Source organism: Rhamphochromis longiceps, linkage group LG2 (genome assembly GCF_057381845.1).
Source record: "Rhamphochromis longiceps isolate RC_006_pf linkage group LG2, R_longiceps_female_GT1.1, whole genome shotgun sequence".
NCBI classification, from domain to species: Eukaryota; Metazoa; Chordata; class Actinopteri; order Cichliformes; family Cichlidae; genus Rhamphochromis; species Rhamphochromis longiceps.
The window spans coordinates 5,851,394-6,132,396 of record NC_140558.1 but is presented as its reverse complement, the minus strand read 5'-3'; the positions used below and the strand labels follow the sequence as shown (position 1 = coordinate 6,132,396).

At 39.5% G+C, this 281,003-nt stretch overlaps 9 protein-coding genes across 20 annotated transcripts in view; 6 read left to right on the top strand and 3 right to left on the bottom strand.

Annotated features, from left to right (window-relative positions):
* aga (aspartylglucosaminidase) overlaps positions 1-5,804 on the bottom strand; it is a 24,378-nt gene extending 18,574 nt beyond the window's left edge. Inside the window, exons 1-4 of the mRNA XM_085415982.1 lie at positions 5,519-5,804; positions 2,769-2,922; positions 1,437-1,549; positions 756-868 (exon numbers count right to left, since the gene is read on the bottom strand). Of these exons, the coding sequence (XP_085272108.1) occupies positions 756-868; positions 1,437-1,549; positions 2,769-2,922; positions 5,519-5,645 (507 nt within the window). The 5' untranslated portion in view covers positions 5,646-5,804. The remainder of the gene's footprint in view (positions 1-755; positions 869-1,436; positions 1,550-2,768; positions 2,923-5,518) is intronic.
* Positions 5,805-51,164: 45,360 nt separating this feature from the next.
* On the top strand, positions 51,165-197,164 carry LOC146676871 (teneurin-3). 9 transcript variants are annotated; one of them, XM_085415791.1, is made up of 32 exons: positions 51,165-51,301; positions 51,377-52,012; positions 63,274-63,403; positions 63,558-64,045; positions 65,962-66,237; positions 110,512-110,737; positions 119,548-119,786; positions 127,003-127,128; positions 129,226-129,440; positions 133,554-133,761; positions 134,844-134,945; positions 135,964-136,158; positions 137,256-137,456; positions 144,218-144,403; positions 147,048-147,068; positions 147,564-147,587; positions 148,738-148,884; positions 149,422-149,638; positions 154,195-154,314; positions 156,173-156,434; positions 157,386-157,653; positions 158,586-158,729; positions 165,649-165,898; positions 169,983-170,215; positions 171,905-172,059; positions 185,794-186,671; positions 187,617-187,792; positions 188,202-188,437; positions 189,114-189,410; positions 191,061-192,672; positions 193,402-193,532; positions 194,112-197,164. In XM_085415791.1, the coding sequence occupies exons 4-32, from the start codon at positions 63,775-63,777 to the stop codon at positions 194,862-194,864; spliced, it is 8,169 nt and encodes a 2,722-aa protein (XP_085271917.1). In that variant the 5' UTR covers positions 51,165-51,301; positions 51,377-52,012; positions 63,274-63,403; positions 63,558-63,774; the 3' UTR covers positions 194,865-197,164. The 9 variants fall into 9 exon arrangements, with proteins under 9 accessions (XP_085271917.1, XP_085271908.1, XP_085271954.1 ...); XM_085415782.1 differs by lacking the exon at positions 63,274-63,403; XM_085415828.1 differs by lacking the exons at positions 63,274-63,403; positions 127,003-127,128.
* A 3,904-nt stretch (positions 197,165-201,068) lies between these two features.
* Positions 201,069-206,347, top strand: tdo2a (tryptophan 2,3-dioxygenase a). The gene is made up of 12 exons (XM_085415752.1): positions 201,069-201,145; positions 201,289-201,394; positions 201,482-201,572; positions 201,987-202,057; positions 202,529-202,656; positions 202,752-202,938; positions 203,275-203,382; positions 203,504-203,615; positions 203,807-203,864; positions 204,394-204,473; positions 204,759-204,849; positions 205,142-206,347. The coding sequence occupies exons 1-12, from the start codon at positions 201,111-201,113 to the stop codon at positions 205,293-205,295; spliced, it is 1,221 nt and encodes a 406-aa protein (XP_085271878.1). The 5' UTR covers positions 201,069-201,110; the 3' UTR covers positions 205,296-206,347.
* Positions 206,348-206,470: 123 nt separating this feature from the next.
* ctso (cathepsin O) lies at positions 206,471-217,400 on the bottom strand. Of its 2 annotated transcripts, XR_014913005.1 has the most exons (9): positions 217,120-217,400; positions 214,924-215,029; positions 214,629-214,753; positions 211,939-212,106; positions 210,676-210,797; positions 207,705-207,868; positions 206,930-206,969; positions 206,754-206,846; positions 206,592-206,625 (listed from the first exon to the last, which is right to left on the bottom strand). XR_014913005.1 is itself a non-coding variant. In XM_085415766.1 (8 exons), exons 1-8 carry the CDS (start codon positions 217,351-217,353, stop codon positions 206,591-206,593), a joined length of 1,047 nt encoding a protein of 348 aa, XP_085271892.1. In that variant the 5' UTR covers positions 217,354-217,384; the 3' UTR covers positions 206,471-206,590. The 2 variants fall into 2 exon arrangements, 1 of the variants encoding a protein (XP_085271892.1); XM_085415766.1 differs by lacking the exon at positions 206,930-206,969 and having other exon boundaries at positions 206,471-206,625; positions 217,120-217,384.
* Positions 217,401-217,922: 522 nt separating this feature from the next.
* On the top strand, positions 217,923-225,085 carry asb5a (ankyrin repeat and SOCS box containing 5a). 2 transcript variants are annotated; one of them, XM_085415732.1, is made up of 7 exons: positions 217,923-218,299; positions 219,662-219,741; positions 222,471-222,578; positions 222,821-222,971; positions 223,469-223,603; positions 224,202-224,393; positions 224,528-225,085. In XM_085415732.1, exons 1-7 carry the CDS (start codon positions 218,095-218,097, stop codon positions 224,653-224,655), a joined length of 999 nt encoding a protein of 332 aa, XP_085271858.1. In that variant the 5' UTR covers positions 217,923-218,094; the 3' UTR covers positions 224,656-225,085. The 2 variants fall into 2 exon arrangements, with proteins under 2 accessions (XP_085271858.1, XP_085271866.1); XM_085415740.1 differs by lacking the exon at positions 217,923-218,299 and adding an exon at positions 218,767-219,270.
* Positions 225,086-225,631: 546 nt separating this feature from the next.
* spata4 (spermatogenesis associated 4) lies at positions 225,632-231,096 on the top strand. Its single transcript, XM_085380554.1, has 5 exons — positions 225,632-225,856; positions 227,238-227,367; positions 228,214-228,332; positions 228,553-228,773; positions 229,563-231,096. The coding sequence occupies exons 1-5, from the start codon at positions 225,741-225,743 to the stop codon at positions 229,655-229,657; spliced, it is 681 nt and encodes a 226-aa protein (XP_085236680.1). The 5' UTR covers positions 225,632-225,740; the 3' UTR covers positions 229,658-231,096.
* Positions 231,097-239,916: 8,820 nt separating this feature from the next.
* Positions 239,917-269,103, top strand: gpm6aa (glycoprotein M6Aa). The gene is made up of 7 exons (XM_085415720.1): positions 239,917-240,293; positions 259,684-259,876; positions 260,194-260,350; positions 261,348-261,501; positions 265,289-265,365; positions 266,030-266,095; positions 267,109-269,103. The coding sequence occupies exons 1-7, from the start codon at positions 240,257-240,259 to the stop codon at positions 267,259-267,261; spliced, it is 837 nt and encodes a 278-aa protein (XP_085271846.1). The 5' UTR covers positions 239,917-240,256; the 3' UTR covers positions 267,262-269,103.
* Positions 248,181-251,594, bottom strand: LOC146676866 (uncharacterized). 2 transcript variants are annotated; one of them, XM_085415679.1, is made up of 2 exons: positions 251,209-251,594; positions 248,181-250,926 (listed from the first exon to the last, which is right to left on the bottom strand). In XM_085415679.1, the coding sequence occupies exon 2, from the start codon at positions 250,495-250,497 to the stop codon at positions 249,148-249,150; it is 1,350 nt and encodes a 449-aa protein (XP_085271805.1). In that variant the 5' UTR covers positions 250,498-250,926; positions 251,209-251,594; the 3' UTR covers positions 248,181-249,147. The 2 variants fall into 2 exon arrangements, with proteins under 2 accessions (XP_085271805.1, XP_085271814.1); XM_085415688.1 differs by having other exon boundaries at positions 248,181-250,843.
* A 2,228-nt stretch (positions 269,104-271,331) lies between the features above and the next one.
* On the top strand, positions 271,332-276,572 carry lrit3a (info leucine-rich repeat, immunoglobulin-like and transmembrane domains 3a). The gene is made up of 4 exons (XM_085380543.1): positions 271,332-271,471; positions 272,769-273,235; positions 275,109-275,414; positions 275,551-276,572. Exons 1-4 carry the CDS (start codon positions 271,356-271,358, stop codon positions 276,570-276,572), a joined length of 1,911 nt encoding a protein of 636 aa, XP_085236669.1. The 5' UTR covers positions 271,332-271,355.
* The last annotated feature ends 4,431 nt before the right edge of the window (positions 276,573-281,003 follow it).

Sequence of the window (281,003 nt, the reverse complement as noted above, 5' to 3'; positions counted from 1 at the left end):
ATATGAGTGAGTCAACTGACTGTATAGAGTGGTGTGAAAAGTTCAGTGTGCTCCTTTGAAGTTACAGGTAAGTGGAATCCCTTTGAGTTGGGTGAACAGCTGTAAAACCTGTGACTTTTGAAAACCCCTAACAACATTTGTGCTTTGGGTGCAGGTTAAATTTAACATGTGGACTAAAAAGGTCTTTTAATACAGAATGTTTAACAGAAGCAACTTTACTTCTTTACACTTTGTTCATCATGCCAAAGCTCGAATGTGTTCTCAAATTGCCTGTGCATTAGTAACAAAGCAAAGTGCTATATTCTATTCCAATAAGGTGAATTTAAAACCCTTTAAAACATCCAAGGACCCTTTAGGGTAAGAGCAAATGATCAGTGTTATCTATTCCTCCACTACTGTGAAGATGAACTTTGAACAGGCACTTCTTGTACTGGGCTGTATAGCTAGTTTAAATTTAATCAGTTGAGCACTGGATACTCTGTAGACAGATAACAGCTGATTTAGTTTGGAAATTTGGGGAAGTTATTGGCGAAATTAACAGGAGCATTCTATAGAAAAGCAACAACCCACTGCTGTAGGGCATCACCTCTACCACAAAAGCTGGCTCTTTTATGAACTACTTTAGTATGCTTGTCAATTGTCCTGTTTAATATCAATCTTTTAGAAGCAGCACGCCTGTAGCCAACACAAGTGAGAAAAACACACAGCCTAAAACACACACACACACACATACACACAAACACACACACACGCACCTTTCGATAATTAGGTTGGCAGCTGCCCTTCAGCCACTCTGAGAAAATATTCACAGATTTGTTGGTAGTCAAGTCTTCTGCAATGAAGCCCATGTTTTCAGCAAACACTGAAGCTATAAAAAGAGAAGTAATACTTTCAGGTCAAGTTAGACATTCTGGACCACTCTGACCTTGGGTTATAACAAAAAACAAAGGGTCACAAACAAAGGAGGGACTTGAGGCAATTCCATCTCATTTAAACTTGTCGCCTTGGTTTTTGAAGGTGGACAAGAGGCCAATGTTCTGAATGCAAGTGACCTTACTACTTCCTGAAGAATAAAGGTTCAATAAGGATTCGCTGGATTGTTAGGATTTCTCGACATATGAGCTATGTTATTTGATTTAAAAATACTTTACATTGGGGAAGAAAAAAGATTCAACACTGGCCTCCAGATTCCTTTAAATGAATTGCATACCAGTGTGCAGTTCTCACAATGTGCTAATTTAGTGGAAAAGGAAAAATAAAAACTCTTGTGGTTTGGAATTCTCTTTATGCTCAAGACTTTTTACTGCAGGTCACGAGGTCTACAGATTAAAGATTAAACCGTGTCTGAAATTCTTTGGCTCTAATAAAACTGTATGATATTGAACAAATAACAAGAATGTGAAAACAATTCCTGCCGACGTAAACCATAATAATACCTGATTCTCCCACTAGCAATGTGTGTTCAGTGTGCTCCATCACAGCTCTTGCAACTCCAATGGCATTCTTGATTCTTCTCAGGTCTGCAACTGCTCCCACCTCCATTGTATCACTGCTCACAGAGAATCCGCAGAAAATAAACATCATTTCTGGTTTACTGGGCACAAACAGTATCTGCAAGTCATATATATCAGTCATAAACTAGTGTTAGGAATGAGTGCACGCTCCAACAATAGGTGCATGCATCACACACTGCCCTCACACTGCTAACCCCCTGTACCCCTCATAAATAGTTGCCCAGAGATGAACACAATGTTTTTCAGCAGTAAGGGAGTGTATGCACTGACACACCTGGCTTACTTAGCGGTGACTGTAACACACCATTCTTCAGCTAAATCCAAATAGAGAAATGCCTGGAATTTCCTCTGAGAGTGTGAGTGAATGGAAGCTAATTTTTAAGGGCTGCCCTTTGCGGTGGTAGTGTAATAGGCTACATTATACTGAAATGTGTTTCTAATATTTATCAAAAGAAACTAAAGCCTCTAGAATTTCCACAGAGCTAACTCCTCCCTGACACAGTATCAGAAATTCAACAATTTTGCAGAGCTGATATTTATTGCCAGACTGGTCTGCTGGATTACATTAAATTTTATGGTTTAGATTCCAGCACTCAGAGGCTACAATACATCTGCTGGTGATACCTACTGGATTTCTTATGCAGCTATATTGGATTGTGTGGAGGAGACTATCCTATCCTCGCAATGTATTCATGACTTTGTAGCCAAAAAATGTCAATTTCCCTGCAAAATAAAAGAAGCACTGTTCCACAGAGAAATAACAAACAGCTTGCCGCTTGGTTTTGTTGCAAGATTACATTTACTTCCCATAAAAACTTCTGAGTGGGTAAATGTAATATTTTAGGACATAATAATTGTTAAATGTTCAGATCCTACTGAGACTGTTTTATTGAAGAACAAGTTACAGGAAAGAACCAGTTAAGGCTCGTAAAAGCCTTAACTAAACTGTAGGAGCTTAATTAGCATGGTCAAGATCTAAGAAACTCTTTTAAATATATGTAATTTCCAGTTTTAAAAAATGCAATCAATCCTATACTCATTTAGGCTCAGGCATTCATTACATACTATTAAATCATAAGATTTGGGGGGAAAGCTAGACAAATAGGAGCTAGAGAAAAATGTAACAGTTTTTAACTGCATTATCAATCTTTATTGCTTAACTGTGCTGTTATAGAAGTGGCTTTTTTTTTTCTTTTTTTACCCCATGTTAGATTTTTACTAATAATAAAAGCACAGGACATGTCCACGGTTTACCCATTCATGATCAATGCATCCAGCGTGGTCTCCCCAGACTCATCTGGGCTCCCGCCATAGCCTACACTGCCATCACACTGCTCCATTTCACAGCGGGCACAGCCTCTCTCCACTGCATCCAACACTGAGCCACCAGACTGCAGGGCACTCCATGCTGCAGACACAATGAATCAATCAGCATGCAATATACTGTACAATGAAACAAATGCTGTCCCCATGACAGGAAGCCTCTGCCAGTCACATTTTGCAAGGGTAGGATGGAATCCCTCTGTCTAGCAAATCTGTTTGACAGAATTTTGACAAAGACACTGCTGACAAAGCCTTGAGAGATATCTTGTACATTTGGTAGTCAACCAGTGTAGCATTTGGCTGCAAAATTTTACAGAAACACTTGTCAAACAAGTGTTTTGTTTGGTTATCTTTTGTTGTAGGGTATAGAACTGAATTGATGGCATCTGCTTGTCAAATTTAAAAATCTATGAGCTAAAGTTTGTCTTAGATGACCAGTACAAAACAGAGGTATTAAACAGAAAACACACTAGCATTTGGTCACTGATCCCCCAAGTGCCCATGGGGGATCAAAATACCAACTGGTAGCCTGCCACCAGCTTGCTTCTAAATTCATTGTGTTCAGCACCACACATATTCTCCCTCTTATCATTTATGACTTATCTCTCTTGAAATTCTATTCTCAAGTTAGTGCTCTTGTCTTGAGATATAATTCTTTTTTTCTTCATATCAAACTCTGCATTACATCCTTTTCTTTTAGAAAATGCTGCTGAATGGAAGAGATTAGCCTGCTATTGTCATCTGCTTCTGTAAGCCCCCAAAGGAAAGGAGGCCTGCATGGGCGGATCAATAGCCGTGGCTCACAGACTACACCTTTAAATATCTCGCCGCAAAACAGATAGCTGGGTACATTTTTCATTTTCATATCCTCCTTGGGGAAAAGAGGTGATATGCATCTGATAAATGAAAGGGCATCCATCTATCAAATAGTGAGATTTTTAGTTAACTTTAATCATCTACAGGTCTGAGCTGTTGCTCAAAATATGTTGAATACCATTTCTATCATTTTTCATTTTGAGCTGTGCACCTGGTGAAAATCCACTTGACGGATAAGTCCCAAGCAATGCTGAAATATTTTCAGTTTCAATTTGAACATGTCCAATGTATCATCCAGAAGGAAATCAAATTGAGTATGGGCAGACGTGGCAATGGCAGCTAAGAAGCCTAGCAGGTTCTGTCCATTTCGCAGTCCCATCTAAGCCGCTAATGGCCTTACATACTGTATGGATAAGCTCCATGTGAGCCACATGAATACAGCAAACAAACAAAAAAAACAGTTCTCCTCTTGGAGAATTTTGTATGCATTTTCTTGCATTATAATGCAACAAAATCATAATGAACACAATGATTCTTGCAAGTGATGACTAATATGTACCCATAGAAAAGCCTACAGTCCTACAGAGCAACAGCAACCAGCAAACCTTTGCATTTGAGAACCAATGGCTGTGATTGTCACCAAGTACCACGATGCCTGCTAATTAATACAACATGACTCTACTGACTTTAACAATAAATTCTGCAGCTAAATAGAATTATAGACAGTTATTTTTATTTATAATTTATGTGTCATTTCTGAAAACCAAACTAATACTCTGAGAAAACTGTCATATTAGACTCAACAGGAGTGCAGCTGCTAAATCCAATTTGTCCTTCTATTCTGAAGATCATGAATTACCTTATGTTTTGTTTGTTTATTTTTATTTTTTTGTCTGCAAACCTACATAGCTGTAACTTTAGTGAAATATTGCACTAAAACCCACAAACTCTCTCTCCCTCTTTCTGTCTGTTTGCTCACAAACTTCTCCTTTAAGTGATCAGGAGTTGAGCAACCAAAACTGGTGCACAAGTACATCTTGTATCCCTGAAGGTTCCAATCGATAATAGATATTATGCATCATGTCGCTTTGCAACCGTACTAATAGGCTATTTTATATTATTTAAATTTCAGGACAAGATCTGATTTACTAAATATTGAATATTTCCAAAGAGTGATGTTTACACTATCAATATAGCATTACATCATTTGACACATTAACTTATGAAGTTAAGTTTACTGTATTAAGGAACTTGCAAGTATGCCATTATGAACTGAATGGGGTTGGCAGCTGGCTAATGAGTGTAGTAGTAGGCTTATTTTTATCTATTTTTTTTTTTTAAAATAATTAGACAGTTGACGTGGCCCCTTAATCATACATATGAACACATTTCGCCGTAAATGAATATTTAATAGCTCATATTTATCATCTGTTATTCATATAAACACCATCTACCCACCTTACCTTTTCTTACTTTTCTCAACATGATTAAGTATATCAGTTTGCCAACAGTATAACAGACCAAACAATACAACAGCATGGATATACACTAGTATGTAAATTATACGTTAGGACACTTACAAGTTGGATCTCAATTTGAAAGCGGAAGTATAATACAGAGCGCAACAGTGGTATAAATTCAGTGGGCTGCAAAACCCCTCGTGACAAATCGCCCACTGATTGTTAAAGCTCAGCCAGAAAACAATCGATCAGTATATATAGATTTATTTTTTTTATTTTGGTGTGTGTGGATTCTGTTTAACTGCAATTTTAGACCACAGTGTCACGTGACTGGGCTCCAGCCTGAATGAATCTTTCTTTTTTTTTGTCTAACACAATTCATAGTCGTGTAAAAGATTGGCCTACCTGCAGCCGCTGCATTCTTGAATGGCCAAGTATTGATCACAAGAGGTAGCGATGCATGTCCAAGCGTTAAAAGCGACGTTAAAGTGCAAATCAGTAGAAATGTAAACATTTTGTCCTGTCGATGCATGGATATTACTACAACACTTTTATCACTTCATTGCTATATTCGCGCGGTTACCATTTACAGCCCCATAAGACGTTAGAAAAACAAACACACAAGAGCTGCTTGAAAAACACAACTCGTGTGTTTAATTAATCTCGCATTTAAACTTCCTTGTTGGGTCACATGCTGAGTGGGTGGGTTTTTTCCATTAAAGGAACAGTCATGAAAAGCTCACGTGAACTGTGTTATCTTATGAATAATTTTATTTTTTGTCTTTTTTTATTTAAATACTTCGAAGGGGGACAAATATTAACTATAGAAGTAATATTGGCTTCAAACATGAAAGAGAACTTGTAAACCTCTTTTGCGACAGCTTTCACTTGTTAGAAAAACCAGCATATCGTTAGCTTCATAGCATAAGTGCCTAAGTCATTGACTTAGTCAAATGACTTAGGCAATTATGCTATGAAGCTAACGATATAGGAAATAGTTTGGAAAGTACTGTTGTAAATTTACAGTTTTCTAATATTTAACAAGCTAATGTGCTGCTTACTAGCACAATATTGATTCAGACTGATTAACTTTGTATGCGAGGAAAGCTAACGCCTGCTATCGTGCTAATTTGCTAGACTAATAACATCCAGTTGTATTCTTGCTAGTGATGGGATTTCCGGCTCTTTTTAGAGATTCGGCTCTTTCGGTTCGGCTCACTAAAAAGAGCCGGCTCTTTCGGCTCCGAACCGGCTCTTCGGGTTGTTTTGTTGCTTTAATTAATTTATTATTAACAATAATATAAAATTATGCACAAAAGGAATTACTAACGTAAAAACAAGTGGTTTTATTTATATATGTTTATATATAAATATATGCGGTGGCCCCTAGAGACAAAACACGTACAAACTCCAAAACACATTTCTAGCATGAACTGAACTTCCAAAGCAGAGCTACTAGATCACTTAAATTACACAATTGAAAGCATGTGTGTATTGTTTGTGTATTTATACACAGGCACTCATATATATATTCAAATAATTTAAAAAAAAGTTCATTTACCTGTTATTACCACACATCAAATCCGGTCGTTGGTACTTGCTGGCTTGTGTAGCCACAAGATAACAAAGGCTCAACACTGCGCCCAGCATCCTGGAGCACTTCTGTTGTCTTTTGTACGTGTTTTGAGTTTTTATGTGCTTCTGAGTTTTTACGTGCTTCGGAGTTTTTACGTGCTTCGGAGTTTGTACGTGTTTTTACGTGTTTTGGAGTTTTTACGTGTTTTGGAGTTTGTACGTGTTTTTACGTGTTTTGGAGTTTGTACATGCTTCAGAGTTCGTACGTGATTTGAAGTTTGTATGTGCTTTGTCTCTAGGGGCCACCGTAAATATACTTTTATTTATTCACTCCACATAAAATGTAATAAATAAATCATATAATACAAAAATCAACTATTCACATTTCAAGTTTTAACTATTTAAATTTTCAGCTTTTTCCTTTCACAAATTTAAAGTGAAAAGAACACAAAACACTGCAAACCACAACACAATTAAATATAAATTATAATATGAAAACTAAAAGAACATGCATATTCTCTGTCATATGGACCTGCATGAATAAACTTTCTCAATCCTTTATCATCTGCAACCGAAAATAGTTGTGGATGATTACTATACCTTTCTAATGTTGTTGTCCCTGCCTCTCTTTCTCTCTCTGGTTCTGTTCCTGTGCTACTGAGTGTAACTACCGCCCCTCCCCCCTCTGCCCAGCGTAAAGCACAAGGCTCGCGTGCAGAGTGAAGCGGGAAAAAAGTGCGAGAGAGAGGCTGAGAGAAAAAAAAAAAAACCCACGTGACGGCTCGCGATAAGGAGCCGGCTCGCGTCGTTCACGTCAAAGAGCCGGCTCTAAGAGCCATTTCGTTCGCGAACGACCCATCACTAATTCTTGCAGCCACCTGACCTTTTTATTGGCTCTACTCATTACTTGCACCAGTGCGTTCAGACTTGACCGCTTGAAGAGTGTGTCTAAGTATTTGCTGCTTGTGCTTTCAGCCATTGTTGTTGTTTGTGTTAGAAGGTTTAATCTCAGGACAGTCTGTTTGTGCTTGGCAAATTTCAGCAAGTTGACAAAGCTGCCCCATAGAGCTCCCCTTGTTGCTGGCTATTTTCTCAGGCTATTTTCAGCTTTGCCTGCTGTGTTGCTGCAGTTATCTTGACACATATTCAGTTTGTTAGACGTAGGGTATACAATATACATTTGTTGCAGGACTTCTATGGTTGTCTCTCAGTTTGCTCATTGTTGGTGTTAGATAGCCTTCTGTTATCTTTATCAAGCTGCTGCATCTGCCCATGTACAGTTTTTTCCACACATGCAGAAAAGGTGTCTCTTGGGGTTCAATTTGATGCTTGTTGCCATCATACTATTGATCTCTGTATTATACCCTAAAAAACTAACAAGATTGTGTGGCTGAAGATATGCACTCTGGTGACACTTTCATTGCAGGCTCTGCTCTCATTACACCTCTCCTGTCAGGAGAGGAAATAACTGAAGTTATACAAAATAAGAAGCTGTACACACTAAGTATTACAAGATAAAATGCCAACGACATCAAGTCAGCTCAACTACAAGACTAATAAAAATGTCCAGAAAGGGTCCAGACCTTTTTTTTTTTTTTTACAGTCCTGCTATTGTTGTAGACCTGTAATTACAAATAGATAAAAACGAGAGAAGTGAGAACCTCCAGGAACATCAGCCATATCAACAGCACACTATCAAGAACTTTTTTTCATGGGGCTGAAGCTTATCTCAGCTGTCATCTGTCCTAGGGTGAGAGGTGGGGTACATCCTGAAAGGGTTGCAAATTGCAGAGCTGACACAGAGAGACAGACAAGCATTCATGCTCACATTCTGACCTACTGCCAATTTTGAATCACTAATTAACCTAAAATGCTTGTCTTTGCACTGTTGGAGGAAGTGGGAGTACCTGGAGAGAACACACATAAACTGGGGAGAAAGCTGAGAGCTGGCTGGTGAATTCGAATCTAGGACGTTCTTGCTTTAAGGCATATCATTATGGTGTTACAAAGTTAATCATATATGTACTTGACTCACCCTGTGGGCAGTCTTTGTTTGTCCTTCAAGCTCAGGAACTTGAGGGTCCTATGCAGCAACGTATCTGTTTCTAGAACTGCCCTCATCTGGACAGAGATCAAAGATGTCATTTCTGAAATCTGCTGGAGCCATTGGTCCAGTTTGGGGGTCACATACCCAAGTGTTACAGTTACTACAGGGACCACTGTTGCCTTTACCTTCCACATCTTCTGTTGCTCTTCTCTCAGTCCTTGGTATTTCTCAAGCTTTCATCCTGATGTTGTTGTTATCACTTGATGTACCTACATCTACCACTATGACCTTTTTTCTCTGCTTGTCCACCATTAACGGGGCGATCGTGGCTCAAGAATTGGCAGTCCATCTTGTAATCGGAAGGTTGCCGGTTCGAGCCCCGGCTCGGACAGTCTCGGTCGTTGTGTCCTTGGGCAAGACACTTCACCTGCTGCCTACTGGTGTTGGCCAGAGGGGCCAATGGGGTGATATGGCAGTCTGCCCAAGGGCAGCTGTGGCTACAACTGTAGCTTGCCTCCACCAGTGTGTGAATGTGAGAGTGAATAAATAGTGGAATTGTAAAGTGCTTTGAGAGTCTCAAAAAGCGCTATATAAATGCAATCCATTAGTATTATCATTATTATTAGTAGTAGTATATAGTTGGTTAGCGATCACAAATTTATCCACCTTTATCTGGAAGTGCCGCAGGATTTTAGCTTCATCATTCATGATTGTATCCCATTTTGACCTTGGGTCTCCAGGCCATACTTGGCAGAGATGCTCCTGTTTACTATGCCAGACATTATGGCATCCCATGTATGGCTTGCCTGGTACCATCAGGTACCTCAGGCACATCTCTAAACAGCCTGCATATGGGGTCTTGAATGGTGTGATGGACCTCAACCTATGTTGATCTTGTACTTGTTCCTGTGCTGCCTTGATTAGTGCCTCTGTGCTTTATTTCAGCCTAGTTATATATTCTCTAGTGCAGACACATAAAAAAGAGGTGATTTCCTTTATTAGTTATAAGAACTTTGAAAAGTTCCTGCTGTCTGAATATAAAGTGACTACACGGGAACTACTCTATGGGTATATTGGATTCGGGAACTCGGAGCTTGCCAAACAACATTTTAAGGAGCATGTACAAAAATGAGGATGACAAAAGATAATATGGTTAAAAAGTCCAGCAACATCCTCCAGCAATAGGCACTGCTCATCAGCTGAATAATAATACTATCGTGAAACATGGTGGTGACAGCCTAATTCAATGGAGCTGATTCAGTGGAGACAGGGAGACTCATCAGAACAGATGGAGGGATTCAGAAAAAGACCTTTAGTGGCCGAGTACTCCCAGACTCATATCATATAGAATATTCTGTCGGGAGTCCCAGGGATGCCAGTTCATGGATGTATCCTGTCCACTCTGACAGAGCTTGAAAGGATCAGCCTGAAAGAATAGATAAACTTCCCAAATCCAGGTGTGGAAAGACTTTCCAAAGGATACTCAAACCTTATCCTTCCAAAAGGGGTGCTGACAAAGTACTGAACTTTGAAACGAAAAAATAAATAGATTAAAAAAGAATAATAATTTTCAAAATAATTTAAAATACACACAAAAAACTGCAATGGGTTACTGCAATGGTTTATATCCATTTGTCACTTTAAAGTGAAGAGTCACTGAATTTTAAAGCAAAGGTTTTCTTTTTTTTTTTTCTTTTTTTTTTTTTTGTGTCCCGTTTGGATCTTTAGCCATCAGAATTGTTGTCTTAAGGCCAAGAAAGATGCCAAGCGGATTTATTTTACCAAGTGGATCATCATGGCCTTGCCATATTGGTCCATTTGATTGACCTTTATTATAATTATGAATTTATTTTATTTTCAGTTGCTACAAACGGGACAGACATGACTGGGGGATAGGACAGGGAGAAAGAATGAAAGAAAGAGAGGGAGAGAAAGAAAACCAAAGGGGAGAAGAGACGGTGAGAAGGGGGGAAGAAAGAAAAAAAAAAAAAAAAAAAAAACACCTGGATCACCTGTATGGAGAAAAAAAACAGAAGAGAAAGCAAACAACAAAGAGCAACATAATAAAAAAAACGGCACCATCACAATAAACTAGCTAGCAGTAAATATCAGTAGATACTAAGTAATAAACAATATTGTGCAGCACGCAAGATAGACAGCGTACAATGTGCTTTGAGGCAGCAGCCAAGAAAGCTGTAGTCCGCCTCTGTGAATACCCGTGTGTACACCTGTGAGCATACCTGTGTGGATCAGCATGCTTGCATTCCAAAGGTTTCTCCATGTAACGATCTGCTAGAGGGTGTGGGGGGGCCACAGCCCCGTCCTCCAGGGTATGAAGCAGGTATGGAGGAGATCAAAACTCCAGACATCCAGAGGCCCCCAGAACACAAGAGACCAAGGAAGACCAACAGAGGGGCAGCCGCGCCACTGTCCCAGTAAGAGCTGAGGAGAGTCCCAGATGAGGGCTCACTCAGCAGCCGCGGAGCAGAAGCCAGGGGGAGTTGCAGTGACGCGCCCGTGAGCTCCGCCGGCAGCCAGCTGTGCCTGAGTGACCGAGCCCCAGCCCGAGAGGCCGGGGCACCCCACCTCCGAAGTGGCCCGAGCGAGCCCCAGGCTCCAGGCCCCGATAAGCGGCCGCCAAGGAGTGAGCCGGTGTGTACCCGGACACCCACCCCCAGACACAAAGAACCACCAACGCACCGACACCTGAGGGAGTCCGCCACTGGCAGGGGAAGTGGTGGTGGGTGGAGATAGGCCTCCAAACCTTGGAGGGCCTGAGATGTCCCCAGAGAGGTGGCGTCTGATACCCAACCTGACATATAGACAAAGACATAGAGGCACACACAGACACAAACATCCATTCCCACCCTCATGCTCTCATATGCACTTAAAAAGCAAAGGTTTTCTGAGTGATCACTTTTATCATATGATAAAGCATTATCATTTTAATGTGACCCCTGTCTAAGTGTCCTAGGGAACTGGGGATACTGAATGATTCAATGACTATGCAAATCATATGAATTACATGTTGTGGACTTTATGGTGAGAGCTTTGGAGTTCTGGACATTTTTAGAATCAGTGCTAGCATTTATAACAGCTCTACTGGTAGCATCTAATCACCCAAAACTTAAAACAAACAACAGAATTAGAATGAAAACAACGGAATTTGAATGAAAACAATGGAAACAGAATGAAAAGAACAGAATTTGAATGAAAACAATGGAAGTTTAAAACAAACAACAGAATTTGAATGAAAACAACATAATTTGAATGAAAACAACGAAATTAGAATGAAAACAACGGAATTTGAAAACAAACAACGGAATTTAAATGAAAACAACGGAATTAGAAAACAAACAACGGAATTTACAGTTTTTTACAGTCGCTAACAAGCGTTTGTCCAAACAGTTGTCACATTTACAAAACTCTAAACACAATTAGCACAGGATCGGTCTGTTGTGGCCATACCATTCACACATTTCATGTCGTGTTCACCCAATATGCAGTCAGTGAACACATTTCCACAATGCTTACATTTTCTTAACAGACAAGTTATACCTCCCAACAAAACTATGGACTGTTCTTGTAGTATCTACGAATGTTAACACACAACATCCCACAATAGCAAAAACAATATTCCAAACCGTAGATACAGTATAAAAACCTCTGCCCCTGCAATGATATCAGTACAAAAACAATATCAATATCAAAAATATATCTCAGCTGTAAACAAACAAACAACTGAATAATTGAGACACAGCTTATTTATGTTGGGTAAATTGGGCCAACCACAGCTTCTTCCATTCTGGCTTAGACTCAGTGGGGTTTATAAGGCAAGACCTTGAGGAGTGATGTTTTTGGAAACAAAAAAAAGACAAACACTGTAATGTCTGGTCGAGGAAGAGTAAGAGCAAGGGGCCCAGGGAGAAGAGCAGGCCCAAGGAGAGGGCAAGGTAGAGGTGTAAGAATGCGTGGTGGTGGCATTCCAAGGGCTGCAAGAACAGTAGTCAGTGATGAAATCCGTGCCACTATCATTGACCATGTAATCAACCATGGTCTTTCACTAAGAGAGGCTGGTGAAAGAGTGCAGCCCAATTTGAGGCGGTCAACGGTTGCCTCCATTATACGCACCTTTCAACAAACCAACAGGTAAGTATTGCATTTTACATGGATTGTTCCTATTCTCACTTGACATGTCAATATGGTCATACAGTAATGCATATGTTGAATTGTCTGTCTTTCTAAAGAATGCAACGTCTTCCACCCTCTGGGGGAAGAGGAAAGCTCCTCAGTAATGATCAGGAGCTTGCCATTGTGGAAATGGTTACTGCAAATAATGCAATAAAACTGCGTGAAATACAAACCAGAATTGTGGCGGACCATGAGATATTCGACAATATCGATAGAATCAGCCTCACAACCATTTCACGGACATTGTCCAAACATAGAGTGCGGATGAAGCAGCTCTACACTGTTCCCTTTGAGAGGAACAGTGAGAGGGTCAAGGAGCTACGACGACAATATGTCCAGGTACAGTGTATATTCAATCCAATGTCCAGTTCTATAAGCTTTGCACTTTGCAAGTAGGTAACCTACACAATACTAGGTTACAGTACAGTATGGTATACAGTACTAACATGACTTACATAAACTTTGTTTCAGAGAGTTATGGAATTGGAGGCCAACCAGGCCCCTCATGAATTCATATACATCGATGAGGCAGGATTCAATCTGGCCAAAAGGCGTCGACGTGGACAAAATGTAATTGGAAAAAGGGCCACAGTTGATGTGCCAGGACAGAGAGGGGCAAACATTACCATGTGTGCAGCAATTGCAAATGCAGGATTACTCCTTCACAAATGTCAGGTTGGACCCTATAATACAGAGCGCTTGCTTGCCTTTCTCAATGATCTCCACCAGCGCCTGGTTCCAGAGCAGGGTCAGGAGGGTGAAAACATGAGGACCTTTGTAATTACCTGGGACAATGTGGCTTTCCATCACTCGCAAGCAATAACAACATGGTTTGAAGTCCACCCAAGACTGGTGAGTCTCTTCCTTCCACCCTATTCACCTTTCCTCAACCCCATAGAGGAGTTCTTTTCTGCATGGCGGTGGAAGGTTTATGACCATCAGCCACATGACCAGATGTCCCTCCTTGAAGCCATGGATGCTGGCTCCAGGGACATCACAGTTGACGATTGCCAAGGGTGGATCCGACATACCAGGCGGTTTTATCCCAGGTGCATCGACTTGGCTGACATCAGATGTGATGTTGATGAAAACATGTGGCCTAACCCTGAAGATCGCAGAGATTAGATGCAACTTTTTTGCCTTTTTTTAGCCCCCCTCCCCCCCTTTTTATCTTGGCTTTTTGCTGTTGTTTTTTTGTTCAGAATGCTCTTGTGTGTTTCATGGATATTTTGTTCACTGTAAGCAATACTGTAAAACTTTCTCTGTCCTATCATACCGTGTTTCTACTGTACCTCCTGTGGTAAACAGTAAAGGAACAAAAACTTGTTTGCTTTTTACTGGAATGCTTTTGAATGTGAACATTACTGTACATGTGGACATACAGTTACCAACCAAGACATTTCTGGTGTCAATATGGTGGATTGCATGTTTCGCATGCAAATACCTGTGAAACTGAAACATAAAAGTCTATGCAGTTTTTGTAATGTCAATAATAGCCAGTATTTTGAAACCTGGTGTACTTTGATTGACTGCATGTACCTTGTGAAGTGAAAACAAGTGTTATTCTTTGACAGACTAATTTCATTTTGAGTCAGATTTATAGTGTTTTTGTACAGTTAGTGTGTGCAGAGAAAGATGTGTTCTAATTTTGAAATGAGGAGTTAGTATATATTTAACAAAGTGTATTTTTGGGAAGGATATTATCCATTTGGCCAATTGTGTTTTGTAGGTGTGGGTCTGTGTTAAGAGTTTAGAAAAAGTATCTGAAGTATGGGTAGGCGCTTGTTAGCGACTGTAAAAAACTGTAAATGAAAACAACGGAATTAGAATGTACAGAACAGAGTTTGAATGAAAGCAACAGAATTCTAAAACAAACAATAGAATTTAAAAAAAAGAGTAGAATTAGAATGAAAACAACAGCATTTGAATGAAAACAACAGAATCTCAATGAAATGAACGAAATTAGAATGAAATGACTAGAATTTGAATGAAAGCAACGGAATTAGAATGAACAGACCAGAATTTGAATGAAAACGATGGAAATAGAATGAAAAGAACAGAATTTGAATGAAAACAACAGAATTTGAACGAAAACAACAGAATTTGAATGAAAACAACGGAATTAGAATGAAAACAACGGAATTAGAATGTACAGAACAGAGTTTGAATGAAAGCAACAGAATTCTAAAACAAACAATAGAATTTAAAAAAAAGAGTAGAATTAGAATGAAAACAACAGCATTTGAATGAAAACAACAGAATCTCAATGAAATGAACGAAATTAGAATGAAATGACTAGAATTTGAATGAAAGCAACGGAATTAGAATGAACAGACCAGAATTTGAATGAAAACGATGGAAATAGAATGAAAAGAACAGAATTTGAATGAAAACAACAGAATTTGAACGAAAACAACGGAATTTGAATGAAAACAATGGAAGTTTAAAACAAACAACAGAATTAGAATGAAAAACGCAGAATTAAAATGAAAATGACGGAATTTGAATGAAAACAACAGAATTTGAACAAAAACAACGGAATTAGAATGTATAGAACAGAGTTTGAATGAAAGCAACAGAATTCTAAAACAAACAATAGAATTTGAAGAAAAAGAGTAGAATTAGAATGAAAACAACAGCATTTGAATGAAAACAACGGAATTTCAATGAAAAGAGCGGAATTAGAATGAAATGAATAGAATTTGAATGAAAACAACGGAATTACAATGAAGAGAACAAAATTTGAATCAAAACAATGAAATTTGAATGAAAACAACAGAATTTGAATGAAAACAGTGGAAGTTTAACTAAGGCACCTAGCATAACCTAGTTTCTTTCAATTTGCCAACCTTGTTTGTATTTTCACTTTGATGTATGTATGTTTGATTTAAGTATGGACTGATGGGAAAAATAGGCATTCTATGAATGTAAAATTAAATCAAGGCCAAAACAGTGGGCATAAAACATCAACGTGTGAATACTTCAGAATCCACTGTAGCTGTTTTGCGGTTCAGTGGCTGGATGCTTCAAAGCATGCACTCGGTCTTTCAGACATGAAATACACTCTAAGCCTGCACTTTTTTTAAACTTTTTTTTCCCAAAACAAAATAATAATAATAATGAATTGGATTTATATAGCGCTTTTCAAAGCACCCAAAGCGCTTTACAATACCACTATTCATTCACACACTGGTGGAGGCAAGCTACAGTTGTAGCCACAGCTGCCCTGGGGCAGACTGACAGAAGCGAGGCTGCCATATCGCGCCATCGGCCCCTCTGACCAACACCAGTAGGAGGTAGGGTAAAGTGTCTTGCCCAAGGACACAATGACCAGGACATTCACCCAATCCCTAAAAAAATGAACAAATATGTAATTGTTGAGAAAAACATTTACTGTTCTTCCACAATCAATGTCATGCCTCGCTGTTAGTGTTTTTGATTTTGCCTAAGACAGACATAAATCATCTTGCTAGAACATAAACATATTGTTCTGAAAGTACTGAAACACACATTTTTTGTATTACAGAAAAAAAATCTCATGTAAGATTGTAAAATCCTTGTAATCCCTGGACGATACTGTTCATAAAAATCAATGAAAAGATTGTTTCACACAGCTCACTCATGCCTGCTGCTCAATGGAGACATTATTGGCCTATTGCAGAAAAACCAAATGATGAATGTAAACCTTTGGATTTTCATTACAAGTCACTCATCAAACTAAAATTCCCTTGGAGAATACGCTTGGCATTAAGTCATCAGATGAGTATTATCTTCAGTCATTTTAGCATATAAATCTATCTTAGTGTTCCATTAGTTTTTTCCTCTTCTTCATCAATTTACCTCCTGGTAAGAAGCATTTGATTGTGACAGAGTGAAGGAAACTGTCTGTGGTGAGAAGTTTTGGCATACTCTTCAAGTCATACCATATGGTACTACTTTGACACTACGTGCCTCATGCTGGGATTTTCTTTGAAGTTCCTTGAATAACATATCCCTGCAGAGGAGGCAAAGTGTCCCTCAAAACAGCAAACTTGATAGAATTGGATCCTCTCATTTTGAATCAAACAAGAACAAAGCATGGGCCAGGCGAAGAAACTAACAATGTAGTCTAACCTTGAGACGTGGACGCCAACAGCATGCCCTCTTTTACATTATTCATATGAAAAATACAATTTCCACTTATATTTTATTCATTGGTTTTCCTTAAACAATCAGAAGTCCTAGTGTGATTTGACAGGAATCTTATGGAGAGAAAATGGATAAGAGAGAAAGAGTATTATTACTTCCACCTGTGTTATTGATCCAAATTAAACAACAGTACCTATAAGAATCTCTTTTGACTAATAACTTCATCAATCACCTATGTCTTTTCAACTTGTTGCTTAATGTTCTTTATAACAGTCTCAGAGGGCATAAACTATGTCAGAATAGGTAAGTGCAATCTTAAAAGCTGCATATATGTATAACCAAGACACTGCAGTGTTGTAACGCATGACGAACCACATCTGCTATAACCGACAGTTGCTGACAGTCTTTAGTAGTGATATGCAGAAGGTGTTTTAGAATAGAGCGCAGGTGATACTGATTTGAAGGCAATATCAAATACAGTACACTTTGCTATAAATTTTACTTTCATGAAACACCTTTCAGTTTTTGACAGGGATAAAATGGTGATGATTCCACTTCATTATCTAAGAATTTAGTGCATGGTTGCTGTTTATAGGACTGTATTGAATTGAAAAGTGTTCCTAATATTTTACAAAACTCCACTTTCTCTTTCATAAACAGTTTTCTGGTCGGCAAGACATGTAAAAGAAATAGTTAATTATTGAACATAAACATTAAAAAAACATAAATTTTGAATCTCTGTGCTGCAGCGTCTCGTGAAATAGCAAAAAACAGAGATTCCTTTAGGCTGTATTTTAATAATGGATTGGAATTATATAGCGCTTTTCAAGGCACCCAAAGTGCTTTACAATGCCATTATTCATTCACTCTCACATTCACACACTGGTGGAGGCAGCTACGGTTGTAGCCACAGCTGCCCTGGGGCAGACTGACAGAAGCGAGGCTGCCATATTCCACCATCGGCAGCTCTGGCCAACACCAGTAGGCGGCAGGGTAAGGTGTCTTGCCCAAGGACACAACGACCAGGACAGAGAGCCCGGGGATCGAACCGGTGACCTTCCGGTTACAGATACGCTTCCCAACCCCCCTGAGCCACGGTCGCTCAAGGGGTTGCAACCGTCATCTCTAAGACCAGAGATGAAGCAGACTGGTTAGATTATCAAAAAATTGGTATCTGTAAATCAAAGATAGCAAAGTGCTATCTGTAATAAAGTGGTGCCCTTTAAATGTGCATATCCTAATTGGATATGTTGATTCTGAAGAATGCCCAGTAACCATGTTCACTTGAGGGATTATCATCCTGGTTAAATTATTCTTGTCAGATTTTCTAGAAAAACAAGAATAAACAATTTTTTTTCATCCTGTAACTCATACAATGCCAAACAAAAGAAGCCGACTGAAATAAAGGTTGTTTGTTTTTCTTCGTCGTGAATGACAGCTTAGGTTACAAGTTCTTTTTTAGGGTGTCCTGAACAAACGCTTTGAAGATTTGTCCAAAACCCTGCCTTTGTAACACAGTTGCCAATGGAAAAGTTCTGATCGTAGAATTGCCAGTTTTGTTAAAAGATAAGTTGTCTTTCAAAGGGCTAAAATGGGGTAAAATGCCAGTAAGGTAAGCTGCGATACCAGCTGCCAAACACAAAAACAAATATATATATATATATATATATTCCACGGCTGGCACAGGACGCAGGATGGGCTATTCCTTTGAACAGATCTGTCTTCAGAGAAAACACAACCTAAGTCTCTCATCCAACATCAGTTAAAATACTTCTGCCATAAAAGTTTTTTTTTCATTAAGTTACAAAAAAAGTTAGGAGGTTTATCCAGCTTTTGCACCTTAAAGCATAGCCAAGAAATTCCAATTACCCAGCTAAGCTAGCTGCAAATTTATTTGACACATACCCTCTTTGTTAAGTTTGGTGACCACCTGCTATGCTTTGAACAACTGTTGGGATTACTGCTACTTATAACCTCTGAATGAAATGTGGACAAAAAATAAATAAATAATGATAACAATAATAATAAAGCGTATAAATTCATAATTAAAATGTTTAATTAAATCATTAATATACAGTATTTTAGTTGCATATGGCATATACTACATACATTTTATATACTATTGTAAACATTTTCTTTTTAATTTTTTGTCATAAAAAATAACATTTATTAAAAATAAAGCTGAACCTACATGACTACATAAATGCAAATTTCAAACAAAGAAAGAAATTTAGCCAAAACAGCTACTGAAAATCAACGATTTTTAATTCTCAGAGTACAAAAGTCAATGTCCGAAACCATATTTTACCATATCTCTGAACTGAAATGTGCAACGAAAGAGCCCCCCACCCCCCAGCTCTTACTTTGTCATTCCTCCCATGTTTTCATGCAGCTTTAAAAAATAAATAATACAAACATTTACATTGCGCTTTACTGTACGTCAATTCCCTCATGTCAATGCACTATAGAGGTTTAAATATTATGCACATATGTTAAGAAAAGCCAATGTCATTCAATAACAAGCCCTCATTTGCATAATTTTTTTATTTTATTTTATTTTTTTACTTTGAGTCATGTCAGCTCTTCAGATCATGTTAGCAAATCTGCATAGTCAGTCAGCCATCTACAGAAGCTTCAGGAGCTTAGATACAGCTGTATTATTTGTGATTGAATGTTTGAATCTTGTGCAAACTAGGATCTGAGGCCATTCAATGTTTGCTTTTTCATTCAGCTGAAGCTTGCTGAACAGACTGTCAGACATGCCAGATTAAAGATACCGTAAATCCATGCATGCACTTCTAACTAACAGATGGAAGCAGGAAGACAGTGCCCAGTTAGGTGTCATGTATACTGTCCTGCTTCTCCAGTGGGAATATAAGGAAGCTTCATTGTGAAGAATCCAATGTGGACCGCTTATATTATTCCAGTTTTTCCTCAGCTCAAGACATCGCTTCTCTTCCCTGCATTTTAGACATAATTTTGTTAACATTTAGTCCTCAAAAAATAGTCCAGCCTTACTTTTTCTCCTAAATCTATTCATGGACAAATGACTAATTGATGTTTTATTTTCTATCGATGTCTCAAGGCAATATAAAAAAAAAAAAAGTATTTTCCAGAAGTTCCACCTGGTCAGTATGTATAAGCATCTTGCAGTGCAGTCTAGTATATGTAATAAAGCATAACATACTCCCTTTGGTGTGCTGCAGTTTTATGATAAATGATACAATAAGTTGCAGTTTGTTTGCTGAATTTATGAGAGATAGCAACAGGAAGTTAAGCATTACTCTCATTTATTTCTCATTTTGCTTAAAGGACATTCATCTCTCAGGAGTCCATTTGAGTAAAGTTGAACAAGGATGCCCCCCAAGTACATCAATGTAAAAAATTGAACTCTGGGATAAAGTTAGAAAAAATACATTAAAAGTATCTTGCAATGTTACATCTGGGACAAGGCTCCTTAATTTTGTTACGTAGATTTCTGTGCTGCTATTTCCATTTATTGAAATCACTCTTCACTTCTTCTTTTGTAGTCAACAGTGATATATTCTTAAACACCTGAGTAATGGTTTTAGATTCATTGCACATACTGCACATTTGTTAAAGTCACTCTGCTGGGAAAGGAAATTGCTGTTTAGACAAAGGAAAGTGGCAGAGCAGTGCTCATCAGTAGCTTTAGTGATCCAGCTAAGTCAATCACAATGTAATTGTGCCTGTGATCCAGTGGATGGGGCTGAAGCATTAACCACACAGTGCAATTCTGCTATTCTGTTTATGACACAGTATGTGTAATAATAAAGCTTCAGTGTTGCACTCGCATGATGAGGCCGAAAACCACTTTAAATCTGATTCACAAGTGGCTAAGGTCTAGTTGACAGCCCACTGATGTGTCTGAATTGTTTGAATGAAACTAAAACATCTGTAAATACATATTACAAAAAGAAAATGAGGTGGATGTGGGACTGTTCCCCTGAAAATAGTGTTGCCACATAGAAAATCCTGAGGTTTTTCCAGTACATTGGATCCAAATGCTGCATAAACCTGATCCCTAAACATCTTCCAAAGTTGTTTTAAAGAGGGTTTGTGATGTCTTTAGTGGAAAAATGTCTCGGTAAATGTATCACAAAACCACAGGTATTACTCTGGAGATTTAAATTCCTGTTCACGCATAAGAGAGCAAGAAGAGGCACTTTTTCCAGCACTGGAAGGGGCTCATCTATGTTTTCTTCCCCTCTCTCTCTCTGTCTCTCTATTCCCTGCTGCCTGAAACATCCTGATAAGACACACTAGTATCTGGGGAGGAGTAACCTTATCACACTGAGGTGGGATTCAAATTGTTTGATCGAATGACTGATTTACGTTTTTATTTTTATTTATCTATTTTACTTTTTAGCTTCCTGATGTTGCCATGGGTCACCCAGTCTTCAAAGTGGTGAAGTTGCTGCAGTTACACATTTTCTGCCAGGGTACTGGGGAAATGATTGAAGTACAACAGTTCATAATAAAATAAGAGAACCTAAACTGTTGCCAGCAACCAGTGTAAATGCCACACATATTCATAAATTAGACTCATTTGCATTGTTGTTGTTGTTATTGGTGTATTTTGAAAGGAAAATTCTTTTTTTTAATATTTATTAGTACCTCAAAGAGTAGTAACTTGAGTGACCTGCTGTGTGTGTGTTAGGTTCTCAGGGGATATTCTATATTATTCTATTACTGTCACTGGGGAGAAATAACATAAACCTTTTAACACATTTTTAATTGAAATGATCTGAGATGGAACTACTCCTATGAAATTGTCCCCAGCAAAGCAACATCCATTATTTGACAAACAGACAGTACACTTTACATTTTTTACAAAGCAGCTAAACTTTGTGGTTTTAGTCATGGACTATTTTAAGTAACACTTCTGATTAGCTTAATGAAAGTAAACAAAATACACTCCAAAGGGAACACATGGCTTTACAGATGCTAGCTTTATTTATAGCACATTAGAGAAACTTTCTGTGGCCTGTTAGTTTTGCTTTGCATAATACAGAATACGGATGGAATACTTTCACCTGAGATAGTATTACAAGAATTTCAAGAAAATCTTCACATGCTTGAGTTAAAGGGAAGGGTGAATGCTTATTCACCAGTGGGATATTACCATTTCCCGGCCTCGCATTCTGACAATAAACTCTTGCAGTCTGCTTGCAGTCTTTTAAATAACCCTTTTTGATGGAGAAACTCGAAAAGAGCAATGTATCCATTATTTTCTTTATGTTTGATGAGTTTGGGGTCAAGGGCCTTTGTCAGTCACTTTCTATCTGTGTTGTTCTGAACTAAAGAAGTAACACTTGGAAGCCCTCAGTCACTGGCTCACACAGGGAATACAACCTCCCGCCAGGGATTGAGCAGACTACCTTATTAATTAGCCTTTGCAGCTTTAGGCCAACCTGCTAACCCATTTAATGAGTAAATAATTGCTTCTTAGGTCTTATGTCATCATGTCTTTTATTAATATGGGAAGTTATCTCAAAATTACTCTTGAACCCTCGGAGTGCCAAAACAAATTTGGAGCAGAGGAGAATTTGGCCCAAAGATCCATCTTTAGGCTATAAATCTTGGAGGATTTGTCCCAAAATAAGATAAATTCCTATTTGATTCCTTAAGGATTTTAGGAATTGTCTAAAGACTTCTTGACAGGGGATTGTTATCAAATAATTGGAAAAGTACATCCAATTTAAATATCTTTCTAGAACTTGTACAAACAGACAAATGAAACTTTGGGTTCCCTTACACTAGTTCACTGTTATTCCTTTTGCCTTACCATGTTTTGCATTATCTGTGTAGAAGGCTTAGCGGTATTTTGCTAAGCTATTCCTGTGTGATTTGCAAATCAATAACTTGTCTTGGCCTCTTGGTCTACAGCTGACTTGTCATTGATATGTTGTGAATCATTTAAGATTTTTACGATGTCGACATCTTTAGAAGTCTTTCGTCTAACGTGTGCTTGTTTATGTCTCCCCACCAGTTCATCCTGGAGTCTATGAGCTGTCCTTCAGTGTCAATATATCAATATATCAGGACAGTGTAGTTTTTACTTCTAAGAAAATATAAAATCAATTTTGTTCAGAATGACTAAAATGAGTAACTACCAACAGCTTTCCTATAGTATGAGCAGTACGATTAAAATTACTGCGTAACAAGAGGTAGTAACACATATTATGAGTCTTACTAATTGTGCACAATAAGCAAACAAATATAGTAAACACCAGTTAATCCGCAGATAAAAATAGAAATTGGACTTTGCTTCTACTCTGCTGCTCTGATTACGTGACCTCTTTGCTCTAAATAAAAAATGGGTATTGGAACAAGTCTGCCAGAGATCAGTAATATCTTCCCCACTCGCTGTCTGAGGAGGGTGCACAGTATCCTGCGGGACCAACATCACCCTGCGCGCCACCTTTTCCATCTGCTGCCCTCAGGGAGAAGGTACAGGTCTATACAGGCCAGAACATCCAGACTGGCCAACAGCCTGTATCCACAGGCTGTGAGGCTCCTGAACTCTCTGCCCCCCTCTCACGGACAATAACCATATCCAACTTCTTAATAGCAATGAACTGGTCTGCATTGGTGCATCATATCTTTATTCTCTTCCCCCTCCTGCCCCCCCCCCCTCCTCTTTCTTAAATAGATAACTATCATATCTGATATCATATCTCACAGTACAATAATATTGAATGGGTTGCATTGTTGTATTTTGTCATGTTTCTCAGGTCTTTGTCTGAATTTCTACGAACATTATTGCTAAGGATTGTCTTATTGCATTGGAGTCACACTGGGTTAAATATGTACACTTGGGTTTTAAGGGGTATTTATTATTTTCTTCTTTTTTTTTGGGTTGTATGGAAGCCCCAAACGCAATTTCATTGTTCTTGACAATGACAATAAATAAATAAATACTAAATACTAAAATACTAAATACTAAAAGGCCTGGGCATCAATCAGTTTCAGTCTCTTCCTGCTGTATAAAATCTTTACTTCATTTAGCTGGTAAAGTAATGACCGTCAGTGGGTTTGTAAATAACCTACTTAGAGAAAATTATACTAGAAAATGAGCTAATTAGCAAGAACAATGCTTGCACTGGCAGTTTAAAACCATCTAATCCTTGTCCTCTATAGCTTTAATGTCCGTCTTTTAGTACTTCAGGGTGCAGTTTCTAACACTGTAAAGGTTAAGGAATCATTCTTTCGCTGTTTGTGCTTGACTAGGGATGCAAAAACGTATGCGTATGTTCATCGCACACAGCTGTTTACATTTACTAACAATGCTAGATAAAAAAAGCAAACAATTCTGTGCATGTCACACATGAGCAGACAATAGGCAACATCATCTGCTCGTGTTATTTAGTTTGATGAGTTTCAGATGTTTCTAGTGATTAACAAAGAAAGCTTCCTACCAGTAGAAGAATCTTGTAATATGTAAAAGATAATAAATCTTATACATAGATTTATTGTAATAAATAAGCACTGAGTGTTTTAGATTTTGGAATTTTGTCAAAACATCTGGCAAAATATTGATGTCCCTAGTCAAATGCATTTGCTGATTGTTGCATGGTAAAGTGACAGTGCCTTTTTATAGCTTGTTGTCATTTTGGACTAAAAGAAAGCACTTTATGCATAACAGCAATTTAGGTGAAGAAGTTTTTTTTCCAGTGCACAAAAATGTACTTTTTATGCAGTTCTATATTTTGATCTCCATAGAGATTGCACAAGTAGCAACGGCAATTCAATATGAAGGCTTTCCTTAAGCTGCAGTGTGTGTAGAAACATTTTTTTACTACTATTCACACTGATGGCTAACAGGGATGACAACAGCTCCTTTTTAACTGGCTGGTTATGAAGCACTTTGTCAAGACTGTTGACAACTTAGACTAGAAATTGTGCAACAGAGGAATGCAAGTGTCAATCTAGCTGCTGGAATGTAGACAAGCAGCACTGAGTCAAGATGTGCTCCTAAAGAGTGAATATCTGACCTGTCCCAACAAGTGTGCGTACAAAATAGTATGTGTGTTTTCAATTTTCTGCACATATTTACAACTGTCTTGATGCTTATGTAATTAATTTTATGCATTAATTTATGTTTTTTTATGAAGCACCTCTAATCCAGTCCTCACCTGACTGTTTCTCTGTTGTCAAGCATATTTATCCCATTTTATCACTGATTATTGCTTTCATCATCATTATTATTATTATTATTATTATTATTATTATTATTAATTAACATAATCAGTTGAATGTTGCTACTTCTTTATATAAAGTCAGTGTCATTTATCAATGTTGATAAATGTATAAAGATATATAGGAAAATTCAGTCAAGTAGAGGGACCAGTAATATGAAAATAGCATACCTGGTTCTACTCAACAGTGACAAAATCAACACAGGCAAACTTTTAAATGTCCCCAACAAATACATGTATACATTTTCTTTTGTGACATGAGCGTGACTTCTCACTTCATAAAAATATATATACTGGGATGGGGGTTTTTTTGTTAACAAATTATGCTCTAGAATAAAATGAATGAAACATTATCCATCATTTGCGGTCCTTGTATGTACTTTATATATAGTACCTGGAGGTGAATTATCAAGGTCAGTTATTGTGTAATTCTCCTCTTTTAGTTCCAGAAGTGGTTACTTTAAATAAACACTTAACTGAAAATTATTCAAATCAACAACCTTCAGCTTAAAATGCTCCACATTAAGTATAACGTCACTATGACAATTCCCTGAGGTCAGAAAGTAGAGAAAACTGCCCTTTGCTGTAATGAGTTCAGCCTTTTGGACATTTTGCTGAGCAGATTATGTTATCTTCTTAGGTAACATAATGGCTCAAATGTTGTGTTTCTGGGTATTTTGCACTTCATGGTGTTTTTTAATACACTTGAGATGTAAAATTATTTAGGGCCAAGTAATCAAATCAGTCTTCTGACCACTCACCACTGTTTCCGCTGGTTCCTAAGAGCACATTTCAATTGAACTTAATTAGAATGAATGTAGTAGGAATTATTTGGACAATTGAAACAAATAACCAATCCTGGCACCACAATTGAATTGTTTTGTTGGCAATAGAGCTTCCAATCAGGGTTGAACACCTCTCCTCTCCCTGCTGACTTCAGATACCAAAAGACAATGTTCACTCATTTACTTAGTAAAGATTTTTTTTTTTTAGCCATGCTGATTTCCACATTCAATTTAAGGGCAATTTCTTGCCAAGCAAAAGAAAAGGTCCTCTGGAGTACTGAAAGTATTGTAGTCCCCCATTTTGATCATTGTTTTCTTTCGGCTTGGAGAGAGAATTATTGATTTGGATTCAAATGAAGCTGTTGTGAAGGTGAGAGGTCCATTTGTCGAAACTCGCTGGTGTGCGTCTCTGCAAATAATGAGGAAGCATAATGAAGCATGTGTTCTGTCGTCATCAAAATTGTCAGCGGCAGCACTTTGATTGGCACCTGTCGCAGAATCAATGGAATTGACTAACATTTATGCCGCGCCATCTGTTTCATTGTCGTGCAGTATGGGTTTTTGAATCAGTGGGAACAAGCAATGATAATTCCTTTCCTCTGACAGTTTCATGGCATATTTTGCAATGGAGGGTTGTGCCCTTTTCAGATCCACACAGAGGAAATAATGCATAATGTCACGTTGTTGAGATCGCAGGAAATCACATGGGTATTTCATATCTTCTTGTGTGCTGTATTCACACACTCAGCAGGCGTGCTCTCCCATCCACATGCCAAATGTAGAATCTGTGGTTAAATCACAATGAATTTAGTTAGGCTAATGAGCCTTGGCTTACTGTATAGGTATAACAGGAGGTATAAATGAGAAAGATGTGGTATACGAATGAAATAGCCGAGTTTTTCCTCCCATGTGGGCGCGTCCCTTAGATCTTTAATTAGGGCAAGTAAAGACAGAAAAATGTAATCAATCCTCTCACCTCTGGGGTTTCCGTAGTGGGATTATCCAATAATGTATATCCACAAGGGACAGTATTTTCATCAATATTCTATTTAACAAAGACATGTTTTATCAAAGACACGAATAAAGGTCTAAATAAATAACAGTTCTAGACAACATCAGAACTAAAAGTTTGTCAAATGTAATCACAATGCTAACATATTTAATGGCTGTGGAAAAGATTCTTTTATTACATGATATGGATCGACCGAAGTTAATTTGGATTTGTGATTTTTGGGAAGCAACGCTGAAATTGTTAGAAAACCACTTGCTGTGTATAAGGATACAGCAAGGTTGTGTTATAGTCCTAATTAATGCGTGCAGAGGTTTGAAGCTTCAATTTATGCCACAAGACATTTGGGATAACTTTAATTTATGGAGTACAGAGAGAACTTGTGCTCTGACACAAGCAGCAGGGGGTCTTTGAAAGCAGGCGGCATTTTGCTGTGAAAGGGCTTTGAACATCACTCCCTAAAGCAGGACAGGAATCAAAAGCAAAGGCTAATCTGCACCACAGTGTTCCAGATCCAAAATTGTCTCAAACTCTTCATTATTTAATACAAATCCTTGTTGGGTTAGGTGCATGTCTGACATATTAACAGACAGCTTGTCAGGGTTTTCCAGTCCTCTCGATTTGCACGACTTTGGCGGCAAACCTAAATTTAGCTGTTACGCTGGAATGTGTTGCTGTTGTGCTGTTTATAGCTCGGTGCTGTTTGACCCTCTGCTACCCCCTGCAGAGCAACAAAGATGTTGTTGTTCTTGTCAGATGCGCACAGCAGCTAATTAGAGAGATACTAAGTTTGGAGAGAACCAATACCACTGCCATAGGTAGTTTAATGGGGGGAAAATGTGTTCGCTTTCACTAGACATCTAAGCAATATGCACTTCATAGAATTTTCACAAATGTAAACCAAAGAAACTGATATGTGAGTCAAAGCATGTGTGACAGAACTCCCCGTGAAGTTAAAGTAACTTCACTGAGATCAAGCATGTGATGCTGAGCTATTGATGTCAATGCTAATGAGAGCTCCCATCGTAGGAGAAACATCTCAAAGGAAGAACATTTGGTTTACACATGTAAATGCTTGCTTAACTCAACAGTTAGACTACATCTCCAGTGATTGTATGGAAACAAGATGTCACATAGCACACATACATTACATGTGGATGTTTAATTTTGACACCACAGGGATTTCGCAGTGTTATTGATGTTGGCGAATCCTGATCAGATGCCTAGGAACCTATTATTTAGATGGAATAACAAGATCTCATGATACAAAGCCCCAGTCTTTTTTTTTTAATCTCTTGATCCTGCTCCGCCATTTTGCAAACTGCTGTGTAGGATGTTCTACTTCTTTTGGTATTAAGGTGAAGTGGTCATCTAACCCTCCAAACAGAGTGTAGAAGGGCTTTTAGAGGGCTAGTTCACTCAACATTCTCCAAGAACAGGATGCCCTACCATAGTGTAGAAAACCCAGGAGCAGGGCAGATTACAGGGCCAAGGGGCAGAATTAGGTCAAAGACACAGTTTGACAGTGAAAAAGAAAACTTCTGATGGCATCTACTATTATCCCCCTGGTTTGTAATGGGGAGAAACAAAGTCAATAGCAGTGGAAATAAAACTGCAGGAAAAACCTATGATCTGTGAAATTCCAAATGTAGCCTTCTGAGGTGCAGATGGTAACTGTTTTTATCTTGATGAGCCTGAGGAGTTAAATAACCTTCAGTAAGCCTTTTTCACATCTACCAGAGCTGAATACAACTCAAAGTTACTCACACTGCACTTTCTCCCGCAATAAAATCAGTTCCTTACCTAAAAGAAAACATCCTGTAGTTCGTATTAGTGCATTTCAGTTCTGTCTGGATGGGTTGAAAATACATTTGGATGAAATTAGTATAAAATTGGCCACCTCCAGTGTCTGGCAACCCTGTCTTTAGTGTTCATTGTCTTTTGATTTGTATTGTTTGACGAAAACAAAGAAACCGCACACGTATAGTCTGCAGTATGCATATGAAGTCATTTAAGGTCTAAGTATTATTATTAATCAGACCAGATTATTATTCAAATTCTTGAACTTAAATAGCAATTTAATCATATGTATCATTTATAGGACACTGGTGAGCAGGTAATTTTGCCACTAAGTTACTTAATGTGTTCTTTTTTTTGTTCTTGCTAATAGTAGATTCATATCGTATTTTACAATTTAAATGTTTTTCTACACAAATTAGAGAGTTATACTGGTTAATCTTTCACTGAAATTAAATGCTAAGAGCTGGCACATTTGCATGCAAAATGTGGGCTGGTAATTATATAGTAACACCAGGAACTACAGCCTTATTCCTTGACATCTAAAACACAGAGTGTTTAAGTGTTAAGAAAGAATAAACTTAACCAAGATAATCTGCGTTGGTGTAAAGTAAAAAGTGACATTTCAAGGTAAAATGCAAATGTTTTCCCTATGAATCATTTATGTGTACTGCTTTTAATGAATGTATTATAATTTATTTTAATAATATAGGATAAATAACTTGCAATTGTTTTATTTCTTGTAGTTTTTAAACCAGCAGGATCCTTCTAAATTTTGGAAGAATGTAACACAAACTATATTCACACTATATTTCATATGAAGGTAGCATATCTCCGGTTTTCTATTTCTTTTCTGCCCACAGTCAAAAAAGGTGGTTCCTAGTTAGTTATCCTGGAGAATGGAAGGAACCTTCAAAATGACATAATGCACTGGTGTCTGCCTTTCGGCTAAAGTATTTCATGTTGACAGAAATAACTTCAGCTCTTTTTTGCTGTAGAAGTAATGTGCATATATAAATCAAGCACAGGTTCCTTATCAAGAAAAAAAAATTCTACAATTATACAAGTTTCACATCGTAACATATAAGATAGACACCACACCCCTCCAGCTTCTATGAGGACTTTGAGTGTTTTTATCTGAATGCAGCTCTCGGGGGGTGAGAGAGAGAGAGAGAGAGAGACTGTCGAACGCCCACGCAGCCTTGCTGACAGCCTTCAAACTAAGCAGCAGCACTAAAGCCAAGGCGCACTACCACTGTTTATGTCATTGCAACATGCCTACTTTGACGGTCTTATGGCAAATGGATCTCCAACGCACGCATACAGATACAAGCAGCACACACAGGCTGCACGGCATCAAATTCTGATGGTGTGCATGCAACCAAAAACTGCTGAAAAGTGACCCTGGATGTGCCCTTGTCACCAACTCAGGGTAACAAGTGAATGGAAATTGGTTTTACCTGAGTCAGGTAATCATTACTAAATGAATTTGCTCCTGAGCCAAGGGTATAAGTGGGATAAATATATATCTCTGAGATGAATACAAATTTCACTTATGTAATGAAAGACAGGCCGGTTATTGATTTTGGAGGTTACACTCTGCATGCCTTTCAACACTGGCTGTTCTACATTAGAATGATGGGTTTTCAATTTGGCAGGTGTTTACATGGAACTGTCAACAATTACAGCTACAGTAAGTTTAATGTTTTGTTATTTTTTTCTCCGGACCTGCAGGTCCTTCCGTCCAGTGCCAATATGCAAATCATTTTCATTTCATGCATGCATAATGAACATAAATGTGAGTGTTGATTTTTCCAAACCGTGCTTTTGTGCACCATCATCATCATCATCGTAGCAGGCACACATCACCTTCATTATCACCCTCATCTCCACTGTCATCATCTGCATTCTAATCATCATTCTAATCACAAATATTATAATTATTACTATTGCAACTATACGGATGGCACAATGATTGCTAATGTCGTTCCCTAATAAAGTGGCAGTGATTCATTTCTCCATGGCTATGACTGCGTTCATTACGCCTCAATAACAGATGGATCCTGTTAACTGCACACGTCTGACGACTGCCGAAGTGTCGGCTTCAGCACATGGAGCAGCTGGGAGGACATGGCCTGTGTTTCTGAGCTGGTCCATGCTCTTCAATAATTCAACCCTTCCAGCTGTCTCATATCAGGCCCAAAGCTCCATGGCCTCCAAGCTCACATCAGAGCTACACCAAGGCACTGTTGTGTACAGCTATAAATGGGCCCTTGCATCATTGTTGTTACCTAAGAAAATCAATGTCTCTCACTAAAAAGGGTGCTATATGAAGTCTCATGCAGAAAAGATGTGACCTTTCATTTAATTTTTCAAAGAAATATATCACAGGACACTATTCAGTTTAACTAATTTTCTTTAAGAATTAAAGATATTAGCCATTTTAGATTTTTTTTCTCCCACTCAATGCAGGCTTTTTTGTGAGAAAAGATATATTCAATTATTGATTCGTGCCCTGAAGGATAATAGTTAAAGACTTGAATGTATTTCTTTCTCCTATAGGCTTCCTGGAAGAGAATGGATCTATGGATGTGGCATCCTGGTGAGATGAAAGTCTAATTATCTCTCAAGAAAACGAGTGGAAAGGCTTTTTAATTAGGACCCAACCGAATCTGTGCACTGAGAATTTTGTACATTGTGATGGATGGTGTGTGCATCTCCTTAGTGACTGCAGACAGAATAATAATCTGGTGAAGGGGAGTGGACTGTGCAAAGCAGGGTGGCCAGTGAATAAGAAACCAAGGGGAGGAAAGTGTTCAGTGGAGCAGGTGGGGTTGCGAATGAAATTGGAGGGGTGTGCTCGATAGTATAGAGGTTAGAGTGAGACTAAAAGAGGTGAGCGACGCCCAATCACATGATTCAGGAGGCAGACAACAGCGAAAAAGAACAGGGTGAGAAGTGGAGTGAAAGATCATTTAGGAAGAGAAAAGTAAATAAGATCGAGATGTAAGAAAAAAGGGAGAATTACAGATAAAGAGGGAGCAACAGAGCCCCAAGCAGTTGCCATGATTGGTCCTGTTCCCAGCACACAGCCGATTGGTTAGACTTCTCCACACTCCCCTCTCCTTGGCTCTTACCTCCCCTCTCATCTCAGCAGGGGGTACCACAGTCGCCAAGCCCCTTAATGCTCCCCTCCACTCTTCACTCTTATGCTGCGTGGCTGGCATGTAGAATGTATAATCACTATATAATCATGATCAATGTCTGTGCATGTGTAGGAGTATAATAGTGGCAAGATTGAAACAGTTCTCAGGTTTTTTTTCTTTCTTTAACATATTTCAGTAAGCAACAAAATTGGCATACTGTACAGTATATGAAACACACCTATCCTAAAAACAGCCTTGCATGTAAATTTACCAGGAAAAATGAACACATGATAACGTGATTAGGTCTGCGCTAACTTGATTATAGGCCTGAAAGAGTGAATGTGAGCTGTTGGTACATTAGTGTGCCTCAGAATGAGAATGCTTTGGGAAGATAGCATCCTGTTTATGTATTCAGAACAGCAAAGAAAAAGAATTGATATTCATCTAAACATGCAGGTTCTCTGTTAAAAACCAGCATCTTACTGATTTTGCTTCTGTAGGTTCAGAAACTCTCAAAAATGGTCTCTTCTTTATCCTCCTGATCTCTCTCATATGTAAGTTTGTCATCATGATTGACTGACAATTGTGAAACTTGAATTAACAGATAAAACAAACTGGTACTTAAGGACTGCACTTAAACGAGCTAGACCGGGCAGTCGATTGACACAAATGGTTATTTTGACATCATCTTGATTTACCGTTGCAGGTGGGAAAGCAAACAGACGCCAACGATTTTGGAAAAAAAGTCAGGAATTAACTTCCACATAATACCAGGCAGCAGGTTTAGGGCTGAAACCTCAAAAGAATGGGAGGTTGCTTGGTCCTTGGGGTCTAAATATGATAAGTAGAACATAAAACCTTGTGTAATCTAATCGAGACATTTTTTTGCATCTAATTGTTCAGCTGATTCACATTTTTAGGTTGAACTAATGAACGTTGTTCAGCCTCTGGGCTTCTTTTGATAAGTAATTAAAACAGCCTGAAACTGATTAAAAAAAGACCTTATGTTACAGTGTAAGGATATATCTATGGCATATTTCTTCAGTCTAAACCTAAAAGAAACGGGAGTCTCACAGGCTAACTATCAAGTAACCTGGAAGGAAAGGCAACAATAGAAACACGAGTTCCTTTACATCCTAATATTCACAGCACATTCACTCTGCTTTAAATCCCGGGTGAGGACACAGTGACCTCCATATAGCTGTACAACTCGTCTGAACTGTTGTGAAGATGGATTAGTAGGATTTGGTCTGTTAGGGCTTTCTTTTGATGAGCAGTAACAAGATGGTCTTGCCTCAGTGTCTGTTGACTGAAACAGACTACTATGCTGTCTCCATTCAGACATTGCACGGTATTGGTTAATAAATGGGCAATTTATCACTAGTATTTTTTTCCCTTTTCAAGGCTTTATTAACTCTGATGTCTCAAGAGTGCGTCCTTGAACAAAACATTTGACCTCACAGCTGCTCAGTGTGACTGTGCAGTAATTAAGAAGTAGCACCTCATGAATGTGTTTTAATGATGCTTTTCTTAGTTTTGTTTTGCTCAGAAAACCAGTTACACAAATGTCTCTGAAGCCTGTTTTTCTCTGTTTGTGCCATTGCAATTGAGTGGCATTGCAGCCATCAGGTACACTATGCCTTGCTGATTGTTCTGAATTTATGCTACTCCCTTCTACAGAAAGCTAAATCTCAGAGACTTTTTTGTACAGTTTTAACACATCAGCGCCTTACTGAGAACAATATTCTTTAATGCTACAAAACTTCCAAAGACTCTTCAGTACTTTTACATCACATCTTCATGCACTAGTTGCAAAGTTGCAGAGTATGCAAACGGGAGTGCGAGATAAACTTCTACTGTATGAGTGAGAGTTTATTTTTTAAGTCTTTAATTGATTGCGATTGTGATCAATATCCAAGTAAAATGCACAGCTATAGTACATTGGCTGACCAATCACATGGTTCACTGCCGTTCAAAAGTGAAATTCTGTTAACAGTGTGGTCAGAAGGTTTTCACTTCATCTGCTCTTAAAGGCTTGGAAACCAGTGTCTGTTATCTGGCCAAGACATTCCTCTCAGAGGCTATTCCATATTCGGACAGCAGTTTGGATTAAAGCTTTGTCCAAGGAGTGTGCTCATGGGTGGAAGAAGAGATACGCTGCTATGGTATGGTGAATGGTGAAATACCTGACATATGGAGGAGGGAGCAGAGGGCAGTTGTAGGTGGGCAGTTAGAGGTGTCCAGCTTGTACAAGACAGCAGCAACCTGATGTCTGATGCTGAGGACAGTTACTGCTAATTAACAACCGGCAGGACACCTCATCCACTCCAATTAAAGCCTCTATCTGGCCAAGATGGGTCGGGTGAGCACTCATCCATCTAAGTAAAGCTTACTGTATGACACCGATGACCTGTGCTTCACGGTCAGCGTGACTCTTTTTCTTCAGCTTAGAACTCAAAGCTGTAGTTGAAAGAAGCCAACAGTATCTAAAAAAACATACCGGCTATGACTTAAAATATCTAAGTTCAAGTGAAGACCATATTCATACAAGACCCAATTTTTCTCTTCTTCAAATTTACGGCACATGGTGAATTGCATGGTATGCACTACACTCTTCTGGTTGCCAAGCAACTAAATTGGGGAAAATGTTGAAAATAAAAATAGGAAAAAGAAAGTATAGTTCTTTGCTTGCACTTTAATCAGAGAGTGAAGTCGTGATTTAATACAGTGTTAGTATTAGTCAGAAGGTGATGTTACCCATCAGCAGTTATATTCCTCCGGCTCATTTTATTGCCACCCAGGTGAAGACAAGTACATTGACAGAAATATCTGCTAATTAAAACTAAAAGCATTAAGCTTAATTAATGAGATCATTGGCATAACAGGTCGTTTTCAGCCACATTACCATAACTACCCACAGTTAATGTATCATGGTGATTAATACAGTACTTAATGAAGCGCTTTTTGCTTCCCTTGGAATGTCTGACACATAGTTCAGTGACCAGTGCTGAGAAAAATAAAGCGTTAATTGTTTGTCTTATAGAAACACATTTTATCATTTTCATCATTTTTTAAAAGGTTAAGCATCTTCGTTAAAGTGTGATGAGAGCTGCACAAGACATCTGCTGACCAACCTCTGCAATGCATCAGTGTTCTCGTGTATTTGGCTGCAACTGTTCAGGTTGTCAGTCTAACTAGCAAAGCGTGCAAAATACATATGTTACATGTTTTTAGGGATCCAGTTTAAAAAAACAAAACAAAAAAAAACATGTATATATATTTTTTCTTGTGCTTTAGTGTAGTATGAAGACCTCAAAGTACCATGAGTACATTTACCTGTGCTTCATAGCGTTTCCAAAAGTAGAACAGCTGCTGGAGCCTTCAGCTATCCGACCTCCCTCCTATGAAACCAACTCCCATGTTGGGTTGAGGAGATGGTTAAGCTTTAAAGTTTCCATTTTGATTAGTTAAAGTTGAATCAGGTGACCTTCATCCATCCATGCTATGATAGACTCGGGCTGTTTGTGGCCCTCCCATGATGCAACAAACACTTCTTCTCCTCCACTCCATTCTTTGTCATTGCAGATGCATTTATATTCCATTACTGCATGACATATGTTTTGGTTTCTTTCTCCCATTGATTATATTTCCTCTTTGTTGTTGTTTGTATTACTGTGCTTTCTTTTGTGCTTTTCCCCAACATCCCAAAGTGCTTTGTCACTGGTGATTGTTGAATAAAGGGTGTTCTTAATCCAGTATTTTGGGGTCTTTACCATAAAATATAATGCTGCATGAGATAATTCTTGCTAGGAACTTTCTAGATCTAGTTAATCTATGTGATTGAATCTTAACTGAATTATGTACATAAGTAGAAATGTACAGAAAATATGGAATAATCAGCAACAAAAATACAACACATCTTATCAAAGCATATTAAACAGGTTGGTTGATGACTGTTCAATGACAAAATATGATGCTTTCTAAAATAATAGAAAGGAAATCCCTTTGCCTTAACTCTGAATACCATCTGCCAGCTCCATGTCAAACAAACATTGTTTGTTTTCCTCTGAATGCTTAGCACAGTTCTTGAGCAAATGCACCTTCTTCTATTCTTAACATGGCTGTGAAATATTCTAGGATTTAGCAAAAACTGGCCCCCAAGCAAGAACATTTCCTTCCCTGCTGCCACAAACACACACGCAAGCACATACAAATCCAAAATGACCATTCAGAGGAAGTTTACACTGACTTTAGCTGGAAATAGCTTTAAACAAACTTGAATTCCCCCAGTCTAAGACATGGCTAGGTAAGCATGGCTTATCTCTGGTATAATGTACACCCAGTCCAAAAGAGTCATCCATTTCACAGCCTATTTCTTACTCTCTGCAAAGTGAAATGGTCACATTCTGCTTCGTCATTGTGCAACAACTCATAGCTCAGTAGGCCTCCAGACAAATTAACCCGCGCCCCAAGAGTCACTCAGCCTTGTCACTACCATGAATTTATCATGAGAAATGTCAGTCAGTCGAGCAACAAACTCAGCAATATAGCTTCCACTTTCTTCCTACTGTTTACCTTCTCCTTGGAGCACAAAAACTTTTGCATCTAACATCACACAACAAGTACAACTTTGAGACAGCTGCAGATCTTCTCTGACTAATCATCTGTGTCTGTGCACAACAGAAAAAAGCATCGCTGGTTTTCATTTTCAAATTAACTCCTGAATTTCCAATAATTGATGTTTCGTCCTCTCAAAGGCATTAAACAACCTTTAAATATCTTATAAAGTTCGAATGGTAAATCTAATAGTAAGCTATTGCTCATTTTCACATCAACCAGGCACTGAACAACATTTGAATTAATTTGGAGTTGTGCTTGTGTCAACCTGACAAAATTCAATATTCCCTCTCCTTTTAGCTCAGCTTATCTTACTACAACTCCTGAAAGAAAATATCTGACTCATAATGCATAATCCACCATGTTTTTCTTTAACTAGCAGCAAACTTCTGCGGTCTGTTTACCAGTGGCGTAGTGCAAGAAAAACAGAGAAAGCTTTTACAGCTTTTCTTGGGCAATAATTGTATGTGTCTGCTAGAAACAACAGCAAAGCAGGAGGGAATTTAAACAGTATTGTTGCTGGTCATTAAACCAAAAGCAACAAAGTGAAAAATTACAAAGTGTTCCAAAGCACATGAAAATCACAGAGTGCATACAAAAATATGTGGGTTTTATAACCTACTTGCTTTACTTTTCAATTGTATTTATTTACTAACATAAAGGGAAAAAGTCATAATAAACAGTGTGGAAATATTTATATGACTTTAGCTACTTTAAAGAAGACAACGAGGAATTTGCAATTTGCCATTGTTTAGAAACATGCTGCCTATCAGTAACTACACTTGCTAGCTCTAACTGATAACTTCGACCTCTTGTCCGAGGTATCAAAAGACCTCTCGTATGTATAAAAGAAGAGAAAAAACAAAATTCTAAAACCGAGAGTTAAAAATGGGTCTTCTCAAGCCACTGGCACAGTGAATGTTTCCATCTCTATATATGTCTACAGCTGGAGTTGACTTTAAAAAATTTAGTATGAGATTAATGAGTTTAACTGAAGGAGTTTTACCAAAACAAGTTGGCATTAAGTGGTTAGGACTTATAGCTATTTCTATACATACTCCCCCATTTTCAGAGGCTCATTGTTAATTGGACAAACTAACCTAACTTTAAATATAAAGATTATTTTTAACAGTTCTGCAAATCCTTTGCAGACAATAACTGTCTGAAGTCTTGAACCCATGGACATTACCAAATGCTGTGTTTCCTCCCTTGAGATGCTCTGCCAGCCCTGTACCACCCAAGCTGCTGCGTGTTAGTGTGTCTTTCTGCATTCACTTTTCTATTTAATAACAGAAAAGGATGCTCTGTCGGGCTGAAATCAGATGACTGACTTGGCAATTGAGGAATACCCTATCTCTTTGCCTTTAGAAATTCTTGGGTTGTTTTTGCAGTATCCTCTGGGTCATTATTCATTTGCACTGTGAAACTGTGCTGGATCAGTTTTGACAAATTTGGCTGAATCTGAGGAGGGAGTAGCCATGTACACTTCAGAATTTCTAAATCCATGAGCAGTTATTAGCTTTAAAAAACACTAATGGCCTGGGTCCACTCGTAGCCATACATGCCTTAATTATAATCCTGCCTTCACTATGTTTGAAAGACAATGAGATATAAATTCTTGGTTTCATCTGTCCAAAGTTAGTTTTTTCCCAGAACTGTGCAGACTCTAATGTGGTGTTCTTGTTTTTGAGTGTAACCAAACCTCGAGTTAAACCCTCTGTATTTCCAATCATGAAGGCATTTCTTGATCGGAGACCTTAACAATGGCACATGTTCTGCCTGAGGAGTGTTCTTGACTTGGTTAGATGTTGTGAAGTTGCTTTTCCTCAACAATGAAAACAATTTTGTCAACATGGTCTTTAGATGGCCTCTGTGTTCTTTCAGGCTTTTTAGACAGTGCATTCCTTTTTCTTAAAAGAATGCACCACATTAATGTTTCAGCTACACTTTTATCATCTCTCTGATTAGGTTTACACATGATGTGGAGAAAAGCACAGGCGACTCCTGTTTGCGTCCGTGGGGTCTATGTCACGACAGTTGAGGGTCACAAATGCCTCGCTGTTCATGTTGACTATAAAAAGCCAAAGCCATGCCTTTTTTTCTGAGCAGACTGAGGTCCTTTAACATCTGCTGGATGATGCTCAGGGTGTTTTATGAGTCTGTGGTGACCAGTGCCGTCCTCTATGCTGTGGTATGCTGGGGCAGCATACAGAGGGTAGCGGATAACAACAGATTCAATAAACTGATCCGCAAGGCCAGTAATATTGTGGGTGTGGAGCTTGACTCTCTGAGAGATTTTTCAGAAAGGAGCACGCTGTCCAAGTTACAGTCAATATTGGACAAGGTGTCACACCCTCTCCATCTCGTGTTAGACAGCCACAGCAAATGACTCCTTTAACCATAGTGCACCACAGAACTCCTCGGGAAAGCTTTCCTGCCTGTGCCCATAAAACTTTATAACTTCTCAATGTGACACTTGGAATATTTTCACTTGTAATATATTGTCCATACAGTACACAGTACTGTTTTAACTTTTGAATGTTTAATCAGAATGCTGATTCTGATTATTTTGTTTTTTCAGGCTAATGATGGGCACTTGCACTAACTTCCTGTTTAAAATTATAGTGAAAATCTATAAAATACAAATTCAACATTTGGAATCAATTTCGGATACTCTATCTGCTTCATTTGCCATGAAGCAACAAGGGAACAGGCATCACCAGACCATGAAACTCCTTGTCAGTCAATTGTCCAATTAAACTTTATCCTCTAAAAATGGTGGACCGTGTATAAAAATGATTATAATTTCTAAACAGGTCATGAAAAATTATAGTTAAATCCCTTGAATTATAGCTGAAAGTCTGCACTTCCAACACGTATTGATTGCTTGATTTAAAGTCCACTGTGGTGGTGTGCAGAGGCAAAATTACAGGATTTTTCTCTAACAAGCTATGGCTTTCATTGTATATAATAATAATATAATATTGTGCATCTGTCATTCCACTTTATCTTTTGATGCATTTGCTTATAAAGGCAGAAATTAATGTGATATTCACCAAAAGTATATATCAGAAATTAGTTTCTGTTAAAAACACTAAAAAAAAAAGACTCTAAAGCATTTAATCAGTCTTAGAGGTATATTATATTGAAATAAAATCTGCTTGCTGCTGCATTACTTTCTCCTGAAACCAACCTTATAATAGCTGGAGTTAAACTGGCTAAAATGTTTCCAATGGATTATGAGTTCCCTGCAACCGCATTGTTATTCTTATGTAAGATTCCAGGTCACAATAACATACCACAAACTACAATAACACAGCAAGGTGTCTTGATATGGACAGAATTTTGAATCATGTATTTACATAATCATGACATCACCGAGTGACTCCCAGAATTCAGTGATCATAAGAAGCTCATAATGATGATGTGACATTGCTATAGAAGCTGGCTTATTAATCCTTTGAAGCCCGATTATGAAATTTACCACGGTGATGATGGCTTTATTTTAGTCGGACAGTACTGTCATTCAAGATAACCTCAGTACAATGACTGAAAATAGCTTGTAGCCTTGGAATTTGTTCACGTTTTAACTGTATTGGAAACACTTCTGTCAAAATCCTTTCAGTCTTGATGATTACTGAGCCAAACAACATGCCAGGACATTTGATTTTGAAAAGCGGTTGAGGAGCTTATCTCAGGGTTTTAACGGTTCAATTTGTCGGTCAAACCTATGCTTTTACTTTAATACAAAACAGAAAGAGATCGGGACCTTTATTTAGAAAGCTCATCTCCTCTCTCCTTTTAAAATCCTCTGTATCTTTGGAGACACCAGTGGAACCCCTGCAGGCTTCACTTTCTGCTCTCCCACATGCAAATATTGATCCAAAAGAGATGCATGAGAAATTGATTATTCTATTCAAACACTGGTTCAGATCAGGAAATATAAGCAAGTTTGTTTTTCTGCTGCACGTAAGAACATTAGGCTTGCATCGGTGTAACACACAGACTGATTTACAACACCGTAAACAGAACTGCATATATCGTATACCTTTCCGTACATGTCTAAAATAGCATCCATTCATTTTTTTCTTCTCTAAATTCATACAAACTAAATGTGAGACCTAAATTCAAAGAGTTCAATTTTTAAATGTTACACAAAAAAGTTGTTGACATGGCTCTATCAGATCATTTTCAAAGCATTAGTGTCTGTCCTGTGTCTAGCCGATAAACCATCTTGTTATCCCTTAAGGCAAGAATTATGTCTTCTATCAAAGACTTGATGGTAGGCAACCTAATAGATGGGCCTCTTTTCAACCTGTTTTCAAGAGAAGGAATGAGAGAGATGATCGCCAAATCACTGCAGAGCATTGCCATGGGAGACCAATTTCAGCTCAATTATATCCACTCCCTGCTGCTTGTGCCCTCTGTAGTGCTCAGCCAAGCTGCTGTGAAAGTTCTTCTCATCTTGGAAAGATGTTGAGATAATTATTTTTCTTAATCGCAAACTTAAGTTCCTGTTGCTCTGCGATTTTTTTAATGGCAACGCTGACGCATCAGCTGCTCTGAAATGGCTCCTGTGCTGTCCACCATTTCCCAAAACTTGTCCATCATCACTGAATCTGATCCTGGCTTTCTATTCCTGAGAAATTTCTATTGACAGTTTGTCTTGGGATTTGGAGAGAGAAATCAATGGCATGTCTGTCAAGTGCTGATGTGGATGCTTGAGCCTTAGGGAAAGATACTACATACATGCACTCACTCACAGCTGAATACTAAGTCACTGAAAGCAGAAAGATGTGGAAAGTCATAAGGCTTCTGTTGGGGTTAGGAATAGTTAACTACTACTGTATGGTTTGAATTTCAGGAGTTTGGTTAATTTATACTTCTGCGGTGTAAATTCAAATAAAAATCCTGGTGTTACGGAAGATGTCTAGAGCAAAATCCAAACTGTTTGAAGGAGATGAACCTAAAGCTCTAACAGTAATTTAACTCGAATTCTTCCTGTTATTCTGTGTTTCAAATTATCTTACTTGAAGAGATGCTGCACTTGAACTTCAACCGAACAACAAAATAGGAGCAGGCAGGAGCAAAAAAAAAAGCTAGCTGTGTGTGGAGTTTTATTTTGAGGTCCCGCATGACATCCTTACACGAGTGGAGTGTTTTCTCTGCACAATAATGCTTCAGCAACTATTTTGACAACAATGAAAACAACCCCTTTTTCCTGGTTGATACTTCAGTGTTATTCACTTCCAGCTTTTCACTTTTAAAATATGTGTCATTTTTTCTTTATGGTCTTACGTGAAAATTAGAGCTTTGTACTGATGGCTGAATAAAACAAGACATATGAATATACTGACCTTCGTTAACCTGCCATCCTTTCATATATTTTGTCATTATTAATTTTCTGTAATTAATATTTAAATGTAGTTTTGTAAAACTGTAATATAAGATCATATCGACATAATGCGATTCCAAGAGCTAATACAGAAATATTACCCACCCCCGTCCTTGTTAGTGCCACGCTATAGAGTTGACCTTTTGTTGCTGTGAAAACAGAATTGTTTTCCACCTCTTGTGTCTTACCCACAAAGACAAATGTCAGCCTGTGAATAGGTATGAAAAAGATGCAGCTACTATACAAACTACTCTCTTTGACCAGCCATGCAATTATGAAAACTCATAAAAAAAGACAAAAACATTTGAGATAAGGAAAGCATTCACATCTTGCAGTGGCTCAGTTAATCTCAAATTAATCTAAGCATCTCAGTTAGATTTCCCATTATGACAAGGTGGATGTAACCAGGTTATTCTGCTACAGTGAAATGAAATATTTTGGGGGTTTTGCGGCATTTCTGATTTTAGTGTTTTATCATTATGGATTTTGTTCATATAGGGAAAATAAAAGGTAAAACAGCAGTGGTGTTCGGTTTATTTGATGTCCAGTCTCTTGCAGTCCTGGAAAACCATTTGAATGAAAGCGCGTGTTATCGTCAGCCTGACATACTGCAGGATAGAAGAGCAGATGAGTGCAGTGCTGTTCTGAGCAGAAGTGAATGCTACATTTTGGAAAATTCACAGATCTTGGATACCGCCTCTGTGAATGGAGCTGTTATTTTTGTCAAGGTGTGCTTATGCAGTCTGCAGTGATATGCAACATATATGGGCGATGAAATTAATCGTGAATGGCTGCGTCTGTAATTGAATCACAGCACTCTTCTCACACTGCGATCGTTCCTCAATAATGACAAATAATTGTCAAAGAGGAACTATGTCATTAATGACTGAAGGGGGGGGAAAGGAGGCGAGAAATGTGATAATGATGAATCTCAATGTGTTCCAGAGAGCCAGGAAGCAGCAGCCTCTTTTTTCCCCTCTGGTTCAGAAACAGTGCCAGAGCTAAACTGTAATGGCCTCCTGTTTGTCTGTCACTAGAGGGGAGAGAGGAAGTTGAATGAGTGGAATTAGATTGCATTTCCCATCCCCTTCATTGTTATTTTTGGTCAAATAACACATTGCTCTTCCACTCACAAGCAGGAGCAAAATGTAGTTGGTTTGTAATCAATCCTTTTTGAAGGGAACCGACGAGGAGCGGGGTGCTCGCTCCTTTGCCTGCCGCTGTGCACAAAATGGAATAAATGTGACATTAGGGGTGCGGGTATCATTACCTTGATGAATTACGAAAGGTATAACGATTATGGAAATTGTCATCGACTGATCATTCATCTCAATTTATTGCTGCTCTGTGCCACTGCGACCCAGCAGACAGAAATGTTATCATGTCAATACTTCTAAGGGCTGTTATCAATGCTTGCTTTGCTCTCACAATGGCGAAGCGCTGTAGGTCTGTCGTACGCCATCCATCGCAATCCAGAGCTCAGCAGCAGACCCCCTTGATAGTTTATAAGGTGAAACGGGAAGCTAATTGAAAAATTGACCGGACGCAGTCCTGGAATGGTCATGGACTGGGAGAAAGATGTAAAGCCATTAATGAAGAGGTCCGTGTTGCTTTTTCTTTTTTTTGTAAAGGAATAGTCTTATTCTTACTGCTGTCAATGATGAATTAAAACAGCACTAATATCTATCTGATAGTGATAAAACTATCCGGACAAAACAGCGCAGTGCCGCTTTGTTTTCTTTTGTTTCCAAAAGTGGTATTTCTGATGGCATTTCCCTGTTTGACAGTTTGTAATCGCAACTGTTCATCCTGCATCGAAAAAAATAAATGAAAAATCAATCACAGTGTCAATACCAAGCAACAAATTACACACACAACATTAACAATAGTGTTAGTGTAATTATGTCTTTGAAGACAGTCGTAATATAGCTGCATGCCGCAACACACTGAAGACAGTCCCAAAGTGATTCGTAGAAAGATATTGCTCTGTGCTCACCGTCAACAATATCAGGTCACCTCAGGGAGCTTGTTAGAGCTCTGTATGTTTGCAAGTATTATCATAACACACCTACCATAAACGAAAGAGACATTTAGCCTCTTTTACTCACATGACACATCATATTCCCCTTGTTGAGAATATATATGAATATGATTAAACCCTTGACATTCATAATTTGCAGTGCACTGGTGAAATTGGTAAGCCTCTGAGAAAATAAATCATGGTTATGTCAAATGTGCTCATTAGACTTCAATTTATGAAAATTGTGCAGGATATGAAGATTTGCAAAGGTCCGGACTCAATGAAAGCCTGTGATAGAGCCCCTCTGGAGAGTTTTCTAATCGCTGCAGCAGGAATATCGCTGCGTAATGGAGGACATATCTCTTCATTAGCCCTGTGTTGGAGTACAGTAGCGTTCACTCAGGCTTTGATAAACGCAGTGCATTTTTCCTACCCTGGCACTTTTAGCACACAAAAGTTGCCTACATTTAACCAACCCTCTTGGAGAAAATGTTATTGCTTCCTGCATAAAGGCAATAACTAGCTCGGGAGAGCATAATGGTGTACTTAGCTAACATTAGCTCACAATCACTTTTACTAGGACAGCACAAAGAATTTAGCAGTGCAGCTGCTGGTGGGGTAAAGAAAGGCTTTATTGGAACTTGTTCTTGTGCATATTTGAACTTGAATTTGTGTTGTCTTAAAATCAGCTTCACTTCTCTGCTGAATTCCAAATCGTTTCAAGGATTTACTAGAACGTGGTCTATTTCTGGGAGGACAGGGCGAAGGTCTTTAGTGACTGCATGTTTTCTAGGGGGAAGTGTGCCATTTGTCACTATATTGTTGACCTTAGAAAATAATTTGCTGCTGCTGCTGCTGCTGCTGCCTTCTGGGTCTTACAGTCCAGTTAAAATGTTGGATTTGGACTGCTCTTCAGAACCACAGCTAAGAATTTGCATACTTTTTATGGGCATTTTTAAAATTTTAGAATAGAATAGAATAGAATAGAATAGAATAGAATAGAATAGCCCTTTATTGTCATTGTACATGTGCAATGAAATTGTGGATGCTAAACAAAAAACTGTGCTGGAATAAAATATAAATAGTAGACAGATAAGTATATTTGGATTTATTTTTGATTAATACATTATTAATTATTACTAAGCTACAACCCTCATTTCAAGCCATCACCTACAACAAAATAGCTTGGACACCAGTAAATAACCATAATAATCATATTTTAAGTAAACTCATAAAGTAGAAAAATAACCATTGTGGAAGCAAAGAGGTTCTTTAATTGTCAATTTTTCTTTAAAGAACTAGAGGGATCCATTTAATAATGCGATTTTTTTTCTGAGGGCACGTCTCTCGTTAGCAAGAGGATTTTCAAGTGTATTATTTAGTTTTTCAGCTTCCTTCATAAAGTGTGAATGTGTGATGCCTTGACATCAATACACACACACACACACACACACACACACACACACACACACACACACACACACACACACACATATATATATATATATATATATATATATATATATATATATATATATATATATATATATATAGAGAGAGAGAGAGAGAGAGAGAGAGAGAGAGAGAGAGACCAGCAAGGTAAGACACTATTCTACAACAGTCTGACAAACATCAGCTGCTAAAAACACTGCAGTACTAATTATGCCTCCCCTGCAGTGTTCAAATCAGCTGGTCATGTTATTATATGTAAGCAGGAGTGATAGGAATTTATTATTTCTTTTACATTAAGGTGGTTTCACAGAGGAGGGCAAAAGTGTGTTTGTAAAGGGTGTCAGAAAAAAATATTTTAACCTCATCAAATATTGTATCCAACAGATAAATAGCTGCAGCAGCACATAGGAAGCTAGTTAAGATAGTTGAAATCAAATTAATCTCATGCATGTTTTTAAACCCCCATCTCTGTGGTTGATGTGGTGATATCAGACTGTGTCAATCAGCAATCAGCAATAGCAATCAGAAATTAGGAGACAAAACTAGAAACTGGCAAGGAAATATCACGGGTGGAGGAGAGCCATGTGTTGTGAAAGGAGAAACATAAAGCTGTAACGTGTTACTGAATCCCCAGTCTTCTATGGTATCATTACCATAGCAAACCTGACAGATGCGAGTTGTTGCTACACAGATGAAAAACAAACCAGGGTTTTCTTTTGTGGGAAAGTGTGTCTTCAAACTTAGAACCAATTAAAAGGTGGCCTCTGGTTCCATGAGGTCTTGTTAGCCGATATTTTTGATAAGATTTTCCACACGCTCGAGACGGAGGTGTGACTATCGTGCGATTATTTAGAGAGCATCCTGCTTCCTTGTTGTGAGATATCTCTTGTTGGAATCAGGAGTGTGTCTGGATCTCTTTGAATTGGAGGTATTGAGCACAGACTCAAGGGAGAAGCAAACAAACATAAAAGAAACAAACAGCAGTGTTACGTAAGTAGTAAGCCTCACGCTGTTATGGCTGGGAGAGTTATAGGAAAAATACCTTTCTGCGGGAGACTGGCTTGCATGTTGGTGTATCACTGGGGAAACTTTGAAAAGCAAATCTCAAAGTAGTTAAAATGATTCATTTGACCATTAGTTAGAAAAACATACTGGATAGAAATGGAAGAAAACAGCCAAGCGCAAATATTTGGGCTGAGCTTTAATATCAAGATGCAGTACTAAAAAAATACCCTGTAGTGCCTTTTCCAAAAATGTAATAAGTGAAGTAGCAACATTTATTTCTTCCCAAATAAATAAGCTTAATAATCCAGTCTGGAAAAAACATTTCCAATGACCAATGATCTGAAAATTAATACTATTTTTTTTTTAATTGATTCAACCACAACTCACTTCTGCAACTTTTAATAATTTTGTTCTTTTTCGTTCTTATTTGTCATTAACATAAAACCATTTTGAACAGATAGAAAAAGCTATTTTGCTATTTTGTAGCAGCAGTAAATGTCACTCTGAAGAGAAAGAGAAAAAGACTATAGTGGTGATGATAGTCTGATGAGTGGACCAGTAATCATAATGCCAGACAAAAGCATTTGTGTAATGTCTTGTAAATGTCTGTACTTTACAAACTGACAGCTGGAGGATATGTATTCTTAGTCCTTAAACATGATCCTTCCCTGTTTTATATATTTTTCATATGCGTGCCATTTTAACATTTTAACCTTCTTATTTTTTCCACAACAACCTTCACTACAGTAGCAGCTTTGCTTTTAGTGCAGGAAAGGCTGAGTAGGACTTTGTAAACACAACTCTTAAGACATAAAAAATCATGTTCAGACTACTGTTACATAACTATTGGGTTGTTTTAAACAAAGATAATTTTAACTTTTCATGCACACAAAAGTGATCAATCTTTATCAAAAAATTGTATTTCAGAGTGCAAGGTACATTTGTTGCCTTTTTTCCATCAGTGAGTTATTAGTGTAGAAAGATGAGTTCTGCATTTAGCTCATCTTTACAGGGCTATACTGAAGATAAGAAAATGTCATTTTCAAGTCAATCGTGGAATAATTTAGAAATTTTATTCCAGTGGTAGACTACTTTTTATTCTTTTATAAGCCCTGATATTTCTGTGCACGTTTTCCTGGGTTGTACTGTGTAGACCATCTACCAATTGTAAGCCGAAAAACTAAATAAAAATATGAAACTGTGATGGAGACGAAGTTCAATGCAGCGTCCTGATGAGTAACCAGAATGTTTTCAGCCTGTCTTTTTTTTAGGTTACACAGATATGTATTCATATGATACTCAAAGAAAATATAACAGCCTCATGTCTATTCTTCAAATGTCTGCCTCCTACCCAGAAAAAAAGGTGTCTTTTATCCTTTTATCTCTCGAGGCTGCCCTCCTTGCTTACCAGTTAATCTTTTTAAATTAAATGAATGCAGCCCACAAGGTCTTCCACCAGCAGCTTTGAGTTGCCACAGGTCTATTGCCTTTGAGGTTGTCCATCCATCTAAAAAATTCTGAATGACACTGAGCCTGTCTGATATTTCAAAAGGTGTTCTTTTTTACTGTACGTCCATTTTCAGCCAAACTGAACTTCTGTTTACTCAAAATTTAAGTAGTTGGTGGATTTAATTAAAAATTGATTAAAATTTATAAATTGATTTGTTTTTTCCTTCTGTGATATTTTTTAACCCCAAAGTCCAAAAGCTGATTATTAAAGACAACATAAACAAAAACAAACCCAGACGTGTTTAACATAATTAACCTTGAGCTAAGGTTTATATTATGTTGTCTCATAAGGCAAGGCAAGGAAAAGCTGTGATTTTTTTTTTATATTTATGTCTTTTATTTCACTAATTTTCTTCTGACTGTGTGGCATTTTCCTAACATGACTTGGTGATACTGAAGGGACCCACCATAATCAATAGACGTGCTCAGAGAATAGCCTCAGAAGAACACCAAAGCCCTCCCAAACACTCCCACTCTAGGTGACTGAGAGATGTCACACCTCTGAATAAATATTAGATTCATTTGCACAGCCTGACACTTCCTTTTGATTTTAACACTATATTGAAAAACAACATTGATATTATGTGACATAAATTTGTGTTTGTGTATTAAAATCCTTCTTTTTTTCATTTTCCTTCTCCACAGATAGAAAAAGGTGCTTCCCCAAAGTCCTCACGGTATAACCAAGGGTGAAAGCTGTTTTGTCCCTTTGGAAGTGATTCATTTCCACATGAAAAGAGAAGTTCTGTCCAATCCCTTTATACATGTCTGTTTAGTTTGTGGAACACAATACTGGACTAACAAAAGGCAATAGCCTTTACAGTGTGAATATAATGTACCGCGCACATATAGGGAACACATCCATTGTTACTTTTGCTTTTTAAAACACATTGGACAAGACAAGACACAGTTTCTAACACATCAGCTTCACTGTCTAACCCCTTGGGGACAAATTCCTGCATACATAGGATGGGTAAGGGAGTGTATGCATAATTTGTCAATGTTGCTTTTTATTATGTCCACAAGTCTCTCTGTCCCCGTGGTGTGGCCCATCTGTTTTCTCTGCTGATTCTGTACATATGTAAAACATACAGGGCTCAAGAAAGATATGGTGTTTTATTCTTTAATGTATGCTGTGCTCTTGGGCTTCAATAGTGATGTTTCTGGTTCATGTTTTGTATATTCCGGCACACATCCTGCAAGCCTTACGTAGCCTCGGAAGCAAATGCAGCAAATAACAATGCTGCACGTGTCTACTACATTCCTGCAATTTGTGGACTAATATTGACTTTTATCTATCATTCTAAAAAAGACACTGGCACTTCATGTTCATACTGATAAAACGGTATCCTATTTAGAAGCTACTGATCTATAACATGTGTGCATGTAATTTATTTGTTTGCTATCAAGCACTTTCTTTGATTGAGTTTTTCATCCTATTCAAGTGCTGTTCCAGATTTGATTAATGCTCTTTTCATCATGTAAAACGCTTGTGCATTTGTGTTTGGATTTGGATGTTGAAAGTGACTGGCCTCCAATAGAGGGCACAGTTGACTGCACTGACACGCACTGTGTGTGACTAGGAGAAAATAAAGCTTTGTCTAAGGTATGGGAAATCTCAGTTAAGGATGTAAAGTTGATTCAAGTCGTAGTAAAAGAACATTTTTGTGAAACTGAATGAGCTATTTTCTTTGGTTCAAAAAACCAAAGGACTTTTAATCTATCATTAACCCTCTGGTTTACTGAACTTAAGAGAACCTTCATGTTGATGAAATGTGTGAATATGTTGCTTAGTAACTAACTTCCACGTACAGTTTCTCTGAAAAGCCCCCAAGAATATTACAGAAGCGGGAAAAAAGTAGTTTGACTTGAAGCAGGGAAAAGAAGGAGGGGTACTGGCTTCAGCAGCCCTTACAAGAATTCCTCTCCTTTTTTGTGTCCTTTCTTTCCTCTTTTTTTTTTGTGCATGCCCTTGACTGAAGATAGAATGGCAGAGTGGGAGATAGATTGTTGGGCAGTTGCCTTTCATGCAGATAATGCCATTTGATGGAGGCAAGTTTTTGATGTGCTCCCGGGTATAATAGAAGAATCAAGCATCGAAGGCTAGAGCTGATTTTGCTTGGAGAAAAGCTGTCCTCAGTGATAACTTCATCACTGCATGTGGTCAGACGTGGGGTAAATTCAGGAAGGGGATTAAAAAAAATGCCCAGTCAGATCTGCAGTAGTGGGCCCCCTATTGAGCTGTGGGGCCTGCAGACCATAGTTTGAAGGTCTGTGATCTACCATTGGTATTGTTTGTCTTTCTCTCTTCTCTCTCCCTCAGAACCAAAACGACTCAGCCTCAAAATGCCTTTCTAGTGGGATTAGTGGGCATTGCTTTTGTAATTAATGAAACTCTGCTTTCCGTGGTATATCCTCTAAATGCTACCATTTGAAGGCTATCAGATAGCGTCTTATATGTTTTCATACATCACAAAGCTAATTCAAAGTAAATGTGGTTTTGGTTTTAGCAGGATGGAGAATGGCTGGGAGGCAAGTGTACTTATCTCTGTAATTGGAGCTCATCAAGATGAAGTTTTCACACTTACAAAGCAGTGAAGGACTTCAATTCTTTCTATAAGATCCGCAACTGACGCTCTATCTAAGCATGCACAAAGCATGCTCGTATTTTATTGAAGGTTCATATGAAAGATGGGGAGACAAAATTCATTAGAATAACCTTTCTTAGTGTTGGTTTAGGTTGACTGAACTCAAATTGTGCATATTTATTGCATATCTCTGCAGCAGTTGATCAATTCCACCACAGATGGTGGATGGAGCAAAACAATATGAATCAATCTTTATTCGACAGCCAGACTAACAGCAACATTTTAATTTCAACACCAAGCGTCGTCGTTGTGGCCTTCTTGTTTACCCAACAGTTTAACAGCTTGAATAACCCTTAGCTGCTAGTCTTCTGTGAGAAATATCGCATTTATTTACATCACTCTGCCTTTCCCTTTGTCAGTCACACTGAAGGTGAGAAATTGAGATTTGTGAGTTAGCCAATTATGTGGCAGCGCGCGTGCGGCCATAGGTAAGCTTAATGAACAGCTTCTCAATACAAAAGAGAAGAGAGGAGCGAGCAGGCTGAAGGAAAACAGGCAGGTGGGCTGACTGGAAGCTGTGGCTCTGAGTAAATCCGCCTCTGCGCTTTCACAATCAAATTGAGGAATATATATAATTCTAGCTTGCATGCAAACTGGAACTTATTTAAGTGGCAGCAACAAACGCGTAGCAGTGTATCAAAGGTAGTTTTGGTTATTACAGTGTCGTTGGAGGTAAACGCTCTCTTTGTCTATTAATGGGACTCGTTTTCTTCACAGGTGCAGCTGTGTGCTTGTTGCTGCTCACCCGTGTGGTTGACCCCTACGGCCTAACCCGTTCCTGATAGGCAGACCAGAGGCGAGGCTGAGGGAAGCGACGGGATGCGCAGTTTATCAGCTGACAAGTGCATATCGGACAACGGAGTAGCAGAGCGGCTGGCGAGACTCCGCATCCTCACCGAGTGAGTTTTCTGCTTTTAAACATCCAGCGCAAGTGCTTGGCGACTGGAAAAAATATATATAACGGTGTTACCTCAGAGAGGGGACAACTGCATTGTCGGAAGTATTGCTTGAGCTCAGCCACCGGGACTACTGGGAAGATTTCTAGGCTGAAACACGTTTCTCGCGCGGAGCTGCCAGCTGAAGCTCCTTGCTCCGTCACCAAGCAGCAGCACAACGTTCACGCACAAGTCGGCTGTTCCGAGCTTCAGCCTCTAATCAAGCCGAGAGAATTCCGGGGAGTAGTGAAAGAGGTCTCTCTGAAGAATCCACACTGTGCTGAATTGCAAACGCGGTCATTGTAAGAAACGTATCGCGTCGCGCTCAGCTCCCCGCTTCCTGCAAGTTTGGACTAAAGCGCACCGTTGGAAGTTTATGTGCCGCTGCTTCGGACAGGCTCGAAGACGCTTCATGCAGGTCAGTGTGTAGTTAGATTTCCCCCATTTGCATTGACTCTAAATAGACTCCATCCGCGTAATTTAAATAAGCCACAGGATCGTTATCCCCTGGTCAGTAATGGTGTCTAATTTGGTCTGCATGCTGTATTGAGTCTTTTGATAAGATGCGAACCCGAAACCCACCTGGCGCCCAGCCCCTCTTCTCCACTACCTTGAAACAAATGAGTTGGGTAATATTTGGATTATGCGTTATAGCCTATATGTTTAGCAAATGCATTGCTGCAGTGGGCAGGCTACAGATGCAAGATGTATCAATTTCTTGATATTCCGTTCAGAGTGGTGGGGGGTTATTGTATTCCAGTTTTAAGTGATGAAAAAGATGAGTTTCCAAAACTCACCTGATGTCCTTTAACGAGTGCTATATATCGTGCTATATATATATATATATATATATATATATATATATATATATATATATATATATATATATATATATATATATATATGTATATATATATATATGTATGTATGTGTGTGAGTGTGTGTTTATAAGGATTTTGCTGTCATAGATCTTTGAGAATTCTAGGAAAAATATATAAAAAGTATTTTATTTATTCTTTTGACATTATTAAACTCTTATTTTTCAGTAATGATAACAGTAATAACATAATTATCTCCAATCTAATTACAGTCACATCTAAACTTACACTCCATAAGGGGTCTTGAGGGATGGTCTGGATACAAAAAAATAATTTTTCCAAAAATATATTGCTACAAAAACACCCAGGAGCCTAATATAAGCGGTATGCCAACCACAGAAATGGTCTGCTTAATCTAATAATAATGTTAAAGGTTTTGAAATACATTAACTTGTACCACATTTGTGGTTTAAGCTTCAGGAGCAGAAGATGGAGAAAGTTCATCAGAAGAACCTTTTGTTTGCCTCAAAACAGGCCTCTAGAAAGGTCGGGTATTACGCAGTTGTTCAGAACCTCCAAGCATGTTGGTACAGACAAATGCCAGCAGAAATCACAACCTTCTACATGCGTTTTGGGGGTTAGGAGGAAGGGGCTGTTGCCTGGCAAAAATCATATGGAACGTGCAATTTGTAAATTGATTTTGGTTTTCAGGATTAGCAGGATTTCAAAACCGGCAAGAAGTTATTTTAATTAAATACAACAGTTTAGACATCAGATGGTTTAATTTCAACTTTCCATGTGGCTCAGCAATGTGGAATTATGACTTGTCTTAGCACTTAGCATGAGGCAGAGAGAAACGTTGATCTGATTTCGCTCTGGCAGGGATCAGACTAAACGCAATCTGCAAAAACATGCATCTGGGTCCATATGATAGCCCAGAAGGACAAGAATATCTGTCCAGCTAAAGTGATTTATTGCTATTGTCCTGAGTGCTATTGAGGAACTGCAGCAGTTGAGGCCATTTGCTGTCAAGGACTGGAACAGTAAAGCAGTGTAGATCTTCACCACTTCAGGCCTGAGTGGTGAACTGTTCCCGCTGTTCTTGTAAATCATAAGAAATACTTCTATGAAAATTTAAATAATATGAAACAGAAATAAAACAGCAAGATTAGATATTAGATAGGTAGTCAGAGGCGTATTACTTAAAAATATGTATATAAGCGATCAATATATTTCTAATCTTTAGCTTTTGGCTTTGCATCGGGTCACATAGCAACAAAGAAAGGCTTCAAACAGCAGAGACACAGTCTGTGTTTCTTGTGTAAGCCTGTAAATGCATTACAGTGACACTTATTGGGTGATATTGAACATGTGTTTTTGTAGCAGGGCCCCAGAACATTGTATTATCTTTTTTCAAGGCACTGGTAATAATTGAAATTGACTTTTCTGAATAAGACATAACAATCTATATGACTAATGTTCTGGTGACTGCAGCAGCATCCTGATAAATGAAGTGTGTTGTGTTTACAGTCTTCAGAAACACACCTGGAGTCAGAACAGACCTGGTGAATATTAGGCTGTCGACATATTTTACACAGCTCTGCAGAGAAAAGCAATAACCCACTGTAGTTGTCTAGTACACGCTTTGCCATAATGTGGCAGGTGATTACGCATCTGGAACTGGGATATTTTGGCTTTTCTGCTGTGACCCCTCTTATTCAGGCTTTAGCCAAATACCTCAGCTTTAAACTTCATTGCTGCTTCAAGCCCAGTAATCAAAGCAGGTGACTACAGTTTCTGATGCGGCAGAGTCCTTGAAATTCTGATTTTATTTATTTATTTATTTTCTTTTCTACGCTTGGAGCTCAAAATGATCTAATTAATTCAGAAATATTAGAAGAACTGTGTACATAACACTGCCACTCTGTGTTCCTATCCTTAAGTAATTTCCCCTTTCATTATTCCTGTGGAGAATTTAATATTCTGTGTGATGAGAACTGCCTCCTTTAGGGATAATGCCGCTTGAATACTGCCCCTAAACAGTTTTATAGATTGTTAAGGGGCAATCGAAATGACTGCTCTCCATCTGTAAAAATTACTCCTCTAAGATATGAGAGATATGGAAGGAGAGTCGATGCACAGGCCTGCGCTTATAATATTTCATCATATTACTTGTAGATGCTGACAGTGGCTCGAAAGATGACCTTAGGAATTATAACATTTGATATGGCAAACAGCATGGCCGAGTCGCCTGTTTCAACACATCAGAGCAAACACGTGAAGGTTAATGCAGCCTGACAAACTACCCACAGTTCCCTGGGCTCAACGGATCGGTTCCATGTCATATTTACTTTACATAATTGCTGCCCTCTAATCTGTTACTATTAACACACAGCCTGTCTGGCTATTGTCTGCTGTAGTCTCTTTCACCTGTTTTCTCTCTGAGTACATTTTCCCTTTCCTCCCATGAGAATAGCCAGACATCATGATGAATAGTTGGCGTGAAAGTAAAGCATGCCACGGTGCATTCTTCAGGCCTTTAGAAAGTTAAAGAAACCAAGCATCGCGATGGCAAAACCTCCATTGACGGACCGATTTGCATATGTGCTTTAATGACCTCACCTCAGAGGATTACTGTCAGGGATGTGACTCCTGCAGCAAAGTTTACCATTTAAAGAAAAGTTGTTTGTGGTCTGCGCAAGTTGCCAAATTATTGCTGAAAGTCACCCTAGCATTTGGGAGGGAAGAGATTGCACGCTCTTGAAATGTGCTTAGAGTAGGGATATTTAGTGACAGCACTTGATGCATTACCACTGTGGTCCTTAACTACATTGTATGCTGCGTGAGAGAGGGGGTTGGGGGGGAAACATGGCATAAATGTAAGCTGTTTCAGGGGTATACGGTATATGCTTTTTTTTCTTTATATAACACCATTTTATTCTACAATTCATAACCAAGTTTTATTAAATTAAAATATGGATATCGGGAAGGGCTTGAAACAGTCGGGAATATAAATGGCATTTTATATCAGCACTAAAGATGGATTTAATTAGTATTTTTCATCTTGAATATCTGCTTAGTATAATGTGAATCCTGCCATTGCATTCTGATTGGAGAGGAGAGAGGAATGTTCTCAAAGGAACAGTTATTTTACCCAGCTCATGGCTATTGTAGGCTGACTGCATGACCTAATGTGTTGTGCGTAACACAAACTGAATTCTGGATCTCATTGCACACATGCATGAAAATACATTGGTGGTGATGTTGTGCGTAGGCGTTCAGACAAAGCAGCCAAGCTGGTAATTGTTTGTGATGAAGTGAAAGCCGTTCCCTTGGCTTTGTATGGATTACTTAAAATCAAGAAAAAGGACTATTCAAGCATGACACCTCTTGGTTTTGTTTTGAGGTTTTTGGCCGAAACAGGCTGAGATGAAAGCCACCTGCGATTAGCCACAGGATGCTGTCCTGCTGGTCCAGCTCTGGGGGCAGCACCACTTCACACTGTTGTAACCTACAGATTAACATTTATGGCTCAGCATGCTCCGTTGGACTTTCTGGGTCAAGACCAAGTGGCAAGATTGAGGAGTGGGCTTGACTTTGTAACAGTGCAACTCTCGCTGCATGCTCCAGGCTGAGGCTGGTGGGGAGAGCCAAACAGAAATGTGCTTAGTTGTGTCACAGGGAGAATAAAATAGAAATGCATTGTGCTCTCTGCTTGTGAAAATTGCTCTGAGCGAATACCTCTGCGGTGTCTAGGTTCGGCTTTCATGAACTACAGACATTATATTCAAAGGATCTGAATACGATGTCAGGAATTGTTACATTTTTAAAGGATGTTATAGCTTATTAGAGTCATACTTGTGTATTGTCCAGCTCACATTAAAATATTGATGAAACCGATTCATTATTTAAATTGAAGAATTTTTTATCTTCCCCTCGCAGTGGTCCATGTTGCCAAAATTCTAAAGAAAAACGACTTTTGCTGTTTTGCTATACTTGCATTAAGAAATACCGATCCTGGAAAAGGTTTCCCAGAATAGCTTCCATCTGCCAAGGGCCTTAGGTCTGGTCTTTTGTGGCCCCTGGACAGCCCAGTGGGAAGTTGGGCGTCAGCTACGGTTGTCGATGGAGCCGGTTGATGGCCTCAATAATTCAGTTGACGTGACCTCTCTGATGCTGAAAGCCTCAGGTCTGGTGGGTGACGAAGAGCGATGATTGGGACAAGGCAAAGGTGCTAGTTCATGTGGGAAGCCAGTCAGTAACACATTTCTGTCTCCTTATTGTCAGCAGGGTGAAGGAGAAAATATTGAATATCAGAGCATTGAAGTGTGTAAAACTGGTGCATCTGATTTGGTGTAATGGTATACAGGTCAGCAATCTTTGACTTCCAGCGGAGAGCAGTGTGCATTCAGAATTCAGGCTTGGCCGATCATTACAGGCCAGATTCTACAAGTTTCACCCCTGGAAGTAGAAAAACCAGTGTGATGTGGTGAATTTTCAGATTGATGTTTCTTTTATAAGGCCTGCAGTCTCTCAGTAGTCTGATCGTGTGCCATCATGACCTACATACGCCTTAAAAAGCTGACAACAAGAGAATAAAACCCTCCAGTTTCTTTATGTATTGTAGGATTTATGTGGCACAATTGGTCTAAAGAAGAAACGCTCTCTACCTATTATTCTCTGTAAATTGTTTTCATTGTGTGCTTTAAAATTTCTTCTAATTCGGTAGTATTGGCGTAGGTACATTGATTTATTTTGTAACGCCTATGAAGACTAACCGCTACTGCACTATGTCTGTGTTTGGTCAGATTTGATGTTTTCCAGCAGTTGCAGCAGCTCTTGAGTATTGCGCTCCCATTGCAGTATTCTCCATTGAAGCTTTCCCTTATACTCTTCGGTTGTCTAGCGCTGTTATGTGACTGCTGCGTATATTCCATCTCCTCCTGCACATCCTAAAAGAGGGAGGTTTAGTTTGTGGTACAATCGTGTGAGATGCATTTGAATGACACCCAATGTCAGCACTTTAGAATATCTCTGCGCATTTGAATTTTTATCTGGTTGCCAGGTTTGTATGCTTGCAGAATTTAAAATATAGTTTGAGTAATGATTTTCATCCACTCTCTGAGTGCTTGTTGATTGGCTACAGTAGTTCTACAGATGTCCAGATTAGACTGTCAGGCAAGACTGATGTTGGATTTATAATCTGTAATTAAACAATGCACTCCAGTCTAAATAAATAAGATGTCTACAATGAAGTTTTTATTCTTGTCAGCGTCATTTTTGTTGTTACCCATTATGTTTTGTTTACAAGTTTACTGTTGTGGACAGATACGGCTTCTTTCAGCCCTCCTCAGTTGTTTTTTGATTTCTCTGTTGCATCGTTACTCTGCAGCTGCATCGCTACAATTTAATTTTATTTCCGTAACAGCGGCTCGATCATGGATTTCTCTTTAAATTGCTGCAGGACGGTAGAAGTCTGTCAGCAATGGAGTCAATTCATTTTGTGCGAGTATTAGATGATAATTGTTGACAGTGTCTTGCAAGATTCTCAATTAAGTGAATGACCATGGACATCATTACTTCTTTAGATCCGCCATTTGAAATAACACTGCAGTGATACCAATTTGAGAGAAAAGCAAACTGTGGCTCATTGAATTAAGACTGTCTCGTGTAATTGGGTGTGTGATATGGAAGGGAGCACCTATTTTGATAAGAACTGGCTTCAATAATTGTAGCCTTGGATACAGATAAATGCTGTAGCCTGTGTGTGCGAATTCACTGAATAACCCGTTATTACCATTTGAGATACAAGGAGATACTGCAAAAAAACATTATAAAGCTCTGGGTTTTTATATTCCAATTGTCCACACCTAGCAATTACATTTTAAAAAATGAATCTGGCTGTGCTTGCAATTTCCCCACTAAAGATTCAATGAATATATAACTCACATGAGTCACAGGTGAAGGATTATTTGAGGGATTTGTAAACATCCACACTCAGCTTATTGTGTTGTATCCTGGGACTGGCACATGCTTTTTTTATTATTTAATTCACACACACACACACACACACACACACACACACACACACACACACACACACACACACACACACACACACACACACACACACACACACACACACATATAACACACAAAAGGCGAACAATAAAATGGTTAAGATTAGACGTTGACCGCTGTGATTTAGAGACAGGCAGGAAAAATAAGAAAACAAAACGCTTTGAGTTCAGCTCAGCTTTTTTTGATTTATTTTTCATAGTCACAGTACCTCTGTTTGTCTTTTAAATGCGCTGCAACTATGAGGGATGAAGCTTAAAGCTCCATGTGCCTGGAATAATGTGAAGTGACTGTACCAGAGATTTGCATCACTTTACTCTACTTGTGAATATGCATCATACACCGAGACGAGAGACCTAGCATGGAGTAGGATTTTATCGTGTTTCCTAAGAGTCGCACCGAGGGTGGTAAGCTCATCCGTCACCATGTATACTAAGGATATAGCTGCAGCTAAAATTTAAATGCTGGTAAATGCTGTCATTTTGTTTGCTGTCTTTTCTCCACTTCCTAACTGCCTTTCTCTCTCTGAAGCTGTACATTTATAAAGACTGAATTATACCAAAATGTCGTTGTGGCATATCAGCACTATTTGGTCAGATTCCCCACGATTCACGTCAGCACTTAAAGAAAAAAAAAAAATCACAATTTTGATGCTGATCTGGGTATTTTTAGGTAATAGTTCTACAGTTCTTGTTGCAGTGAGGAATTTAGGCATTGAGCCTCAATAAAAAACGAACACAATCTGGTTCAGATGGCATCCAGAATTCAGAGTTTGGGCATCACGCTGCAGACAAACACTTCTGTGTCTCCAAAATCACTAGTGTCAGGGGGAAACAGGCAGCATCTGATGGAACACTGCCCTGGTTCTCCCTCGCCCCTTCTCCAAGCGCTGGGAGGCACAAAAAAGCAGAAGAACTGAAGAGAAACTGAAAGAGGAGAGGCAGAGAGGAGCGTCAAAGAGGAAAGAGAGAGAGACTCGACAAGATGAATTATGCAAAGCTGTCAGAGGCGGCTATTGTTGGAGGTGCTGGCTGTGTTGAAGAGAGCCAGCCCTGATCTCCACAAGCTCCATCTACTGCTCTCACCACTCCCCGTGGCTGAGAGCCGTCTGATCTGTGCTCCGGCAAACGGCCAACAACAAGATGAGGGGGTTTGGGGGGAGTTGAGGGGCCAGCCAGGCCACTTGGTGACAGGTGAATTGTCTTGGAGGGACACACTAGGAACGACAAGTACGCTCTTTATTATCATTATTTACAGAGGTCACCAACAGGGAGATCTGAGCTGATACGTACAGCCGCCCTGCGGAAATATAATTACCGGACAAAGGCTTGGTGAATAGTTGCCACTTCAGCACTCTGGTCAGCAGTGGCTACTCTTGTTTTGCTTTGTGTGCTGAAGTAACCAGTGTCTGCCAGCTCAATTTAAGCTGGTGTAGGTGTTCATTAATCTAATTTTGCATGCTTATCAGTTCTGAGATATCTTAGAAAAGAAGCGCACTTTCGTCTTCTTAATATTTCTGTCTATTCCTGCTAAAGTTGGAACAGCTTTAGTTATTTCACCTGAGATTTATTTATTTACCGGAGTTATTTATTTATTTTATTTCGTTTTTATTTGATCTTTTGCATTTGCCTTGGCTTTGTTGGCACTCACATGCAATAATCAGAATTTAGTAACATTTGGATTGAAATGCGGTGACAGATGTTGGTTGGTCAGGTCGCTGTCAATCAAAACACACAGTCAGATGCAGATTAAAAGGAGGATGATTCTGCATTCTGCTAGAACCAAAGATTAAATCAAATCGGTTTTTGAAGAAAGAAAAAAAATACTGGTTATTTTTTGTCATTTCAATAATTAGTTATGTAATATTTGAGATCAGTGATTCAGTGGCGTCTAGAAAGTCACTGATCCACCTTAGCAATCCTTGTTTGAAGTATCAGAAAGTATCCTTTTATGTTTTTGATGATTAATGTACCGATAACATTTTTCTCATTCATTTAATTCATTATAAACCATCTTATTTAACCAATCTTAAAAGGTTTCTCTCCTCTTTGGTCATCTCTTCTGAATCCCAGCCCTGATCTGTTGGTAACATAAGACATCCCCTCTGTCATCTTTGATGAATAAAGTACTAAACGGGAGACGTGGAAAAAGTAAATCTCAATTAGAAACCTCTTCAACTGCCCTGAAGAACCAGTTGACTTGGACACGTGTCTTCACACCTTATTATACAGATGGTTTATGGTTTATGCTTCAAAAAAGTGCAGAGGTGTAGGACAGTACTAGGCGTCGGGGGGACCGTACTCAACTGGCACGGGAGTCGTTCGGACGTGTGTGGAGCTGAGCTGCGTACATCATGAACTATCTTTTTCCGTGCCTCACTGGCTTGCAAGAGGACCTCTGTGTGACACTAATTTTGCAGTGTCGACTGTTCCACCGAGTGGTCATGGGTGACTAACTGTCCTGATTCAACTGCATGATCAAAGGTAAAAGGGAATGTAGAAGTGAATGATACAGAAAAGTTGTTTTTTTTTAGGGCGGGGAATGTACCGAGGATTTTTGATTCATAATGAACCCTAAAGGTTCTCCTCATTTAATCAAACAGAGCTGGTGTACACTAGTATGTACTCTCAGTAGGGTAGCCAGAGGCAGATTTTATGTAGTAAATGCATACTACATAGTCTAGTTTATACTGCACTATACTTAAAACCTCTGAAACTTAAAGTGTGTAAGAAAAACAGAATTCTCTTAAGAGCCTCTGTGACTTCTTGTACATATTTTAAACTGTAACGAATGAACCGTTAGTGTCCCCGTGTGCTGTGAGGAAACAAAGCGAAGCAGGACACTAGGATGAGCTGTGAAGAAGATGGCATCTTTGAGTCCTCAGAGTAATAGAGGAATGTTTATGGGGACATGCCTGGTCACTTAAGGGCTTGTAGGCTGATTAGGACACAAATCTAATTCCTCCTATAGTGGTCGCTTGTGGCTCAGTGGGTAAGACTTGTGGCATTAGCTGTTTTTCAGATACCGAATCTTCTTACAAGTCCATAAAGAAGGGGGAGTTTGCAATCAAGGAGGCTTCTGGGCGTCTCCGCTTGGACGCATCCTGTGCATTAATCTGCCAATCTGGACGGGTGTGTACAATTTCCTGAAAGTGATGAGATGTGATTGAGATGGCCTGTGGCATCGTAAAACAAGTGCGTGGGGGGGAGTGTTGAGTGTTGAGTGTCAGCCTTACAAGAGAGTGTGTCACTGATTGCATCTCAGCCCATCGGGGGAACAGAGCGATATGAAGCAACTCAGGGAGAAGGGGGGAAAAATAAGTTTAAGAGGCCTAGAACAGCTCACAGTTTTCATTATCCCTGCATCCTGTACTCCACCCGCAACTGCTTCAGTTTTTGGAACGTCTCTCTGGGGCTGGTGCTATCTCGCCGTGCGACGGTACGCTATCCTGGCTTCATTGGAAGGTTTTGATGCTTGATGTGAAACGAAGTAGATCTCATTTGGGGAAAGAAGGAGTCTGATACTCAAGTCTTACAGCTCAGCCAAGAGAGAAATGAAATTGTGGTGTGTGGCATGTGTGACTCTGCGCCGTGTGTGTGTCTCAGGAAGCAGTGGAAAATGGCTGGTAATAAACACTTCTGACACACCACGGCTCCCATCCACATTCCACTCAAGGGTTTTTTGTGGATTAGTCACATTCTCATCCCCCTTGTCCACATTTAGAGCAGAGTGAGAGTGTCTTCTCTGAATTTCTAACAAGTTAGGATTTTTAACACCAATTTATCTAATGTTTCTGTGGCCAGAGACAAACTGCATGTATAGCTAGTGCAGTGTTTGTAGTTGTCAAATATTACAGTGAGAGTTTGGGAAACAAAGCTGGTTCAAAGTCTTTGTATGATATTAGAGTCTTTTACTGTCTGCCCTGGATGGTAAATAGAGAAAGGTAGTCTTTTTGCTATTTTAGGCATGAAATTAAACACTGGTTTAAAATATGCAAATGAATATCTGTCAAATATAAAGACTTGATCACCTTGCAGTCTCTTGACACTGTGTCTGGATTTTTTTTTAAATCTCTGAGATCAAAAACAAAACAAAGAAAAAAAAAACGCTTTCATTTTTGGAAGAGCTTTCATTGCTGCTAATTTAAACCGATTAAATGGTTCTTGTGATAGCTGCTTCTTGCCCACTTGTGGACTATTCAAAGTAACAAAGGCACTGTTCTGGGAAAAAAAAGATTTCTGTTATGATTTTTTTAGTACCTCAAATGAAGTTCAGTTTACCTTCACTTTATTGTTGTGGGTGCAGAAATTATGTGGAGCTTAAGAAATGGTAAATTGAAATGATCTGTGTGTATGTGGAAATACAGTATAAAAGTATAAAACGTCAACATTGATAAAAAAGCACAGTTTTATTTTCCTCTCTCTCTCTATATATATATATGCTATCCAGCATATATATATATATATATATATATGAATTTTGATAGAAATATTTAATCTTGTCATTGTTCTTCTGTGCATTTAAAGTAACACTTATTGAATGTTCATATAAAGGCTTGGCATTCTAATTTTATCAATTAAATAAAAGTCTTTTTAAAGTGATAATGAAAGTAAAAGCTTTCCTAGTCATGTCAACCTGTTGATTTATCCTTCATTTAAGCAGAATTTTGCATTCGGAGAATGTGAACTTTGGAACATTGTCAGTGGAAAATTGCAAAGTTTTAAACTTTTAAGTTAAAAAAAGAAGAAACTGTTTTTTTAATCTTTTTTTTTTTTTTTTACAGAGTGCTTACTGAAATTACTGGAATTGAAAGTTTTTGAAGGACAATATTTAGAGTTAACACACTGAAGATAAACATGACTGCAAATGCAACACAGAGGTGATCTTTTAAGAGGCGAAGTCAACTTAAGGAGGTATATATCAGTTCACGGGTGAGGTTTCAGGGGTGTGGGGGTAGAGTCGGGGGTGGGGCCATGAGAAGGGGATAAGTGTGTGCTTTAGAAGATGAAGCCGATGGATTAGTGTTATCTGAGCTCCTTACTTCCTTTCCTCATCTCTCTTTTCCAGGTAGAGTGGCTGGAAGGCTGAATGGACTGAAGAAGTGGGCGACAGAGGTTCAGAAGTGGGGAGGAGGGTTTGGGGGGAAATCGGTTACAGGACGAGAATCAAAGCCACAGGAGGAAGAGGAGAGGGGGTAAAGCAGTGAAATAATCCAGTGGTGAGTGTCTCAGGAGAGTGCCGGTGGTGAAGGGGAGCGGAGTTGGATACCCAGCATGCAGGCAGCATGGAAAGGGTGAGGGAGCAGCGGCCTTTCTGCTCGCTGTCCAAGAGCCAGAGAGACCGAGAGAGACACTGTGAGAGAGACAAGGATCGAGAGCGCCGTTACACCGCCTCCTCATCAGACCGGGACGAGGGAGCCTGCCGCGTGCCCACTCAGAAATCCTACAGCTCCAGTGAGACGCTCCAGGCCTTTGACCATGACCCTTCACGAATGCTCTTTGGAGGAAGAGTCAAGGAGATGGTCCATAAGGAAACTGCAGAGTACACAAGGCCAGGTTAGCAAGAACAAATGTTGTCCTTCTGTGGGATTTTTCAGGATTTGTTAGATGAATGTACAAAATGTAAGCTCAGAGAGGTGCGGATTGCCTGTCATTTTTTAACGTCATGGCCAGTGTCATCAGAGTTTATCATTTAAAAGGCACCGGGTACAAAAAAATGATTGTAGCAAAAAGTCTTCCATCTTATAGTGGCATTTTTCTAAATCGAACAAGAAGCTCTTAGATTTCAGTTGTTGTTAGACTTTAGTAAATACCACAAAGAACAAAATCCTTATATCCATGTTCATTTGCTGATGTCTAACAGTGTGAAACCTCATTAGTAAATGAATGCTCATGCAAGGATTTTTTTGCTTGTTTGTTTAATAAATGTTATCCCACAGTTTTATCTCCCACTTTATCTCTGCAAGCTTGACAAGAAATAACAATATGGCGCCAGTATGCTAGACAGTAGTAAACACAATTAAAGGATGTCAAACAAAAGCATAAATTAGATTTATATTTCTAAACTTTTACAGAGAATTCCTATTGAGTGTGATGTAGTGGCCTACTCTGACCTCATAAAATGCTCATGCCCTGCAGGACTATGTTAAAATAATAAGATAAAATGTACAATAAGTAACCCTCTTCTTTAATTGGCTGTTAGAAACTGCTGTAATTTCTGTAATTAAAAACTTTGGGCAGTTTATTCTATTTTATGGCACTCCTTTGGCTCGTAAGATTGCAATCACAAAAACTATCCATTACACTTTTACATTTTCATGGTGCTAATTGGTGTCCATTTTAGAATAAATGGATTTATGATGAAGTTGTGGGAAGAAGAGTAGTTTCCTTTATTTCTTTTTAAAATCCAGGCATTTAGCCTTAACGAGTGTTTCTTACATCATCACAGTAAAAGTCAGATTTAATGTTGATGATGGAAAAAGAACATGTTCTTGTTAATTAGTTGCTTTATTTGCTCTTTATGTGTTGTGCGTATAGCACAATAGCATAAGAATCCTGGTACATTTTAAAATGGCTTATATGACAAAAATCGAGCTGTGTGAATTTCACTAAAATTTTAAAAAACATTTTAAATACATCAGAGGCTGATGAAAATGTCTCATTTTGAAATGGTAAAATATACTGGAGATAAAATACATTATAGCTATGATGATTTCTACATTAAATATTAATAATTAGCTATAGCAGTTTCTGGATGAACACACATATATATTTGAGCCTGACTACAAGCATCTACTAAGCAAATACAGCTCATTTCATGGTTAAAATCTAATATGCAATGAATGAAACTGAAATATGAACTTTTTAATTCAAGGACTTTGAGGTGAACTAAGATGTTTTTGTGTTTTTTTGGCAGCATGCCTGCATCATTTAAAACCAATTGAAAACATGCTGCAGACTCTTTTAAAGGCATTGCAGGTTAATTTTTATTTTCAGAAATAAGCAAACCCTTAAGCAATGTGAAATGGAGACAAAACTAATTTAGAGCATTGCTGTGATTTATTGTTAAACAGTCTCTTAAACAGTTTCGAAAAAACTATCATAATAATTAGGTGATTAGCATCTTTACTTTTTTTTTTATCTGTAATTTAATCCAAGGATATTGATTTCAGACTATTTGTCTAATGGAACTTGGTAATCTTAAACATAGCAATTATTATAATTTTAATTAGACTATTTGTGTGATTTGAGTCAAAGAAATGCAGTTGTAGATCTTGATAAGTTGATGAGTGTTAAGTAGCTTTGGAGGAACTTGTTAAGGCTTTAATTTAGCAATTACCCCCTGCCTTGTCGCCATGCTCTTAGATTAACAGTTTTGTTGTTGTTTTTTTTTCTCTTTAAATAGCCCTGCTCATGGCTATTAAATACGGTGTTGCTTGGTTTGTTAACTTTACTACTTCTGTCATTGACAGGGCAGACATTTTCGCTAAGGCAACTCGGGATTTGTGAGCCACCGGCTCGCAGAGGCTTGGCTCTCTGCCCCGAGACTGGCCTCTCCCACCCACTCAGCAGCTATTCCAGAGGACCCGTCGTTACCGAAAACCATGAACCTGTATCACCAGAACGTACCATTACTCTTTGGGGGACAGGGGCAAAATCGGGGCAGAATTCATGCCTTTCCAGCCGCTCTAACTCGGCGCTCACACTCACTGACACCGAAATGGACAATAAATCGGACAATGAGATGGGTGAGTGAGGCACACGTTTCATTATTTTACCTTAAAATGCTTATTTGTTTGTAGCCCTTACCCTCATTGCTTTTCAAAGGGGGAGAAATCACTCTGTATAAAGAGCAGCAGTAGGTTGGATTATGGTGGGTGCTGGAGACAAGGCTCTGATTGGTGGAACAATGTGAAAACGCGATTGGTGGGACTGGTATCTTGAGAGGCATTTGCAGCTGTCTTTGTTTGGATCAAAGGCGTGATTCCTTGCCGCATGCGGAAAGGAATCGGGCCTTCAGATTGAGTAGTTGCTAGTCACCTGGTCCTGCTCCACAGGAAGCAAAGGAGTTTGATAAAGTTTCCCCATGGGCTAGCGTTAAATCAAAGATAGCTTTGTGTGCCTCAGTCTGAGATTTTGCTTAGAAATTCTGCAGTGGTTGACTGGGCATGCATAATGGCTGATTAAATGGGCACAATGGTTTGAAGTGCAAATTTGATCATGCTGGAAACCTGAGATGGAGGATTGAGGTTCTGTGTTTGAAGAGGGCAAATCTTTGTTGCGTCAAATGGAGGCAATACATGTAAGATGGCTATATTGCTGTGTTGTTGTTAAACTCATTTATGTCGATCCACTCTTTTCACATTTTACTGTTGTTATGCTTGTTTTTTATTATTGCTCACTGAAAGGTTAGTTTGCACTTCGGAACATCATTTTGATCAAATCTGTTGCAAAATGACATCCAGTGCTTTTTTCACCAGTTTTTCTTCTTCTGTCATCCATCATTTTCTTTTATTGAAATGCATTGCGTCTCTTCTGTCTACGCTCAAAGTCAGCCTGTCATTAACTTTATCATCTCAGCAGCATATGTTTTGGTGTAGAGCTTCAAAATTTTCCTTCTGAAGCTGATGACTGAAAGTGCTCATGACATTGCACATCATTCATCACCATTAAAGTGTGAGCCATCGCCATTATAACACATGCAATGTAAAACTCTAATTATTTTAAGAAACCAGTGGTCTCAAAGAGTGGCAGGCAGTTTAAATAATTAGAGTTGATTACACTTTACTGGCAAGAACATTAAAGAGAGGGTAGAAAGGAAAATGTCTTGTGTTCATGTGCTATCAATTTTTATCTAAAAACATTGGCTACAGTCTGACATTTGAGACAAGTCATTTTCTTAATGGCAGTATTCATCATAGAAAGCTTGTCTCCGGGGGAGGGGGCTGAATAAGTATTTTACCTTTTCAAAATACCATCAGAATTCAAGTCCGTGTGTTTGTTCCTGAATCTGGCCTTTACTTTGGCCCAATACGCTGCATGCATTTATGAGTCACTAAAAGCTCCGCTCTAACCACAGAGGTGCCTGTAAACATGGCCTTCACCTCCTTAGTGCTCGATTCCAGTCATATTTGATGGTGAATACGCCAAGAGTGAAACTATATCAACAGTCATTTCTTCAATATGCTCTCTGTCTAGCTTTGATTGCACCTGGCCTCCACCATTTTAACTGTGCGAACACACACACACACACACACTTATACAAACGCCGCGGTACGCCCCTTTGGCATACCTCCTCTGGAGTTTCTTTTGGAAACTCCTCAAGAAGCTGCTGCTGATTGGCTCTAGCACAACACCCCACTGAGACTTAAACTCACTATTGTCTCAATTAGTTTCGCAGGGAAAATAAACACTTTATCTCTTTATCTGCTTTGCCATACATTTTTTCAAAAAATGTTACAAAACTCAAAATCACCTAAGAACATAATTTAATGGTATTATTGAAAAATCTACCCCCTGTTTGTTCAAATAAGCTACACACACATGCACACACACATGCACACACACACACACACACACACACACACACACACACACACACTCACTATCATTATCTAGGGTTTGAACCAGAGCAAAGGAAAACCTGGCCAGTGTTCCATCTCTGTAGATCTTGGTCCTTTTTTCGTCAGGAGCATTGCACTTTTGACTTTCACTATTTAATGAAGCAGCTAAGAGAAATGACCCATCCAAAGGTTTCCATCAACTGAATATGCATGCTGAAGCTCCGACAAGGGGCCGTTCAGCCCCACTTATTCATAAATGAACTCAATATTTCATTCTAATTCGCTCTGTTCTATAGAGTGTTCGACACAGACAAGTACCGAGCCCTCAGCACATTCACAGAGAGCGTCATCTGCAAATGTTAACCTCTACGAGAAAGAGCTCCACCTTTCAAAGATGGACCAAAAGTGGTCATAAGTGGACAGTGTACAGCTTTCGATGGTCAACTGGAGACCACAGACTGAATAAGAGCAGTTGTTTTGTGAAGTGATGCATTTGCATTTTTGCAAATAAAAATGACCTTTGCTGAACTTTATTTTTCAAAAGAGACGACTGAGACTGTGAATCATCTGAGTTCAAGTCTGTTGACATTATGCTCATGATTATCCATTTTTATAATCATCTCCTTTTAATAATATCAACGTACAGCTTTTATTACATTTTCTTGTCTAATTCTTTCATGCGAAGCCCCTAATTGTATTATAACTGTTCATTGGTGGAATTTTATTGAAAAGAAAGAGGGGGAAAGAGGGGAAAACTGTTAAATAGCTTGCATTGATTTTACACTTAAGATAATCCAGAGCAACTGATAGAATCCCTGGAAAACAAAACTGATTGATTAAAGTGTTTGTCTTATTGGTCTTGTAGCTGTATGAATAGCCATGTGATAATGAGCCATCCTTACATTTCCTAATGGATTGCACCATTGTTTTGTCCTCTATATGAATGGTATGCGCCATATCATGCTTTTTACACATAACATGGCATTGGAAAAAATGTAATTAAAATAAAAGCAACAATAATCAATAACACTTTGGCTTTTTAAATATTTGCAAGCCTACAGTGATACTCTCTAAATATATGCTCCCTCTCATCATGCAGAAATTATTTACTATCATCCCCTATATGTGACAGTGATAAGTTTGCTATGGATAAATACACATCATATATTTGCACACACATATAAACACGCAGACACACACTTACTTAGTTGCTCACTTACTGTCTCATGTAACATTAGTGCTGTGACATCTACCAGCCATGAAGAGTTAGGAATCCATGTCTGTGGGGAGTGTACCGGCGCTCCGAGTGGCAAATGGATATTAAAAGAAATGTTTGAAAGAATTCTGATTTTATTTATTTATCTATTTATTTTTAGTTTCTACAAATAGGAGATTACAGTCAAATTTTCTACAGCAACAATGCTGCATGGAAATAAAAAATAATTTCTCTTGAATAATGTCAAATGCATTCAGAGACAGAACAATTATTGGAATAAAGTGAGAAGAGTTGCGTTAAATTTTTATATAATTTAACTCAGATTAATAGTCAGGTATAATGACGCTGTATTTTCTAAGCTTCTTTTTCAAACACTAAATGCACATGAAAAAATATCAGAAAGATTGTTTTATTTGGTGTCGTCTTTATATGCTAAGGTGCCACCTTTCCTGGAATGTATTCATTTATAGGATATAGAAACTCTGTTTGCATGGCCCAGAATGTGGGTCACTTCATATCCTGGGGTTTTTCAATCCCACTCAAGCACTTTTCACTGAAGTGGGAGGAATTTGTTTAAATAACTTTAAGAAATGAAAATAGATATTTGGACTAACTATGCATTTTTTTCTGTTAATGTCAGGTTTTCTTTACAGAATTTTAAAAAAAATGAATGTAATTTTATAAGCCATTAAGCTTTGAGATTAATTAAATTTCACACCTCAAAAATGACCAAGCAGCCATTTTTGCTCCACTGCTTTCCTGCCAGTTTTAGTAACACACATTTAGAACAACACATATTATTAAAAAATATACAGAAAATATTCCCATTTCAATAAATGAACAAATTTGTAAACAAAGCTGAAGTTTTCTTCAAAGCTGACTAGACACTGTTCTTATTGGGGCACTTGCTACTACTTTACGGTAATGCATTTTTTATGTTTAATATGAAATTGTAATAGTATAGTTTAACTGCTGCTGTGATGTAAATAGTTAAATTTATTTAGGACCATTACATCAATATACAGCTACTGAGTAAAAAATGAAAACAACCATGGAGAGTGTTTTTTTTTCACCTTAATGTTGAAGTGCAGGCTTCAAAATCAATATTGTACCCCTCATAAAACATGAATGACTGCCTGAAACAGAAACGGCATGGCCCAGTTGAGTTGTATTCCTAATAGGGTGTGAAAAAGCTCGCACTTACTTGTTAGGTACTGCAGCTACAGAACTGCAGTACCTCATGACAGCTCTCCTGGCTGTATAAACTCTTACACATAGGGTTTATTGTTAAGTAGGAGGGGCTTAATGCCTGCTGACCCCTGCTTAGGAAAAAGCAACTTCCACTGTGATGCCTGTCACTGCTGGTTAAAGGAGCATCTTTTGCTCTGACCTCAACCTTCTGTCCAGAGTAGTTTTCATGGAAAAGTGTTTTGCTTTGATGCTTTCATGGAGGATGGACACTGTGAATGTTCCATTCCCTTGTATGTCTTTTCAGACATCTGTTATCAAGGACTGTTTACTAGTGGATGTAGCAGAAAAGAATTTCAATTTGTCCAAGTCACAGGTCCACATTGCAGTCATACACATTTTACAGTTGAATGTAGCTCACAAATTTATTGTGTGAACAGTGCCAGCAAAAGGTTAATTAAATCAGTAGAGGAGTCACTGCAAAGTGTGCTGTAGCACAGCAAGCACCAAAGGCTTTTTAGGTGGGAGTATGAAAGCGTATCAGACATCCTCTAACATGCTTCCCTGTGTGCATGTATTCATGTTCTCTCACTCTGCGCCTCTTCCTCTCCTGTCTCGTGCACGCGCGTGCACGCACGCACACTCGAATATCTCACTTTGTTTCTCACACTTTATCTCTAAGATTAGAAAAATCAAGCAAGAGTGCAGACATTTGCACACACACGCACACAAACCTGCATGCACGCAGGGCGTCACGCTGACGAAGGTGACATGCCATCTGTCAAACTCCTGTCTCAGATATGCGCCTTGTATTGTGACAGCAGAATCAGCCTATTGATCGTAGCATGAAGAAAACCTCCCTCACCACTTTCATAATTCAGTGTGGCACAAGCCAAATACAAAAAGAATAAATAACATCAGAGTTTGTTTTGGGTTTCTTTCTCTCATTTTGGGGGGGGCGAGTGGTGGGGAGTGGGCGGGTCAAAAGGCCTGGCCATCTGTGATAGTTTTGAAAAACACTCCAAAGCTGGCAGAGAAAACAGTTTCATCACTTGTTAATGGGGCTAGGAAGGTGTCTGAGCTTTATCTCGTGCCTCGTCAAAGGAGGAGACATGCTTTGATTGCCATCATTTATTGTCATCACTTCCGTGCTCGCCGGCACTGTCACCAGTTAAGTGCTCACATTGTTAGTGCTTGGGGTGACAGGGGAAGTGGGATTCAGTGATGACACGCCAAGGTGTCATAGCAGGGGTTGTGCTCATCAGTCATGTGAAAAGATTCTAGATTCTATTTTTGAGAAGATTGGAAAGTCTAGGAGAGGTCACCGCTGCGGCGCAGAGGTCATCGCCATTTGAACCTTTGTCCGAGCGAACGACAAACTGACTGCAAATAATTTCAATTTAGTCTTCAACACCACGGCTCAATCTCGAGCTCCGCACTAAGTCCTAATCACTAAACCCTCAAAGACTTCATTTACGTCACAGTTTTATGACTTAAAGCCTCTCCGCCAACATGTTTGACGGTTGCTGCTGTAAGACTTCTTTTTTTTTTTATGTCTGTTGGTTGCTCCTTGTTTGTGACATTACAGTGTATATACATTTAAAAAAATCATAAAACCCATAAACCTTTTGCTATATCTATTGCCTGCAATCGTGCATTAAATAACCACAACAAGAAGTCACCAGCTGCTGTCACAGATAAACCTTCCAGCACATTTCAACCTATCACGGCTATTACAATACCTAAGAGTCCGTGATAGGTAAACATCACTGATATCTCGGTGGGGTTCAAATATAGACTTTAAAAAAGGGCACATAATGCTGTCAAACAGTGGGCACAAGAGCCTTTATGCATGTGAAGATTTGGCAGTGGAACATCCACAAGCTCTCCTTCACGTAGTGGAAGCGTCTGTGAGTCCGTCCATGAGTGTGGAGACTGGAATCGGTCCCATGCCTCAACACCACGATACGCCGTGTGTGAGACTGTCCTTTTGTCGTGTCAGTGTAGTTTTGTGTGAAGACACTTTCTGGTGAACACATTAATACAACAGCAACACATGGTGAAAAAAAACTTGTATTCACACCCCAACATCCCCCCACAGAGAAGATGATCTGATTAGACTTTGGAGTGCCTTGTTGTATAAATTTGCATATTAATAAGGAAAAGCAGATTTTCTTGAAACCACTCTCTCCCTATAATACTTCAAAGATATTTTCCACCAACATCATCGATACGAAGACGAATGTATTATTTATATTACTTAAAAATAACCATTCCTAAAAATGTGAACAATGGTTTGGCAAAAGGGATTTTTTATTTTCTTTAGTTACTTTGGTTACTGTGTGATGTCAATGTGACAAAATGTACAAAAAGTCTCTCTTCAAAGTCCAGAATTATGATTTAATAGTTAATTTATGTAACAAAATCAAAAAAGTGTGATTTTTTTTTTCAAATATTTTATCCAAATAACAGTCAGATACAGATTTATTTATTTTTTTCACAGACTTGAAAAACAAGCTCAAATGCTGGACGTAACTATGCCAACTCCGACTGTGGATTTTTTTGGGAGCAACTGTACACTTTGCTTTTATTCTCATTGTTGATGTCAGAGTTAGCCACTATTTCACCACTAAGACATTTTAGATTTTCGAGTGGAGCTCTTATCTGCAAAATTGTTAGGCAGACAGTATTTGGCTTGATCTTTGATCACACTATAGCATTACATGGCCTGTGAAGATGTGTTTGCAACTTAAAAAGCTATTTACTTGGTCCAACATCTATTTTCTGTCACACAGTCTCCGAATAACAGCACTTGCTTCTTTGACTTCCGTCTCCTCAATTTAGCCGAGCGTCACAGACGACACTGTTTTAACCCATGCTTGCCTCGATCTAATTACTTGCATGTGTTAGACTACAGGACATATTATTAAGATTAGGAATTACTCCGCAGTTGTCAATTACAAGGACCACTATTTACTGTCCTCGAGAGAAAACGGCTCATTTCATTTCATCACACAACCTAATTGAGTGATTGCATTACAGTGTAATACGGAAATAGCCAGGAAACCAATTTAGACTCTGTGAATATCACTGTAAGAAACTGGGATTAGTGCGTTGATCCATTTGTCTTGTTTTGTAGCTTCATGTATGTTTGGTATGTCTCCTGCAATTGGAGACCATCAATGTGTTTTTGTGTGAATCCATCGATCTATCTTTGCTCTCCTAAGAAGTGAAGAAAATAGACCTATAGGTAAACACTTGCTACTGATTGTTTGTAAAGTATGTAATCAAGAAGAATGTTATTTTCCAATTTGTTGCTGGCAAATTAAAGCCACCACAATGTAAAGACGTACAAAAGAAAGAAAAATAACTTCAAAAGCAAACCTTGAGGACAGTCAGGTCTCTGGGTTTATTTTTTTTCTTCATATGGGCTAAAATGGATTTTCTTCCTTCTCCTGGATCAACACAGGGTGTTCAAAAGTTGTCCCTTGGCTAGATCAACCTGCCAATTTATTTGGTCTCATGTCTTCCTTATTTTATGATCTCCTTTTTCTCCCCTATCTTGGGACACAGGAATATTTGTTATATTTATTGTCATGGTGCAGTGGTTTTATGTCCTTTATCATCCAATACTGAGGCGCACAATCAAAAAGTTGAAAGTCTTATTATTCTCCTGTTGTAGTTGTTTTACTGGAATATAAAAATGCCTCTGCTTTGCAGGTGTCACGCTGAATATATATATATATTTCTAATTGCTTAGAACATATCCTCCAAGCACATAACCTGCTGTTATGGAGCATTTCTTTAGGCTAAAGGCTGCAGTGGTGTTAATAATCTCAGGAGTGTAGCAAAATTAAAAGGGAAACCACGCTTATCTAGTCCAATTAAGTGACCAAGTAACAAAAAAATGCAGAAATGTTTTGTGCTAATTGTGTTGGGCGGCACTAATTTTATTTTTGACACATGCAATTAAAAGCACATTTTTACTCCAAATTATACCGCTGGATCTTTTCATTGGTTGTGGAAATGTGTTTGAGTCTATTATACACATGAATAAATGTTTCATTAAAAGACTTTGACTTCAGTCAGGATTTCAGGGAGTTTTCATCATGTGAGTGTTTCATCTAGCTCAAACAATGCGCAAATCAAAGGGTTTCAATCCCAATTTACCTTTACTATATCAAACAGTCTGTAATATTTGCCTGAGTTAATAATCTAAATTTTTTGATGGAAACTTGTACACAGACCATAGCCTGCTGTGCGCTGTTTCTTGTGCACAGAAGAATTTTAAATATATAAATATAGAGGGTTTCCAGGCAGGGGGCGAATGTTACAAACCTTATTCTTTGTGGTCTTTTGTGTTATTAAAACTGCTTTGCACACTGTCCTCTTGTGGTCCAACCACATTTTTAAAAAAAGAAATGAGCTGATAAAAATGTTGATATGCTTGTCTGAGTTGCCTTAAATTATTGCTGTGCGCTCACAAATATTTTATGCCCTGGGTTTTGCCACTTAGGCTATATACTAGCCCTGCGCACCCTCAGAGAAACACCTGTAGTAGTACTCGGTGCTGAGACGAAGAAAATAATAAATAAAACCGAGACAAAACTTTTATATTATAGAACTTTTTAGTACTTTTTAGTTTATTATACGCTTCCTTAATTTTTATGGGGCCCAATTTGCAAAAATATGCCTCTGAATTTTGTTTTTTCCTTATTATTTATTTACAGTTAAATGTACAAATCTTGTAAAATGATTCCAGAAAAAATACCAGTAGCAGTATGAAATGTTCACATTTTACAATCTGAATCTAAAACCTTTTCTTGACGGTTTGCTCACATCAGTTACTGTATAACATTTTCCCAATTGAAGCAGTGTATTGATTAGGTTTTTTATGCTGTCTTAAAGACATTAAAGACACTGTGTACATCTGTGGTGCAGATAAAATGACAATTAAAAGTGGCATAAAAACGGCTATAAAATCTGGTCTAGACCCCTTATTGCTGACAAGGGACATTTGTGGCTAAAGCATAATGAGACGCGTTTGATAGTTATTATTTAATCTTGATGATTTATATAAGCGGATATGCAGCACATACAGAATTAGAAACACAAGTGCAGAATATATAGAAAGTAAAGTACTAATGAAATGTCCTGATGGCTAATCTGGGAGATGAGGGCAGAAGGCAGGGTCACCTATCTCTCCACGTTCACAGCTCTCTCCACACATCATTCCCTTTTCTGTCACTTGTTATGAGAACTGAGCCATTAGAGAATCGGCCTAAAATAATCTCAGTCGTTGATATTTGCATAAAACGTTGGCAGTTGTGCTTACTGGAGTAACAGCATCAATCACCTTGTAAGCTGTTCAGGTGGTAGGATTTTTAATATATAAGCCTGATGTCACTTCCCTAACATTTCCAAGTGTGTTATCCCTGCCCAAAATAGTTCTGATGACAGCATTAACGAGACCAGCATTCTCTCAGTAGTGCATTTTTTTCAGGGCATGTTTGCTTTTTGCGGGAAAAAGGACTCTCTGCTAAAGGACATTCTAATGGATATGTAGGACTTAAAGGGCTGATTGGAAAGAAGGTGATGGCACACTCAAACCGAGAGCAACACACACATGCACGCTATAACACATTCACACACTTGCTTTCCTTAAGGTAGAAAGGTCAGTATCCAGAGGAGGAAATGGTGAGCCATTGTTATGATTGATCACACGGCAAGGTCCAAAGAGGACACAGTGTCACTTTCATTGTCAAACTCATTATACCACAGAGGAAGATTCCCCACCCCGGCTCTCAGAAATCCTTCCACTCCACGCAGAGATGAGGATAGGTATGTCGGCTTGGAGAGCTGAGTGAAATGTGCTGAACAGACAATAGTTTCACACCATACTATAGTGGGAAAAAGTATAATTTTGCAACTGGAAGAAAAGGAGAGAAAAATAGGAAATATTCAAATGAGTAGTGCGATAGTTCTCACTTGGAATATTAGCAATAGTAACAGTCAACTTACACTATAAACAATAAGGAGGACTGCCAAATCAATTAAAACATAACAAAATTGAAGTCGCGCAGCCAAAGGCAGCTTGCAGAGGTTTGGAAGGATATTCTGGTCCTGATTAAAAATGAATGGTATCAGAATACATAAAGCTTTCTGGCCAAGCGCCCAGAGCAAAGCATCCTGAAACTGTGGTCACTTCAGAGGCAGGGAAAAGGCATTAGGTATCCGAGCTATGAAGGATACTAAAGTAACAGACTGTTCTCGGTTCAATTCATCTAATCACCAATGCAAACCTAAGCACTTTGCAGATATAGATTTGAGGCCAACGATTGATACTGTATACCATGTAAACTGATTCATGCTCAAAGAAAGAAAACATATTCTCATGTAAAAGGCTCTCTTCTTCATATCTTGCCTTGAACATCCAAGCTGGGCCTTTTATCTAGGTTAAACACAACCCAACACCAACAAACAGAACATGAAACAGAATCCTTAATTTAGCCGACGAAATCTCATTTCCCCTCAAAATGAACTTCACAATGTACCAATCCTGGCCCTGAACTAGGTGTGATTGATATTTGTATAATTAAATTAGTCGTGATTCAATATAAAGCTAGCTTTTTTGTGTGTTGATCTTGTTTTACATTAGCCATTTGAATTTGAGAACACATTATTGAATTAGGGCAGACTTTTAGGTGAAATACAACTCCATCATGGCATTATTTACATTGTTTCAAGGACTTTTCTTTAGATATTGGAGTTGTTGTTGGTTTTGTTATCACCACAAAAGAGATACGGCAAGGTAGAAAGAGACTGATAATACAGAGAAATGATCAAATGCTAGTCTTTCATCTTAAGCACATAATCCAGGTTCATAAAAAGCCAATGAGCTGTTGAGTCCCAACTTCTAGACGCTCATTGTTTTGGATTGTTTTGCGTCTGTGCTATTGATCCTGCTGAAGGCTTCCAAAAGAGGTGAGGCGCGTCTCTGCCAAGAGTAGAGGTCACTCAGATAAATTGGCCAGGTTGGCTTTTAGCAGCTTCAGGGTCAAAGCCCATTCATCTTATTAGACCGATGTATCCTTTTAGAGGCTTCAGCAGAAGGATTAGACAATAGAACAGCACCAGGGCATTAGATGACAGACCATTTGGCAAATAGGTTAGAGCATTTTCCACCTATTGTCTTTTTCTATATTACCTGAAGGAGCTGTCTGGAGAGTTTTTCATGGCAGCTCTAAAGGAAAATCATTGCAGATAGGAACAGTCTGGGTGATTGTTTAAAGAGTGATTTTTACAAAGGAAATATGTCAAAATATATTGCAACATGCTCAGTCCTGATTGTTGCCAAAGCTGATATACTGCTGTGTATTCAGTCATTCAGGTCTCGTTTAACTTTTTTATTTATTTAATATGCTTACATTTAAGTAAATTAACCCATGCTAGACTTTTTGTGTTTGTTTTTATACATTACTACATTTTTCCTATTTTTTAAACTACAGATGTGAGCCTTAGATATAACAAATACATAAAAAATATAAAAATTCTGGAAACTAAATCCTAAATTAACACAGTTAGTCACATAAAACGGTGCACATCAGTGAAAGCATAACATAAAGCCTACCATCACCTCCAATCAAAATTAAGCAACCCTAATCTACACCCAAAGGCACTGATATTATCAGAAGTAACTTTATTAAATTAACAAATTTTGATCCATGTCAGAACATTTTGTCAGACGCTATCCCACCATAGAGGCGACAACTGGATTTTCTTTTGCCACAAAATGTACTACCCACTAGTACATTTTCACTGGTACATTTTCAACAATAAACCGAGTTTATATCCAGAGCAGGCTTGACCGTGCTAAGGGTGGGTGACCTGGCCAAAAGAATGTCAGAATCTTTTTAGATCAAATCACTGTGACTCATGGCTAAAACCTCACTTAAAAACTATGTTTCAGAACATCCTGTTTTCATTGCAAGTCCATAATTACAAATGTCACCAGAATAATAGTTATGACATTTGATACTAAAATTCGATGCGATTGTTCTTTGATTTTTTTGTTTTGTTTTGTTTTGTTTTTTTGTTAGTATCATAACCAGTACTGTGCCTACCAGTATTCTCCTCTATCCTTACATGCTGAAAAGAAGGGTGCCCTAAAGCATACCAAATGGAAAGTACATAGAAAATGCTGACTAGTGCAGTTATTGTCTAAGTGTGTGTCACTTTATTGATAAGAATGACAGTAGGAGTCGGGTATGGGAGTATACCCCCTCACCCCCAGCCAGTTGCAGAAGATGGCCGTCCCTCCCTGAGCCTGGTTCTGAAAGGAAGTTTTTTCTTCCCACTGTCACCAAAGCGCTTGCTCAGATGAGGTCATCTGATTGTTGTTGTTTTCTCAGTTTTCCTGCGTTATTGTAGGGTCTTTACCTTACACTATAAAGCACCTTGAGGCAACTGTTATTGTGATTTGGAGCTATATATAAAGTACACTGAATTGAATTGATAAGTAATCTGCAAAGGCAATGTGCCAATGATGTCCTCGTGCTTTCAGACCAAGGGAGGAAATACTTTCAATTTAGCAAAAACCCTAAAAGATTGGTGCTGTGATCTGTTCAAAAAGTTTAAGATGAGTGAATTTAACTTCATACTAACTGTGAAGTTAGTTAGTTATGCTATATATATACTATTATATATGCTGTTTATGTATACTGACCCAAACACAATGCAACTAAAACTATAGGAATCATCTAGAAATATTGTTTAAATAGAGCTGTTATGTATATCCATCCATCCATCCATTCTCTTCCACTTATCCAATTTAGGGTTACAGGGGGGTGGAGCCTATCCCAGATGTCTTAGGGCGAGAACCAGCGTACACCCTGTACATGTCGCCAGTCTCTCGCAGGACTAAATCATTGAGACAGACAACCATTCGCACTCACATTCACACCTATGGACAATTTAGAATCATCAGTTAACCAAAACCCTCTAATTGCATGTCTTTGGATCGTGGGAGGAGGCTAGAGAGAACCCATGCTAACACGGGGAGAACATGCAAACTCCACAGAGACCCTGGCCTGATGGTGGGATTGGACTCAGGACCTTCTAGGTCTGAGGACAGTGCTTTGACTGCATCTGTCAATAGCGGCCCTAGCATGCAATGGCATGAGCCATTGTCTGAAACACTGAGCTTGGAGGTTCTCCATGGGCTGAGAGCCTCATTGGAAAAACAGTTGAATGACATCAGGACAAACATTTTGAAAACATTTACCTAAACACTATATAGCACCTTTTAATGATATAATCGATATGATTTCTCTGAAAAAGCGATTGCATGCCAAATTGAGATTACCCATGATCTAAAATTGTCACATCGCCCACACTTTTGGTAGACGGGCCAAATTGGCAAACTTGAGTTTACTGTTTACAATTCATTTACATGATTTTTGTGTTCAGTTTGCAGTAATTGCCATTCGGAGCTGCCAACATGCAAAGTTGATACTGCCACTTGTTTTTTATCAACTTTTTTTTCAACTCATAGAAGAAAGCACCTTGAAATATTGAAGAAACACTTCAGCCGAAAAATGCTTAGTCAAGTGGAATAGCATCTTAACATAGATGAAACATCCTTTCACATTAGTGTGTTGTTTCAGCTTAATTTTAAACTGCACAGTACAAACAGTGACTAAATGCAGGATGACATAAGTTGTCAAAATAAACAGTGACACCGTATTAGTTTGTTTATGCGAAAATGCTCAGTCTTTCAATCATTACTGCAGCGTAGCCTTTATGTCTGGTACATTTAATACATTGGCGAAGAAACCGAAGCGTGGTGTCAAAATGACACACACAGTATTCCAGTAATTGGCTGTCCACCCTCCTCTTCTCCTCCGTATTGTTGAGAAAAAATGTGTTGGTTCTAATTCAAACTCGGCTTCTGACGCGCTTCCCTTCCACTTACCAAAATCACTAAATTACACTGACATTTTTCTCTCTAATGTTACGCTGAAATCCCTTGTTCTTGTAGTCTTTTTGTAAAGATGTAGCAGTAATGGGTAATTTCAAATGAATCATAAAATGGTGATTATTAAAGTAATTTTTGGCACAGGATTGGCAAAACCGTTCTATCATTTAACTAGTTTTGTATGATGAAAGAGATTTGTAGACATCCCTAATCACAGCACGCTGCCGCCTCCACAATTCATACAATGTCTTCAGTCATAAAGGTTGTAATAGTCCAAACCACCAGTTTACTGCCCATCTCTTACTCTTTTCTGTGGAGCAGTTGTTGTTTTTTTGTTTTTTCTTGTACTTCTTAGACTGCCTTTCACAATAGTGACTTGTTTTCAAATCACTCGAAAATGCACTGAGGGACAGTCAGGCTTCAAGAGGAGTTTCTTGGAGTTTGCTCTTGAAAGAAGTATGAGGATGACATTTGGGACTTCATTAAAACAGCTTGAGAGCGAATTTTTCTTCCACCCTCTGCTGCATGACACAATATATTTACCATGGCAAAAGAATATTACTCACAAATAATCCAGTGCCACAGTGTGCCTCATGCAGAAGCCATTTTGCATCTTAGATAAAGTGGTGGCTGTGTGACTGATGACTCGCTGTGTAACATTAAATCATCATGTCATTCTGTCTGGGTCTATCACATTTCCACAGAACGCAACAGTTTTTTATCATTTATGTCCTAAGTAATGTTATGTGGTTAGATTACACGGAAAATGCTTTGATAATTGCTTTGAGGAATTTGATAAGGGCTTCTGTGGTCAGGACTAGAGATAAAGAAAAAAATGTACATAGGAGTTCAAACAAATGATAACTCGTTTCCTCCTTTAATATTTCATACCACAGTTTATTTTGGGTGGTGACTCAGTTCCAAGGCTGTTACAGCATTCGCTGGAGATGAAGCGCTATCTCCATTGCGTGTGGTGCCTGCCTACAGTTCTTGAGGGTAGCTTTTCCACAGACCCTGTGCTTAATTTTGCCCATCCATGCAAGTCTCAGAGGTAGCTAAGTGCCAAATGAAAGTATAGTATTAGCTACAAAATTGAACATTATGCTAATATGTCCTGGGCGACAACTTCAGTTGTGCGGGTGAAGAGCCCTTAGATTATCTAGTAGCAGTACTTTTACTCTCCATTATACTTCATGAACAACATTCATTTCACCACTGGCTGCCTACCAGGGTGGGCTATATTCTTTCCATCATTTAGTTTGTAGATGTTAGTGTTATATGCACCAGGTGTGGGCTGACAACTACATGAATAATGTGTCTAGTAGAGGGGAAACTCAGTCAGGGGAAGCCCATTCCCTGGACTCTCCATTAATATCACAGTCCACTCTTTCAGGGGATACTGCTGACATTTTGCTCTCTGTGTAATAGAGACCTAACCTTTAAGCATTGTAAGGAAGAAGCCATTTTTCATAATCCACTGTTCATTTTAGAGAATTCCCCTACTACTGCCTTCTATGCATCTGTCCTCATTTTCCTCCCATTGTCTTATACTTTTTTTTTCCTGTTAGGGATATGCAGCAGTCATCATTTGTTTTCAGGCTACAATGTTTAAAATAAAACTCCCTCAACTGAATCTGCAGCACTGTTACACTTTCCCCAAAAATACAGTATCTGTTGAATTTTGTGTAATTCATGAGGCAGATTTTGCAGTGGGAGCCAGGCCATAGTTGATGACTTGGTTGGATGATCAGAGTGCACATTTTGTTGTGTCCAAGTCTGCCCTAATTCCTTAAATCCCAACTTAAGTGTTAAGCCACCATAAGAAAAACTGGCAGGTCCCTTGTGCCCTTCTTGAAGCTGAGTGGGCTGAAGGAAAGTCATTGTTTCAGCAGTCGGTAATGATGATTAGCCACAATCTGGAGGATCGACTGCACATCGGTCAAATGCGTCGACATCCTCAAAGGGAGAGATGGCCTGCTGTCCTAGCCTCGCATACTGAGCAGATTGATTGTGTTTCCTGCAGAGATTTAGGGGAAATCTTTGATGTGTGCATGGTAATAATGTGGACGGCCTCTGAATTAAAGGGCCGAAGCTTTTTTAACATATTCTGATAAAATCTTAATATAAAGGATAATTTAGCTTTTTGATACAATGCAAGAATAAAATACACAAACCGTGTGCCATTTCATCTCTGCTTACTAGAATATCTCAGTATCAAAATGCTCCTTTAAAAGTTCTTGACCCATTTTATAATATGACAAGTGTTAATTTGAATGAATATTTTCTGTCACCCAGTAGTTTACTGATAACACTGTCTGCATTGTGCCTTTTCAGTCTGCGTCCCTTGCTGTCTAACAATGCAAAAATAGCTGACAGCATTGTGTAAGCAGGCTCAGAAACAGTCGCAAACTTAAAGTAATAAAGAATTCATAAACAAAAAAGTTTGGGAGCTTGAATTCTCCACTCAATACTGGTGAGCTGCTAGTGTTTAACTTTGTCGGTGCATGTTTTTTTTTAACAGCGGCTGCATGTGATCATAATGTGGTAATTGGATACCTCATTTATTTCACTTAGGTCTAACTGGAGGTCTCCATGCTGAAATTAATTTTGCATGGTAACCTACCTTGACATGATTGATGATTCACACAAATGTTTCAGGTTTTGCTGTGTATATTAGGGCAAGTGCATTCCCCATTTCAATGCAAAAGATCTTTCGTTTTTGTAATGGTATAACACTGGGCATGATTTGTGTAATTAAAGCCAATTCTGAAAGGTCCCAGTGACTAGAAGCACCCACTGGCACCATGCTTGGAAATATTGTGCTCATTTGTTCTGACTTTACTGGAAATAGCCTTTATTATAGAAACAATGATAGAATCCAGTAAATCAGGGAAAAGTATATGGTGTAGTGTTGCCATCAATAATAGATTGGAAACAAGTCGGCACTGATGGAACCTGAGGCCTTTCCTTTGTGGAGGTCTTAGTGCCGTAGCAATGCATGTGAATAATGCATGGTCCCAGATAGACTCCAGCTCCCTCTCTAGCCCTTCCACTCACTGGCTTCCTAGCTTGAAGGCTGGTGCGGCACTTTTCCCCAGCAGTGATTGGCTGTGCCTTGAGGGCAGTGGAGGAGATGGGAAATCACCTGCCCCATTTAGCCATGCTGTGCTAGCTGCCTTGGCGCCCCACTGTTCAGACCTTTGTGTCTGCTGCTGGCACTCGACATTAGGACCTCTGGTTAACTAGTTGGGATGCGGTGGCACAGAGCTGTCATTTGGATACTTATTATCGCCCCAGACTTTTTTGAAAGGTAAATCTACTGCACTGCACTCCCAAGGTTCTTCTTCTATTTTTTCCCCACCCCTTTTTTCTCCTCGCAGAGCAGGCATTGTGATTGGCAGTAATGCAGTGTCGCAGTTCTGCCACAATAACAGTTGTTGCTTCTGCTTCTTCCTCGATGTTTCTCACTCCAGTCACCCTCCCCCATCATTCTCCCCGCCATCTTCCTTTTCACTGTCATTTTTTTCCTTCTTTTTCTTTTCTTTTCTTTTCTTTTTTTTCGAGTTTTCTGTCACACTGACGTATGGTGCTGGTGTGGGAAGCAACCGCCACGTTCTCAACGATCCAGCCTTGAGAACCGAGAGGGCTTTCAGCGTCCTCTCACCCAGGGGTCTCGGTGGGGAGTCCGCTGAAGCTGGGCACCCTGTCCAGCCCCCCATGGAGCGAGAGCCAGGCCACGGCACCACATAATCCATATTCTAAAGGCCAGCTGGACTGAAACCATAGTGCTCTAGGAGAGCAAAGAGATCTACCACCCCCGTCCACATCCCACTCCCCAGTAACTGAGTACCTCAGACAGCTTTAGCATGTCAAAATTGAAACTGGGCTGAATAGCTGCCATTTAGCACCAGCTCTTTAGTAGAAATAAGAGTCCGTTTTCCCCCTTAAGCTGCAGAATTAAGCATATTATGTGAAGAAAATCCTGGCCCGTTTCCCATATTGTTTACTTGGGTAAAATTTACTGCAGCATCTTTGTGTGACTGCTTTTTCGCCCCTGCTTCTCCTGCCCCCTTTTGTTTGCACATGGTGCTGTAGTGGAAATGAGCTGCTTGGCTGGAGATGGTTTGGTATCAAGGGGGCTTTTAGGGTCAACTTGCTTTGACAGCAGGAGGATACATTTTGATGGCTGAGTGTCAAAAAAGGTAGGTATTCGAACAGACTGATATTTATTTCTTGTCCAAATGAACCCTCGTGTTCTTTTGGCCATTACCAGCAACACGGTAAAACAAATATTACACAGTGTATTGGTTGTATTGTGGGCTATCTTTAAAAATAGACTTTCAATCTGATAATTGAACATTTTTCTTGCAATGGGATAAGGCTTTAACTCACCCACGTGACTGTGTCTAGTTTTAATTCTACCCTCCGCCTAAGACATATCCTGTGGGAATTATAATGAGGTTTGTTATTCCCCAAAGAATGGAAATTGACATCATATCCAAGGTATTCTAAAGTGACTAATGTAAAAATGTTTCCTTCCTAAAATAGTCTGTCCTACACTAGGTCTCAAATACCTTTTCTTCAGGATGAAGGATGAATATAATATGGGCCACTCAATATGAATTTCACTCAAGCCGTACTGAACTGGGGCACTCGTTGATTACTAGAGCTGGAGACCAAACTCCAAACAGATTTCCCTACTTGAGCCCACAGGTGTGACCAAATTCTTTGAGTCAATGTGTGGTTGCAGTGGGAAAATGTCAAATAAGCTCTCCCTTGTTCTCAACCCCAGAGGCATCACTTTTGATGTCCACCTTCAAAGAAGTCTTATCAGTTCTTTGCTGTTTTAGTTGTTGATCATTAAAGTGGATTATTACAGACGGCTGCGTCCACATGATAATTTAAAAAAACATGAAATGCCAAATTGATTGTGCAAGAAGATATGATGCACTTCAGCACTGTGTGACCTATTAGACTCCTATCAGAAGAAGTAGTTTTCTAAGTAGAAAAGGCAACAGCATTTTTTACAAATGCATTGCACATTATTTAGTTAAACAAGTATGTTTTATAGAGATTTAAAACAGAGGCTTTGGTATTAAAAACAGATACATATACAGGAGAGAGGGCAAGTAGAATTAGAAAGACCACAGACCCTTTTACAAAAGGTAAATGGCTTTTTGATCTGAATGCGAGTCCAAGTGCTTTAAAGATGCATTCTTCTCACTGTTCAACAGGGGGCAACTTATCTGCTTGCAAAAAAGTCTAATTGCAAAGAAGTCTTTGGACAAAAAAACCCACTGCTTAATTTATCTATAACCACTTTTCTGATAAGTTTATGTTTTTAATCAGTCGTTTAAATTGCTACGTAATGCAACATGATTTTCATTTTGTAATTTATGTCCCCATGCAGAGAGAAACATGGTGTGATTTTGGGTGGGATGCGTTGTAACCACGTGAGCGGTGTCTTTTGTTTCATCCAAAAATGTAAAAAACTATGTTGGAGACATCCAAAAGCTCAGATGAGCCATCAAATGGAACTTCATAAACCAGCAGCTGCATCCATCTCATACAGGCTATGATAAAAAAAAACAAAAAACTGTAGGTACATGGAGGCAGGGGAAGGTTGAAAAATAATCTCATGGTTTTATATCTAGCATAATCTCTTGCATATGTGATGAGAATTGAACCTTTATGTAAATATGATGACTATAGTTTCTATTTCAGACACTGTTTTGCAAGCAGTGCCTATATATTAAAGTGGACACTAATACTGTTTAGTGAAAAAAATGTAATAACCCAAAAAAGGAAACAGCTGATTCCACCGTGTGTTTTACTGCAACCACATGCTGAATAAGGTGATCTCTGGATTGCATTCACCAGCAAGCCCACACCTTTAAGCCTAAAACACATGACTTTATATAAAATCTTCACATTTTCATAGTATCTGAACACATAATAATGAATTTGACAATTTACTGGCATTTTACTTTAGCTTTAAAGGTCACTATTTTCTGATGCTTCAAATGAAAGAAAGGTTGTTTTTTTGTTTTTTTTTTTGCAGATTGTGTTAAGGGTATCTTCAAAGCCAATACTGTATTAAACCATTTATTGATCCACATACACTGTAATTACATGGGCACTCACAGATTTTATCTATAGCTCTCAAAGATCTTTCCAGTGTTTTAAGAAATAACCCTAATGATGGCAGGCAGGCTGTTCTACTGTGGGCTTTAGAGCAAACACAAAGCCTGTTATGAGCTGAAGATGTGAAGTTTCTGAAGCTAACAAGGGTCTAAGGAAAGACACCTTCTATTATTGGAAAGAGAGGTTTTTAGAACTTGAGACATACAATTGACTACGACTGATATTGTCTTGGCCTTTGCACACGTTGGCATTCTTTTTTTCAGCTCGTCTTCCTCTTGTTGCCTCAACAACTTTGAAGTGTAACACTGAATAGCTGTAATACCTGACTAGGTATTGTTATCACCAGGAAGCAAAGTCAAGTAAAGCTGACCATAGAATTCATTCTTATCCTGTCTGTTGATATTATTTCTGGACTTTTAAACTAAACTTAGCGTCTATAGCATCTCTCTTCTAGATGTTAGTTGGCTTTGGATAAAATTTAAAACTGAGAAATGTGTTAGGCTTTAGATAAACGATGTCTAGACAATTTCCTAAATTCCTAATAGGGGGCAGAGTTTGACGAAATATGCACGGTGGAAATATGAGTAATAAAAAAGCCACATTCTTGGGTGATATTATATAAATCACTATAGATTTGTGTCATTTGCCGGAGCAAATCAAATCAAAACCAGGATGCTAATCAACTCAAGTGCAAAAACAGAAAATTGTATAAAATTAGAAGTACAACATAACGACAATAAATATAGCAGCGTCTATCAAATGAACATAGTGATGTGTTTACTTGGGTTTACAGTTCGCTTTGTTAGATTACATTTGAAGAAAACAACTTAAGAAAGCTAATTAGAACAAAGCCATTTCCAGTTCACAGTGGACTATGGAAATAAACTGTTTTCTTTTGATAAGTACAGTTTTTGAAAGTATGTCTTATATCAGAACAAACACAGATTTCTTTTTCAACAGGCTGTCAAAAGTAAACGAACAACCCTGGTAACATAATGAATAGGAATGGGTCAAAACAAGACAGCTTCTCATCCCATTGTTGACAGATCGTATAAAAGTGTGGCATTAATGAATTATTTTTGATTGTCAGTGTTGTAAACTACAAATTTCAGAGCACATAATATGAACATTTCCAATGGCAAATGCGGCTGTTGCTCCTGTCTGCAGCTGTAAGGATCACATTTATACCACTGTATATGCTATAATTAAGCATAAGATATCATAAAAGAATAAATTAATATGCCAGACAAAGGGTATCCAATATGTAGGTCAGCAAAGCGAAGATGAATCATATCTCGTGTTAGAATGTGATAACCAAATGATGTCAAAGTGAAAGAGAGCCATTTAAAAGTGGCACTTTAAGGTCTGCATGCCGTACCTCAGTGGCACTCTCCCTCATGAATTCACATCCAGGTTTTCTGTCAAAGCCTGTCACTTAGCTCGATAATCTTTTCTGGAAACCGCTCCATTTTTTTTCTTTCTTTTTTTTTTGTTTTAGGGTGGTATCCCACCTCTCCCTCCCGCTTCTCTTATGCCGCTGTTTCTTCGGAGGGGTAAACACACACGCAAAGCTCCTCAGCCTATCGTCTGTGACCGCCGCTACAGCCAGACAGCGTAACACGATCCATGATAGAGTGGTGCAAATCGCCCAGCGCTCTCGTCTACCATCTCGCATAAGGAGGGGGAGAAGTCCATGAGATAGGTTGAGTTTAAAAAAAAAAAAAAAAAAAAAGGAAAAGAGAAGGGGGAGGTGGTGAAGAGCTGCTGGAGAGTGCGGCAGCGGTGGCTGGCAACTAGAACGATGCTGGTGTGACTTTCCGGTCCACTAGGTTTTAACCCTTTTGACATCGCTTGAGTGCCATCCATGTGTCAGTGTGATAGTGTTCTCGTGCAGTGTGTGGCTCGCTTAGCAGCAGTGGGAAGAGGAGAGATCCAGAGCGTTTGTAAATCCAATACAAGCAGCATCATCGCATCCTGAGAAGTGGACCTTGATACAGTAAAGCCTCAGTGGGAAATTGCTACAGAGATTCTTCAAGGTAACACAGCAAGTTCTTTTTATTGGAATAAACATATTCAAATAATCCAAAATCGAATCTGTTCTGCATTTCTGTTTCTTTTTACTGTATTTCATTATTGCTGTTTGTTCCTGGACATCTGTGCTGACAAATCTAGAGTTGAACATGAATTCCATCTGTCAACAACTTGGATGTGGCAAAATAATGTTTAATGCATTGCAAGGGCTGTGCAGAAGCAGATCTTTTCTTTGGATGGGCCTTATTGTTACTGTAGGAATCTACAGCCTATTGTATTCTTCTTTTTTCCCCCCAATCCCCTCATAGATCTTTTTCATGTGGGGGTGGCGTGTGTTTAAAATGGTACTGCATCCTAACACGTGTAAATTGATGATAGCACTCTGGTAAAAATCATGTCCACAGGCTTGGAAATATTTGCACTATAGAATAAGATAAGGCGCATTCAGCAGGTTCAGGTTGCTTCTTGGTAACCTGGAAGCATTTTTGTGGTGCATTGCTCTTTCGCATAAGCACATATGGTAAAGGGATTATTGTTTCTCTCAAGTCATTAGTACTAGCACTTTATTATGTGCAAGAAATGGGGGAAATGGAACCTTAATATTGTATGAAATGCAATATGAGAAAATATCGCCCTGAGCTTTATAAACAGTGTAAGAACAATTAGATATCATATGCTTTAAAAGAAACTGCTGGTCTCGTAATTCGTTTCCCATTCCGTATTCACATGATACCCATGAAGTATTATGGGTAATGTACGCAAACAGGGGACATAGGTGTTGCTTTTTGGGTGTTGACTTGCCTTTGATTAATCATTTCGGGTTGACGTCATGGCCTCGGAGACAGAGATGGATTGAAGTGCTTAGCAGACCAATAGCTACAAAGACAAAGAGTAATTGGTGTGTAGCGAGTGGTAGCCAATGTAAGCAGAGCAGATGCATCAACAGAGGAATAAGTCTGAGTACTGCAAAGGGTCATACAGTGGCAGTCCCACATACATTTACAGGTGACAGGGAAATGTGAGCAGGTAAATGCAATGAGGCTTTCCTCTGCAGGCAATGCATCTTATGAGGCATCACTACGAATTATTCTCTGGGCCATGAGGTGAGTTCTGGAGGAAGGTGAATACATATATATTTTTTAGCTGCTGGAATGAGTGAAAAATAATTGCTTGCATCCTTTTTTTTTTTTGTGCTTATCTTAACATTCATTAGGTTTGTAATTTCGAAGCAGCAGTCTCTTGGTGATATTGTTTTTGCTATAGCTGGATTTCGGTCCTATTTGCCTGTGCAGCTGTGTGTTGGAGTAATTGAGGGGGTGGACATGGTGCTGAGGAGGTTGGTATATTGTGATACAGCCATCTTAATATATGTCAGTGGTAATTACATTGAAAGAGTGGAGAAGTGTCTCTGGAGAAGATGGAAAATTTACCTCTGCACACGCTGAGTCGGAAATGCTAAAAAAGGGGTAAAGTTTGAACGGCAGCATGCATGTGCTTTCAGAATATGAACGATAACTTTAGTATCAAATAATAGAGCACGGATGGACTATCAGTACTTCCTGCAGGCTTGCTTTTGATTCATGGTTGTTCTCAGTGGACGACAGCTGCTCGGCACTTGCATCAACAGTGAGGTCTGAGCAATTTTGTTTTAATTTTCTTATCTCATGTTTCACCAGTCAGCTCTGCCAGTCTCATTCTCCTCTTAGTCTTACTGGCAAACACACGTCAGGACGCTCAGGGCCAGTGAGAGCCTTAGCCAACAAAGGCTGTTGTGCATTATGGCGTGGTTTCTAGATGAACTGTTCTATAATTTATGCAATGAAAGGATGAACTGTTGTTTAATTTATGCAATATCTGAATGAGGACTTTGTTCTTGGACAGCGCACAATTTCTCCATGCCTATCTCTGAATTTATGTGTGGTTCACCTTAAAACCAGGGTGAAAACAGCATCACTTGCCTTAAACGTTAAACTAAGAATCGCTAAAAAATGTAACTTTTTATTTACTTACATTTGCTAAAGTCTTAATTTAGTCAGTGAATTATAGTGAGTTTACCTTTTTTACCTAAAACTAAAATAAACCTGACTTGTGTATTTAATCAAAATGATGCAAAAACTTATATTCCAGAGCATTTCTCTGGAATAAAGTAAAGTATGCATATTCCAATGGATATATGCTATATAAAGTACAGCTGTCCACTCTGCATATACATAGATTCGTTAGATTGTGAGGTAGGTTAATCAATTAAAAATTAGAACAGCACCTGGACCTGATTCCTCAAGAGACAAAGCTTTTTTGTCCCGTGCATTATCTTCATTTCCACATCTAAAATGATCTTAATAAGGTTTTTGGAAAGCATGTGAGTGTGAAATTGTTCAGAGTGGTGTCATGTGGGAGAGAGTGAACCCTTGTTTTTAATTAAAACTCAGTCAAATAATGTGGATGAGAAATCAGCACACCTGAAAGCTTTAGCCAGTGTCTGTTGGGAAATTTTAATTAAATTTTTAAATTTAATTGCAGTAACCTAAATGTTAAATTTAATATAGCATTTACAATAATAAGAAAATAAAGAGTCACTACTGAGTCTAATAATTTGAACACTGTCGTATTAACAGCGCTGAAATGTGCTGGTGAAAAACTAAACTTTGGATTAGATGATTGTTGTTCACTGTGTCAAACAGCCAGGCTGAACTCACACCGCCGCTCACATTCGATGACTGAAAAATGAAGTGAAAATAAATGTTCTGGCAGATGGAATTGCATTCATGGATCATACGGATTTGAAAATTAACATGCAGTAGGTGTTTAAATGCCAGTGTCAATAACAGAAACACAATAGACAACTTTAAGTTACAGACTTGAAATTTGGATCAAACACTGAATTCTGTTGTTAAGAAAGCTGCAGTATTTTCATGTGTGATATTATCTAAAAATGAACGTGTTCTTTTTTCAGTTTAATGCAGAAACTGTGTAATTAAAACTATATAACTAATATTAAAATGATCAAACGACATTATAAGTTTTGACGTGGCTGTTTTTAGTAAGTACAAATGAGGTTTTAACTATATGGAGTGCAACGAATAAAATGTGCATGTTCGCTGTTAAACAATGAAATGAATATTAAATTTAAGCTTCTGGTCTTGAGTCATGCTAAGAGTACCATAGTTGTAGCAGTGTGAGAAGTACAGTATAAAATGTCATAATATGGATACTCCGGTAAAGTAAGAAAGTAAGGAATTTGTGCAGTGCAAACTCTACAGTGTCAAGAAAATATGTCATGGTGGCAAAAAAAAGGCAGATAGTTCTCCCCCGTGTGTAAATTGTAGAGTTGAACTGACAGGTGGGCAAAACTACAGGGTTCTGACTGCCTGTGAAAGTGTTGTTTGTGTTTGGTATTCTTTATCTTCATATTTGACCTTTTTAAATTCTGTGAGTTTGCTCCAGTCTTATACACTTGGCAGGGTGCAGCCAACTTTCCTGGATAATAAAAGTTCAGCATGTTACGCTGTTATTGAATTTTACCACCATCTAGTCTGTGCTAATGAGTTGTTCATAACACCTATAAGCACATTTGTGGCTGTCTTGCTGTAGTGACCAGAATTCATAGGATAATGATGGTCCTTGCCTCATGTAATGGCGATGGGAAAAGTCTGGAGCCACAGTTCGTCAGCTGTTTACTGTGGACATTTACGGGTATCATTATCCACATGGTGATACCAGTGGGTGGCTACCAGAGCTGGAGGTGAAATAAGCTATTTAGCAGCTTTATGAGAGCATCCCTAGCCCGCGATGTTTTCACATCCAGGGTCAAAACTTGGCAGCCATCTAATCTCTCTCAGTCTCAGAGCTTTCATTAGCATGTCACTTGATCAATCAAGGCTGCTGCAAGTGCCAAAGTCAGACACATTTTTAGATAAAAGGAGCATAATCATAATACCTATTTAGATCATCACTATTCACTGTCATAGCCAATTTAAGTGTTAATTTTCATAATGATGCCTTGGGATATTGGGATATTTTGAGTGCCAATATATTTTGCCACTCGAACTAAATTTTTCTGACTTTTGTGCCAACGCACTTCCAATGGGAGTGAGAACGAGTAGTGAAAATATTGATTACAACAAGTGGTTGTTGTGTTTAATATTGATTTTGTGAGGATTCCTCAGGCTAGATATGATGTTATACAGAAACACTGATATTTTCTAGAATTCCTGCAACGGAATCGTCTCCTTTTAAGTGAAGATGACAGATAAAGGTTAGGTTGTCTCACCTGCCAAATGCCAGGCTGTTGTCACATCTGGATACAATAGGACATGTCAGAAATCCGTGGCCCCTCCTATTATCCGCCTTTACTTCTTTCTTAATCAGGGGCAGTGGATGGGAACAGAGGCAAAGAGTAGCTTTTTATCCCTTAATAAAAGGCCACTTAGGCAGATATTTCTCCCCAGACTCATCAGCTTTGGTCTCTTTTTTTTTCCTGGCACCACATGAAGGAGTTTGTGGAAGAGGGCAAACATTACATCTAATTAAGGATACTTTTCATATAAGCTCACCTCTCTCCCCAGTAATTTCTCTTTTCACCCGTTTCTCCTACCTCTCCCCACCCTGCATCTCTCCTCTCTTCTCTGTCTTTTCTCTTTCTTATCATCCATCATAGGAAGCCCAAAGGTGCCCTTCACAGTTACTGTACCTTTCTGGTTAGCTCTTGATGCCTTTTGAAATCATTGGCTTACCCATGCTTTGATGTTGCCTTCAAATGGAGACTAAGCAAAACTTTGAAGTCACGACCTAGATGTGGCCAAGAATGTCGAATCACTGCAACAAAAGTTCACAAAATTTGTCGTTTGCGAATGTGCTGCGCATCATTAACATGCTGTACGTTTTGAGTGGTAGCATCTTGAAGGGGTTTTTCAGGAATCAGCAGTATTTGTTTTGAAAAGTGAAAGGGAGGGAATGAGTGCTCTGTCTGACTTTGTTCTATTTCTGGGAATGGCTGCTGGAGGATTACTGCAAGTGGCAGAGTGTTCATTATTTAGATGGCAGTAGTGGAGTTGGGAAAGGGTGGTTTTATAAACCACTTGACTATGACATGTGTGCTGCTATACTAGACGCAAAGTTTCACCTCCTTATTTTTTTCTTTTAGCCGGGGCACTTGTGGCAGCTCTCTGCCAGAGACAGTCGACACTAACTGGAATTGATGGAGCAAACTCAGATTGATGGAGTTAATGGATGAAATCGTTGCGAGTTCTCCAGGATTGCTCTCCATATAGGCTTTGAAAGTCATGAAGCGTTCATCCAGCTGTTTCATGGTGCATGTCAGATGTGGTATTATAGTTTTAAAATACAGCATCTTTCCTGCTTGTTATTACATTCAGTATGACTGAGCTGAATATCTACAGCAGGAAATCATTGTTGAGCCTGGCTGATTATGAAATGATGACCGTTTTGTCTCCCTGCCCGGCTCTGTATTTCTTCAAAAAGATGAGTGGCGATAGCAGAAGCGACATTTTGAGATGGCCTAAGAGAAAAATGTGAATCTGAAATGAGAAAGCTGTGACAGTTATGTGTTGCAAAGCAAAAGATGGCGTTCTCTGCCAATGTGTTGGGACACCAGCAAGGAATATTCTCCCAGTGTTACACTACCGTCTCTATTGGTTGAAGTGTTTACCCTGACAGTTTTCAGCTTGGACACAGAGAGGGTCCCGCCGCTGTGATTAATGCACTGCCATGCCGCCATGGTACAGGATGTCTCTCGGCGGTCTCCTTCCCCTGTCCAGTACTCCTCCCTGATATTTCACTAATGTGACTTGACAATAAAGAGATTGATAGTGATCATTATGCTGCTCTCAAAGAGTAATGTCACTTCCCAGCATGATCCAGCCAGTTTCTAATTCAACTACTGCTGTGGGTAGCATCTGAGCAGTGGTGTTGCATATATTTACTGTACATATACATAGCAACAACCGAGTTATGTTAAACCAGAAGCAGTGACATTTAAGAATTACCTCCCGCTGCTGTTATTTCAAAGTACTGAAGCACTGTTTGCATGTTTAGCTGTGAATACAGTGCCTCAGGATGGCTCTATCCAACTGAGGAACTTGACACTGCAAGTATCACCACAACACTTTGCGGGCTATATCACCATTTCCCCAGTAGTCTGTCTACAAATAAAGGTGTGAGGGTCATTCATTTGTTTCCCTTGCTGTAAGTCTTTATAGCTAAGTTGATTTGTTTATCTGTATGTGTTTAGCCCCTGGCCCCAATCTTCTGAGAGAGAAAGAGGTTTAGCATTTAAATTGGTTGATCCACCGCACGTTTGCTAAACCTGTTTTTAAAGCATTACATTGATGAAAAGCAGACACTAATCCCTGCGGGTGTGCGACCTTATCTGACTAAACACCTGACAATGAGATTCTATTGTCACTCCGGGAACACAAAGACTCTGGGTAAATGTGCCTTGCCATAGTTATTGACCTCTGAGGGCTACTGTAGCCGCAGGTGAACTCACTACAAGTATGATTTACAGCATGAAGTTTTGAGAGCAGAGGCTGTTGTTTTTGACGCTAGGCATTGCTGGAAAGCTTCTGATTCTTTCTAATTCATGCAGTAATAGTAGTTTGTCCGCTGTTATTATCTTCTCTGCCTAAACATTTGCTACAGTAAATCCTCAGTGTCCAGACCTGACTGAAGAGATTGGGATAGCATATTAGCTTTGAGAGGTAATCCCAGAATCTCCTGTATGCATTTCTCTTGTGCTTATATTCACACAAACTGATCCTCTAGTATCACACTTCCCATTGTGTATTTAGCCAGACAAGACATTTAGTCAATATTGCTGCTATGAATATGTAGGAGGAAAAAGGCCTTCACCTGAATGTGGCAATTTGATTTTGAACTAAATCATAGGGATTACATTATTGACAGTGCCTTGAATAAACATCAGGATGAGGTCAAAATTCATTGTCTGACATTATTTGTGCATATCTGGAACACGTTGAGGTTTTAAATCAAGCAGAGATTGGATCTGATTTTTTTTTTCCTCATTTATTGAATTGAAAATTTACTCTGTGTGATAAATTATCATAATGTGATGTTAAACGCCCCATCTTGACATGATTTTTGCACAGACAGTGAGAAAGGATCGTCTTGTGGGATTAAATGTGTTATCAGATGATGTCCAGCGTTACGGATTGGCAGTGAAGTGTATCTCTGGACTATGAGCGCTGCATGTTGAGTTGCTGCCTATGTTGTTGAACCTTTTCAAACTGCAGTATGCTTCTTGAACAAGAATTTTTCTTTCCATTAGAATGGATTCTACTGTCATGATATAGCATCATAATATGCTGCAGAGATCAAACAAGTTGAATAGAAAGGAAACAAATGGCAATTTGCAGCAGTCCATTGTGGATTATGGTTGAAACTTGATATATAAAACAAGTGAGTCCAGACTGTGGTGTAAACGATGCGCTTTCTAGTGTATCAATACACTACAGTACACTTCAGTCTGAACAAGAGTAAAGCACATACAGTATTATCATACAATATTATTTCTTGCAAGAATATTAACTAGCTGCTATATTTTTAATAGATTGACAACTTATGGTCATACTAAAGCATATGTTGCTGCTACTGCCGTTTCTCTGAGATTTCACTTCTCAGTTTCCATTGTCAGTCTTGTCTTGGCTTTTATGATCTTTATTCTGATGGATGTATTCCAGTGTGAAATGATTCAGCCGGGTGTGAATGTGGACCATCTAGAGCTGGGCGATATGAGATTTTTTCATATCACGATATGTTCTTTTCATTTCAGGCGATAACGATATCTATCACGATATAAGCCAAATAACTATATTTGTAAGATTTAAATGTGCTGTTGCTCACAAGTAAAATGTGAAATAATCAGCAGCTTGTTTTTATTTAAATATTTATTTCCCATAATAAGTTCAACAGGGTAGATGTACTTAAGGAACATGAGACTTTTTCAGATAAATAAAGGCAAATATTGCAAACTACACAAAAGGCAGCCGCTAAAGCGTTTAAGTTTCAAAATAGAACAAACGAAACAGACTAAATTGTCAATTCCACTTAGAAACAAAATATTAATTCTAAAAATAAATCTTAGTTTGTTTTACAGAAGAACAGACAAAACTGACTAACCTTTGTCAATATCAAATAAACTGAGAACTAAAAGGAAATTCTCAATCTCTCCTTGTTGTATAGCTGAGCTTTTCAAACAGTTTTAACAGTTACTTTAGTCTGACAAAAGCCGAATGACGAATTAGCGCTTCCAGTCAGAGACTGAGGCTACGTCCACACGTACACGGGTATTTTTGAAAACGGAGATTTTCCGTTTTCGTTTTAAAAAATAATCCCGTCCACACATAAAGGCAGAAATGAAGGAAAACGCTGCTATGAACATGCCAAAGCAGCAGGTGGCGCTAGATTCCTAACCGTGCAGAAATGTTGGCCAATCAGAAGTCTAGAAGCCTCGGTGGGAAAAAGTAAACAAAGCTGGGGCATAGAAGCAGAACAGAGTCGTATGTGTGGAGGGACAGTAACTGTGTGTATATGTAAGCATTTAAACACTGCAGAGAGTAGAATTAACAGTATTGTAGAAATTCATTTCACCGAAACAATAACGTGGCGCACAGTGTGACGCATGCACCAGTTTATTGTATTTCCAGACTTGCTTTCGGCACATTTACAGTGCACGCTACTCTGTTTTTGTCAGACTTGAAATAGCCGAAATACCTTCCCACTACGGAACTTCTATGGCTCTTCCGTTCGACAATCTCTCCGGCATTGGAACCATCATCTGTTTTCTCTTCGGTCACGCTCGGTTGATTTTTCTAGTCGGCACACTCATTTCCTCCATTACCCGCTGGCTGCTTCCCAAACAAACACACGTGCGGCTTGGCACTTGTGCTGTACGTAACAAGTCACGCGACGTGACGCTGCGGCTGTGATTGGTTCGGCTCTGCGCTGCTTAATTTGGATTGGCTGACCTTTTTTTTTTTTTTTTTTAAGAGGACAAGAGCGGCGAGGTCTATCGCGATAGCTTAATTTCTCTATCGAGTAAAAGTTATATCGCGATACATATCGTTATCGTTCTATCGCCCAGCTCTAGGACCATCCTTTGCCTCCTACTGCTGCCATTTGGTGAGCGGGAGGAAAAGCACAGGGACTGTTGGAGGAGGCATGAGAAAGCTCGTGTGTTGATGGCGCACCTCCCTTATCTAATTGAGGCAAAGCAAACATGATTAAGCCTAATCTGAAGGACGATCTGTGTCTTCCACCACAGAGACGTTCCACAGTCATGCACGCTCTGGTGGATGAGCTGTTGCGAGGCAGGCCGGTGCAGTTTAAAGCTGATGTTTCAACAGAAACAATGGACTGCAGAGAGAAATTTATTTTTCCATCAACACCAATTCCAAAACTGTCTTTTACCTGAGCTACTGCATAGATTCAATTTAATCAATTTTACAGCATCACAACTGTTTTCAGATCTTTAGGCACTATATGATAGGGATATGGTTAAAGATAAGAAATTTATAGAAAGACCTTAATCTGTAAATGTGGTTTATTAAAGATGAGACATATAACTTTGATGAGTGCTACCATCTTGTGCATCCAAATATCAACTCAGATCTCCTTACAGCTTCCCACTTTGACACTTTTGGTTACTAGCTACTAAAACATACTCTGCGGTAAAATTTGACAAACCTAAAAAAAATCACTATTGCTCAGTTTTCCCTGTCTATCAATAGGCTTGATCTTTTGAAGCCTTTGGAGGTATCTGATTTCAGCAAATTTTATTTTCCTTTTCAAAAGAGTTTTAACAACAGCAACAATTCGAGGATAATTATTGAATTTCAGTGCTGTGACAACTGTCCAAGAAAGGTTTGCTTTACTTGCCGTGCAATTTAAAAGAAATCCAGGTGCATCCCACACAAACTGTATTTTATTTCCTTACAATCATTTTGTTTCTTTTTTTCCCCACGCATAATTCAGCAATAGTGATGAATACCTTTTCAGTCTGCAATCATGAAGCACAATATTTGCTATTCAGTCTTGATTTAAAAGCCCAAGGTGAGCAATAAGCGAGCTCCCCAGTGTTGAACATTTCCTCCCTTTCAGTTGAGTCATGACAAATTCACATCATGTTCCAAGCAGCACACAACCAAATTTGATGCAGTTCAGATGGAGAGGCGTGAGAGAAGTGCTAATTGATGCCTGCTGTGGCATGAAACGCAAATTGCATAGTTTACAAGTACAGGAACCAAATTGAAGACATGCACAGCTCTGCGGAGTCGTTATGAAGGGGCTAAATAGAGAGTGTGCACAGGGAAGCATGGATGCTGTCGACACACCACTGCTACCTGCTCAGTGTTGCTCCGTTGCTCTCACCGTGTTAACATCATTTGCCCACTCACACACATTGTCACATTGAGAAACACAGATCACACATATGTGTCTGCGTGAACTTGTCTAAATATATCACAGCTATTATCGTTTAGGAAAAGATCCTTAAGCTGCAGATGCGGTTTCATTTTTGCAGTCAAAAGTTTTATCATTAGGTTTAGGGGTGTTCTATGCATACACTCATCAAAGCCGTTAAAGGGCAATGATTGCATTTGCCACCATTAGTCTAAATGATATGTTTTCCACTTATGCTGTTTGCTGCAGTAAAGTATACATTTTTCATATCAAACATTTAGTTGATGTTCTTCCAGAGTGAGTCACAATAAGGAGGCATAAAACAATTCAGCAACTTGCACAGCGAAAAGATTTAGCTGCTGCAGAAACTGAACTTCTGACCTTTTTGGAGAAGATTTCTAATATATAAATCAGTCAGCTGTAAGAAACATTTATCAGTCTGCTGTGCATCTGAATGAAGACGTTGTTCTTCCTGGTCTCTTTCATTTTCATAAATATTCAGAATATTTATCACATGCTTTTAAAAACAGAGCAGCTTTATGATGCATGCTGTTAGAGAGATTTAAGCAGGCTGAGAGATTCACAGCCAAACCTTAGTCGTGCCCTTTTAGAGAAAGACACTCTTACACTGTGTTATGATGGGGACTTCTGCTATACTACATCAAAATGTACATGAATGAACCTGGAAAGAAAAGAAGAATGGATTTTTGGGATTATTAAATCAGATTTACATCTTACTTCTTATTTATCTTTAGTGCAGAAGCAGTAGGTTTTTTTTTACTGGTAATAGACGTCATTTTTAACGCATACTCTGTTCCATAAATGTGAACCTTTTTACTAGGATGGTGACGCTTTTTCTGCAAAATAGTCATGCTTACATTGGTGTCTACTAGTCCAGTGCTTTCCAGAAACTGTTGAACAACATTTATATAATCATTTTTGATCCTAGGGGATGGCAACATGACTGTGGTGGCCTTGTCTTTTCTCATTTAATACCACAAAGGTTTTGACATTAATAGTTTTTGGTTTCACCCAAAACCTGCAACCAAGACTGTCTCAACAACTAATAGATTCATTGTTTTATATTTCATTTGCCTTATAATATTTTTATTTTTTGTTTTTGCTCTCAAATTTAAAACACATGCCATTTTTATATTTTCGTGATAACATGCTAACCTAAGCTATGAACTTGTAAACATGGTAAATATTAAAATGGCCTAAAATTGCCCAAATAATGTCTAACTGCAATCAAATAAATATTCATATATTCATAATATTCAGAAAGCGCATAAACAGTATGAACGATTGACTTGTATTCTAATGGACTCAAACAAGCAGTGTATGTGCGTTCTAATTATTTTTAAGCATCAAAACTGCTAAATACTAACATATTATCATTGCCCCAGAATGCTAGCATGCTAAAATTAACCCAACATTCAATGTAAATACTTATAGACAGCCTCATCAGAGGTGTGTCATTCGCAAACATGTCACTTGCAGGAACTATACCCTCGCGTTTGTTTGTTAGAATGCCTCTTTAGATATGGATCTTTGAAGCTGCTTTCTTGTCAGTTGTACCCAGTGAGAGCCAGAAATGCATGCAAGAGGAGTGGCTAGAAAATAACTGTGAGTAAACTTATGCACCTCCAAGCAAACAAGTGTTTAATGAGACATGAAGGAGCTGATAGAGTGGTCAACCTTGTAAGTGAGTGGGTGAAATTTCCAGAGCTGACATGTAAGTTTTAGTTTGTGTATTATTTCCTCTGCATTTTTTGAAGCAGGGATGATGATTAAAAGTTGTAGACTTTGGTGAAATTCTCAGTAAATCTGGGCTATCTTAATTACTTTTGCTGTTTGTATTATTAATAAACTGCAGAAGGATGTTACCTTTAAGCTTGCTTCATAGATCATTTCTTATTGGTGCCAAATAATTCCTAAACGAAATATACTGTTGCTCTTTTAAAGCAGCTATTTGTTATAAGATTTTGACACTTAATGAATATAAAGTGTTGCTCAACTAGGCTGCAAATGTGTGTATTTGTGTGTGCGTGTAGAAAGTGGGATGGAGGCTGTGGTGAGATGGCAGTTGATAAATGGTGGTTATCTTGCTATCGTGGAAAACAATATTAACATGGATGGGGGACTGGTTACATCGACTGAAGTAGGTTCAAGGCATTTTAGTGACCAAATGTTTTGACTACTTCTGTTTTATGGTTGGGTTGTTTTTTTTTGGCTGAATGAGTTGGCATGGAGAGCACGTAAAAAACCACAATGGGGCTGCACTTGTACATCTGATGTGCTTTGATACACATCAACAATCATTTTGGAACTCTATGTGTATTTGTAATATATACTTCAGTCTGGATTACTTGCTGCCAAGCCTATTACAGTACACGAACAACAAAAATAGGCTCTGAGAAATGCTGCTTTGATAAGCCTCGGCTTATCACCCACACATTTCATCCCTTCTAGTGTCCTTATTCAAGAAATTTGGCAATATTTTAGGCTACCTTGTAGTCATTTCCGTGAGCTTTCCTTTGTGTGTGTGTGTGTGCTCCTGCAGTTCCTTCTAAAGCAGCCTCTGGAGAGACAGCAGAGGAGGTATGTATGAGTTGGATGCCTCCTTGACAACACCTTGAAGGTAAAAATCAATGTCTGCCAAACAAAGTGAAATGTTAGGCTGCAGCCAATACATGACAGATGAGGCTTAGGGTGGTATTTTCTAAGGTGAATGAAGACTGGAACGCAGACAGCCCTGTCTGCTGATGTCAAGCAAAGGAGCATTAGAGAGATTTTGAAGGACAGTACATCTGACTTCCCTGATTACTTTTATTATTGATTAACAGGATGTGGACATGTGTGAGAGCCACTCTGAAATGGAAAGGGGATGAGGTTGAAAATTAAGAACGACCGCACGCCAGATTAAACTTTAAAGGCCAGTTTCACTAATGAATTGTGATGCTGGGCCACTCAAGAGACTTTGCCTCCAACTGGGGTTGTACCAAAGTAGCCGTCTTGATTAGATTGGATTAGTCCTCAGATCAGAGCAGCGTTCTGCTTCATAGGATGACCAAAATTGTTTGATAAGTCACATTATTTCACACTTGTGTTTTGTGTCTAACAAAAAACAAAACAAAAAAACTTGCACTTTCCATGTCAGTGCTGAGCACAAAGAGTTTTAGGAGGATCCCAGATTCCTCACGGTGGAGCTCAGACTATGCAGCTGAATTGGAGCTGTAGAAGCTGCATGTCTAGCCTGGCACATTAGTGGAGAAAACACTGTGTTGCTACCTTATGCATGATCAGTCTTCTCAACTCCAGCAGTGACCTCAGCGCAGAGCCGTGGGCCATATCATGTTGCTGATTGAGCATGCACCAAGTCTCAGAGGGTAAGCGGGTTACATCTTAGTTCCTCTTGCAGAGAGAAGCAGAGGGTGTTCTGAAGTAAAATTCCAAAACATCAGTAGTGCTAGAAGGCTTTTCTCAGTGGGCTTTAAAGTGTGTCTGCATGCCTGTGTGCGCACATGTGTATAGACTGTACTGCCTAACACATGCTAGCACACATAAAGTTTATCACCTATGCCCATGGAGGATATTGACATCTGTAACACGACCCTCCCCACCACTAGAAGGCACAAGTCTGTGAATACTATAAGAATAAACCACTGATTTGTCCTATTATTATTCTTGTCCCGCGCTCTGCTCTGTGGCCAAGAGTAATGCAACAGTGGGGTATCAATTCATAGCCTTGGCCTCAGGAAAGCTCTTTGGAAAGCAGAGGGATTTTCAGCCTTTCTGCTGTAGCTCCAGCTCTCAAGCCAGACACTGCAAGAAATGTTGGCCTAGTGAATTATATGTGGGATAGTTGGAAGGTGACAGGTAAGGGGGAGATATAAAAGCAAACATGTACTGTTTGTTCATTGTAGTGCATTTGATAAAGAGACTTGGTTGGCTCAAACATGCAGTTTGCTCTATTCCTAACCAGAAGGAACAGTTTCATCTTTATTTTATGCGGCCTCTTTTACATTTCATTGTATTCCACTGTTACAGTGTCATTTATAACACTTTATTCTTGTCTGGGCCTCCCCTGAATGCATATAGTTACTATCTTAATGGTAATGGTGTAAAATACCAAAATATTACAGAGCCCTGCTTGAAATTTTTGCTCACTATAAAATATCAACATCTAGAAAAGATCATCCTATTTGTTTATTCATTGTGGTGTGAAAGATACACATTATAAATCTCCTTCTTCTCAAATTTCCTCACAATGAAGATGAAAATTAGTCATCTCTTGCAAGTGGAGTGCATCCAATTGAGAACAATATGCCAACAATTAATCAGGAAAAGATAGGCTTTCTCATTTTTAGATGAATACTCTGTCCTTTGTCTTATTTCCCCACAAACTGAGCGATTTGCACAGGAAATGCAATTATAGCAACCATTGGAAATGACTGTGCCACTACAACCAAGAGTGGTTTGTTTTTTTTCCTGCAACCATTTTCTCAAGTGATTGGAGAAGCGAGCTGTAAATGAATGAGGAGGCACATGAATAGTTCTCAGAATACACGTCATATTTTATGACCCGTAAGATCATGCAGACAACTTTTTTTTCTGTAATTACTCATTCAGATCTATATTGCTTCATTCAGGGAAGTGAGTCACATTTCAGCAGAAATGGATAACATTGTTTTGTTGCTAATGCTGAGAAGCTTGGTGCAGTAAAAAAAAAAAAGTTGCTTAATGTTCTCCAGCAATCTTCTGAATGTTCAAAAGCTTTTCTGCGGTGCCTAGGACCACCCCAGCTAAAGTTTCATGTTGGCTCCGTCAGGCAGTCATTGCTGCCTCTTACTGAAGGCTCAAGCCATTCAACCCACCATGGTAATTTAGATAGAGTGAATCACTACTCTCAAGGCCAAACACTTATAGGGGAAACTCAGAAACTGGCAACTTCTTTTCAAAATAATTCCACAAGAACCTTTGAAAAAAGAGATTTCCAGCAAAAGCACTGGACTTAAACACATTCTGAGAAAAGCAAGTCTCTCCAGAGTCCTGATGTCTTACAAGCTGGTGATTTGTTTATATTGTACAGCTTGTTATATTGTAGTTAACTGTGCTCCCACTCTTCTTTCAAAATCAAACAGGAAGATGCAGTGATAGGAAATGACAGACTGCTGCAGTTACTGTCAATAGCATGTTAAAGATGTAAACAAACAGATCAAGAATTTGCGGCTATCGTGATGGTTGCAAATTTATGCTGTATATTCGAGACTGGGAAATATGATCTTTAATGTCTGAATGTTTCGAGAAATCTAACTGACTGACTGATACTCTTAAAGCAAATGAATTGTTTTATATCAATAAATTAGATGATCATTTCTTGTGATTAATCCACAGAGAATTGCCGACTAGTAAACTTCAGACATTTTAAAGCATTCTAAAAATGGCTGTGAGATATGTGTAGACTTCCATCATCTCAGCTGATGACTCACTGCTTTATTTTGTCATGATGCTGCTACTAAAATTTGAATCCTAGTAACACTGATCATGTAATGTGTTACATTATATGTGTTTACATATAATCCCTTGTATCGATAGCTAGTTACCAAATAGTGCAGCTCCACTTTGGTTGATTATTAAAAGATTTATTTCTTCTTGTTTCAATTTCGAGTGCTTCTTTAGATCAAGTATAAATGTTAGAAAAGTGAGAACTGGCACACTTCCCTGTGGACTGTTCCTGGTTTCTTTAGGTGCAAGAAAACACAGTGGTGCGTGCAATGTCAGTGCTTAAAACTGTGCTGCCTGCGCTGAACTTAGAAACTGTAGCATTTTATCTAGGTGCGAACACGATCTCTCTGGACAAACAAGGAAGCCGAAGCTGTCCACACATGAATAAATACAACCAAGTGTTTTGTCAGCAGGCTAATTGTCAAAGCAGCTTTTGAGAAGGAGTGTAATTACTATGTAATCGGAGAGCTGTCAGAAAGAACTGCTAAGCAGTCATCATCTGTATGATGATCTGCCATCTGTAGCAATGTCTGCAGGAGAGAGAGGGAGAGAGAAGAGGAGAGATGGAAAAACAGTAATGTGAAGCTGCTCGCATTCACTGCTCTCCGATGGAATCAACTTTCTAAGTGTATTTACAAATCATACGTTAGAAATAAATGGCAGAGATTTTAAGCACAATGTGAGCTGATGAATGCCTATATGGCTGTGTAGGAGCACATTATGTGTGGGTAAATGGAATGTCTGTGTCTATAATGCAATAATTATGTAATCCCTGAAATATTGGTTACATCCCGATTCCCCTGCTAAGAAATGGCTTAAAAGAAATTTCTGTCTTTGATCAGACAGAAAGTCAGGAGAAGAGTGGGCAAGGCTGCAAAAGCACTGGAGGTACTCTGGCAGGAAATATGATGGAATTCACACAGCTGCTGCTGCTTCTTCTTCTTCTTCTTCTTTTTTTTTCCTCAAAACCCCCAGTCCCTGAAAATTGCCAACTCTCTTTGCAGAGTAAATCCCCAAAACTCACCTAGGGCAAGGTTGTTCTAATGGTTCCAAATTCCACTGGGTACTGCCCCCCAACCCCCCAGCCCCTCCCCATTACGAAACACCACCCTCACTCCACCTTCAGGGCTTCTCAGTGAAAAGCTGCTGTCTTTTTTCACTACTAAAGAATACTGCTGTCTTCAACAGCTGAGGTGAAAAGAAATGTAGCCATTGATGAGAAAGAATGTATTGATTTTGAACATCCTACCTAGTCTAGATGGCTTGTTTTATCATAGAGTCCATTTATTATTCATTTCACATAAAAGTCAATCTGGGATTTTTTTTAACTGATCTCCCATTTTTAACAGTATGTTTTCTGAATTTCAATCAAGCAGAGTGAAGGTTCTGCATTTTATTTTCATGTCTCTCTTTTTTTCACTGTTTCTTTTTGCATTTTTTCTGTAATTGTAAATATTCCTCTGTGCGTATATAAAAAGTAAGCAGAATACCTTAAGCAGTAATAGGAAAGCTACGGCCTCCATAAGTTATCTGTGATCTGTTTTGATGGAATTCTTGTGATGCACACATACTGCAATTTTCCTATTGGAGAAGGGCGAGCCAGTCAAAGCAAATGCCCTTTCAATTCCATTAGCAGTTGCATCAGTCTCTTAATGGAGAGTAAAATGGCACAAGACCTTTTGCAGTACTTATACAATGAATATGAAAAGGCTTTCACTAAGGCTGCCAAGCTTAGTGGGTGCAAAACGGCTTTTAATTGTGTCCCAACTCAGTGTTGGAACATTATGCGCTGTATTCCAGGCTTGTCAATGCTTTAATCAAAAAAAAATATTTTCAAAGGATGAACATCATAGAAACCTAATTGGTCTAAATGCCCCAGTATCAAGAAGGAGTATGAAACAGATTCTAGAAAATGTAGTGATAGCTTAACTCAGCTTACTGACAGTGATAGCCTCTGTTACAGTTATTCAGAATGGACCAAATCTGTGAACAGACACATCTAAGCTGTTTTAGGTTGTCTGCTTACCGAGCAAAAAATGTCTTCTATAAAAACTGTGTAGGGGTGTCGTCCTAGACTTTTCTGGTTCACTAATACCACTCAGTGCACTTTTCTCTTGTAAACACACTGCAGTAGGAAAGTCTTCAGATCACAAACTTCTAAAAACAGAGTATTAAAAGAAATTAAAAACAAAGATCCACCCTCGGTGGTGTTTATGCAAATATGCAGGGGCTTCATAAATCTACATTTGATACCGCAAGCGTCATTAAGATGAGAATGAGTCTGTCATTTCAGCACTTGCATGCAGTATTAATCACAAAGGTCCTTTTAAACCATGTTGCTGATGGAGATGATGACAAGCTGAAGTTGAGGAATTATGCAAAGGAGGCATCCGTCTTGATCTGATTTCAAAGCAAAGCCCCATAAACCACACAGCTGTTTCATCTGCCTTTCTAGTCACTAAGTCTTCACATTAAAGGGCATCTTAATTCCCTCTGTGTCTTGATGGAAGACAATGCCAGGTTTCTTAAAGGGTCATTGTTTTAGTTTGCTTCTTCTTTTTTTTTTTTAAACACACAGTCCAACATCTGCTAGGCCGTGGATAATGTAAATGAAATTGCTATGGCACCATAAGCCCATAATTTAGCATGGTTTGCTTTTCAAGCCTTCAAATCTGACAGTGAAGTTCACAGAGAATGTGCAGTGGACTGCTACTCTCCTGCTACCACTTTTTCCTCATTGGTTAACATGGAATCAGAAGGAGAGAGGGTGTCTCAGACCATGTCCTGAGTGAAATTGGATTCAAACTCACATCTCAAATTAGAGACCAGAAACCATTGCACCTCATACTACTCCGATATAAGAACACCTACTGTGTGCAGCGAAATTGATCACGTGAAAAAAAAAGTATGTGTTGTTATGACCTATACATACAGCCTAGGATTTCAGAATGTTCTGACTTGAAAGGCTCGATATATGAAATGTAGCATGCTATTAAAATGTTGATTCTTATAATAAAATACAGACAAGTCTCACTTAGAAGCTCACCATTTGATCTTAACCAGACAAAGATTAAGGGGATGACATATGTTGCATAATTAAAGTCCACACATAGTTGTGTTTCAGATATAAACACTTAAAAGAGCATAACGCTGTGATATATCTCAGTGCAATTCTTCAAAGAGTTAGGTGGTCAATAGGGTTACTCCCTAGATTTATACTGTGTATGTGCTGATATAGAGAGACGCCATTTCATCAAGCTTCCCAAGGCTGTCGCTTCTCCCTCGGTGTGACATCGAGAATCTGGTATATTTACCACATTTTGAGACAGTTTTTGGCACTTTCTGTTTAGGTAAACCATTGTTTTTTGTTCAGTGCCTGCTACATCTGTCTTTGTAACAGGCACCTCAGTGGATTGTGGCACAGCAGCCTTGTAGCAGTTTGTAAAGCACTGCATAGGATGCAGCTTAATGTAGTTCATGGGGTTTTATGTTCTCTTAGTTCACTGTGGGATTATACATTCAAATTCTGCATGACAAATCCTACTCCTTTGAAGGTTTGGGGAATTTTGTGTTTACTGAGCACTTTGCTTAGCATGTGCTCTGAGATTTAAAAATAAAAATGAAACAGCTTATTTTCATGTTATAGTTCAGGCATGCCTTTAACATGTTGAATCATCAGAAATTGATTCAGGAGTAATCAAACTGATGACAGAGGAAGTGTTCAGGCTCATCTTTTTGCTTACTGTGGTGGCACTGCTCCCAAAAACCATAATCCACCTGCGCTGCGTACCACATTTTTATGGGTTTGAAGTAAGTTCCATTTTCAAACTCTCAGGGTAAGTTGCAAAATAAACAAGAGTAATTAAGGCATTAAAATAAAGATTTGTTCAGATCTCCCATGTGCAGTATTTATGATGTGTAACGGTAGGACAGATTGTTTTTACGGACTGATTTTAGTGAAATATTTCATTTGATTGGTTGGAGATTATATTCAGCTTCGTTAAAATCCTTTTGTAGTCCCTATAAAGTAATGTGCCTACGTTTTGCTTTTTAAAATAATACTTTCTTGCTGTAAACATTTCACTTGCTTCCACGTTAGATACTTCCTTGTGTTATCGTCTTGATTGTCCCCTCAGCTGCATTCTCCTTTCCTGCTCATTGACATTTCACTGGTACACTGGTGCATGCTGATTACATGAAAGTGCTTCTGCTGGAAAGTGGAGCTCACGGGTGCTGCAGGCTCATACAGTGGAATTAGACCCAAAGGTGAAGTAAAACCAGCCAGTGTTGATAGATAATCCACATTTCTATTAGCCTACTTAGCACTTTTCTAATAGGGCCCATAGTCTAGCCTGGGAGATGAGTGGGCTGCTGTGTTTTTCGTTATTACTAAGTCATGTCAACCATATATTTTTTAAAATACTCATACTGTAGCTGATCTTAGGCAATTAGCGTTCAGAACTGACTTTGAATGTGGTGATGTCAGGTGATGAGAGGCTTGTGTTTGATTGGATTTGATAAAACTCTAATCATGGGCCACAAAAAGGAGAAAAAAACCAACCTTCATCTGCGTCTGATGATTTGCTTTTATGGACTTTACAGCCACATGCTGATGCTATGTAATTGCAGTCAGGAATTAATTAAATTTTGATTGGCCTTCTGAACCAGCATTGTGGACTCTTGTCACTACTGATTCTGCTCTGTCACGTCCATCTGTGTAACTTTGTGTCTAGCTGTCTATGTGAAGACCTATCTCCTCGTTTGTGTGTCTAAAGATGAAAGTGATGTTCTTGGAAATTATAATATTAAAAAGCCATGTGTATGTGTGTATGTAGGTGCACGTTGCTACTGCATGTAAAAAAAGCCCAACGTTTTTTTTCCCTTTTTTTACTTACTTGAAGATTTTTCCTTGCTGTGAATGGCTTTCATGTTTCCTCTGAGCTATATGGAACTAAATGGCTCATTTGCCAGAACTGAATAGGTTGTTTTATGCATAGGGTTGCACACTGAAAAGTGAAAGCACATAGACAAGGATGCAAATTGCTTGGTCATTAAAGGATCCTTTCAAAATGATGACTTGAGTCCTTTCAATGAAGCTGTTCCTTGCAGCCAACAGCGCAGATTTTGATCCTTGTGTACATTGTTGAGTAAGCAAAGGTTAAATCATACACTGAAAATCAGTGTTCATGTGCTGTAAATTTAAACTCATAGGCTTCTAGGCTTCATAAAAAATCATGCTGTCAGTGCAAAAACAACAGGAGCTCCTAAAAAAAAACAAAAAACACAACTCCCGACTTTTTCAATATTCTTCAGGCTCTCTGTAAGGCAAGAAAGACGATACCCATTTGGGGCTCATTGGAGCAAATCAGAATTGTCAGCACTGTGGGTTTTTACCTTTTAAACAGGGAAGATGGATAGATAATCACCACATGCCATTCTGGGGGCCAATTACACAGCTTTGTGTGAAATTGGAAAACCTGTTCTCTCAGAGCTCTAATGGATGTTCTGGTCATTAGTTATTTGAGAGTCTTCTCTGGCTGTAATCAAACATGAAACATTGCGTTAAGCGCCCATAAAAGAACAGCTGCCTCTCTAAGTGACCTTCTGTTTAAGAGAACCCAACTGTCAGCCATGTGGCGTTTTGTGACAATTATTATGTGTATCGCCATAAAAGCACTTCTTATTTCCTGTTTTTTTGCAGTGGTTGCATCTCATTTTAATGTCTTGCTCTCGGTTGTATTTACCTTTCTGGGTCTGTTAAGTGGCACTGTGCTGTCATAGCTCGCATATAAGGCAAATGCATAATCTTACCCATCTGCTCTCTCTTCGCAGTCGCGTCGCTTCAGTCTGGGTGTAATTTTAATCAGCAAAATTAATTATTTATTATTTCGATTTTCCCACTATTAGGGATTCTTAAACTCCTATGCTGATGCCTGTTTTTCTCTCTCCTCCCCTCCAGGTGACCATCTGTCAAGTCAGCAAGCTCCACCTCCTCTGCCACCAGCTCCACCCCCACACAGGCAACACCCCTCCATCACTTCCCTGAGCCGCAGCTCACTGGCCAATCAAAGGAGCCCAAGTCCACCACCCACAGCCGGCCTGGCGGCTGACTTGCAGAGTACGGCGGAATGCGTCCAGCTGCAGGACAGCTGGGTCCTGGGCAGCAATGTGGCCCTGGAGAGCAGGTGAGTGAACCATGGTGACCTACAACAGAACTGAAAGATTCAGGTCCAGATGTTATACTTGATGTATTTTCACCACTTTACATGCTGCATTTTTCATTTGAAAAGTGAAGGAGGTGGAAGTTGGCATATCTGTGTGCTGCGTGTTGAATTTTAATGCCTTTTTTTTTGGTCACGTGTTTCATGTGTCCTAAATCTGGTGACCTGTCTCATTAATCCACTGGCCTGTTTGATGTGCTTTTAAGACATCAGCCCATATTTCTAAAACTTACAGTCAGAGTTACCAGTCACTCAGTCTGTCATTAATGAACCAGCAGTTTGTTTTTTGTTGCCAAAAATGAGCTTTATATTTGTGTTTTTATGCTTTCTGCACATCTTTGTGATCATTTTAATGATCTGCACGGACCCATATACAGGATCAGTGGTGGAAGAAGGCACTGAATACATGGCAGTCTTAGTAGATGATAGTCGTAGCTTGCAACTTCCCCAAGACAACAACGGGGGACTCCAACAGCCAAGGCCGTGGAACACACTGAAAATTTCACAACACAGATTTTTAATAGCTGATGATTTTATCAATGTTTTGGTGCCATTCCTACAAACATGAGATGGTCACTCTATAATTTAAGAATTTCTCGACCAATTTTTAAAGTGATATTACACTGACACATGTTCATGACATAATATAGTTCCCTATATACCAGTTCATCACATTTCTACACTTTGTATGAATCTAAAGGGGTGATTGCTAAGTCGGAGAGACACAATGAGAAGGAAAATACATGATTAGGGAGAAGTATGTGAATATCTCTGAACTTGACAGTTATAATCAGAGAGGCCATAACTTAACAAGAAACTTGGTAAGCAGAGAGTGTGTTATACCAAAATCTGCTGCGCAAGACACTACTTTGTCATAAGAGCCACTGCCAAGTTTTCCCCCTGAAACATTAGTTACATCTTTCTTAATCAGTGAGCTCAAAATATCCTGGCTAATGAAGTGTGGTACATTGCGCTGTGACTCAGAAATGGCCTAGAGTAGATGATTGCATTCTAGCCTGATATTTCACTGGCACAGCGTCCCCTTTCTGAGGCTCAGATGAATGTAAACTTTGAATTTTGCGTGTGGCAGCATGGGGTAACAATCTCCTATGATCTGACTGAATCAATTGGGATACGTGGTGACAGTCTCACTTTCTTGGGAAGATGTGGTGATTGAATACTAACCGCTCAATGACCTTGAGCTGTCTTAGCTATATCGACAAAACAATATGTGCACACCTATCATCAGCTGAGGCATAAATCACTATCACCACAGTGGACTCTAAATCAAGTGCTTGTCAGTGGGTGGGAACAGGGGGTTGCCGAGAACCAACTGGGCCAAAAGGGAAGACCCGGTTCAGCACATAATTATAGATGTCAAGAAAACCACCAGGTTGGGAAATGTAAACAGAAGCTCAAGAAAGTATTCATTAGGCAGCCTTCAGGGGGTTTTGGGGCTGCAAAGTCCTGGCACAGCACATAAGAAGGTGGCCCAGAGTACCACAGGGATATGAATCTCTTTTGATTCCTCAACAGTGACTTGAATTTTATTTCCGATGGAGCGTAGTAGACGTGGCCATATGCGCAGACAATAAATAATTCTGTACAAGGCAGTTGATTAAAAAAGTGTCAAGTATAAATCATAATGTTATGATCTTGTTTAATATATTTCCTGTGACATCAAGACCTCCTTGAAAATAAAGCACTCATTTGACAGCATTAGCTACTTTTACAGCAATTAGCCATAATGAATTTTGTGTGTGTAACCTCCCATAAAAGTGTTGGGCTTCAAAGCACGAGTGCACTAATTTGACTCAATACCAACTAACTTTCACAATGAATAGCTTTCAGTGTTCTTTAAAATGAGTGAAGTGCTGCACTCAGTAACTACTGCTGTAACTCCTGCTCATTATTATATGGTGAGCGAATATCACTGATCCCACTGTGATTATGCTGCCACAGCTGTGTTAAAAATCAGAGTTTGATTTTGCCTCATTTACTCCAGCAGTTTAAACATATGAAACATATACATTAAGCAGATAAAGAAAAATTAAAATGAAACAGTCATCAAATGTTTTACAACTTGAACCCAGCTATAATTTGTAAAGGAAAAATATTATCATATCCTTTTCAAATAACTGTATAAATGTATTCGAGGTGAACTTTTGTGCTAGGATCGTGTAATGTAAAGTGCTCAATTAGCTGACAAGTGCATGTTCAGCTTTATATTCGCTGTTATTCTGAAGAGCTAAGGAGACATTCAGATCCTTAAAAAAAGTGTGGAGTAATTTTAATAAGCCCCCCAGGTTTTCCTCTTACTCATGACTTGGCTTCACTTTTCTGTGTGATATTTTCAATTAGAAATATTCAATTGAATTTCATTGTAAAATGAACTGTCATGTCTCTTAAGAGACTGGTGTACATCTGGAGTAATTATTCTTGAGCAGTGCTTAATCATTTGGGTGATATGGTATCAGTAATGTTGATGCCTTTATGGTGTAAGCTATAAGCTCTGTGTGTGTTCCACTGTAGCAAAGACATGAAGGTGTCTGCTTTCCTAAATGGAAAGAGGAAGTTTCAACATTTTTAGCACTCCATTTCAATGAGATTCAAGTAGAAAAGTCGTTATGACATTTGAGGATGATTCCTTTGAAGGCCAGCATAGCCACACGTTGCAGTTATAAATGTACTGTCAATCCTCATTGGATTCATGCATCATGGGAGTCCTTTGGTGAAATGAAATTATGTCTCTGCTCTAAAATCATCATGTGTCCCTCAGATACTGCATTTTCCTCATGGAAAATGTACTAGAATTGTTCTCGGGGGTGAAAAAGAACTGCAGAAGTAATCCAAGAGGATTTGGTTTATGCGTGTGCGTGCAGAGTTGTTTGTGTGGGACGTACATGTAAATCATGACTCAGACGGTCATGCTTCAGATAACAAAGGAGAAAGGGAACTTTTCTTTGTTCTTGTACAACAGCCACTGTGTCATGATTGCACCAGAACTGATTAGTCATGTGTAAGACACCAGCCAACTAGCCTTTTGGAAGAGAAAGGAGCATGCAGCGATGGCTGGTTACCTGCCAAAATGGATGGTGGTGTAGACAAAGTGGTAATCCTCAAGACATTTTTTTCTTTTTCTGCATGTTTTGCTTTTTATTTATTTTGCCAACATCGTTGGTGCCAAGCACATTTCTGTGGTGTTTCCAGGTTTCTGCATTATTTCCCTCTAGCCTTTATTTTAGACTAGTCTATAAACAACTGCTGCTGGTGCTGCTGGTGGTTGTGCTGCTACTGTTGCTGGCAAAATGTAGTGCATCTTTTTTAAACATGAACAGTGTTACATTATAAGGAAAACTAGATTCATCTAAAAGACACATTATAAATGTAACCTTATTGGAAGGAACCACAAATATATCTCAAAACTGGGTTTCATGCAGACTGTCTCAGACATGCTGTTATGCTATAAAAAAAACACATCATTGTATACATAAACACTAAGCTATCAAACCTATTCAGATTCACTAAATACGATAAAATCCATGTGCATGTCTGGTGGAGTGACTCAAGATGGAACCATGCTGATCAATGGCACTAAAAGTGTGGTGACGCAAAAATACATTCACAGTGCAGAGCTAGCTCTAACAGATTAGCACTTGCTTGAACACCCACTGTTGAGAGGGCAGGTGCTAATCTGGAGGAGAGACCATAACTGCAGCAAGTGTGAAAACAAGTCACCGCAATGCCAACTCACATCTGTAGTCTTTTTTTGGCCGTATTTAAAGCAGCCTGATTATTCCAGCTCTCACCTTGAAATGCTAATGCTAATACTGAAAGCGGCTAATGGCCAGATTACATATTCGCAGGGCTTCGATTTACATTGTTTCTAGTGTGCTCTCTCACCCCGACAGCTGGAGGTTAGCCGTAGACAAATCCACCCACTCACTGTTTAGTCTTTTGTCCTCTATGAGGATTTTTTCAAATGTCATCATGATGACAAGCAATGTTGTGAGAGCAGAGGAGACCAGGCTGGCTGCTGCTTTTGTGTTTTCGGGCATCTCAATGGGACAGACAGGCGTGCACACAAACACACTGCGATCACACTGACACACAGCCATTCACTCGCTCTCTATCCCTTTCAGTCTCACACTCTCTTGATTGTCTCTTTTCCCTCTCGCTCACTCACAACACACCACACTGCTATCACTGGGGCTGGCTGGATTAGCATAGTAATGTGCCTTGTTGCATCACACTGGCTGTAATCAATTACAGCCGGTCATCCAGTGTCTATAGCTGCAGACATTTACACTAGTCTGCTGTTTGTTAATCATGTCCAACAGCATTTCATCTTTAGACCCCTTCAGTCTGCTCTTTAGAGAAAAGTGCGGGCAAACATGAAAACCATCAGCACTAGAATTACTGAAAACGCCAAGTTCAATAAACGTCCCATATAAGAATTAGTCTTGGTAAGGCTGGTGCACACACTTTCAGAGTGACCCTGCATTCTCAAGTACGAAGCAAAGAGGGATTTAACTGATGCAAGTATACCTGATTTTACAGTTTTAAACCACTAATGAATGTGCCGTATGTTCTTGGTAATTATACACTGATTAGCCTCAACACTAAAACCACTGACAGGTGAAGTGAATAACACTGATTATCTCCTTACAATGACATCTGTCGGGGCTGGATATATTGGGCAGCGCGCGTACAGTTCGTCAAGCCGATGTGTTGGAAGGAGGAAAAATGGGCAAGTCTGAAGATCTCTGAATTTTGACAAGGGCTAATTTGTGATGCCAAGAAAACTGAGTCAGAGCATCTCAAAAACAGCAAGTCTTGTTAGGATTTCTGGCATGTAGTGGTTAGTAACTACCAAAGGTTGTCTATGGAGGCACACGTGGTGAAACTGCTCCAGGGAGCCCATAGTGATCGCACAAAAAAAAAAAAAAAAAAAAAAAAGCTATTGTAGTACAAACTGCAGAAAATTGTAATGATGGCTATGATAGAAAGTTGTCAAAACACACAGTGTGTGTCTACTGTTGAAAGTACCTGCAGTTGGCACCGTGGAGTGTGCATGCCTGTTTTTTGCCTAGAGGAGAGATGGCCGCAAGGTTTGTACTTTGGAAAGAAGAGCCAGTGCTAGTATTCGTGTGGATGTTACTTGGACATTAAAAATGGATCTAAACATTGGTGCAGATGACATATATCCCTTCTTGGCAACAGTATTTACTGATGGCAGTGGCCATTAGCAGGATAATGCACTCTGTGACACGGTAAAAAATGTTCAGAAGCAGTTTGAGGAACATGAGAGATTTTGAACTGTCATGTCGGCTCACATCGACTTGACCCGACCTTCAAATTCCCAAGATCTCAATCCGATCAGGCATCTGTGGGTTTTGTTGGAAAAACAAGTTGTCACAGTTCGGCTGTGTGGCAGGCAGGAGAAGGACCCAAACGCAAACTCACAGAGTCAAAAGTTAAACTCAAAAAACACAGCTTTATTGCTGGCGTGGAGTGGGACACGAAAAACAATACAAAATAACCTAAACTGGGAAAAACTAAAGCACAAGGAGCCACAGGGAAAAATCACACAGCTATGATGGAGGACGCAACACTGACAAAGAGAAACATGGGGCTTAAATACACTGAGGGATAACGAGGGGGAATGAGCCACAGGAGGAGAGCACAGCTGAGAGTAATTAAGCAGGACGAGGCAAGGGAAGCAAAACTAGAAACATTAACATAGAACAGACTGTGAAAGTAAAACAGGAAACACACTGACGGAACTCAAGACATGTGGACTTAACAGACTGGGGGAGACAGAACATAGGGATCTGAAACATGGAACAGAAAGGCACAGTAGATCAACATGAACATAACAACGCCACAGGGGAAGAGTAAAACTGAACACGATGAACACAGAAACACCAGACCTCTTCACAATAAAACAGGAAACATAATGAGACGTAGACATGACAACCCAAACTTCACAATGTAAGACACAGACATGAAACACATGAAAAGCAGGGGAGATTTACCATAGTTGGAAACACGAGGGGGAAATAATAAGAACTAGAAACACTTAAGCATGATAACAAATGAACTTAGGAACCTGAAGGGCTTACATAAACTAAAACATCAAAATGAACTAAAACTCAAAACACTGGGTCATAAGACCCAGGATCGTGACACAAGTCAGATCTATGGAAGCCCCAACTTGCGACTTATAGGACTTAAAGGATCTGCAGCTAAGGTCTTGGTTCCAGTTACCACAAGACATCTTAAGAGGTCTTTTGGAGTCAATGCCTTGACGGATCAGCGGTGTTTTGGCAGCACTAAGGGGGCTTGCATACTGTTAGGCTGCTGGTTTTACTGGTGTAGCAGATCTGTGAAGGTAGATTTGCATTATTCAGTCAGTTAATCAACTAAACATTGTAAATATCTATACCATTTTGTTGGATTTGTCTAGTAGTTGCTAAAAATGATACTTTGTGTATTTGTTTTTAGTGTCTAGTAGTAGTAGTCTCTTTCCTGAGAATGAAAAGATAATGTATTCATAGCATTGCCCAAATAAAGGACACACAGATTTACTGCATTTATTTAGAGGCAAAACTGTCTCCAGATCATCTGCCTAACTTGCATTCGGTGTTCACCTTCCTCAGATAGAGTACATAACCCTTTCAGCACACACATGCACGTCCATGTCTCTTTCTGTCTACCTCATCAGATTGCATCCACTTACACTTAACTCCCCCGATAGCCGTGTCTGTTTGCCTGCGTGTCTGACTACACGTCTGCCGCCTCCAACGTTGTGCAATTTTTGACCTCAATTCATACCCAACTGCATATTATAGAGTCTGCCGCAGCAACAGTACAGATTGTTCCAGACTGAGTGGTCTGAACTTCTCTTGGTTGCAGATGCCCGGTGCATTGTCATTCCAACAGTGAAACCTCATAACCTTTAAATGGAATCCCTGTCTGATCACAATGGCACGTGTCAATTGAAGCATTGAGGAGCCAGACGATACAAATCTGACATTTGTTCTTTTAGTCAAGAATTGATCAGTGGAGGTTTTACCTCAGAGATATGCTCACAGGAGAAACAAGAAACCTGAAATATCAGCGGCACCGCTGAAATACAAGAACTGCATTGTGGTGATGATGATGTGTCCTCCTGTCACATGTGTAAAATTTGTACGCCACTAATCAACTTTACTTAGAGACTAATATTCAGTCTGGAAAAAGAAGAATGCAGCAAAAGATGAAAGAATAATTTTTAGGGGCATTCAGAGCTTCCCTGAACTATGTAGTCATGTGTTCATATTATATAATCAGCCAAAGTCTGATTATTATTAGTAAGTGTTACGACATGGATTTTCAGTCTTTAACTGCTCGACTTCAGATTTTTCGCTCAATTAGCCATTCTCAAGCTCTTTAGTACAGAATCACAGTCAGGATTAAAACAGCCTTTACAAAACTTACATTTGAGACTTCACAGATGCTGCACAAATAATTGATGAGCAAACACGGGTTTATCGGTTTACTGGTGTGTTTAAATTAGTGGTTACCGTGGCAACCAACTCCTCCAGGAGAATCTACATAACACATTAAACACGACTTGTGGAAAACATTGTGTAGGACTTTTAGCAGAATGTGAGAATAAGAAAGCAAATCGGTGCATTCTCTTGCCCTTGGTCTGTGAAATTTGACTAATTTAGCACATTTGTTCAAAGTGGTATTTAACTAACTTTTTTTTTGTCTTATGTAAGTCGTCGTTTGCCTGGGAGCCTGCATTTTATTACTATATCAGTTTAGATGTTTGTATTTAATGTATTGTTTTAGTGTTGTCCTCACCTTTTATGCAGTTTGTTTTTTTCTCATAATCTTACAGCACTTAAGCACAAGATGGCCGAGTTCCAGTTGATATTAGGTGGTACAATATGGCTATTTTCAGGTGTAATTTTGTGTGTTACAGGTGTGGGTGACTCATTCATGTATGAGTGAGTCAAGTGTTCATAAAGAGAAAACTCATAAATGAAGCTGTTAAGTATTTTCTGGAGTGCTAAACTACTTGGGGTGCCTTACATCTAGAGTTTACAATACTGGTGTGAAAAAAACATGTTATCAATTTTCTGACTGTATTCTTCTTTATTTTAACAAAAAACGGGCATTGCAATAAGATTATACAGTTGAGGATTGGAAGAACATTTTCAATGCATGGTCAATCTGTCCAATTTCCCTGGCTGTCCACATAAGCCTGAAGGCATTTAGGTATTAATCTCTAAGTAGTGGCAAGAGTGGCAACAAGGCTTAATTCATTTACTTAAGAGCTTTTCACGTGGGGTTTAAAAGTTAATAGGACGATCACTCCGTAGTGCATTTGATTAAACCCTCTTAATTACCCCAGGTATAATGGGCTATTAGCAAAGGCCCAGTTGTAAAAGGGCAAGTGGGAGATGATTGTTTTTATGAGGTACTTCTTGTTCACCTTTTCCAATGTCAGGATTATACAGGATAGTAGATTATAACCCAGTTCCTCCTGTGGTGTGAGCCATGGGGAGTTGTAGCATTGCTGGGTATATTGAATTTTGATGATTCTTTATGCGTTTAACTATGTAAGTTTAATTTTGGAACTGTATATGACTATTGGAGGCACACTGGACACAAAACCAGTAGCAATCTGGGGCCATTTTGTCAAAGATAACCACATGATAACTGTGTGAGGTAGAACCACTGACTTAATAATGCTTTTTTTTGTTTTTGTTTTTCTACAGGCACTTTCTTTTTAAAACGGGCACAGGGACGACACCTTTCTTTGGCGCAGCAGCCCCTGGGTACACCATGGCAACGGGGACTGTTTACTCCACACCTGCGCGTCCTTTGCCCAGAAACAGCCTGTCCAGGGGGGCTTTCAAGTTTAAGAAGTCCCCTAAACATTGCTCCTGGAAATGCACCGCCCTGATTGCTGTAGGCATAGCTGTGGTTCTGTCCATCATTCTCTGCTACTGCATAGGTAAGGCTAAGATAAACATAAATTGCAATGTAAAATCAGAAACAGTTTTTCATGATTAATCTCCAAATGCACAGCTCTGTTCACAACTTAATTAGCTTCTTTTTTTTTGGTTTGTTAGGTTTTTTTTTGTCAAGAATGTACCTTTTTTCAACAAAAGTTATATATTGCTGTTTAGGTTGAGAATAAAGAGTATAAAAGAAGAAAGAATGAAGGGAAATATACAATTTTAACCCCAGACATGATGCCTTGATCACGATTCTTATATTTTTCCAGTTCAGCCTTAGCTTTAAAAATGCATCATGACTATGTGGCTAATTAAAATTTTAGTAAGGGATTATTACATATGTACCTTACCAAATCTATTTTACAATTTAAATGCATGCTTCTTAAAATATGTGTTAAACAGAATATAACTAAACTCTGCTCCTGTCTCTTCACAGACAGACCTTTAAATTGAACTATTTTGTTGTCTGTGTTTAATGTCTGAATTTTGACAGCATCTTTTCAGTGCCCTATTATGTCTCAATTAGTAATGTAATGATAGCTCTTTACAAACATCCACACAGCAGCGGCACAGGTTGGGTCAGGTGGGAAGACAAAAATAGGAATATGGAACCGGGGCAGGAGATTGTGGACATTTGTATCACAGCTTTTGGTCTCATTTTCAGGAACCTTATTTAAAACTAATTGAAATTTTAAAAGCTAAAAGAGCCACATGGTATTGGTTTCAAGGAATTTAGTTCTGATGCCTGAACACCTGAACCCAGTTTAAGTGTTTCTTTATGTCACAATCATAGACACACCTCGTCTTAATTTCACAATGTATGTTCCCTATAAAATCTGCACGTCTTATCAGTTCAATACTTCTGCTATAGCAGCTTTTTAAATTCGCTTCTCTTCCAAACGTATCCTCCACACACTCGAGTACTCACAATGTTTTGCTGCTGATCCGTTTGGAAAGAGTTCAGCAGGTGAAAATGTAATCTTTAAATTGCTCATATTACCCACTACTCTTGGCTGAACATCTTCACTGAGGTCTAAAAACAAGATTTCCCCCTTGATTCTCTGAAATAGCAATTAAGAGCAGATTCAGCCTGAAAATCCTAGCATCCACTGACAATATTTTTTTGGAACCATATATTGTTTATCGTGCACATATTTACACTGTTAGATGCCAACTGTTCTCATATTTGTAAATTTAAAATTAACCAACCATCTAGCCAGACAAAATGAAGTTTACCCCAAGCTTTGGTTAAAAATATTGCCACTGCATAGTTTTTGTTATTGCCTGACATTGCATGTCACCTGAATACATGAAAAGCAATTGTTTTTGTGCCAAGAGCAATGTATGTCTTTCTATTGTAAGGAGAAAAAATATGACTCTGTCATCTTCATTGACATTTGACAACCTTCAGACAAGCCATTTGGTCAAATGGAACAAATGAGAGGCAAGCTGGCTAGTGTGAATGGAGATGGCATGCCTCTTAATCTCAATGAAGTTTGATCTCTGCCAGGAATATTGCTATTTCACTGCCTTCTCCTTTTTGCAGCAATTGCAGACGTCGCGATATGATTCAGTATCTGACTAAGCTCTCAGTCAGATATGCAGACATGCCATCAGTACACTTTCCAGCAAGACATTCATACTTGTTTCCCTTTGACAGGGGGGTGTGCATCACCCTCATGCTTCTGATCCCCATCTCACAGGCCGACAGGCCTTTCATATCTTTGGGGGTTTCTGTTAAAACGCAGGCATGGAGGGAGGTTCAAATGGCACAGATGGCAACGTCAGAATGGAACAAGTTTGGGAGCTAAACTCTTTTAACAAAGGAAGCAGTTCTAAACTCTTGAAATTTAACCTTGGTCCACAAAGCCTTTGTTGCACTGCAACTAAAACTCGTTTATACTGTCAAACAGGAAATGCTTTTATCTCGGTCAGGAAGATAAACTAATGCTCATCTTTTAACCCTCCTTTGGGCAATATTTCCTTCAAGAAGGCTTTTGAATGCTCTGTTGTTGATGTTGTTGCTTTTTTTATTTATTTATTTTTTACAGCGTGTCAGAGCTGACTTCTAGCTAACCTTTATAATCTTGACCACAGCAATAAAGCCGTTACAGATTCATCTCTCCTCCTGCCCTCCCTTGTCATCCAAGCCCTTAATCTTTACACTGTGCCTTTCTCCCAGAGCGGATATATAAGTATTCATCCAGCTTGGAGGCAGGGGAAATGTGACACAGTTGTATAAGGAGAAATATGGCGATGTTGGGAAGATCCTATAACTAGTGTTTTATTGCTAAATAGAGAGGGAAGTGCTCTAGGAGGAGAGGTCATAAATGTGCTATATCAATATCAATATTCATAATCCCTTTATTGACTTAACTGTTTAGTTACTTGGTTGTGGTTCGTGATCTTGTATCATAAAATTAAAATGAATGTCTACATAAATATTTTACCTTTGCTCCTCCGTGGAAAGGAATCAGTTGCTATTTTTGTTTGTCTGTTTTAAGCTTGTGCTCATAACAGATCTGCAGAGTTTACTCAGGAAGAATGTGCAGAAACTGCCATTTGTTCAGCTGTTGTTACTAACAGTTCTAGCAGATTGGATTCATTTACAACATTTTCATCCCAACAATCACCAACTCGTTTAATTGTAGACCTGTCGAATGCTTGGTAATTGTATTTTTGGCCCGACTCCAGAGTGTGCGCCTCATCTCGCTCGGTGCAGAAATGCGAGCGAGCGAGGTGTGCACGCATGCGAGGGAGCGTGAGTTAAACAGATGCAGCCCTCTGCCACTTGCCTCAGGTGTCTCAGAGTGTTTCCACCACTTCCTCTCTCTTTCATCCACCGCCAATTTACCTGCCAGGTGCAATGACTCAAATAGCGACAATGTGCACTCATACTTTAATACTTTTCCGCTGTCAGTTCACACAGTCCCATTGGTACAAAGACAAGCTCAAAGACAAATGCAAGCACACCTTCATCTGCAGCATGTGAAATAGACCGTGTTTCCTGCACCATATTATTCAATGTCTTTTTTGTTCTGAAACCGAGGTTAAGATTTTATTAGCAATGATTTTTTTGGAAACAAGTATAGTTTAGATAAATTGTTTGGGTTATTTTTTTTTTTTATTGAATACATTTGAAGACTTAAATCCTCACCAGCAGAACAGTAACAAAAATCAGACCCTGGCTGACCGACAACAGCAGCTCCTGCAATTCAAATGAGGCAAACCTGCTGAGGTGAAGCTTTCGTGTTCCAGCTCTGCAAACTGGCCTGATTGGAAGAATTTCAGCGATTGTTCAGATATAGGGAGGCCAATCAGGACCGAGTACAGGTTTAATGCTCTGATTGAATGCAGAGGGAGAAAACCGTGTGGATTTTAGGAATGGACTTAAAACTCAACTGCATAAACAAAGCATGTCCTCACTGATTATACTGTTGAAAGTAAATGAAGATAAAATACTTCCCTTATTTTGCATTTGTGTTTCAATGTCAGAAAACTGTAGAAAATATATTAATAATGTCTAAAAACAAACCATCCACTGTTTTGTGGACCTTTTTGCCCCGTGAAAGTGCATCTTATAGATTTCTCATTTGGGATGAAAGTCATTCACTGAAACATTGTGCCACAAAAAAAGAAAAAATAATCAATTTTGCACTATTCATTTTATTTACTCAAAGGTTGCCTCATTAAGGTGCTGGCTATCACAACAATATACACATAGCAGGAACCTTTGGTTTTAACAAGGCTATAAAATCTACCAGGGCAGGTTCCTCCACCCATGCAAAAAGCTGAGTACTGTGTTGGAGAAACTTGATGTGCCAATCAAGTGCAGAAACTTCCCAAGACACTGAGCTTTCTTAAATTGCTACTGGACCAAAAAAGCAAACCTTGTGTTGGTTGATGTTGTGGTGGAGAAAATTGTTAAGCCATTTGAGTGTGATGGAGACACTATACCAGAGAACAGGAACATCTTAGGTGTACTCTAAGCTGTAGAGCTTATTTCACAGAATCCCCTGGGGAGATTTCTAGAAAGATGGTATGAAGCAGGTTCAACCATCAAACAGCTGTAACTCAATAATTTTTAGGCTGTTGAGTTACAAGTTGTTGCCGGGATTCTGTCACTCCAGATAAGCTCTCTTTCTCTCAGGTAAACTCACTAAAGATTTTTGGGGATATTAGGCATTAGAAAAGCTTCACCTTTTCTGACTGCTTTGTGAATCCTGTAAAACAGTAGTTTGCCTATTTTATTTATTTACCTATAAATCAGAAACATATTTCATTTGGCACTCTGTTTGTCTAGTAACAACACTAACAAGAATCGTGTGAACAAGGTGTGGGAATTTGCTCTGAGAGTAGCCAGGGGAGTATTGGATGTGTATATCAGAGCTCAAACAAACGTGTTGCCAACTCACAAATTCAGCCTCTTATTCATCGTCCATGTAGATGTTCCACAGGCCAAATTTTGACATCAGCGATTAAAGGCTAGCTTTTCCAGCTTCTTTCTCAGGAAGAGAATTTCTCATGGTTCCATAAATATTAATTGAATGGACCTAGGCTGCAGGAATAACTTATGCAAATTCATAAATTGAGGGCTATTCACCTCAAAGCAATTTGTTGATGAGGTAAGTAGGGATTCAGGCCCCAGTGCGCTAAGAGCAGAAACGAGGGAAGGGCTCTCTGTGATTCTGTGGTGCCTCGGACACACAAGTGCATACCGCCACACACAGTTTCCTTTCTGGTGGATGGCTGGTGATTCTGGACACAGGATTGCAGAGCAGATAGACTCTGCATCTACAATTAGGAGCCAACTGAGTCACACAGTTTTTTTTACAGAGGGAGAGATTTGTATAAAGATTTGCTTATTTGTTGTTTTTTCGGTAAGTGGGATTTTTGTTTGTGGCATGTCAGTTACTCTGTAGGGTCACCACTTTGCCCCAAACTACTGAATGGATTGTCTTGAAATTTGAAAGAGAAATGAATCATCCTCACAGGATTAATGGCTTTGGCAGACTTACGAGTGTTTGTATTTGTGGTTCTGAGTGAACCACATGCAATCGAATATGCTGCATATATTCAGGATCCCTGAAGGACTTTGAATTCCACGGCTATTAATTGGACACTATTGCTAATGTTTCATTATGCTGATCCTTTTTATTTTCAAATCAACCATTTCTAACATTTTTTTAATCAGCCACTGTTGGTCCATAATGCAAAATAAATAAACAAGGTTTAGAAATTGTAATGGATTGTGAACCCAAAAATTTGTAACTGGTAGTTTAATAGGGACTGTATCTACACTGTATTTGTTAGTGCACACATGCCATTCAGTGTCTCGTTTGATGAAGCAAACAATCTTCTACCAGAGTAAGATTTCTTATTTTTTTCTTCTTGCAAATACAGCTTTAGAAAAAATATTAAAAGTTATGCAAACTTTTATTTTACCTGCTTTATTTTTGATGCAGCTAATCATTTTTCTAAGCTTATGTCCCACAATATTTGTTTCCTTTTTCTCTTTTTTTTCTAGGCAGAGGGTTTTTCATTTTAGGTTAATGCACCGTGTCCCCAGCTGAGCCTTGCAATTTGGGGCCCAGCTTAACAGACCGTGTTTCTTTTGGATTCTCCTCAGTAAAAGCCACCAATATGTTGTCCTAAAAACTGAAAATATGACCATGGAAGACTATACTGTGTTTGTATTTAACTTTGAGGATACATAAGACTGTTGTAGGGTGTTCAAAATATGTTACGTACATCCTATCTGATTGTTATATTTGAACTGAGACTTACTAGGATTCTAACACTGCCAAATATTCAGAAAAAGTTGAAATATTATATGTGGGAATCGGTAGAGAAAAAAGAAAGAATGAAAAAAAGAACAGGTGTGCTCAGATCGTACAGGATTTCACATCGGGAGGTGCTCCCTGTGAAAAGTCAGACTTGTCAAAATTATTGATGAACCAGTCAGAAACCATTTCTACAGGTGATGCTGCTGATTTGTTTCAGCAGCACCTGCAAGAAAAAAAGATTCTGACACTCAGCATGGTGTTACCTGAATGTGCTGGTAAACATTATCACTCAGTGCTATCCCCATTATTTCACTGAAATTCAAGCCACCAGTGCACCTGTTCATACGATCTACCAAGGACGAGTCCTGTGTGACTCAATTGATGCCAAGCATTTCCAACAGTAGCCTTTAAAAAACACACACACTCAATTGATTTCTTAACAAAGTATCTATTAATACATTGCACATACAGTTTTCCGTCTCTTCTTGGTCTCCTTCACATTTGATAGTCTCTCTGGCCCCACATCCACCTCTCAAGTTATTTGCTGCAGTCGACATCCATCTTCCCAGCAAGCGATGGGTGTTGGAGAAAAGTTCCTCCCGCAGATCAAATGGTCGGAAATCAAGATGCTTCCTCAGCATGTTTCCTGGCTGGTGACTTTGAAGGAGATTGGCCCTCTCGCTGTGCTCACAGAAGTACCTCAGTTTCCCAAAACAACAAGAAGAACAGTTTGATTGCACCCAATACTGCGACAATAAAGCTGGTTGTCTGAATGAAAGCCAGTCACAGTTTAGTTATGTAAGAGAACTAGAGTGTTGCAGCATCTTACCCTCTCACTTCCCTCTCCTGCTGTGAGTGTCTGTCGCAATACATGGTCTTACACTTTCATCAAACTCTCTGTGTGTCTCTCTCTTCCTCCATCTTCTTCTAACACATAAAGCTGCATCTGTGTCCTTCCTGCTTTGTATTAGTGTTGGAGAAGTTACGACTTTTCCAGTGTATCTTGTGTGCTTGTCTGAAGTGGAAGCTTTTCGCCAAAATAGAAATCCTGCCTGCTGCTTTCTTAAATACAGTAACGGTTTGTGTCCAGGCACTTTGGAGCATTAATGAACCGCGCTCCCCAAGGAAACATGCCACAGCAACGGGGTTGCTAACTATTGATTGAAATGACTCTGTCTGGCCTGTATCGGTGCTGTGTTTACATAAAAACCACCCATGGCAGCGTAGTCACTGAAAACAAAATTTAAACTGAAATATTGGAAGTTAAACTGTTGTTGTTTTCACCCTGCATCGGATTCAACTATTGTGCACTCCCACTGGTCTTTTGTGCTTAAGTGGCTTGATTGTTTCTGTGCCACTATTTGGTTATTTGTTTATCTATTTCTACAAGCCCACGCAGTTATTTTTTTTTTTGTGTATTTCACAGCAATGCACCTTTTCGGCCTCAATTGGCAGCTCCAAGAGTTGGACAACCAGCCGGCTTTTGAAAATGGAGGAGTTGGGAAAACAGGGCCCACTCAGTCGAGTGTAGGGACAGCTCTCTCTGCTGATGGTGAGGAAATAAGAATGACATGTAATGCACAATATTAATATTATTTATTCTTTTGTTGGCTTCACTGGATTTTAGTTTGGATTGTATATAAAATATATTGTGTGGGTTTTAAATATTCTGAATACTAAACAGTTTAAAGGAAAGGGGAGGTGTTGATTAGTTATTGGCCAATGAATGAAAAACTTTCATCTAAAATCAAGGGTTTCTTTAGTTGATGCATTTGAAATTTAATGTCAGAACAAAAAGCAGAGTGAGTTTTAACGACACACAAATTAATTAAATCAAGCAAAGGTCTAAATAGCAATAAAGACAAATTCCGGCTGCAAAACATTTGGCTTCCACATTCAGCTCAATGCCCAGACTTTCAAATTTATTGAGATCTTTCACCTTCTGAATATTAATTAACTGATTCCAGACAGCTTTCTACTCTCTAATCATAATCTCGGACCATTGTGTATTCATCAACAAGCAGGCGGGCCATTGCAGCTCACCTTTACAGCAAAAGCCACCAAATTAATCTCTAAGCGCACACATTATTTAGAATGCATAGCCATGAAAACAATAATTGAGTTGAGTAGGCCAGGCAAAAGCTCAGTTGTTTAAACTCAACTAGATTTAAATCCTCATAAGTACTGCTAATTAAGATAGCATGAGACAGGTTTTGGACTGTTTAAAGGCAATCAATAGTCAGCTATTATTCTCCCTGGAGGTAAACTTGGCTTCCAGTCTTCACTTTGACTGAAGCTAAAGTGACAGGCAATGGCCTCATTACACGCACAACACTGAGGCATGCAAATAACTGGGGTCTGCCACAAACAGATATAGCCACAGCTACAGTATATCTATGTCCACACTCTATAATGCGTAAGAACAGAAGAAGCAGTAAAGGTATGCAAGTGTATCATCCAGCTGCATTCCTTCCTCAGCAGAGCCTTAGATGGTAGGGGTTTAAAAATGCTTTACAGCTTTTTCTTCTTAACAATAAAATGCATTCTTATAATAGCACCTCGCAAGCTACAGTTTTTTAATTGAGTATGAGTTATATTTAAACCCACCATTTCTCCATCTTTGCCACTCGGAGGGCACAGTTTAAAGACATCGTTCTCCAAATTGTTTTGATTTGCTGTTATTGGTCTGGCAAGGTAGTGCTCAGTATATGTGACAGATTCCATTTAGACCTTATCTGATATGAAGGCTTAGTCTATGAGTCACCGGGACCAAAGTAAAAATGGAAGACTTGGCCTCTTAGTCTTATAAAAGGGCAATTATATCTGGTCATTTTGTTGTCGAGCAGTGCATCATGGACTACAGGGAACCATTACTTTTAATACTCCCTTGCTCAGTCACAATTCATTTGGAAAAGATATGACTATTATGCCCCTGTGCATGAATAAAACAATTCAATGCTGCAAAGCAAAAGATATATGAAAAATGAGAGGATAGCAAGATTCTGCGATGACTTATTTGCACTGTTGGTCAAATGGTTTAAAAAAAAATGTGTTTTTTCCAGTTGTTGTTGGAACTTGCACAATGTAACTTCTCAGTGTGTCCAGCCAATGCCAAACCAGCTCAATGGGGTTTAAATATGGGGACTCTGCTGCCCTTCCATCATTGTCCACTTTTCTTCTTCTGATATTTTGGCTCATTATCGTGCTCTAGGATGACCAACCAGTCGGTCTTCCTTTTTTCCACCATTTTTATAGCATTATGCTGTACTAGTTCCTGCAGTAGAGTGTAATAATCAGAAGGTGTAGTAACAAAGTCGGTTCTGATACGGGCTTTGCACAGAGACGAAGGCTGTGTGAGCGATCATTAAAAGTTGAGGCACCTATAGGAACTGTTTGCATTAACTTTCAGTACTTATTTCCATTGTTGTGAGAAAGCTGTTAATCCTTTTTCTTAATCCTTCAATATGTCTGCTTTTATTCATTTATTTATTTATATATTCATTCTTTGGGTAGTTTAGTTACTAGTTTTTGTATGATTTATTTGCTGGAATTCATACTTATTTTTGGAGTTCTTCTAAAACTTTTGGATGGTTGTGTTCAGTCAATATCACCTTAACTCTATGGTTTCGGGTTTGTTTCTCTCTTATAGGAAGGACTAGCGTGCTTCATCCGGAAAACAACTCCATCGATACTGGGCAGGTGGACATAGGGAAGCGAGTGGGTCAGAGCATTCCACCGGGTGTGTTCTGGCACTCTCAAATAAACATGGAGGAACCAGGCTTTCTTAAGTTCAACATTTCAGTACAGAAAAATGCACTGATTGGAGTCTATGGACGAAAGGGCCTCGCACCATCTCACACTCAGGTAAAGGCTTTGATGTAACTTCTTTAAAATTAGGATAGTGTGAAACTGAGTCAAGAAAACCAAAACACATCGTCTTATATTTGAAAAGTCCGATTGATAAGCGGTGAAAGCATATTGCTAGAGAATGTGCTTACTGGGGATAACTTGGATGGTTCTTTCTTTGTCACTAGTGTAACTAGATTTAGGACCCCAATATCTGGTCTCACCCTTGCTGCTCTGTTCAACTCTCAACAGATTTAATTACATTTAACGTCCTTCAATGGTGGATATGAACATAAAGTCAAAACAGTGAAGATATCCTGACGTTTCTGGAAATCCTTCCTTTTGCACTGCCTTTTTCTGTTGTTCTCAGTTTGTTTGCACATATAATACCCTGTATGTTTAATGTTTTGCATCAACAAAAATTATTGTACATCCAATTAAGGATGTAAAGATTTATTTTTTTAACCTTTTATCATTTATTTATTTGCACCTTTAGGGCACAACACAGTACTGACATATTAATCACCTTGTAAAGGCTTTTTAGCTGCTCAGTGCTCCATTATCAGGTTGTGTGCATTGGTTAATAGAGGCTTTTCACTAATGGGTGCCTGCTGTGTCTGGAAAAAAGGCAAACGGTGACACTGAACCAAAAACCGTAAAGTTTTACGAGCTACTGAAATCTCTCACCGAACACTTTTCTTAAGAATAATTACAGTAATTATCTGTGAGTTTATCACTACGAACAAGCCTTTTTTGCTTATATCTACTGAAGAGAGTTGTGGTGGCAGGATTTAGAAATTTGATTGCATTTTCTATTATCTGTGGAAGCCATTTCACTGTGTCCTAAAGAAGATGTGGGTGAAACTGACAGATTAAATTCAGATTACATAAGGGTTGTTTTTTTTTCCTTTGCTTTACTTCTATATGAATATGGGGGCTTTTGCAAATTAGAACTCGGTGTAGTTCAATTTTCTGCTCTCAGGTTTGATTTGCCCATGTGTGTGGGCATGCACAGCTTTCACTTCCACTAAATGGCTGCCATTTGCAAATTGAAGTGTTTCCAAAATGTCTGATGTGTCACTTGAATGGCATTTCTGGGTATCTGAATGTCCAGTGTCTAGTGATGGTGATGGAAGCACTCAGACAATGGCTATTTTCCACCACACTTGACAGCAAAAGCTCTTAGCTTCACCTTCTCGACATTCTCTCTTAGTAAAGATGGGCTTCACTCAAGTGAAGACAGTTAGGGCCACTCTTGATGGAAGAGAGTCCAATGCAAGTGACAATAGGTGAGCTGGATTGCACTTTCAAGGTGAAAAAAAGGTAGCCCAACAAAATCAAAGACCAAAGGGTACTAATTAACAAGACACTACTTTTATGTCTCGAGCAATTGTTGCACTGACACTCAAGCTTGTCAATGGTGGGCACTGTGTCCATTGTTCCAAATTACATTCTATTCAGGTACTGGGGGCACAAATCAATGCATTTACTTAACTGAGCATGAAAGACCCCAATGAGAGATATTGACTGTTCGTCGTATTCACAGCTTGGAAGACAAGACTGCATTTAAGTGCAACAGCCTTTCCACCTTTCTCAAATATAGAGTTCCTCCATCTGCTATTGAGTGTCTCTCTGTGCTGATACAAACCAGAAGTTGGGAGGAACAAACTTTCCTTTTTTCTTTTTTTCTTCTTAGCAATTTGTACTCTGTTGTACGACTACGGCTTGTCCACTCAATCTAAAGGCATTCACCGCCTCTGAGCATTCCTCCTCTGTCCATGGGGCATCCAGCAGTCTCTTCACGCTTGGTCTCTTGACTGTTACTCACCCATATTGTTGGATTGAGATGAGTTGGGGAGGGGGCCTTTCACACAAGCTAGTCGAGATGTATGCACTTGGCCGGGGAGTTTAGGGTTTCTGGGATGAACTGTTTTATTACTTCTCCCTCAAGTCAACAACACAAAGAAGTCAACTTCCGCCAGGTTAATATCCCTACCCTGCCCCCCTGCTCTGCTCAGAACGCTTTAAATCACAGCATTGACTCTTCCTGCCCCTCGCTTAATGCTCTCTTCTCAGTCGTTTGCAAGTCAACTAAAAGGTCGCCTGGGCCTTTGAGTTTGTCACATTCCTGAGCACTAAATCCTGTTTTAATTCACCTTTTGTCCCCATTCTTAATCCATTTGGACATTTGTTGTGTTTCCGTGAGACAGAATATTCCATAGGTCCTCGATTATAAGTGTCTTTTTTTATCGCCCTTAATGTGGATTACAAAAGAATGTTAAAATTATTTGTAAATTCAGTTATTACTGAAATCAAATGATGAAGTGTTGACTTCCAGCTGAAATAAACGGAACATTTGTGGTCAAATTTTATAAACGTATGTGTCTGAATTTTCCCTTTAAAAGTGCTTCAGCTGTGGTGTCAGTCAGAAATCAATGGCTTAAACAGTTCATCAAAGCCCTCTGCAAACAGCCTCATCGCTGGATTTGAATTGGAGCTCTTTAAAAACAGCTACTGTGCCAATCTGTATGCATCCCACTCCTAAGAAATCCACAGACTCTGTTCCAGCCTGAGCCTTTCACTATAGGCTCAGTGCATCTGTGTCGCTAACAACTGCGTTAGCCAGGGGATCTGCTGTCTTCATCAGATGTACTCCTCTGCAGCCTGTAGCATGTTTGGGGATTTTTGTGTTACACTGTTTTCTGCTGCAGAGCTCTGTGTACCTTGCAGCTTCAGTCAAAATGAGGCTCAGGTGTCGAGCAGGTGCAGTGAGACCAGATGTACCAATTTACTCATTGGCAGGAATAACTCGTTACTCCTTGTTTACCCTTTAAATCAGTGTTTGTTTGGAGCTAATATATCGATATGCTGCTAAATTCCTCACATATAACAATAAAAAAGAAAACGCCTGAGGTCACCGTGTCTTTAAGTTGCATTTGTTCTCATTCACTAGCACAGTGCCTGTTCAGGGAGAGCCCAGGGCATTTTCTGTCCCTAAAATGTACACATTTTTCCTAAATGGCTGTTCGGGCAGTCTGCTGTTGTGAAAGCTAACAGATACATGTATCATGTTAAAAAAGGGAAGGAAAAAAGTTACTAAACACAGCACAAGAACATAAAATGAGATTAATGCCAATTAATGCACTTGCTAAATAATCAAACACAGACTCACCTTGCAAGAAAAAGCTACGTCAAATCAAATTATATGTGGTCATAAATGTTCATATTATAATCTCTTGCAGTCAGCGTTGGTTCTTTAGACATCTCACAGTAAAGTACTGTGTAACAAATATTTTAATCAAACTAATCACTCATCCAAATGATACCAAACTTGACAGTGCACAAGCATTGCAAAACGAATCATTGATTAGACTGATTCTTTTAATGATTTGCATCTACATTCTACTGTTTATGATATCCAATGCTGATTTGCATTCAGTACAGTGGATGGTTATTTCATGGGAATAATCTTGGAATCCATATGGTTATTTCTTAGCAATCTACAGATATCAAAAGAAAATTAGCAGGACCATTATCATCAATGATGTCGGTTTTCACTGCCTGCCAATCGAGTCTACTGACTTAAATTTGAAGAAACTGTGTAAAATGTGTATAGACGTGATTGAGAAACATGGTATTTATTTATATTCTGGACAGGTGCTCCTGAACTGAATTAATGAGAATTTTTACTATCACCATTATTACATTATCAATGTTAATTTAGCAGATTGTAATAAACACATTGCCAGCCTGTCTGTAAATTCACTCCCACCCGACGTAACAATATATTTTTGGAACATTTCTGAGCATTTGCCCTAGAGCCATATCAGCTCTATCAGTATTCAAACACCTCTCCAAACCACATCTATCAACTCCAAATAGCTTTCACTGAAAAATCAACATTTATTATACTCTGAATATTTGCTGTGTACACGAACCTGTTATGGCTGTCTTGCTTTACAACTAACTTTGAGTCCCTGTCAGACTGTGCATGCAAAGCATTCAATATTTAAAAAGATCAAAACTTTTTGAAAACTCTCTCTCTCTCCTTTACTGTCTGATTTAATTAGGCTGACATTAAAGGTCCATCTTTTGCATCTGCTGGAATCTGTTCTGGCTTTTGTTTTGCAGTATGACTTTGTCGAGCTACTGGACGGCAGTCGGCTTATCGCCAAAGAGCATCGGGCTCTGAGTGAACCGGACACAAGGGCCCGCTCAGACCCAGTTGCCGTCCACCAAGCCGGATTCATCCAGTACCTGGACTCAGGAGTGTGGCACTTTGCGTTTTATAATGACGGACGGAACGTGGAGACCGTGTCCTATAACACCATCATCCAAGGTATGAGGACACACATCTGCTATGAGAATGAGTGCAGTTGAAATAGTGCGTAATAACATGTTCAGAAGACTTTAATTTAGCTGTGCCTGCATGAACAAACCCTTAGATATTTGGAAAATCTGGCTGCCACACAAACATGCTGAGCTTTTTAAACTTTGAGAAAGCAAGGAGGCAGATCTGGGCTTCCGTTGGAGGGTAGTGGATTATTGTGCTCAACACTATAATGCAAGACCATACACAGCATTGATCCTTCCCTCCTAACAACCTCTTCAGTGTTCTGAAGTCTGTGAAATTTCCTTGTGGGTTTTGCGGTAGGAAAAACACTGAGGTTGAGTTAACGTTTTTTTCTTTTTCTATTTCCTTCGGGGGTTCCATTGATCTGGCCCTACAAATATAAAGGTATTGACGTGTGAGGTCAAAATTGCCTGGGTCCGACGCTAGCTCAATGAACATCCAATACAAGCTAGAGTAATAACAAAAAAGTTTGCCCCCTTAACGCAGATCAAAATGAGGGTCCCAGTCTTTTGGGGGTGCCTTTTATGAGCGATGGTCTGTTGAATGAACACAAGATCTGTCTGTAGGATATGTCAGATTAACTTCAACTCGGAGAGGATTTGAGTTGTAAACACTCAGGAGATTGCATTGCTTGTGTGGGCATGATCAGTCATTCAAGGGTTTGGGGTGGTGGTGAAGCGTTAGAGGAAATAAGAAAAAGGAAATTGTGTCAAGGAAATACATTTGTTGTAATTTGAAATGCCTTTGTGGCTTTTACTTAACATGGCTTACATGGGAACAATTGGTCTGCAGAATAGTGTTATGGAGGCTTAGACCTTATTCAGACATGGACAAATAGCTGTAAATGTATGCCATGACTGATACAAGCACTGCAGATAAGAGATGCTTAGAAATTCTAAATTAATGCAGGGGGGATAAAAGAAAAATTGCTGGCTTGGCTGGCTTGCAGTATTTCACACATTTTTACAGTTGTCAAATGTTGTATTAAAGAGGAAATTTAGATTTGTTGTAATGTGACAATCTGATGAGTTATTAATTGTTGGAATTACATGCTGCTGTACCCACAGAATCGGTGACAGAGTGCACACACAACTGCTATGGGAACGGGGAGTGTATGGCAGGATCGTGTCACTGTTTCCCAGGATTCATAGGACCATATTGTTCCAGAGGTAATTGCTCAGCGTCTTTATTCATCTTAAAGGGTCAGTTCAGCTAAATTAAAAACAAAGACAACTATATATATGTGTGCTTTAGAAAATTGGATTGCCATAATATAACTGAAGTAAATACTTTTGTTTTTATAATGGTATGTTTGTCAGTTGGTAGGTTTCCAGCAGTCTCAAACTAGAAATGCAGAATTTGCTGTTTAGACAGTTTAAAGAGACTCCAGTGGATATATTCATGCATTGCTTGTCCACCAGAAAGAACAGCTCAAATATAATATTTGCTTATGTATTGTACAGGCCTTTTCTGTGTGTAGGTCTATCTATCTAGCTATCTGTGACCTGCTCCTGTAAGACTGAGGTGCTTCCTGTTCTGATTCTTGATACGATTTGTGTTCTGGCTTTTGGTCATCACAGGCTATAACTGTACTTGCACTTAATTGTTGCAGTTTCACATTATTGACAACTAACTCCAGCATCTTCATGACTTTCCATTTGGAACCATGCAGATGTTCCTGCTTCCCAGATCAATTTGCTTAAAAAAAAAAAAAGTGATATATAGTTACGGACAGAAGGTCCTGAGTTCAATTCCACCACCTGCTTTCTGTGTGGATAGTGCTCTCCAGGTACTCCAGCTTCCCCCCACTGTCTAAAGTGCAAACAGCTGTCTGTCTCTAAAGATAAGAGGAAGAGACTGGATGGAGAAATAGATACATTTTTAACTACAAGTTCAGTTTAAAACAAGTGCACAATCGATACGTGAATACGAAGTTGTATCTGGGAACATAATTTGCCTACCAACCACTCTAAAGACTCGAGGAAGTTTTCATTCTCTTGGCTGTTTTTTTGGCAAGCTAAGCCTGCGGGCTTGCTTGCTTTACTTTTAAATTATAGACAAAAAAGGGTATCAGATTTCTCATGTAACTGCAAATCTACAGTATTTCTGATGTTTTTCCCATCTACATTAGATGAAAAACAAAAAACAATACAGAATGATAAAAATGTACCTGATGTCTTTCTTCAGCCGCCTGTCCAGTGTTGTGCAGCGGTAACGGCCAGTACACCAGGGGGCGCTGTCAGTGCTACAGCGGCTGGAAAGGCACCGAGTGTGACGTTCCTGCGTCCCAGTGTATTGATCCTCAGTGCGGGGGACATGGGCTCTGTGTTGCTGGAAACTGTGCGTGCAACACAGGACACAAAGGAACCAACTGTGAACAAGGTAACCTGAAAATAAGAATTCATCCCTCCGGATTCAAAGCAGCAAGATGCAACATATTCCTGTGTGAAGCTCGGGGGGAATCGACACAGTCCATTGGTGAAACAATTGGTGTTTTCGACTCCACCAAGCAGATAATGCTTTGGATGTCGTTATTGATACGGGTTGTATGAATTAACTCCCTCTTAGTGTTTCGAACACATCAGGGTACAAGCTGGAACAGATTGAGCAGAGTCTATTGATGCAGTCACCTATTGGAAGGCTCCACAGATGAAGACACTTGTTAAAATCAATCAGTCAATGGCATCTGTTCCTCTGCTTACTAAGGAAGTGCTCCTTCTTCTCTCTTGTCAAGCTCTTTCACCTCCCCCGTTCACTTCAGTACTTCAGTGCATTCAACTTTATTGATCTCCACGCAGACAAAAAGCAATTATAAGCTCAGATTTACAGCTTACAGGAGCTTTTGACCTTACATGTAAAATGCTATTAAGTTCTTTAATGAATATACTGTGGTTTTCTTTGAAGTGAAACAATATGGGAAGGAAACATTTATGGGAGGAAGCTGCTTTTGTAGCTCCAAGTAAGGGCTCCAGTTTGACAAATTGGCAAATAATCATTATCAGCGTCCGAGTAGATATAGAAATGCACGGCGCAATCAGAAAAACGTTGCAGGAAATTATCCCTTGTTGGTAATGGGTTGATTATGTTGGTCATAATTGCCAATTATTAACCTAGATCAGCAAGTTGGTCTGCAAATTGTTAATAGTAATTGATTGTATCTGTCTAGACACTAATTGTGCTGCTTTTCCTATCGCCTGTAATGGAGCATAATTATGCTGCCAGTATGTTGGAAGCACCCTATAATATACCGTAGAGGAGCTGGTTGAACATAGGGTGGAAAATTACTACTGGCCACCACCAAACCCTGCAAAAAATTTCAGCTGCGCCTCACCAGCCATCATCTGGCACTCAAGTATTTCCACTCTAAAATGATTTTTGGCTGGTAGCAGACTCAAAGTGGCCAGGGTAAATAAGTAGGGTTATATTCAATCTAAAAGTGGTAAACTGACATTGCTGTCACACTTGCTGTGTGTCCTCAGTGGACTGTGTGGACCCGACGTGCTCTGGTCACGGAGCCTGTCATCATGGCGAGTGCCACTGTAACCCAGGCTGGGGAGGGATCAGTTGTGAGATCCTGAAGAGCACTTGTCCAGAGCAGTGCTCCAGTCACGGCACCTTCAACACCGACTCGGGAACCTGCATCTGCGAGGCGAACTGGACAGGTGCCGACTGCTCCATAGGTCAGAACGCTTTTTCGCTTTCTTTCCACCTCCTAAAGCTATCGTGTGTGGGGTTTATGATTTTAGGTTATGTAATAATTATTATTTTCAAAGTCATTAAAGAATAATTCTATTTAATAATTCATTTTAATTAATAGTTTGCTCAGTGAAACCTTAATGTGATGAAAAACGGTGACACACACATACCTTAAGGTCAAGAAGAAATCTGTGAATTGGAGCTAAATATGAAATGAATAAAAACGTATCACACTGGATCTCAGCAAGACCATTTACCTTGAAAGGTGACACACTATTTAATACCGTTCTATTTCGTTCCTTTGCTTTCCTGTCAACCGACTAATTGAGCTTCAGCTTTAACTTGATTTTCATTAATATAATGACAGAAGTTTGCCTAGTTTGTGTCGCAGCTCTGCTTTTGGTCTTTTTCATATTTTAGGCACCTTTTCAAATTCTACACATTTGCCAAAATAGAATTAAAGCAAGTTGGTGTTAAATCTGTAGTCTTTTATTGTATTTGTCTGTCGCATTGCTGATTAGTGCAGGGTTGTTCCACAAACAAGTCAATGCAGACAGTGCAGCGAGATCTATAGTATTTTTTTTTTCACTTTTTTGTGGAAGAAGTTTCTCTAACGAGTAATTGGTACCACATTTCTCTGCGTGTATTCCAAATAAACTCCCCCTCTTGCTGTGCACAGACACCGGGTATCGTAAACAGCAGATGTATAAGCCTTTATTACCGGTTTTAAGTTGAAATAAAAGCTGTCTCACACAGTGCGGTGCATCTACTTCTGGTTATCTTATTAAGAAACCTAAGCAACAATTATTTAAATTTTGAATAGAAATTTAAAAAAGGAATTAGAAGAGAAATTTGTGTGATTTATGATTTGATCTTTAATAATTTACAAAAAAAAAAAAAAAAAACGACACAATTTGAGGTAATTTATCACTGATGTTTTTGAAATATCATTAAAAGAACATTGAAGAACAATTTGTTTTCCTAAATGAATATGCCACGTTTTGGAATGAACATTTTAAATCAGTCATAAATCAGTGTTTCTCAGCTTTCTCACACATAAAGCACAAAGGAAACAAAATTATTCATTTGTTGAGTTCCACTGAATCATAGCCTGGGACTGCACCAACAGATAATGATGAATAGGAGTTTGGCTGACTGACATTTCTCATCTGAAGAGCCATGAATACATGTTGCTTTGGTGTTTTATGAGCACTGCTGTTGGTTACACCTTTTTTATACCACCCCGTTTCTTGTTTATTTTCACAATACAACATTTTCAACTAAAGACAGTATGTTTTATGATGAGGAAGCGTTCCCAAATGGGCAAATGGGAATAACAATACCAAATGTCTGTTTACATGACACAAGCACTCTAAAATATCTGAAAAAAACCCCCCAAATCTCAGCTGTTTACCAAGTGAAAGTAAGAAAGTAATTTCACCTGACTCCAGGAAACAAACTCGACACAAAGGCTTTGTTGGATATAAGGAGACAAATAATGACATGAGTCACTCATGTTTGGACATAAGTCTAGACTGAAATCTGTCCTAGTTCTGCTAAGTTCATGCTTTGCTTTTCTTCCTAAACTTTCTTTGTTAAAAAACCTACAAAACCAGCATATGACTTTGCTTAAATTGGATTACCAGATCTGATGTTATGGGTTTTGATTTGCTTACCAGTTTGAACCTAAATGATTTTTTTTTTTTTTTTTAAAAAGGAAAAAAAGGCAACTGCCTCATTTTGTCACAGGCTGAATAACTCAAACTGCCGATGTGATCACGCCGTCAAAGTTGTGTAGTGAACACTTGTAGCATGTGCAGATTATAAACGCAGCATATGTTCAGAACAAAAGCGTCGACTCCACGCTACTTTTCCTTGACCTGGCATATGTTCTTCTTGAAGAACAACACAAATGTATTTTTAACATCATAAATGCAATGTAGTTTTGCTGCAGCTTTAGGTTTATTTTCGAGGAGATGAGAACAATTAGTATTCCCAGCTGCTCACAGCACACCCTTTTCATTTGTTACCAGGTTTGCATTCAGGCGGTTTATCTCTCGACACAGGTAGGTGACATGATAGTTCAAAGGCTGGCCCCTCCCATCTGTTATCTGTGCGTGAGATGTAGATGATTTATTTGCAGTTCCCTACACTATTTCTCTGTGCGTTAAAACCAGAGAAAAACACATGCTGAGTCAAACAATTAAAACCAGAAAGTTGGAGTTTGTTTCAGTCAGTATAAAAGGCTGTTGAATATATTACTTTTGGCTGAACTTCAAGCAGAAATTAAAGCATAAGAAGGCTGGATGGTACGTTTGAGATGCCTGTGCAGGCTTTTTGAAGCAGCATGTTGCCAGTTTGGTTGGCACTCAAGAAAAAAAAAAAAAAAAGGAATTTTGTTGGTGAAAAAAATTTCTTCTTTTCTTTTGTGTCTCACTTTATTTTCTGTTTTTTGAAAGAGAAGTCATTTGTTATTCTATTAAACCTTTTGACATTTCAAACACAATCCTCTCACTCAGCAAGATATCTCAGGCTTGTCAATAGTGAGGGTGGCCTCAGTGCGGTCCACAACTTAGGGAGTTTACTCACCTGGGTGGGTGGAGAATTCCTTCGTAATTAATGCTGCGGTTCTTCTTTAATTAAATAAACTTTAATTAACAAGCACGTAGCATGAATCGACCGCCCACAACCTCTCAGTCAGGGGCATGTTAAAGGCAGATAAACACTTTTGGACTAATGAAAAATTGATTGCATAGATTCTATGGGAAGGAGGTATTCCTTTGGAATTGAATGACTCCTCTCCAGAGGCACACTTAATATTCTACAGTGTCGGCTCAGCTTAATCAGAACCATCCAAGGTCCGTCAATCGAAGAAAAACTCTATTCAGAATGCTGGAACAGAGAGTTAAAAGAGCCTCAGTAAAGGGGATGAACATAGGAAAAGCAGCAGGGGTGGATTGGTTTTAAAAACAAAAAAAACCATGAACATCTAAGACTTGTTACATTTTGGGCAGCAGAATGAAGCTGGCTAATTTGCTTTCACTGACAGCTATACCAAGTTTTAAAAAAGCACCTAACTTTTTCGTCATGCGGCTCTAAATTTTCTATAGCATTTATAGTCACTTAGAATTTGAGGACATACTTGAGCTTCTTTCGTCTCGCACACTGACGGCTATTGTCACAGCAGAAAGCTTTATGGCTCTTCTGTTCGAAAGCTTTGATAGAAGCTCTTAGTTCCAGGAAATCAACATTTCTTATTCCCAGACAAGAGCAGCCACAGATTGTTGAGCATTAGCTTTAGCCTCGTACAGACTGATTTACTTACCACCCATGGATTCAATCATTTGAATTTTGTAAAGATAACACAGATTTATAACAGCTGCTCAGTTTTTTTTCAGAACTCCATACTTGAAGACATGCTGATCTAACATTTTATAAGAACCCACTTAAATCCATAACCCTCGCCTCAGTCTGCCAAGACGCCATGCAAATGAGTGTTCGTAATATGTAAAACCTTAAAAGTGGTTGTTTTGGAAGTTTTTGGATACACAGTAATTGCAGTGTTTCATTGTTCAATGCTTTTATGGTGATGACAGGCTTTGTTTCATTTGATGGTAACCACACTTGTAAAAAAAAAACAGTTTGTGAAATAATTAGAATTTTAAAAAAATAGTTACAGGAGCTACAGCAAAAGCAAGAAATTAACTGTTGATTGTGCGCGTGCTGGAAAGAAATGTCCTTTTATTACGATACTGTCATGAACATTAGTTTTACTGAAAATGACCCTTCTGTTTTTCTTTTCCGTCCTCTTTCTTTCTCCCTTTCCTATCCCTCACTCGTGTCTGTTCCGTCTGTAACAACTGAAAATAAAATAAAATAAATAATAAAAACAAAGGTCGATCAAATGGACCAATACGGCAATGCCACGATGATCCATTTGGCAAAGTAAATCCATTGGGTATCCTTGTTGGTCTTCAGACAACAATTCTGATGGCTAAAGAACCAAATGGGACAGGCAAAAAAAATAAATAAATAAAGTTTTACTGAAAATGGGAGAAAGATGTTATTGAGAAATAAATTTCCTATCAGCTAGATGTCGAATGAGTCATACGTTATTAATAAGAAGACCAAGTGCTTATTTTTATATACCTATAAAGAGTCTATAAGTGATTATTTTATACACTTTGCTATCTAAAGAAGTAGCACAAGCAACTTCTCGGGTTAAGGGGAAAAAAAGAGAAAAGTCCAAGGTGCCCATTTCTTCCAAATGCAACTTGTTTTGGGCTCGGAAAGCAGATAAACCTTCATAGACTTCCGTGTTAAAAGGCCAAACTTGAGAGAAGAAGAAAAGCAGGTTTACAGCCTGGTACAAAAGAAAGAAGTTTATTTTATGGGATTATTTTTCTATGTATTATCCGCTGGTTAAGTCTGACGTCATTTCCAGGTCCAAAGACTCCTTTGGTTCCCAAAATCAAACACTCAGGGGCGGGTAAAAGTTAAAAACAGTCTGAATTCTTTCAGCTCCAACAAAATAATCAGTGTGGCTGTTCTCCCAGGTTTTTCAATAAAGTTTAACATCCAAGAAGCTATGAAAACAGGATTTACAAAGTTTAGTGGAGTTGGAACTTTGCAAGAAGTTAGCTCTTTAGTTTCCCGCTAAAGATGATAGAATATTTTCTGATTGAAGTATTTCGGGGAAAAAACAACAACAAAAATGGCTTTTCTATCATTATGGACATAAACAGAAATGCAAAAATAAATAACAACGACATTTGAAGAGTTAGTAAAGGTGGGTTACCTGACTTAGAATCAAATGATAAATAATATATAATTAATTTTTTCCCTTAGTAAAAGGTTTTGTTGAGGGTAAACGGGCAAAGCCAAACATGAAGCAAGAAAAATGCTGAAAACAGAGAAAAAACCTCAAAAAACCGTTAATAGAACGTCTAAGATCACATCCACAACACGAGGATGGTTTTGAATATATTGATGTGTTGTTTGAATTACTGTGGAAAAAGTCATGATCCAAAGCTTAATATCAACGGTGAAGCGCAGGATAGTCGAAGAGCACCTGCTATGGTTGACTTTTGACAGCAGTACAGTATGTCAAACATTCACACAACCAATAGAAACACAGAATGACCAGAGCAGGCTCTGTAATAGACAGAAATTCCATATTACAGGCATAGCGCAGCAGCCAGTGCAACCATAATTTCCGACTTGGTCAACCTAGCGGTCGGCGCACAGCATGTCGCTTTTTGTGTGAAACGGCCCTGATTTTTTTCTGAAGCATCCACATAGTCATAGAAAATGATTCTTTCTATTAAATAAAACAGCATTACGACACGTTAAAAAGACTGCAGCCTCTGTGGATGCAGCAGGATCTTGGACCACGAAACATGATTGATACAGCACTGCTTAACAAGCGAGAGGGGCTTCTCTGAAAGACAGGTGGTGGTTTGACAGACGGCTAATTTGAGTCACTGAACTGGAGCTATCCTCCATGTTTGTAGTGTTTGATCCTTTTAGCACATTTTAAATTTAATTATGTTACAAATTTTACGTTTTTTGTGGACAGTTATTTAAGATCGTGCTAGAGGTCTCGCTGTTTTTTTTCTCTTCGTATTTCTTTGTTTTTTTGTCAATCAGCTTTTCTAGCATTATTTATCCATCCATCCACTTGCTTCCACTCGCCCTTACGACAGATGGCATGTTATTATTTATGTTGGTGCTAATTAGCAGGTACTTATCTGTGAGATGCATCCATATAGTGTATGAATGCACCCTGCTAGCCTTAGCTGATAACTTGGCACTCTACCCTTTCGTCTGGCTCCAGACTACAACATGGCAACTCCCCAAATACCGAACTCAGAGATTCAAAATGGTGCAAACAAATGGCTGAATCTTATGTTTTCAGAGCTTTTTCTTTGTTTCTTTGTTTCTTTGTTTGTCTGCACCTTGCTGAGAGGCGAAAGGAATGTGGGAGGTGTGGCCAACACGAGTGCTCCAATGGGACATACAGAATATTTGAATGTTATAACCTTTAATTTTTCATTTCTTCAGTGTGCATTTGAACTAGTTTCAGTACACCCCGTGCATATTGCAGTGTACAGTCGTTTAAAGGCTACATGGGAAACATAGGATTTTCACCTGGATCCATAAAAGTGATCATGTCATATGTCAAGATTAATATGATAAATTGTAGATGAAGAAATATTATTTTTTCTTACCACTCAGTCTGCATTTTGGTAAAGTAGCAGCAGGATAAAACTTAAAAGGACATTTTTTCTATGCAAATTATTCTTTTTTTTATGTCTGTCGTGCATTCCAGTCTACACTCTTTTTAAAAAGAATTGTTTCCACAACAAGTCCACTGAGATCCATATCGCACAAGAAAGCAGCAAAGGCCTGACATTTCCCGTGTATAACGATGCGTCTTAAACATTCTTTTAACAGATAGCAGTAATTTTGACTCTTTAGATGAAATAGTGTCAGACATTGAAGTAGTTGCCTTGCAGTGTCGGGATTTTTCTTGCACGGTTTTTATGTCTTGTTTACAGTTAAACTTATTGGCCCACTTTAACTGAGGAAGCTCACACTTAGCAAACATCAGAGCGTTTTTTTTCTGCGTTGGCAGATGCATCTATTCAGCATACAAAAATACACGAGTCTAGAAGGGAGGGGGAAAAAGGACTTTTCAAGGAACAGAAGCTACATGTCTCCATGGCTCTTTGTTTTGCGACAGAGGTGTGTGTGGTGGACTGTGGCCCCCACGGCTCCTGCATAAGTGGTGTGTGTCACTGCGAGGAAGGCTGGACAGGACCAGAATGTGAGCAGAGGGACTGTCACCCACGCTGCATCGACCACGGAGTCTGCCGAGAGGGCAAGTGTGACTGCCACCAGGGCTGGACGGGTGAACACTGCACCATCGGTGAGCCATGGTGACACATACAGTAACGTACACCTACACACCCTTGACAGAAGGGCACAAACTGCAGAGGAAATTCATTTATGGGCAGATTTAAAAGGGCAGCTCTGGAGTGTGAATGTCAGTATTTTCAGCGCAGCTTCAAGCATCAGGCACAGATTGTGGTACTGCTGTCGCTGCTTACCTTTTCAATACAACTACCTTAGCATGGCAAGTGATGAGTAGTTTTTGATGATATTCACAGAGCTTAGAGGTAAACAACTGCGTCTTGCAATCCAATTTTCAGAGATCACTGAACCAAACACTGTATCCATGATCTTTATCCTTATCTTCCTTTTTTTTTAATGTTTATTTATATATTTATATATCTTCTAAACATTTCTGTGTCTTATAACATTTCTTCTAAATGTCTGTCAGACACAGTCAGCGTTGGAGGGTAACTCAAAAAGATTTACTCTGCTACATGTTTATTACGGATTTTTAACATCAGTTTATCAAACCTGTCGCATTTTTGAAACTATATAAGACCTTTTTGTCTCAATAACTAACCAGATGCAATAACAAAGCACTTCTCGTGTAAATATTTAGGTGCTGGAGAATAATCCAAATTTTATGGTATAAACACTTTTACAATAATTACTGAGCATTTTAGTGTCAGATTTTCCTTCAGAGTGACTCTATTTACACGGTCTTGCTGCTTTTTCAGTAAAAGCTTTGAGTGCTTCCACCCCCACTAGCTTCGGTGACTATACTGAACATAATAGCACCATTTTTCAATGTATTCATTCCGTTCATTGTTATTAATTTGATGAATTTTATTATTTATTTTTAAAAAAAATTTGTTGGCTGCTGATCCTTTTGGCCACCAGCTTCTGTTCAACAAATCTATTTGTCTTTTACCTGCTGTCAAATATTGTGGTGAGTATAAATGTACTGGAGGTGGATTAAAACTAGAATTAAACCTTGGAAACAGAGAGAAACTTGACAAAATGAATTTCTGTTACAAGGTTGCCAGTTTTGCTTTTAAATCAAGATGTAACGAAACATTTTCCAAGTTTAAAAAAAGAAGCGCCGGGATCTTACGCACAGATGTTATCTCGTCTCTTTAGAGAGAAGAAAAAAAATCTTCTTGCGACGCCGTATTACAATTAACTTTGTAATTTAGAGCATCGGTTTAGATATTCAACCTTTCGCCTGCTGAAGTGACGCCTCTTTTAGTGAGTCAAGGGCAGGTATTTAGGGAGCCAAAAAGCCACGGGTAGGCCTCTTTGGAATATCATTTTCCTGAAATGGCAGTGCTTCACCTGGCATTAATGAGGATAATGAGTTCTAAGATGTCACTTCCTATTGACCTTTAACTCAAGCTTCCTTCACACCTTACCCTTTGTCAAAGGTCCTGTAGTTAAACCTTGACCCGCCGCTTCAAGCAGCATTCCCCCAAGTGTAATTTCCAACCTCTCAATGCCGACACATTCTCTCTGAAACAAAGATCTAGCACTCCAAACTCTTGAACCCTAATTATGTATTTACAAGTTCTCTCATCAGCAATCCCGCTGTCCACAGCGCATATCCATCTCCAAGGGGAGACGAGATTGCAGTGAGGGAGTTGTTGGAGGGGTCACATTCCTGATCTTATTAATCTTTCCCTCCTAAGCGCCGACTGTGCATCATCCATTTTCGCTTTCTTTCCTTCCTTCTGTTTAAGGTTCCCAGCAGGAAAGTAACTCCTTGCTTTGGATGCAGGGTCAATGAATAGGCAGTGCGTTACCTTTTCTTGGACAACTGGGAGCCTATTTTGTCTTTCAAACCCTGAATAACTGCCATTTGCACAAAGCGTCTTTTAATCACATTACATAGTCAGAGTCTGAATAGAGGACTTCCTTGGCCATTGTATTGTCACATGGATCTAGATCCTGTTTCATATGCAAGGCTTAACCCATTGTCGCTGCTTTCTCAGTACTGCAGTTTTCCGCTAAGGTGTTTTTGATTTGTCTTTGTGTGCTGCTGGTTCGTTGGCACGCTGTTGTTAAAATCGCTGAAGGAGAGATGATGGGGGAAAAAAAGTATAGTATTCTGCTTCATGATGCATTCATATTGGAATGAGGCCGAGCCTATACTCCTGACAAGCAGACAGTAAAATGTTTTGAAGCAGACCCAGATGAAACTGGCTCATACACTCTGACAACAAAGAGTGTTATAACACACAGATATAAAGAGAAACAGTGCGCTCGCCGTTATTTTAGACCATCTTTCTATGGCAAAGTAAATCAGCTGGAGAGTTTTAAAATGAATATTTCACTGGGAACATATTGCCGAATTCTTTTATGTTGCTTCCTGTAGACAGAATACAAATCATTATCGGCATCTATAATTCTGATTAATCACTTAGTGCTTTAATTAACATCTACACTCACTTTTTAAATGCTAGATGTTTCCTCTTGATGTAGCAAAACTGTGGATCCATCCCTCTAAATATGCTGCTTCTCTTTCTTCTTCTTCTCTTACATAAATGTCCTACTTGTCAGTTTCCCCCCCTATTTACATATCTTTAACTAACTTTTTCTTATGTCCATTCTCTTTTCTATTTTATGTTTGTGTGCCTGCCTGTCTGTCTCTTTGCAACTCCGTCTTGGCTTACATGTATTAGCCCTGGATTCAAGAGTATCAGGTAACAAAACAAAAAAAAAAAAAACACTTTACACTTGAAAATTATACACTTCACTCTAGATATTTTTTTCTGAGCCAGCTGAACACCTTTATTTTGCTTAAAAATGTGAACTGTGTTAGCAATGGGTGAGCTCACTGCTTCCCTCTCTTTCAGTAATATCAATAACATCCTGTCACTCATGCTTAATATTAGCTATTCGGCTCAATCACCATAACCACTGTGATACATTCAGAGGAGAGAGATTGAAATTAGAGCAGCAGCTAACACGTGGGGAGGACAGCAATAATCTTCGGGAAAACTACCTGCAAAGCTTCTTTTCCAAATATTTAAACCAAGTTGGCAGGTACATCAGCTTTATGCCAACCACGGTTTCCACTTTTTGTACTCCCTGTAAGTTACAATAAGTAAATGTGTTTGTCAGTCTTAGCTCTCTGCCACCACAGCGATAAGTAATTTTCTTTTCCAAATGTTTCCCTTTCCTCGGTTGTGTAATAGGAGCAGTCAAGATAGGATATAAAGGTAAATTGAACCACTACCCCCCCAAGGGAGATTGTCACGAACAATCCCTCCCTGCTCTTTGTCTTTCCTAGCACGGCGTATATACACCTGTTTTATGTCCAAGTCGATCATAATGTTTCTGCTGTGATCCTGCTCCCCTCGATATGTCCCCTCATTTCCTGTCCGTCCTTACCAGTCTCACACCAGACTCCACGGTCCCTTCTCCTCCCTGTCTTAATTCCCTGTGTCTGCCAGATTAAACGCCCTGAACTGGTGTGGTTTAGTCATGTTTGGGCTCCCTGTCTTCACCCTCCACTAAAAGGAATGCGATCTGGCAGCAAGTGCACTGTTTTCTGTAAATGTGGAGACTCTAGACCCTCCCTCCTCTTCTCACTCTTCTCCCTGCTATTTACATACACTTCCTCTTCCCTTTGATGTTGCTGTTACTTCACATGAGTGCTTCAAACATCTGCAATGTACTACTCCTGCTTTAATTATATTCAGGCAAAAAAAAAAGAAAAAGCAATGAACTTCCAAGACAGTGTTTCGAGCTTCTTAAATGGGATTTGTGCAACTTTTAACTAAAATAAAAGAAGAAGAAGAGCAAGATCCTTGAAATTCTGATTCACATATAAACAAGAAAATTGTTGGGGAATTGACATTAAGAGACTGCAGTTCATTTAAAAATCACAGTGTGAGGATCCATGTAACCTTAAAAGATGCTACTTCAAAAAGAGCCATCCAGACTTTGATTTAAACACAAAATCACTGCTGTGAGCATTTGACTCAACAAGCATTCACAGCATCTCCCACTGGCTTTTCAACAGTAAGTAAACAACTGAGATGGTTTGTTGTCCTTTTATCCCATGCATTTCCATTTATGCTGTGGTTGCACATTATAGTAAAACTCATGTGAAACGACCGTAACGCCTCACAACTCCCCACCTCCCCTGCCCCCCATCCCCAGTCCTGTTGGAGGTGTATTGTACCGTACGTTCACTTATTACTGTCTTTTTTCTTCTTTTTTTTAATCATTTTTGTCCCTCCTTCTCCTCCGTCCACTCTAAAAGCCCCTTTCGCTCTTGTCTTCTCACCCCTTCCTCGCCTTCTCATCCTGATTTCCTCGTCCTGATGCGTTTGGCTGTTTGACATATACGTGATGTGTTGACAGACGGCTGCCCCGGGCTGTGCAACAACAATGGGAGGTGCGTCCTGGATCAAAACGTCTGGCACTGCATCTGCCAGTCAGGATGGAGAGGGCTGGGATGCGATGTAGCGACCGAAACGCTCTGTTCAGATGGCAAGGATAACGAGGGAGGTAGGAAGAAGTAAAAGCTTCATACAAATTGTCTTTTTAGCCTTGGAAAAAAAACTGGTGCGTATCTCTTATTGCACCAGACAGAAAACTGGCTTTGATGTGGCTCCTCGGTGACATTGCAAACAAACAAAACAAATCAATCATACATAAAACATCACTGGAAAGAATATGCTAATGTAGAGGCAGAGCAGATTGTTAAACAGCATGCTTTAAAATATACAGTAGATCAATTATAAAGACTTGTTGGCACTATATATTAAAACTCTGCAAGCTGGATTTCTAATGAACTTCTCCTTGGCCTAATCAACACCCCAGAACTTTTGAGGTTCGCGTGTGGCGACAGACACTTCACACTCTGTGTCAGTGCAGGATCTCTGTCGGTGCTTTAATGAACTTAAGTTCATGTAAGAAGTCATCTTTGTGTATCAGAGGTGAACACAGTAATAGAGATGCTTATGTTTTCCTTCGTCAAACCCAAACATATCCAGGTCAACCGAGCTTTTCCTCCCTGTCTTGACCGCCCCTCCTGTTTTCCAGACGGGCTCATCGACTGCATGGATCCAGACTGCTGCACTCAGATTGCCTGCCAGGGTCAGACCTACTGTCGTGGCTCACCTGACCCAGCTGCCATCGCAAGCCAGAGCCAGAGTTCAGTCGCCCAGTCTTCTTCTAAGAGCTTTTATGAACGCGTCAGTTTTTTGATCGGCCCCAGTGGCAGTCACGTGATACCCAGGGATAACCCTTTCAACAGCAGGTAAGCAGCTTAATGAGTTACTGACAGCTTTTTAATTATTTGGATCCAGTTAGCTGTTTGCTGTCTCATTACCGGTAGAGAGGCACACCTGTGCAGCCCCTCGAAAATGTCGTAGGATCTCACATCTTTGTCTTTGCAGTCAAAGTGACAAGCCTGTTTACAGTCGCTTGGTTGCCACACGGTTTTATTTATTTATTCTACAAGTTGGGATTAAGTGGTTCAGGAATAAGCTTGCTCCCTGTTAAAATCAGCCCTTATGACTATAAAAACATAAGGATTAGACTGCTTAAACCCAGATAACAGGACCATGTGATTTTCCAAATTGAAAAAGGAAAGTACAGCATAATTTAATTTTTGCATCAGTGAGCTGCCCGTCACACACAGTTTGTATAACAGAGACCTGATAGAACGCTTTCTCATTTAAATCTGTTCTTCCATCAAAAAACATCAAACACGGATAATTTTGTCAAGTTATTACTGACTGAAAAAATTAGAAAAATCCTGTTGTTGCAATGTTGTACATGATGACCACTTTGATGACAATGAGTCACTTCTTTAGTTCATAACTCATAAAGGTGACATTTCTGTTTTATAAGAAGGTACAGGATTGCAGAAAGTTTCCTGTAATTATTAGCCACGGTGAAAGGCAGATTTGTCAGTTGTTTGGCTGCTCACTGCTACCAACTATGATACACTGTCATGAAATTCTGTGCAGGCAGTCATTTTAACCTGGAGAATGTAAAATGGACATCACTTTGACCCTGAAAAACAGCATCACAGTTATACCCGTTTTCTACATTCTCCTCTGCTTATCCACTTCAGGGTCATGGGGGCGGGGCTAGAGCCTAGCCCATCTGTCATACGGTGAGAGGCATGGTACGCCCTGGACAGACAATCAGTGTGTTAATTGGGTAATCACCAATTAACCAAACACTGCTCAGGTCTCTGGACGCACAGAAACAAAAACTGCACACAGAAATGTTTCGTGTAACCTCGCAAAGCTGCTCAAAAACTATTCTTTTGTTTTATTATTATTTTATTTTTTTTCCTCACATTCCTCAAGAAGTTTAGTCTTTTGGATTTCGACTCTTTGACATGCACCACTAGATATATTTACCCCACATTCTACCCACACAGATTTATTGTGCTTCTGAGACATTTTGACACTGATGGGCATAAAAGCTGAAACTTTTTGTGTTTCTCAGGACTCCTTTTATTCATTGTGACACCTTGCACTATGCCTACGTCTTTTTCTTGAGCTCGTTGCATGAATTTGATTTTTAGTGGTTTTTGTATGACTGAAAAGTTTGATGTAAAGAGCAACAAGACCTTACCTCATGATTAAAGTACTGTACAATATCTCTGTGCAAACTGAAGAGACTGTTATATTTTTCATGTAAACTTCGGTGCATTCCCACATCTGTTCAGAATCACAAGAAGAGTTTGTTTTGTGACTGATGGAGAGGAAAATGATTGCCAAACTGTGTGCAGAAGGCTTTGGGAATATTTCCGCCAATAGTTTAAAGTAATCCTTATGTAAATAGCATGCTTTACTGAAAATATAGAATGAGGCAATTCCCCACAGCCGGGTTCTCAGTAATCCTCATCCTCATTGTCTTCAGCTTAATGTCGATTTCATGTCTGGCAGTGGCATTAGCTCTCTTGCTCAAAATATTCATTTGCCTTTTTATCTCCTCATAGAAGTTAGTTTTATAGTCAAAAACAGTGTTTTAGGAGCTCTGCAAACATGCGTAGTCCTAAATTTTACAAAATTAATTACCTTTTTTTAAATCTTATCGCTACATGGCAAATACTGCATACATGAAGTACATTTTGAAAGAGTCATATAATGAAGTAGAATTTAGTAGTGACAGGGTTTGTTTGGAGACCCCTTTTTGTTTTTTAATTCATTTGAGGTTATAGCGTGAATAATTTATCCACTACCTTTGCAGAGTATACATTATGAGAGTCTCTGAAGCACTGGAACAATGCCAGAAGAGAAGACTTTCAGCGACGGTAGTGACTGTTATGCCAAGCCGTAGAGTATCTGATGTTTAAAGGTAGAGAAATGAGACACAGCTAGAGGTCATTCATGTCCTTCTATTTTTAAGAAGCCATTGTGTTAGCCCAGAGAAAGGCAGCCGATTTCAGTGTGTGGTCAGGTTTCAGAACTCAGCAGTAAAGTTGTCCCTCGTATAGCACAGAGAATAAAACATGTGTTGTGGTGTAGTGCCCCCCCCCATCCCCCCAACCCTCTCCCCTGCACAATAGTTCCCCAGCCATATCACATGTCCCCACACAAGTCTCCCGCTGGGTTTTGAGACGTTGTTTTTCTACCGCTAGTCTGGCACAATGACAGATAAGAATGCATGAATTATATGATTCATTTCTGGGGTTTCAGCAGGTGGTGCGACTTTGCGTTTGTTTGGTGGTTCAGTTCTTGTATCACCCGTCTGCCTCTCAAAAGATTAATAGAGTCACAGGGAAGGAAGAGGGAACCTTCGCTGTGGCTCTTAAGTGGCCTTGTTCTTTGAGCCAGTAAATAAACGATGGGAGATGGTTGTACCAGACATGAAGCGGGAGGGAAATGAGAGGCTAAAGCTGTTGATCATCTTTCTTTCTCACTCTCTCTCGCACACACGCTCTCACTCTCATATACGTAATGACCCGGAGATAAAGTGGCAAAATAGAACATTTTTTGCCCACCGGTGAAAAATGCAGAGGGAACGCTTTTAAAATTCTGCTCCACGGCTGAGAAATTGGAACAGCTAAATGTTGATGGAGAAATATAGTTTTGTCTTTCCCTTTAACTGTACCTTCAAACAGAGGACTACCTTAACAAATCGCTTCGCACTTAAGAATATAAAAATAAAGATTAGTGTTTGACAAGTTCTACCTCCAGGCCCAGCAGTCGTGATGAATAATGGCAGAGGATGAGGATATCTGATGCTTTAAATTATGTATGAATATTCCGTGTTTGTGATTTACAAAGCAGAAATGCACAAGAAAATGCCTTTTTTTTTAGGGGAAAACAGGGAATGAACTGCTAGAGGTGCTGAACCTATTGACCAGAAGCAAATCCATTTACCAGCAGGGAAAATCTGAGTTGGGGAAACTAAATGAGTAATGCTCCCCCATGCCAGACTAACTACCACAGAGGTACCCTAAAGTGAAGCATTTAACCCCCCATCCCCACCCAACACTATAACCACCACTGCCGCTGCCATTTGCTCCAGTAACATTACAGTTTGACCAGCGGTAGAGGGTGAACTACATAAATTATAAATCTGCCACCATATGTGAACATCTGGTGACAGATTTATGTTTCCAACACATTGTTGTGTTGGAAACATAGACGTAGTGTGTTCAAAAATTCTCTTTTCTTCTTTTTGAACCAAACGTATACACACATTGTTGCCCACAGACTTTAAATGAGCAAAAGCCTCCGCTTTTGACTCGTCACTGCCTAACACTGTATGTGTTCTGTATTCCAACTGCATTTTTCCTTTCACATCTAGAGTACTTATGGCTTCACCTTATAAAAAATCGCTGTGGCGATTCTGTTGTGTTGTAGAACTGCTTTTCTTTTTCAAAACCCTTCATTTTTTTCCATTTGTGACAGTTTGCCTCGAGCATTGAATTTTGTTGTTCTGAATTCCTATAAAGTGCCTTTTGACACGTCACTTGCCTGGCTTTGCAACTTCTCACATCAAGAGGATGTCTGTAACTGAGCTGAAGAGCTCATTCCAACACAATTCTTGTTGATATATTATCTTTCATCACAAGTATTACTACAGACATTTATCACGCTAGCGAACGCAAGACTTCAGTATGACACTGACAAAAGGCTCTTTTTCAGAAGCAACAGCACTTGCTGGAATAATCACACTTGGATCACACCCTCTTCAAATACAATTTAGGGGAAATTCCAAATTCAGCAAGGTCAGATAACAATACTGTGAATATTTCACTCGTGAATCTCATTTGATAGCCTCACTGCTGGGTGTATTGTACACTTCATTTACCGAGTTGACTTTACTGAGGAGACTGATAATTTAACTGTGAATGTTGTTGGCTAGAGAAGATGCTGTGTGTTTACACTTTATTCCCACAGTTTTCTGCAATGGCCTCACAAATTGAAATGCCCTTACAGCTATACGTAGTGTGTTCAGTTGTGTCTTGTCATAACAGCACCTATTTTTATATTGCGCATTAAATGCATGAAAAAAATCTATATTTGCATTCTTGTGGAATATAAATGCTGCAATACGAGTGCAAGACGCTGCAAAATCTTAACAAGAAGCCCTCAACCGACTGATTTATGGGTCCTTAAAAGCAGTAAACAGACACAGAGAGTGGCTCTGTTAGGTGCCGTTTTCATGAGTAACGACCACTGACGTGTGTGTGTTCTTAACAATCAGTAAGTCATACCTCTTAGCTCATGCCTCGGGCAAGGGGATGACAGTTGTGAGCAGTGCTGATGCGGTGGATGCTTGTTGAGACCGGCTGGCATTGTTTGTTTACTCAGCTCTTTCTGTGTTTGTTTGCCCTCACAGCCTGGCATCAGTCATCCGGGGTCAGGTCCTAACGGGAGATGGGACACCACTGATTGGAGTCAACGTGTCTTTTCTGCACTACTCAGAGTACGGCTATACTATCACACGGCAAGATGGCATGTAAGTTAGTTTCCCCTGCTCATGTGCATCATTAGGGGCATACAACGGAAAACACAGTCATCTTTACACAACGATCAACAAGTGTACAAGCAGACACCCAGCCAGCTCAGTCTTGGGTTTTAACCTTTGCCCTGGCGAAAATATATTTGTAGCATGTCCTGCTGTCCCCAGACTCGTGTGGAAAAATCCAAGAAAAAAAGGCTGTCCAGCAGAGGAGGAATTGTCCTGGCAGTTATCCAAAATGTGCTCAAAACAAATCGAAACAGCAGCACATTGTGCCCTAGAACAATTCCTCATGCAAATGTCACAGTGGTGGAGGCCATTTTGAACCAGGCTGTTTAAAATGCATTGAATCAGCAAGGGTAGAATCAATCTGCCCACAGTGTAGTAAAACATGGGATTACTGCCTGACCTTCTCGTGCTATTACCACAGACTGGCTATTAATAATGGGAGTGCAAATACATACAAGACAAACGTATGTCACACATTTTACAGCGAGCGTTCAGCTCAGGTAGGAGCTTCATTTCGCACATGGTCGTCAGAGATTATGAACCGAGCCTTCGTTCGAATTCAACAGATAGAAACCATGTTTATGTGCTGCCAATGTGGAATAAAAGGCTTATTGAGTGGCAGAGAATTGTACAGCTGTTGTTATGAATCACAATCCTTGGGTCCCCAGATAGCCGAGGATTAGCTGATTTCTTCAGATATTCCGCCCTGTAACTCTTCTGACAAGGAGCGTGATAAATGGTCGGGGATAATCACACTTGGTTAGCCAACAGATCCGCTCAGTGTGTTAAGAAGGGGGGGGGGGGCAGCATCAAAGCCTGGCCTCTTGCAGCTGTGAGCTCCCCACTGCCCAAAGTGGAAAGAGCTTGAGAAGGAAGCTGTTTTAGGTCAGCTGCACAGCTTGGTTGTCGCTGCGTGTGCGTGTGCACGGGTCCGGGTGCGTACATGAGATGTGCGAGTATTCAAATCTCCGTGTGTGTGTGTGTGTGTGCCTTTGTGGATGTGGATACATACAATGTCACTACGCAGATGCTTTACCCCCTGGGTAGTGGAGCACGCTGAATATATAGAGCAGCACTTCAAAGACTCGCCCTTCATTTCCAAACCAGTAACTTTTCCCTGAGTAATGTTGTACTAATTAAACCAGTTCACCAGTGAAAACTCCCAGAACTCTGAACCAAATTCAACCATAAAGTGTCTTCTAACACCACGCTGAGTGAACAGAAGTCATAAATTAGATTCAGTGAATAATAATATTATATGGAGACTGAACAGAGGGATCACTTTGATAGGGAAAACTGCCTTTGAAAAAGGGATTATCAGCCTTAACATAAATATTTACTTTGCTACTTTGAACTTGAGGAGACATTTCAAAATTATATCAGTCTAAGTTTTCACCATCATTAGTCATTAATAAAAAACAAATCCAAGGCGATGGTGGTGATTAAATCTGGAAATGTGCTAATGCTGCTAATGAAAGGTCAGTTACTTAGTCTCGATTCCTTTGGTAAAATAACTGATTATTGCAAATATTCTTTTTGGCTTTACATAAAAAATAAAGGTGTTTGGATGTTATGATGAAGTATTTGACTTGTTTTCAACGTATCATGTTTAATGGTTGTCTTTTTGACAGCTAAGAAACATGTATAGTATATAGTTCTATTGTAACGAATGGAAATGAGAGTCAAAATAATGAAAATTAAGTTCAAAGATGTAAAAGAAACCTCTAAAGATTTTACTGCAGAAGATGATTTCAGTATTTTTACATAATAAGTGCAGGTTATTCAGTTGCTGTTTCTATTTAAGCATTAAAATTCGTACGCTTCTATTTCCTTCCAACATTCGAAGGTTTGACCTCTTGGCCAACGGTGGAGCATCACTGACGCTGAGCTACGAACGAGCTCCCTTCCCCACATTGCACCGAACAGTGTGGTTGCCCTGGAACGTCTTTCATGTGATGGACACGGTGGTGATGAAGCGGGAAGAGAACGACATCCCCAGCTGTTACCTGACGGGCCTAGTCAGGCCCAACCCCGTCATCCTGGCCACACCCCTTTCCACTCTTTACAAGACCTCCCCAGAGGACAGTCCTATCATCCCAGAAACCCAGGTGAGATCCATGTCATAGAGGGGCATTGGATGGTGGTCAGTCCTAGATTTATTGGTATGACGCATTGTTTTGAATGACCTGTGTTTGAGTCCAGTATTACAGACAGCAATGCTGAAAATACACAAGCACAGAGTAACAATAATGCTGTTATCTTCCTTTCACCATGGCTTTCTTCCCTTTTTTAAACTGCGTTTTTTATAATCTTTTTTAAAACAGATTTGCCTTACACGATGCCTTTGGGCTTTGATTGAACCGAGGCATCTCCACTAAGCCATAAATTGTCTCATAGCAACACTGATAAATTCTAAGGGTACATTGCATGGAGGTTACATGCCTCAGGATTTGGTTTGTTTCCATTTGGCCCAAATCTATGTTGTAAATCCCTAAATGTAGAAGTTGACTTTGCAGCTTTTGCTGTTTTTACTGTTTGGAACAAATTCTGTCTGTGTTACATCAGAGGGATGAAATCAAAATCATTGGACATGCTTCAACATAAGTATAGTGTCGGTATGTGAGGCAACCAGGACGAAAACGAAAAAAATAAGAATGACTTCTGTCAATTATTAGTTGAGATGTTCAAATATTTTTTTTTCCCTGAGACTTTTAATAATGAAGAATTCATTTACTGCCTGTGGAGCTCAATTTGCATTTAGAAGATTGCAGTTTGTGGCTGGCATAAGTAAAAACTATTCTTTAAATAGTTTGGCTTCCTAAAAAGTTCATAATGTTTGACTGCTTAGAATAAAATGTATGTATTTCTAGCAACAAACAAGGTTTTTCTGAGATGAAATTCGTTTTAATGTGACCTGGATAATAAATTGTATGTATGTTATCCTGCATTTGAACTTATTGTCATTAAATACATACGTTTGTTGCTCCTATTAACTCTGTTACTTAAGTCTACTCCATGCTGTGGCTTTGGCACTGGTCTGACTGCTAATTAAATCTTAGGTCCTTCATGAGCAAGTGGCCATACCAGGCAGTGACCTCAACCTGGTCTACCTGAGCTCCAGGGCAGCTGGCTACAAGCCCATCCTCAAGGTGCTCCTGACCCAGGACCGTCTCCCCTTTGGCCTGATGAAAGTCCACCTGATGGTGGCCATCATGGGCCGTCAGTTCCAGAAGTCTTTTCCTGCCTTCCCCGACCTTTCTTACACTTTCATCTGGGATAAAACAGACGCCTACAATCAGAAGGTCTTTGGCCTGGCGGAGGCTGTGGGTGAGTTCCTGCTGTGAAGCTGCCTACTGAAGATGTTGTGTAAGCATAAGTTCACCGCCAGATACTTGTGCTACCTTCAGGCAGTGAACCTTAGTTGAACTTTTAAAGATTGATTTTACTTTTTTTAAATTGAGGGTTATTTAGCTGGGGACTGCTTTTGTTATCATGTGCAATAAAGATTGAGCAGGTGGTGTGAAATCCTGAAATCCCCCTGTGCTGCATTTTTGAAGGCCATTGCTCTTTTGCTGACTTCTTTGTTTTGCATGTATGATATTTCAGCAGCTGTGCACTTACTGAAATATTGCCTCTGAGGCAGAGGCCTGGAAAAAAAGGGGGAAAAACAGCCAAGGGTCAATAGTCAGAAATACTGATGAAAAAATAAAGTGACAGAATCTTTTCATGCAGAATATTTTGATTATTTTATATTATAACTGGTTAACTGAACATACTTATTTATATACTGGTGGGGTACAGACTTACATCTAGTACCACTTGCATCATCGCAGTTTACTGATAAAATTTTCAAAGCTCAACATGAACTGAGAGTTCAGAGAATTTTGCAGCATTTGTGATTTTTCCTAAAATGTGCTCCATCTGAACTTTGATCATTTCAATATTTCTTGCCACCTTATATTTTGATTATTTGGAATTGTGGTTTATTTGCATTTACACAAGATAAAACAGACAAATGAGAGGAGAATACATAAACTCCAAACAGTGCAGGCAAGACACAGAAACCCCATGGGCCTTCTAAACTCATCCCAGCTGGAGAAAATTAAACAGCCAAAGAGAAGGCAGAACCAGGAAATACAAGAAATGGCGACGACATGTACTGAATGTCTTATAAGCTACAAGCCTCATTGCTGCTATAAGTATCTTATAAGGAGGTTGTAACCTTGCTCACCACAGGCGTCTGCTGTCATTACTTTCAGTGTCAGTGGGATATGAATACGAGTCCTGTCTTGATGTGGTGCTCTGGGAAAAGAGGACAGCGGTGTTACAAGGCTATGAACTGGATGCCTCCAACATGGGCGGGTGGATGTTAGACAAACACCACATATTGGACATTCAGAATGGTAAGAAATAAACATGTATACAATATGCATGTGTGTCTGCAGAGATAGGTAGCCTCTTTGTGTTACAGGCAGGTGGTCTTTACCCCGAATCACCGCAATAAATACTTGAATCAAAATGAAAGATAGTTCGTCATCCCATCTGCAGATAATAGAGGAGAGTTTTGAAGGGCCGATCATTCACAGTAATGACTGAATAAATCAGCGAGTAAGCCACCAGGGTGCAAGGCTTGCAACGATTCTACACCACTCAGCTATTTTAGGAAGAAGACGGCCTTTTGGCGCTCACGAAGGCTTACACTTTTGATGAACAGGCGTCATGTTTAATTCTCGCATTAATTCAATAAACTTAATTAATTTCTTGCTCTGTCATCAATCAGATTCTCTTTAATCGGCAAGTACAATAAATGGACATGAGTTTGTCTTTGTTGAGCTGCTGCACAGTTATGAGAAAGGGGAAACATACGTAATGAAACTATCAAATATACCTACAGCAAAGTCACTGCTGGGTTACAGTACCAGGAGGTCACACTCTATAATCTGGAGATTTCAGCCAGCACACTATTAAGGGGTTTCAGTATGTTACTACTGTGGAGGCAGTAATATGACTGCAATTATAGGAAGTGTGCCTCAGGGCCTCGGGCTAGTGAGTGCATTGTCAGTTTGCCAGACTGCTGTTTTGACATTAAACCCACTTCGGCTCACAACCGTTGTTCCAGTTGTCCAACACAATTTGTGTCCTTTTCATCTCGAAAATAGTCGAGGTCAGTCCGTAGTCTCACACTGTCAGAGTGGAGTTGGTGAATACATATTTTGTTTTCATTCGAATAGGTTTTATATTTTTGTTTGGTTTTTTTGGCATAGAAAGCTGATCTTGGCTCATTTGGAAGTAAAATGAAGCATTTTTAAAATCCCTTGAAAAATGGATCTTTATAGTTAACAGAGCACAAACTCATATAAGATTCCTTTGTTTTGCCACGAGCAACAAGTGCATCTCAGAAAGGAAGTTACAGATTTGGTAAAGGTTTTATCACTTTCTTTTACCTAAACTAAACAGAATTGCTTTGAGGAAATGAATTGCACTTTTGCAATAAAATGTACATTCTTTTGGTGCAGAACAGGGTTTTTTTTTTTTATTATATATGCTCATCAGCTAGGTGGGTGAAACTAATCAGTATTAATCCCTTCAAAACATCAGTAAGCACGTACTGTGCTAGTGATGGGTACCACTCTACAAACATCGCCCACTCAGAGGTCAGACTCTGCACTAGCAGGTGTAAGTATTGAACTTTTATGATGAATTGTTCTTTACAGAGCTTTGTTTGAGCAGAACGAAAATTAATAACAGCATAGAAAAACTTTTAGCCCTTTTTTTAGCTTTTATCAGGCCACTTGTTGGTTTTCAGATATATCATAGAGTTCCATCATGTTGAAAGAATGTCAGTAATGGCTGTCACTGATGCTTTAGATCATGTGCATTAGACTGAGTGTTTTTACAATGAAAATGTATTATCGTCCATCACATGCAAAGCTTTACATTCAATATTCTTCAAAGGCTTGGATCCTAAGAGCCACGACCTCTATTTTAAAATAATATGAATTTGTCAATATGATAAAAAATGTGTATAAGACACTCTGAGTAGCTCTATAGTGAGGCTGAACCTATAAATTATGATCATAGATTTAACAGCACACAGTTAAAAGATCTGTGTGGCTGTTTGGGAATTAAAAGAAACAGTTGTTTTTATGAGTGTCTGTGATTTTAATGCTAAATTTGAAAATGTAAAAATGCAGCATGTGCTGAACAGTTACATTTCTTAAGGTCTCTGTATCGCCACAGCTTTGATGTGTTGTGTAAGGAGGTTCACATGAGTTTTGGAGCCCCCTTACAAAGCCTCTGCAACCACCCAGCACTAAAGTATAAATCTGGTTCTTTCTTGTGCCGTTTTATCCGGATCCATCAAACTTTTAAGTGAACCACTCAGATTATTTTTGTGACCAGATATTTTGGCTACCAGAGGAGGGCTTTCTGTAAGGTGAAATGTTTGTGAACTCGTTTCTGCCTCCACAACTGGCAGGTACAGAACTATTCATCCCACAGCTACTCAGTGGGTTTGCACAGTAATATCATCCATGTGTTCTTCATATATATATAACAGGCGACTCAGAAGTCAGAGATTGCGAATGTGTGTTTTGTCAGAAATGTTTGTGGAAAACATGTCAGAGAAGCAGTTTCTTTGTTCAATCCTTGATGGTACTTTGTCCTGCTTCTTTGTTGAACATTAAAAGAACAGACATAGAAACCCAATCTGTCAAGCCACCCGGAACCTGAAGTTTGTGAAGTGTGCAAAAGAACACTGAAATATGCTTCTAGCTCGACTGCTGCTGGTGCAATGCGTTTCATCCCACCTGTCTCAAACTATAGCACACCCATCTCCAAAGCCTTCAGAGTGGCAGCATCACAGTTGGAGTTGTTGTGAGATGCATTTGTGATAACAGATAAGTGCAGCATGTGTGATATGCTAATGTATGCGGCATCCTTTATTAGATTGAGCTGTACCGTGTGTCTGGATTTATCAGAAAATCAAACGTTACTGTGCATGAAAAATCATCATGTGCGGGCTTGTTTTTGTACATGGAAACAGTGATGACAGAAATAAAACAAGAACCAGATGGTGTTGAGTGTTTTCTTATGCAGTAAATGCTGCAGCCTCCCCGAGGCTTTTTCACACTTTTCACTTGTCCTTTTACAACGGCGCCCTGAAAATATTTAAACTGACTAAATTTAAAAGATTCAAAAATAGCAAACTCGTGTTGTTTTGTCTCATTGATTCCTGTCTGACAGGAGCAATCAATTTGCCGAAAGGGTTTCATGCTCCAATCCTATTAGCTCACCCCAAAGACGGTGTGCTTGGTAAGCCTGTGAATTGTTTTTGTTAGCGACTTTGGCATGCTAGTTTATGCAGGGTTCACATCAAAGTGTCAAAAGCCAATCTGTAAACATATCTATGTTTGCGCTCACATTAATTGTTTTTACAGAGGTAGTGAGTCGGCACCTAGTTCTGCCTTGAATTCCCTTAAATTTTCTCAGTACAAACTGAATTATTCAGTCTCGCATTCAGCTACTTTTTGACATTTAAGATTTATAGCTCATGTGGGTTTTTGGGCAAGGAATGCAGTTCGATATCCTCGGTCAGCATGAAGATGAATCCAAATATCACTGTTTGCCTTCATTGCTGCTCCAGTATTGATTCTTTAATGCTGTAAACCTTGACTAATGTCCTCACCCAACATGCTAGCAAGCGGTGGTCCTCTGTAGCCGCACAGCGGTTTAGCTCCAGACATTTGCTATCGGTCTTTGTTGTGACTCTTGCTTCATTTTTGCACTACTTCTAACATCTGAGCACTTTTTATCACATCGTTTGTGTCAAAAGACCCAAGCAAAAAGCCCTCTCCGTCTCTGCCTCCACTCCAGTGCCTGTCAAACTAGATAAGGCAAATTGCTGGTGTCTGTGCTTTAGTCATGTCCTCCTGCCCCTCCTTTCTTCGTTACAAGTGGATAGCCCTTCCTCTCAATCTGCAGTTTGTCTCTATCTAGGGTAACATAGCTGATTCTTATTGGACACAGCCAGGGTTCAGCAATTCAGTATCTCTGAGTATACTTACTGTACAGCTCACGCACATGCTGCATTTGAAGCACCGAGATGTTTCCTGCCCACTTTTAGCCTCAATCAGGATCAGTGGGAGCCTCGGTGCTATCTCTGAGAATGACACTGTGCAAAGGAGAGTAGAAAAGGACAGGGTGCAATTAAGACGCACTCCCTCGCTTCCCCTACGAATCTCTGTACTCTCTATGTGTCACCAAGGTGACATTGCTAAGGGCGCTCCAATTTTTTTTATTTTTTTTCCTTTTCTTTTTTCTTTCAGGTACAGAGGCTTGGCCTCACATTTGTACCATTAATCATCTCGAAAGCTGTGATGCTGACATTAAAGAATTTTTTTTTACCACTACATGCCTCAAATGAGCCTTTTATCAAACAAATTATTACCTTCTATAATGAGTCCAAAGAAAGAATCAATTCAGTTTGTAGGTGGAACAGTATTGTGTGTAGAGAAGAATTATAATTTCTATATACGGGCAGAAGGCAAAGTTTGTAAAGATGACATTCTGGTCCTTGCTCAAATATTCCTGTAATAACTCCTCTTCTTCTTCTGCTTATTTTTCCACTTTATTTTCTGTAAGAGAACATAGCCTTCATGGTTTCTCCACTTTTCATTCACTATAATTTATCATTATACACATTCATAGTTTTGATTGTTTTCTCTGTTTCTGCTATTATTTGGGAAATTCTGTGTTAATCCTGGAGTCTAACTGTGTCTGACTGTTTAGTAATGTGGTAAATGCTGCGTGACATGCGGTTACATTACATTATGGTTATTTGCTTGTTGGATGGAAGAGTGTTGGAGTGATCTTGGAGCAAGAGAGATAACAGACTCTCAGACTTTATAAAAAAAAATTTAAAAAGCTTTTTTTTTTTGTCCCATTTTGCCAAGTGAAACAGTGATTTCTCTTTCACCAGCTTCTATCCAGAATTTGAAACACGCCTCCACATATTCGTTTACTAATCAGTGAGCAGACACAATCCTAACGGCTGAGCCGTTCTGCTGCCATACTTATATTTTGAGTCTCCTCTGCAAAATCTGTCGAGGGAGCGCTTTTCGTCTTTACACTTCAGCAAAGTTTTCTTGCTGCAGAAACTGTATACTCTCCTTGTCTCAGGAGCGGGAACTTATTTCTAAGAAAGTTTTTATTTACAGTATTTCTTCCAAACTCAGAGCACAGTAGAGTAAAAGCATGAAATATTTATGGACATATGCTTATGAACTCTAAAGCCATTTTAGTCTGGACACTGTAGGAGTCCCCTTATTCGGCCTGGGGCAGTAGACAGTCAGAAGCCAAATTCCCATCAGTGCAGCTCTCCAGCTGAGACTTCACAAGCTTGATCCTTGCAACAATCATCAGCAGTAATGTGTCATGACCAAGTGCCCTTGAGGGAAGAAAGCTGCACCTTAATCTGCTCTTAAGTTAGAGGCAGACATTGTGTATGTGAGAAAATCATAGCAAAAGGATATACGATGGTATGCGAAGTGATAGTTTGGGGGGTAGCGGATGATTGATAAGTATATTTAATCCATTCCATTACACTGACTTATAGCTTATGGTAAGACTTATGTATACAGTAATGTGTGATGGAAGTGTAAATAAGAGAGGACCACAGTGGCGTGCCAAAACGACCTTAGCATTCTTCTTTTTCTTTACTTATTTATTTATTTTTGGCTCAATAGCTGTACCGCTGCAGCTGATCTACGTCCTACACACTGCGGTACATCTTAGATATTAAAAATGTCTTTGTCTTTTCTGGGAATGTTAGGAAGTTATTACACAAACAGACATTAAAATTCTAGTCAGATTACATAGTTTATTTGTTATTTGTGGCTCTGATTCGGGGTGCAGCCAAAACCTTTCAGTTCACTGAGTGTTTTCATCACACTGTGTGCTTTATTCAGTGAGCAGACGCATGGATCACAGTTCAATTAAAGTCCCAAGGTCGTGCGTTTGATGGCGTCACACGTAAAGCCTTCCCACGGACCTATTTGTCTTTGTTAGAGGCTCATGTATAATGCTTTCGGATACAAAAGACAGATTGGTCAGATCGTCCTGTCAGAGTCTCGCCAGACCGTGCCTTCATTTGAATTTGTCCTTCAATCAATTAAATCAATGAAAGGAACTAATCAGAGAAGGGACAAGCAGCGTGGCTGCATACTTGATTTCCCATACATCCAGGGTTACGATGGCTTATGGTACAGCGCTGTGGGAGAACGACAGCATGCGACCATTCAGAGGTGTCATAGATCCACTAATTAGGACAGAGGCAGTGTGAATTCACACAAGTTGCTGGATGTGAATAATTAAGTGCTTCCAGCATGCACTTCTTCCCTTTGATGTTTTTTTCCCCTTTGAAGAGAGTCCCACTATATCAGCACCCTTTAAAAAGCCAGTTATAGCTGCCTCTTGTTAAAATATTAAGCTTTAGTGACTCACCAAATACGGTGAGTCCTTAGTGAAATGCACTATTATTAGGGGGTGGTGCACTGCACTGTATTTATGTCTACCGCCTCTTTGTGACTAGAGGAGAGCAGGATCCCTGTTAAGTTAAAAGAAAATAATTTTACATAATGTATACTTCAGCTTTGCGGAGAGTTTCAAGGAACCCACTAAAACAGCTGTAGAGCATTTCCCAGCATTGAAGTATTAGGTTATATCAGTTAAAACAATGATTAAGGCTAGTTCCCCGTGTGCTGCCTTGACTCCCTGAACTATTTAAATCAGATTGCCTGAGTTTTATGCAGTATAAAATAAACCAGTCATTTGGACTATAATTTGTTACCTCTCATTTAAAAATAAACAGCAGTTTGTTCTGAAACATAATTTTCTGATGGCTTATGCAGAGTACTTTAGATCATGAATTTGAAAATTATCTTTGCACATTCTCTTTATGTTTATACCGTTATGAAATGTGCGGTGTTTGTTAGGTCTAGTGAGCTTAGCAAAGATGCTGCAAGCTGAAGTAACAAAAACACACAGTGCCACCACTGTTCTTTCTCTTTATTAATTAGACATAATGTTAAAAGTTAATTTAAAGTAAGTGTGAGTCTTTATGTCAAGCTAATTACCTCTTAGTTCCAGCTCTGTAGTTAACACCAAGCATGTTACCTAGAATGGTGAACAGTTCCTTTAAATACATTGTTTTAGCAGATTTGAACTACTTTATATTTCTGTTTTATCTGGATTTGTCTGGCTAAATTTTCAATCCTGTAAATTAGTGTTGTTGGGTTTTTTTGTTCTTTTTTTCCCCTTCAGGCATACTTTACAAAGGGAGTGGGGAGAACCAGTTTATCTCTCTCCAGCCCCCTGTGATTTCCACTGTTATGGGGAATGGACGGCGTCGAAGCATCTCGTGCCCCAGCTGTAATGGGCAGGCCCAAGGCAACAAGCTCTTGGCACCGGTGGCTCTGGCATGGGGTATTGATGGAAGCCTGTATGTGGGAGATTTCAACTACATCCGCCGTATCTACCCATCTGGCAATGTCACAAGTATCATGGAGCTGAGGTGAGGCTCATTTGTATGGGTTTTGTAATGCGCTAGACAGTTTACAAAGTATGTCATGTATTATGCAACAACATATTAATTTCAAGATTTAACTGTTAACCCTTGAATTTATTAAACATAACTAAACTTGAATCTTCATTTACGCAAACGGATAAATAAAAAACTGCATATGCATCGTCCACATTTTTATAAGAAGAAGCCACATACTGTACCCGACCCCAAAAGTGTGAACGAGAATATGAATCCCACATTTGTTCGGCGTGGAGAGGGAGACTGAAAGGGCATGGTGGACAGATTTTCAGTCACACAAATCTTTCCCCTGGCCGTAGAAATTTGAAATCTTTTACCAATCCATCTCCATAATTAGGAAAGACATCCTGTCTTCAGCGTGTAATTGGGATGATTTACGCCCTCATGCCAAGTTGGCTTTTCACAGCAATGACTCTGATTCGGCCAGTTGGCTTATTTCAGAGTAGCAGATGTTGATTAAATGTACATTGGACCGTCACCCTCCATGAGACACATACATGACAAACATATGAAAACTGCCTTAAGAGGACCAAGGTCACCACACTGTTGGCAGGTTGTGTTCATGCACTGATTTGGGAGTTAATATTAGGTTTACAAGGGTGAATGATTCTTTAAAATCTAAAATGAGCAAGTGGTTTGGGCGAAAAAAGAAAAAAGGCCACCAGAAATGAGTCAATATACCTGCACAGGTATAGTTTAAGACAGCATAGCTGTTGTGTTGGAAAGTATAAAATAATATAGATGGGGAAAACGTGTAATGCAGTAAACAAGCATGCATGCTCAGTAGCCCGTCACTAGATAAATAATACTTTAAGAAATGGTTTATGACTCTAAGCAACTATTTTACTCTGTTTACGGGAAGAGGAGCATAAAACACTACACTGAAGACTTGTGTTAGCCTTATTAAATTTAGTCTGACATAAGGAAAAGCAATGTCTCTGTTCACAATAGATGGCAGTTGCAATACATAAACCGCATAAACCAGTGCAGCAGGTGAAAGTCCATGTTTCTTTGCCTAATGTGTGGTATCATTCATAGCTTGGAGAAACAGAAGCGGCTGAGTTCGCTTATTTAGAATTTGCTGTTCTCTCTCAAACATTCAAAAACCAAAGTGGGTTGAGTTTCCGCTACGTGTCATGCAAGTTTCCTTGGTAACAGTACAAAAGTTATTCCCTCAACCTTTTTAAGTAAAGTGCAACATCTGTGTTGAGATTCTGCCTTCAGTGTTCAGCAAAGGGACAGAATCAATATTTCAATATGTGAGGTTAAAATTGAGAAATCCAGTGGTAATGGAGGATGATCGCAAGAGTGCACGCTTTCCTCTCTGCGTCTACTTTCTGCCAAACTGTCACTGACTTTCTCTAGTGGCTTTGTTGACTTCAATGAGACTACTTTGCACTCCTGTTTGTTTGTCTTTCTTCCTTTAATAGACTGTGTGAAGAAAAATGCTATTTTTAAGCTTGTTTTAGTGCAAATCTTGCTTTTGATTAGCAATAAAATAGTCAAGCCTGATTCATTCCTATGATTAAGTAACAAAAAAAGAAAGAATAATTGAGTAAAAACTTGAAAATCAAACTATCCCTTCAAGATATACCAGTTTCATTGTCTTTTTCCTCTTTTTCTGCTTCCTTTGCATCCTATCATAGAAATAAAGACTTTAGACACAGGTAGGTGTATTGTCTTAGTGCATGTTTTGTTGTTTTCTTTCTGCATGTCATCATCCTTGTAAATATATGAATAACCTTCCCCTTTACAGTCGTCTTTAGCAGCAGTGATTATCATGTATAATTGTAACAGAACAATTATAGCTTGATTACATCTCAGCAAGATAAAGAGTGCACCGACTGTCAGAATTAGTGATTATTGACATAGTGTAAAACATTCAACTTTCATGCAAGTAATCACTACGTGTGACGCAGTCCAACTCGGAGCGCTGCAATAAACAGTATCATTGTGAAGCTTATGATTACATTTCCATCTGACAGATGTTCTCTTGTAGAGGGACTTACACAACTGCTTTGTATTCCTGATTAAGACAACAGCACTCTATCAAGCGAAGCTACGGAACACATTTCATACATTCCACTGGTGTAAGAGCAGGATTATGGAAAATGCGTGTGTGACTTTTTATATGAATTTAAGATTAATTTGCTTAACTCACCTGGTGGGCTTTAATTCTGTTTTACTTCTTGAATTCAGATTCGCTGTATTTCTCATTTCAAACACTTGGCAGAGAGAAGGAGGGATATGTGGAATGGCATTTACAGATAAACCTAAAAAAAAGAAGAGAGAGACAAGAGTCGGTTATAAATAAGGTAAAACAAAAAGGCAGTGAAGGGAGCATAGAGGCAGAGTGACGTGAAAGTCTTGACACCACAAGAGCTGCTGAATACTGGATCAGTCAGACAAATCAGATTGCCTGCAGAACAATGCCAGCTACCAAGAGTTTGTGATAGTTTCATCAGAGGATGACTACCACCTGCGCTTGCACCTGGGACAGGTACGGTGAAACTTTTGAGCTACAGGGGAAGATGAATAATTTGAGAACAGACACAGTCACTGGTTAATCCTATAGTCAAGCAGCAGCTTTTTTATCATTGATGGCCTTGGCACAAATGATACAATTTTATCACAAACACATGGCAAATCCTTCACAACTTACATTTTTAAAGGAAATGACCAAATAAGCTTCACACAGGTAATATTTATTATATGACCGTTTGATTGGACTGTATAACACCATACTGGTGTCTCCGTTATTACGCCCACCCCCTGAAGATTGACTGTAAAAGAAAGGGTTACTAATGTTTAACTTGTTGAATTCTTTATGGAACTTTGATAGCAGCCACCTATTTAGGGCATTTACTTTGACTCATAATAGCTGTCAAATTTTACGACTCCATCTTCATCATTTTACAAAGATGTTTCATTGCCACATTTATTTTGCCGTCACATTATCCACTTCCATTGCCGGTCAGCATTGAGAAAGGTACCATTAAGCTGGAGTACAAGCAGAGAAGCCATGTTTACGACTGCGCTGTAAAGCACTCGCTTTTTCATGTTAACTGCCTCTGTTGTATGTATCCATCCTGCCTTAACTGTAGTTCTTAAATATGTCGAGTTTTTTAAAAATGTGACAGTAAATCACAGTTTTGATAGCTTCTTTTTAAAAGTATAAATACCAGTTGATAGTGTGTTGTAAATTCGTTTGATTCTTTGTCCCATTATGTGACAATTGAATGCAAATAGAAACAAGAATTCATTAGTAGTTGCATGTTGTTAACATAAGCCAGTCATTTCTGTATTTCCAAAGGCTTCTTCCCACAGGGGAGTGATAGGAAATGAAATGATCTGCTGCACAAGTTGTCAATTTGTGCTTTGTACACCGAAACCCCACTGCAGTGGTATCCTGTTGAATTTTGTTTGACTCCCATCTATTCAACCTTCTCTCTGTTTCCACTCTTTCATCCTCAAAGGCTCTGCTCTTCTTTCACTGTTATGGAAATTTCTCACAGTTTCTTGCAAAATTCAGAATAAACATTGTTTCTTGCTACCATTTACTTTACATGCACATGACAATTTTTGCTATCTGGGTCTTAAGGTTTGTAATTTATGCAACAACTGGACCGAACAAAGTTACACTTAATTAGGAAATGAACACTCTGTATCACTGGTACTAATTAATGCCACTACACTTAAGATATATACTTTAATGTACTGCCTCTTGGATGTTCTGAAAGTACTTTCTACCTATACTGCATATACACCTATGCATACAGATGAAACGACTTGAGAAATTCACTGTGCTCTTCATATTACTCTTAACTCTTAATGGGGAGGGATTTTCAGAGAGAAAAATCTGGCTAAATTTCATCAGGGTTAGCTGAAGTTTAGAGGTAGATTGAGGTATTTCAGATATTAAGGCATCGATCACGTTTTAGGAGCAAATTGTTGCCATTAAAGTACAATCTGGCTGGACTGTTAGAAAAAGGCTTTTAAAGAAAAAACCTTTCTCCAATTACAGTATATAACTGAGTTATCATCTTGAATGCAGTAACAACCCAGCACACCGGTACTACCTGGTGACTGATCCAGTGAGCGGCCAGCTGTATGTGTCGGACACAAACTCCCGGAGGATCTACCGACCCAGAACTTTGGCTGGAAGCAAGGATCTGCCGTCAAACGCAGAGGTGGTAGCGGGAACTGGCGAACACTGTCTGGCATTTGATGAGGACCACTGTGGCGATGGCGGCAAAGCTCCAGAGGCCTCTCTCATTGGACCCAAAGGTATAATTTAAAACTAATGAAGATACTGTATTCAAATGAAGGGGCTGAACACATTGATGAGTTTCTCATTCAGGAGTGGCATCTGCTAGATTTAAACTTGGGCTTTGAGCTCTGTGCCAAGAACCGGCTCACTGATTTTAATGAATGAAATTTGGTTGCGATTCATGTGTTATCAATTCAGATTACTTCCATACAACTAAGAAAAACAGAGATGCTTTGTTAATTAAGGCTCTGCACTGCTGCTCCCAATCAAAAAAGTTGTTGCAGAACTGGTTTTGAATATTTGTATATTGCTTTTAAAATCCTTAGAATTATTACTTTGTTTCTTAAAGAGGCTTTTTTTTCTCCCACAAAAAGCTCCTGCTGTCAGAAACCCACTCTACACAACCTGTTGTCCACATTCGAATATCACATGGTCATTAGTGGCGTGATTGCTCACTTTTCCATAAATTCTTCTGGAAGAAAAGGCAAGGATGAATTGTTGTGCGCACTAGTTGTTGCCCGCTCTGAATGCCAACTGCAATAGCTCAGCTTCAGCTGGGTGATAAAGGCTTGAGCGGAGGCAATCTGAGGGAGCGACTCTAATGATGGAGTGGGTGGAAGCCGGGACCATAGAAGAAACAGCAGATGGCTCCTTTTTTTCTCCTCTCAGACATGTGCTGAACTCTGCTCAAATGTGACACTTTTCATCTGTCTGAGAATCTCAGACTGTCAAATAGCCAGCTCCCTAGGATTCACCGTGGGCTCCCTCGGCTCATCAATGTTTTAGCAGAAAGCAATCTTGTGCAGACCTAGCCACAGGTCAAACCAAATCACTCACCTTCCATAGAAGCTTTTAAAGACTTCATTGAAAAAGAAATAATACTCTGGAGGTAGAAGTGAAGTTATAGTATGTTCAGACCGGTAGAAGTCCTTCAGAAAACTATAGATCATGCTAATTACAACATCCTGAAATCTCAGAAATTAAATTTAAATTGTAAATAGAAAAGCGCAGAACATTTAAATCTCTGAATGTGAGGTATGGCCGAGGTCTCATATTAAACAGCACAGTGGCATGGAAAGTGATGTGGAGGCTTGCATAGTCTGTTAATGTATTTTCCCAGTTTGGGACAAATGGTTATTGCAACTCCACACTGGCTTGGCTCCAGCTTACGACTCTGAGCTGACTCTCAATCACCGAGACAATTTAGTCCACAGTTGTCACCGAGGCAACTGCCTGTCTTTCACCTCTTTCATCCAAAACTGTCTAAAGCTGTCATTTTCATTCCCCTGCTTATTTATTTCTCAAATGGTGTGCAGATTGTTGATGATTGCCGACGTAAAAAAAAAATCTCCACAAAGCACCACTCATTGACATCCCTACCTCCCGAGGTCTCTTTTGGACAGGAGGGTTACGAGACAAGGCAAAGTGCATATATACCGTATGAATACAGCCTTTCCCACTTCTGCCTGTGAAATTATTTAATAGCAGAAAAGCAGACTGTGAATTATTGATGGCTTTGCTTTTTGCAGTGACCTGAATAATGGGAAGGCAAGCTTGACACATGTATCCATCGTGTTCTGTCCACTGAGTCATGCAGGCATAGATGCAGCGTATCTAACATGTTTTTTTTTTTTTTTCCTGTTATCACAAGCTTTTTCCTTTGCACTTCTCTTCTCCATTCTCTCCCTCTCACCTGTTTTCAACAGGCATTGCAGTGGACAAGAATGGGCTGATTTATTTTGTTGATGGCACCACAATCAGAAAAGTGGACCAAAACGGCATCATCTCCACTTTCCTCGGTTCGAATGACCTGACATCGGCTCGCCCGCTGACCTGTGACAATAGCATGGACATCAATCAGGTGACTTAAACACAGAAGTGCCAGCCGGTTCTTAGTATGACCAGTATGGTGCACCCATCATTGTACCCCTTCAGTATGGTTACTGACATGTGTTGTTTGACTGCTCTGTATGATATGCTGTATAACTGCATACTGTACATGCACTATGACTACTGGTTTTCAAGAGAGCGCTCCGTACAAAGCCATGTTTCCTTTGCCAAGGGCAATTCTTTGTGTGTGTCAGTAAGCAGGACTAAGCAAAAATTATGAAGCCGTATTTCATGAAAACGTGTTGTAGAGGTGGAGAATAAGATAAGATAAGATAAGATAACTCTTTATTGTCATTGCACAGTCATACATAGTACAGTAGTACAATGAAATTGGAAAAACTGTCCTACGTCGGCACTACATATAACACAACACGACACGATATGACACATCACAACGTAACAAACAACACAACACAGTATATTAACTTAGTATAAAAAAGAAGAATAAGTGTATGTGTATTGCACACTGTTATTATTGCACATTAATTATTATTGCACCTTGTTATAAATATAAATATTATTGTTATCGTTTTAAACATTGTTACCTCCCCCTAAAAAGTCCAGGGAGGTATCCAGTCAGGTCAGCTATTTACATTGATCAGGGCTATTGCCCTGTTGTAAAAGCTGTCCTTGAGTCTATTTGTTCGGGACCTCAGCAGCCTGAACCTCCTGCCAGACGGCAGCAGCTTAAACACCCGGTGTCCTGGGTGTGTGCAGTCCCGTAGGATGCTGCGTGCCCTCTTGAGACAGCGAGTGCTGTACAGGTCCTTCAGGGAGGGAAGAGGATGTCCAATGATTTTTTGGGCCATGTTGATGACCCTCTGGAGTGCCTTTCTGTGTGCTGTGGTGCAGCTGGAGAACCACACACCGATGCAATATGTCAGCACACTTTCAATGGAGCAGCGGTAGAAGACGGTCAGCAGCTCCTTCTTCAGGTCCATTTTTCTGAGGATTCTCAGAAAGTGGAGACGCTGTTGGGCCTTCTTTAAGACCGCAGAGGTGTTAGAGCTCCATTGGAGGTCTGTGTCTATGTGCACACCCAGAAACTTGAAACTGGAGACCCTTTCCACGCACTCCCCGTTGATGCTGACAGGCTGCAGCTCGGACTTCCTCCTTCTGAAGTCAACTACCAGTTCTTTTGTTTTGGTGGTATTGAGGTCCAGGTTGTTGTCTGCACACCAATCTGACAGCCTCTGAACTTCAGCTCTGTATGCAGTCTCATCTCCCCCTGAGATGAGCCCCACCACAGTGGTATCATCTGCAAACTTGATGACTGTGTTGTCTGGGTGGGAACTAACACAGTCATGTGTGTACAGAGTGTACAGTAGGGGACTCAGTACACACCCTTGTGGAGAGCCGGTGTTGAGGCTGAGGGCTGAGGAAAGATGAGGCCCCACTCTAACTCTCTGTACACGGTCTGAGAGGAAGTCTCTGATCCAGCGGCAGGTGGTGGAAGGAAGTCCAATTTCCAGCAGTTTATCTATTAGTCTGTCCGGGAGTATCGTATTGAAAGCAGAGCTAAAGTCAACAAAGAGCAGCCTGGCGTAACGGCCCTGCACTTCCAGGTGAGAGATGGTGGTGTGGAGCGTTGTAGCAATGGCATCTTCAGTTGATCTGTTAGCTCTGTATGCAAACTGGAGCGGGTCGAGTGTGGGTGGCAGGCAGGACATGATGTGACGTCGGACCAGTTTCTCAAAGCACTTCATTATAACAGGTGTTAGAGCAACTGGTCGGTAGTCGTTGAGGCTGCTAATGTTAGTACGCTTTGGCAGTGGGACAATTGTGGCTGATTTTAGGCACGGCGGGATGCAGGACTGGGACAGTGAAGTGTTGAAGATCTTAGTGAAGACCCCAGCCAGCTGGTCTGCACACTCTTTTAGGACCTTTGCGGTTACCCCATCTGGTCCGGTGGCCTTCCTGGGGTTCACTGCCCTCAGTGTGCGCCTCACCTCATATTCCTGCACTATGAGGCTTGGGCTGCTGCTGTCCGATGTTTTTGCTGCTGCTGCCTCTGGTCCCTTCACCTCAAAGCGTGCGAAGAAGTGGTTCAGCTCCTCTGCAAGCTCCGCGTTACCCTCAGTCAACGTGGTATTGCCAGGTTTGTAGTTGGTTAAGTGCTGAACTCCCTGCCATACCTGTCGTGAGTTGTTGGTGGTGAAGTGGTCTTCGATCCTTCTCTTGTACGCTGCCTTGGCCTCTCTGATGCCTCTTTTCAACTGAGATCTGGCTGCACTGTACTGCATACCATCACCGGATCTAAAAGCGGCGTCACGTTGCTTCAGCAGGACCTGGACCTCTTTAGTCATCCAGGGTTTCTGGTTGGAATACACCCGGAGACGTTTGTCCACAGTGACACTGTTGACACAGAAGTTAATATATGAGAGCACTGATGTTGTGTGCTCTTCAAGAAAAGGACACATTAAATTTTTGTGGAATAAAATGTGAAATAGGGTATTAGCCTTGGCACTGTCCTTCTTTTTTTTTTTCTTTTTTTTTTAACCTCAGCATCTATATTATTATCAAGAATCCTCCAAACTCTTAGGTAAAATAGCTTTTTTACATGCAGCTCGCTCTTCCTGGAACCTTTTGCAATTAAATTTGAAATTGCAAAAACTGCTCTCTTTCAGGGAATGGAAATCATTGCTGTGGAAAGTGTATGCACTCTTCTGGCTGCTAATATTTGGTAGTATATTAGAATCTGGATGTTTTAGCATAATTCATTTATTATTTGATGGCATTAAATCAGTCTTATTTGTGCTGGTGGTTTTAGATTGCCACTTAGGCTGTGTCTGTTTTTCACAGATGTAATCTTTAAAATTATTCTTACTGGGAACTTTCTTCATGGTTTAATAATTCTGTTTTTGTTTTATTCTGCAGTTTTGAGTTATTTTGTGTCACCTGCTCTGTGATGTGGTTCTGTAATATTTCAATTACAGCATCTTGGTCAGGAGACTTGGATAAAGAGGAGACTTTAAATATATGTACAGTTCCCGTTTATACAGCCGTAAAGAAAAAAAAAAGAAAAAAAAAAGCAGTCAAATCAAAACAGTAAGATCAGTGGAATAAATTTACATTCCTAGAACACCAACATTATGAGGTGCTTGCTGAAGAAAGAAAGAGAAGAAGAAAATGCTCCTGTTTTCTGGCTCTCTCTCGCGCTCTTTGCACTCAATCCAACACGAGCAGAGCATTTTCTCTGAAAGCACAGGAGGAAAATGTGTGCTAGGAGGAGGATGGGATTTTGCAGGAAGTGGAAACATGAAGTGTTTATTGAAGAGATGAGTTTTCAGGTCACGGCAGAAGATATGGAGGGAAGAATAATTACTCAGTTTGGGGGGCTTGTTTTGATGTGGCTGGAGCTGAATTAGTGTTTAGTGTTCCACTAGAAATTCTCAGCATTGAGGACACTTACACCGCACATGATAATGAAGCAGCACTCGGTAGCAGGCTCGCTGCACATAAAACCTTTTCTTTGGCAGTACCTGAGGAGGGCCGGCTTTGTCCGACAAAATTTACTGCCTACCTGGGGTGACATAAAACCAGCACCCTGTCCCTACGCAATAGGTTAAAGAATTACAATACCATGACACCTCTTGTGCAGATTCCCTTGCTTAAACATTAATATCTTTTCTCATCTGGCTCCTTTATTTATGAAGAAAAATTAAAACCCCAAAAAAGCCTTTTATCATATGAAAATACAGGCATTCACATCCTCTTCTATACCCTGCTTCTGCAGAAAGTGAATTCTGAAGCGAACTACATAAGCAGCCCGAGATGTGAATAGAAGAGTTTTTAGAGAACCAGTAAGCAGCAGATTGGCAAAGCTAATGGTTCAGGAAACAACTTTGTGGGTCCATGACACTGTCCATAATAGAGTCCTTTGAATTTGACCTGTCTACTGTTAGTGGTTTCTTGCAAGCCAGCCCAAAGTGTTTTCTTCTTGTTCCTTTTAACTAACCAGATTTACATTTTGATTAGATTCCTAATGTTTTAATCTAGACCGGCTTACAAAAAGGCAGAGTACAAGGCTACAAACCAAACATGGCAATGGAAATTATCTACATTCACAACCAAAATAACTCCAAGAACAGATATCGCAAGTGGTGTCCTATTAAGAGGTTAGATAATAAGAGAAACACATTTGAGTTTGGGAGAAAATAAAATGGCGTTTAAGGCAACTTAAGAACATTTTTAACATAAACAGAAGAGAAAGCAATCAGTGTTTGTGTACACGCGTGGGTGGTGAACATGAAGCGGGTGAACATAAAAGAACATGGGGACAAAGGATTAAACTTGTCACTTTTTGCTAATTAACCAAGTCATTTGGTGTAAGCCAGTAAAAACATGGTTTTGGCGAGACTGTGTGATCTTCAGGCATCCAAGCTAGAGAAGTGGCTCAGTGCAGTTTTACTTCAGGCAGCCTCAAAGGCATCATGTTTTATTATTAATCACCCTGTGGAAAAGCACAATTCAGGAGTGTTTTGACAGTTTTAATGACACTGTCAAGTGTTCCTCTGACTGTGAGGTGTCCACACTTGAAAAAGACCAGACTTTGAATTTCACTCAACTTTATTTAGACCAACTAGTTTGATAGCTGGTAGGTAGCAGCAGGTAAAAAACCTTTCAACACAAAAATAAAGAACATTTCATTAACCATTCAGATAAATTACACAGAAGACAGATGAAATAACAAAATACACTTCAGTAAAGCCATTTACCATGTGGTTAACTGTGTTAATTTAACTGTGGTTCTTAAATAAATATACACAATGTATCTTCTTTGCATTTAACACTTTTTTATAAACAATTGTATTTTAAAGTATACATTTTAGAGTTCACAAACATTTTAATAGACTTTAACTAAGGATTTTCTTTACAAAGAATTATTTTCTTTAAATCAAAACCAAACATTTATTCACTAGTTTTACGATCCACCCAAGGATTTGGGGTAACTATTTTTAATATTAATTAACATAAATATGTGGGAACACTAACTGCACAAACAATTTATTCAAACTTAAACATTCATTTTTGTCAATATAATTAAACTTAAATGCAGCAACTATTTCCCTAAGCGTAAAACATTTGCACAACTGAGCTTCCACAGTCCCAGATATATCTGCAAAAGCAAAATGTGAACTCAAGAGCTTACCGATAGCCTGTCTTGTTCAAAGTCTTCCTCACAGTGGAAAAGTGCTTTGTTTGCCGTCCTCTCAGTATGTTGCACCCGGGTCAAATGACTGCTGCATGCATTTAAAGGTTTACTCGGCACGCCCACCCTTGATTGCTCTAATGTGGCTCACCTGGCAGGGCGGCGCACACCAGGCCGTGCTTAGTTGTTGATTGCACCCAAGGTCTAATCAGCGGCCATGGGTAAGCAGCAGCACCGAACAGGTAGAGGGCAGGAGGAGGAAAAGAGGAATAACAGCCACACCTACTAGGTCAGCGCGACACCTCCCACTCGATCTTTGCTCAGCACTGTCTGGAAAGATCGCACTCAGGTGGGCTGGTCCCTCGCTTGATCTTCCACCGGTAAAAGGACCACAAGACGCCGGATGTCCTGATGTAAGGTGGTGCCCAGCTCAGGACTTGTGGTAGCGGGTTTTGGACTCTTGATCGCAATGCTGGAACTTGGAGTAACCCTCACATGCACATCTCGAACGATCCCTTTAGAATCAGGATTCACGCTGATGACTTTTGCGAGTCTGAACTGCCCTCTAAGGGCATTTTGGTCGCAGAGCCAAACTATGTCTCCAACAGCAATGTTTCTCTCTGCAGTATGCCATTTACTGCGGATGAACAGGTTTGGTCCAGCGAGTTGGCTCCAGGACCTCCAGAAGTTGTTGACTATGGTTTGTATTTCCTTCAGCCTTTTGAAAGGATAATTTGTGAAGTCAACAGTTTTGAAGTCCCCACTTTGTGTGGCTCGACCAAGCAACAGATTATTCGACGTGATGTAGTCAATGCGATCTTCTCGGCTCTGAAATCTGGCATCAATGGGTCTCTCATTTGCAAGGTTGGCGGCTAGCTGGAGTGCTGTCAGAAACTCACTAAAGGTAAGAGCCTCTGTATTGCCGAGAGTATGGAGGGCTCTCTTGGTAACTCTGACAGCAGCTTCGGCGGCCCCATTTCGGTGAGGTGAGTCAGCGGGAAGAATCTTCCATGCCCAGATGGTCTCATTTTTGGCAGAGTATTCTTCAAGCGACTCCTTGTTTTGTCGTCTCAGGTAAGCATACATTTCTTCCAAGACAGGTTTGGCGCCGACAAAGTTTGTGCCAGGATCTGACCAGATTTTCCGGGGATGGCCTCGGACAGAAGTGAACCTCTGGTAGGCAAGCAGGAAGCTCTCTGTTGATAGTGTGCTCGCTAGTTCGACATGAATGGCTCGGCTTGCCATACAGCAAAACACAACTCCCCAAACTTTCATGGTCACTCTTCTCTTGACATCATCCCTCACATGATAGGGTCCAAACAGGTCAACAGATGTAAATTCGAATGGTGCAGCAGGATTTGACCTCTCTTCAGGTAAGTCCCCCATTACTTGCTTGCAGGTTCTTGCCTTTGCCTTCTTGCAGATGATGCACTGGTCAACGACCTTTTGGGCAATAATTCTTCCTCTGACAACCCAAGCCTTCATTCTCATCCGCAGTAAGGTTTCTGCCACTCCGCCATGTCCCTCGCTGTGTGCTTCTCTGGCAAGGAGGGTGGATAGCCAGGCTTGGAATGGTAGAAGGGGAACGGCTTTGCGGTCTTTTTTGAAGGTTTGGATTCTGCCACCACAAACTAGAAGTCCACTTGTTTGGTCTCTGTAAACGACTAGTCTGTCTGTTGTGGTGCTTGGGAAGTTGACGCCCTCTTGTGCTGCTAGGCAAAGGTCTCGAAAAGCATCTTGTCTCTCGCAGACTGTGAGGACACCCGAAGATGGTACTACCTCCCACTTTTCTTGGTCTCTGGTCTTGGATCTCATGAACTTTTTGGCAACCCTCCAGACCCACGCCACGGTCCCAATCAGCCTTCTCAGGTTGCTGAATCCCCTTTCATTGATTAGCTGTTGGGATGCTACTCCTGCCAGTGGCCTTCTTGACTCTACGTGTACTGAGTCCTGAGCCGCCTTGATGTGCATTCTGGTAAGGACCGCAACAAAAGTCTTTTTCTGTAGCTTTGTGACCGTTTCTCGAGCTTGGGCAGCGACTTCTCCGGCGGATTTCTTCAGCCACTCATCTTCAGGAAGTTGGAGAAACTTTGGACCCGACTGCCACTCGGAGTCCTCGGTTAGGGCATTCGGACTGGCCCCTCTGGTGAGGATGTCTGCAATGTTTGCTGACCCAGGAATCCACCACCAATCCTGGGCATCAGTGCTACTCTGGATTTCACCAACGCGGTTTGCGAAGAAGGTCTGGAAACCGTAGCTCTCACGCTGGATTGCACCCAAGACGGTCTGGCTGTCAACGAGGTGGTACCATTTTTTGACCTGGATTCTGCAGTGTCTCTGGAAGTAGGTCTTCAGACGGGCAGCAAAGACTGCGCCACACATCTCTGCTTTAACAGGATCGCCTTTGTGATTGAGAGGCGTCAGTTTGGCTTTGGACTCTACTAGTCTCACAATGACACTATGGCTGCAGCTCCAGCGAAGGTACATCACTGCACCATATGCATGTTCACTGCCATCAGAGAACGTGATGGCACTGGGCTCTGCACAAGGATCTGGTGGAGTCAGGGCTCTAGTGAAATGCAGTTTCTTCAGGTCAGCATACTCTTCCAGAAGCTTTATAGCGTCTTCTTGGAGACCTTCAGACAAGGCTGCGTCCCATGTGTCTTCGAGGCAGTGCTTTACTTTTGCTTCTTGGAAAGCTCTCCTTACCAGGATGGCACCCTTTTGTTTGACGGGAGTCACTAGACCGAGTGGGTCGTATAGGCCGGAGACTTGGCTTAGCAGTTCTCGCCTGGTGAGTGGATCAGGTGTTTGCTCTCTGACTTCTTCTCTGAGCAGGTCTTGACCAAGGCGCATTTTCCTCCTTTTCTTTGAGAAGTTCACTGCGACCATGACATGAAGCTTGTCATCATTGATGGTGTAGCCAAGGCCAAGGGCTTTGTTGTCATCTTCCGTCAGCTGGTTTGGCAGGATCATAGTCTTTGGCTCTGATCGAGGCAACTCTTTCTTTGACTCCTCCCTCCCACTTTGACTGGAGTAGACCCAAGGCTTCATGTAGAATCCTCCAGCTCTCAGGATGTGCTCGATGTTGGCTGTTAGGCGTCTCAAATGGTCGAGGTCATTGTGTGATGTCAGGATGTCATCGACATAAGCATCTTCTTCCAGCACACGTTTCTCCTCTGTGAAGTGACTGAATGAAGGTAGGTTTGCAGTTTCTCTCATGGCGACTTGGGCTATGCAACCAGCAGGTTTGTCTCCAATGTTGACTCTTGTTATGGCATAGTCTTCTATGTCTGCATCTTCTGTGTCACGCCACAAGAATCTGTGCAAGTGGACTTCTCGATCTTCCAGCCAGACGGAGTTGTACATCTTGCGGACGTCACCAAGGGCGGCGTAGACACCAGCTCGGAACCTCAGCAGGACAGCTCTTATCGGGTTCAGGACATCAGGACCTTTGATGAGGATGTCATTCAGGCTGAGGCCTCTGTACTTCTGGCTGCTGTTCCACACCAACCTCACTGGGGTAGAGACAGAGTGTGGATTTGGCGCGATGAGGTGGCTTATATACCATACTGGCCCAGTCCAACTCTGCAGGACTTCTTTGGACAGCTTCACTGCAGCTCTGCGGTTTACCATCTCATGAACTTGTGCAGCATAGGCCTTCTTCCATTCAGGTTCTTTAGATAGCTTCATCTCGGTTCTGATGAATGTTGCTTCTACTGCTTTCCTGTTATTTGGCAAGGTTGCTGGATCTTCTACCCATGGGTATTTAGCATGCCAATGCGGTTCACTGTTGTGGGCATCTCCAGTTGAGTAAGTCAGGCCATTCCTCACGATCTCCATCTCCCTCTCTTCTGCAAGCGTCATTTCTTTACCCCCTGGCTGGCAGCTCCCACAACGACACCCTCCACATCTCGGCTGGCAAGCGGCTCCGATGCTTTCCCACCTCCACCACTTCAGAAAGTCTCTGCTGCTGGTAGCTGTGGTGGATAGAGTCTCAGGGTGATCAGGGTGCTGACAGGAAGCTAGGTCTTTAGTGAACTCTTGGTACTTGAATGCAGCAGCTCTCATTGATCTTGCGAAGTGAGTTTTGGAGGTGTGGGCCATCAAAGTGACTTCCTCAAAGAGGTCTGGATGCGTGCCCCCGATTGTTTTGCCAAGTGGACCGTCCCAGAGAACCAGGTCACCGATGGAACGGATCTTTTGGGGCACCAGCTGGCCTTCTTTATGGCTGATTAGAAGCTGGATCTCTCTGGGTCTGATGAGGTCTTGGGGAGGGATGTCAGGGAAGATCTTCTGTAGCTTTTGAGGTGGAACATGTCTTGTCACTTCAGCAATCTTGTCAAGACCATAGCAAACTAACTGGTGAGGCTTTAAAGTTCCTCTTGAGGTGTTGACACGGATCTTGAGAAGGTAGCGCTTGGTTGCCACAGACACCTTCATACCTCCGATACCCTGGATGACAAGCATGACGTCTTCACTGCGAAGGTTGAGCTTACTTGCGGCTTTATGGGTTATGTAGTTTGTGTCAGATGCTAGATCAATTAGTGTCCCAATTCTCTGCCCATCACTGGCGATGACGTCAAGGAGCATCAGGATCACAGGGTACTCTTTTAGACCAGTCTCCTCCAGTAGACCTCTCTCTGCTGCCATGGAGTTGAAGGCTCGTGATGAGACGTTGCAGAAAGCTTTCCGACACTCCTGCGCTAGCTCTGGCGATAGTTTAGAGATGAACTCTTCTTGAACCTCTGTATACCTCCTCCCCTCAGCTCTCGCCGGACCAGACTTGGGCCTTTGTGATAAGGGTCGTGGCAAGGGACAAAGAAGGTAATGATGCTGGTCTTTGCACTCTGGTTTTCCACACAGGTAAGTAGTCTTTCTGCAGGGTTCATCGTGGATCTCGAGGCATCTCTTGCAGGCTCCAAGTTGCTGCACTGCATCCTCTTTCTCCTGTAACTTTGTGTTGGTTCGAAACCGTCTGCAGATGTAGAGCTTTCTCTTGTGCTTTGGGTCCCCACAGATGATGCAGCCTGCTGGATCAGTACTGGATTTAACTGACTTGGTACGGGCGTACTTTACTGGGAACTTTATTCTCTCCTTGGCAGGGTCGATGTCTCTCAGCTGGTCTAACTGCTCGTAGATGGACTCTTGAGATTGGAGGTATGCGAGCAGCTTGTCAAACCGGTTCTGATGAGTCACAGCATTCTTTGGATCAGCAGCGTGGGTAAGCCAGTCTTTCTTTAGGGACTCAGGCAGCTTGCTTTCAGTAGACTTTATTACCAAGAGGTTCTTTATGGCATTTGCTTCATCCAGCTCACTCAAATCATAGAGGGCCTTTTCAACTGCGTGGATAAGCTCTATAATTCTTCTAGGCTGGTTGCTACGGACAGGAGGGATAGCTTGAAGCTCCTCAATGATTTCAATGGCGATGGTGGCTTGATTTCCATAGCGGTTCTCGAGGACTCTGAAGATCTCATCGGCTGAGGTGTATGTGGACAGGCGCAGATCTTTGGCCACTTTATCATCGAGGCTATCAAGAAGTTGGAATTTCTTTACTTCCACGGACCCGGTTGGTTCACCTTGCTTTTGCAGAGCCTCCCATTCCTTCCACCATCTGTAGAACTCACGCTGGCTGCCGGTGAACTTTGGTAAAGCTGTGGCTTTCAATTTTATGGCTGCGACCGAGGCTGCGTTGTGGACTGTGACAACTGCTTGGTCGGCATCTCTTTTAATCCTCTCTGCTTTGATAACGGCGGCCTTCCCCGACACCAGCTTTGGAAGGCAGGTTTCGAGCTCCATCAGTCGACGATCACAATCTCGCCTCTCAGCAGGTGGCGCCCAGCGGTTCCATGTCTGGTGTGCCTGCTTAGCTTTCTTCACCAGTTCTTCTAGATGGCGGAGCATAAAATCATATGCCTCCAGGGGTGTATCTGAGTGGATGTGACGTTCTCACACGCCATTTCTGCTGATTTTAGAGCAAGGGTCAGTTCTTTTTCACCATATGATGTCCACAGTGTCTCTCTGATCAGGTGCTTCACCTCCTTCAACTTCTGCTCACATTCTTTCTCCGTTTTTTCGACGTCTGCTCTCTGTTGGCCCATCAGCTCCGGTGTGCCCTCTGCTTCACACTGCGTGATGTAGGCGGCTTCAAGCTCCTCGTTCGCGTCAATCACTTTGGAGCCCTCTACTGTGAGTCTCTTGAAGGAATCCTGCAGCTCCTCTACAGACATATCCATGTGGGTCCTTATTATATGGTTGGTGAGTCTGGAAAACAGTCTCTTTGCAGTGGTTCGCTCTATTTTCAGCTCTTCGAGTGACTTGGACTCAGCCATTCTGTTTTCTCGGTTGTTGATTGGACAGGCAAACGGTGTGCAATTTCCTCCAGGCCCCCAGGTGGAGTCTTCTCCGTCTTTGCGGTGAGCTTTTGTGGAGTCTTCACTGGTCAAGGCCGGTTTCTCTACTGGCCAGGCCGGTTTTTTACTGTCAAGTGTTCCTCTGACTGTGAGGTGTCCACACTTGAAAAAGACCAGACTTTGAATTTCACTCAACTTTATTTAGACCAACTAGTTTGATAGCTGGTAGGTAGCAGCAGGTAAAAAAACCTTTCAACACAAAAATAAAGAACATTTCATTAACCATTCAGATAAATTACACAGAAGACAGATGAAATAACAAAATACACTTCAGTAAAGCCATTTACCATGTGGTTAACTGTGTTAATTTAACTGTGGTTCTTAAATAAATATACACAATGTGTCTTCTTTGCATTTAACACTTTTTTATAAACAATTGTATTTTAAAGTATACATTTTAGAGTTCACAAACATTTTAATAGACTTTAACTAAGGATTTTCTTTACAAAGAATTATTTTCTTTAAATCAAAACCAAACATTTATTCACTAGTTTTACGATCCACCCAAGGATTTGGGGTAACTATTTTTAATATTAATTAACATAAATATGTGGGAACACTAACTGCACAAACAATTTATTCAAACTTAAACATTCATTTTTGTCAATATAATTAAACTTAAATGCAGCAACTATTTCCCTAAGCGTAAAACATTTGCACAACTGAGCTTCCATAGTCCCAGATACATCTGCAAAAGCAAAATGTGAACTCAAGAGCTTACCGATAGCCTGTCTTGTTCAAAGTCTTCCTCACAGTGGAAAAGTGCTTTGTTTGCCGTCCTCTCAGTATGTTGCACCCGGGTCAAATGACTGCTGCATGCATTTAAAGGTTTACTCGGCACGCCCACCCTTGATTGCTCTAATGTGGCTCACCTGGCAGGGCGGCGCACACCAGGCCGTGCTTAGTTGTTGATTGCACCCAAGGTCTAATCAGCGGCCATGGGTAAGCAGCAGCACCGAACAGGTAGAGGGCAGGAGGAGGAAAAGAGGAATAACAGCCACACCTACTAGGTCAGCGCGACAGACACAGTTATGTATTTGAAGGCCAGACCAGTCATTTGTGCTGTTATAAATAAGCTTTTTATTCAATGACACATTTCTGACAAGGAGACTGTAATGGCTGGCTGTGGTTTTACAGTAGTTTTTGGATCATTATATATACCTATTATTATTGCAAGACATGGTTAATAATGATGTCACTTTAAATGTATGAATTATTTTTTAATTTTATTTATATTTAATCTGCTATATTAAATTCATTACCCAGTCCCAGGTTGAAGAGCTCAGAGCTAATGTTATATCCCTTAGGTATTCATTCTCCTGGCCCATTAATATCATATGGTTTGTTCCAAGTTTGGGGGGAAAAAAAATAATAGAATGAGAGCTAATCCTTCCTGCATCAGCGATATATCTTAAAATCATCACCAAAAAGCTGATTAAAAAAGTATATTTCAGCTGTGTAGATCTAAAACCCTTTATGGGAAAACGAGGTGATGTTACTGTGTGCTGAATGCAAAGGGGTGTCACATAACTACAGAATTGCACAAATGTATTTTCTGCTAGGACATCATTCTTTTTGGACAATACCAACCATGTAAACTTAAAATTCGTTTTACAGAACAGTACTTAATGTCCACATGTAACTCAGTTTAAGAGGCTCATCAGATTTGCTTGACAGATGGTCAAATATTTTCAGAAATGCCCTTCCCCTACATCTTTTCACCATCGATTTATGCACTGCTGTGTCTGTGCAACTTTCTGAGACTGACAATCCGCTGTTCAAAGCTAACTGTTTGAAGGTCAGAAAGAGGTCGGGGCTTCAACTCCTTTTTATCTAAGTCTTCATTCTTGGTACAACTTCTGCTCCTAATTAGAACAGACTCGAGAACTTTTTTATTTAGTGTGTGTGTGTTGGCATACCAAGAATTCTTTGTGGCTTCAATCTGCTCCTGACACATACTGTGAAAAACACACATCATAAAGTGCATTCTTATATACAAAAGAAATATAATTACTATGGTAAGAGCAAGGAAGTAACACTATAAATGTCAATGGAGAGAAATTGTCTGAAAATGTATACTGATGTACTGACGGGTAACATTGTCATTAAATGGGCTAATCTACTGATACCTGTATTTCAGGTGATTTTGGAGTGGCCCACAGACCTAGCAGTTAGCCCAATGGACAACTCGCTGTATGTTCTGGACAACAATATAGTGCTGCGCATTTCAGAAAATGGTCAAGTCAGCATTGCAGCTGGCCGACCTAACCACTGCCCATTGGCTGGACTGGAGCGGGGAGTGGCTGGTGGTCAGAGGGCACAATTAACCCCTCTAGAATCCGCTGTTTCCATTGCCATATCTTACCATGGTACCATCTACGTAGCAGAGACAGATGAGCGAAAGATGAGCAGGATCCGGAAGGTTTCTGTGGATGGTGAGATAACGCATTTGGCCGGGGCTCCCTCCGACTGCGATTGCAAAAATGATGCCAACTGCGACTGTTACCAGACAGGGGATGGTTATGCCAAAGATGCAAGGCTCAATGCTCCATCTTCTTTAGTGGCAGCTCCAGATGGAACACTCTACGTGGCAGACCTGGGCAACATCCGCATCCGGGCCATCTCTAGAAACGGGCCAACTTCCAGTGCCAATACATACGAAGTGGCTTCCCCTGATGCCCAGGAGCTGTATGTGTTTGACAGCAATGGTACCCACCAACACACTGCAAGCTTGCTGACTGGTGACTTGAAATATACTTTCAGCTACAGCACAGAGAATGACATCACAGCTGTTACTGACAGCAGTGGCAACACTCTGAGAATTCGTAGGGATCCCAATCGCATGCCGGTGCGTATCGTCGCACCTGATAACCAGGTGATCTGGATGACCATGAGCACCAACGGTGGATTGAAGACACTCACAGCACAGGGTCAGGAGCTGGTACTTCTTACATACCATGGCAATAATGGGCTGCTGGCTACAAAGACATCAGAGATTGGCTGGACAACATTCTACGAGTACGTATGATAGCAATTGGCAAGAACATTTTGTGGAAACCTTTCTGTGATTGCTATATTGAGTTGGGTTGCTTTTAATTAAGCTTTCAGAATATGGAAACAGCCCATAATTATGATTACACACAGTTGTGCAGTACATCATGAGGTAAAAGACAAGTATGTTTGCCACATATGTTCTTGAATGTGTGTAATGCTGTGCATGGTCTCTCTCGTCTCACAGCTTAGTACAACTTTACTCTATAATTGGGAACCACAGTTACCTGCGAACTGCTTTAGGGTGCACATTTAATTGAAATCTAATTATAAAATTTGCCTCAGATAGCAAAATAGCCTAGTTTGACTTCAGTATCTCATTGCAAATTAAGTGTTTTATTCTTTTACTGAACCGTGTTTAATGATGTTGTAGGTGACAGTAGTGATGGTGACATTAGTGTGTTGGGTTAACAGGCACACTTTAAAAGCAAAATGACCTGCACTGTATTTCATTATTTATTATTCCATAATGACCGGGCTTTGTTTTGGTAGCATGGGCTACCAGAGATTGATTTTCTTTCTCCCTTGTCTAATTTGCTGTCATGTCACATTATGCCATGAATGATATCCTCACTACAACTAAAAAAGCAGAATTCAGTTAAGATTATAATGGCACATCAATCATCCAAATAATTGAATTCATTACAAGTCTCTGTAATTTTTTTTATATGAACGTGATAGCTGATGAGATGTGTCACTCTCCCATATTAAATATTTGGATTTTGCCTAGGGTTTATACAGACATGCCTCCACTTATGCTCAGGAAATTGAACATGTGACATTTTAATTACAAGAAAGTCGATGGTTTTACTCAACGAGTATAAAAGAGCTGATAATTGAATGCACTGTGGCACTATGAGAGCCCTCATACATATCAATGCTTTGTCATTCGATGTTCTTTTTGTCAACCAGCTATGACAGTGAAGGACGCCTAATGAATGTGACGTTTCCCACTGGAATGGTGAATAACTTGTACACGGACCTATACAGCGCTTTGACGGTGGATATTGAAAGCTCCATGACAGAGGAGGAAATCAGCATCACAACAAATACCTCAATTGTCCGTGCCTTCTACACTTTGGCTCAGGGTAAGGCCTCGAATCGCATCATCCCAGCTCAGTTGGCTATTTTGTAAGTTGTTATTTGTCATTGTTCCAGGGGTCGGCGGGGCCATGTTGAGTAAGCTGAAGTCGTGTATCATTACGAAAGCCTGACAGACGACAGTGTAAATGATTACTCTCTCAGTGTGTGGGTTTGGGTGTCAGGGAGATGTATCAACCTTGTAACTAAGTGGTTTCTGCGCTCCGCCTGAGCCAGATGGCCCAGTTATTTTAGCACGTCATCCATGATCGTTCTTCATTTTAAAATGTACTAATTTGAAATGCTAAGAACTTGTAGCATCTTCACAGACAACCATTGATCAACCCAGAAGACTGTTAGCATCAGTTCCAGTGTGTAACTGCCTCAAAAGTTTCACTTTTTGTCTACTATCAACAGACCAGTGTAGAAGTAGCTACCAAGTGGGGTATGACAATTCGCTCAGGATTACCTATGCCAACGGGATGGACACCCACTACCAGACAGAGCCCCACATCCTGGCAGGCGCTGCCAACCCGACTGTAGCCAGACGCAACATGAGCTTGCCAGGGGAGAGTGGGCAAAACTTGGTAGAGTGGCGCTTCCGCAAAGAACAAGCCAGAGGGAAAGTTATCGTGTTTGGACGCAAGCTGAGGGTATGTTAAGGTTTTTCTTTAACTTTTTTTCCCTTGTAGCACATTTAGATAATCCAACCAACTTACTTATGCAAAATCCAGATCAAACTGTCCAAATTCATATTGGTGGCTGTCTCTGTCCTTATTATAACCTTGGAAAATATTTCTGCACTCTTTTCCTTCAATAGAGATTTATCAGTCACAACATTTACCCTGATGTAGAGGGTTATCAATATTCTAGTACTGTACATGACTCCTCCTTTTCTTACTCCTGCTTCCTAGAATCTGACACGGGTCTTATGATTTAAGGCACTTCATGAACTTAACTTGGGTGGTTACTTTGGCTCACGGTAATTTTTTGTCTCCACTGAATTTAGGAGGTTGTGATTTAAGTGTACCTGAACGATCGCCAAAGTGTCTCTCAGTTTAATGAGCCTCGTGAAGGAGGTGTTAATCTTTGTGACAACTGTAGTAAAAAAAAAAATCTATGAATACAGTTTAAAGAGCCATCCTGACAAAGACCAGTGATATCAAATCAAAGTATTTGTTCTTAAATTTGTAATGTTGTATAATCAGTCCTCATTTGTTATTTTCAAGCATCAAAACTATATTATCACTAGTTTTAGGAGAAGTTTTATTTATTTTGAATTTTTTGGTCTAACCCAATTTTAACTTGATTTTTTTTTCACCCCCACAGGTGAACGGACGGAACATTCTTTCCGTTGATTATGATCGCACCCTAAGGACAGAGAAAATTTATGATGACCACAGGAAGTTCCTCTTAAAGATTATTTATGACACCGCAGGACATCCAGTTCTCTGGGTACCCAGCAGTAAGCTGCTGCCAGTTAATGTCAGTCGCACAAGCAGTGGGCAGATCAGTGCCCTGCAGAGAGGTCCTACCACTGAGAGGCTTGAGTATGATAGCCAAGGCCGCCTGATTTCCAGGGTGTTTGCTGATGGGAAGATATGGAGCTACACCTACCTAGAGCAGGTAAGAAAATAACATGACTAGAAGAAGCAATATGTAAGATGCATTGTACAGCAGGCTCATCTGCATATATCACTACAGGGCGAGTCAAGCCCCTAACATAACATTATTTTACAAGAAAAATCAGCTACAATTTGCCAAGTACCAGAGCTTATTATAGAGGGACTAGGCAATGACTTTGTCGTTTATAAGCTTTAGAATTAAAAATGTCCAGTTGGTTTCCCTGCACAGGACAATCTGGCATGTCCATCTGTAACTACCATCCTATAACTCAACCCAGTCATCAAAATTCTGGGAGCAAAAAGACATGAAATGACTTAGTGATACTGCATTCTGGATACAGTCAATATGCAATAAAACAGTATACTCTTTAAATTGCTGTCTGTCTTACCGAGGTTCCACCAGTGAAAAAAATGCTGGGAGGCAATATTTATGTTTAATATTGTCCACAGTCTCTACAGTAGCAGTAACAAAATATGTACACTATTCCAAGGCCAGTGCTCAATTTTGCAATGTTAAAGAAGTTATCTAGAAATCACTGGATTCATCAATTGGGCAAATACCTTTAAGGAATTCAGCTTAATAGAATTTGTGTGATCTTGCTAAATAACAGACAGCAATTACATACCTCTAATAGCTGAAACCTTCTAAAACTCTACACCTCACCATCTGACTCCGTCTCCACTTGCTAAAATTACAGCTGGGTTACCAAAAACAAGTTGAATTCTTGTAAGAGTGTATTTATCACATATTAATTGGCAACATCTAAATAATGCATACACTGCGTTCTAATGGTTTATTAATATGTTCGGTTAAAGCAAACCTGAACACTCAGGTTGCTGTGGTGTTTAAATTCTAAGAATGTGCTTCATTGATCAATACCAATACATTATGAGCAAACTCCATCTTAAAGAGTGTAATTTTGCATATGTATATTATGAAAAATTTACTGCAAGAATTTAAAATCTAACCTTTCAAGTGGTGCATGTCAAACAGGAAAGAGCAACTCGGTGCTATATCGTTCTCTCCCTTTTTTCCACATAAATATTCTTTAGTTGTTTTGCAGTGTTTTTAAAATTGCAGAGGGACGCTCTGCTACAAACATATGCAGAGATTTTTCTTAGCAGTCGCAGGCTGCATCCTTGTGTTGCGTGACCTGGAGCGGCCATGTCAACACTCTGACACAAGTAACACAGGAGGCTCAGGGAGCAGAGGAAACCTCAGTGTAGCAACGGATGACTGGGCTTGACAATTTAACAGAAAAAAAGTGGTAAATGCTTGGAAGGCAGGCCAAACTCCTAACTGCATCTACTGTAAATTAGCTAAAATAAGACTTCCTGGCTAAGATGAGTTAAAAATAAATATTACTTCTATTTGCACAGTGAGTCATTAGCATGGAACTAGTTAAGGAGTCGATTTTTATTCATTTATGTATTTTACACTGTAAACATAAAGATTGTCACAGAGGTCTATGTAGTATTTTTATTACCTTTTTCAATAATTAGACAATAGGCAGTACAACTAAAAACAGTAATACTACTCAGTCTATATTTCATATATCTTACTACACCCTGCTTGCACTCAGGATGTCTTGCATTTCAGAAATATTATCCAACTTAAGGAAATATTCCCTATTTTCTCTTTTCCTTTTAGTCCATGGTTCTCCTGCTTCACAGCCAGCGACAGTATATATTCGATTTTGACTCTCTCGACCGTCTATCTGCTGTCACCATGCCAAGTGTGGCCCGCTACACCATGCAGACCATTCGTTCAGTGGGTTACTACAGGAACCTTTATCACCCGCCAGAGAGCAATGCCTCAGTAGCGGTGGACTACAGTGAAGATGGCCTCCTGCTGAGAATAGGTCACTTTGGCACAGGCCGGAGAGTCCTGTACAGGTACCGCAGGCAGAATAAACTGTCAGAGATCCTGTATGACAGCACAAGGGTCAGCTTCACCTATGATGAAACAGCAGGTGTGCTGAAGACTGTCAACCTGCAAAATGAAGGTTTCATCTGCTCTATTCGCTACCGGCAAGTGGGTCCCCTGGTCGACCGGCAGATTTTCCGCTTCAGTGAGGATGGCATGGTCAATGCACGCTTTGATTATACTTATGACAGCAGCCTGCGTGTCACCAGTGTACAAGGCGTCATAAACGAAACGCCACTTCCCATCGACTTATACCAGTTTGATGACATCTCAGGAAAGGTTGAGCAGTTTGGAAAGTTTGGGGTGATCTACTATGATATAAATCAGATCATATCCACTGCAGTCATGACATATACCAAACACTTTGATGCACATGGACGCATCAAGGAAATCCAGTATGAGATATTTCGGTCACTCATGTACTGGATTACTTTCCAATATGACGATGTGGGCAGAGTCACCAAGCGAGAGATCAAGATTGGTCCTTTTGCTAATACCACCAAGTACAGCTATGAGTATGATGTGGATGGCCAGCTCCAGACTGTATTCTTAAACGACAAAGTGATGTGGCGCTATACTTATGACCTTAATGGAAATCTGCACCTGCTGAATGCAGGAAACAGTGCCAGACTTTTACCTCTGCGTTACGACCTGCGAGACCGCATCACCCGGCTCGGGGACATCCAGTATAGAATGGATGAAGATGGTTTTCTTCGTCAGAGGGGAGCAGAAATCTTTGAGTACAACTCTAAAGGCCTTTTGGTACGGGTTTATAGCAAGAGCAGCGGCTGGACAATTCAGTATCGTTATGATGGACTTGGCCGAAGAGTATCCACAAAGAGCAGCCTGGGCCAGCACCTGCAGTACTTTTATGCAGATCTGAGCTATCCGGCTCGAATAACACACGTATACAACCACTCAAGTTCAGAGATCACCTCACTCTACTATGACCTACAAGGCCACGTGTTTGCTATGGAGATCAGCAGTGGAGAGGAGTTCTATATTGCTTGTGATAACACCGGCACACCTCTGGCTGTCTTCACAAGCAACGGCCTCCTGGTCAAACAGCTTCTATACACAGCATATGGTGAGGTCTACTTGGACTCTAACCCAGATTTCCAGCTTGTGCTCGGCTTTCACGGGGGCCTTTATGATCCTCTGACTAAACTGTTGCACTTTGGGGAGAAGGATTATGATATAATGTCTGGAAGGTGGACCATTCCAGATGTTTCTGCTTGGAAAAAAATTGGCAAAGAGCCAGTCCCTTTTAATCTGTACATGTTCAGAAATAACAACCCCATCAGCAAAGTCCATGAAGTTAAAGAATACGTTGCAGGTAAGATGTGCACCTGAAGCTGCTCGTGCTATTGCAACAATTGCTATTATTTTCATGATTGATTTTTCTGCCAAGCATTTTTTTCTGTTTATCAAGAAGCAGCAAGAAAAAGCAAATACTTGGCAGCTTTTCCTGAAAACATTGAATTGCCAGTTAATTTTAAATCTAATCCATAATCTGCTAAACAGCTGTGATGATTGTCATTGATCTGATGATCCAATTTAGCTTTATTAACATCTGAATATTGCATGTATATTCATATAAGCTATTAATTTATTCAATATGCAGTTTTCAAAAGCATCAAATTAGCGTTAAACATGTACTAAAGTGAGTACTCAAGAAATTCGCTCTCGCTAAAGATCAGTCTGAGATGGAATCACAGCAGCCATGACACCAATATGCTATCTCACCATATTAATTGTGGAAAATATCACATTTCTTAACCAGATTCAATTCAATTCGATTTTCAATTCAATTTTATTTATACAGTGCCAAATCACAACAGTTGCCTCAAGGCGCAGCTGATGATAAGTCTCACAGGGAGTTACAAATATCCTCTAGAATATTTTTCCCCAGGACCACATTTTGGCATCATGAAACACACACGCACTGTCACTGTGTCAGCACATTTAAACTATACCAGCCATACTCTTGCAGCTAGTTCATTTTCAAATCTTTAACTATAGTTAGAACTTTAGATTTTAACCTCAATTCATTTCCTTTTTTCAGATGTTAACACCTGGCTAGTAACTTTTGGTTTCCATCTTCACAACACCATTCCTGGTTTTCCAGTCCCAAAGTTTGACTTGAGCATGCCATCGTATGAACTGAGGAAGAGTCAGCTGTGGGATGATCTGCCGGTGGGTAAAATTAATGTCTCTCAGACAAAACTGAACCCAAAATAAACTGAAGAGCGACTGAGACAAAACCTTTGCTTCTACAGATGACCAGATTACAAAAAAGGTGTTAGTTTTTTTCCCCTCCCATTGTTTTCCTTTTACCTCTGTATTTTGAAGCTGCCATTTCCTAATTGGACTGCATTGCTTTTCATAGAAGATCTGTTTTAATTGGGCCATATTTGCATAATAATAAACAGAAAATAAGGAAAAGTTTTCTTTGCGCTGTCTGAGTTTAGTTACGAGCTGAACATATTTTAAAGCTGTCTAATTTTCTAAATAATATTCTGGTGTCGCTACTGTTAAAACTACTTTTTGATGCTTGGCTCCTTTGGTCTAAGGCCTTAACACAAAAAAGTGTTGCAGTAAAATTGTCATGGGGGATTTATCTACTTTTGGCTTGAGAACACAGCTTGAAAACACCATTATCTTGGATGGGGATGAAAAACTCTCTGAAGCAGAGCAGTAGCTGGTTCTAAATGGCCTGGAGAGTCAGGTTCTGCCATGTTCAGGCATTAACGTTTCACTGCACTTTTCCTACAGTCTATCTCTGGGGTCCAGCAGGAAGTAACCAGACAAGCACACTCTCTCTTGTCATTCGAGCGGCTGCCAGAGGTCCATCTCAATAGAGGTCGGAGAGGTGAAAAGTCTTGGCTGTGGTTCTCAGCTGCAATGTCTCCCATCGGAAGGGCTGTTATGTTTGCCATCTACAAGGGCAGTGTCCACACTCACACACTCAACGTGGCCAGTGAGGACTGTATCAAGGTTGCATCAATCCTCAACAATGCTTTCTATCTAGAAGACCTCCACTTTACCATAGAAGGGCGAGACACCCACTACTTTGTCAAGCCAGGCCTTCCAGATGCTGACCTTGCTGCGTTACACCTCACTAGTGGACACAAGACTCTTGAGAATGGTGTCAATGTGACTGTTTCCCAGTCCACCACAGTCATGGACAGTCGAACTCGGCGATTTGCTGATGTGGAGATTCGTGCTGGAGCTCTGGCTTTTCATATCCGCTACGGATCCACAGTGGATGAGGAGAAAGCGCGAGTTATCGAGCTTGCACGTCAGCGTGCCCTGGCAGGCGCATGGGCCAAAGAGCAGCAGCGAGTGAGGGACGGTGAGGAAGGGGTTCGCCCCTGGACAGAAGGGGAGAAGAGGCAGCTTCTGAGTAGTGGCAAAGTTTTGGGATATGATGGGTACTATGTGCTTTCCATCGAGCAGTACCCGGAACTAGCAGACAGCACTAATAACATCCACTTTCTCCGGCAAAGTGAAATTGGGAAGAGGTAACAATACCAGGTGTACTTTCTGCCAAAGAGACTTTGTTTTGGTGGAGACTCTCCAGTCGACAGAAATGAAAAGCAACTTTAATTAATAGTTGCTGGTGAGTGCCCTGAGTGTTATTGTGTTTTTGTATAAAAATAGAAAAAAAAAGGAACAAAGAAAAAAGAAAAACAAAAGAGGAGAAAAACAGAAGTAGTTAAAAACAATGCTGTGCATTGTGACCTGGACACTACAGAGTAAATGTTCAACTACGCTACGCCTTAACATGGCAGTTACAGGTCAGTTCCTCTGTAGCACAAGCCTTCTGGACTCTGAAACAGAGGAATAGTGGTGTCTTTAAGGAATCAGTGAGCTAATTTAGGTGTTTGGGTTTTTTGGTTTTTTTGTTGTTTTCATCAAGGAAAGTTGGGTCAACAAATTATTGTAAGAGCAGAGGAAATGTTTACATTATGCATATCTGCACTTCTCTAGAAGTACCAGGCTCGTGGGTGCAGTCCCAGAGCAAGCAGTGTCCTTGAGTATTTGTTTTGTTCTGTTTTGAAATCAGAGACTTCTGATTATAGAAATATTCTCACCAAACAACCACTATGTATACCAGATTTAGCACTGTAAACATCAAAATGTCTTATTCTTGTTGAGATAATTTTAAACAGGAAAAAAAGAAACGTGTTTAAATGCGGTACCTGATATTCATTGTGAGAAAAAAAACAACAAAAAGAAAAAAAAACAACAACAAAAGGACAGCAAAGGTATGAAGAACTTTGCCCGGTGGGACAAAGCACAGCTTTGTCTTGGATAGCACAGGGACACCACATTTTGTAAATTATGCAAGAGTTTTATGGCATTTTTTTAAGAAACTGAATAAATGTCTGTACTAGTCATCTTAACAGTAATTTATGTTGTGTTTATACATAAATAAAGTCCAGCTGATTTTTATTTTCGTTCTTTTAGTTTTATGTGAGACATTGATTCACAGAAAAAATTATATATATATATATCTATATATCTATATATATAGATATATAGATATATATTTATTTAATTATTTATTTATTTTTGTCATTCTTTCAAATATCGCTAATTTGGGGCTTCTTCACAATGCTCTGTTTAAGTAAGTAACAGAAACCTGTGCATGTGGTGACAAGTATTTAGAAGTGGTGATGTATCTATAACTTGCAGTCAACTATTACTTCCACTAAATTTAATGTTTATTGGGCATAATGCCTTTTGACTTGGCTTTCCTGTCCAATGAATAATTCATCAACACAAATATTTCATGAACCCATCTCACATAAACAACAACAGTGGATACAAATATAGATCACATCCATGTTCTCGGTAGGTATCATTTTTTTGAATGTTAAATGCACTAATTAAAATGATATTGGGGTTCTTTCGGGTGTGTTGTTTTTTAGATTTCTGAAGTGAGACTTTTTTGATATTAAGGGTGTTCATTAGCAGTGTTAGGGCCAAGCTTTATCAAGGCGAGTTTGTTATTGACTTTTTTTGTCCGACAGTGTTTTAGTTCTAATTGTTAAAAATGTCAAAAAACGTGAATCTACAAGAATCACTGTGCAGATATAGGTGAAAATGAAACTGCAACACATAATCAGACTACTACTAATCGGATGCTGATTTTGATTGATCTTCAGAAGCATTCCCAAATGGCAACATATATAAAGCACTAGTATTCCAAAATAAAATAAAAGCAGTGCCAAAACCCCATCAAATTCTCAAATTAGATTAATGATTTAAAATAAATCTTCTGAGCTACAAAGCCCTAGAAGACAAATGAAGCATTACTTTGAAGTCAGCTGCTCGAAGGCATTCTGAAGTATGTAAATTGATGAAGAAATTTTAAGTTTAATTAAGCTGAAGTATAGACAGTTGACTAAAAGTCTAGTCAGTCAGCGTCATTATCACAAAGGATAAATTTGCGTGTGAACATAAAAAGCTTATTTTCTCAAAATTACATTTAGGCTGTGATCACCTTTTCCGGTGTTTTTCATCAAAGCGCAGAAGAGTTTGGATGTTGGAATGTATAAGTCTGAAAATAACCCTTTCATATGAAAGTGATTTCTTTTTCGTGGTAAACTTCAAACAGCATTTCAAACCAAATGGGAGCCGAATATTCTTTGCTCAAAAGTTGTTTTACACTGTTGTTTTTGTCCTCCTCTCAGCTTCTCTGCTTCCCCCAGTTTCTTTATATGTTGTTGGGGGTTTTGTTTCTCCATTTAAAATATTTTATGACACACAGCCCAACAAAGGTGCATCTCTTTTAATGTTTCTCAGCACAAAATCTGAAATACATGCCTTCAAAGTTTTCATCAGAATCCCTTTGGGTATATCACACCCATTCACTGCCAACTTTTAATGAAATGTTTTATTAAAGTTCCCCTGTGAGCCATCGTCTGTTGTTCTTCACGTTGAAATTATAGTGAACTTATACGAATCCCCATTTGTTTTGATATATCCATACAAAGCATTTCAAACCCCTGCTGGAAAAAAAAAAAAAAAAAGCGGAATTCTAATGCAAACTTGACTATGCCAAATATGAAGTATTCAAATCTTTCATTCTCTTAAAAGCCCTCTGATGCTCCCTAGTGGTACAAAGCACATAGTTCAGAAAGTCATCCGGCTGACCTGCTTTATCGCAGCACACTTGTTATAACAGCAATTATTACTGTTCCTTCATAAGGGTCAGAAATATTGTTTCTTTGAGATCCAACTTCAAATAATTTGGTGAAATTCTAGTGATTACTAAGCCAGATGTTGGGAGGGAAAAGACTCCCAGGTTAATTTAAAGAGACATCAAATGGAATAGTTAAACTAGTAATATTAAAATGAACGCCAGTACTGCTGCAGTATCACACTGTGACCACACTGCCAGAGCAACAGTGCAGCATATCACTATGCAGTGCAACTAGCTCTACTTCAAAGGCTTACATAAAAGAGATGGCAGAACTTTGCAAGAACATCAAAGAACCAAAAGCATTGTGCAATAACCACATCAGAGCAACAGAGGAAAAAAATCAAGCATGTTTCATAATTCTTTTTTTCAGATGGAGGTAGCGGTATGAGATCACACCATCAAACATGAAATGATTTCACACTCTACATGTCCCCCTCTTGGATACCTGAAGATGAAACCAAAGATCATATGACACTTCAGTTTGACGTCAACGGGCTTGATTTATTTAGGTGGTTGATTTTGACTTTCAAGTGGCTCGGGGACTTTATATCAAAATAGCTGTTACAGTACTGAAGAAATATCTACAAGTATAAATTCTGATTCAAGTCTAGAGATGTAGGGAATTGAAGCAAGCTTTGACAAAAATCTCCTCTCCTCAGATTCATATAAAATCATCTGACAAAAAGCTGAGACTAAAGACAGCTGCAGTAATTTAAAGCGAAGGTGAATTTACAGTAACAAAGCGGCGAACGTCGATGCGATGTTAAATATGTGCAATCATGTTCATCAACCGAGCTTATTAGATAATTATGAGCACATTAATAATCAACAGACGGAGACAACGCACATTTTAATTCTTAAATGTCCAGGGGGAAGTTAAATTTAAACATGTAGTCCGTGACTCATAAAAGATCTGTTTTTTCCCTTCTGCCAACAAACAAGCACACAAGCAAATGCAGTCTCATTATTGTTTTTACTCACTTTGAGCTGACAACTCGTCGAGCTTCCGTTTGATGAAAAATCAACAGGACCTGTAGAGATAAAATCAGATTGATGTGTAAAAGTATTTTTGGCAGGATTTCCAAATGCAGGAAATTTGACTAAACTTAAATAGTAGCGACTTAAAAAAGGATCAAACAGGTGCAATTTTTCTAAAGGAAAATGTTTGAACTAACAACAGAAACAGAAGGTAAAATATTAGAGTGTATAAATATTTTCTTTATGATGTTTGCCACTTAGAGGATGCCGCAGCAAAAAGAATTTTCTGGCACAACTTCACCTGCTTCCAAGGTGCATGGAAAGGATAAAAGAATTCGCGTTTCGGCTTGTGGCCTTCATCAGGGACCCTGATGAAGGCCACAAGCCGAAACGCGTTGGTCTATTATTAAAGTTGTTCATCTTCCCTCAAGTGTTGCTGGAGTTCCCACTTAGAGGATGCCTACAGCAAAAAGAACAGTTATTACTTAATCTGTTTGCTACATTTTGTAATACATTTGTTGCTACATTTAAATTATAAATGCACTGATTGTGTTTAACTGTGAGGATAAAGAGTCCAGTGATTTATATATGAAGGCCGAGCTGAAGACAAAGATGACATTGATTTATTCCAGGACTTTATACCTGTTAAAGGACAGGGAGAAGAGAGGGGGTGGATAGAGATGGTTAACTTTCATTTCACATGGCAGTGAGAACAAGAAAATGATTTATCCCTGCCTTTTTTAATTAGTAACTCAGTCTCAGTCTGACTCAGTAAGGCATGTCATAATACATGTCGTATTTGTGAGACTTGCAAATGTACCGTAATAGGTCTCGTGTCTTCACAAACATCTCATCCACTGTAGCCGTTTCTCCACCAGCATCCCATTCATCCCAACTAAATGAGAACAAGAACAAAGGATTTTTGGGGTTCTTGCTGCTCTTCTTGCTCAGCGTGAAGCCTTATAATGCTAGGCTTGTACCATGTCCCAATTCAGAAATAGCTGCTTGTTATCATTCCTCTGATCTTCTGAGAACTGTTGCGCACGCTGATGGGACTACTTGGTAAGAGTGTTTTAAAAAAAATACAAAACAGAGAGAGCTAATGATCTCAGGGACGATTTAGAGAGAGTGGACTGTGGATTCTTAGTTTCACGCGGATGAAACGGAGTTCACTGTTGTTCAAAAGCACTGTGTGTGTGTTGTGATGTGGCTCGGGTAGTGGGGAGCAACAGAACTATTTTTACACAGACCATGTGGATTGTGAGAACAACAAATATTTCCCATGTGCATGGCAGCTATTACAGTGTGACATGAATGACATTTTCAGCTTCCAACAAGCAGTGGACAAAAACACTCCGTCTCTTCAAGGTATGTATATTGCTGAACCTCATTTATAAGAAGAAATACTTAGAAAAGTACTTAAAGGAGTACTATAAGGAAACATCATGTGCACTCAGTAACTTTAAAACCACGCATTTCCAATCTCCACCAACATAAATAGAATATTAACCAAACTGCAAATGTTTACAGCTGAGTTCAATGACATACAAACGGTCATCAGGGATTTCTCGTGACTTCCACACTAATACAGAAGGTCCTGAAAAATCTAATATAAAAACACTTGCTATAACACCATAGTAAACAAATTATTTCACAACAAGAAAAAACAATCTTATGATGCAAAAAAAAAAAAAATACAACGGAGACTATATATATACACTTTACATTCTCTGTCTGTGATGCAGCAATGAGATTGTGAGAGTGTTTTAAGCAGTTGGGTAAAGCAACTTCTGAACTACCCGTTTTTCTTTTTTTTGCTGGGTTCAAATAATCCAATAAAAATGAACTGTATGAACCAGTGCTAAAAGCTGGGGGGGGAACTGTAACTTTAATATTTCTAAGATAGAGAAATTGTTTTAAGGACCTTGTTGAAATGAGATTTCCATTTTTAAATTAAAGCAAAATCACTCCTATGTTTTTAATCAGTGGCTAAACCTGTTACAGCTAAAACCACCAAATACTAAAAGCAGTATTTCTCTTCCTTCTTTGGGCTGCATCTACAGAGTCCCCGTAACATTTCAGAAGCAAAAACAGATGAAGCCCATATTTGTCTTCGCAGCAAGGACAGGTGTTGTCTATCTTATCTTTATAAGTTCCGTTTTTTCATAGAGTATAAACAGAGTATCCCTGAGTGTAAACACTGAAGCCCAGTGACTAAGACAGCCACGTCTAAATCAAAACCCTCAAGCAATGCATTGCAAATTCAAAACCTTATAATGTGGAGGTCATTTGATATTCCTGATAGCTTCGTAAATGCAGAAAAATAATATGCCCTTATTTTATTATTTTTGGTCTGCGTGACCCTTCTTTTAGCAGGTCAAACAAAGTCCAGACATCAGTCCTGAGTAAAGATAAACAGCAGCTCCAAGGGAAAAATAGAGGCGGGCCGGATGGTAACTGTATACTTGTGACTGATTGGACAAGATAAGTCTTTAAAAATTCGGATTGTGTTGAAAACTCTTTTAGTAAATATTAGTCAATGAACAAGGATACATCTTTGCTGCCACCGATTTGAATAAGTCATGAGTGGATGTCCGTACTTTGAGAAGAAGCATTTGTGCGTTCATATTTTTAATCACACTTACACTCTTGGATTTTTATCCCCTTTTTTCACATACATTAAATAGAAAAATGTTACCTACATTTCTAATCTTGTTGATGGGAAAACAAGTAACCAGAGGTGTTCTCTTTGTACTCCAGGTTATTCAAAAATAAACCTCCCAAAACTGAAGAAGATGAGGATGACTCCCAGGCAGGGGTCAACAAGGCCAGTAGAGGAGGAATTATCTATGGAGACTACCTGCAGGTACAAATCTATATTTGTACTGAAATTTGCATTTGTTGTTCAATCAAAGTTTTTATATCAATTGATTTCTCTCTTTCCAACCCTCAGCTCGACAAAATACTCACAGCTCAGGTTCTGCAAAGTGAACTAAAAGCCGATAAGATCCATGATGAGCACCTCTTCATTGTCACCCATCAAGGTAAGTTGAGCTTCATTTTGTTTGAAATTATTTTTTTCTCATTTTCTCAAGAAAGCAAAATTGAATCCAGTCATGAACTTTACTTAAATGTTGATTTGATTGTAAATCATTCACCTTGTTTACAGACAGTTAGAGACAGGTGAAAAATGAAAATCAATTTTAAATTAAAGGGAGACTCTTTCACCCCTATAGTGAAGGATATGGAGGTTTTTGGTTGCATCCACTTAGTGTGAGAAGCCGCTGCACACTAATAGAAATAGTTCAACCTTTTTTTCCTTCATTTCTCTCTTTCTCCACCAGTGAATAGAAAAATGTAAAAGCCTTGACTGCTTACTGACCTTTGTCCTTACCTCAAAATAAAATACTTATATATATTTATGACGCTTAAAGATCTTTTTTTTATTATTATTTTAGCCTATGAACTTTGGTTCAAACAGATTTTGTTTGAACTGGACTCTGTGCGAGAGATCTTCATCAGCGGTCATGTAAGTTATATTTCTGTGGTAACAGAAGGTTAAGCAATTGTAAATTCATAATTAAAACAGAGAAAAATGAAATGTATCTTGCACTGCTGCTACTACTTTTAGATGCACACTGCAAATGTTAAAGATTGAGTGCTAATAAGAAAAATGAAGTCAATAAGATGAAGGATTTAAAATGCATTTTAAAGAAAACCATCAGTGGAGAACACCGTCACAATCACTCAGTGCCTCTGTTTAAAAAATTACATTCACTAGTCATACTAAAGTTTGTGATCAGGTATTTACAGACTAATAGCAGAACAGCAGTTGTAATTTAATATCTTGCTTAGGTAGAAATATACATTATATGTTATACTTGTAAAAAATATTGTTGGAAATACAAAAAGAACTAGTTATTTAATTAGACTGTTTCCTGACCTGCAAGCTTAAATATGATAAGCAATAATTCCCCTAACATTTGCTCTTCCTCTGAAGGTCCGAGACGAACGTAACATGCTCAAAGTCAACACTCGCATCCACAGGGTTGTGATGATCTTCAGACTGTTGGTTGACCAGTTTGCAGTTTTGGAAACAATGACAGCCTTGGACTTTTTTGACTTTAGGTAAACTCCTCTCCAAAAAGCAATATAACATGCACTCCTCCACAACGTTGCACTCTGGCTTAACTGTGTACATGCATGCTTATTTGTGTATACAGGGAATACCTGTCTCCGGCCTCTGGCTTCCAAAGCCTCCAGTTTCGGCTCTTGGAGAACAAAATTGGAGTTCCAGACAACCTGAGGGTTCCATACAACAGACGCCATTACAGGGACAACTTTAAAGGTCATGACAGTGAGATGCTGCTCTCCACTGAGCAGGAACCAACACTTTTAAAGTTAGTTGAGGTATGTTTTACAGCCACATACATGTGGAAGGGCTACCATTTTTGATTTAGTTAGTAAGTAATGAAAACACATGAATTTGTTGTTCTTTGTCCTGTTGGAGGACTGGTGGGCAATTAATTTTGCCAAGGTGCCACATGACAAACTGGGACTTTTGTAAAGGGCCAAACCAATAAACTGAACCCATTTCTGCTCAATATTAATTTTGTCTCTCTATAAGCTCCATGGTGTAGCCCTCTACGACAGTCCCAATTTCTCATGTGACCCTTTGGCGAAATTAATTGCTCACCCCTGTGCTAGAGCATACATGTGAGTATAAACCCTGGGCTGTTCTTTCAGGAGTGGCTGGAGAGAACTCCTGGATTGGAGGTGGATGGCTTCAATTTCTGGCAAAGGCTGGAAATCAATATACTTGATGGGTTAAATCAGGAGAAGGAGAAAATTGAGGTAAGAGATGGCTCCAGCTTTCAGAACAAACTTTTTTTCTTTTTCTTTTTTTGCTGTCCCTGGAGTACACCGATGACTGACAGAGACGGCTGTTTTTTTCCTCCCATATTTTCTTTTAAAGAAAATGCCTGATTCTGAAGAGAAAGAGGAACTGATGGCAGAGATGGTCAGACAGAGGGAGCTTTTCACATCTCTGTTTGACGAAAAGCGCCACGATCACCTTGTCAGCAAGGGTAAGTGTTTAATCAGATGCCATAATCACCGAGGCTTTATCATGTTTATTTACAGCCTCTATTTAACACAAAGTGAAGCTTATCTTGTGCAAGGTGTGGACTTTAAAATTGAAACTCTAGTTTACAAAAGGATGTAAACACCAACATTTCTTGTTACCTTGAAAATAAAAAATTTCCCTTTCGTTAACAAGGTGAGAGGAGACTCTCTTACAAGGCTCTGCAAGGTGCTCTGATGATATACTTCTACAGGTATGTTTAGTTTGTTTTAGAAGGTTTCCTCACCTTTAATGGTCTAGTGGTGACACTGTATGTTATATTTGCTTCCTATTCATAGTTTTAAGTTGTTAACACCTGGAGGCTGCAAACAGCTTCAGTGGAAAGTCTTGCACAAGAACGCCTCAGTGCTAGTCCCTGAGGCAAGGGTACTCATTTGTTCTTCCCACATAAATTTTCCATATCACAGGCCCCTTTGTGAAACCTGCCTGAAAATGTAAGCTTTATTAAAAGGTGTGGTAACCAGCTTTTTTTTTCTTTCAAATGGTTGCGGTAAGGACACATTGTCACTTGAGATTTACTGAGTCTATGCAAAAGTCAACAGAGGTAACTGAAGTTAGTGGAAGGTGATAACAGATGCAAAATTTAATACGGTAACTTACTGGTGGTAGTGAACAGGTGATAGTTGTGCTCATGTTATAGCTGATATGTAGAGAAAATAGTTGTTGTTTTTTACATTATAATCTGTGAAACATAAAATCTTCTTCTTTTTTTTACCTTTAAGGGAGGAGCCAAGGTTCCAGGTTCCCTTCCAGCTGCTCACATCCCTCATGGATATCGACACCCTCATGACGAAATGGAGATGTAAGTACCGAGGCATCACCATTGCTTGCTACGTGTAAACAGAGTAAGAAAGTTTGAGGGGAAAGGAAAGTATATTTGTTTTCTACAGTGTGTTGTTTTTGCCCAAGGGCAGAACTGGACTAACAAAGAAGCCTACAAAGTTACTAAACTTTAAAGTTAGATTTGAACCCAAGAGGCAGAAGAACCTTATAACATCCTCCATGCCCGCTGATCAATACAACCTATCGCCAATGGACAAAATAACAATGGCTATTCCTGGATGTTTTCTCCCCTACTTTTTTGTAGACAATCATGTGTGCATGGTTCACCGGATGATTGGCAGCAAAGCTGGCACAGGGGGGTCGTCTGGCTACCACTATCTTAGATCAACTGTCAGGTATTGTATGATGTAAAATAATGTTATGATTAGACATTTATTTTCACACAGCAAGTATCCGAAACACTTCAGAGTTAATTTAGATAAAGACAGCACAGTGCTACTCTGCTTATCTTAATTAACTTGTCATGTAGCAGCTCCTTCTGTAATGCACAGTGACAATATATTTAAAGTTCAAAGAAACAACACAAGAGTAAAATAAAATGTGAACCGCAGTTTATTTTTTGCTTCTCAGAAGACTAAATTCAGCACATACTAAATAAATCATTCTATATTTGATCTTTTTAATTAGTGACCGATACAAAGTTTTTGTGGACCTTTTCAACCTGGCAACATTCCTGGTGCCTCGCCACTGGGTACCCAAGCTGAATCCCAACATTCACACTTTTTTGTACACGGCTGAGTGCTGCGACAGCTCCTACTGCAGCAGTGACGACTCGGATTAGAGTGCATCTCACTCGTCTGTCCAGGCTTTTTCACTTAAACAGATCTCCCAGCAGCGGATTATTTAGTTCAATGAGAGGTGAAAATCAGGTCAAAGAAATACATTTTGTTGATGTTCATGAGAAACAATGCATGGCATCTTGTCAGTGTACCTTTAAAGAACTCATACACTGAAATATGAAGTGTATGTGTTTTCATGAATGGAGGCAATTCAACATATGGCCAGTTTTATCAAACACTATATATTATTAAGAAGGATTTCAAATCTAGGTGAGATGAAATTCGAGGTCATGTGGTATTTTAATTTGACATTAGGTGAACTGGATGTTGGAGTGAAGAATAACGCAGACGGGTTGATTTGAAGGCGTGATGTCCTTACATCACACATAAATGCACAAAAACAGTAAACGTAACAAAGTAACTACGTTTGTACATATTAATGCTTAGCAAACAAGAGAAAATCAAGATAAATTATGCTGCAGGCTTATGATGCAATGTCTGACAGATAATAAATCAAATATTTAAACAGCCAAATTAAGACTATTTTACTTTAATCTTGACAGTGAGCCACAAAGTACTGCAGATGGCTCCTTGATAAGAGGTGCTCAGATGTTTCCTCAATAAATTTATGTAAATTGGCTGAGATTGACCTGAAAGCAAACAGATCAGTGAGAGCAGTGATCAAACTGTGAGTGCAAGGACAACGCTGGTGGCGATGATGAGTTTTTACAAAAATGGATCATCTTTCATCTCAGCACAGTGATGGTGTCATGGAGGGAGCCATTTCAGACTACTCAGATGTGTCTTGAGTGCATAAAGGTGTACAGCAAATGATGAACCAATGAACCAAACACATCAACGTCTAAAACAAAACCATTTGCACAGAATAAATATGAACCATAAAATTGTACATAATGTTGTTGTTGTTTTTGTAAAGTTTTAAATTAATTTTGTCATGTATTTATGCACTCATTAATGAAATATCTTTATAGCCAAATGTATGACTCATAACCTATGACATATATCTGTATGTATTTAATAAGATGTGTTTTATATGATGGAACAATTCATGTTATTGTATTTTTGCAGTGATGTGTTTTATTGTTCTATTAAAATTCAACACTTGCCAACAGTATGAAGTATTTTATTTGGTACTTTATTAATAAAGTATTTTATAAAAGTATTTTATTTTATTTTAAAGTGGTACTCGAAAGCAAACAGATGAATGATTTGAATTTTGGCACTGGTACACACACACACACACACACACACACACACACACACACACACACACACGTCAAAGAAAAACAGCTGCCACTGAATCTGCAATGCCTGCAAAAAGAAAAAGAAAATAGAGAAATACTGTTATTCCCCAAGGAGATTCTGGACACTTCAGTGCACCCATCTTAAGCTGAAAGATCATATAAACATAAAATGTCAAGATCAAAGGTCAAACTCACCACAAATGTTACCACCTATTTTTATATAAACATAGCCCTCATTTCCCCATCTTGTTCCCCAGGAGTTCTGCACAATCCAGTATGGAATGTCCCCTGAAAGACAACATGCATTTAAGACTGAATTATTTACTAGGTAAAGAAGATCTACTTGTGTTTAGTATGTGTGCTGCACCCACATTAGACTGTTGCATAATCACTCCAATGCTTGCGTAATACCTAGAAAACAGAAGTGTTTGAAATAATTGATGTTAATAAATGTAAAGTATTTTTGTCTAAACTATGCCCATAAATAAAGTATGAGATAGCTGCTACCACACAGCTGTAACCAAACTAGTGTTTAGCCTCTAATATTCATAAGTGTCCACTTTCTGGATCCCAAAAGAAGTAGATAAACATCGAACTAAACAGAACATCTGGTACATCACGTCAACATGAGTACACAAATTGTTAATGATTACAATTTCAGCTAACCTTTGATCACTGTATGCTAAGAGAACAGGGCATTAGGGTACAAGGTGAAATAGCAAAATACTTAATGATACACTGTAAATAAGGCAATTTTAAAAAGAAAACTCATACTCTGCTTTAATCTCGTAAATTACTTGCAACTAGACAAGCAGGAGTTGTAAAAGAGTTGAGATGAAATAAGGAACTTTGGTTCTTAGGACCTTGAGAAATTAAAACATTTTAATTTTATTTAGTCTTCAGATCTGACATGTAAAACTTTTTCCTCCTGCTGGCTCATATTTCTCTTGAAAGAAAAAATGTATTTTTAAGGATTCGAAATAAGCTAAAAACTCTGATCAAATGCAGGTTTAAACTACTTTCACAGTGGATTACAAACCTCTAAAAATCGAAAATTGTGTTAGCTCAAATAAATTATAAAGTCATATTTTTTAAACTATTCAAAATACTTTGTCTCACTTAAATGTGACATGTGGTAGTATTTACCGGTAGTGTCATAGCCGACAATCAGAATAGCATGGGTGGACCATTGGCTGGAGCAGTGGTATTGGATGATGCCTCCCAGGTAATCTTGCCAGCTTACAGCATCCACAATAGCAACCAAAGGGCCATATTGTACTAGCTGACCCATCATTGCCTTCTCTTGACCACTGGGGAAAAAAAAAAACAAAAAAAAAAAAACACAGCACAACGTGTTCTTATAATTACGTTACTACTCTAATGTAAAGTCAGGCAGTTAAATGTTGTACAAGAATATTTAACTAATCAACTTCAATTATCAGTACATCAGTTTTGTTTGATTTTTACTAAATGTGGTGCATTTTCTCCCGTCAGTTTGTTGCTCAAAAACTGGCCTCTTCAGTTACACTCTCTGTCCTTCCACAAGATGATTCCCGCTGGGGTTATGTCACGCTGTACTCTGCCAGCCTTACTACATATGGTGCTCGAAGCCCCTGTTTGTGCCAAATCTATACCGAAGAAAGTCAGAATAAAGTCATTTGGGTTTATGGTGAGGTTGTGTTAAAACTTTATGGTGTTTTGCAGCAGTAAAAATCTGGTTTAACCATGAGATTAGCCGTCTCTGTGACCTCCCCAAGTCTCCACCCTGCAGAAACATCCAATTCCAGCAGCTTGATAAACTCCGTGACCTAACGTTGAGACCCCTCAGAAGACACAAACAGGTCTAAGGAAAATGTTTAGACTGGATCAGTGAATTGTGGATGAGAGAACATGAGGAATTTAAGTAACATTGTGTTGATATGCAGTAAATCTCAATATCAGCGCTTCACTTTCAAGTTCTGTTTAGGAAGGCAAAGTGGCTTTATTTACATGGCACACTTCAAACAGAGGGAAGTTAAACTGCTTTACACGGACAAAGGGAAGCATCAAAACTGTCATTCAAAAACAGTGAGCCACAATAAACTATAAATATAAGAGCACGGAATGACAGGTAAGTATGCAAAAGGAAATAAAATGCATCCAAAGAAAATAAAATATGAACATAACAGTCCGCTATGAATAAATCTACATTGCAGTTATGCCATTAGAAGCTGACCTGAAAACAACAACTATAAAACACAGAAACCAATCCATCACAAACAAGGGAGAACAAGTGAGTTTTTGGGTTAAATTTGAAAGTGGCTAGATTGGCGTGCATGATATATCATCAGGAAGGAAGTTGTTTCCATCTGTATGCAGCACACTAGCAGAAGGCAGCCTAACCTAGTTTGATTCTAAGTGATTTATAAACCAGCAACAGAACTTGAAAGTGTCCGATTTAAGAATATCACCTTAAATTCTAACCTCTTGTTACAATTCTGGCAGCAGCGACTGAGAGGCCCGAGGCTGTCTGACAGGCTTTGGTGAAAACAAGAAATATTTATGATATAGAAATGAAGTATCACTGAGTTTCTGCAAACCTTTGTGAATTCCAAACCTTGGTAGTCAGTATACAGAGTGAGAATCTCCTGGCTATGGCATTCATCATGTATTTAACTTTTGTCAGGTAGCAGCTGGGGTGGCTGACTGTTTTACTTTTGACTCGTTAACACAAATTTCAACTCCACTAAAAAAGATGAATGTAAAAAAGATGTTTGTTGTTGTTTGTTTTTTAAAGCACTTCATGGAGTGTGCATGTAGTTGAAATAATCAGTTGAGTTTATGAACTTCTCTGATAAATGCCTCCATATTAAAGTAGAATGAACAACATGTTGGTAAAATCCCATTACAAAAATGCTGATTGTTTTATTTGTTTCCAAAATGGATTTGGTCCATGTGTACATTTTTCATAGCTGGGTGTCCAACCCGATTACTGAGTTTAGAAAAGCAGTATATTTTTGAATCGCTCTTGAGTTAAAGAAGCAAAATCAACCACATTCAGAGTCTGAGGTCTAGTTGCTATTTCTCCCTGTAGTCTTTTACTTCCATTACTACTTTAAGTCCTTAAACTGCTGTGTGAAGATAAGAGGTTATCTAGGCCATCTCACAGAGATCCAGGGTCCTGCAGCAGCAGTACAAATCTATTCTCAAGTTTAACTCTCCTTTCTCCAGCTTCCCATGGCTGTATCCTACAAAGCACAGGTTGATGAGGCACTCTGCCTCCATGGTATTGAAGGCCAGTTGATGGTACTGCAGATCTCAGCTCACTTGTCCCCCCATTTCCCTGACAAGTGATTTGTAGTTCTTTTACTTTGCACCAAGAGAGTTGCTACTACTTGCAGAATTATTGCCAGGCAGACAGTACTCCTGTTTCTTACTAGTCGTGGTTGTGATAATTTGCTGTGTTTTAGCACAGTAAATTATCACTACCAAGACTCTTTTCCAGTATATGGAGTCTATGATAAATGAGGTTTGTACCATTCAAGGTCATGGTTGCATACTGACACTGTAATAAAAATATTAGAAGAAACATGGCAGCCCTCCATGTTTTTAACAAATTCATTCATGTTTGGCAGAAAAACATCACGAAAACAACAGTTTCAACAATTAAACAATTAAAATGTATACTATTGTTTAAAAGATTGCACATAAATAAATAATAATAAACAATAAACATCATCTTAGGTTACTTGGATGCTCAGTTAAATCTGCTCTAACAGTGGGTTCAGAGCCTAGCTATGAAAGTATTATACTGAGAAGGCAAAATAACAATAACAACAGAAGGCATTACATATGCACGAAGCAAAGTCCCTGTTCTGTTCAATTTTAAGTAAAAACAATCAGATTCACCTTTGGGCCAAAAGAACTGACCCGGAGTTAAGAACCTCTGTGCTAGTGAGTTATCGATGTCTGTGTTGACAGAGTAAACACTGTGATTGCACAGAACCAATCCCACGCCCATTTCTCCGTCCTTGGTACTTTATGAAACCCACATTAAAGTTGCATGTTATTCTCCTTAAATTTATGAAGTTAATATTTTATTCCTTGTAGAAAACTTGATAAAAAAATAAAGTCTCACCTGAAGTCATGTGTTGTAAAGTTCTTTACGGCAACACCGCCATGTGACTGGGAGAAAAAATGGCAGATATCTGTTTTGGCCTTATAGGGATACTCAGACTGACTCACCAACTTCATTCTGGTCTGCAAAGCAAATAAGGAACATTAGTACACAGCATTTCTGTTTTATTTCATTTTTCTTAATGTGTATGTCTAAACAATGTTACACAGATTTTATAGATGCTAAAGTTTTAAATCGTGTGATTCTACAGTGATGTGCAAAGGTTTTAAGCCACCCACTCATTTCCTTAAATTTTGCTAGGAAAATTGGGAAGCAGGTGCAGCAATTTACTGAAACATGCAAAGATATATGGGAATATAGTATATATATGCTCTGTCAAGGTGACACCTTGACAGAGGCTCTCTGGAGGCCAGCCCATTGACTGATAGTGTTTTGACAAGATCCCCAACACCAGTGGCTGAAATGCAGCCCCAAACCACGACAGAGCCTCCACCATGTTTTACTAATCACTGTGGTACCTCTCCTCACTTCCTCCAAACCAAATATGTCACATCTGAATTCATCACTCCACCTGTTGCCACAGATTTTCAGTCCAGTTCTTGTTTAAGCTGACATACTTCAGTCTTTTCTCACCATCTCACTCTCTTCCTTTCTTAAAAATGGCTTCTTGACAGCCACCTATCCACTGAGAACATTTCCCATGAGGCTTCAGTGAACAGCAGAAGGATCATCTGAAGTGCAGGTGCATCTCTCAGGTCCTCTGTCAGCTTTTTGCTCGATTTTTACCCATTTTTTAAGGACATGACTTTCAGATAATGTTCATTTGCTGTAGATAGATTTTTTAAGGACTGTCATTTCTTCTTTTGTACTCCATATGTCCAGTTTACTCACTTTTTTGGTTTTTGGCTAAATTTTCTTTATAAATCACCTTGGTGCAAAAATATATTGTATGCCTGTAAAACTTATCATTGGCATTTTTCATATATTCAACTAAACAGGAAACAGGAACAAAGTATTGTTGAATTACTGTTCAAGACACTTACAAAATATTAGAAAGTTTGGCACCTTGGAAGCAAAGAACAGAAAAATGAGAGGTGGCCTCGGACTTTTAGACAGTACCATATTTTCAATTTCTCCTGTTGCCTTAGTGATACAGAAATGTTAATTGCAACCTTGGTCATTTCAGGTATTATAAGCTAAGATTCTGGAAGCATCTTTTATAAGACCTAAAAATCTGTTAACGTTGTGTGACTATCAGCATACCTGTTTTAACCAGTTCAGAGCCCGAGTTGTGGAGCCTCCATTACAGCCTGCGTTTTGGTAGGAGCAGTCAACAACCTGCTGCACACTGAGCTGCTCCAGCTGTGAGCCTCCTATGGCATGGACAGACTGTATGGCACCAACCACACTAAAAGCCCAACAGCTCCCACACTGTGAAGGTAAAATTACAGAAATGAGACAAAAGAGAAAAGAAAAAATCTCGCAAGCATTATTTAGATCCAGCTCCTGACCTAGAATCTATTCACACTGTACCATCCTAAGGAGCTATTTCTTATTTATTTCTGGAAATGAACTACCTATGCATATCTGTCTATATAATCCTACTATAATAATCATCTAAAAAGCCCTCTGCCAGTGTTATAAGACTGACACAAGATTTTAGACGGTTTAATCAAGTAGCTTCAGTTTCTAAATGCTCTTCGCGGTACGTGATAATGTGACTGTGACCGATTGTTTTCTGCTGCCATCTGCTGACAGAAAAACCACAGGTATGCACACGCTTCAGAAAAATGTGAATATCTGCTTCAGTTAAAGGTCTTAATTTAAGGTTTTATGTCTATGGCTTATTTATTGTATTCAGACTGCAAAATAATTTCTCATATTTTATATCTGATATAGATTAAAAAATGCTTTCCTGAAACCAGTATTGCTTTTTTTGCTGGTACATACACTAGTTCATCATGTGAGGGATTCTTCTGTGTGTTTTGTTTTTTTGCTTAATATTTGCACAAGCAAATATTATTCTCCAAACGGCATCCTAATATTGCATGCTCAGTTCACTTACTTGGCATAAATGTATTACCATAGATGTAATGAAAAACTGAGCTCTCTGTTAAAATCCAATTTTTGCTGCTCAATATGGTTTCACGGCTTAAAATCAATGCTGAAAGCAAAATCAGTCAATATTGCCTGGTCTCAACATAAGTATGTGCTGAGTATACACAATATTAGGGCTATCTGCTTTTAAAGTGATCAAATGTTCTCAAGACACAAACATGGAATCAAGAAAGGTAAAAAAAAAAATGGATCAAGAAGCATTAACAAGATGTGAGTGGTTTGATATATCGGGTCTGTGTGCATCCTACAGCAGTTTATATTCTGTCTCACCATCTATGTACTATAAAAACTCAGCAGGTCCACAGGCAGAACTAGAGAAAAAAAAAATCTGACCGGTAAAACCGCAGCAGAGGAGAGTGGTAGGTGAGAGTGGTCATTTAGTGCATCTCCCTGGAGTGCGAAACTTTACCTGAATAGAGCAAAGTAAAATATATGATCATGATGGCGTTCAGCTGAACCGGTTATGTCTCTCCCTTAGGACAACAGTTTTACAGCAATATCATCATCCCCTATGGCAAATTGACTGAGTAAAGAGATAAAGGACAAAAAGAGCAAAAAGTGTATCTTCAGCAGGGACAAGCAACAACTCCGTCTCACTAACCCTCTCCCTTCTGTACCCCCAGGTCCATTCTGCTCCCTGAGCAACAGCTCCAGAGGTTTAGCTTGTCATTGCTCCTTTGCTCTTCCACTACCATTACCGAGGTCGCCTTTGAGTCAAATATGCCTTTTCCTCTCTGGTACTTCATATTAAATGCTTCATATTTGAAGAGCGTTCCCAATGTACCCATCTGGGAAAAAAAGTCTCTTTCCACTCACCTTAATTCTCACTTTGAGACATGTGACAACAAGAATGTTAGACTTTTTTTTTAAATGAAAAAAAATGTCTGCATAAATTCTTAAATATTCTATATTTCAAAGCTACCACATTTCAGCTTGGATGATTAGGCATTCGAGATTACTAAAAAGAGTTTCAAGTTTTGATTGTCCAGAACACGGGAAAGAGTTTGGTGCCGAGAGAAGGCAAAAGAGTTTCTGGGTCTTGTTTACATACGCTTTCTCTATAGATGAAAAATAATTTTTAACTTGAATCTGTTGATGAAGGGATACACTGGGTTCAGTGACAACGATTTTCAGAGTCCTCTCTGAGCCCATGCAATGATCTTCAGTACAAAATCTCAGTTGTCCCTCACATAGATGTATATGATGAAATCCCTACATTCTTTTTCTGTTAAGAAATGTTATTCTTACACTTACAATACCAGCCACACATTCTCATGTCAACATTTGATGCGTTTTGTCTTCTCTGTGTTATTTTCAATTAGATGCTTTTAAATTCAATTCAATTCGATTTTATTTATATAGCATCAAATCACAACAACAGTTGCCTCAAGGTGCTTATGATCAACTAAAACCACTTAAAATTGCTTTTATTTTACAATTTTCACATCTTTTTTCACTTTGGTGGGGAGAAAAATAATAAATTACAATAAAAAATGTTTAAAAAGTGTTAAATGTATATTCACCCTTAAAACTGAAGCACTGAAGTCTCTTGCACAGGGCATCATAAATTTTCACCTACTTAAAAGTGAAAAGCAAAGAATCACCTGACAAGTGTCTACATCATAATTTTGACTGTGTTACTGGTGAAGACTTGCATTCATTATCAAAGCCTGTGTAGTATTTGGTATTCTGTACCTGTTTGTTGATTGATTGCTTTATTCATAAATAATGAAAAGGCATGACTTTATATGTCCAATTATGTCTCTGCATCTAAAGCATCTCCAGCTAACCTCCCACATGTACAGTATACCTACAGTATCATGTGTAAAACTTACTGCTTGCTGGTCCTGGACTGGTGCCACGGCTGCCTTGTCCCTCCAGTCAAATTTGTCTGGGAGCTCCTTTACACTCAGTCCAGAGAAGAGAGGAGCTCTCTCATAGACTGCTCCCAGGTACAGATCTGTGGATAAAAGATACAGTTCAAAGTCATTCTTTTTTTATACAAACACAAGTGTAAACTATGATTCTGCAGACTCAGCCTAGTTTAACAAAAGGCAGGACAGAAATATAAATTAATAAAATGTCCAAAGGATTCACTAAACATACCTCTATGTCAAAATATCAACCTACCTCTGAATTCCTCCTGTGAAAGGTCAGAGAATTGGTTGATACCATACTTGGCAGACTGTGTTTCTGTGGAAAATGAGTTCAGATAGGTGTGCCGTATTGTAGCTCTCTGCAATTACACAAATGAAACGGTACAATGATATTAAATGAGAGGGGGGGAAAGGAAAGAAAAACATAACAGTAAACTCTGGTCTTTAAAATAAGTTGTTCATGTAGATATTCAATACTTTTGATAGAAAGGGAAATTAAAATAATCTACATTTATGTATTTGAAACCTCTCAAAACTTTTCTTATCCAACTCTGACTAAGAAAACACACAATTGTTAATATAAAAGCCAAAAAAAACTCTAAGCATGTTATGCTGACAGATGTTAAAACATATTAAGCAGCTTATAAAAGATACCATCCATTAATACCATCCGGCCCTGTATGCTTCAGGAAAAACTGAACAGGATGCAGGTGGACCCCTGCCTGGTGGCTTGGATCTCTGACTACCTCACCGACAGACCACAGTACGTCAGGCTGAAGGACATCACGTCTGACACAGTGGTCAGCAGCACAGGAGCACCACAGGGAACTGTGCTGTCCCCTCTTCTCTTCACCCTGTACACCTCTGACTTCTGCTACAACTCTGAATTATGCCATATTCAGAAGTTTGCAGATGACACGGCCATCATGGGGTGTATCTGGGATGATCAGGAAGAGGAGTACAGAAGTCTGGTGAGGAACTTTGTCGCATGGAGTCACACAAACCACCTGCAACTCAACACCTCAAAGACTAAGGAACTGGTTGTGGACTTCGGGAGGTCCAGAGAAGGTCCACTGCCGGTTCAGATAGAGGGGGAGGAGGTGGAGGTGGTCAACAAGTACAAGTACCTCGGGCTGTGGGTGGACAATAAACTGGACTGGTCATGCAACACAGAGCACCTGTATAAAAAAGCCCAAAGCCGACTGTACTTCCTCAGGAGGCTGAGGTCTTTTAACATCTGCAGGAAGCTCCTGAGGATGTTTTACCAGTCGGTGGTTGCTGGAGTACTTTTCTATGCTGTGGTGTGCTGGGGGAGCAGCACAGCAAAGAAGGACTCATCCAGGCTGGAGAAACTGATCAGGAGGGCTAGCTCTGTGGTCGGCATGAAGCTGGACACTCTGGTGACAGTGGCAGAGAAAAGGACATTAAAGAAACTGCTGGACATTATGGACAATGCTGGGCATCCTCTGCACACGGCCATAAACAATCAGAAGAGTCTGTTCAGTGACAGGTTGCTTCTCCCCAAGACAAGAACTAACAGACTTAAAAACTCCTTTGTCCCACACGCCATCAAACTGTTTAACTCCTCTCTGGAGGGGAGAGGGAGGGGAAACAGGAGGACAAAGGAGGGGGGAACAACTAAGCTGCAGTGCCTCTGCACCTCACTGTACAATACCTTGTGCAATACTTTTTGTAAATAGTCAACAGTGCAATAGACTCAATACTTGAAATGTGCAATTCACTTGTATTTTTATTTTTTATTCCTATTTATTCTATTTATCCCCTTTGTATATTTTATTTATATTTGTCTCTGTATTTATATATATATATGTGTGTGTGTGTGTGTGTGTGTGTGTGTGTGTGTGTGTGTGTGTGTGTGTGTATATATATATAACAATTCTGTAACTGTAACTTCGGTCGTTGCTGTGCTTTTTTTGGAAGTCGAATTTCCCAGAGGAACCCACCCGAGGGATTAATAAAGTTCTATCTTATCTCTTATCTTATCTTATATCAATATACACAGTATAAAACTGTGGCGACCAGTTGGGAAATAAGGAAGCAGGTAAGAGTGAAAGACTAAATTAAATGTTCTTGATCGCACAGCTGCTTTTATTTCATACGACTTCAGCTATTAAGCTGCAACTTTATGTTCACCTCCCTCATGTTACTCGGAACACCAGTGTTAACTATTGTTCCAATGTTGTAGTACAATTTTCACTTAATCTCAGTTTATGCCAGTATTTGTATGCTTTTTATATTTATATCTATATTTAATGTAACATCCACCAAAATTTCCAAAATTACTTTCGGTATTTCCTTCTTCTACGTGAGTGGGCGTGGTCTAACAAGAAGTACTCCCCCAGTTTGTTTTCAGTTTTCTGTCTGAGCACTTCACACTTGCTAAGTGTGGCACTTGAGAATTCTTCTACGCCTCCCTCACTTTACATACCTGAAAACTGAGATGACGGCGACTAAATTCCTCGCTGCTTACTTCATACGTGCGGTGAAACTGCTTTTTGTATGCCCCGAAATCAGCGGCAGAGCCGTTTAACTGAGTCCCAATTTCACTTGAGTTCACATTTTGGCAAAACACAGGAGAGACAATTAATCCGAGAGCGACCACAGCGGGTATGAACACCTGACAAGCCCTCATTTGACGAACAAATGTCAGCTGAGAAAACATCCACACGGGGAAGCACAAGCGTTTTGATGTTCGCGGAAAAGGGTGAAGATTTGTCGCGCATGCGTTGTAATCAAGAGGCGTTCCCTTGGAAACGAAAGAAAGTTTACTACGACGAGCGCTGGTTGATAAAAAAATTTGCATGCAAAAAATGTAAACTATTTAAAACGCACATAAAGTATTTTAGGTGTGTGTGTGTGTGTGTGTGTGTGTGTGTGTGTGTGTGTGTGTGTGTGTGTGTGTGTGTGTGTGTGTGTGTGTGTGTGTGCTGAAATGAAGTTTAATTATTCACATCAGTTTTATCTAGATTCAAATGATCGTTTATTCAACTGACTGCAAGACAATTAAACACATGTTCAGCCAAACTAAACCAGAATTTAAGCCCCTATATTTAGTTCAACTCATGCAAAAAGACATTTTAATGAAAAATATGAATTAAATGCTGCCATGACTTACATTTTTTGGGGAAATTACATCACCTCTGCAATTAAAACAAGTTTGTAAGTTTGAAATTTATATAACTTGAGCCCACCCACATCCAAACATAGTGTACACTTACATTTCAGTTGTTGCAATCAGGCACAGTAGCAGCTGCAGAGAATTTTTTCCAGCCCGTGCTTTGTCAGGACCAGCCAACTAGTCAGTGCACTGGGAGGAAAAAGCAGGCTACTCTTATGCTTTTTGTAGTGGCATCTGATCCTGCGTTCATCATAACCAAAGCTCTTCTGTATCGTGCCAGAGGAAATGTCAGACCATACAGAGGAATTCACCAACAAGCCCTTCGCAGCCCAGTTGTCCAATGTTTACCTCAGCATCTTGGCACTGTTCTGCTTTAAGCTTTTTGTTAAGATCTCTCTTAACTTGCTGACATACTTCTACATTGTCCGTGGGAATCGCAAAGAGGCTGCCAGGATATCAGCAGAGTTCTATGATTATGGTCAACAACACAGTGAGTACTCTGAGACAGGTCGTTTTAAAAAGCACTAACACTTGATTTGTTATTAATTTGGTTACTTTGTTTAATAAAATATATCTGTACGATGATGGCAAACACATCTTAAATGTAACCACAATATAAATAAATTATGGTTACAAACACCCTGCAATGCATTTAACCCCAACTGTAAAAGGTCAGAGGTCAAATGTAAATGTTTTCTTTAGAATCCTACAGAAGCCTTCCATGCACACAGACACACACACACAATTTCAGTGTTTACAAATGAGCTATAAATACTGCATTGCTAATCCAATGAGTATAAAAGCCATTAATTGTGTTCACATTAATACATACTAGAAATATCATTGATAGCCCACTTTTCTTTCATTAGCTTAAAAGCTACTTAGAAATCCTGAACTGTACATTCAATATTAAATGAAGACACTGTTGGCCCGGCAGCTCTTTCTCTCTAATGTATTAATAGAACGCAGTCATGATATCCCCTCCCCCAGCCGCATCCTGCCCTAGTTTCCATTCCCAGCTATGCAGTGCACACTTTCACACAGCCACCAAAACAACACTCCACATTCTCAGGAACAGGCGGTTCGAAGGCACATTCTGAGGGAAGACAGACACGACAACAACATAATCTGTACTATCATCCAAAGGGCTGTTTAATCTAAAGTGTACCCACTCCATGGAATACTAATTGACCAAGCTCAGGGTATTTGTCACGGTCCCGTAGAGATGGTCTTTCTTGTTCTGAGAAATCTGTTTGATGTCTCTAGCTGGTCCTGTCCGTATTTCAGATTTTAATGTCAGTCAGGGAAAATAAGGTGCATGAATAAAAAAGCATGATTTAATAGAAAACATTGGGTGGATTATTGTATAATTTATAAAGAATATGGATGAAAGGATGGATGAAGATGATGACGATGAGAACGTGTGGAATGCATCAGCTGTTATTCTGGACATTGACTCAGGTGTGCCTGAAGACATTTCTTCTTTTTTCTGGAGTTCCTTCTTTTTTATTAAAAGGGCACAGCCAGTTTGGCAGGTTTACTTTCATTTGTCATGTGAATGGAGTGTGATAGTGCAGAGTTTAATGCATCAGGAATTTTCAAGCGCTGTTAAGTCACATAACCATATGCTGCTGGGTGCATTAACTCTTGGAAGATGAAAGGTAAAACGTGACTTGAGAGGTTAAAACACCTACTTGCTATGTTTAGATGTGTGGCAGGAGAATGCATATTTGAAGCTTTCTCTGTACTGTTGATTTTATTTTTATTTCTCTGGATGAGAGAATTAAGTAAATAATAATACATTTAAGTGTTCAATACTGAATTGAATACTGAATTCATATTCCTGTCACAGGATCTTGGGCAGACCGCTCACCCCTCCACGATGCTGCCAGTCAGGGCCGCCTCCTGGCCTTGAGGACCCTCATTTTACAGGTGAAGAAAAACACAATTCCCTTGGAGGCAGGCGGGTAATGTGTAACCTCTCATCTGCAAACATGAATCCTGTTGTAACCATCTCTTCCACAAGCCAGTTTGGTTCAGTAACTTTGTAGATTTATCCACACCTTGATAAAGAGATCAAGGTATGGATAAAACTCTGGAGACTGCTATAAAGTTATCTGTAAGACTTGTATAAAATTATTACCTGGGTCAAGATTACAATATAGCATATGCTTGGTATGCTTGTAGCAGCAATATTTTTTAATGAGAATAACACAGTATACACCTACCAGATAAATTATTGATAACTATTTCCATATTTCACTACGTAGTTCTAGCTTTCCATGCGGCATAAAAATGCTAATAATGTTAGTGATCCAACAGGGAAGATACTGTTTCACGCTATCTGTCAATTATAAGAGTTGATGTATCAGTGCATATTAAAAAAAAATATATAAGATATAAAGCTGTTCCTTACACGGCAGCACAGTGGTGCAATAGTAGGCATTGTTTCCTCAAAGCAAGAAGGTCCAAATCCCCTGACCAGCTGGGACTTTTCTGAGTGGAATTTGTATGTTATCTCTTTTGCCTGTGGTTCTCTATGGGCACTCTGGCTTCCTCCCATAGTCCAAAGACATGCGTGATAGGTTAAGTGGTAATTCTAAATTGGCTATAAGTGTGGATGTGAGCATGAGTGTTTGTCTGGCTCACTGGGTGAGCCCTGATACAGACTGGTCACCTGTCCAGTTTTACCCTTCAAGCTTAAGACCAGTGGGATTATCTCCAGCCCCATCACGACCCTGAACTAAATAAGCCGATAAAAATGGATGCATGGTTCTGAACAGCTCCACAAATCTTGTAAATACCACCTAAAACGAATTAAAAAAAACACGACATAACACACACTCTGTCATTATTTTCATGATAAAAAATTGAGCCAAAGTGCAGAAACAATTATGTACACCCTAAATGCATTAGGGTAAAAGCATCTGAGTAACTGATCATCAGCAAGTGTAACCACTGATATAAGAGCAGACATTTTGGCACTTGCTGGTCTGGAGCGTGCAGGTGTGTGTCAATGTTTAGCACATTGCCAACGAATAAGGAAAAACTAGGCGATTATCTTAAAGAAGCAATTGTTGCTGCTGATCTGTTTGGGAAGACCAAATCATTCTACAGTGAGAAAGATTATTCACAAGTGGAAAACATTCAAGACAGTTGCCAAATTCATCTCTGCAATGCCCAGAGACACTGCCAAAAACCCAAAAGCTACATCTCATTATAGTACAATTAGGAAAAGACTGAACTAATATGGTTTGTTTGGAAGGGTTGCCAGTAGAAAGCCTGTTCTCTCTAAAACGAACATGGCAGCACCTGGAACCAATGTCCTAAGTGGAGATGTTTGGCCATTATTCACAGTGCCACATCTGGCAAAACAGAAACACAACATATCAGCACAATCGCTTCATAGTGACAGTAATTGTTCATAGTAACTGTCAAGCTCAGTGGTGGAGGGGTGATGATTTGAGCTTCTTCTGCAATCACACATCCTGGGCCCCTAGCAGTCACTGAGCTAACCATGAACACCGTTCAACACCATTCTACAGTTAAAGATGAGGCTATCTGTTAGAGCTTAGCTGAAATTTGGTCACAGACTAGAACATCACCACAAGAGCAAACCTACAACAGAATGGCTGAAAAAGAAAAGACCCAAGGTGTTGCAGTGGGACAGTCAAAGTCCAGATCAACCTCTTAGCTAAAATGCTGTGGTGAGACCTTGAGGAAGCTGTGGATAAATCCCCACAAACCCTGTTCTAAAGAACAATGTCAGAGTAAAGTTTGTTCTACAAGCTATTGAATCATGGAGTGTACTTAATTTTTCACATAGTGCTAGGATTTTGGCCTAGTTTTTGGAAAATAAACAATGGCATGGTTTGATATATCATGTATTGTACAGTAGTTCAAAGGCCTTATTTACCCAAAGATTTTCTTTTTAATTCATGGCCCAAACCCCTGGAATTGTAAGAGATTGTACTTTCTATTCACTGCCCTATTTAACACTTTAAACCTGTACATACTTAACAACAGTTCATAAGTTTCAATATACAGGCTAGCTAAATGCCAACAACACAAAATGTAAATACTCAAACTTGTACTATGGGTTACAATAACCACATGGTTTTAAAATTAATGTGATTTTTGTAGTTTTTATGGCATATACATGCCCCTTATGTATAGTGTGTGAGGGGAGTTTGACCATGGAACTATTATTTGAGCATATGCTAAGGAAAGAATAATCACAAACAAAAACAAGTACAATACTAATACAAATGCATTAAAAGTGAAATCTCCACTTGCATTTCCAGCTGCTCACAGAGTGTGCTACAAAAAAGCCTGTGACTTCAGCTACAGAGGAAACAATGCTTTGCTCTAGTCAGACAAATTCATAACAAAGTAGGACAATTATTACAGGACTTCAGATGGTAATTTATTAGCTCTTTACTGGCTTTAAGTTGGATTTAATTGGTTTAATTAGCAGGCTTGTTAATCTCTGCTGTTGAAATCATCACAGTTTGAAAATCGCTAAGAACCCTGACTGAAGAGAATGTCTGTGTTTTGTAAGAGGAGATAAACTTTATTAATGTTCTTGTTCATTTATGAGTTAATGTCCCATAAATATCCATGCCCACTAAATATTTGTGGCTATTTGATTCTGTTTCCAGGGTCACAATGTAAATGTTCTGACTATAGACCATGTAACACCCCTGCATGAGGCCTGTCTTGGAGACCATGTTGCCTGTGCCAGAGCACTCATTGATGCAGGAGCAAATGTAAGTCCTATAGTGGCCTGGTGACTCTTTAATGTTGCCATGTTGCACAGGTCAAATTAAATTTCCATGGCTGGGAAAATCTGGGTAAGGGTAACAAATGAGCAATGTCCTGTTTCAGTCACTGCAGAGCTATTAAGTTGTTGTTGTTCCCTTTCAACTGTACCCCCAGGCTGTTACTATTAGTCAACTTGCATGATTAAATAAGGCCTAAATATAAGAATAAAAGGAAAATGTGTTCACAGGTCAATGCTTCTACAATTGATGGAGTCACCGCTCTGTTCAATGCCTGTACAGTGGGCAGTGTGGCATGCACGGAAATCCTTCTGGAAAATGGAGCAAAACCCCAGAGTCTTGTATATCAACCTTCTCCGATACACGAAGCAACCAGCAAAGGTATGTCATGGCCAACGATTTTACAAAAATTCACAAACTGATTATTTTCAGTATTTTTTGTGATTCAAGTTAGTGTTACATGATTATGCATGTCATACTGTGTGGGTGTATGTGAAACACAATGGAAAGATATTCCCTTGCAAAAAGAGACTATTCTACATGGACCATTTACTTCAAAGTGAGCCAGTGTTAGAGGACTAGAGACTTAAGCTTGTGAGAGCCAGCTTTTGCTGATGAGAGTCATTATTTTTGACTAACGGTATAATCAGAGCACTATAATCAGAAAATAACCCAACATTATCGCAGTTCCCCTCACTGCAGATTACGCTTGACTTTCGACCTGATTTTGTGTCCTTTACTGTGCTATAAGCACGTTCTTACATGCACTATGATAAACAGCTTTAGCTATAAATCCAACAGGGCCTGAGCAGACAGCTTGGAGAATTATTTTGCATTGTCACTTACTGATTACTGACTTCACGCTTCATTACTTCCAGGTCATTACGGTTGTGTAGAGGCTCTGGTGACTTGGGGGGCAGATGTGGACATGGACATTCCTCACCTGGGCACAGCACTATATACAGCCTGCGTCTGCCAAGAGCTCGAATGTGCCAGGAAACTCCTGAGGGAAGGTCAGTTCGTAGAACTGTGTCGATGTTTACAGAAAAGTCCTATGTGAACATATGGACTTAAGCGCATTAGAAACACAAAAACAAACTGATATATAATAAATATATGCATGCTCAGAGGATTTTAGAGGCCTCTGGGGGGGGGGGGGGGGGGGGGGATAAAAACATTTAAACAACAATATGATAAATTCTGTGCTAGGAATATGACAAACAATGAGACTGCAAATTGTCAAGTGCAAAAGGTGTAACAAAGAGCTAATGAGAGCTCTATCACATAAGAAACAGACAAACTAATTGTTTTATTAGCAGCAGCCTTAGTAAACAAGAACTTAATACAAGCACAGCACACATTGCAATTTCAATAAGAAGTGGGACCACATTTATACCCAACAAGTGACTGATTACATATACAAGTGATTAGTGTGCCCATTTGTGTCTCACTGCAGTCTTTGAAATAAGGTACTAATTTAGGCAAGTAAAGAAAAGGTAAATTAAAAATATAATCACAAATTAACCAAAGCTACTTGTACTTAACAATACAGGTATCTGATATTGGAGTTTTCTGATTGGACTATGGATAATTATAGTCTCCTCCATGTAGGTGCAAATGTACAGAAAGGTAAATCCCTGGATTCACCTTTACATGCAGCTGCAGAAAAAGACTGCACAGCTGTAGTGAAGTTGCTGCTGGACTTTGGCGCAGACATTAATGCCAGGAACACAGAGTTTCAGAGGCCAGTGGATGTGGCTCCACCCAGCAGTCTTACAGAAGGCTTTCTACTGCTTTATGAAGGTATGAGTTTACTTTTTGCTTGGTTTCGTTCGCAATCATTGATCCCTTCCTGACCTTGCTTTGATCTGTTTCTGTCTTTTTTTTAACCACCAATTAACAGTGATAAATAATGTTTTCCTGTCTCCTTTTCATAGCTACACCACGGTTGCTTAGCCAGTTGTGTCGTCAGTGCATCAGAAACTGCGTTGGACGCGACAGACTCCACCTTCTTTCCCATCTTCCTCTGCCTAACAGGATCAAGAGCTACCTGCAGTACCAATGACAACAGACTATGAAACTGTCTGCCTAAATGGGACTTGCAGGAAGAAGCCTTGGACACCAAAAAATTATATCAACTCCACACTCCTCTTAACTTTAATTTTAGCTTCCAGTCAATCCAGTAAAAGCAATTAATTTGAATTAGCTACACGGCCGAGTAGCTGACTGTAGCAGCTGTGTTGAGCTGGCCTGATTCCCATGTGAGGATGTGTGGACCTGGATAAATGTAAAGCAGGATGCCACTAAAACAAACTTCCAGGATTAGTTTTCCCTAGGTTAATTTTGTTTGAATAACATTAATAATAAATATTTTGTTTTCTGTTCTGCAGTGTTTAGAAAATGCCTTACTAGTTGCCAGTGAGTGCTGCACTTTATATTTAAACCCCCCCATAAAAGATTCGAATATCGTGTAAATGCACACTATATGCTGTATGTTAATGAATGTTCATTGTTTCGCATTTAACATTAGATTATTAAAAATCTGTTTTGAAACCTGTTGCATTCAAATATGTCTTTCCCAGCAGCCACATGGTGGATTTGTTACTGATGTTTGTCTCAGTGGTGGAACCAGTTATTCAAAAAGTTGACAAGTTTAAGCTTGGATTACTGACCGCTGACAACTGCTCAGATGGAAATGTGTGTAGCTGAATGGAACTTTCATGCTCTAACATATTATTAACAAGATATTCATGTGCCATTTGATAATATTTTGGCCGTATTTTGATTTTTTATTTCATATATCTGAGTTTAGCTTCAGTATTTCTAATGAATTATTTCAGTTTCATTGTTATATTACATGCAGTTGTGTATGCTCTAGTATTATTTATTGGGTAGCACTATTATTTAAAAGCTTTATACAAATGTTAGCCAAATAAATAAATAACTGAAGAAACAGACCGCTCATCCTCTAGAGGGCAGCACGCCGCTACCGACACGGTTTAGCACCGCAGAGTGCCGTTGTCATAGAAATCTCAACAAAACAGGCCAGGAGCTCGTCAATTAGCCCTCCCTTAAAAAAAAGCAGATCTCGGCTTGATTTATGGAGGTGACTGGTAACAGCGATAGAAAAGTCACTGGTGTGTAGATTTCATGGCTCGGAGCAGCATATGTTTCGCAGAATGTCCCAAGAAAACAGGACTACCAAGAGAAGTAGTCAAGTGGCTGCAAACTCTGGACTTGGCATTTTATCCCAAAAATGTGCGCAGGTACAGAACCTATTTTCTGAATCACAAATACGAATAAAAGAAAAGAAGAAGAATATTTAAAAGAAGATATGTGTAATTTAAAAAAATATATATATATCTATTTTTACACGTCTATTTTCCTGCATATTGTTAGAAAAGTATTATGTTGTGTTTTTACTAACCTACTGTTAGCTAGCTAAATTGAACGTAGATACCATTTTTAGATACCATTTAATCTTTTTTCTAACTTAAAAAAACATGTAACTGCAGAATAAAAAAAAAGAAAAAAAATCACATAAAACTAGGGTGACCAAGTGTCACGCTGTATCTAAGCCTGCACATTTTATATATGCACACGATGTCGCACTTTTTATTAGCTCCTGGACTCTTGTGACTGAAAAAAGGAGATCTGTGGATAACCTCTGAATCCCGAAGATCAGAACAGCAGCTGAACTGTTAGTTCAGCAGAAAAGAGGAATAGAGGAATAAATGAATGCACAATACATACATTCATGATATATATAAATCCACACACACACATACAGTACCCATTACGGCATTGATGTACCCCCTTAGCTGAATTCTACTGATACACATGAACTGGAAGTTAAATTCATACAGTTTGGTAAAGATAGGTTGTTGCAGTGCAATCTTAATTTCATTAGTTGGCTAACAGTGGTTTAGTGCTTCTGCAGCAATCATGGTAACCAGCATGAATGAGAAGGAAACTGAGTGGATGGGACTGTGCAGGCCAGACCTTATGAAGAAAAATGTCTCTTTGAAATTAAAAGGAGGTCATTCATCAGCTTGTAAGTTTTAAAGCATGAGGCTGTTTGAAAATTGTGTAAAAGAGCTGGCTTTGTCAAGCTAAGTGTGTCCAGTGTTGGATGGGCTTAGAGTTGAGCCAATTTAATTGAAGTTTGTCTGGCTATCATTATCTCAGGATTGTGGTGCGTGAGGTGAGTCCTCATAGTAATTCCAGAATATTTTAATTTGTTTAAAATTAAATTAAAGTGATATTTGGTGTCCCTGTATCAATACAATATCACCACACAAAATCTACCTCAATCTACCTCCCCCTCACACCCACCCACCCAATTTCCAGCACACTGTAAACTGTGTTTGTATCAATTTCCTAATTTATATACAGCATATCCAAATTCTGAACTACCATGTGGCCCATTTTCTTCCGTTTCCTCATTTAAACACAAACTTACAATGCATAAAATATGAAGCGAATAACCAACTTAAAAGGAGCAGGATTATGTGAGGTTGATTAAAAAAGAAGGAAGACGCAAGGATAACAATAAATCTGCTATGACAAGGAATAACCAAGTGCTAAGGCAAATTCCACTGGTAGAGCCAGTAAGTGCATATTGTTATTTCTGTATTTCATTTCCAGAGATTTTTCCAGCGGCTACCTTGTGGCACAGATATTTTCTCATTATTACCCCCGAGACTTTTCATTGCACTCATACGACAGAGGAACATCGCTTTCTGCCAAACAGTGGAACTGGAGCCAGATAGAGCGGGTGAGCAGAGCAAAATATTCAAAAATATAATGAGCCACGAAGAAATGCTTTTTTTATTCACTGCAGTTGGCATGTCACTGAAATGCATCTTCCAGCTACAGTTTGGTGTTTAAATAATACAAGTTCAAGTTTCTCTTACTTGTTGCAGGCTACTGCTACTGCAAGTGTCATAAATAAATGTTTTGGTTAATCTGCAATACACCAGGGGGACAGACACACAGACAGCATGGAGCTTTAAATGCATATGTTGAAGCAGGGCTGGACGTGGACTTAAATAGTTGGTACAGTTAAAAGCTAAACTTCAGCTATTAGCAATGGCTCGTGGTCAAAGTTCCTTCTTTATTATGTCCCTTCATCTATTTTCTCACCACGTCAATTTCATCTACCTCCATCTCCCCCTCACTTCTCCACAGCAGGCACTTGCAGCAACAGCGTGCTGTAACTGAAGATTGGTTACTAGTTGTTCCCGGTTCATGGTGGAGCAGCAGCCCCGACAGCTAACATGTTGGTTGTTCTTAATTTCTTTTTATTGTTTTCTTTCAGCTTTTCAGCTTCACCTTTTCACCACTTCTTCCACACAGCAAAGGGGATGGGCTGGTCACATTAAGAGATTGATTGGGCAATCCAGTGTCAGTATTGAAAATAAATGAATGGGCTGTTGTCAGTGCTTGTACAGCTGGTGCACAAAATGCCCAGTATGCCAGATTTACCAGTCCAACCCTGTGTTGAGGTCCCGCTGGGATGTGACATTTTCACTACCCACAGTGCCTGTGTTAACTGAATCGTAAAGTGGTTTCCTTCTCCATTCAAGTGTTTAAATATAATCTACAAAGTTTATTGATTCAGTCTTTAGAGAAGCGGAATCTGTACTTGAAGAAGGAGGCCATTGATGGAACAATCCATTGTAAACCAGGAGCAGCTGAGCTGTTGGTGCTGGAAGTTTACACTATTTTAACTAAAGGGAGGTATGTTGGCAGCTTTATATCTGATGTAATATTCATCTTTAAAAATAAATGTTTGCCTTTTTTGTATATGGAACTACAAATATGTGACGACACGTGTAACTATTAATGCTAATGATGATGAAAAGATCCAGAACAATACTATTGCAACTCTCACAAATATTTGTTTAGCAGTCAAAGCGATGTGAAAGAATCATAACATATATTGTGTTTCCCTTTTAAGAGTCAGTGATGTAGAGGGCCCAGAGCCAGACTTCACCGATGAAGAATACCAGAACCTACTTCCCAGCCTGGCTCGCTCCACAGCTTCAAAAGCCATCAAGAACAACCTGACAGCAACAGAAATCAAGGCTGCGCCTGATATAAGCACAAACCAGAGGAAGGCACAAAACATCCTCCGCAGGCACCACGAGCACAAAGCTGCAGAGAGAATTCTCAACCCTGGTAGGTCATCCATGATTAAGTGGCATTGTATCTCATATTAAGATTCATAAATACAAAGAGCTAAATAGATTATCAGGAGGTGACATATTTCTCGCATATTGCAGTAGGGAAATGCTAATAACTGCATGATTTTCAGTACGGCCAGTTAAGAGTTTACAATCATTACTTTTTTTGTGTTGGAGACAAAATAAGAGAGCAGGGTCAAAACACATGCAAAGGGGAATAAATCAAATTTATTTGTGTAGAAATTTGCTTTTTTTGACAATGCCCTGTTTTGAGTACAGGACGTTTTAAAGTGAAGCCTAAGCGAAGTCCTTAGCTCCCCACAATCTTGTTCCACAAAGCCAGATGGATAAGTGCTCTGACACCTGTTCACCTGAAGGCAATGCCTTAAGTATGCACAAACTCTCTACTTTTGTTTATTTGTTTGTTTATTTTTGCAAAAGTGAGCTGAAGAGAAAATTGATTTTGTAAGAATGTTGAATGCACCAGTTGGCTGCAGTAAATTTGGGAGGTAAATATTGACACATGTCCTTCAGTGGTGGAATAGCTGGGTCTTGGTTGCTTGCAGTGGAAATGTATACCAGGAAACTGTTACATCCAGCTGTTGCCTGCACAGCAGCTGCTTTAAAAACACTGCTTATATACAAGTAGCTATTAAAGTTAATGGTTTTTTTTTAATTTAAGTATTTCTTTCTGTGATGCTGAATAACCTAATGCACAAAACAGAACTAATACACCAGTGTAATTGTAGCTGCACTTTTGACGGATGTGTTTCTGCTGTTCTAGAGCTGTGGTCTTCACCAGCATGGAGCAGAGCTTCTGTTTCCTTTAAGGAAATAAAGGTCCGTCAGCCAGCCAAACATTCATTGGTTAATTATTAAAGATACCGACTGAATAACTGCGCTGTCACTGTTTTATGTGTGAAATGATGAACTCATTTATTTTCAGTTATTCAAAACAAAGTCCTTCTCAAACTATTATACCTCACCAGTATTTACCTGACTGTAATTTGATGTGATTTGATTTGGATGATGCATGACGTAATTTCTTGTTATCGCTTATATAATGGTAAAAGGTCTCTACCATGATATATGCTGTGTCTGTTTCTGCCAGTAGGCGGCAGCATTACATCATACCATTATTTCTTAATGGCCTGTGCAGAGGAGCTGAAGGTGTACCATTTGCATTTTATAAATTTATGCAGTGGTTATACTGAGCTTATAGTGAGCTGCCTTACTGTTCACCATTGTGTTTCACCAGCATAACGAAATGTTATTTTAAAAATAACAGTTGATAATGAATGTTAGATATTACTGAATATTCGCATATTACAAAATTTTCAGACATCACAGCCTCACTGTCTCTCAATCAGTCTCTCATTTTGGGAGAAACCTGAAAAATGCTGATAAAATCTACTCTATGAAGAAATTAGCAGATTCCTTAATTGGTTTGCTAAACACCCAGTCACTGTGGCAGGAAGACATGAAAGCTTTTCCCTTTCATTTTTTTAAATAAAAATAAATGCTCTTGGTTACAAAGCGTGTTTCAGCATTTTTATTGACTGGAGATTTCAATTTTAGAAATACAACGAGCTGAATCACTGTTTTTTCTTTCTTTTTTTTTTTTTTTTATAAAAAACTGCTGTTAACTAAAGACCAAAGATGCTTTGGTCTTTTTTTTCCCCTCAATGTCAAAAAAAACCTCTGCCCATAGCAACATAAGTTGAATGTGCTGACACATGTGCTGACACATCTTCATTTAGAGCTGCAACAAAACAAGCTGAACAGTCATGATTGTGCCTAGAAACACCATATGTTCAGTGTAATGACTCTATGTACCAGTACTCCCTGTATGCAAAAACTTGTCTAAAAGAACACTCTACTATACTGCTATGTTAATGACTTAATATTTCTACCATTACATGCACATTCCTATATTTTCAGTCATAAAGTATCATTTTGCTCAGGGATCTCCCAACAGCATCATACAGTCTATGCAAAATTCATTAACTTAATTCCATGGATAATGATTTTAATAGTCAAGCTTAAACTGGAGATAGAATAATATAATGTGAAATGTTTTCTCCACCCACCCAATATTAAATGTCCTATTATATCAATAGCTGGTGTTTCATTCTATACTTTTTCCCTTTTAAATAAGTTCCTTCATTTTGTGCACGTTATTGAGCGGTTTTGGTTTGTCATATTACATTTTTATTGAACTATTCTGTTTTATTTAAGCTGTTTTGTTATTGGTTTCCTTGAGTGTTTTTATCTGCTATAATTCAAGAATTTTCCAACCCTTGGGATGAATAAAGCTAAACTTGTGCTCACTCATTTGTGCTCACTACCGAATGACTGCTTTTTAATTTTTTATTTAAGTGGCTTTCCTGCCAGACAATGTAAAATTAAACACTGTCATTTCCTACACGTTGTACAGTGCTTAACAAATATATTAGACTTTGTCATAGAAAGAGAAAAAATAATGTTGTTAGGCAAATAGCAAACTGAATTCGTTATTTTTGTTTTTACCCAAATTTGACCCGGACTGCACTGAGAAGTCAGAAATTAATGAAGCATAATATTCAGTCACCAAAACAAATTTTTCGGTTCATGAATACAATTAAATAACTGTAATTTGGCATTTTAATGATAATGTATTAATCTGCTTCCCTTTTTTAAAATAAAAGAGTTAATTTGAAAATTCACAGATAACAGCAATAATTATATTGTAGCAAAATCTAATTTTGATTAAAGATTTTGCACATGTTGGTGGATTAACTATTACATAAAAATAAACAAAGATTTGGGTAATTACCAATAATGCTGTTTTAGGGCACTTGTGGCATAAACGTTAGATTGGGTGGTGGTTTTATAAATCTGAGTATTTGATATGTAAAATACCCAATGTACAGTACTTACAAGAGAGATCATTGGCATTAACTTCAACATCTAGCCATACTAGTCCTAAACAGAGAGTAACGCGTTACTGTAATCTGATTACTTTTTTCAAGTAACGAGTAAAGTAAGGGATTACTATTGCAAAAACGGTAATTAGATTACCGTTACTTTCCCGTAGGAACGCTGCGTTACTGCGTTACTAAAACCGTGATTTTTTGCGAGAATGTCTCACGACCGTGATGTAAGCGAGTGCGCCGTTCGTGACAACAGCTGTGTGCAGATCATCAATGGATCACATATCGATTGTGGGAGAGAGCATGAGCGTGCAGCGTTTAAAGCATGGAAGTACTGACCTTACTTTAAGTTTGATTCCATAAAAAGTGATAAAAACATTAGCGTCCATCGTGCGTGGGAAGAAAACTTCTTTTTACAGCGAAAAAAACCCCTAAACTTCCAAGCAAGCACCGAGTGCGCAATGACGTAATGGGAAACTCACAGAGAAAGTCGTGGATTCTTCAACTGATCGCGGCACACCTGCACCAGGGTAAACCTCCGCCTACCGTAGTCCTGCTTTACAGGTGAAAATAGAGCAACAGGACCGCTGAGTCTTTGACTTTATTTATTTTCTGCTGTGTTTTACTTGCATCTATTTGAAAGACTGAGTGTAAACACAAAAAATATTTTATTTTATGTGCTGGAATGTGTAGAAAATAGGTTTAAATGTTAAACTAATTTATTCAAGTCAGAGAATGTTGCATATCATTAAATCTTTGCTTGATGCATAAAGTTAAAAGATTAAAACTGATAAAACAAGTTTAAAAAAAGATACTTTTCCATTTGATTACATTTTGTATGATGGATTATGTAGAAAAAGTAGAATTGGGCTGAAAGATCTATCGCTTTATCACCTCTTCAGGTTGTAAATCGTGTTTTTAAAAAGTAACTAAGTAATTAATTACTTTTGAAAATAAGTAATCAGTAAAGTAACGGGATTACTTTTTGGGGGAAGTAATCAGTAATTATTTACTGATTACTTTTTTCAAGTAACTTGACCAACACTGGTCCTAAATACTTTGTTTTTCCTCTTAGTATATTATAACCAGTCTAAGTTTTTAGTTATAAGTAATACATCCATGACATGGTTGCTGCTGTCGAAGCACGCCGGCTTCACCCGATTCTTTAGATGGCAAGAAGTCAGTCGGAGACGTGAAGTCCAACTTCAACTCTTTATTCAGCAAAGCATATGCATATGGAGATCACACACATCAAACTCTAAGCTGCACAGAGTATGTTCTAAAGTATGATTTAGAGAATGATTTGATGTATGATCTAAGGCATTTCTTCAATAAAGCTATTTTATACCTTTTCATTACACCCCTCCTTGCCAACAGGGAGCAGTCCCCCAGTCAGCCAATCACAACATGTTTATCACTGTCATCCCACCCACATGGCAGTGGAAATTCAGTTGTGCCCTGCACCCTAGTTCTTAACCTTTATTTTTCAACACGTCTCATTTGCTTTATGGTTTTTATCTTTAATTTTAACACTTGTTTCGTGCTCTTCTGTTTCCACTGGCCTACACATAGTTTCACATCCCCAATGTCTAGCAGTTTTTAACTTTTGAGCAACAACATCTATCTTGCACCATGATTGACAAAATAAACCCTTTCCACTGCCCAAACATCATCCACTCCTCCAGAGGATTGTTCACCCCTGAATGTTCATGCATTTCCTTGGATAATGTTCTCAGTCCCTCTCTGGTCACAGGGGCCGTGTTGTCTGGAATGAATGTGCAGCACATGTCTCCAAACATCCCACAGACACCCCCTTTTTCAGCCAACAGCATATCAAGGGCCATCCTATTTTGTACAGCCATCAGAGAGCTAGGAGCCACCTGCTCAGCTAATCCCTCAATTGCATCCGTAGTCAAATTGGCAAGCCTTAACATTAACATCGTAATGGACATAGTTAATCTTATCCACATTTTTAGTTGGTGTGGCTGTAAAGAAAGCTGAAAGGACTGGTATGTTTTCAAAACCTGATGCTACCTGGTATTTATTAGGGACCCCTCTGGGCCCTCCTAAAGCGTCTATATAAGTGGCTGACCCTAAAGTTGGGTCTAAATTCCCCAATGACCTACATGCTAGCACATGGTGTCTACGCCTCTGCGTCAGCGTACCAGCATTAGTGGTCCCCACCTTAACCAGTCTATCCTAGTTAAGGTGAGAAACTGGTGTAATAACACATTACACCAGTTTCTCACTGTGATCTTTGCATTGTCAACAACACGATGTCATAATAACACACTGCTAGTACATACACACAGAAAAGTGGCAACTAAAAGATCTGCATGGGTCAGAAGCTCATGCGAAACTAGGATGTCGCCTTCATCCTCTCCTCCTCCTGTAAAAACATAGATCCCTCCTTTCCACCCTGGCTGGGTGGAGTAAATAGCCTGTATTTGCATCGCACTTTACTTAGTCCCTAAGGACCCCAAAACGCTTTACACTACATCCAGTCATCCACCCATTCACACACTGGTGATGGCAAGCTACATTGTAGCCACAGCTGCCCTGGGGCGCACTGACAGAGGCGAGGCTCCCGGACACTGACACCACCGGGCCCTCTGACCACCAACAGTAGGCAACGGGTGAAGTGTCTTGCCCAAGGACACAACGACTGAGACTGTCTGAGCCGGGGCTCGAACCAGCAACCTTCCGATTACAAAACAAACTGCCAACTCTTGAGCCACGATCGCGAGTAGGTGCAATCTTGGGTGTCAGTGGCAAGTCAGTCAAACTTTTGTCCCCATTGTCAGTCCAGTCAGTCCCCTCATGTTCATTGCTTTTGCTGAGAGTGGAGCCTCCCGCTCCACATACTTAAATCTCCAGTGCCAGCAATATGTCGTCATTTCAAAAAAAGAAATAAGAATTCTTTATGATTTTGGCATGGATTAATTTACTGAATCCTTTTAGACAGAAGGACTTATTGTCTGAATATGTCCCTCATAGGTGACTTTTGATGTCTGATCTAAAGGAGTTCCTCAATAAAGCTATTTTATACCTTTTCACTGCTCAGAAAATATATGAACCTTAGCAAAACACTGTTTTTTGTGTTTATTTTTTATCACAAATGTTATTTTTTCTGGTGCCAAATCTATTCAGATTCACACAGATTAAGATCGCTTTGATGGTCCCAAATCGCCAAGCTCTCAGAGATGCTCACTGTGAAGTACAGCTGAGCTGTAAAGCTAGTGAAAAATAGATGACAGGATGATAAGTGTTTCTGGCTGACTGCCTAGCTTCTCATGTTGTCCAAGAGCCTAGGCTTTTAATAGAGATAGGACAATGGTGTACTGATAGGATCTCCATAGCCTCAACAGACCATTAGCTGCAGATGACCATTAGATTTCTTTTTGCTGTAACAATACATGTGATTTTAATCAGACTGCTGAGCAGCATGGGTCAAGTGCAGTAACAGTTCAAAACAAAGAAACAAAATAATCTATTAAACTGTTTAGGAGCGTTCTGGTGGATGAGTTCTGTAACTTTCTGCTGCTGAGCTGATCTAAATGGGGACTTCATAAGGAACAGAGAACCTTTGAGCTCAGAAAATCTGACTGTGCCTCCACAAAAGATGTGATAATGAATGTTTGCTGTGTTTAGACTACAATGTCCCAAAAATGAACTACTACATGTGCATGGGCGGGGGGCACTGAAGCTAACATTTAAATCATCTATGCCACTTCAGCTTGATGATGGTGTATGATTATGGATCATGTCATTTTCTACTTTCATAAAGGATGATCCAGTGTCCTATGTTAAAGGAGGTATTAAAGGAAGCACTGGAGCGCCATTTCTTAATATTTACAGAATTCGATGAGCTTGTTATCACTGCAGAGCAGATACTACTGGAACATGAAATCTAGCAAGAGCGAAGTTCACTGGAAATGGGAGAAGCCTGAAACAAACTTTAAAGATAAAAAATTACAGCATGAAAACTATAGACATAGTCCATGAGTGTCTGCGGACTACCTTTGAGCTACACCCACTCAAAGCATAAAACAAGCATCAGTCAAAGCTCAGATTTGAGAAAGATAAAGGAGGCTTTTATCTAATGGTTGCAAAACACCAGACCATCCATTCAGCCCTTTCACTGGTTCTTAAGCAAACGTACTTTGTAAACACAGAAAAGGCATATACTGTATCCCTTGGGATGCCCTTTGAGAGGTGCATTGCTGCTATGGGCCACCAGATCCCTGTAAGTGTTTGACTCTGCCAGTTAATGTGGACTGTACCACTGATTATGTCCATAACGTTTATGGACACAATCTGTAGGTTCAGCCAGGGTTTGGGAGATGAGTTGTTGTCTCATTAGGAGGAGATCAAGCATCTTGGAGTTGTATTCAAAAGTGTGGGAAGAACGCAGTCTACGGTGATAAAATAAATATACCAGTGTGTTGTGGCAAAAACAGAGAGCTGAGCCAAAAGGCAAAGGTGAGGATTTAACCTGTGGGTAGTGAACATACGAATGAGACTGCAGATACAAATGGCAGAAATTGTCAGGAGCCAATTAAGGTAGTCTAGGGATCAACATTATGTTGTCTTTGTTTGCTTGGAATACCTCAGGGACGCTTTGGAAGAGCTTGCAGAGCCAGGGAGTGGAAGGTCTGCACAACTCTACTCCTGTTCCCACTGCTTGGAAGAAAATAAATGCTTGGATGGATGAGTGAAAATATGACATTTAAGCGAACTCCACATCTATGATAGTACGTATCATTGTCTGCAATTGTTCAACCTCTTTCTGTAACTGTTAATGGTTGGTAAAGCCTCCATCCCTTCCTCACTCAGTAGAGCTGAAAGAATGACCTCCTTAATTTTTCAGTGTCTTTTGATTTTCCTCAGCTTGACTAGGCGTGAACACACATCAGCACTTAAGATGGAGAGCACTGTCGCCTGTTGATTTCTGCAGACACTGGCAGACAACCACTGAAATTTAGATTTTCAGTCAGAGCCTCACATTCAGAGGCATTTGTTTATATTAAAAGATCTAAAGTACTAGATACGACTGGTGATATAATATAAATGCCAAATAATAATCGTACTTTAACTACAGGTATTTTCCTTTTTAAAGTTAGATAGGCTACTTTACATTTAAAAGAAAAAAACACCAGCCAGGGTTACAGGGTAATATGTGAATTCTACATCGACTTCTACATCCAGCTTCTCCTACTCAACAATATCTAAGGCCTGGTTGCTATGGCAACAAGCAAGCCCATTCTGGAGAACAACCAGGATGCATTAATAAGCTTAGAGTGAGATTCTTTTCCTCCTTCTGTTGGTCATAAGTGCATGCAGGGGATTTAAAGACTTTTCTGCATGTGTAAAATATGTAAGAAAACAAAATTAGGATAACATACTTTTGAATTCAAATACAAAATGCATTGCATCTGTGACTGGAATCAAAGATGTCAGATAAATAATCTTACAAAGCATTTCTCCTTAAAATGCCCTAAGAAAGTGTTTCACCATCTGCTGATTTTTCCTATCAGCGTTATGGCACCCAGTGTGAAGGAATCTCTTGTGCCGACGGGATGCAGCGGGAGGAGGGAGGTCAGCGCCTCAGGGGGGCTCCACTAACCAGTGGAGATTTATAAGCTACGGATTTCCCCAGAAAAAAGCCCTCCCCCACAGCAAATCTCCCACCCTTAGCCACAGTAGGTTAGTGTGTGGCTATGTTATCCAGGCCAAGGGTGGGGCATTTTGTGTGTCTGTATGCTGGAATGGACACCAATGTGTTAAAAAATTAATTTAAAAAAATTTAGTATATTTTTGTTCTTACAGTATTAATTGTATTTGTATGGCTCAAATGCTATTCAAATGTTTTTATGGACTTTCAGTTTAACCATGTATTAGTCACTGAAGTTCCTGACTTCACAAAACCAGGAGACAAAACTCAAGTTCAACATAGACATACTTTCTATGCAAAGTGCAAACAATATCTCTTAAATGTTCAAATATTTTTCATTAAACTGGAATGCAAATCACTTTAAAGCTCTTCAAATAACATGAACAACCAATATTTATAAGCAGGCATTATACAAAGTTAAGAGCTGGATTAAAAAAATGTTGAGTGGTTGAAAAACCGTGCTCAGAGTATATACGCAATGACCTGATTCAGAAAAGCAAACACATTTCAGCAACTTCCCCTTGTTGAGCTAAGCAGATAATAGTGGTGCTTACATTTAGGATTAGTAAGTGTGGGAAGAAACTAGTGAGAATGCACAATGACATGTTGGTCTTTGACTGTGTTGGACACATACTGAGAATGTACATATTATATCTAGTGCTTAAACCTCTGTAAAAGCTATTTACTTAATTAGAGATTCTAAACTCCTTAATAAGGACAATGTCCAATGTTCAAATCCACCGGGGCCTCTCTATGTGGACTTCCATGTTCTCCCTGTGCCTCTGTGGGTTTTCTCCAAGTAATCCAGCTTCCTCCCAAAGAAATGCATGAAGGTTAACTGGTGATTCTAAATAAGCTGTAGGTGTTAATGGTTCTCTTTCCCTTTGTGTTAGCCCCAATAGTCTGGCAACCTATCCACGGTGCACCCTGCCTCTTTCCCTGTGACATCTGGGATGGGCTCCAACCCCTCCCTATGGCCCTGAATTGGATAAGCAGAAGAAAATGGATGAATGGATATTCACCAGATACAAATGACTATTTAAGACTATATCGTGTGCACAAAATAAAAAAAAGGGAGCAGCCCCTAAGGAGATGGAAAAGGGAGAAAGTGGTTGAAATTGTCTCTTGATCTCATGATAAAGCAAGATGTTTAGAATCTACATATGCACAGCAGAGCTTTAAACAATATGCTACTGAGCATTCACCTGATAATATAAGCAGGCAAGCAAGCAATTTTACGAGCCCTGTGTAGACATAACAGGAATTCTTGGGCCATATATCCATATCTGCTATCTGGACATTCTGGAATTTCTGCACAATATTTCAAAATAATGCATCTGACACTTATTGAGGTATTAAAAGTCTGGACTGAAAGGTTGGATTCTTACTACAGACATCACCATCCGTTGATCCATGCTGCCAGAAAAGCTAATAAACATTTAATGCTAATTTGAATTACAAAGCGGTACTCAGTGGTATGGTAATTTTTGACACACCAGTTGGTTAGACAACAAACTAAAGTAGGCTAATTGAATAATTCAATGAATGTTACATTAAGCAATGAAACATTAATAAAGCATTATATAGAATCATTAATAAATGATCACATACACATCACATTACCATAATTACCATAAAAACTTTATCTTGCTTTTCTTCTGAAAGGCCTATGAGTGAAGCTTTTGGCATTCCTGGTATTACAGCAGGCACAAATAAGATAACGGATGACTAAAAGTGATTTCTAGCAAGTTAATTTGCTGAACTTCCATCCGATTAATATTTTGCAGTCTATTTAAGCTAGCGTGCTTACTTGAATCACTCTTACAACCCTCACTTACCTCCTTCGCTATTGCCTCTCAGGTCTTGGCTGCAGCAGAAGCTTCCTTTCCCCATAGGGATCATTAAAGTTTCATCTAATCCACCTGTCTGATCATCCATCCATTCACCCATCTGTCCATACTTTGTCAAGTCAGGTTTTATTTATACAGCATATTTCACTCAACAGCAGTTTAAAATACCAATTTCCAATTCCAATTACCTTGTGTCCTGTCCATGATCTAGGTATGTATTTGCATAATTATTTAGCAGTTTTCATCAGTGTGTGAGCTGTTTGTCTGCAGCTCTAGACATATAGTGCCATTTAGAATTCAAGAATCCAATGACAACGCCTTGGTGATTGTATAACTTAATCTGTAAGACTAATAAGATTAGGAGAATCCCATTTCGAAATCAGATGTACCCCCTCACTTATTTAATGAGAGGTTGTGCTAATATAGAGCAGCCGCAGCCTCGCATGGGAAGGGGGGTTGGTGGGTGATGGGCTTAACCATTCTGTCTGAGAGGGGGTGTTGTTTAGGGAGGGTGAGACAAGGAATAGTCACCAACACTCATGAACACAACTGTCTAGACAACACAGTGAAAAGATCTTGATTCTGGCTTAGGTTCTACCACCGTTGCTGCTTTTAGTGTTTTAATCCAACATTTTCCACACACCTCCCTTTTTCAAATGCATGGCTCTTTGTCACACATGCGCTTTCCTTCAAACCACAGAGACCACCCTCAGCTCAAGCCAGCCCTGCTACTCCTCTCCTCCTCCTCCTCCTCCACCAGGGACCAAGGAGGCGTTCTGCACTTGCCACAGCGGTTTGCAATGGACAGTACCACAAAGGCTAAGTGATCCTTTGCATCGCCCAGTCACTTGACAGAAACCACACCTGACAGCCAATCTAAGTGTTCAGAGAGAGAGAGAGAGAAAGAGAGAGAGAGAAAGTGAGTATAGAGAAAGAAAGGGGAACTGATGTGTGGATTACTCCTTAAATAAATACGATCTTAAACCTACACAGGACATTTATTTACTAATCGATAGCTACTTAAAAAAGAAGAAAAAGCAAAATGGAAGAAGACATGGATGAGGGGCAGACCCAGAAAGGTAAGAAAGTAAATCTTTGCATGTTCTGATGAATTCATTTATGTATGTTTGCTTTTGTCAGTGTCAGTAGTGTCTTTGCAGAGACAACTGCACAAATGTAAGCCATACCCTCTTTGAATAAAAGAGCATCTGTTTGTGGGAATTCTTTTGTCCACTGAGTATCAGCACTCCACTGAAAAGTGCACGTCTGTATGTGCTGTCTGGGTAGTCACAGGGGTGTGAACTGCTACAGCAAGGGCTGGACTGCCTTTGTTTGCTTGATGTGTCTTTCATGCTTGTCGTGATGACAGAGAGAAACACGAAGAGCATGGAACCAAACTGAACTACCATTATTACTAGTCTTTAAACCAGCAGCTTTCAGGTTCTGTCCTTTGTGTCGGAAAAACCGAGGTGCTGTATGATGCAGCAGTGCTTTGCAATATTCACTGTGCATTTGTTGCAGGAGGAGTTTTTAGGGGTTCTTTTTTCATTCACTTAGGAGGGGCAGTGTATGCTTTGTGCAGAGCTGAATTGCTATTTATACTTCACACCTCCGCATCTTGTTTCTCTGCATGAATGATTCAGTATATGGTTGCAACAGTATAAAGCAAGTGTATTTTCTCATCAGTGGATTGGAAAAAGATATTTTTTGTTAAAGAATGACACAATACCAAAGGTAAAGAGGATGCTGTTCTCATGTAGAAAACACGTTTTTATTTCACCTCCCTTGCCTCCTTCTCTCTCAGATTTATTGTGTCAGGCATATGTTTGTGTTGCCTCCTGTCGCTCTTCCCTGCAACTTAGCACTACTTACAGGCACACACACGAACTGAAACAGTTGCCATGGCGCTGGCAAAGTCATTATCTACTCCCTCTTCACCCACTCCTGTTGATGACATTTCAGAAGCACAGGAATAGTTTGCTGTGTCTAAGAATGTGGGAGGAAGAGAGACAAGAAGAGGCGCATATGTAGAGTCAGAAATGATTGCAGCACAGAGTGAAAAAGAAAATGAGAAGCTTGGGAGAATATAGTGAGCTTAATCAAACTGCTTGACTAAGCAGCGTAGTAGGAGAAGTTCTAGAAAACCTATAGATTTTGATCAAACAACCTTTAGTGGCGTCCCTATGGGCAATTTTTGGATGACAGTTCGATAATAAAGCCATCTGTCAGATCCATTAATTTGGGCAGAATATTAATGTAATTATTTAGCACGTACTCATATAAAGCAAGCTCTGCAAGCTCATTTTTCTTGAACAAAAGCTTATTAAAACCAAATTGACTGTTAATAACCTGTTACAGCAGAGGCTCTGCTTTGACATATGCAACCTGCTTCTCACACTAGGGTGCTTTTATGAATCACTGCCCATGTGTCAACACAAGCAAGCATTTGATTTCTCCCCTTGAACTTGAAAAAAAACTAAAATCATCACGTGAATATGAGGAAATAAGCCGTGTGTTGTTTTATACAGTAAACTAAAGGCTGAAGCTCTTGGAAAGTGACCAATACACACCAACCAGCTAACCAGCTAATGTTTGTTTTTAGCCCGACGCCTTCTATCATAAGTCCGCTCTAGACAACACTGAGAACTACTGAACTGGTTTCCACAGTAGTTAAGATTGCGCAGCTTCTCCAGCATATCATCAGGCAGTTTGGTTGTTAGAATAATTTCCATGTTGTACCTTCCAATGACAAAACTGAACAATTATTCTGTAGACCATGTGTAGCAGAAATCATAGAAATTTGTGCATAAAAAGACACTGCCTGGGATCCTGAGTGGCTCGATGTCTAAACATACAGCCTTTTTCGTAAATCATAGGCTATTATTATTTAACCATTAAAAAACAAATAACACAAGAAAATACACCCTGGTCTTGTTAGTTAGTATTGTGTTTGAAAGGTTATAGCTTAGACTTTCCTTTTGAATGAAAAATCAATAGTGTCACTATTTTAAGTACCGTATTTCCCGGACTACAAAGCGCACCTGAATATTAGCCGCACAAGCTAAAATCAGGGGAAAATCCTGTTTTGTACATACATTAGCCGCACCTGAATAAAAGCCGCAGGTGTTTCAATGTTGACTTATCATATGTAAGAGAATATGCACAAAGGGAATTGTCAGGAAAGAGATGGCTGTTTGGAGACACACCCCTTTTATTAATATTTTGAAAAACAAGTTATGGGTACATATTTGCACATGTAGTACATAACAGTAACCTACAGCACACCAGAAAAATAGATTCGGACTACCTTTTAGGCTCAGGTGCAGTGACACGGCTTTAACAAGAAGAAAAGTCAGTCATTCACCATCTTTCTCTTCTTCCTGCGCACTAAAACCACCAAAGTCCTCTTCTCCAATGTCGGAAACGAACAGGCTCAGGATGGCTTCGTCATCCACTCTCCGCTTCTCTCCTTCGTTGTCACTTTCAAAACCAAAGAAATCCTCATTGTCAGTGTCAGAGTCGAACACCCTCAGAAGGGCCGTGGCGGTGTCCTCCTCTCCATCATGCAGCAGTCCAGCCCTTCAAAATCCGTTGGTGATCGTGGATGTTTTCGCACTTTTCCACGCTGTCAGAATCCACCGGTGGAGTTGGGCATAACTTGCTTTTCGCAAGTTTATCGCCGCTCGTCATCCACGCCTCCTGCTGAATGCGTAGCGCTACTTTGAAGTTTGTTTTTCGCGCTACTTCGTACGGCACTACGTTGCCTGGCGGACGGACATGTGACTAACATACCACTCTTGAACCCCGATCCTTCCGCCAGGCAACGTAGTGCCGTACAACAGCGGAACAAACAAAACAAATCGTCTTACGATATCACAAAAATCATGGACAATCCATAGAAAAGCCGCACCTGACTAAAAGCCGCAGGGTTCAAAGCTTGTGCAAAAAGTAGCGGCTTATAGCCCGACAATTACGGTATTTCAAGTCACGTTTATCACCATGCGCCAAGATGGTGGTTCTGGAGACCAAGTATTATGCAACTGTAGCAGATGTGAAATGGACGACTGCGTTGTGACAACAGACACGGACTGGCTGGAAACAGGGTTTATTCCTATAAAACAGAGTGCAGCAGCAAAATCAGTGTCACACAGCGGCAGCAGGCTTCTCCTCACCCAGTGTGGAGTCCGTACAGCTCTGCTTGCATCATATAAAAGAAAATACAACTTATCAAAATAATAATTTTCACAACCGCCACTTCAAAATCAAATATTACAGTGGGGTAAAACAGAGACAATTATGGAATCACTAACAATAACGTATAACATTCAAATTCCCATTAAAATAGGTCAATTGCATAATACATATTCAAACAACTTTTTAACTCTTCCCAACATGGCTGAAGATACTGCTCAGAGCACAGCCTCGGGACATGAGCTCATTATACACATAAAACAAAAACTACACATTTACACATACCTATAAAACAGAGTGCAGCAGCAAAATCAGTGTCACACAGCGGCAGCAGGCTTCTCCTCACCCTGTTTAACACAAGTCAGTTCCACACAAACGGATGATACAACAGATAAAGCGCAGTTCCAAATATCATTTTTCTCACTCAAAGCGATTGAAAACACTTTGAGAGCTTTTAACCCTAGGAGCCAATACTTAACAAAGACAAATACACCGAATTTATATGGATAATTTAGTACAGGGAGAAGAGCTACAGAAAGCGTGCCTCACCAGTGTGGAGTCCGTACAGCTCTGGCTAGGAAACCCCACACCCGCAATGTGGCCGCAGGTGGCGTTACACTGATTAATGTCCCACTTCAACAATAACACACGGAACCTTAGTTCCACAAAAATAAAGTTGACACAATAAAAAAGTATAACCTATGTACAATACAGTTTTGAGAATGTTCACAATTCGTACATTATATCTCAGCTACATACTCCCCCCTGAACTTCTCAAAACCCGTTAGGTAAGGGTGAGCAACTGAGCGTCACATATAACAATTCGTAACTGTCAGTGATCTGGAAATTCACTACCCGGTGATACGTGCAACAAATATGTTTCCCAACTCATGGGGAAAGTAAACAGAAGAAAGTTGGCCAGACCCCCTAATGTTTACTCGCAAGAGAAAGTGCCTTATACACTATCCTGAACAAACAACACGGTAACAGCTACTATATGATGAATAGTACTCTGAGCTGAAGACAATCTCAAAATAGGTGTTAACATCTGACATGAAAATCACCCAACATATAAAACAAGTAGCCCTCACAGAAACAAGTTCTTGACAAAGCTGCTCACTACATTGCCTGTTTGTAGGTTTCTTTGCTTCATAGTCTGGATTAACCTATTCACAGGCTTCACTATTCGACCCACTCTCGTCCTGATCTGGCCTGCTGCATTACTTGGGGGTACACCACCATGTTTCACGAGGCTCCCAACCTCGCTGACTGGCTGACTTTCAGGGTAACTGATACTTGGTAGTGTTCCCTCCTCAACTGGGGTAGTGCAAGCCCTGCTGTTGTTGTCATCATCTACTTCAGGGTAAGCAGCTACTTCACTACTGGCACTGTCACTGTCCTGATGCTCCTCATCATCCAACTGCGCACAGACACTGTCTCCAATACTGTCACACTCTTGGGGTCCTCTAGGAGCCGGGACACAGTCATCCGTCATCTGAGCCACCCAACGGGCTGTGCGTTCAGTACAATCGTCCTCAGGATCAGCGACAGGGGATTCTCCATCAGATTGACTCTGCTCCTGGCCGAGTTCTGATTCACTGGCAAAAGACATCTCTGGTTCGCCCTCGGACTCTATGGGCAGGAAATTAGCCTGCAAAAGCAAGTTCCTATGGACAACTTTCTCCTGTCCACTCTTGACGTTCCTGATGCGATACGTGTGGCATGTGGGGTTCTTGGAGATCACAGTGTAGATGGTCGACTCCCACCTATCAGCTAACTTCCTACGACCCCGTTCGCCCTTGTTTGCCAAAAGGACACGATCTCCTTCCTCAATGTCAACACCTTTCTGCTTTTTGTTGTACAGGTCTGCTTGACGCTGCTGACTAGCTCCGGTGTTAGTCTGGGCCAATGCGAGTGCTTCTCTGAGGTCATCTCTCATCCTTTTTACATAACTGTCATAGTCTGTTACATCATTGTCCCTTGCAACATTGTGAAACATGACATCCACTGGTAACCTGGGGATACGCCCGTACATTAGGAAGAACGGTGCGTAACCAGTGGACTCATGAGCGGTGCAGTTGTAGACAAAGGTCAATGTCTGCAACATCTGAGGCCACTTGTGCTTCTCCCTCGGAGGTAGGGCTCTGATCATATTTCCCAAGGTCCTGTTAAACCTTTCGGTGTGACCGTTACCCATAGGGTGGTAAGGTGTCGTTCTTGACTTCTGCACCCCGGCCACTTGCAGCAGCTCTTGGATCAACTCACTCTCAAAATTGGTGCCCTGGTCTGAATGGATCCTTTGAGGGAAGCCATAGACACAGAAATATCTGTCCCACAACTGGCGCGCAACTTGTTTTGCCGTCTGATCTGAGCACTGGAAAGCATGGGCCATCTTGGTGAAATGGTCAGTCACTACTAGAACATCCACACTCTTGCCCCTGTGATCCTCTGCGGACCAGAAGTCTATGCAGACGAGCTCAAGAGGACCGGTAGTTTTAATGCTTTCAAGAGGAGCCCTCCCCTCAGGCTCGAGTGTTTTGCTGACAACACAACGTTTACAGCACTTGACATGCTCGCGAATGTCATGCTCCATGTTGATCCAGAAAAATCTCTGCCTGGCTAGGTACAGAGTTCTGCTTTGGCCCTGATGGCCAGCATCATCATGGACACCTGACAGGACTTGACTGATTAATGTGGATGGGGTCACGTACTGATGGCGCTTTTTGCCAGTGAGCAGGTCTTTGCTCACTCTGTACAGGATACCATCCAACACTTTCAACTTTTCCCACTGTTTCATCGTCTTTTGCGCTCTGTGCGACAGGTGAGCTCTTTCTCTACGTGATGGACGCCGACCACGTACGACGAACGGAATGACTTGAGACAGTGTCACATCTGCTCTCTGCTCCTCCTGTAGCTCCTGGAGCGAGAAGGCAGACAAGGTGTTCTGGCCTAGTGAGGGAAACCGATCTAGCTCTTGAGTCAACCAGGAGATTGCTCTCTGTTTTGAGCCTTGGTCCCACTCAGCGTGGCCTGCGAAGACTGCGGAAACTTCATCATTAGTCAGGGAACAACACCCTAGGCTCTCTGCAGGGGCCAAACACTCAACACTTTGGTGGTTGGCACTGAGCCTGAATGCATCCTGAACCGAGATTTCTTTGACCTGTTGCGACTCCTCTAACAGGGTTGCATAGGGTTCAGTCATGAGTCTCTGACTAACACGGTTGTGAACGAATGGCTGCCTGCTCAGTGCATCTGCAACGACATTTTTACTGCCAGGAATGTACTTGATGCTGAAGTCGTAGGGGGACAGCTTTGACACCCACCTCTGTTCACATGCATCAAGCTTGGGCTTCGTGAGAATATATGTTAGGGGGTTATTGTCTGTCCAGACGGTAAAGCTATGCCCCTTCAACCAGTGGCTGAATTTGTCACAGACAGACCACTTTAGCGCCAGAAACTCAAGGCGATGGGCGGGGTAGTTTCTCTGTGCACGGGCGAGGGCCTTGCTGGCAAATGCAACGGGACGTGCTTTACTCTCGCCCTCTTGGACTTGTGACAGCACGGCACCCAAGCCGTCCTGTGAAGCATCTGTCGACAAGATAAACGGTTTGTTGAAATCAGGGTGAGCAAGCACAACGGAGTCGAGGAGTGCAGCCTTCAAGCGTTCAAACGAGTCAACATGCTCCTTCTTCCAATCACTTGGGCTGAGCCTCCGGAAAGAAGCAGCACCTCGAGCGTTTACTTTCTTTCCTTTGGGAGCGGCAGTCAGGGTAAAAAGGGGTCTGGCAATCTTAGAACAGTCCTGTATGAAGTGCTGGTAGTACATTACCATACCCAGAAATGACTTTATCTTCTTCTGGGATGGCGTAACCCCGTCCTCCATCATGAGATCAGCCTCTGAGATAGCGGTGACCGCCTTAACCTTGTCAGGATCGGTCGAAACCCCGCCTTCAGTCACAACATGGCCCAGAAATCTCACACTCCTCCGGAGCAGATGACATTTTTTGGGGGCCAGCTTCAGTCCATGGGCACGTAGTCTGCTAAACACAATCTCCAACCTCCTGAGAGCCTCTGCTTCATCGGGTGCATAAACAAGCAGGTCGTCGAGGTAGCACAGCAGGGTTAGGAAATTCTGGTCGCCAAATATGCCCATCATGAGACGCATGAAGCTCGCCGGACTGTTGCACAGGCCTTGGGGGAGTCTGTTAAACTCGTAGAGCCCCATTGGTGTTGTGAAGGCCGTTAGCTTTTTGTCCTCCTCTGCCATCTCAATATTGTAGAAGCCAGAGGTGAGATCCATGGCACTGAAAATTGCGTTACCTCCCAGGGCTGCTAGACAGTCTGACTGGTGGGGCAAGGGATGGGCATCCTTGACTGTGCGTGCGTTCAACCAGCGGTAGTCCACGCATATTCTGAGATCTCCATTCTTCTTCCACACCAGTACCAGTGGGGACGCCCACTCACTGTTGGATTTGCGGATCAGCTCTCGCTCCTCCATCTCTGTGAGCACCTGCCGCAACTTGTGGTACTGCCCTGGAGGGACGCGCCGATAAGGAAGTCTGAACGGCCTGTCGTCAGACAAATGGATGCGATGGACAAAATCCTTTGCCAGTCCACAGTCCAGCTTACCCTTGGAAAAGACATCCTCATACCTGTGGATCAGTTGCAGTACCTGAGCCTTCCAGTGGTCTGAGACTTCACAAGAGTCGAGGTCTAGGTCCTCCAACCCCATCTTCTGCAAGCTGTCACGCAGGCTAGGGCAGGAAGGAGGGCTACTCTGTGCGTCACTACACACTGTCTGGCTCTGGACCCTAAGGGTCTCACTTGGGTTTTGGTCAGAAGCCACTTCGAGATCTTCAACAGCTACACAAGCGGAAGCATCTGCTACCTTAGCGTTTCGTCTCAATGTGATAGGCTTATCACATGTGTTCAGGATTCGAACAGGGACCCACCTATCGCCACTCATAGAAACCACAGTTCTACAGACAATGACACCTTTTTTATGAGTTTGCGATTTTGGTGGTTCAACCAGAATGGCGCTGCCCTCGGAAAGGGGTGATGACGCTGGCAGTCTGCCCCATACAAGGTGCTCTTGCTTGGGGAGTAGAGTCACTGCCTGAGCTAGTTTGACAGTGCCAATGACATCTGGCATTTTGTCACCCCTCCACCGGTTAATGCCAGACAGCATATTCAGAAACTGCACTATTTCAGGCGCTTCTGCTGATTCGGGTTTGCTCAGGACTTGCCAGAAATGGGGGGACAGCCTGAAGTGTCTGAGGAGGTGTTTGATAACATTTGTCCCTAAAATCAACTGATCTTTCTGACCGGGGACCACTAGGGCAGGCACTCTGAACGTACAATCATACACTTCCATTTTCAACTCGCATATACTCTTGGGTTTAACCTGAACTCCACCACAGCCCACTAGCACAATGTCGGTACGAGTGTCGCTTAATTCCAATGCGACCCCAGCGCTCTTTAACTCTCGCTCCGCCTCTTCGCTCAAGGTACACGCCATGGAACCTGTATCAAGAAGGGCCTGCAAAGAGACTTTGTCATTCACCAATGCATTCGTGTAAAATAGGCTGTCTGCCTCATCAAGTCTTACTATATTCTGGGAAAGTACAACAGTACCAGGTGGGGCACACTTCAGGCTTTCTTTGTATACAGTCTGTATGTCATCACTGGGATTGAGGGTTTCACACTCTTCGCTCACACTGTCCCCTCTCAAGTGCAAGCACCCTAGTTTCCCTGGGGATTATTTTGCTGGGTAATGGGCTCAGCTCCTCTGGGGCAGTCTTTCCTCTGATGCCCAACCTCCAGGCAACCTAGACATCTCCTCTCTCTCATGCAGTGAGTGCGCGTGGAATGTGAGCTATTGCCACAAACCTGGCACGAAGGGAACCTGGCTGAGGCTAGAGGCTGTGGTCTAATTACGGGGTGGACAGGCTGGTTGGAGCGCTCTAACACCCTCTCCAGCATACTGAGCACGCGGTCTAGAGCACTTGGGTCTGAAGCGGCAGCTCCAGCAGCCTTACCCGGGCTGTCCTGGGAACATTTTACTGTACCTACTTGGGCATGGTTCAGTTCAAACTCAGGCGACTCGCTTGTGGTTGTGGCAGTGGCCACGAGGAGGGGATGGGGTCTGGCAGAGCCCAGGCTCCTCTTTTTTGCATGACACTCTCTTTGGTGTTCATCAATGGCTTCCTGAACCTCCATTACTGTCCATTTACTGATGGGCTTACATTTGAAAACACAGGCGAGGCTGGGATCAGGACAATTTCTGATAAACATCATGGCTATCTCTGCCTCCATGTTCTCCATTTTGCCTCCCTGACGCTGTAAATGCTTGTCAGCTGCCTCAGCAGCGATATTAAGCCTCACCCAATAGTCTACTGGGGTCTCTTTTGCAACTGCTTGGGTGGCATAGAAGTCAGCCAGTGGTTGACAGGAGCCAGGACTATCACTAAAATAACGCCTGAGTATGGCATAGATGGTCTCAGGGTTGGTCACTACACCAGAACATGAGTTACTTTTCAAACCCACCTTAACAATGTTTTTAGCTCTGCCGAGGAGGTGGTTTAAGACTTCATCCACCTGCACAGCTCTAGACAACCCTCTCTTCTCTAAGTACACTTCCATCATGTCTATCCACTCATGAACAGAGTACTTATCCGCATCATCACCTCTGTACATAGGTGGGTCTTTGATATCTTGTCGGACCACTAAGTTCACTTTGGAGAGGTCGAGAGTGGTGTCAGGGCTCTTAACTTTGGGGGACTCGGCTGGAGCTGTCTGGTTTGGACCAAGTGGGACTTGACTGGATAGTAGCCGGCTAGCGATTGATTCACCTATCTGGGTTCCCAATTCACCAATGAGCTCACGTAGCTCTTTGTGTGTGCTGTCGTCGCTCAAAGCAGGGGTTGAGGACTGGCGCTCATGAGCTTTATTTCGAATAATGTCATCTGACTCTGCTGGCTCATCACGCGACATTATAGACCTGTCTCTCACTTCATCTGCCCCAGACAGTCTCCAACCTCTCCCAGCAACTGGCGTGAAAAGGTTAAAGGAGTCTTGGCCCCTACCAGCCATGTTGCTTACAGGAGGTTAGCAATAACTACAAAGGGGATCAGAAACAAAAGGAATACAAAAATACCTATCACTCAGAAAAATACAACACAAGTAAACACGGCTCAGTTAGACTCTAACAGGTGTAACTGGGAGAAATGCCTACTAACAGAACACTGGAAATTTTTTGCTGACCCACAGAATAATTTTACTTATATTACAGGTGTCGGAAGTGTTCAGCTCAACCTCAGCGATCGGCAGCGGCTGATCAGATGCATCCGGGTCACGGCACCACTTTTATGTAGCAGATGTGAAATGGACGACTGCGTTGTGACAACAGACACGGACTGGCTGGAAACAGGGTTTATTCCTATAAAACAGAGTGCAGCAGCAAAATCAGTGTCACACAGCGGCAGCAGGCTTCTCCTCACCCAGTGTGGAGTCCGTACAGCTCTGCTTGCATCATATAAAAGAAAATACAACTTATCAAAATAATAATTTTCACAACCGCCACTTCAAAATCAAATATTACAGTGGGGTAAAACAGAGACAATTATGGAATCACTAACAATAACGTATAACATTCAAATTCCCATTAAAATAGGTCAATTGCATAATACATATTCAAACAACTTTTTAACTCTTCCCAACATGGCTGAAGATACTGCTCAGAGCACAGCCTCGGGACATGAGCTCATTATACACATAAAACAAAAACTACACATTTACACATACCTATAAAACAGAGTGCAGCAGCAAAATCAGTGTCACACAGCGGCAGCAGGCTTCTCCTCACCCTGTTTAACACAAGTCAGTTCCACACAAACGGATGATACAACAGATAAAGCGCAGTTCCAAATATCATTTTTCTCACTCAAAGCGATTGAAAACACTTTGAGAGCTTTTAACCCTAGGAGCCAATACTTAACAAAGACAAATACACCGAATTTATATGGATAATTTAGTACAGGGAGAAGAGCTACAGAAAGCGTGCCTCACCAGTGTGGAGTCCGTACAGCTCTGGCTAGGAAACCCCACACCCGCAATGTGGCCGCAGGTGGCGTTACACTGATTAATGTCCCACTTCAACAATAACACACGGAACCTTAGTTCCACAAAAATAAAGTTGACACAATAAAAAAGTATAACCTATGTACAATACAGTTTTGAGAATGTTCACAATTCGTACATTATATCTCAGCTACACAACGCAATTTACATATGTTGGTTACCTAAATTATTGTATCGTTTATTAAATTATTGATTTGACAGCCCCTCTATAGTTTGTGAAGACAAAAGATAATTGCAATGACTCCTCTGATGATGGTCATGTTTTCGCCCATGTCACTTTGATTTTTCTGGAGAAATATGTAATAGTTTGTAATAATCATTGATCAGTTTTGACCAAAAACTCACAATCTAACCTTAATTGCAAAAAGTGGGATAAATCATAGAAAAGATTAAATACATACAGTTTACACTGTTAAGGAAAACATAATAACTTGACAGGCCTCTGTCTACAGCAAGCTTCTACCCAATAAATGTGCAGAAATTGGTAAGACTGGACATCTAGAAACACCAACATTTTAAAAGCTTCTCATTTTGCATAACGCTGATGTAGAAGCAGAGCCCCCACAGTTGGTGATGTGCATTTTATCATCGTTTACATATGTATATTAAAGCACAATTCTTTATCATTTTGCTGATGAAGACATCATCCAAGCTAGCAAACGGACTGTAGATAAATTGGTACTTCCAGCTCAAAGGGGTGCAGGTGTCACTGAGTGCACTCACAGCATCCTAATGCCCTTCTGTCTTCCTCTTCTGAGGTTGCAAATCTCAGATTATGAGTCAGATGCACCAGGTGGGCACTGTTCACTTCAGCTGCTAGCCAAATGTATGAGCGCACTCTATGTACCAAAGTGGCCATTAGCAGCAGGGAGCAGTCCAGCGCCCTTCTGTTGAAAAAGCAGGTTTAGACCAGTAGGAACACACGGCTAAATATGCTAAAAGTTCTGGAAATGACCATATGGTGGGCAATACTGTGGATAAATAAACCAAACATGATTCTGCAGGTCATTTACACTTGATGTACTAACTGTTGCTGAATGGAAAAACTGAGAAAGGCACACCTGTTAGCATTTCCTGAGCCAAGAATCTACTCTGCAAGGTAGCGTTTGTCCTTCTGTTTGATTAGCATGTGGTTGCATGTTGAGCATCTCATTTTTGTCCGTCTACAATCATGTCAGTAACATCGTGTGACCGTAATACACAATGGAAAAATTGTGTTGTAGTTTTAAAGGTTCACCGAGTTTCATGCACTTTGAGTTTGCAGTTGACTTGATAAATGCCAAATCGGCATTAAGCTAAAGGCAAGGAGATGCTGCTTTGAACATAGTTGCTGTGGTCAGACAAATGGTTTTCCACTACATAAAAACCACATTTGTTTGGGTTTTCTTGTTTATTTTTACCAAATATGATAAGAAATAAATTATTTAGAAGATATTATTCACTTGCAGCACATTCATGAATATATTACTTCATGTATAAGTAGCAGCCTATCTAAGAGCTCCTATGTCCTCCTCTACTGCCCCTTATTGTTTTGAAGCCTGCCCCAGCCCAGGTCAAGAGAGTTCCACCAATTGTTCTAGTAATTATTTCTGGAGCAGCTAAAAACCTTATGTGGGGTCTCTTATTGTTTTGAGCAATGACACAATGGTATAGATATAGGCATAGGGAAAGAGGTGTTGAAAATTACTTGCATTGAGATTGATGATAAACACTAGCTCACTGTAATGATAATATCTTAAAATGATAATATGATATTGTTGTCACTCAACATGATTGTGTCTTGTGAGTTGTGTTAGCTTATGTAATTTAAATGTTACTTAAAATTTCGGTCATTCAGGGTAAAGTGTGTCGGGAAACTGTTATTGAGTAAAAATTGAAGTACTAATATGCAGTATGAAGTACTCCACTGTTGTTGGACTCTGCAGACATGCTCTCATTATGGTCTATTGTTTTGGAGCTGTGCTTCAAATCCCTGCATTCTTTGGTTTTGGCTGCTTATAAGGTTGGCAATCAGGAAAATTAAACTCATTCCACCCTGTGAAATGGAAATACCTGCATGGTTAAAATGCATAAACCTAAAGTCAAAAACCTTGTTTCTTTTGCTGTGTTTTTGACTTTTGCCCCCTAGTTCCTGGAGTGAACTTGGCTTAGACAAAAGACACGTCTACAGTCACGCAGTCCTGTTTAGACTCTTCCATCTCTCTGTGAAAAAGGAAGAGAGGAAATCAGTAGCTGAGCTTTCAGGCCTGGTGTGGAACAACCTTTTAGCCCTGAAGGGGTTTTATGTGTAATGTGTCTCGTTCACTATTGTCCCACTGAATTTGTTGACATACAGTAAGTGGGTCACGGCTCTCAAGTACCCGGTCTATTCTCAGATTTTGCGCTGTGGTTGTTATGGCAACCATGCTGGTTGATTAAACATGCGCAGAGGAGATGGGGGCACACAGGAGCTGAAAAAAAACCTGCTCACTGCAGGGGAAGGGGGGTGGGGTGCATTAAAGGAACAAGGAAAGCAACGAGACGCATGCACGCCCATTACACTCAGGCTGACACAGGCACACCATCCCCCCACTGAGATCTCGCTCTCTCTTCTCTCTCTGTCTGACCAGGCTCACCACCACCCCGTCCCCACACAAAACCCCTAATAAATGCTAGCTGTATGTGGGAAAATTGATCTCTCTTATTGGATCTCTCGTGTTAGAAATGAATGCACAGACACAGAATTAGATTGTCTTTCCTTTTTCTGTCATCGTCTTTAATGAATTTTGTTCATTTAATACTCTAATGCAGCATGCCATTTATTTTCTCAGATGCTAAAACTGCATCAAAAGCAAAGCCTCATATCTCTATATGACTTCAAAAGGAAGAAATCCTTTTTAATTAGGAATGAACCAACATAAGCAACCATCCATCTATCCATTAATTTTCTTCCACTCATCCAATTCAGGGTTGCATAAACACACATTTGAGTAAAAATCATCTTTGAAAGCAAGTATTTGGAATCTGCCCAATATTACTTTTATGTCTGATATTTCACTAGGTATGGAACTATTTTGGTTAAGAAATATTTGTGTCAATAGCGAAAAAATGTCTTAAAGGTAATCTAGCCTTAAATAGAAATTATTTTTCCAGTTTAACAGGACCACTACACGTCAAATACTGACCTATGGATGAACTAAGCAAATTTCATAATGTGGAAATGTCTGAGAAACATCACAACACTGTAATTCGCAGAATTCATCCAATTCATCATCCACCCCGTTACTCCATAAATTAACCCTGCACTGATCTGATATGGACAACATTATCTCATCCCTCATGCAAAAGTTGACTAGGTCAGAGAGAATGTGTGTATGTGTGTATCCCTTTTGCCTGTCAGCTATGGCACTGACAGATGGAGGAGAAGTGGGAGGTGGGAGAGGCCCTGGGAGGGGGTCATCCTTTCTCTTTGTATTAGGGAGATGCCTTCTGTTGATTGGGCCGCGCGGTGTTTGGGCTCTCACAGGCCTCAATTTCACCCCCTCCCTTTCCTCCCTTGAAAAAAACATGTGGCTTTGTTCTAGGAAAATAAAATATTTAAAACAGTGCCATCTTCTAAATCTGTCTCTTTGTTCAAAACTGAATAGCATTAATCCTGGTTTTGCTAGAGTTAAGATTTGCACCGATGAAATTTGTATTTAATCAACACGCTGAGGCAAGAAAATCCTTAAATGCTTTTTACTGATTGGAAAATAGGTTATTCTGAGTAAAAGATGTTTTGTAGACTAAGCTTACCTCAAACATTTGGGGGTGTACTCCAGTTCAAAATAAGGCAAAACAAAAACATCACATATATTCATTCAAGTACACAGATGGTCCTTGTCACTGCAATTCTAGTCCATTTTAAATCTGCTTGGTTGCACCAAACTTGACAGTCATTGTTTCCTATACGACACAGCCATTCAAATACCCATGACCCCTAAAGCAGGCCATCTTTTATTTTTATCACAGGTGATGTGGGGCTAAGCAGAAAGCATGAAAAATGAATGTGGGAGACTTGTGTGCCTCCGCACTGTGCCACTTCTAAATTATTGATCAAGCATCCTCTAACTCTTAGAATCGTCCGTTTGCCATTTTTCACCCACTCAGAGTCTCAAATTCATTTAGGATCAATGAAGGTTTACAGAGAGCAAATGATAGCATGCACTGGTATTTTTTAATGGGGTGAGGAAGACAGATAACATATGAGATCATAAACACATTGCTGGTGATCTTTTATCACTGCAGTTTCAAAAACAGGAAGGAACATAGTAAATGTGAAGAAGGGCAGCTAGGCTAAGAAGACATTACGTTGTAAATTCAGCTGTTTCTACTCACGTGAGTACATTTTTTCTCTCAGACAAAGATGGAAGCCTTGTTAGTTTTTACGTTTTAACCTACATTTACAACTTTATCACTGAATCTGGTCCTTTTCTAACACACCTCTCTTTACTGGGTGTGATGAGTTTCCCTTCCACAGAATTAAGAGCAGACGATCAATAAAACATTAGTCTGTTACGTCCACTCAGTAATGCTTTTATCCTGCCTTCTAACTTCATCTTCAACTGTTTCCATGGAAACTCTTTAAGTCAAGTCACATATAGACAAATATTATCTGTGTTGTACTCTGTAGTTACATTTACAATACAATGTACAAACATACTAGTAGCCAATTCTGTTTACTGCTTGGTGGAAAAGTAGTCCGTGTAAATTCGCAGCTGCTTTATGCTGTGTGCAGAAAAGCAAGGAAATAAGCCTTGATTGAAGCCATCACTTAAATCATTGATATTACCGCTTGTCTCTCTTCATGTTAAATACAGGCTCCGCTCAATTACTGCACAAAATCAGCACCAGCATATCTCAAAGGCTGCTGCGTTCCTGTGTTTAAGATTCAAAATGCAAGAGAAAATGTTTTATATCTATTCTATCTATTTCTGATGGCTGAAAAAACTTATTTTTCCATACAAGCGACATAGTTTGGAAATAAATAAAAAATTAACTGGGAACATTGCAGTAATTTGTATCCCATCAGTACTACATACAAATCCATGTGTTTGTAGTACTTGACTCAACAGTTGACTCTTACTCTGGCTCATAAATGGGCACTGTGGCCAAGAGGATAAGTGTTTCTGAACTCTCTGCCTCACTCTCATCTTGTCAGTAATCACAGCTACATCAATAAATTCTGTCAGTGCCTGTTTCCTGAAGTGATAAGGCAACTCAACATAATGAATCTGGGGTAAGAGGTAGTGACAGACAGACAGAGGGTACTCAAGCAAAGAACAAAAATAGCTACATTCACGAGACCTTGGGAAATGAATGAGTGAATCTGATAAAGTCCAGTTTATGTAACAGATCCTTGATTTCTAAGGCATTCCAGACATTATACTGCAAAGTTATCAGGATTGTGTGTTAACATGTATTTGGTTGGTCTCAGAACCTTGGCACTGGTGCATCTGGAGACCTTTTCATGCATAAGTTGCCAGAAAAAGACAAGCTGACACCTTTAAATAATGATAACAGAAAAATTTGCTATCCAAAATATTGTAGCTGCAGAATGGAATCGTGTTAAAAACACATGCTTACACATAACTTTGTATAGTTTTATGCAAAACTAACCACACTCTTACTGCTTCCATAGGAATTAAATGTGGCGTGATTGGAAGGGTTGCATTTGAACAAACCTCAGGACTTCTGGAAAGTACTTTGCACAGTCAAAACCAAAGTGGAGATGTTTGACTATCGTCACATTTGGCAAAAATCAATCGCACCATCAGCACAAGCAACTGTCAAACACAGTTCCTGTGGATCTTGCAGTTACTAAGTTGATCGTGACCTTGAACTCGTGGACTTGTGAAAAGAATCAAAGTGTCGCATCAGCTGAGTCAAAGTCAACTGATTGAAATTCTGTGGTGGGAAGAGTGCTGAGAATATACAAATGCCCACAAACCTCAATGAACTAAGGCAATTTTGCAACATGAACTTTGGACTTTGTTCCAATGTTCCTCCACAACAATGTCACAAACTGATAAAGCCCTGCAGAAAAGAATTACAAACTGATTCTACAAACTGTTGACTCATAGGGTGTACTTAGTTTTCCACAGGACTGAATTGAGTTCTTTAAAACTGTGCTTTTTTCATTATTGTATTAGGATGCAGGTTTCCAAATAAAAACAGCTCTACTCAAAGTGAGACTATACAAAGTGATTTATATAAATTCATTTTTGATTACAATGACTAAACCAACACCTCCACTATGGGAGCTTCCCTCAAAGTATTCCTGAAATGAACTAAAACGGCAGAATTTAAGCAGCATCTGTTTAAGGCTTGGATCCAGAGGGAGTCCAGGCCATTTAAATCTACTGCAGGTTCTCAGAGTCACATGACAGAAGGTGTGAATTAGCGTGAAAATACCTAGGAGTGCATGTCACGTGGCATTGTAAGTACCTGATAGTTACCAAGAGGCACTAAAGGTGAAGTATTCCCTGAATTTGATGTCTCTTCCTAGGTGAATCACTGGGAATGTTGGAGAATTACTAAGGCAGTGATGATAAAGGCAGACAAATGGCACTGCAGTCCCTCTATTCAATGGGGGAATCACCAGTTTGAGATATAATACATACTATAATCTTTCCTCTAAACAACAAAAGGCTTGGAAGACAATATATATGTGTACCTCATCTTTAAAGCTTAGATCTAAGCATACACTGTATGAGCTGAGAATACTTAAACAGAGACTAAAATCAGAAGCTTATTAACAGGCACAGCAGAGTTGTTTGGACTGTGTAGTGTGACGTGTGAAAAGCTGCATGGATTGTTTTAGGATACAACATTCAGCAAACACGGATATGGACAGAAACATGTTTAAAATATAGCACATAAGCTGAATAGACATTCCACAGTCTAGCAGTGGATAACATCAGTAAGGAGGTAGATAATCTAGGAAACCCTGGGTGAAGGTTGTAACTGCACCAAGCGTTTGAGTGCTCAGCACAGCCCAGCGGGCGGACCAGCTACTTGGTATTCCACTCATGTCTGGATCAGAGTCACACGAAGAGAGTTGAGGAGGAGGAATATTGGGCTGACTGCTGCTTTGAAACAAAAGTGAAGATGACTAGACAACCTTTAAAAGAATGGAGCTGAAAACATCCTGAAATCTTATCATCTTTGCAACTGACAACAGAGTCACTGCATCTCTTCTGAATGAGCACAGCAAAACCAATGCAGATGAATTTAATCATGGGCCATGATCATCTTACATCTGATCAAGAGTAACGCCGTGCTGGTCATAAAAGCACATATACCACATTTGTATACTGACTTCAACTTTAATCATTTAGGATACTTATGAAGCAGCTCTCCGATTTTAATACAGGTCTAGCTGTTTCAGACTAGTCTGGCTTTGTGAAAAATGTATCTGTCTGGATAATATACAGCAAAACACTGCAATACTGGATTTGTTTCGCACTTACACAGGAAATACCTCTGTACCTCTGTTGTAGTTACTGGGAAATGACTGACTCAGTAGCACAAAACACACACACGAGATGGAGACTCATAAATCAAAGCAATTCATAAAGGCAAACCTGGGTACAATATTTACAGACGTGGCTTCTTTGTGAGCAGTCTGTGTCACAGGAGATTGAAGATGAACCTGAGCAGTGATTTGTCACCTTAAGAACCCCCTGGCACAGGAAGCTGAGGAAAGTAGAATGGGGTTAAAGGTCATAGTTACTATGTGAAACTAAGGCTGAGTTTATATTGCTGAATAAAATGTCAGCATTATCCGTAGGGCTATAGAGCTGACAGAACGAATAACACAGTTGTTTGAAAGGGTTTTGTTGTTGTTTTTTTAACATAAGGGAAAGGAGTACTGCAGTCAAACTAGCTTGCAGTGTTACATGCATAGCTGCCTCCCAGCTGGTTTAATTGCTGGAAAATATTAAATGGAAATGGAAATACAGTGCATGCAGATGCATTTGCTCAATGCTAATGTATTGATAAATAATTTAAAATGCAGCAAATGCAGCAAAAACGTCTCTGTTACTTTGTGCCACGTCTGGTGTTTTTTCTCTCAGAATTTTAACAGTCTTTGTTGGCTAATCTCGTTCTCCGCTTTAGGATGCCTTGAATGCTGCATCAAATGCCTGGGTGGGATTCCATACCCATCCCTCATAGCCACCATCTTGCTGTATGCTGGTGTGGCCCTCTTCTGTGGCTGTGGACATGAAGCCCTGACTGGCACTGTCACCATCCTCCAGGACTACTTTGAGGTTGTGAGGAGCCCTGTGGATTCACTGGATGTCTTTACAATGTAAGTAACAAAGATTCTAAACAGCCCTGCTGATCAGCAAGAAAACATAGTTTGCATACTTCCACAGTATAAAATACACAATTATATGTGCTTTGACACATCCCAGAGATCCACCGCACAATCACAACAAGCGTAGCCAATTTAAGACAGATATGTTGATTACTTCTGTTTAACAGGCAAATGTAATGACCTGCAATTATCTATATAATTTTCCTGTGAGTATTTTTGTATGAAAATTCTTGCTAACATCTTAAAAAGAAAGGGTAACTTCTTATTTTTATAAACTGCATTTCTGTTGTTCTGTATTCCTTCTCCAGGATTGACATTATTAAGTATGTGATTTACGGCATTGCATCGGCTTTCTTCGTCTATGGCATCCTGCTAATGGTGGAGGGATTCTTCACAAGTGGTGCCATTAAAGATCTGTACGGGGACTTCAAGATCACAACATGTGGACGTTGTGTCAGTGCCTGGGTAGGGCTACTATTTTACTTCATACTAACTATAAAATGTATGTCTATTACTCTATATAAGCTTTTGCTCTTGTCGGGAATCACCTAGTAAATGTCAGGTCATTTCCCAGGAACTTTCCCTTGAAGGCTGAGTAGATTTCAATAGCTGACATTTTTTTTTTGTGGCCAATGTGACACTACTCGTGCTCTCCCAAGCTCTATATGTAATAGATTCTTTTTTAGAGTTGACCCCTGTATTTGGTGAGGTTTCACTATTTTGAAAAGGCTGAAAAGGGTCAGCCACAATAGAGCCTTTACGAGTACTATAACTCAACTATCTTTATTTTCCCCTATAAAAGAAAGTATAAATAGCACTGCATTTTTCCCCAAGGAAAGAAGACATTGAAGGGAGATATACAAACCTAATGTAATCTGGGGTCATTCACATGTCTGCTCATCTCTTCTGTTTGATATATAGTACTTTCTCATAATCAATATATCAAAATCTTAGATTTCCCAAGTTCCTCTGCTAAAGAAATCTGTCTACACAGAGGAAAGTTGATCTTATCACCTTTTCTTTAGCTTCTCTTGAAGCTGTTTTTATTTAACAGGAAGAATCGAAAATGATAATGATTTGTTCTTTTAACTAACTTTTCTTGACAAGCTAATATCCTATGTAGTACTTACAGTACTCAACCAGCAAAGGACATTATAAGGTTTATTTCTGATCAGTGTTCAATATGGTAATACTGCTGAAACAAGAACAAAACAAATTATTAGCACACATCCAGAACATACAAAAGAGCATGCAGCAATCCTATAAAATAACTTGGAGGATATAAAAATATTAACTACAACAAAAACTAATCTCAGAAGACCTTGCCGTCAACATCTAGACATAGACGAGTCAACGTCTAAATGATCAGTTTTACACCAGCCACAGTGCCTTGGAAGGTGTTAATATTACAAATAAATACGGTTCCACTTCAGTAATCCATCTGTACTGTTTCCCCTTTCAGTTCATCATGCTGACATACATCTTCATGCTGGCTTGGCTTGGAGTGACTGCATTTACCTCCATTCCAGTTTTCATATATTTCAACATCTGGAATATTTGCCAAAATACTACTGTCCTGGAGGGAGCCACCCTATGCCTTGACCCACGCCAGTATGGTAAGCATGAATATTCTCCAGTCCGTCCGTCCACCCCTTTTGAAATAACTCGGTGACAGAAATTTATGCTGTATTTAAATTGCTACTTCTTTTTTACTTTTTAGAACAACTACCTGTACTGTAGCCTCCATATAGTTTTCTTTTAAATGGATTAATCATCACTTTAGGATATGGCTAAATAATAAAAATTATATTATTTTTTTTAAGTATAGCACAATGAGACTGTATGGAAATGATAAACACCATATAAAAATTCACACTAGATGTGAAAATTTGGCATAAAGAACATAAAAACACGGATACATCTTGCCTTGGGTCACATTAAACCACCGCCTGTGGCTGATTATCTACTTGGATTTCTCCACACAGCTGTTTCTAGGGTTTACAGAGAATGGTTTAAAAAAGTGGAAATATACAGTGAGAGGCAGTTCTCTGAGTGAAAATGCCTTGGTGATGCCAGAGGTGAGATGAAAATAGCCAGACTGATTAAAGCTACTACGAAGGCAACAGTAACTCAAATAACCATTTGTAACAACCAAGGTATGCAGAAGAGCAACTCTGAACACACATCACATCAAACCTTGAACCAGATAGGCTGCAGAAACAGAAGACCACACTGACTGCTCCTCCTGTCAGTGAAAAACAGGAAGCTGAGGGTGCAATAAGTTCAGAAAAATAGCCAACAAAAGCTTGGAAAATATTGCGTGGTCTGATGAGTCTTGATGTTTGCATTTCTGCATCCTCACATTTGTGAAAGAATGGGGTGCTCTCAGGAGCTCAGTCAATTCCAGTTTGGTATCATGATAGGATGCCACCTGTGCAACAAGTCCAGTCGGGAAATTTCCTCACTACTAAATATTCCACAGTCAACTGTTAGTGGTAGTGCAACAAAGTGGAAGAGTTTGGGAACAAGAGCAAATTAGCCACAGCCACATGAAAAATCACAGAGCAGTGGCTTGTGACGCACATAGTGCACAGTGCTCACCAATTTTCTGCAGAACCAATCGTTACAGACCTCCAAACTTCATGTGGACTTCAGATTAATGCAAAAACAGTGGGCAGATAGCCTTCTGGAATATATTTCTATGGGCGAGCAGCTGGATCCAAGCCTTAAATCACCAAACCCAATGTAAAGCACAGTATGCAGTGGTGTAAAGCACACTGCCACTGTACTCCACTGAGTGGAGCCATGTTCTCTGGAGTGATAAATCAAATTTCCATCTTGCAATCTGCTGGACGAGTCTGGGTGGTAGCCAAGAGAACAATACTTATATGATGGCATTGTGCTGTATAAAGTTGTTGGAGGGGGGGTTATGGTGTAGGGTTGTTTTTCAGGAGTTGGACCCAGCTCCTTAGTTCCAGTGAAAAGAACTCTTAGGGCTTTAGCATACCATATAATTTTTGACAATTTCATGCTCCCAACTTTGTGGGAACAGTTTTGGGATGGCATGTGCAGAACATTACTTTATGACTGTGCATCATTTTGAGGAACACCAATAAAGACATGGATAGGCAAGTTTGGTGTGGAAGAAGTTGACTGTCCCCTAGTCCTGACCTTACAGACAGAACACCTTTGGGATGAATAAGAGCGGAGATTATGAGCCAGGCTTTCTCATCCAGCATCAGTCAATGGTCAATGGTAACTTTATTGTCCCTGATGGGAAATTGATTCGCAGTATGTCAAAACAAACAACAAACATACAACCAACACATTACGTACACTCATTAAAAAATACTATAATATAATATAAGCCTGATAAAACAACCTAGATTTTCCATCGAAAAAAATGCAATGTGCAATGGCAACAACACTTACAATTTAGTGTTGTTAATTAAGATAATAGCACTAGGTACAAACGACAATTTGTGTCGCTTTGTCTTCACTGCAGTCATTTTATAACGACGACCTGATGGAAGCAGTTGAAAATTGTTAAAGAGAGGATGATCTGAACACAACAGGACAGAAGTTGCCTTCCTCAGCACCTGCCTGTTATAAAAGTCCACAAGCTGGACCTGAGACCTCCCTGAAATCTTGCCCGCCACTTTAACCAGATTGTTAAGTCTGGTCTTATTATCCATGGACATACTACCGTACCAAGCAATGATACAGAAAGTTAAAACAGATTCAATAAAACTTTTATAAAAGAGAGACATCATTTCAGATGAAACATTAAAACCTCTCAACCTCCTTAAAAAGTACAGTCTTTGTTGGGCCTTTTTCACTGTAGCAGCAAGATGTGACTCAAAGGACAGGGTCTTATCAAGAACAACCCCCAAGTACTTGTAACTATCCACCATTTCAATGGCTGCACCATTTACCACTGTAAGCGCAGGATGAGGGGATGACTTCCTGAAATCAATAACCATGTCCTTGGTTTTCAAGGTGTTAATCATTAAGAAGGACTGATCACACCATGAAACAAACTCATCCACAACAGGCCCATGGGAATCCTCTTCACCATGAAGGAGGCTTACAATGACTGTGTCATCTGCGTATTTGATGAAATGCCTATTGGCCTGTGTGCTGCGACAGTCATTAGTGTACAAAATATACAAAAGAGGAGAGAGACAACAACCTTGTGGTGAGCCAGTGGAAGAGTTCAGCTGTTTGGAAAAACAGCCGTTTATTCTCACACACTGTGATCTATCAGTTAAGAAGTCCAGTGGTTGACCTTACAAATGCGCTTCTGGAAGGATGGTCAAAAATTCCTATAAATACACTCCTAAGCCTTGTAGAAAGCCTCCCCAGAAGATTTTAAGCTGTTATAGATGCGGAGGGTAGGCCAGCATTATAATAACCCATATGAATTAAGAATGGAATTTCATTTTAGGAATATAATTTATTTTAATGTAACTATGGATCAAAATTACTGAGGGACATTTACAGTACCTTGCTGAATCTGCACTAGAAAAAATTACAGCAGTTCTGAAGGCAAAATGGGCTAGGGCTGTGCGATATGACCAAAATCTCATATCCCGATATAATAATTATATCGTCCGATAACGATATAAATCACAAAAATGTAACATTTTCTGTAAATTCTGTGAATCTCGGGCAGCTCGACTTGTGTGAAGTGTTTCCAGCTGGGCGTCGTGTACCTGGAGTCAAGTGTTTTAACCGATGCATGAAACTATACATTTTTAGACATAAGTTGTAACGGCCGCTGTTTTCTTTGTGAGTATTTATTACACGGCGTGCTGCAGGGAAAAGCCTGTTCTAACGTTTGAGTCTAAGGTTTATTTTTTAGCACCTGGCAGCTTTTTTTTGCTTCTCATCCATAAACAATATGCATACTCTTTCACGTAATTCAGTTTATTTTGAAAAGTCTCAACAGGATCTTGAGCTTTATTGTGACAGGTTTATGTGGAAAATAAACAAGCGGACACGCTACTGTCATTGTTGCCTAACGACAACGCATAAAACAGTAGCTTGTCCATCTGTAGTGTGGTTATATACAATATAAGAGAAAGAGAGAACTTTAAGAAATGAATATAGCCACTACAGTGACCATCAAAACGATGAAAAAGTATTGCTGTAAACAGTTTATTTTGCGACACCACAAAACAAACGATAACGTAAAATGAAACGATAGACGTTTTTATATCGTCATCCGATATATATCGTCATCCGATATATATCGTTATATGAACAGCCTTAAAATGGGCTCCATTCGACAGTAGCAAGGTGCGACTAATGAAGTGACAGGTGAGTGTATATGTCACCTGTGGGACTATGTGAACAGAAAAAAATGTAATATAATACTCTGATACATGTATGTAATTTCAGGTATTGTGCCAATTGCGGAGGCCAGAACTATGTGCACTGGATCTGAGAAGTTCTACAGGATGTGTGAATCCAATGAGGTAAGGTAACTTTTGAGTACTGAATAATGTCTAATGTTGTCATGCTGTAAAATGAATTACACATGGGTTTCAAACATAAGACAAATCATTACTTAATATAGTGAAGACATCACTGTGAATAGCTTTTCCAACAGTGGCATTCCTTGCAGGTATTCTTCTAAATGTTACTTTTAAATGAAAAATAATTAACAGAACCTGCATCAACTGCAAAAAAACACCAGTTAGTCCTCATTACAGCAATAATATTGTCAGATTTGTCAGATTCACACATTCTACACCACAAAGGCAAAAGAATACAGTGCACCTATACTACGGAGCAGGAAAATCAAAAACTGACAGTATGACAGCATGCCTGAACTGACAGCATTGCAAGGTATGAACGCCATTCAAATTATTTGACTTAATAGTCAAAGTTTGACAGAAAACTCAGACTATGACCCCAAACTCACATGTTAGACAGTTGACAAAAGTATTTTTTAACACTGAAATTGCAATTTTTCTGATGAGAAACTTGAGCATTTACATACTGATGGTAAATGTGTCACAGATATCAAATGTGAATTTATGGATTTTATTCTAAGAATAGAGTCAATGGATTTTGATTGCCAAATATATCTGCTAACCCCTGAGGATTAATATGTCCTGCGGTTTGTTTTTGATCCAGCTGGACATGACATTCCACCTGTTCATCTGCGCCCTTGCTGGAGCAGGAGCTGCTGTTATTGCTATGGTAAGCCACCGATAAGAAAATGAAAACAAACTGAAACCGGTTTAAGTTTTATTTATTCATTTATTTTAAGTAATGCAGTATTTTTTTCATGAAGATCAGATTAAGCTTTGCTGCTGTTGCAGCAAACACTGTGCAGTGGTAAGACAATTTTTGAAAATGAAGGCAGGTGAGAAGAAATGCTGTAGCGGGATCAGTAGCTTCTGTTATATTTACCTGTGAGAGAATAGCTGTAGATAGGAGAGAAGGCATTTTGGCGCAGTGAAAAAGACAGTTTGTCTCCCTCCCTCTTTCGGAGGAGCCAGGCATGTCATGCCGTTGTCATGGAAACAGGGAGAAGAAAGGCTCTGAGATTGTTGCAAACATCACTCAGTAATCAGCAATTTGCAAGGAGCCATTTTCTGAGAAACAGAAAGTGTTTGCTACTCGAGATGATGATGCAAATTGTGGGCTGAACTAGTTTACTCACATCGCAGTTTTTTTGCTGTGATTAATCCCTCCAAACTTAGCTGGAAAACAACAGAAGCACTGGTGCACCTCAATACTGAAGTAAAAAAATCACATAAATTAATGAATAATGTTCATAAGAAATAGAAAAACAACACGTGCAATAACAACATGAACAATAATAATAACAATTATTATTATTATTAGTAGTAGTATAGCTTCTGTATTTTAATCTCAGTCAAATGGTCCTACTGCATATTTGCAAAGCAAATATAAAACTGTCAGTCCCTGTGAAAAGAAAAGCTGTGTAACAGTCTCAGTCATTAAACCACAATACATTCATTATAACCACTGCTGCCATGGTAACACAAGTCCAACACTACAGTTAGAATTATGCTGCCACCTGCTGGACGATTGTTGTCCTTAATCCAAGGGTTCAGATCAGCTTTTAAAGTCTATTCAGTATTAAAAATGAATACATTTAAGAAATCAATAATGATAATGCCTAGATTATGAAATACAGCCCATCGTGTGTGATTTGCTAAATGGGAATGATAATTTTCTTACAGATCCACTACTTGATGGTGCTATCTGCCAACTGGGCCTACGTGAAGGACGCCTGCCGGATGCAGAAGTATGAAGACATCAAGTCAAAGGAGGAGCAGGAGCTTCACGACATCCATTCCACTCGCTCCAAGGAGCGTCTCAACGCCTACACATAAAAACCAGCGTGAGGCCTGGCCCTGCCACTCCGGCCTCTCTCACTCTCTCTCTCTTCTTGCTTTCTATCTGTCTCTCTCTACCATCCCCTCCCGAGGGGGGGGCGGATGGCGCCTAGGGCCCTCGCCACTGCTGATGTCACTGGTGCGTCATATGACAAATGTGGTCTCGGGGTGGGGGAACGTCACATAAACCTCCCCAGTCACAAACAGCATTTCAGATGAAAAAAAAAAAAGCCCCTTTACCTCTCTCATGGATGGTGTTATCATTTTGGCAGTTGTGTTATTGAACAAGTTGAATAAGAGTTATTTAGTGCTGACAGTAGTTTTTGTGTAGTTTTTAGAGTCAGAAGTAGCAGTAGTATTTATGTTTTTTTTTAATAGTGTACAATTGTTTTACTTTTCTTAAACTTTATTTTACACCAAGTGTCATTTTGCTTTCATGGATAATTTATTTTATAATGATTTCCTGAGGGGGTCAACAGGGGCTTCAAAGGGTTTTCAAGCACATTTCTCATGTCGTGTGTCTGAAGATTTCATGTTCAAGAACTGTGTACTGTATGTGAGTGGATGGTTAGTTTTAAAAATATTTTAAATTTCACAATACAACTATGAAGCATTGTAAGCCTTTGCCATACCAGTATTCCCAGGGATTAAAACCACTTTCACATGAAAGCAATTTAATCTGTTTTTCTATGTGAAACATAATTTTAAAAAAAAATAGCAAGACAACGCAAAAATACCAAATCAGAGTAAAATAATATTTGCTAGATGTGCCAAGCCTGTTAAACAGGAAATACTGACTTTGATAGATAGGATTAGTGAATTGAAGATAAATTGTGGGTTATTTTATGATATATTTGCCATTTAGATATATTTTCGGACTCGCACAAATGCACATGCAAACATGCTTTCATATTCTCTTTTTTAATTTCTAAAGTTGAACTTTATAAATACTAATCTCCTGCTTTGCAGTACTCTGCACTGTATATACTGATACATATACTGATAAGTATACCTATATGTTAAGCACTGACATTTAAAGACATCTCTTGTGACAGTAAGAAGAAATCAGTCCTACCTGCATCTATCAGCCCCAACCTGAAAAGAAGTTGTCTGTGTAATGGCACTCCTTGGTGGAATTTTCAGATGTGAGAAAAGTGTGCGTCACCGTAATTTTGTTCATTACAGTAACTGTAACTTGCCTATAAATCCACATACAGAGGTGGCCTGTCAGTTCATTGCCTGGCGATTTTTTTCTTTCTGTCAGTATTTCTCAAAGCTAGTTTCATGCACTTCTTTGACCATTTCTGTGCTCTCTCTAGATGTAAGCGCATTGATGTTCAACTCAAAGTTGGATAACTGTACTGTTAGTAAAGACTGTGAATTTAGATGTTTCTCGTGGCATGGACATGCATCAATATAGTCTTTTTGACTCATAAGTTACTTTATTTCACCTCTTTATTTTTACACTATTGACTGTCTTGCTGGATAAACCTTTTGTTTATATGTGCAGTACTAAACCTCCCACGCTTACTGCGTTATGCTCCTAATATTAGCGACTGTAGTCTTTGAGTTGTGTCTATTTAGTTTGTGATGAGGTTTAAACCATGTCTTAAAGCTAATACTTGTACCAACATTGCATACTCTGTAATGATCTGAAAAAACGCTTTCAGCTTTCTCCTCGTATTAGTCTTTTGTACTTTCACTACAGATGCTTAGTAGCAGGCTTTAAATCTAATCTGTTTTGTATATTCATGTGCCAACAGCTTGAAGTGGCTTATTTGACCTGTATGATCAAATTTGCTTGCATAAATAAAATTCACTTGTGTACTTGTTAATAAATACCATTGGTTTCTTGTGTCCAGTTTGTTTTGATATGAACCAACTATACAGGTAGTAGCACAGGATTTTAAAGAGTTACAATATGAGACAAAAATATAAACTCTTAGCTTTACAGTGAATCTGTAAGTACAGCCAAGAGGATTCATTTATAGACAGATTAACTAAAATGATCAAAGAGTAAAGAACACTAATAAAGGTAAGAAGAAAATCAACTCAGCAATTACATTATACCACTAGATGTCATGCTTTATTCTTAATCACTTCAAATAAAAAATGAATAACAACCTAAACGGATTGTTAAGCTACTAAACACTGACCATGGAATCATACTAGCATAAAAAAGACACCTAACTCAGAGGATGTACTGGTGTTTTGTTTACACATAACAGACAATGTAGGAAAGAACTAATTTTAAATTGAATCTTTAAACACTTGGTTACTAGCAGAAACATAATTTGTTTCATTTCTTTAGGTTAATCTACAAAAATACCACAGACAACAAAGTTTGACAAGTGTAAAATTGTATTTTTGCACTGACAAGGTGATTCCTAAAGAGCTATTACCCCAAATCTTTTAATCAAAAACGTATCATACCTTGGCATGGGGGGCAGAGAGTCCTTAAAGGAATGTGATAAAACCAGAAAAATGTAGGACAAAAGAAAAAGTGGCACACCTACAGCATAATGAACAGAATGCGAAAATCATGTCCTTCAGAAATTGGAAACAATCCAGCAAAGACTTGACACACGACCTGAGAGATTTATCTGGCACATCTTCAGTTGATCCATCTACTGTTCACTGAAGCCTAATGAGAAATGGTTTCAGTGGAAGGGTGGCTACCTAGAAGCCATTCTTAAGGGAAAAAAACAGGGAGAAAAGGCTGATGTATGCCAAATTACACAAGAATTGTACAGAATATCAGTGGATAAAAGGTCTCCTTGAGTGATGAACCCAAATCTGAAATTGGTTGGAATCACGCTCGAAATGTATGGAGGAGGTCAGGAGAGAGGTACAGCAGAAAAAACAGAAAGTACTGTGAGATTTTGATCCGTCATGCAATACCACCTGGAAAACACCTGACTGACAAAGGTTTCAGTTTTCACCATGATAGCGATTCCAAACCCACTGCCAATGGAGTAAAAGTGTACTTGGACAGAAAAAGCATACACAATGGCACACCATCAGTCACTACATGGTCTCCCCAGAGTGTGCACCTCAGCATTACTGAAGCGGCGTGGGATCATCTTGACAAAGAATAGAACAAAAGGCAGCCAACATCCAAAGTGGAGCTTTGGGTGTCCTTCAAGACACCTGGACACTACTTAAAGAAATGACAAGAAAGCTTGCCTAAAAGAGTTCTGGCTGTGTTAAGAATAAAGGTGGTCATACCAAGTATTGACTTTGAAGCTAGTTAGAATTGTACACACAGTTTTTTCAACTATATTTCCATGTATGTTTAATAAATCACTGTACCTATTTCAGGTTTACCTGGCAAAATGTAAAGAGATGAGAGGTGGCTCAAGCCACCGCTCAAGCCCTTTGCATAGTATTATATCAGCATAATGACTACCAGAAAATGTATGTCTTAGAATGACATACAAAAACATTAAAAGCAACCCTTGATTAACAGACCACTAGCAAATACTGTCTGAAAATATGAAAGCTTGCATTACTTCAAACATATCTTCAGCAGACAGGTTGAATTTGGCCACTACCTAAAGCTACTGATCCTCCCAGTGAGGCAATAAATCATATTCAAGATTACATTTTACACCCTGGTGCCAGACAGAATTCCCTCAGTCTAAAATATGGCCTCCAGCTAAATGACATATTAGTATTTGAGGAATCTCTTCAGTTAAAGGAGTTTGCATCAGATTTCATGAACATATCCACAGTGTTATCTTAGACACAGGCTGACAACAGAGGGACAAATCAAACTGCCTTATAAGGTGAACATCTTTCCAGAACTGGCTAGCGTGCCACATTGGTTAGCTTCCGTGACCCTGTCAAGCCTAAGAAATCCTTCACTAATCCCACCCCTCCTTCCCATCCCCCCGGTCAATCTGACAGGTCACCTGTATTAGATCCTCAGCCTACCGCTGCCTCTTATGTACTTTTAAAGCTCTTTTAATTTGTTTCTATTTGTTTTTTTTGGAGTGGGAAGAATAATCCTTTAGTCTCTCAAGGCATCCGAATGTCTTTTTTCCTGAGATCCCCTCGATGTGAGCATTTTGGGTGCATTCAGTGACATCATGCGACGACTTCTGTGCCTGCATGCATTCCTATGCTGCCTCACTATGGCTCATCCGTTCTGTCCATCCCAGTGTACCTGTGTTTTTCATGGACGCACCGATGGAACAGGAACCAGGTAAATAATACTTTGTGGATACATAAACTGTACGTGGCACATTTTGAAAATCTAAAAATGAAGGACAATTTTTCAATTTATGAAGAGTTTACGTAGCCTGCGAGTGTCCCTAATTAGGTCATCTTGTGAAAGGATAGTACTTTTTACTTGTAAGAACTTAACTTAACTATATGCCACCTTCAGTGCTCTTATTCTAAATAAGTAAATGTATAGCAGAAAGTTATATGTTCATGGGGATCATTTACATGCGTACTTATGGTATATGTAAAAACCACCCCCAAAAAATCCTAACTGGATAACCAGCAACCAAAAAAGATAAAGTCTTATATTTACTATGCGCTAAGAAAAGCAACTGTTTCTCAAGCATTTAATTTAATTAACTCTTCGCAGTGCAAAATGTGCAGGCCGTATTGATCCGTAATAACATAATGTATGTTACCTGGCATAGCACCGAACTATTTATAGGGCTACCTGAGAAAGACCTAATGACCCCCAGCATAATTAGTCCTATTAGTACTATACCAATAGTAGATAAAAAAAAGTTAATTGTGGAAGAATCACTTTGTATATACGGATAGATGACAAAAATCAGATATTAGTCAACCTCATGCTTCCCAAACTATTGAAATGCACCTTACTACTGATTTTACAAGTCTCTCAAACTCCACTGAAGTTATGGAACATCATTCCTCTAAAATATATTGCCTCAGATATAGTTTGGTGCTTTGTTTAATTAGGTCAAGAATTGATGACTAGAAAGGCCATGCACTGCACAATTCCCATCAATTCATTGACTGATGCATGTGAGGAAGTCAAGCTCACAGGACAAATCATAGAATGACTGCTAAAAGAAGGCTATAATAAGAAACAGCTATGTATTCATTTGTCATAACAACTCCTTCTAAGGGAGGCTAGTACAGGATAACACAGCCAAAAGATCCTCTCACTGTACAGACCAAGAGTTATGGTTTTTCCTTGAATATGTCACCTGTCCTTATATCCATGACTACAATTGATTGCAAGATTTCCACCAAGTTTACCAAGTCTCCTTGGTAACTACAATTATGTCAATTAAAGCATCATACATTGTGATATAGTGTAGATTGTTAGAACTGGTGTATGTATGAACGAATCAAGGGATGTATACCAGTGTTACACCTATTTGAAAGATCAGTGTTTCCTTAAAACATCTGTATCTGTATTACTCTTCTTAAAACAGGCATTAGCTGTTAATAGGAGGAGATCATAGAGATGAGATAAATCTCACATGAGATAAATTTCTGTCTTTGATTTTCAGATCTGTACTGTGCAATGACCCAGACATGTCTGACATCCCCGTCAATGTCCCCGTGGACACAGTCAAACTTCGTATTGAAAAAACTGCAGTACGGCGAGTCCCAACAGAAGCTTTTTACTACTTGGTGGATCTACGATACCTCTGGATTACCTATAATTCCATAACCTCAGTGGATACTGGAAGTTTCTACAACCTAAAAGTGCTCCACGAGCTGAGACTGGATGGAAATATGATCTCAATGTTTCCATGGGAATCTCTCAAAGAGATGCCAATGCTGAAGACACTGGATCTTCACAACAACAGAATTAATAATGTTCCCACCGAGGCAATTCCTTACCTCCGCAACATTACCTACTTGGATCTATCCAGCAACAAATTAACCACCCTGCCCTCTGAGCTCATGGACATATGGCCACCATTTAATGGTCTACCTGTATCTTCTAATGCCTCCCAGAAAGTAGTATTAGGTAAGAATAAAATGCTCTGTCTGACTTGGTTTGTAGGACACTTTTCGGGTTATTTGTAATTACTCCAGGAACTTCTTTCTATCACCTGTTAATCTAGCCAGATTTGTTCTCACTGAGCAGTAGTGTCTGCCAGGAAAAAGTCAAATGAGCTTAATCTAAGCAGTGGCAGAGCTTACATTAAATGTACATTATTGCCTGATTAACTGCAAAATAATTAACACAATACAAGTGCATGTGTGTAGAAAGAATCAAAGAGAGAAAAGAAAAGAAAGAAAGAAAAACAAAGTAAGAAAGTTGAATTAATTTGATCACTCTATGGAAAAAAAGCTACTTGTAGTATAATCTGTGATGCATATCAAGTTGTTACAGATAGACTAAAGCCAAACCCCTTAATGTGTTTATGGGCTGTTTCCCTGCCTTTAGCGGTGCTGTAGTTTACTTGTCAGGAACAAGTTTAGACCTGTGTTGTCTGGGTCAAAGCCCAGAGTTCAGATTAATAATCCAGTGGCCTTGTTTTAACTGTGGTTAAGTCTGAACCGTTTGTCTTCTAGAAACCACCCGTGTCAGAGCTTTAACCTGAAGATTCACATTCACAAGTTCAGACACAGTGCACACAAGGCTTAACTGAAGTTTTAAACTTCAGGTTTCAGGTTTATATTCAACAAAAAGTTTAGAAATATTGGAATAACATAAATAATTTCAGACCGTTTTAATGTATGTTATTTGAAATAAATGTTGGATCAATTTACTTACTTACACTAGAAAAACTGGCTACTGACAGAAAAAAATAACCCCACATGAAATTGGAAAACAGACAGTCCAACCTGGTATGACTGCACACAAATGCCAAATATCAAAAGACATGAAACTAACAATGTAACACTATGAAAGTACGTAAACACAAATTCAACTGAGCCATCAGATATGTGGCAGTGCTAATAATTGTGCAAAATCACACGCTGTTTATTTTTTATTTAGTCTTTTCTTCTTTTGTATGCAAGTGAATGAATGTCTCTTGTACCTTCGGAGCACTGACAGTCTGAGGTTAGGGCCAGAAAGTTTATCCATGCCAGAAGAGCCCCTGTATACCTGAAGGAAATACAGGATTAAGTGACAGGAAAAAATGGGCCATGCACAGGAGGAGAACTTCTTTAGTGTATCATAAAAGTACTTTCTGTTAATATTAAATAGGAGCTATGCTAAACTTTATTATTTTGAATTAAATGCCAACTACACACAGACTTTCAGAATGTCATTAATGATGAATTGTTATCAACAACTTTATTTTCAACATGCAATAAATGTGCAATTTACACAAAAGTCTGTAGTTCTCTTAAGCTGGATTACAACTATGTTTTTAGTGATTGCTCGATATTTGTGCTAACACACCAAGCTAATGGAAAAAGTACGCTACCACAAACTGGAGGAAGGGCAAGCACAGCTTAGGTACTTTGCCACTGTTAAGACAAACTAATCTGCTTAATGGGCTTTAGTATCCATTGGTACATGTGCTCACCTATTGTGTGCACCAGGTGTTTACAGTGAGCTGTAAAGTAAACTTCATTACTCGCTTATGAAAGGCTTCCTTCCACAGTTCAATTATTATGCCTAAATTAAGACTTTAAAGCCAAAAAGAGAACTAAAAATACAAACACATTGTACGCTGATGAATAGCATCAGTGTAATTTGTAGTTTTCTTTATAACACCATACTCGCTGCAGCTCTTTGAAAAGTATTGCTAGAGCTCAATGTGGACTTCTAAAAACTTCTCATAAATGTGACTTTATTATCTTTTGCCCTTTCACTGCTAGAATACCATCTCCACTTTTCTTAATGTTGAATCATATGTATCCTTTTTTCTTTTCTTCTTAAGGCCTCCAGGATAATCCATGGTTCTGTGACTGTAAAATCTCCAAGATGATTGAGATTTCCAAAATGGCTGAGACACCAGTAATTTTGATGGATCTATTTTTGACCTGTGCTGGACCAGAAAATCTTTCAGGTGTTCTTTTTCAGCATGCTGAACTTGAAAACTGCGTAAAACCATCAGTGATGACATCTGCAACCAAGATCACATCTCCTTTGGGCAGCAATGTTCTCCTACGATGTGATGCTTCAGGCTTTCCAACACCAACACTTTACTGGGCTAAATCTGATGGCTCACCAGTCAGTAACACAGGTAAATATTAAAGCTCTAGGAAATCATAATTTATCCTGTTTTTACGGTTTGGGCATTTTAGCTGCCTTGAGCCTCATTCAAAGCTTCACAGTGATATATGACATATAGCTATTTCTGCTTTTGTTCCACTCTACAGTCCAGGAGTCACCTGGAGATGGCATCAGATGGTCCATCATGAGCTTGCATGGGATACTGTACAAGGATGCTGGTAACTACAGCTGCAAAGCTAAGAATGTCGCCGGCAGTGTGGAAGCCACCATTTCTCTCACTGTTGCTGGTACCATTGGCACTACTGTCCCCCCACAAAGACCTGGCATTGACACTGGGCCAAGCAGTGTGGGCACAACAATAGTTCCACCAACATTCATTCCTGACTCATTTAGGTCGACAGTTCTCCCAAGAGCATCAACAATTGCTTTTTATAGAAAGTTAAAGCCTACCCCTAGCAATGGTTTACAAAAATCTAAAGTTAAGCAATCAAAAAATGAGCAAGGAAGCAACGTGACAAAGCTTGCAGCCGATGAAAAAAGCAAGAAAAGCGATACATCAAAGTCTATTAGGGACCTAAAGATTGTTGAGGAAACAGCTGACAGTGCAGTGTTGCTCTGGACTGCAGATGGGTTACCAAATGATGCTCCACTTACAGTGGTATATTCACCCTATGGTGAGGATGACACTAAAAGGACAGTGGAGACTAATGCTGGCAGTGGAAAAGTACTCCTAGATGGACTGTCGTCTGGGATGAGGTATTCAGTTTGCCTTGTAGCAAAAGGTGCTGCTGCTGGAAAAGATCCCTGTATTGATTTTTACACACTGGACAATGTCGAGGATGGTGGGCAAAACCAACTTTTCATCATCGTAAGTGGCATTGCCTGTGCTTTGGTTTTACCTCTTATTATCCTGCTGCTCTACAAGATTCTCGCTCTTTATTGCAAGGGACGCAACACCGGATTGAATGAAGAGGACCTTGAAAAAGAAAGCTATGTCAAGTTTGAGACAATATCAATGAAACAAAGAAATCTTAACTCTCACCCAACTGAGCTTTGGGCAAGGAGACCAACTAATGAATCAGAGCGAATGCTGCTGTGTTCCAGATCAAGCATAGACTCCCAAATGACCTATAAAAGTGACAGTTCTCGGTCTGAATATCTCTGCTAAAGCAGGAAGCCATGGTAAATGTTCACGCACCATGGTAGTACCACATTATATGAGATACTCTTTACACGCCTTTTGTGACATTGATAAAAATTATCAGCTATATAATTGTTCATAAATATATATTCATTTAATTACATCTGCTCTGGATCAGAGAATTAAACCACCACCATAAGAAAAGTCTTACTACTTGGTAGTCAGGTAACTTTCCATTGCAGTTATTTTGTGCTAACAAGACCAGCTCCCAAGTTAAACTAGTTAAACTAGTTAAACTAATGGGAAAGAAAAAAAATTGCATGAATCATTGCATGTATATTTTAACAATTTAAAAGTTTGGTAACTGCCCTAAAACTACATTGTTTTTCTCAAAGATAAACCTTCAAGTGAACTTTCCCGAATCTCAATTGTACAGTTGCATGGACTGACTTGATTTTAAGTGGTTCGGCTCTTGTAAAGTAGATTATTTGGGGGCAGGATATGTGCCAAACAAACATTTTTTTGCCATTACTATTTAAATTCAGGATTTTTTAAGTGGTCTGTCACTCCTTTGTAACAGCTCTGGTTATGAATTTATTTTGAAAGGCTTTAGCATAGTTAAAGAACCTTCCCCAGACAATATATTTATGATTTCCTTATTTTTAAAGCCTTATATAACAAAATAAATTAAATGTCACTACAGCACAACACATGGTTATAAATGATATCATACAAGTAATTAGCTGTATATGATCTTTGATGTCTTTTTTGATGCCAAAGTTGCAAAGTGTCAGGTATGAATATTGTGATAGTGTCAGAGAAAAGCCCAGATTTTTCCATAACATTTCCATGATCATGTTGGCTTTAAACATTAAGCCAAACGTTGCCTTTATAGAAAAGTACTGTCAGTGTGTTTGTACATAACGGACTCATTAATATTGCCACTTTATATGACATGATGTATGTATCTAATTGTCTATAAATGCACTGTGCATTTGTTTTTAATAAACAGAACAACTGTGGAATTATAAGTTGGACATATTACTACACTATATGATCTGCGTAGATAGGTGTAAAATTTTCACATGAAGAACGCATCTCAAAGCAATTTTCCAAAACCTAACAAACTGGTTAAAGAAAAGAAAAGTTGTTGATGGATTTTAATACATTTGCTTTAAATTACTATATGTAACAATATATGTCTGTATGGTATGCTTAGTGCACATTTTTAAAAAGTTTAGAAAGACATTTTAAATGTGATAATTCAATTATCAACAGGCCGAGGTAGATTTCTTTGACAAAATCAACAGGTCACAGCTGCCATTTACTCTGATCTGAACAGTCACTGGATTAAATCCTGTTTTTCTACGATACTTCTACGTTACCAGAAATAGGAGGTTGCAGAATTATAGCCTGTTGACTGCAGATGTACTGCAAATGTCAGCACTATGTCCAGGCATATTATACTCATGAATAGGCTTTTTGTGTAGGTGTGTAAAAATTATTATATGTGTTGTGGGGTCTGGTAAACGTAGAGGCATACAACGAGTGGCACCTGAACACACAATATCCTGCACCGGCTGCATGAATGTCTTCAGAAAATTAGGATGTCTTCTTGAATCAATGATTCAGAGATTAAATCCTTTGCAACTCCATCCTTACCTGGCACAGGTGATAAGGCAACATCAGGTAAGCTGGCAATTGATTTGCCTTCACCACTGGAAAAGCAGGTTTTACCACTGGACTGTTAAAACTGATGTATAGCATAAGCACTAACTTCAGGGCATTCACACTCCACAGCCACACTGAAGAAGAGAGTCCACCTGTTAGTAACTTCTGATAAGGGAGAAATAAAATTATTTTGGCCCATAGATAACTGAATCAGCTCTTTACCCTCTCAGAGATGTGTGAAGGTGCATGGGTGTTTGCCCAACCACTCTACATGTGCTTTATGAACTTAAAGAAGGGATATGACTATGTGCAGAGTGGGTGGGGTGTCCTGGGGTGGGTATTTTTGGTGTATGAGCTATTTGTTGCATTGTTATGGACTACTACAACAGTTTCTGTACCATTTTAGTGAGAGTATGGTTTTTCTTTTCCAGTACAAGTCAAATCTGTTCCTGGTGGGAGTTGGAATCTGCCAGGGCTACACTTTGTCACAGATTCTTTTCATAACATTTATGAACTTTTACAGAATATCTAGGAGTAGCCAAATTATGGATGCATTTCTCTTTGGCGGCCTCGGGATAACCTATTTGCTTTTTGCGGAAGGTTTGGTTCTTTGGTTCCTATTTTGCAGTTATGTTATTATTAACATGATTATGCTAGTATGGAAGCAAACACAAGCATCTGAGCTTTTGTTTAGCTCCCTACATCATGTACTTCTAGAGGTTTCACTGCAGTATTTTTATAACTTTTTGTCAGATGTAAAACTTCCAGTCACTCCCATTTGTTTTTTTTTTAGTTTTTTTTTTATATTTTATATTTTATATTTATTTTTACTTTTTATTTCTTTCTTTATGTATGTAATAGAGCTGCCCTTATGAAGGCCATGCTTTTGCATGCAATACACAAACTACTTCACCACCAGATTGATCCTGTGTAACTGACACAGAATTACCAAAAAACAAAACACGAGCAGATGCAGCAGCGATGTTAACGTGTAGTAACACACTATAGTTCTCTTTTTCTGGCAACATAAATATGTATTGCACCAAGGGAATTGGAATTTTCTGGAACACTACTATGGTGTGGATGTAACCAGCATAATCTGTGATGTCAGCTGTGCTTCTGTCATTGACATAGCTTGTTTGTTTTTTTCACAAGCAAAATGAATACATGGTTGACTAGAACAGGCAAAGGTTTTAATGACAGCTGTCAGAGTAAGGCAAAAAGGCTGAGAGCACACAGCTGAAAAAACAGACAAAACAAAAAGATGAATCAAGAGATCAATAAAGACGTGACATCGGGGACGTCTTTAGTTTCGTTATAGGTGCTATTTACCTGAGGTGCTTGAAAAAACAACAACATTGAGACAGACCAACTGAATGTGACATGCACAAAAATACTGAAAATTGTTGACAAGGTTTCCTGATGGCTCAGGTGAACAGGAATAAATCAGACCGTGGAAACAAATAAGCCAATAATAAGGGTGCCAAAAAGGGCCGTGTTATGGTGAAGGAATATTTATAAGATCCAGGACATCTGCTACTCCCCTTTCCATCAGGAGGAAAATGCTAAATATGGTGCAGGAGTACAAATAGGAAAGGACTAGGCCAAACTACCTGCAGCCCTCTTCCGGAGGCAACTGTATTTCCTGTGGAAGCACCACTCCTTTAAAGTATGTGACAGTAATAAACTTATTCAGGGCAGCTCACTGAGGGTGGTGTTAGGCCATCTACATGCTGTGACTCAGAAGAGGCTGTTGCAAATCTTCCAATATCTCCCAACATCTACACAGTGTTCTGGCCACCCAATTAGCCATAGACTAAGAATGAATAAATCTTTTATTGAATGTCACAAGAGATGCTTCCTCACTGTGTCCATGGAGTTACTTAATCACACTTAATCAATTCTTTTTTCATTGCATTATGACTGAAACTAAAATGGTATGTTTTTTAATGTTTTTAGTTTTACAATTTACAAAAGAATCTCCCTGTGGGAATAAAAAAATCATTTTATTCTCGTCTTCAGAACTGGCAACATTTATCTTACAGAAGCAGGAGTTAGTTTTTAATACAGCTATAATAGCCACACTCTCACCGTGTCCCAGATACTGTTTCTACTTGATGATTCATAGCTATGTGTCACTGTCATCCAACACACTGTCACCTGAAGAGTAATTATGAACATTAGACTTTTATTCTTACCTCCCAGGGTGAAATTGTGGGAAAAGGTCAGTGCCCTTCAGTGTGTTTGTCTGGGGACAAGGCAACTTTCTCAGCATTATAAATCATACTGCTGCTCTTTAGTGAGGACGTTGTTCCTGACAATGTCCTAGTCATGCTGGGTATGAATAGAGGTTGTAGTTCCTGGCCTCTGTTAATTGTCATGCTGGGCAAGAGGAGGACAAACAATTTAAGGATAATCTGCTCTCTTCCACCGTTCTCTATAAATTACTCATTCTGCTCATTCCTTCTGGGAGCCAGAAGAACTTCGAGAGATGACAGTATAACACACTGACTCTTCATTCACACACACAGGACACAAAACAGAGGACCTACTGTGTATGCGGCATGTGTAAATTGCACTCGTACTGTATGTATGCCATTTAAGAATGACTCAAAAATACCAAAGGTTGATTTAGTTCCTTAATAAATGACAAATTCAGTATTGTAAGATTCTGTCTGACAACTTTCCATCCCATATGGAAAAGATATATATAAATCTTATAAAGTTTGTATCTGTCTTGTGTGAAACTTGTATGAAAAGCATATAAGAGTGAAAACAGATATAAGA

Excerpts from the sequence above, each read along its gene's own strand:
- gpm6aa (XM_085415720.1), top strand. The coding sequence starts at position 240,257 with ATGGAAGAAGACATGGATGAGGGGCAGACCCAGAAAG. Across the intron at positions 261,502-265,288 it reads CCTTGACCCACGCCAGTATG|GTATTGTGCCAATTGCGGAG; the intron begins GTAAGCATGAAT and ends ATGTAATTTCAG. Across the intron at positions 265,366-266,029 it reads GGATGTGTGAATCCAATGAG|CTGGACATGACATTCCACCT; the intron begins GTAAGGTAACTT and ends TTTTTGATCCAG.
- tdo2a (XM_085415752.1), top strand. The coding sequence starts at position 201,111 with ATGAGTGGATGTCCGTACTTTGAGAAGAAGCATTT. Across the intron at positions 202,058-202,528 it reads AGATCTTCATCAGCGGTCAT|GTCCGAGACGAACGTAACAT; the intron begins GTAAGTTATATT and ends CTTCCTCTGAAG. Across the intron at positions 202,939-203,274 it reads CACTTTTAAAGTTAGTTGAG|GAGTGGCTGGAGAGAACTCC; the intron begins GTATGTTTTACA and ends CTGTTCTTTCAG.
- lrit3a (XM_085380543.1), top strand. The coding sequence starts at position 271,356 with ATGCGACGACTTCTGTGCCTGCATGCATTCCTATGCTGCCTCACTATG. Across the intron at positions 271,472-272,768 it reads ACCGATGGAACAGGAACCAG|ATCTGTACTGTGCAATGACC; the intron begins GTAAATAATACT and ends TTTGATTTTCAG. Across the intron at positions 273,236-275,108 it reads CTCCCAGAAAGTAGTATTAG|GCCTCCAGGATAATCCATGG; the intron begins GTAAGAATAAAA and ends TTTCTTCTTAAG.
- LOC146676871 (XM_085415782.1), top strand. The coding sequence starts at position 63,775 with ATGGAAAGGGTGAGGGAGCAGCGGCCTTTCTGCTCGCTGTCCAAGAGC. Across the intron at positions 119,787-127,002 it reads CATTCTCTGCTACTGCATAG|CAATGCACCTTTTCGGCCTC; the intron begins GTAAGGCTAAGA and ends TGTATTTCACAG. Across the intron at positions 129,441-133,553 it reads TCGCACCATCTCACACTCAG|TATGACTTTGTCGAGCTACT; the intron begins GTAAAGGCTTTG and ends TTTGTTTTGCAG.
- ctso (XM_085415766.1), bottom strand. The coding sequence starts at position 217,353 with ATGTTTTCTCAGCTGACATTTGTTCGTCAAATGAGGGCTTGTCAGGTG. Across the intron at positions 210,798-211,938 it reads CTCTGAACTGGTTAAAACAG|ACCAGAATGAAGTTGGTGAG; the intron begins GTATGCTGATAG and ends TTTGCTTTGCAG. Across the intron at positions 206,626-206,753 it reads AATAGGTGGTAACATTTGTG|GCATTGCAGATTCAGTGGCA; the intron begins GTGAGTTTGACC and ends TTCTTTTTGCAG.
- asb5a (XM_085415732.1), top strand. The coding sequence starts at position 218,095 with ATGTCAGACCATACAGAGGAATTCACCAACAAGCCCTTCGCAGCCCAG. Across the intron at positions 222,972-223,468 it reads ACACGAAGCAACCAGCAAAG|GTCATTACGGTTGTGTAGAG; the intron begins GTATGTCATGGC and ends CATTACTTCCAG. Across the intron at positions 223,604-224,201 it reads CAGGAAACTCCTGAGGGAAG|GTGCAAATGTACAGAAAGGT; the intron begins GTCAGTTCGTAG and ends TCCTCCATGTAG.
- spata4 (XM_085380554.1), top strand. The coding sequence starts at position 225,741 with ATGGCTCGGAGCAGCATATGTTTCGCAGAATGTCCCAAGAAAACAGGA. Across the intron at positions 225,857-227,237 it reads TATCCCAAAAATGTGCGCAG|AGATTTTTCCAGCGGCTACC; the intron begins GTACAGAACCTA and ends TTTCATTTCCAG. Across the intron at positions 228,774-229,562 it reads AGAGAGAATTCTCAACCCTG|AGCTGTGGTCTTCACCAGCA; the intron begins GTAGGTCATCCA and ends CTGCTGTTCTAG.
- LOC146676866 (XM_085415679.1), bottom strand. The coding sequence starts at position 250,497 with ATGGCTGGTAGGGGCCAAGACTCCTTTAACCTTTTCACGCCAGTTGCT.